The sequence below is a fragment of the Dasypus novemcinctus genome, chromosome 15, assembly GCF_030445035.2.
Source record: "Dasypus novemcinctus isolate mDasNov1 chromosome 15, mDasNov1.1.hap2, whole genome shotgun sequence".
NCBI lineage: Eukaryota > Metazoa > Chordata > Mammalia > Cingulata > Dasypodidae > Dasypus > Dasypus novemcinctus.
The window spans coordinates 95,763,185-96,036,326 of NC_080687.1; the positions used below are offsets into that span (position 1 = coordinate 95,763,185).

At 41.7% G+C, this 273,142-nt stretch overlaps 1 protein-coding gene, 2 long non-coding RNA genes and 1 pseudogene across 8 annotated transcripts; 2 read left to right on the forward strand and 2 right to left on the reverse strand.

Moving 5' to 3' along the window:
• Positions 1-11,608: 11,608 nt before the first annotated feature.
• On the reverse strand, positions 11,609-141,349 carry LOC131273465 (uncharacterized). Of its 3 annotated transcripts, XR_009180701.1 has the most exons (4): positions 141,226-141,349; positions 140,892-140,989; positions 65,678-65,732; positions 61,268-61,676 (listed from the first exon to the last, which is right to left on the reverse strand). It is a non-coding gene; the product is annotated as an uncharacterized lncRNA (long non-coding RNA). The 3 variants fall into 3 exon arrangements; XR_009180703.2 differs by lacking the exons at positions 61,268-61,676; positions 141,226-141,349 and adding an exon at positions 11,609-12,110 and having other exon boundaries at positions 140,892-141,139; XR_009180702.2 differs by lacking the exon at positions 141,226-141,349 and having other exon boundaries at positions 140,892-141,139.
• Positions 18,974-43,999, forward strand: LOC131273466 (uncharacterized). Its single transcript, XR_009180704.2, has 2 exons — positions 18,974-19,188; positions 43,839-43,999. It is a non-coding gene; the product is annotated as an uncharacterized lncRNA (long non-coding RNA).
• A 69,241-nt stretch (positions 141,350-210,590) lies between the features above and the next one.
• Positions 210,591-220,807, forward strand: LOC131273460 (thrombospondin type-1 domain-containing protein 1-like). Of its 4 annotated transcripts, none has more exons than XM_058276684.1 (5): positions 210,591-210,677; positions 213,307-213,467; positions 214,662-215,301; positions 215,544-215,757; positions 220,184-220,807. In XM_058276684.1, exons 2-5 carry the CDS (start codon positions 213,386-213,388, stop codon positions 220,241-220,243), a joined length of 996 nt encoding a protein of 331 aa, XP_058132667.1. In that variant the 5' UTR covers positions 210,591-210,677; positions 213,307-213,385; the 3' UTR covers positions 220,244-220,807. The 4 variants fall into 4 exon arrangements, with proteins under 4 accessions (XP_058132667.1, XP_058132668.1, XP_058132671.1 ...); XM_058276685.2 differs by lacking the exon at positions 210,591-210,677 and adding an exon at positions 210,707-212,686; XM_058276688.2 differs by lacking the exon at positions 210,591-210,677 and having other exon boundaries at positions 212,701-213,467; positions 219,396-220,807.
• Positions 220,808-250,110: 29,303 nt separating this feature from the next.
• On the reverse strand, positions 250,111-250,245 carry LOC131273586 (small nucleolar RNA SNORA31; annotated as a pseudogene).
• Positions 250,246-273,142: the final 22,897 nt, after the last annotated feature.

A 273,142-nucleotide genomic window follows, 5' to 3' on the forward strand; every position in this document is an offset into this window, starting at 1 on the left:
GAAAAATTATATGAGCCTATCAATTGATGAAGAAAGGCATTTGACAAAACAGCATCCTTTCTTGATAAAAATACTACAAAAGATAGGAGTTGAAGGAAATTTTCTCAACATTGGCAAAGGCCGTATATGAAAAACCCACAGCTAACATTGAACTCAATGGTGAAAGACTGAAAGCTTTCCGGCTGAGACCAGGGACAAGACAAGGATGCTCACATCACCACTGTTGTTCAAGATAGTGTACAGGTTCTAGATATGCCAGTCAGGCAAGAAAGAGAAATGAAGGGCATCCAAATTGGAAAGGAAGAAGTAAAACTTTAGTCATTCACAGATGATATGATAGTCTGTCTAAAAAGTCCCAAAAAATCTACAACAAAGCTGTTGGAGCTAATAAACAATTTCAGTAGCATGTCAGGATATAAGATCGATATGCAAAAATCAGTGGTGTTTCTATACGTTCGACGTGCACAATCTGAGGAGGAAGTCAGGGAAAAGATTCCATTTACAATAACAACTAAAAGAATCGTATATTTAATAATAAACTTAACCAAGAATGTAAAGCACTTGTATTCAGAAACTGAAAGAATGGGGAAGCGGACTTGGCCCAGTAGTTAGGGCGACCGTCTACCACATGGGAGGTCCACAGTTCAAACCCTGGGCCTCCTTGACCTGTAGAAACACAGATTCCTGTGCTGCTGACAACAACAGAAGCAGACAAAGAAAAATATGCAGCAAATAGACACAGAGAACTGGGGTTGGGGGTGAGAGAAATAAATAAATCTTTAAAAAAAAAAAGAGAAAACTAAATAATTAGAAGAACATTCTATGCTCATGGATTGGAAGACTAAGTATCATTAAGCTGTCAATTCTATCCAAATTGATATACAGATTCATTGCAATTCCAATAAATATTCCACCAGCATTTTAAAAACAAATAGAAAACACAATTATCAAACTTATTTAGAAAGGCTAAAGGGCCCCAAATAACCAGAAATCTCTTAAAAAAGAAAACTGTAGTTGGAGGACACTCACTTCCGGATTTTAATTTAAATTACCTAGCCACATTGGTAAAAACTGCATGGTATTGGCATAAAGATAGACACACAGGCCTATGGAACTGAACTGATGGTTCAGAAATAGACTCACATCTATGGTCAAGTAATTTTTGACTAGCCTGTCAAATCAACCCAGCTGGGGCAGAACAATCTATTCAAAAAGTGATGCTGGGAGAACAGGATATCCACAGCCATAAGAAAGAAAGAAGACCCCAATCTCACACCTTATACAAAATTTAACTCAAAATGGATCAAAGACCTAAATATAAAATATAGAACTGTAAAGCTCCTAGAAGAAAATGTAGGGAAACATCTTCAAGACCTGGTGGTAGGTAGTGGCTTCTCAAACCTTACCTTGAAAGCTTTTGAGCAATGAATGAAAACATGGATAAATGTAACCTCCTCAAACTTTAACACTTCTGTGATTCAAAGGACTTTGTCAAGAAGCTAAAAAGGCAGCCCACTCCATGGGAGAAAATATTTGGAAACCACATATCTGATAAGTGTTCAGTTTCCATTCTATATAAAAAGATCAATAAAAGAGCAAGGAATCCAATTTTTAAAATGGGCAAAAGATTTAAATAGACATTTCTCCAAAGGGCCAAAAAGTATATGAAAAAATGTTCCATATCACTAGCTATTAGGGAAATGCAAATCAAAATGATGAGATATCATCTCATAATGTGCAGAATGGTCATTATGAAAAGAAAAAGAAAGAAGTGCTGGAGAGGATGTGGAGAAAAAGGAACACTACTTCACTGTTGGTGGGAAGGTAAAATGGTGCAGCCTCTGTGGAAGACAGTTTGGAAGTTTCCTCAGAAATCTAAATACACAATTGCCATATGATCCAGCAATTCCTCTACTAGGAATTTATCTGGAAGAACTAAAGATTGTGACATGAACAACATCTACACACCGATGTTCATAGCGGCGTTATTCACAATTGCCAAAAGATGGAAACAAACGGTGTCCATCAGCCAATGAATGGATAAACAAAATGTGGTGTATACGTGTCATGGAATACTATGCTGCAGTAAGAGGAAATGAAATTGGGACACATATAATAACATGGGTGTATCTTGAAGACATTATACTAAGTGAAGCAAGCCAGACACAAAGGGACAATATTGCCTAGTCTCATTTATATGAACTAAATACCAAGAATAAGCACATGGAGTTAAAGCATAGACTATAGGTCATTAGGAAATGAAAGGAGGCCTGAGAAGGACCACTGATGCTTACTGTATGTAGATTTTTTTTATCCCCCCCTCCCTTGTGGCTTGCTTGCTGTCTGCTCTCTGTGTCCATTTGCCGCATGCTATTCTGCATTTTTGCTCGTCTCTCCTTTTGTTGTGTCACCTTGCTGAGTTGGCTCTCAATGGCACTTGTGGGCCAGGTGGCACTCCATGGGGCTTGTGGGTCAGCGGCACTCTGCAGCATGCGGGCGAGCCTGCCTTCACAAGGAGGCCCCCGGACGTGAACCCAGGGCCTCCCATATGGTAGGGAGCCACAGCTACTTCCCTGTATGTAGATGTTTTAAGTAACATGACTCTAAATGTGTGGAAATGGATAGAGCTGATGGCAACACATTACAGTGAGGAGCAGCTGATTTATAAATGGAATAGTGGCTGAAAAGGGTAGTCCAGGGATGTTAATGGCATTTGAAAGAAAGCTAGAGAATAATCTCGGAACTGAATAAAACAGAGAACTCCGAGATGGGTAAGAATTATGGTTAATGGTTTATTATTAATTGGAAAGAATTTCTTTAGATATTCTGATAGAAGTCCTTTGTTAAATATATGCATTGGAAAATATTCTCCCAGTCTGTGCCATGTCTATTCTTTTCTTAAAGTATTTTGATCAGCAGACTTAGATTACCTGACATTTAGACTTACTATAAAGCTACATAATGAAGACTGTATGGTATTGGTGTACAGACTTACAAATAAATTGGTGAAACTGAACTGACAGTTTTCAGTTCTACATGGGAAAATACTCCAAATGGTAGTATGGAATGAAGGTTTGCCAAGTCAGGGGAAGCTCCAAGTAAGAGCTTACAAACCTTTTATACTTCCTATCATGCCACCCTGAAATGATGGATTACAAAAATTGCCTTTACCAAGTCATGGCACCTGGATCTACCATCCAGGTTCCAGATACAATTTCTCACAATACTCACAGGTTGAGCTAAAGAACAAGGATTACACATGCCCCTTAGTAGGGAAATTATATAACAGAGACCAGTCTGTCTGACAAGGCCTAGGGCAGACAGAACACAGCAGGGTACTTACAGCCTGCCTCAATGTCAAAAGATGTTTGGGCATTGTTGAGTTAGTTATTCAGGATTATTATTTAGTGTCTCAGTTACACTGCAATTTCCCAAGAAGGCCATATATAGTGTTTCTTAAATTGGTTGACCACAGACCCATTTTCAAATAATAAGTATTAACATCTTGTGGAAGACTAGGGGGGGCCTTCCACTCATATCTCTGCATTCATAACTTTGTCTCAGCAGTGTTTGAAGTAACTGTGCATGTCAATCCTCCATGTGCGTATGCTAGCCTATGAACCAACTCCTAGTTATTATTTACCAAAGCTGTGTGTGTCCAACTGTCAAAAAAAGTAGGATCCCCATTTACAGTGAAGAAACTCTTGAGACTTTAACTTGCTAAGGCCACATATCTACCTCAGGAGGAAAGAAACACAATGGCTGACACATAATTGACATTTAATAAATATCTACTGAATACAGATATGGCTTATTGATGACATTACTTGATTAAGGTTCTTAGAAACCAAGTCTATATTATATACCTTATAATGCAAAATCAGATCAGTAGTCCTTAAGTATATATGTTATTACAATTATACTTAAATAAGTATTAGAGTCAGTCTCACAAAACAAAGACAAGGCTGGGTAAGCAAAGGCCAGTTCCAAGGTTCCAAGGTTGGCAATGGAAGAAGATCCTGCATGTAGAAAAGGCTGTGGATTCAACTTCTTTAAAGTGCTCTTGCTAATTATCATCAGCACCATCTCTGCCTCCTCAGGGAACTTTTCCACTGTTAACAGTCTGGGTCAATTACAGACAACTCATTTGTTTATGCCTTAGAGCTCAGTGGAATCCAGATTGGAAATTTCAGAGAAGACTATCAGAATACTAAAGGAAATCTGCAGGGAGCATAATATGGAACTAGATCATCTGATTTATAGACCACAGTTTGTGCTCCAGAGCTTGCAGGGCCTATCCCATCCTAATTCATGGCTTGCCTTCCTGTGATCATCATAGACTTAATACCTGAAGATCTCTATCCCTGGAAATGAAAACCTAGGATTCTACCTTCCTTTGCCTCCACCGTCAACTGGCACTTTTGTCAAAGGTAACAGCTTACTTAAACTCTGTTTTAAAGAGTAGAGGAGTGTGATGGTTAATTTTAAGTGTCCACTTGGTTAGGCGATTGTGTCCAGTTGTTTGGTCAAGCACTGGCCTGATTATTATAAGAGTATTTTGCAGGTGGATTTAAACCATTGGTCAGTTGACTGCATGTATGGCAGATTGCTTCTACAATCAACAAAGGAATTGCCATTGGCAAAGAGAGAACTGAGAATTTCAGCAGTCAGAAAGATGAATTTCTATCACTACTTCAGCTTCTTCTGGGGACTTCAACTGCATATTCACCATGTTACCAATTTTCTGTTCTACAGAATTCAGATTTGCTAACCCCCACAGTTGAGTCAATTCCTATAATAAATCTCTTAATATACATATACATTATATATTTTGTCTTTTTTTTTTTGCTAATACAGGGAGGAATGTCTCAGATCTCCTGGGAGCTTATGTAATTTGAAAAAAGCCAGGGAAAGGAGATTCAAAGAAGTATCTCTCTTGTTTATATAAATCTAACTTGTTTATATAAATCTAACTCTTGTTTATATAAATCTTGTTTATATAAATCTAACTTACAAAATCTTACACTGAGGATTTACAACCTCTTCCCATAATTAACACCAGAAACAATCATTCTCTTCAGGGGAGTCTTCACCCACTCACAGAGATTAGAAATGGGTCATGACAAATTAATCATTTTACGTAAAATCTATGATTTACCCACAAATATTTGTTGAATTGAATTTTTTAATCTGTGTATTCCTCTATATTACAGCTATCTAAAAGAACTTCCTGCCATGTTGGAAATATTTATACCTGTGCTCACTCTCCAAAGCAGTAAGCAGCCATTAGCTACATGTGGCTATTGAGTGCTTGGACTGTGCTCTGATTGTAGCTACATTGTGCACTAATGCAACTGATTGTATTGTAAATTTTATTTAATTTCACTTAATTTAAATAGCTATAATAATATAAAATAGCTGCTTGTCTTTAGCGTCTACCAATTTTACCTGACTTTGGCATAAACAACTTGTCTTAGGCCCTAAAACAAATCTGGAACATGGACACGCTTAATGAGCCACAACTAAAAGACAAGAAAATGCTAACAAGATTGGCTACATAAGGTTTGGGGGGTAGGTACTGATTTGGGGATCACACTGACTTGGCAACAGCACTGGGGCAGATTACTTAAACCCCTTGAGCCTCAGTTTCCTTACCCGTAAAATGGGGAACAGTGATATCTGTGCCTGTTTGAAGTTCTTTTATGAATCCCCAAAAACAGAAACATTATGTTTGTTAACTAATCCATTCTTGTGGGTGTGAGACCTTTTTGATCAGATTATGTCAGTGAGGCATGATTCAGGCTGATTCCCCATCCTCTTACTAGAACTGATATAAATGGAGACAGAGAGAGAGACAGGTACACAGAGGAAAAGGAAGCCACCGTATTTGATGCTGTAATGTGAGAGGACTCTAGGTTCACCCACAGCTGAGCTCAAGGAGAGAAGCTCTGAGAGGCTTAGAATGCTGAGGCCAGGTAGAGATGAGCCTTATGCCTGAAGTCACAGCTGAACTCAGGAAAAAGTGAAGCAGCTGATACTGACAGAGGCCTGGAAAGAGATAAACCCTATGCCAGGATGCCCACAGTTGAGCTCCAGGAGATAAAAGATTCTGGAGGGGAAGGCAGACACCTCAGCAGAGGTCACCCACCATCTTGCCTCAATATGTGGCGGTGTGCCAGAATCAACAGTAGTATTCTTTGGTGAGAAAGAATCTCTCCTGATGCCTTGATCTGGACATTTCACAGTCTCGGAACTGTAAGCATTTATCTCAAATAAATCCCCTTTATAAAAGTCAACCCATTTCTGATACTTTGCATTGGCAACCCTTGGGCAAACTAAGACAATATCCATCTCACCAGATTGTTGTGAAAATTTTAAAAATTTTGTATAAAAAGTTTACAACAGGGCTTAGAACGGGGCCAGCATGTGGTATAATATAGCTAATATCAGTAGAATGAGTTAGGTTCTCTTTACCATAAATTGAGAATTTTACCAACAAAATGATTGCTATAAGAATCTATGTATAAAGTAGCCAAAATATTTAGTGAACTGGTCTTTCACCAACTCCTATGAGTGCCAATTACAAACTAGTTGCCAATGTCCATTTTGGTTCTAATAAGCTATCAATGGTACCTTACAACTTCTGAACAAACTGACAAACTGAGATCAGCAAGAATACAACATAGAAAAATCAGGAAAGTGCTAGACTACAGCAAAAGGTGACAAAAGGATAGCAAAGGGTTACTATGAATAGTAAAAAATCTAAACATTTGGGTCTCATGATAAAAGTAATTATAGTAATGGTGGCTACCACAGTCATGCTATGTGCCAGATACATCGCAACTTTTTGAGACAAATAAGGAGCAACAGGTACTATAATGTATGATGGAAAAGAAATATGGATTTTAGGATTTAAAGAAGTTAAAACAAAAAACAGCTTGGGAAAATAAAACAGAAATGAATCTGAAGTTTGGACATTTGTAATATGGGTGTAAGACAGAGAACTTTGCTAAGGTTTATGAGTACTCATTCCATGGCACTCTGTGGTTAGAATTAAGATGACAAAGATGAGATGGGACACTGGCATAGGACCACAAGTTCACTGTACTTTGTTTTGAATCCTCATGGTCCAAAATCTGACCCTCCGATGTACACATTCAGAAATGTAAGTTCTGATTTATTAAGTCACAATGGAAGATCTTCTTTCCTGCAATGTCATTAGGTGAGAATAAAATCCGAATCTGAATAGAATCAGAATAAAGGGAACTTTGAAGAGTTTATCTAGGCCAGTGGTTCTCAACTGGGAGCAATTCTTCCCTTCAGGTGACATTTGGCAATGTCTAGAGAATGTACAGAGACAATGTCTAGAGAATGTATAGAGACATGACCTGCAAGGGGGTTGTTACTGGCATGTAGCAGGCCAGTGATGCTGCTAAACATCCCACAAGGCACAGCAGAACCCCCTACTACAAAGAATTTTTTGGCCCCAAATGTCAATATTGCCCAGGTTCAGTAATCCTCAGCTAAGCTACAAAGAAGCCATAAGAACATTTCTCAAGTAGCACAATGCTGATGTCCAGTAGATTATATCACTATCCATACACAGTGCCTTTTCTAGGCTCTCTAAAAATGCTCTCTGGTCACACAAACTATAATATAACTTACTCACTTTTACTACATTCCTTTATTGCCTTCGTAGGTTTTCATCTCACTCATCTGAGTTGAAACTAAGAGTCCCTAAGTCTTTTCAGCCACACTTTTATATCTTTGACTATTTCCTTTGATGGTAAATATTTACTCATTTTTTACTACTAGTCTCTCTGTCCGAAGTGTCAACTTTATTTCTGATTTAAGCATACTCCATCTCCATTCCCAAATAACAATATAAATCTTTACTATTTTAAAGAAGAAACAGAAATTTCCTGGATCTATTATGATTGTATTTATGATAGGTAAAAGGACTTTTAGTTCTGATTATTGTCTCACTATATTATGGATTGAATTGTGTCCCCAGATACAATGTGACCAGTCTTGTGAATGTGACCATACTTGCAAATAGTCTTTGAAAATTGTTTTAGTTTCCTGGCTGCTAAAATAAACATAATAGTTTGGCTTCAACAATGGAAACTTATTGGCTCATGGTTTTGAGGCTAGGAGAAGTCCAAAATCCAGGTGACAGCAAGGCAAAGCTTGTCCCCAAAGACTGCGACATTCTGGGGCTGGCTGTCAGAGATGCTTGGTCCTTGGCTTTTCTGTAACATGGCAACGCATGTGGTGGCGTCTTCTCCTTTCTCTTCAAGGTTCTCTGACTTCCAGCTTCTTGCTGCTCACCATGACTTCTGCTTCTTTGCTCAATTTCCTTTGCTTATAAGGACATCAGCCATAGTGGACTGAAGCCCACCTCATTCAGTTTGGGAACACCTTAATTAATAACCTCTTCAAAGGCCCTATTTACAAATGGGCTCACACCCACAGGACCAGGGATTGGGAGCTGAACATGCCCCTTGTGGGGTGCATGATTCAATCCTCAACAAAGATGTAACTGGTTAAGATGATATCATACTCGATTACAGTGGTCCCTAATCCAATATGATGGGAGGCCTTTTAGGAAGAGGGAATTACGTCCACAGAGACAAACACAAGGGAGAAGACCATGTGACAAGAGAGGCTGAGATTATAGCGATGTATCTACAAACCAAGGAACATCAAGGAATACTAGCAAACACCAGAAACTAGAAGAGGCAAGGAAGGATTTCCCCCTACAGGTTTCAGAGAAAGCAGAGCTGCCAGTTCCTGGATTTTGGACTTCTGGCTTCCAGAACTGTGAGAAAATAAATTGTCATTACAAGCCACCTAGTGTGTGACAGTTCGTTACAGCAGCCCCGGAAACTAAGACACTATATTACAAAGAACCATTTAGTAAGACTTCTTGCCTAGTCCATACTCCATAGCAATCAATTTATTTAAATAAACACCCTTTCACTTTGTTCAAATATTTATCAGTTCTAAATAACTTGCAAACTTGGATTTTCTTTTATTCTTTCTCAAGTATGAAGTTCTTGAAGGAAATTTTCCTTTTCAGTGAGTAACATTTTAAAATAGTAGAAAAGAAATAGAATTGTTCACCTTAATGCTTTATCAGAATAAACACATTTCCATTAAACATTATCTTTCAGTCTGAGTCCCAGTTGAGCCACAGGACCCCAGGCGCATTCTACAGGTCAGTTCAGTCCACAAGCCATTAGGGCAAAATTACTCATCCTAGCTGGGCCACCCTACAGATTCTGGGAGGTAATCTGTGAGAGCTCATTCAAATGTATGACGTCCCAGTGAAGTTATTTCACCTCCCAATCATTTGTGTAGGACCAGCGACAACAGCTTACAAAAATGCAGGGTCCCTTGTTCAAAACTCATTAAGACTCTGAAGACTGAACCACATGAAATTAATTAAGCCAAGTGCGGGCTCCTTCTAAGCCAGGGGTCCTTTAGTAATCAGGTTTAACGTTCTCAACAGGCAAGGTCCACCCGCAATCAGTTTGGTTAAATCAGAGAAGCGTGAAGTCAGGAGATCTGCTAAGTCATCAACCAAAAACCAGAGTTCAGCTAACGTTTCCAGAGGGAAGAGGGGAGAGAGCAGGACACTTACGGAGCTCCTACTATGTGCCCGGCCCTGGAGGCTCCAAACGTGATCCTGGCTAAGCCCATCGCCAAGGAGGTGAACTGGAGAGGCGTGAGGGGGCTGAGGAGAGACGGGAAATTATGCCCGGGTTTCCAAAAAACTGCTGTCACATGGAGACACTTTCCCCGAGTTAGTGAGGCCAGACCTAAAGTTTAAGATCGCTTAGGCCAAGCCTCAAGAGGAGAATGGAGCCTTACCCCAAACGCCTTCCCTGCCGACCCCGAGGCAGCCGGCCGAGAGAAAACGCGCGCCCTCGGCGAAAATGGGCAAACTGAGCCACGCGCGGGCTGCCGGGAAGAGCGCAGCGGTGGACTGGGGAGCCCAATGAGGTCGGTCGGCAGGGGCGGGGCCTGTGGGGGCGTGGCTTGTGGTGGGCGGACCCGAGAGGGGCGGGGCTGAGAGGGCCCAAGGAGGTAAGACTAAGGGAGTGGGCCTGAGGGGGCGGGGCCGAGGCAATGAAGCCGGGAGTGGGCGGGCCCTGTGGGCGTGGCCTGTGGTGGGCGGCCCCGGCAGGCCTAGCGGGGCCCCACCTTTCCTTTCCCACAGCGTTCTTCTGGCCGCCGCGCCCTGAGGTGAACACGGGTTGGGGCAGGGGGCTAGCTGTCCTCGGCCTGTCTGCGTTCTCTGGCTGCGCCGGGGACGCAGCGAGGCCTGGTCAAGGCAGACGCCCTCGGCGCACAGGCGTGGGCCAGTTCCGGGGTGGCGTTCGTCCAGAGTCCCTTTCCTTCCAGCGAGCCTTCAGGAAGGTGCAGCCCGGGGCCTTCCCGTTGGCCGCGCGTCCTCCGCTTGACCTAGCGACCTCCCAAGACTTTCCGCACTTTGGAGCCGACACCGCCGCGTGGAGTAGATCTTAGTAGCCCCGTGCGTGCGGAAGCCGAGGCCCCAGGGCTTAGGTTCCCAGCGAGGACCTCGTCTCTGGTGGGGCTTCTGCCCGTGGAGCAAAGGCCCTCGGGGCCCTGGGAGTCCTGAGGTCGCTGCTAATGGGGCGGCCTTGAGGGCCTCCCTGCCGCGGGAATCCCAACTCAAAACGCTTGTGTGCGCAAAGCAGCAGGCGGCTTCCAGGCTCCACGTGCATTAGCTCCCTGGGTCCCCTGTGGCAATGATGGTATTAAGATTCCGTGTTACAGACGGGGAGGGGCAGCTGCAGAGAAATTCAAAGACACCAAGTAGTAAAGGGTGAATGAAAGCATTTGAACCCGGAGGGTCTCTCCAGTGCCTGCTCTCAGTCGTTACTCCATGGTACTGAGTAAAGCCATCCAGTAGAAACATCCAGGCTCTCTTTAATTATACATAATTAAGTTGAAATAAATTAAGATAATGGAAAATGAGGCCAAAAAATAGTGGTGGGACAGTTTTGAGAGCCAAATTAGAGTGTTTCTCAATGAAATAGAAAGTCCTATGTGGGCAAGCTGGGTAAATTTTTATGAATGAAAGGATACTATTGTACTATACTTAGTACACTAGTAAAATGAAGTCAAGAATATATGGAGGGAGTTTTATTCTAATATTCCTCTTTATCAAAAATCCTTCATGTTTTCAGTTTCATGAAATTGCAATGGCAACTTTGAAGAAAATTATATAATTACATTTGTCTTTATTTCCAATGACCTTGAATAGGATTAACTTTACACTTGTAGGAGGTGGTCAGAGGTCCTCGGCTGCTAGTTACTGTGTGCTAGCTAATCTAATCTTGTTTACCGGGGAGCATATGTAGCTCAAGTGGTTGAGGACCTGCTTTCCATGTACCAGTTCCCATGGGTTCAATCCTCAGTACTTCCTAAAAATTAGTAAATAAAATGAATAGCAATTCCACGTTAGGCCTGAAGATGAGATGTGTTTATAGGGATCTACTGAGCAGAAAGCCAACTGGAAAGCCCTGGGCTTCCATGCAGCAGTACTTGTAGTGGGACATAATAGAAGGAAAGAAGGTAGGAGACTTAAGTTTTAATTTCTGTATTTAATTAGATAGTGACAGTGGGAAATCACAGAAAGGGGTCAATTTGAGACATTTCATATGTAGATTGTGCAAGATAAGTATGGGTAAAAAGAGAGGCAAAGAAATAAGAAGATAATGAGTTTTGGTGACATATCTTGTCAGAAGAGTCCAGCAAGAAATTTAAATACTGTTTGAGAAAGCTTGGGTCCAAAAACCAAGATTTAGATTCTTCACCCAGAAAATGTAGTTGCAACTTAAGGAATGGGTATTGGGAGAGCAGACTGTGTGGAGAGAAAAGGAGAGGGAGATGGGAGGAGAAAGACAGGGGAAGAGAAGAACCAAGATTATGTATTTTCCCTGTGAGTGAAGTGATGGTCAGCAGTTCCAGATGGTTAGCTGCAGTCCAGTTGTTTTGTGAAGCTCTCTGTAGGTTGTTAAGAGCCGGATGAAGTGGGAGACACTGAAAATGAAGAAATGGGCCAGTGTCCAAGGAGTCTGTGAAAGGGAACAAAAACACATACATAAAACAATTTTGAGACTAATGGGAAGAAAGAAAGATGGGTAAAATACAACACATTTCTGGAGCTGGGTGGTTTTAACTTCAATAAGTAAAGGGAAGAAGAGTAAGATTTGACAACTTGAACTCTTGGGTACTGAATGCTTTGTGAATGAAGACATCTTTCTTTAATGGGATTTACCTGACTGGCTTGGCATGTATCATGCACTGAGAGAAACTTTCTTCTCCAAACAATATTAATAAACTAAATTTAGGAAAATTGTGTAACTCCCACTGGCACTGTGGACCTTGGGTTTTGTTTTGGGTTTTCTGGAGGGATTCTTTTTGTGGTTTTTGTTTTTTTGTATTTGTTCCAGAAGCTAATTGAAACATCTCTGTCAGACAGATGGCACTTAGCCTGTGCTATGAAAATTTCCATATATAGACCACAGTTCATACTTCAAAGTTGTGCTTTTAAAAGTTTTAAAATTTATTAGAAAGAGAAAGAAAGAAAGGGAGGGAGAGAGGAAGGAACTTCCTAGAAATCTTAGCAAAGTTTTTGTTGTTGTTGTTGTTTTTTATTTCTCTCCCCTTCCCTGCCTACCCCCCACCCCCAGTTGTCTGCCCTGTGTCCATTCACTGTGTGCTCTTCTGGGTCCGCTTGTATTCTTGTCGGCAGCATGGGAATCTGTGTCTCTTTTTATTGCATCATCTTGCTGCGTCAGCTCTCCATGTGTGCGGCACCACTCCTGGGCAGGCTGTACTTTTTTTGCACTGGGCGGCCCTCCTTATGGGGTGTATTCCTTGCACGTGGGGCTCCCCTATGTGGGGGACACCCCTGCGTGGCATGGCACTCCTTGCGCGCATCAGCTCTGTGCATGGGCCAGCTCATCACACAGGTCGGGAGGCCTGGGTTTGAACCCTGGACCTCCCATGTGGTAGGTGGATGTTCTATTTGTTGAGCCAAATTCACTTCCCTAGCAAAGGTTTTTGACCAAGAACTTTTTGGCAAAATTAAGGATTAATGTAATTAGACTAAGGGCAAGTGAAATGGTGATGCTGTTTCATCAACTGAATTTTTCCATGCTGTCAGATCCAGTGTAGACAGTCACCCCCCTCAGAAAAAGAAAATGTCTCTGTTGAGAATGCATCCTACTTATAAACCATTTGGTCTCTTTTTCAGGATTCTCTACCCTTTGTGCAGATGAAAAACCAAGTAGCAATTGGACAGGTACATTTAAGGTTTATGGTTTATGTGTTATCTGAAATTGAATGAAAAATCTAATAACTTGGTTTAAAACATTTGTTATTCTTTACATAGGAAATTTTTATTGAAAAAAATCTTACCAGTATTTCATAACTGGTTTCTAGCTTAGTCCTATTTTTTTTTAAGCCTAATTCTTTTTTTGAGTTGTAATTGAAGGTTCTTTATAAAATGAGTGGGTTGTGTTTTCTTTTTTAAGACATTCTACCAATTTAAGAAAATACATTGTAACCTTGTTTCCTCTGGCTAAATGAAGAATACTTGGTTTTGGATTAATTAAAGAACATCCAAAAACCAGGGGAAATAGACTAGCTGTTGTTTATTTAAGTAGCTGATTAGCAAAGTGTAGAATGATTAGCAAAGCCCAGGTGCCGTCAGAGGCTGCATCTTTCCAAAGTTTATGTGAAACACCCTTCTTCCTTGAGTTCTTTTATGCTGCTCGTTAACTCTAGGGAGAGATTGTGGTAGACCTGCTGGGTTTGGTATGAATTGTCAATCCCGCTTACCACTTTGGTGGTCATGCCTAGGACAGCTAGGAGAGGTATGAAGAGAGGCACTGCCCTAGAGATTATAGGCAACAACAAGAGAAGCATATGGCAAGCAAAATAAAGACAGTACTTAAAAGGGCCATTTTCTTTATCTAAAAGGCACATTCATTAACTATATAGAAAATGAATTAAATTTTCCAGGACTTTTACCATATTCACTATCCTTCTGCATATGATCTAGGATAGAAGAGATATTATCATATTCATCAGGTACATAGGTATAGTACTTAATACTGATCAATGCATAAGTTCCTCTTTGAGCTGCAGTTAATAGATCTAAGCTCCAGGTTTGCAGTACCATACGTGGCTCTCCATAGGAACAGGCTGTAATGCCAATTGTTTAAGATCTACTCACATCACTCTGGTAATTATTGCTCCACTTGGTATGTCCTTCACACAGCCAGCATGCTGCAGCACTTTTGGCTCTTGGAGGGAAATGCCAGGGTTTCACTGACCCTTCAGCCCTATGAAACAGAGCCAGTCTGGAGTTAATGCCTGTGGTAAATCTGGCCATATTGAGCCATTGCCAGCTGCTGCAGAAGTCCAAAACTGCATCCTACTCTCCATCTACTTTAGGAGCCTGTCCAGATGTGGTAGATACTTCTATTGTTTTAGGGCTTGTAGTGGCCAACCAGGCCAACAACTCAAACGGAGAGGCACCATGCAGTATACTGGGGCCTGATTTGAATGCACAAGAGGGTTTGACAATACAGAAATCTGTCTTTCTTAATTTTTATACACTTTCTAAACACTTCCAGTGCAATGTATAACATATCAAATGAACTTAACTATTTAGTATTTACTTTTTACTACCTTTACCATGATTATGTTAATTAAAAAGTATTTCACTTTAGCAGTACAGGGAAAATTTTCTCCATTATTTTTTGAAAACCTAAGATTCTCAGTGGAGTCAAGGTTAACTTTCCCCTACCACCACTTTAATATGCAGATTGTGGTGGCCTCTGACAGATTTCCCTGTTAAGAAGTTACTTTTTGTTATTAATATCAATCAGTTTATGTTTCTAATTAATAATGGCTTTCTGGAATTAGCCATTTAAATACTTCAGTTTAGTAAATGCTTTTGCAAACTTCCTATAACTAACCCTAAGGTACTTCACATTTTTTTTTTTTAAGATTTATTTATTTATTTATTTCTCTCCCCTCCCCCTACCCTGGATGTCTGTTCTCTGTGTCTATTCACTGCATCTTCTTTGTCCACTTCTGTTGTTGTCAGTGGCACGGGAATCTGTGTTTCTTTTTGTTGCATCATCTTGCTGTGTCAGTTTTCTGTGTGTGCGGCACCATTCCTGGGCAGGCTGCACTTTCTTTCGCGCTGGGCAGTTTTTCTTATGGGGCGCACTCCTTGCCCGTGGGGCTCCCCTACGCCGGGGATACCCCTGCATGGCACGGCACTCCTTGCGTGCATCAGCACTGCGCACGGGCCAGCTCCACACGGGTCAAGGAGGCCCGGGTTTTGAACCGTGGACCTCCCATATGGTAGGCAGGCGCCCCAACCACTGGGCCAAGTTTGCTTCCCAGTATTGACATTTAAAGATTCATTTTGGGCTTACCTTTTACTGTTATCCAATTTGTAACAGTGAACCCCAAATCTGACTTATGAGTTCCTAGGCATGAGCAGACTGACAGAGTAAGCTCAGATTGGATGTAAGAGGGAATTTTGCACACTTACTTTAGCATAGGAAATGATCTGACAGAAGCCATTCTCCAGGAACTTTTTCATCTTAATTTATGGCTTTTGTGGAGGTTTCCTCATCTATAAGGGAGAGGTTTAGTAAAGGGCCTAAATCTTGATTCTTCATTCACTCCGCTTATTAGGCACAGCTGAGGCTAGATAAGACTGCAGTGGCAGTTCAGGATGGAATAAGATTAAGACTCTTAGCTGCCATGTCAAGGGTCATGGGAGGCCCCACCTCGTTGATGGTTCACAGTGACTTCAGGCCCCTTCTGTCTTCCCCTGGGGCAAGCTCTGGAGGTCTGGGTGGAGAGGCAGCTTGGGGCCAGGTTCCTACTGACATGGACTCTGGATTCAGTTAGCCCTCAGGTGATGGTGCCTTTAATGGCAGCTGCTAAAAGGTGAGCCTGGCCAGAGCCTGTGCCTGCCACTCCTTACCTTCTCCATCTTGGTGGCATGATCTCGATTGTTGGAAACTGAAAATGCTGCTTCTGTAAGGGAGTTCATGGAAGTTTGGGGGCCCAGGGAAAGTTTTTACAGCTTTCTATGGATATCCGAGGCAGACTAGCCTTCCTAGGAGATAGGAACTACTAGAGGGTATTTTATTGCCTCTACCAGCTTTCCTTGAAATAAGGCTGGGTTTTTAGGTTCTGCCTCTGAGTAATTTCCCTGAGCTTTTTAAAATTGACCAGTTTAGTAATGCATTTCTTCATCCCCTTCAGGAGACATGACCACATGGTGTCTGGTCCTCAGGCCTACCTGTCCCCTTCTTTCCTCTTACACAGATTTAGCTGGAATTGAGGGTCCCATGCAGAGCCCACTCTTGGCTATACTGCAGCCACAAGGTGTAGCAGGAGAAGATAAGCGTCTTCCTTCTAAACCATCAAGAGGCAGGTTATCCCAATTCCTGAGAAGACCGCACAATGGCGAGTCTGCTGGAATGCTGAAGAGGCAACCCATTATCCTAGGGGAGGATAACTGCATTCGTCAGTCTTGGTGGAGTCCCGTTGCTAGACCTGACTGGATGGACTGCTCACCGAGCCAGCATCCTGGAGGTTGGGAGCGCTGCTCACTGTCCTCATGTTCCAGGGATCGGGAGTCTTATGTCTCTGAGTGTCCCCAGAGACTTAGAGGTCTTGGGAGACAAGACAGTTCCCAGGCTGAAGCTTCCAAGCAGGGCTTTCCTGCTAGGAAGGAGAGTGGCCAGGGACCTTTCCTTGGGCCTGCTCTTTCAGAGGTCTTAGAAAGTGGCTGTGAGAGAGAGCTCATTTTATGGCCAGGAACCAAGTTTTACAGTTAAACTAGAGATTAAGCAGAGACTGATCTGCAGCTTGTAAGGCAGACAGCCTCAGGGTCCCCAAAGGTAATGGATTAACAGGAATCTCAGGGCTTCCCAGGGGGTGAGTAAGGAACAGACCTCTGGGCACAGCCCAGGGTGAGAGTCTTGGGCATTGACACAGGAGGGCAGAGATAGGCTTTAATTAAAAACTCACCAATCTTCATTGAGTGTCAAGGAGCATTACTTGTCTCTTTGTCTCCTGCCATAGCTCCTCAGATATGTTAGCTGAACACTGAGTTCTGAGCTTCTAGGTTCCTGGGTATGTCTCATGAAAGAATTTAAGGACACACCATAGGGCAGGCAAGGGAGTAAAGAGTTTAAGAAACAAGAAGAAAACAGCACGCATTTCCAGACGTTGTAGCATGCTGCAGGGTAATCCACGCCTACCTAGTGAGTTTTAAAAGGAGTACTGTTGATCTGAAACAGAGGTTCTTAACCAGGAGTACACAGACCCCCAAACGGCCCATGGAAAGATTTCAGGGGATCCATGAGCTTGAACGGAAAAAACCCAACTCGATTAGATGTCCAACATGATATGCGTGTTGCCTTGTCAAATACTGCATCACAGTTTAATGTTCTTACTCAAGACAAACAACAGTCTGCACCTTGACTTGTCTTTAAAAAATAAAATTTAACTTTAACTTTCCTATATTTTTGATGTACTGGATTATTATTTAATGTGTTAAGAAAGAAAAACATATCTATAGTATTACAACATGTTCTTTATTTTAGTAACTGTATTTCAATATATGTAACTAATTTCCTTTGTAATTTTATTTTATGCATTTAAAAACATTCTTGTGGGAAGCAGATTTGGCCCAACGGATAGGGTGTCCGCCTACCACATGGGAGGTCCAAAGTTCAAACCCCGGGCCTCCTGACCTGTGTGACGAGCTGGACCACGCACAGTGATGTGCTGATGTGCACAAGGAGTGCCGTGCCACACAGGGGTGTCCCCCACGTAGGGGAGCCCCACGCACAAGGAGTGTGCCCCATAAGGAGAGCCACCCAGCGCAAAAGAAAGTGCAGCCTGCCCAGGAATGGCACCGCACACACGGAGAGCTGATGCAGCAAGATGATGCAACAAAAAGAGACACAGATTCCCGGTGCTGCTGACAAGAATACAAGTGGATACAGAAGAACACACAGAGAGCAGACAACCGGGGTGGGGGGGGGGGGTAGGGAAGGGGAGAGAAATAAATAAAAAGTAAATCTTTTTTAAAAAAAAAAACATTCTTGTGGGGACATGCTGGTACGTGTATGATATATTTACTAAATAATACACAGCATAGTGTGGACTTAGTATGATTTTTATTTTGATGTAGCGTGTTCTGAGTGCAGTGAATAACTGCCTGCAAAAAGGTTGGTAAATATTTGCTGAAAATGACCACTTGAAAAGATGTTGAATCGTGTTAGGTTATCATGAATTGAAATTATGGGGAAGTTTTAAAATGTAACTTTGAATAATCCTAAAATTTAATTTAAAGACATAGCAACAATGAGTGTCATAAAAGTATCTGCCACTACATTCTGAGAAGGGGTCCATGGTTTTCACCTGACTGGTAAAGGGGTCCATGGAACAAAAAAGGTTAAGAACCCCTGATCTGAAAACTGGGTATCACTTCCTCTTCAAAAACTTGAATTGGGTAAGTAATTTAACCTGGTTTGGCATATAAAAAGTTACCTGCCTCATTTTAAGTATTCAATAAATAATAGTTGTTATTATTATCATAATTGTAGTGGCATGTCATTTTCCTCACATTTTAAAACCAGCCATAATCAAGCACACCAATTTCTTGACTTTGACTTCTTTTTTGTCCTTGCCAGTTAGACTATAAACAATTTTTAATCTTCTAAGGTTAAGGTAATCAATTAGTAGCTTGAATTATTTATATTCAGCCTTTAAAAAATCAGGCAGTCTACAACAGAAAAGCTTGTTAATAAATGACTAACAAGTAATAAAGTTTTCTAAAGTAGGTAGCAAATTTATGTGTGTGTAAGTTCATTTCTTAATATTGTGTGCCCCCAAAAATAGCATTTGGAAAAACAGTTCTTGAAAACAGTTGTACATTCAAATAATTTATCTGAAAACAGTTTTGTTTCAAGCTTTTCAGGACCTAGTTCTCTAGAAATTAATGAGATCAATCTTGATTAAAAGGAGAAAAATGGCATTGAAACAGATTTCCAGCAACAAGTGCTTTGGAGGATTGCAGAAAGTGTTTGAACATGACAGGTAACTATTAAAAAAATACAAACATTTTAGATAACTCTCATTGTGTTGTTTGTTCTGTTCTACTTATAACCAAATACTTACCTTTGCATTGTGATATTTCACTTAAACCTCCTTGCTTTTTCTCTATTGTTACTATTTGGCAATTTCACCAGAGCTAAATTCACCTGTGGCAGGTAAGGAGGAGCCAGAAAAGAGACGTGTCTTCAGGCTTTGACTTTACATATCTTTGAAACTTTGTGAAAGACCTATGTTGCCAGTAAAAATTCTGAGAGCATCTTCCTTTTTTGGGGATTTTTTAAGGTAGAAAGGATTCCTGGATTTTTAAATAAAGATGGTAGGTGAAGCATACATATTTAACCTCTGCTGCTTCCCAAAATCTAACTATCATGGCATTAAGTAAAGGAAGATTAAAAACATGCAGGCCAACATACCCCCATGCCCATACCCACAGATGCAAAAAAAGAAAAAAGAAAAGCAGTAGGAAGAGCTAAGAACTATTTTAGAAGCAGATATATAGGTGGACAAGTAGTCCATGACTTAGCAGGACCTAGAAAGTAAATTCTAAAAAGAAGAGAAAGCAGAGAAATGACACGTTATAGAAAGCCTTGGGAATTGGAGGCACCAGGTACACCTGCACTTAAGGACAAAAATGAAGCTAAGAAAAAGGAAGATTAGTTGAAAGTCTGTTTTAAAAAGCAGACAGACCCCAGATCAACTCAGCTGTCTGTGCAGCCGGGCCACTACCTCTCCCCAGCTCTGGCAAAAGATTGGAGATTGATTCTCTTTAAAAGATAAACAGAGATTCTCTGTCCTGGGGAATACCCCATGCAGTTGGTGGGGGGATATAAATATATTCCAGGTAGCAAGATTAGGTGAAAGTTTGTACACTGAATATAGAGACTTCCCAGTCCTCTTCTACTAAGCTTCTAGAATTTGGGGAATTAGACTCATACCTTTCTAAAAGAGTCTTCCTGGGGAAATCTGGCTAGCCCAAAGAAGAAACCTCAAGATACTGTTACTGAGAGCTTTCTAATTAAACAGTCCAGCTAGACTGCACCCTGCAGTGAAGCCCATGATGGAGAACCTGCCCCCACCCCACCCAGGCATAGACTTTCAGTCAGATTTTAGTGTTTCACTCTTAAAAAGAGTAGGCTGCTAAAGATCACTAGATATTTGTATAAAGACAAAAGACAAAGATTTAATTTAAAAAAAAGGAAAAAGGAACTTTGATGAATAGACCATGCAAGGAGACAGATTTCAAAAGTACTGTTATTAATATTAGTGAAGACATTGGACCTGTTACATCAGAAGAGGATCCTCTTAAAAATAGCCAAGAAAAAAAGGAGCCCAGAAATTTAAAATGTGGACAAAACACAATAGAAGGGTTAGTTGATAAAGTTGAACTTTCCCAAAACAAGAGTAAGGGAAAATCGGAAAGGTTAAGACAATTAGAGGAACAGTCCAAGAAGTCTAACAACTAAACATTAGGAGTTTTGAAACATAAAACAGAAATAGAGGTGTGAAAATAATTTCAAGAAGAATTCCTAGAACTGAAAGGTTTAAGTTGCCAGACTGAAAAAGTCCTCAGTTTAGTATCTCACACAATGGATGAAAATCCTTGAATGTTCAGAGGGCAGGAAAAGGGTGAATAGTGAAAGATTAAGAATTTTTAAAGGCATAGGTCAACTCAGCAATACTAGAACTGAGGAAGCAGTGCAGCAGTGATTTAAAAGTTCTGAGGAAAGACTTCCATGCATAGCCAAACTGTTAAGTGTGAGGGTAGAATAAAGCCATTCTTATTTAGTTGTGGTATTAATGGTTGTGATAAAATATTAAGGATAAAGAACAGAATGAGTTAAAATCAAATATGGCCTTAATTTTTACCTTTTAAATTGAAATATCCACATTTTTCAACTGCCATTTGGAGCTTATCCTTGATTAAACATGTGTAAGGAAGGGTTTATTAAATCAAAGCTATCAGAACCAATATTAAGAAAACAAAATTAAAATGGCATACATTGACACAATTTATATTTTTATGATTCTTGTGTTGTTTGCTTCTGAAGATGAAATATTACATCTTATGAGAGAAAAGTCAGTGCAGAGGTGGAAAACTCTGGTGGCAATGCCTTATGCTCTCATAGTCCTGTCCACAGTACTTATGATTAAGCACCAATTAGAAGCATTAGTAGACCTCAGTGACAGAGAAGCTCTATGAAGTCCCATTCATTATACCAGAGAGCACTGTAAGAAGTTATCTTCTGTGGCTTCTAATTAGTGTACCAGTGTTCTGATTTCACCTGGTATTGTTCTATAATAATATAATAGTAAAGTTCTTACAAAGTCCAGAAATATGTGGGTAGGTACAAATTAAGTAAAGAACCTTTGGAAGTCCTTGCCACTGAGCCCAGAATGTCACATTCTCTGCTAAATTATTGTCTAATTGAAAAGGAAGTGAAATAAATGTAATTCATTAGATCCGAAGTTATTCTCAAGATAAAAGAACAGAGTAGATTGCCAAAGGCTCTGAAAGTCTCTTATAAATGGCTCAGAAAGCATACCAAAAAGTCAACAGGCTTTTGTCAAAATCTTACTACTAATTAGGGTCCTTATCTTACATTTGGTGTATTTTTCCCCCAACCCACCATATTATTATTTTTTAAATATATTTTTGTGACAGAAGTTGTAAACTTATAAAACAATCATGCACACATGTAGAATTCCCAAACAGCACTCCTCCATCAACACACCACACTGTGGCGGAACATTTGTTACAGATAAGATAATATCATCTGGTAGTTACCATGTTCATAGTGTATATTTGGCTCACATTTTCCATACTGCTCTATTATAAACACAGTGTATCTTTGGCTTAGATGCAAGAATATTGTATTATTACTGCTAACCACAGTCCATAGGTCACTCCAGTTGTTATTTTCCCATTCCCATGCTTCTCCACATTCCCACCACCCTGCAATAGTGATGTACATTTGCTCTAGCTAACAAAGGACAGTCTTGCATCTGTACCATCAACCACAATTCTCATCCACCTCTTGGTTTACTGTGCTATTCAGTTCCTAGACTATTCTCTAGCATTCTGTCAATTGGCATTTACATCCCTACTTACCATTTCAGCCACATCCCCATTTATAAACTGTTACTATGTGTTACCATCCACTCTACATTTCCACACTTACAGTAAACCTAATTAAATACTTAATTAAACATCAGTAGTCCATCCCAATCCTTCTCTTATCTCCTTTAAGAATTCATCTACCACCAGCTCTTAAAGATATTTTCCTACAATTTCTTCTAGAAACTTTATGGTTCTTGCTTTTATTTTTAGGTTTTTGATCCATTTTGAATTAACTATTGGATAAGGTATGAGATAGGGGTCCTCTTTCCTTCTTTTGGCTGTTGATATCCATTTCTTTCAGCACTGTTTGTTGAATGGACTGTTCTGTTAGAGCTGTGTGGGTTTGACAGGCTAGTCAAAAATCACTTGAGGGAAGTGGATATGGCTCAAGTGATAGAGCTTCTGCCTACTATATGGGTGGACCTGGGTTAGATCCCTGGGGCCTCCTGGTGAAAAAGAAGAGAATGTGTGCCCCCGTGGCAAGCCAGTGCCTGCCTGAGTGCCCACGTGAGTGCCCATGCGAGTACCCACATGGTGAGCCAGTGCCCTGCACAAGTGAGTCAGTAGCAAGATGATGACACATCAAAAGAGAGACAAGGGAAGAGTCAAGGTGAAGCACAGCAGAAACCAGGAACTTAGGTGGCGCAATTGACAAGGAAACTCTCTTCCCATCAGAGGTCTCCAGGATTGAATTCTGGTGAATCCTAGAGGAGAGAAAATGAGAAGAGAAGATAATACAGACAGCAAAAACAGCAGGGCAGCAGGAGGGGAAGGGGGAAAATAAATAAACAAATAAATCTTTTAAAAAAATTGCTCGACCATACACATAAGAGTCTGTTTCTGAAGCATCAGTTTGGTTCCATTGGTCTAAGTGTCTCTCTTTATGCCAGTACCATGCTGTTTTTACCACTATAGCTAGGTAATATGATTTAAAGTCTGGAGATGAGAGTTCACTTTTCCTTTTTTAAATGTTTCTGGCTATTCAGGACCCTGTACCCTTCCAAATAAATTTGATAATCATGTTTTCAATTTTAAAAAAAATGCTGGTGGAATTTTTATCAGGATTGCATTGAATCTGTATATCAGTTTTGAGTAGAATTGACATCTTAATGATATTTAGTCTTCCAATCTGTGAGCATGGACTGTTCTTCCAGGTATTTAGGCCTTTTTAAATTTCTTTTAACATTGAGTTGCAGTTTTCTGAAAATAAGTGCTTTACATGGTTGATTAGGTTTATTCCTGACTATTTGAGCTTTATCTGTCATATTTTATTTTCACCACTCTTTTGATACTTTGTTACTTTTATGAATATAATCTTCATTCCTTGACTCTCTTGCAGGTCTCTCTCCTGTCTTTTCTTTTCAGACTCTAGCACACTCTTTAGTATTTCCTGAAAATCCAGTCTCTTGGTTAGAAATTCTCTCAGTTTCTGTTTATCTGCCCTCATTTTAGAAAGATGATCTTCCCAGATATAAGAATCTTGGCTAGAAGTTTTTTTCTTGTAGTATCTTAAATATATCATACCACTGTCTTCTTGCCTCCATGGTTTCTGGTGAGAAATCAGCATTTAATCTTATCAGGTATCCTCTATATATTATGCATTGCTTTTCTCTTGCTGTTCTCAGAATTCTCTTTATGTTTGGCATTTGACATTCTGATTAGTATGTGTCTTGGAGTTGGGCTATTTTTATATTTACACATATTTTTGGATGGGAGTACGTTGTGCTTCTTGGACATGGATATGTCCTTCAATAGAGTTGGGAAATTTTCTACCATTATCTTCAAATACTCTTTCTGCCCCTTTTTCCTACTCTTCTCTTTCTGGGACACCCATGACACATAGGTTTGGATGTCTTTTGCTGTCATTTAGTTCCCTGAGACCTTGTTCACTTTTTTCCATTCTTTTCTTCATCTGTTCTTTCATATGTTTGCTTTCAGAGGCCATTTCTTCAAGCTCACCAATCCTTTCTTCTGCCTCCACAAATCTGCTATTACATGATTCCAGTGTTTCTTAAATTTCATTTATTGTGCCTGCCATTCCCATAAGATCTGCTATTTTTCTATGTATGCTTTCAAATTCTTCTTTGTGCTCATTGAATGTATTCCTAATATCTTTAATCTCTTTAGCCATCTCATTGAATTTATTAAGGAGATTTGTTTGAACATCTATGATTAGTTGTCCCAACTCCTTTATGTCATCTGGAGGCTTATCTTTCTCCTTTAACTAGGCCATATTTTCCTGTTCCTTGGTGTGGATTGTAATTTTTAGTTTGTGTCTTGGCATCTGGCTTACCAGATATACTTGTTCTGCATGCAGTTTTTCTCTTTAGTTTAGCACTTTCTGCCCTTTCTCCCTTGCTGGTTATATAGTATGAGCCAAGTATGTAGTTGGAGATGTAAGCTGTGGAGACTCAAGCTGCCTTCGTTGCCCCAGGGACCAATGAAGCTTCTCTCAACTTTCTCCTTTGCCTGGAGTAGTGACAGAGTCACAGTTGTGTGGAATAATCCAAGTTGTGTAGGCCTACACTGTAGTTGCCCAGAGAGACTGATGAAGCTTCATACCCCTTTCTCCCCTACCTGGGGCAGGGATGGAGCTGCAGGTGTGGGCAGTAATCTATGCAGTGCAGGTCCAAGATGACGGCAGTTGCCCCAGTAGACTTCCAATTTTTGGTCTGTGCCAGCCAGCTAAGGGTACCTGCAGTTACCTGGATAGGCTGGTACAGGGTCCACCAGCCTCCTCCCTGCCAGAGGCAGGGCTGAAGCTTATGCTAGGGCTGCCAGCTGATCTGGGTAAAAGAAACTGCTTCCTACCATCAGTGATTTTCAGTCACCCTGGCTTCCCCTCAGGCTGGAGGCAGAGTCAAAATGGCAGCCACTGGCCTCTTTCCTACTTGGACAGTTTCAAACTGTAGCTGTTCCTAGGGTTATACTTTAGCCAGCCAATCCATCAATCAGTAGCTGAAATAGGTGGCCAACCATCTCCTCCTCTCCTGTTGTTGGGAAATGGAGCTTCCAATTCCAGCCACAGAGCAGCTCCTGAGCTTGTGCCGCCAAAGTAGGCTGATCACCGGCCTCTGTGGCTTGGCTGGTAATTTCCTGGAGAGGCTGGCACAGGTCCCTGCAGCTTCCTCCCTGCTGGAAGTGGGGCTGGGGCCTAGGCTAGAGCTGCAATCTGATCTGGATGGAAAGAAGCTGGTCCCCACCAGCACTGGGATCCTCAGTCCACCCTGCTTTCCCTCGTGCCAGGCGCAGAGTGAAGATGCGGCTCCCGGCCTCTTTCTGACCTGGACAGGCTCAAACTTTAGCTGTTTTCAGGATTATACTTTACCCCACTGAATTTACTCATCAGTTGCTGAAGCTGGAACCTGACCATCTCTTCCTCCCCCGGTTTTGGGAAGTGGAGCTTCCAATTTCAGCCACAGAACAGCTCCTGAGATGGCTTGTGCCTCCAGTGGAGGATGGCACCAGCCTCTGGGGTGTGGAGCCTCTACTTCTGAATCTTCTCTGCAGATGGGCAGTCTCTTCCTTCCATTCCTTCAAGGATGTGGCAGGATGCTCTTCTGGTCTCGTGGAGCCCCTGAATAGGTGCTTCAGCTGGCTCCAGAGAGCTCTGGGTGTTTACTAACCACCCTGTAGCAGTAGCTGACTCTAGGAGCTTCTTACTCTGCTGCCATTTTGCTAGTTCTCAATAATATAACATTTTTAAAAAAGATTTTATTTATCTCTTTTTCTCCCCCCTGCCCCCCTCCCCCCAGTTTTTTGTTCTCTGCATCCATTCGCTGTGTGTTCTTCTGTGTCCACTTGTATTCTCAGTGGCACCAGGAATCTGTGTCTCTTTTAGTTGCATCATCTTGCTGTGTCAGCTCTCTATGCGTGCGGTGCCAGTACTGGGCAGGCTGCACATTTTTTTTGCACACGGCAGTTCTCCTTATGGGGCTCACTCCTTGTGCATAAGGGTCCCCTACACAGGGACACCCCTGTGTGGCACAGCACTCCTTGCACACATCAGTACTGTACATGTGGTGTACTGTACATGTACAGCTCACCACACAGGTCAGGAGGTCCTGGGTTTGAATGTAGGTGGACGCTCTATCAGTTGAGCCAAATCTGCTTCCCAATAATATAACATATTAATTACCCATAATACCATTATCCAAAATAATAATTAACATGTTTTGGTATATTCAATATTTTTCTATGACTACTTTTCACATAATTGTTATATTTTATTTATCCTTTTTTTTACTTGTATAAGATAAGTATTTTCCAATATTATTCTAATCTTTCTGTAAACATATTTTTAATTGTTGCATAATATTCTGTCAGGTGCCAAAATTTACTTGTTCCTTAGATGGAATATTTTTGCTTTCACATACATTTTTTACTGTAACCAGTATTGCTGCATTGATTATCCTTGTTCATATTTCCTCCCTTCCCCTAAGAACTTTTTCTTTAGATTAGATTCCTTTAAGCAAAATTACTGGGTCAAAAGTTTAGAACATTATAAAGTTCTTTCTAAGTCATTCTCCTAAAATTGCTTTCTAAGGAGGTTGTATTTACTCTCCAGTGATATATTAATAACTATTATCTACCTGAGGTGGCTTTATTTTTTTTAATTTTAATCTTGTCTTTTCTAGTCCAATCCATTGTAAGGCTGTGATTTGGAAATAACTGATTTTGTGATTATTTTATAACTTTGAAAAATTTTAAACTCACTTCCCATATCTTTTTTATACTATTAAATTTTTCTAGCTTCCTCAACTCATAAATGCCAATTTCCCAGTGGTTGCTCAAAGTTTGTCCATTTTTGGCCATTCCATGGGAGGCCATGGAGCTCTGATTTGTGCCTTGAAGAATCCAGGAAAATACAAAGTAAGATTTCCTCAGGTTCTAGGGATAAATATTTCTCTTGATAATATACCAGGAACTTTTTGAAGATTGAAATTAGAATTTCTTTTTTTCAGTATTGGGACTGAAATTAGCATTGGGGATTTTGGGGGGTGGAATATCAAATTTAACAGCACAATATGTGCTACAGGATCAGAAGCATAGGAATTAACTGTCAGTGGTTTCTTGGTCTATTTGAAGTATAATGAAATGTAGCTTATATTTTATTACTTATGCTCTAACTACGTTTTTTTTTAAGACTTTATTTTTTTTTCTAGTGGTTATTCTTGATTAAAGTTATTATCTTTTTTTTTAATATCATACATAGCTCTGTAAATTTGACTTTGATTTTCTGAGATACAGGGAGATATTTACAGTTTGTAAAAGTTTAAGAATTCTTTGTCCTTAATACCTCTGATGACAACTGAAATGCAGTTTTATTGGAAAATACCACTCTGCACCTTTCCCATTTATTTGAATTAATTTGAAGCTCCATAGCTTTGGTTTTTTTTCTTTAATGAGTCATGTTTGAATTACCACTATGTGAAGAGTGTCCCACTATACCAAGCACATGCAGTCAGAGTCAAGAAAGGAAGTTTTGAAGCAATGATCATCTTCAGTTTGCTGCTGTCTTTAAAATCACAGGGCTATAAACGACCTCAGGATTTGTTTACTTTTTAATATCTCCTTCCCTGCGGTGTAAAGGCACCCTCAAGTGGCAGTGTTCTGGAAGCACAGGGCGGGAGCTGTCCAAAAGCTGAAGTGACGATATACCCACATTAACTAAGTAAGTTATACCCACATTCACTAAGTAAGTGAATTGCAGGGTTCAGACATAATATAGAGTTTGCGGATCTGACTTCCCCCATAAGGCTGGCGCCCAGCTGTGGGGAACCCTGAGGGCTGTGTTACACTACGGGGCTCCTAGGCTTCCTGTTGACCAGATTGGAGGTTGCCTGGTCTGAATCCCCTAAACTCTGGTGGCCCACACCCCAGAGAATCACACCTCTTGAGTCTTAAATATCTTAGACTTTCCACCCCTGAATCCATCACGCCCTGAGGTCCATCTGAGGTCCTTGAAAGTCCTAGCCTTCAACGTTGGCGTTTTTTCTTTATTGTTTAATTTTGTTTTGTTTTTATTTTCATTTTGTCTTATTTTTTTACTTTTTTGTAATGTCCTGATTGCTAACACCGCATTATCCCCTAGTCTTTTCTCACAGCGTACCCCCCAAAGTCTTTTTTTTATTCAGTTATTTAGGGGTTTTTTTGTGGTTGTTGTTGTGTAGCTGGTGTTTTAATTGTGGGTTGTGTATATCTGTTTTTTTTTTCTTTCCCCTACCTGTTCCCCACCCTTTGCCCACCCCCTTTTCCTTTCTTCCTTTCTTCTCTTCCCCCCCTTTTTCTTATTTTTTATTTTTTAATTTCTTTTCTTTTTCTGTTTTCTCTCCCCCTCCTGTCCCTCATCTTCTACTTATTTTATTTTAACTTAATTATACAATAGGTGTGCCAGGAAACACCTCACATTTGCTGAGGTTTTCTCATCCTCCACTGCCTCATTTCTATGTGAACTGATTTAGGCTACCTACACTATCCTCTTTCCCCTACATCTTGATATATGCCATCATCTACTGTCTCTCCTATATTCCACCTCCCACCTCCCTTTCTTTGATCCACGAAGTGTCTAAGTCTTAATTTCTAATACCTTTGTTTTGTTTTCTGTCTGTTATCCACTCTTGAAACTATTACCTTTCTTTTCTTTTTCCCTCTCTCACGAAAACAATAGCTTTTTAGCTTATACCATATTCCTCCCATATTCAATCATCTACCTCATAATAGGTACTCTACCTACTGCTATAACTCTACACAATTTACATGAATCTAACCTCCATCCTCCCAGATCTCATATTCTTGCTTTGTTAACATATATCACCAATACTACTTTACACTTTTCCCTTGCTTACACAATTGTCTCTCCCCAGCACTAATACTTTCCTTTAAAGTGAACTTAACCAACAACAAGAAATTAGAATAAGAAGAACAAAGTGACAAAGAGAAGATATAACACTTACGCAAAAACAACAGCTAATTAATCTCCAAGAGTAGACAAAGAAACTAAGGAACTGATTAAATCCGTCAAGATTAAATAATGACCAGAAAGCAACAAAAATCTACCAACCAAACCAGTAATCAGGAAAACATGGCTGAATCCAATCAACAAACCAAAAATCAGGAAGGGGAGCAGAACTTTGCACAAGCAATGAAAGATCTCAGAACATTTGTCACCGACAAATTTGATGAAGTAATGAAAGACGTTAACAACATGAAGACATCACTTGGAGGGGAAATTGCAGACATACACAAAAAGATAACAGATATGATGGGAATGAACACCACAGTTCAAGAAATCAAAAATACACTTGCAGCAAATATCAGCAGACTAGAAGAGGCAGAGCAGAGAATTAGTGATGTGGAAAACAGTACATCAGAAATCAAACAGATAGTAGAAGGGGTCGATAAAAAGATAGAAAAAATCCAGCTAGGACTTAGGGACCTGAATGACAATGCAAAATGCTCAAACATACCTATTATAGGCATTCCAGAAGGAGAAGAGAAGGGAAAGGGGTCAGAAGGAGTGTTGCAGGAAATAATGGCTGAAAACTTCCCAAATCTACTGAAAGAGACAGACGTACATATCCAAGAAGCACAGTGCACTCCACTGGTCATAAACCCCAACAAGCCCACCCCAAGACATATACTTGTCAAATTATCCAATGCTCAAGACAAAGAGAAAATTCTAAAAGGAGCAAGAGAAAAGAAAACCATCACATACAAGGGAAGCTCCATTAGATTAAGTCCTGATTTCTCATCTGAAACCATGGAGGCAAGAACGCAGTGGTATGATAGTCAAGGTACTAAAGGAAAAAAATGTCCAACCAATAATACTCTATCCAGCTAAACTAGCATTCAAACATGATGGAGAGTTCAAAATATTCACAGACAAACAGAAACTGAAAGAGTATACCAACAAGAAACCTCCCCTTCAAGAAATTCTAAAGGGAGTTCTGCAGGAAGAAAGGAAAAAACAGGACAGGCAAAGCTGGAGGAGAGTATAAGAGCAACAACAACAACAACAAAAAAGAAAGACGAAAAGAGAAGGGAAAAAATACAAACAAAATATGACTAACACAAACCCAATCAAAATATGGCTAACACAAATAATTCCTTGAAAGTAATAACACTGAATGTCAACGGATTAAACTCACCTATCAAAAGATTCAGACTGGGACATTGGATAAGGAAATATGACCCATCCGTATGCTGTCTACAAGAGACACATCTTAGACCCAGAGATGCATGGAGATTGAAAGTGAATGGCTGGAAAACAATCATACAAGCAAACAATAACCAAAAAAAGGCAGGAGTAGCTATATTAATATCAGACAAAATAGACTTTAAATGTGAAACAATTGTGAGAGACAAAGAAGGATACTACATTTTAGTGAAAGGGAAAATCTGTCAAGAAGATCGAACAATCATAAATATTTATGCTCCTAACAAGGGCGCCTCTAAATACGTGAGGCAAACACTGGAAAAACTAAGTGAAACAATAGATGCATCTACAATTATAGTGGGGGATTTTAATACACCACTATCAACTCTGGACAGAACATCTCAAAAGAGAATCACTAAAGAAACAAAACATTTGAACAGTATATTAGAGGAGCTGGATCTAATAGACATATATAGATCATTACACCCAAACACAGCAGGATATACATTTTTCTCAAGTGCACATGGATCATTCTCCAAGATAGACCATATGCTAGGCCACAAAGAAAGGCTGAATGAATTCAGAAAGATTGAAATCATACAAAACAATATCTCTGACCACAGTGGAGTCAAGATGGAAATTTGCAAGGGACAGAAGCCCAGGTTTCACACCACAATTTGGAAATTAAACAGCACACTCTTAGAAAAACAGTGGGTTAAAGAGGAAATCTCAAAAGAAATCAAAGACTATCTTGAAACAAATGATAATGAGAACACAACATACCAAAATTTATGGGATGCAGCAAAAGCAGTACTGAGAGGGAAATTTATAGCCATAAACTCATATATCAAAAAAGAAGAAAGAGCAAAAACTGAAGAGCTAACTGCACATTTGAAGGAATTAGAAAAACAACAACAAAGTAACCCAACAGGAAGAAGAAGGAAGGAAATAACAAAGATAAGAGCAGAACTAAATGAAATAGAAAATAAGAAAGCACTTGTAAAGATAAACAAGACCAAGAGCTGTTTTTTTGAGATCAACAAAATTTACAAACCTTTAGCGAGACTAAAAAAGAAAAAAAGAGAGAAGATGCAAATACACAAAATAAGAAATGAGAAAGGCGATATCACCACTGACCCCACAGAAATAAAGACTATCATAAGAGGATACTTTGAAAAACTATATTCCAACAAAAATGACAATTTAGAGGAAATGGACAAATTCCTAGAAACACATAAGTAGCCCATATTGACAAAAGAAGAAATTGATGATCTTAACAAACCAATCACAAGCAGAGAGATAGAATCAGTTATTAAAAATCTCTCAAATAAGAAGAGCCCAGGACCAGACAGCTTCACAGGTGAATTTTACAAAACATTCCGGAAAGAACTAACACCAATCCTGCTGAAACTATTCCAAAAAATCAAAACAGAAAGAACATTGCCGAACTCCTTCTATGATGCCAACATTACCCTAGTACCAAAGCCAAACAAAGACACCACAAGAAAGGAAAATTACAGGCCAATTTCTCTAATGAACCTAGACGCAAAAATACTTAACAAAATACTTGCTAATCATATTCAACAACACATTAAACGAATTATACACCATGACCAAGTGGGATTCATCCCAGGTATGCAAGGATGGTTCAACATAAGAAAATCAATCAACGTAATACACCATATAAACAGATTGATGGAAAAAAATCACATGATTATATCTATAGATGCAGAAAAAGCATTTGACAAAATACAGCACCCTTTCTTGATAAAAACACTCCAAAAGATTGGAACACAAGGAAATTTTTTGAACATGATAAAGAGTATATATGAAAAACCTAAAGCCAACATTGTTTACAATGGAGAAATCCTAGACTCCTTCCCTCTAAACTCAGGAATAAGACAAGGATGCCCATTGTCTCCGCTCCTGTTTAACATTGTCTTAGAAGTACTTGCTCGAGCACTGAGGCAAGAACCAGATATAAAAGGCATTCAAACTGGAAAGGAAGAAGTCAAAATTTCATTATTTGCAGATGACATGATCCTATACATAGAAAACCCTGAGAGATCTACAACAAAGCTTCTAGAACTCATAAATGAGTTTAGTAAAGTCGCAGGTTATAAGATCAATGCGCAAAAATCAGTAGCATTTCTGTACACCAATAATGAGCAAGATCAGGAGGAAATCAAGAAACAAATACCATTCATAATAGTAAATAAAAAATTCAAATACTTAGGAATAAATTTAACTAAAGAGGTAAAAATCTTATACACTGAGAACTATACAAGACAGTTCAAGGAAATCAAAGAAGACATAAATAAATGGAAGAATACTCCTTGTTCATGGATAGGAAGACTGAATATTATTAAGATGTCTATCCTACCAAAACTGATCTACACATTCAATGCAACCCAATAAAAATCAACACAGCCTTCTTTAAGGAACTAGAAAAACTAACTTTGAAATTTATTTGGAAAGGAAAGAGACCCCGAATAGCCAAAGACATACTGAAAAAGAAAAGTGAAATTGGAGGAATCACACTACCTGACTTCAAAACATACTACAAAGCTACAGTGGTGAAAACAGCATGGTATTGGCCTAAGGAGAGACACACAGACCAATGGAATCGAATTGAAAGCTTTGATATAGAACCTCACATATATAGCCACATAATATTCAATAAAGCCACCAAACCCTCTCAACTGGGAGAGAGTGGCCTATTCAACAAATGGTGCCTGGAGAACTGGATAGCCATATGTAGAAGAATGAAAGAGGATTACTATCTCACACCTTATACAAAGATCAACTCAAGATGGATCAAAGACCTAAATATAAGAGCCAAGACCATAAAAACCTTAGAAAGCAGTGTAGGGAAATATCTACAGGACCTTGTAATAGGAAATGGCTTCATGAATATCACACCAAAAGCACGAGCAGCAAAAGAACTAATAGATAAATGGGACTTCCTCAAAATTAAAGCCTTCTGCACCTCAAAGGAGTTTGTCAAGAAAGTAAAAAGGGAGCCCACACAGTGGGAGAAAATATTTGGCAACCATATATCTGATAAGAAACTTATAACTTGCATATATAAAGAACTCATATATCTTGAAAATAAAAAGATAAACAACCCATTTAAAAAATGGGAAAAAGATTTAAACAGACACTTCTCCAAAGAAGAAATACAAATGGCTAAAAAGCACATGAAAAAATGCTCCAAATCTCTAGCTATCAGGGAAATGCAAATCAAAACTACAATGAGATACCATCTTACACCCGTAAGATTGGCAGCTATGAAAAAAATAGAATACAAATGCTGGAGAGGATGTGAAGAAAGGGGAACACTCATCCACTGCTGGTGGGAATGCAGAAGGATCCAACCATTCTGGAGGACAGTATGGCAGTTTCTCAAAAAACTAGCCATAGATTTGCCATATGACCCAGCAATACCACTGCTGGGTATATACCCAGCAGAACTGAAAACAAGGACACAAACCGATATATGTACACCAATGTTCATAGCAGCATTGTTCACTATTGCCAAAAGTTGGAATCAACCCAAATGCCCATCAACAGATGAGTGGATCAATAAAATGTGGTATATACACACAATGGAATACTACTTGGCTGTAAGAACAAATACACTACAAACACACGTGATAACATGGATGAATCTTGAGAACCTTATGTTGAGTGAAGCAACCCAGGCATTGAAGGACAAATACTACATGACCTCAATGATATGAAATAAGCAAGCTGCCTCAGAGAGCAAGAGGCTGAATGATAGGCTTACAGGAAATCGGGGGGTGGAGGAAGGATGTGAGCCGATGTCTGCAGGGGTGGAATTTATGACGAGCTGGTGGTAAGTATGAACACAAAGAAGAGATAAAATGGGGGCAAGGGGTTGCCTTTGGGAGGGGCTTTGCGGGTTTGAGGGTGGCTGGGGATGGGCGGATGGGTAATATTGCCCAAAAGTGGGGGGAGGGAGGGGTAGCATACGAACATAGGAGAGTGTCAGGTGTTGGTGGAGAGTAAAATGCCGAGAAAATCGTATCAAAATATAATAAAGAAGGTTACCTGTTTAGAATGCTCGGAGGGGATGGTCCGATGCGGGACGGGCTCCTGAGGAATGTCTGAATACTCATTTTGCCAGAGTGGGTGGCACCATTGGGTAGACACCCAAGCAGTGAGAGTGGGAATGGACCCACATCCTGGGGAGGACTAATGCCATCAAATAGAGGGAACTGTATCTCTCGAGAGAAAGGGTGGCTCCCAGGGCATTGGGGCAGTTGAGCAAGTCAGTCCGTGAACAGTGTTGCAAGTATCTCTGGACGTGGCTCCTCAGGAAACGGAGGTTGGCTGTCACTGTGGGCACCAAGGTGGATGGGAAAATGGATGTTAAATATGTGGAACCAAGGTAAATGGGGGGTAAGAGAGGAGTTTCACGAGAGTACACAAGGATGGATATAAAACATGTAATATTACACCGTAACATATAGGAGATGACAGACTGATAATGTAAACCATAATGTAAAACATAGGATAACTAAAAAATTAGAAAACTGTATCCTAAAGTAAGCACCACAATGTAAGCACAGATGTCACTTTGTTTGAAAGCTATTGTCTCAGACTCTGTACATCACTTTAAATAAATATGATGTGAATAGGGTGTAAGAGTATCGCTGTGGAAGGGAAAAGGTTTTGTGGTGGATGTGTGGGAGTGCTGTATATTATATATATGAATTGCTGTGGTCTAGGGCTCTTGTTAAGAGAAGTTCAATAATTAGGGGGAAAAAAAAGAAAAAGAAAAAGATAGGATGTAGATTTTTTTCCAAGTCAACACGTATTCTATATATTATATTGGGCTTCAATTTTCAGGAAGTTCTGGATCACAGAGTGGTTCAACAATGGCAACGGAGGAATACTGGTATAGGATACTATTGACAGGTGATATATGGCTGACAGGGAGCTATACAGGACATATGTCCAGGGTGCATGGTAATGTTTGGATATACTCATAGTGGCAACAATTAAAAACTACAGCTGGGGGGGTACTGGGTTCCTGGCCAGTGATGCTCTGTTGTGGTCCCTAGGGGAGCAGCGACAGTCTCCCAGGTGCAGCAGCAAGGACCGGGAAGGAATGAAGGTCCAATAGTGAGCCCCTGATGCTAATGACTATGCTTGTGAGCTGATATGCCTGAAATAAGAACAAGGCCTAGAGCAGCATTGTGCCTCAAATGTGGCCAGTCTCGAAGCCAAACTCAGCATGTAAATGCAATGCCTTCCCTCCAGCGTGGGACATGACACCCGGGGATGAGCCTCCCTGGCACCGAGGGATCACTATCAACTACCAACTGTTGATGCAACTGGAGAATGACCTTGAATGGAAGGTTCAATGCGGATCAGCAGAATATCCCTGTCTACATAAAATAACATGACTTTAAAATGCTGTTTGACCTAATCTAAGGGGGAAATGGAAAGGAGAAATGAGTTTATATGGCTACGAGTCTCTAAAAAAGAGTCTGGAGGCTGTCAGAAGGATTGCCCTTATGCACAACTGAGCAGAGAGTAAGAGACAGATAAAGTAGATACAACCCCCAGGTATTGGTCCCTTTGAGAGCTAAAGAGGCCCATGGGTGCTATGGTCATGGCAGATGGGGTTAACTGCCATGTCAGATGGCCCTTCTTTGGAGCTGGTGTTTATGCGTGATGAATCTAGACTTAGATGGGACCTCTCTTCTTAAGACTTTCATGCTACTGTGCTGGAGTTGTAGTTGGTGTCGGGGTTTAAGATATATTTAGGGGATCTGAATCTCTGGACTGACAATGTGATAGCCAGGCCCTGAGCCTCAAGAGACTCCAGCACCTACAATCTGATTTATTGGACTCACCTCACTCAGCTAAGATGGAGTTGAAGAAGGACAACCACCACACCATGGAGCCTAGAGTGCCATGAGGAATCTGAGCCTCCTCTTGACATAGAGGTGCAATGGACACAAACAATCCAATGTCCACAGAGAAAAGGTGGCATTGGAGTGGGAAAAGTGGACATGGTGACTAATGGGTATGGGGAATGGCAGGAAGAGACGAGATGTGGAGGCGTCTTAGGGACTTGGAGCTGCCCTGGATGGTGCTTCAGGGGCAATCACCGGACATTGTAAATCCTCACAGGGCCCACTGGATGGAACGTGGGAGAGTATGGGCCATGATGTGGACCATTGACCATGAGGTGCAGAGGTGCCCAGAGACGTACTTACCAAATGCAATGGATGTGTCATGATGATGGGAATGAGTGTTGCTGGGGGGGGAGTGGTGCGATGGGGGTGGTGGGGTTGAAGGGGTCCTCATATATATATTTTTAATGTAATATTTTTACAAAATCAATTAAAAAATTAAAAAAATTTAAAAAAAGAAATAATAAAAATGCTTTAATAATGATTGAAGTGATGAATGCACAACTGTGATTATAATAAATATCATTGATTGTAAAATAATAATAATAATAATATCTCCTTCCCTTAGAAAGGACTTTTTATTCTTTATCATATTAGTTATGCCACAGAGAAATAAAAATATTTCTCAGAGCAGTTTCTTGCTGCGACAGCAAATATTTTACCTTTCCTAAGCTACTATAAAATTGAACTGGTCATGACATGATGGTGGATTTTTAAAATAAGGATTTTATTTTTCATGTTTTTGTACATGAGGCAATTTAAAAATGAGCAAAGGATTTGAAAAGAAATTTCCCCAAAGAAGGTATATAAATAACCAGTAAGTATATGATAGATGCGCAACATATTAACCATCAGGAAAATGAAGATCAAAAGCACAATGAGGGAAGTGGATTTGACTCAACTGATAAAGCATCCGCCTACCACATAGGAGGTCCAGGGTTCAAACTGCGGGCCTCCTGACCCATGTGGTGAGCTGGCCCACGTGCAGTGCTGATGTGCACAAGGAGTGCCGTGCCACACAGGGGTGTCCCCTGTGTAGGGGAACCGCACACACAAGGAGTGTGCCCTGTGAAGAGAGCCAACCCACATGAAAAAAGAAAAGCACAGCCTGCCCAGGAGTGGCACTGCACACACAGAGAGCTGATGCAAGATGATGTAACAAAAAGAAACACAGATTCCCAGAGCTGCTGACAAGAATGCAAGCAGACACAGAAGAATACATAGTGAATGGACACAGAGCAGACAACAGGGTGGAGGGGAGGGGAGAAAAAAATTTTAAAATCTTAATAAAAAAAAGAAAACCACTTGGTGTATCTAGTAATAAAAAGCACAATGAGATACCACCTCACACCAACTAAGATGAGTACTACTAAACAAGAAAAAAATAAATGTAGGCAAAAACATGGTAAAATTGGAGCCCTCTTCTATTGTGTATGGGAGTGTAAAATAGTAAGGCTGCTGTGGAAAATAGTTCTTCAGAAATTTAAGCATAGAATTACCATGTGACCCAGTATTCCTGCTTCTAGGTATTTACCCAAAAGAATTGAAAGCAGGGATTCATAGATATTGGTGCACCAATATTCATAGAAGCATTGTTCATAATAGCCAAAAGATGGAAACAATTCAAGTGTCCATTGACACGACTGGATACACAAAATGTTCTGTATACATGTGATGGAATATTAGTGTCATGGAAAGGAAGAAAGTGATGATACCTGTTTCAACATGGATTAACTTTGAGTACAGTAAGCTGAGTGAAATAAGCTAGACACAAAAGGATAAATATTGTATGATTCCACTTACATGAAATACCTAGAATAAGAAAATTCATAGAGACAAAGTAGATTAGAAGTTACCAGGGGCTTGGAGGGAGGGGAAATGGGGAGTTATTGTGTAATGGGTACAGAGTTTCTGTCTGGGATGATGGAAAAGTTTTGATAATGGATGGTGGTGATAGTAGCATAAGACTGTGAATGCAATTAGTACCACTGAATTACTCACTTAAAAATGGTCAAAATCACAAATTTTAGGTTACATGTTGCCACAAAACAAGTTCTTTTAAAAGAACAAAGCATTAAGGGGGAAAAGCTCTAGTAGACATTGCACAGGTATAAATATATACACTCTAAGCACTCAAGCTGAGAGTCCTTTGTACTGTAGCCACTGAAAAAAACATTGTGGAACACAATTATATTCAAAGCTATGGCATGCTTAAGGCCAGGGCTCAGTGCTTCCTGGGCACTGTTACAGAGAGCTACGCCTCAGGTTTAATACTATGTCCTAAGTAAGGTAGGCATGAACTTTTTCATAATACACATCAATTTTTAATGGAATAAAGGAGTAAAAACTCTGAACATAAACTTGTTTGTACATTAATGAGTTCTTTTAGCACCTATTGCTTATTAGTTCTTTTAACAAACACACCAAGGATGTGGCATTATAGAGTGCCCAACAATCTAAGTCCATAATATATCAAAAGGAAAATATTCACAAGGGTTTCCATGGCAAGTCACAGTTTTTAGGCAAGTTGAAAATATCTTTATATTTGACTTAGAGATAAATAACAAAATACAATTTGCTTTTTTTTTAATACAATTTTGTTTTTAAATTCCCTTTGTTTCTGAAGTCTGTCACCATTTGCTCCAATTTGCAACCCAGTGCTCTGTCTTTGGGGCAAAAAAGCCTTTAGTGGCTATTTGGGATCAGGTGAAAGTAAATGGAAGGTAGGTATTGGATGTTTGTATTGTATTAATACTCTTAAGTATTCAAATTTGTTAAAAAGTTATACACATCACAGACATATTCCACCAAAGGTTTAATATTTTGCAAACGAACATGTCATGTACCTACCTATTAACAAGCAGAAAATACTTGAGCGACAAGGTCTTTATATCTATTATACTTGTGTATTCAGAATCATTCACACATGTACTCCTATTGTTGAAATTCTAACCAATTGAAGGGTTAATCCTTTAGTCATTAGATCAGAGTTTTGTTTAGGCTTAGGTTTTTATTAAATTCGAAGAGTCCTAAAAACAGAATTGGGTACTTTGAGAACTGAGGATGCATGTACATCCATGCTTTGAGTCTTTATGTGTAGTGTCTCTTCTGGGTTCTGAGATCTTTTGTCAAGAAGAAAAGACCCTTTTGCATCCACCAAGGGTTTGTGGTCTCATGGAATAGTTGAGCAAAATACCAATCATTTGGGCTGGGTTGGGAGGTAGTCACAGTTAACCTAAAAAGGAAGCTTTTATAATTTATTCCCAAGTGGCAGGAGATTTTACAATCTTAATTATGCTGTGTTTAGGCTGTTACTTAATTTACTACTAGGATAAGAGACCATGCAGAATTATGAAATCATAAACTTAGGAACTAGGCAGACTTTATAGGTCATCTTCATCTCTCCTTTAAGATTAAAGGAAGTAAGTCTTTTAAGAAGCATGATACTTAGCAGGGGGAATCTTTGTTTTTGTTTGTGTTGGTCAATGCATAAAACTTGTGGTTAGTGAGTATATATGAGTAAGCAAGAATAATTACATGTAGATGGTAAAATATGGTATTATAACAAGTGGCAGCTCTACAGATAATAAGTATGAGGATGCATTGATATAATTGAGATTATTCCAATCTGGTCTCTGAAAGCTAATGGAGAGGGTAGAGGTTTGGTGCTGTTCAATACACAGCAGAAGGAGGAGCTGAATGTACTAGAGACAAAAAAAAAAAAACAGAACAAAACAAAACAAAAAAACATTATCTGAAATGGAAAATATTTGGAAATGGAAAAAGGTAATGTAGTTAGAAGAAATAGCCAATTTGTGGAGAGATTTTGAAAGAGAAAAAAGTCATGTTTTTTATTGGACTTAAGAAGTGATTAAAAACAATAGAGGTGAGTTTACACTATGAAAAAGGGAATCTACACTATGACGATGCTCGAGATAGAGGATCTTACCACTGATCTAAGACTTCTTGATTTGAGAGGAAGCTAAAATTAGGAAATGGATTTCTGAAGACCTTGTAAATGAAAACCAGACAAGCCAGATTTTAAGCCAATTTAAAAGCACTTTTCAGATTTAATCAGATTCTTGGGACTGAAATGACTCTAAATTTCTATTTGGTTCTAGTATAGGACATTCTGTAGAATACCTTTCTAGTCACTTTTTTCAACATTCCTGCTCTTTGTACAGGCTTATGATGCTACCCAGGCTCTCATGTGGACATACTAAGTGATCAAGGAAAGGATGACCAGTTCCTTTCAGATGGACAGTTACTTCCTGATAACTTCATAGCTGCCTGTACAGAAAAGAAAATCCCTGTTTTTTTTTAAGATTTATTTATTTATTTATTTATTTATTTCTCTCCCCTTCCCCCCCACCCCAGTTGTCTGTTCTCTGTGTCTATTTGCTGCGTCTTTTTGTCCACTTCTGTTGTCAGCAGCACAGGAATCTGTGTTTTCTCTTTGTTGTGTCATCTTATTGTGTCAGCTCTCTGTGTAGGTGGCACCATTCCTGGGCAGGCTGCACTTTCTTTCACACTGGGTGGCTTTTCCTTACAGGGCACAGTCCTTGTACATGGGGCTCCCCTACGTGGGGGACACCCCTGCGTGGCAGGGCACTCCTTGCGCACATCAGCACTGCGCATGGGCCAGCTCCACATGGGTCAAGGAGGCCCGGGGTTTGAACCGCGGACCTCCCATGTGGTAGACGGACACCCTAACCACTGGGCCAAGTCCGCTTCCCAGTAAGTGTTTCTTAAAGAAGCAAGTGCAGACCCTTCAATAATCTTTTTCTCTTTACCCTAACAGACTTAATAACCTGGGGCTTCACATCTGAGCTTTTCTAGTCGGATCTGGAAACTGTAGAAAAACACTGCCCAGCATTGCTGCTAGAGCTTAGCTGTGTTTTTGAGAGTTGAGTGAAGACTGAATGTGTTCATTTATTTTTATACTCCAAGAGTCAAAGTCTTGCTACCAAAGATTTTCCTGTTTTTCCATGTGAAGCATGAGGTAGAGGAGGGAAAGTAAGTCTTATAGGCAATTGCACAAGTATTTCATTAAAATACCCAGTAATTTAATGAAAGATTAATAAACAGAACTTGGAACTAGTCCAAGGTGACACAGTTTCTCTCTAATTGTTTAACTTCAAATCTTCTAGTTCCCAGAATGCAAATAGTTCGCATGTATCCTGTTGCCTTTTTATTAAAAATTCCTCTTGGTCTTTCATAACAGGCATTTTCTATTTTCAGAAAGTTGGATCTTGGTTTCCTTTGGATTTTCAAATGAAATACACTATTATATTGCAATATATCCCTGACAGCTCAAAGCTGTCACTTGTTTTCCTTGGGACTTTTCTGATAAAGGTGGTGATAGTGATAATAATAGTAAAAACAATGGCAGCTACTCAACATCTCCCTGAGACCATGCAAAGCTCTTAACACGTGAGACTAAGCATACGTGTTCACATGAGAGCTTTTCTCATGCAGGTATTTGAGGCATCTGTTTTCCTGCATCAGTGCCTGTTTTCAATCAGACCCATCTATTGGTGTGTGAAAAATGGCAAGTACTGCTTGGTACTGTATTTCACAAGTTTTGTGTCCTGAAAATCATGGGCCTGTTGAACCTCTTAAAAAGTCAAGAATTACATGGGTGGGAAATGCTTTTACGTTTCTTTCTTCAATAGGAAAGTGTCCTTTAGCTCTAAATTTTCCTAATCAACTGCAACCCAAGTAAGATGGTTTTTCTACTTGCCTGATCATTGAACGATGCAAAACCAAATAATGTCAAGGCTCAGCCTCACTCTTGACAACACTCTTGTCTGATTCACTTCCATGGGAAACTAGAAGGCTGATTGCTTTCAAATTACATTCATGACTTTATGTATGGCTGTTCTCAAGATAGGTATTGGATGCCTCTCTGGAAGTAAGAGACTGAGAACATTTATTAATTTATCAAACACCTTAGGGTTTTCCTGAAACTCAGGTGCTATTTTTATATTGCCTGTTTTTACATCTTAAGAACTTAGAGAAAAACCCCTTTGGCTCTATCTACCCCACCCCACCCCCATCAGAGACCATTTGTTAGATTAAGGTGAAAGTAAGAAAAGTCTTTCTTAGACTTTTTCTCTCTCTTATTTCCATCCTCCTTATATTCTAACTTTCGTTGGAGAGATTCATGCTCCCAGAAAGATTGTCTTGTGTTTAATACCCTTAGAAAGCTCTTTGGACCTTAACTTTTTTTCTTTTTCCTTTTGAAATCTCTTGTCCCTGTCTTGTACTCAGAGGAGGTGTCATAGTCACCCAGGGAAGGGATTACCTCTCTGCCTACTTATAGGGTACGTATAATTGATCAGACACTTGAGGTCTGTTTTAGCTCAGTTCTCTGTGTTTCTTGGGGGTGGGTGGGTATAAACGAGCTTACTGACTTTTTACCAAATTTGATATATTGCTAAGGGGTTTTGGGTTTAATTAACTATTCCTTTCTCCTAAAAATAAAGATGCAAGATGCTTTTTCTAGATAGGAGTTGGAATTCTTGACATGGCTAACCATGGCTGTTTTTGGCACCCCAAACTATGATCTCTATATTTAATGGTTTGGTATAAATCTAGGGCATTTGGGCATCTTCATATTATCTCTTATTAATGTATCCTTGTTTTGTATTTTAATATTCACTATCCTGTTGACACCAATGTGCTTCTTTTGTGAACTGAAATGTCTTGTCCATGTTTCTCTCTAAATCCTCTTTGATTCTTTCATACCCTGTAGATGTGACCACATGTCTACTTTGAATATTTAATCATTCTATTTCTTTTTTTGCATTCTAATGGCAGCATTTAAAAGCAAGGCAGTGTAGAATGTTGTGTTTTTTTTAAGATTTATTTTATTTATTTATCTCTCCCCACCCCCCTGTTGTTTGCACTTGCTGTGTCTGTTCAGCATCTTTATTTCTTTAGCAGCACTGGGAACCAAACCTGGGACCTTTGATGTGGGAGAGAGGAACCTCATCGCTTAAGCCACCTCTGCTCCCTGCTTTGTCGTGTCTCTCATTATATTTTTCCTCCTGTGTCTCTTGTGTCATCTAGTCATGTCAGCTCACTGTGCCTGCCTGTTGTGCTTGCTCACTGTCTTCTTTAGGAGAAACCAGGAACTGAACCGGGGGCCTCACGTGTGATAGGTGGGAGACCAATTGCTTGAGCCACATCTGCTTCCCAGAATGTTTGATTTTTCTTTGTATTTTTGCTGCTTTTTTAACATACAATGTTGCAAGTATAACAGCCTTGATTATAAATCTTCATATGGTAATATTTTTGTCTATTTACATACTAAGTGACACAAGAGACTTATTGAGTGTCCCTAATAGTAATGTTTTAAAATAGTAGATAAATTCTAATGAGCTCTGTCTTTGTCTTCCAGGGTTACGATCACAGCTACTACTTCATTGCAGCCTTTATCACTGATCACATCAGACATCATGCAAAATACCTGAACGCATGAAAAACTTCAGCTGGTCAAATCTCTTCAGAGTTATGAAAGTTGTAATAAACAGAATTGCAGGAATAAAAGTCTTAGTTCTATTCTATGGCTGAATCACTTTCTGGGGAAATATATGAAACCTACTTCTGATTTTTAAACTTATTTTACCAGAGTTGACATGGGAAATCCTTACTACTATACAGCTTTGTGGACGTCATTTGGAAATCCTTGTTATTTTGACTTCAGGCCAGGAATCTGAAAATCATCTTGTTCAGATCACAGGCGGATGTGCTGGGCAGGGGGTCCACGGCGCCACCCAAGCGCCTCCCCCTGTGGACGCCAAGGCCGGGAGGCAGGGTCTGGCCTGTCCTGTTCAACTTGGCGGCTCTGATGCCAGCCAGGGCTCGGCTTCTCCTGGGTGTTTAATCACTTTATTAGTTGCTGACTCAAGAAGCAGACTCAGGAACGTTCAGTGAATTCCCCATCGTTCCGCAGCTGTTTTATGAGGAGCCAGATTTCCTAAACGAGTCTTTTTAACTATTTAGGGGTTTAACATTGGTTTGGGGGTATGTTAAGCCTCTTAACAATTAAGGAAAGAGTCAATTTGGAAATAGCTAGATAAGGAAATCTGTCAATCTCATGTTACCATAAACTCAAATACTTTCTCTTATCACATGCAAAAATTTAGCTTGGAAGCACACCAAAAAAGTAATTAGTCTCTTTGTATATACCAAACTGTGTTCCTTTAAGAACTTAATAGCCAAACTTTTAAAACATGATAGGTGAAGCCTGGTTGTTTTAAATTTTTTTGGTTTTTTTTTTCTGTTAGCACAAAGGTACATTTTAAATATTCAGTGCAAATGCATATTTCATATAATTATAGATAGTACTCAAAATCATTAATATTAAAAATTAGTACTCTATTAAATGAGTGATCAGGATTGAGCTCTATAGTGAGCCTCACAGACAACCTTCCATACAGGACGCTTCAGTCTAAACAGCCTAGTGCCCTGTAATGAGAAAGAGCTTTTAATTCATGTGTTTTTTTTTTGCTTGTGGTAAATTCCTTTGTAAAGAAAAACAGTTGTGTTATCCTAAGATCATTGTAATCTCTCAAAGTTAGCCAGAGAAGCAGAACTAGTAGAGATATATATTAAAAGATTGATTACAACAAATGACGTGACTGTCGGGGCTGGCTCGGGGAGCCCACAGGGCACAGGGCACAGGGCATAGGGCGGGCAGCTGGAAGGGGAAGAGCTCAGGCGGGCTGCAGGGAAGAGCCCGGGCGGGATGGAGCACCACGGGCATGCGCCAGGGCTGGCGTCCACGGGCAGATTTTCTCCAAATGACGAAGCATATTGCCCAGGACATTCTCTTAGTTAGCCATATGATTACAAACTTGAGTTACAGCTGCAAAATCCCTTTACAGTAACACCTGTATGGAGGGGGTTAGTTTGTTCTTTTTCTAGATCCTCCAGTTCTGAGGTTAGATGTCTGATTTAAGAACATTCTTTTTTTAAGGCAGGCATTTAGAAGATAAATTTTCCTTTCAGCACTGCCTTTGCTGCATCCCATAAGTGAAATTCACTAACGTCCCTTGTGATTTCTTCTTTTACCATTGGTTTTTTAAAGTTGTGTTGTTTAGGGGACTGGATGTAGCCTGATGGTTGAGTGCCTGCCTCCCACGTATGAGATCCTGGGTTCAATCCCTGATACCTCCTAAAAAAATAAAAAGAGCATGTCGTTTAATTTCTATGTATTTGTAAATTTTCCAGTTTTCCCTCTTTTACTGATTTTTAGCTTCATTCCATTGGGTTGGAGACAATACATTATATGATTTCAATATTTTTAAATTTGAGACAATGTTTTGCTACCTAATATTGGCCTTTCCTAGAGAATGTACTGTTTCTTAAAGTGATCTTTAAGAGAATTTCACAACCTGCTTAACATATCCCAGGAAATCAGTGTTAATGTCTTGGACTCTTTTAGTAACTGATTCTGTCAGGCAACTTCTAGAAGCATCCAAAGCCAGACTTGGGAAGCCCTAGCCAGGGCAGGAGAAAATGCCCTTTTGGTCTTGTGAGAGGAAATAAAAGGGATCTCTATCCTTGTAGTATCTGGCCTAAGCCCAAGATTCCAATCCAAAAGCATGACATTTCTAATTTCATTTTGTCTCTGGCACCAGGTGTCAGCCTCGTCACTGGTGTCACTTGCTGAACAAGTTCATTTTCTTGTGTAGTGTGTAAACAACAGAATCCCAGCATTTCCTTCCTGGCCTGGTAATGATGTACTCAGCCAGTTAAATAAGCCCTTTTATCTCCTTGGATTTATGAGATGAATTCAGATACCATAAAAATGACACATATAGGTGGGAACAGGGTTAACCAAGATTCGTTTTGTTCAATTTGTCAAGATATGCCAGGCATCCTGGTTTTGGTGGGGGTCTGTGTGTGTGTGTGTGTGTGTGTGTGTGTGTGTGTGTGAGACCCCTGTATTTAGATGGTAACATTGATCAGAGGTGTGTGGTGGATTGACAGCATATTGCCTTTTTGGTCATCCCTGGTGAAGTAGAACTACTATTTTTCTCAAAAGAATAAAACCCACTCCTTGTGGTTCTTTTCTAAAACAGTTTCAGTCAAAACACTGCCACCCAGTGTTTTGATTAGGAGAAGCAACATAGACCACCCACTTGAAAACAGTTTTCCAGTATATATAGCAAATAACATATTTTCGTAGTTATAAGCACATAAGTCCTGGGAGACTATCAAATAGTTCGTTTTGAGTGTAGAGCTGTCCGGTCCATATCTTGCTGCACCGCAGAGCAGCTATCCCAGCTAAGGGAACCATCGCTCTGGCTTTTGGAATGAATGGTGAGATGATCCTGCCCGCCCTCCCAGCCTGGGTTCCCGTCCGGCGCGCCACGGGAGCCGGGCTAAGGCTCTCGGCAGCGTGGTCGCTCCTCAGGGATCCTGCTCCTGCCTCGGCACCGCCGCGTCTCCAGACACGCCTGGGTCCCGCCGCTCGCCCCAGGAGTGAGTGCAGGTCCCTGCGCTGTGTCTCCCTGTCCTGCTGCCCCAGCCCCAACCGCTCAGGTCGGCCTGGGATTCGCCAGGACGTGTCAGACACCAGGTCCCGCGCCCGAGAGCCCGGGGACCTCGCACGGGCTTTCCAGACGCCCCGGCGAGCTCACCTAAGGGGCGGAGGGAGGCGAGCCCCCCTCGCCTTCCCCTGCAGGGGTCCGGGCGCCCCGCCCCGCCTCTCCCAGCACTGCAGGCCTCCTGCGCTCTCGCACCCGCGGAGCAGGAAGTCCCGCAGGCGTCTAGCTGCTCACTGGAAGGCGCGTTGGAGAACGCGGTGGAATTCAGCGCTCACGTGCTGGGGAAGGCATCGGGCGTTCGTGTTAAACCCGAAGGCCGCGGGGGACACAGAGTGACCGTGCCCGGAAACGCGCCGCCACAGGCCACAGGCAGGCGGGTGGGAGAGGGGCAGAGGCCGCGGGGCTGCGGGGGCTGGCGCTGCGTAGGGGCTGCGGTGCAGCGCAGAGGCGGGCGCGGGGAGCGGCCTCGCGCCCCTTCAGCACCGACTCGCCACCTCCTTCCAGGCGCCAGACGCGGCGGGGGCGGCGCCGCGGGAAGGGCCCGGGTCCTGCCGCCTCCCTGTCCACTGCTCGGAGGAGCCTCGAGGAGGGAAGCCAGGCAGGACTGAGGTCCAGCGTGAGTGGGGCAGGGCTGTCTCGGGCCTGAACAGCACGGGCGGGAGGGAGGCAGGCCAGGGAAGGAGGGGGGAAGAGGCGGGAGCTCAACCACCCAACCCCCACGGCCCCAGCCCAGAGGGGAGAAGACGCCCACTTTCCCAGCCAAGAGGTCATTTGACGGTTCCCTTCCCACGGCCTTCGTTTTCTCTGTAAATTAAGACACAAGCTGAGAGCAAACGGAAAAAATTTTGAGGCAACAGTTTGGAAGAACTGAAGCAGGAGGGAGGAAAAAAGGCAAATGGCAGGAAGTTACATTAATGTCTAAGCAGAGTCGTGTCCAGTTAAGCAATAACAGCGAGACGGGCCGTGGCTCAGCTCCCCACCCGCACGTCCGCCCCACGAGGGCGCGGCGCTTCCCGGGGCAGTGGCGCCCCTTCTCCCCCGCCTGCCCCGCCGGCCCCCGGGACAGGCAGAGACTGGCAGCGGGTGGCGCCGAGACGCACGCCCTGCTGAGGCTTCCCGCAGAGAGGAGCGGCCGCTGTCAGGGAGGGTCTCGCGCGCCAAGGACTGACTTCTATGGACTTGGCGTCTCTTCTCATCTGGACAGCCGCAGCCGTCTGCTTTCGTCGCTTCTTCACTCAGCATCCTAGGCACCTGCCCGCTGCCGCGCGCGGGTCCTCAGCGGCTGGCTCCCGGAGCTGCTGCGGCGATCTGCCCCGCGTCCCGCACTCGCAAAGCACCGAGGCGCCTTCTCGCCGCCTCACAGCCAAGTGCGGGCGCGCTCGGCTCTGGGCTGCTTTTCTGTTTGTTTTTGTTGTTTGTGTTTTGTGTTGAAATGATCCAATTTTATTTGTCATTAAAAGTTATTTCTGTATTTTGATAGTAGAAACAATTCTGATGGATAAAGAAAATACGGTATAGCCATACAATGGAACGTTATTCAGCCGTAACCTTGAAGACATCAAGCTGGCTGAAAAAGCCAGACACAGAAGGACGTATCGAATGCGCTCACTGATGGGAAATAGTTAGAATAAGCACATTCATAGCGCCAGAAACTAGAAAATAGGTTACCAGGGGCTGCGGTGCGGCTAGAGAATGGGGAGGTAATGCTTCAATTGTAGTTTCTTTTGGGATGATGGGAAAGTTTTGGCAATGGGTGGAGTGATGTAGCAATTGTGAAAGTAATTAACACCAAGTTGCATATTTGTATGTGGCTGAAAGGGAAAATTTTAGGTTGCATATATGTTATTAGAATAAATTGTTTTTAAAAACCCATGGGACTCTACAAGGAAACCAGGGAAGAATAACGTAAGCCATGGCTTAGTTAGTAGTGCAGTTATAAGAACATGCTGTCATTCGTAACAAATGCACACACTGATGTAAGGTGCTAATACTGGAGGTGGGATTGGGAATGCTGTATTTTCTATATGATTTTTCTGTAAACCTGCAACTTCTGGAATAAAAAAAGAAACGATTCTGAGATATACATTCCTATAAATTCATACTTGTTTCTAGTTCTTATTTTCCATAAAAAAGCATTTCTAGATGTCAAAAGATACTTAGACAAAGCATATGCATATGCATGCATATTTTGATATATTGTGCCAAATTGGCTGTCAAAAAATACTATAATGATTTATAGTCTACCCATAATACTTGGTGACATCAGCAACTTTTTGCCCTGTCTCCCTTTCCTGGCCATGCTAGAGAATTCCACTTGAACTTGACATGCCCAGAAAGTGAGAAATGGCAAGAACAACAGGTTGGCAGTCCAAATTCAAGAAGCCCACTTTTTTTTAAGATTTGGTTTATGTATCTCCCCCCTCCTCCCACCGCTGTTTGCACTCGCTGTCTGCTTGTCTTCTTTTTTTAGGAGGCAATAGGAACCGAACCCAGGACCTCCCAACCCCAATTGCTCGAGCCACCTCTGCTCCCCAGGTTTTTGGTCCTTGACACTTCGCTGGATCTCAGAGCTCAGCGGTTCACTGAGAAAACATTTAGTTGTTCGAAGTAGCCTCAGTAAATTAAATTAATACATTTTTGCATACATTCTGCTCTTTTGCACAAGGAGTAGGTCAATTAAAAACCACTCATTAGTAGGGAGCAGATGTAGTTCAAGTGGCTGAGTGCCTGCTTCCCATGTATGAGGTCCTGGGTTCAATCCCCCATGCCTCCTAAAAACAAACAAACCAAGTCTTGCTGGGGAGCAGGTGCAGCTCAGTGGTTGAGCGCCTGCTCCCATGTACAAGGTCCTGGGTTCAATCCCTGGTACCTCAAAACAACAATGAAACTTAAAAACCACCCATTAGAGACAAAGTTACAAAATTAATGCTTATAGGCTGGTTTCATTATGGCAACTGATGGTTGTCATTATAAATATTTAGGGGATTTTTCCTCTCATTTACAAAAGTAATACCAGTTACAGTATTTCCCCTCAAGCAGAAAAAAAGTTATGTGCTTCTTCCAGTCTTCTTTTAAAAACAAACAGCACTTTTTATCATAGCCATATATGTATAATGGAAAATTTTCCATTTCACCACTTTCAAGTATACAATTCAGTGGTTTTAATTACAGTCACAATATTATGCTGCCATCACCACCATTATCCAATTTTTTTTTCATCACCTCCAACAGAAACTCTGCACGCAGTAAGCAGTAACTCCCATTCCTCACCTCGCCCCATCCCCACACCCTGGTTACTGGTAATCTACTTTCTGGCCATGATTTTGCTTATTCTAGATATTTTGTATAAGTGAAATCATACCATATTTGTCCTCTTGTGTCTGGCTTATTTCACTCAACAGGTCTTCACGGCTCATCCATGTTGTCACATCAGAACTCGATTCCTCTTTACAGCTGAGTAATACTCCACTGTATGTCTACACCACACTGTTTACCCACTCGCCTGCAGGTGGGCAGGTGCGCTGCTTGCACCTCTTGGCTACTGTGAATAATGCTATGAACATAGGCATATAAATATCTGTTCCAGTCCCTGCTTCCAATGGGATTGCCAGGACATATGATCATTCTACGTTCAGCTTTCTGAGGAATCACCAAACTGATTTCCACAGTGGCTTTAACATTTTACAATCCCTGCACTGTACAATCGTTCCAACTCTCATCAGTGCTTGCTCTTTTCTTTTCTTTTCTTTTCATAATAGCCATCCTGTGGGTATGAAGTGGCGTCTCCTTGAGTATTATTTCACATTTCCCTGATGACCAGTATATTAATCATGCCTTCACATGGGCATTGGCCATTTATATATCTTCTTTGAGAAATGTCAAACTCTTTGCCTTTTTAAACTGGTGTTTTATAGCAGTTCTTTATGTATATTTTGGACAATAAACCCTTTCCACATACATATATGGTTAGCAATTATCACTGTGCCTGTTTTGTTTTGTTTTGTTTTTTAACTTTTTCTTGCTCTTTTGAGGTCACCTTGGTCTTAGCCAGCATTTAAAAACTAGCCCAAATGGATCAGCTTACCAGGTTTTATCAGATGAATATGGTTATTTTTATCTCCAAACATCCCATTGTCTGGAAGCTTTTCTTTCACTTTTCTTTCCTGACACTTCGTTTGGGCCCCAGTTCTGCAAGGAAGCTCCTGTGTGCAGTGAAAAAGGGCACAGCCTGCCACACTGTGACCCCGAACAAGTTACCTGCACATTCAGAGCCTCGGCCTCTCCTTATTCATTGCATCTTAATGAGAAGTGATCAAAACCCAACCCGAATTGCTTCCAGGCAAGAAGTCCTAGCCTCTGGGAATGACCAGCGGACCTGGGAGTGCAGCCTGGCCACAGCACCCTTTGCTGCCTTTTGTTCCTACTTCTTGCAGTGCATCTGTTTTATCCTCCAGCTTTTTCCTAGGTTTTATGTCTTGTGTCTTTAATCACCAGGAAAGAAGTAAAATCCTAGGGGTGAGACTTACTGGTCAATTTCGAGTAAGAAGCTGTCTCTGCACCGTGAGCAAGGGCCAGGTGGTGGCGTCCTTGTAAGAACCGCAAAGACCTCCCGGGGCTTGAGGCAGGGGTAGCTCCTAGAAGCCTGGGGTGCTGGGAGGGCACTCCCACAGGTGCCCGGCAAAGCCTTCTTTACTGGACTAGGAAAGCAATTTTTGAGAAAACCGATGTTAACTTTGTTCATTCTTTTTTTCCTTTTTCTTTTTTTTAATTTCTCTCTCCTTCTTTTAAAATTTCTCTCCCCTTCCCCCACCCCTGGTTGTCTGCTCTCTGTGTCCACTCACTGTGTGTTCTCCTGTGACCACTTCTAGCCTTATCAGTGGCACCGGGAATCTGTGTTTCTTTTTTGTGTGTCATCTTCCTGCATCAGCTCTCTGTGTGTGTGGTGCCATTCCTGGGCAGGCTGCACTTTCTTTCACCCTGGGCAGCTCTCTTTAGGGGGTGCACTCCTTGCGTGTGGGACTCCCCTACGTGGGGGACACCCCTGCCTGGCAGGGCACTCCTTGCGCATCAGCACTGCACATGGGCCAGCTGCACATGGGTCAAGGAGGCCCGGGGTTTGAACCGCGGACCTCCCATGTGGTAGACGGACGCCCTAACCACTGGGCCAAGTCCCTTTCCAAGCTTGTTCATTCTTTTAACTCTGTCTCCTCAGTCCCTGCACGTGACAATTCCTCTTCTAGGTACTGGAGAATTGAAAGAGGAAAAACAGATGCGAGATCTGCTCTAACGCCGCGTGGGGTTCAGCTCTCAGCCCGCCCGCAGCAGCCCCCCAGCAGAGTATCAGCCGTGACGTGGATCAGGCCAGGCGGCCGCGCGCGCAGAGCAGAGCAGCCTGAAGCAGCAGCCTGCGCCGCCCAGGCCTGTGCGCTGCGTGCGATGGGGCACGAGTACAGAAGCTGCCACTGCTTTTACTCGAAGGGCTCCTTTATAAATGACATGCATATGTGTTTACATAGTTTTCATTCTTCTGCTATATGATCTCCTGGTTTTACGTATGTGTATATACATTTAAACACATTCGCATGTGCTCAAACGTATGTGTATGTGTGTGTGTAAGTACAGTAGACGATCGCTACACTGTTTCTGCAGTGACAGGTTATGAATTTTTTTCTTTTGCCACCAGAGTCAACCTTTGTATCAGATTTGGTAGGTTTGTAGAAATTCCAAGTTTTAATGTCTGTTAAATAATAAAATGGAGGATATTTGCACTATGTACATTCTGTTGCTATGGCACTATCCACTGGTCATGCACATTTTGGTGCCCATGTAAACAGTGTACGAGGAAGGTGAAGAGGTCGTAACCTGTGTGGTTACCACACAGGACTGCATTTAAAAGAAAAAAGAAATCTTACAAAACACCGAAGCCATTTGTATTATACAGCCAGCTTCAAGGAAATACTGAAAATTAACAACAAAAGAGACATTCCAACTTTGAAAAAAAAACACAAAACCTCTGAAAACAATGATTACAGAGCTTCATGTTGTTGTATACACAGGTAAAAAAAATATTTCAGGACCCTGCCCTCTGAATGCTCGGCAGGTGCAGCAGTCTAAATTCCTATTAATATAATCTCCCTTCGAATGATGCTTAAACTGTATACGCACTTTGCCCAAATCTCTTTCGTCTTTACATCATTACACTGTTTGACAAGACCGGTATTTGTGCAGTACAGGAAAGTATTAAAATACATTTTATGGTAGGCTAAAGTGCACAGTACATGTGATAGGAAACGACTGCCAGCTGCCAGCCCAGACGTCGGCCGTGAGTGCCCTCCAGCCTCCAGGGCGTGGCGTGGGGCTGGCGTTGTCGTGGGCACCACTCGCTGCCCCTCGCGTGGCTTCCAAACTGCGGGGCTGCTGCTCCTGAAAGCCTCACGGCGGCTCTGCAGGGGGGGAAAGACGCCCCGGCCTCCGCCCAAGGAAGCCTGGGGCGCTCTTGGGGCCCGCAGCTGCCTTCCCTCTCGGCTTCTCTGTTCTGTCTCCCCACGCCCCGCCTGGCCCTTGGCCTTCCAGGCTCCACTTGACCTTCTCCCCGCCCGTGGCTGCCGCCTGGGTCCCCAGGGGGCCTGCCCGAGGCCGGGACATATTTACCAGCGACTCTGAAAGCCACCCGCTCCCTGACAACAAAATCTGGCTTCTCCCTCTCAGAAGGCATCCTCTTTTAAAACTGGGCGTGTGGAAGAGCTGGCTTCCTGCCCCAGGTCCTCTGTGCCTTGAGTAATTTTGGATGGCTCAGGGGTCAGAGCTTCCCTCAGAAACCTTCTTGCTTAAACAACAAACTCTTGAGCATCTCTCCTTTCCTCTCTGGCTTCCTCTACTGCCTTTGGTGCCACACTCCTTAATGGCCCAAGTCACAGTGCGAAATCATACCTCAACACGTGCTTTCCATGACTCCTTTGTGTAAAAACATGAATGTTCTGTGCATAGCAATGTAAGTATGAATCCAAAAACTAATTTCAAGTTTAATGTCTTTTTAAAAAATTTAACTCACAGCTATTTACAAATAACTTTGGGGTGCCCTCTTGATTTCAGTCAGTTGATTCTATCAGGGGACAACAGGGCTGCTGGAATGTAGGAAACTGGATGGAATGCAGAAATATAAATAAAGACCAATGTTCCCCAAACCAAAGTGTAAATAATGCCTCCCCAGAACACAGTTCTTGTCACAGAAGTACCTGTTTTTTGCTTACTTTTTTCCCCCTCAGAGTCATATACACTGGAAAACATGATTAATGAGACCTAGAGCTACCGCATACCTAAGAGGGTGGAAAATAACTCAGTATTTATAATATTAAAATAAAGTATTCAACCACAAAAAAGTAGTAATAGTTTCCTAATTTACAATTTGCATCCAAAGGATGAATAACTCACTAATAAATAATATTTATATAAATATTTTGTATGCTGAAAATATATTGTAAAAATTTGGTGGTGGAAAACCCGACTGTGTCCCCCGCACCCCTCCCCAGGTAGAGCGTGTCTGGTTTTAATAAAACGAGCGCGTCTGGCAGCAGAGCAGTTGTGCCGGTGCCTCGAGAGCGCGGGAGGGAGAAGGGCGTGGAGAAGGCAGCGACGTCGCAGACGGAGGCTCCGGGCCCGCTGCGCGCTGGGTCCAGGCGCAAGTCCCCGCAGGGCGGCTCTGACGGGGCGAGCGCCTCCCCGGGCCTGCCCTGAAGCCTCCGCGACGCGGCTGGAGCCGGAGCGGCCGCGGCGAGACGGGGGCAGGTCCTGGGGCAGAGCTCGCCCCCGCCAGGGAAGGGGCTGGGCCCGGGCGCGCGGCTTCCTGCGACAGGGCCTTCGTCACGGCCACGTCCAGCAGCGCCCCACGGCGACGCGCACTGTGACCAGCCTTCCTCCTCGAGGCCGTGGTGGGGCAGACGCAGCTTCTCCAGGAGGAAGCGCACAGAGCAGGACGCTTCAGGGACCGGGTCTCAGGCAGCAAATTTGGAGATATGATTTGGCCGGAGGGTGAGCCAGCTGGTGTTTGCCGCCCTGCGAGTCAGATACAGCTGGAGGTACTCAGCTCCCTGAGCCACAGAGGCCGAACCCACCAGTCTGTGAAGAAACAACCCCCTGACGGCCGGGCCTGAGCGCAACGCCATCATCTGCCTGTTTCGTCATCTCACAGCGGCCTCCTTCCCTTGCTCTCTCCTCTGTCTGCAGAGAAAATGATTTTTCACAACTGAGGATTGTTCTCGAAAGGCTCCTAATCACCTTGAAATCGGCAATAGATCTACACACTTAAGAAATCTGTACAATGAGTACCTGAGCTATACACAGAGTGAAAAACCACACAGCAAGAACATATTGGCTTACATTCTTATCAAGCAGAATTGCAATAGCTTATCACACAATTTAAAGTAACTCCAATTACCACTTATATAGACCACCCAGTTACACTGACCGTAAGCCACTGACTAACTTCATTTTATTTCCTGAGGCCTCTGGCATGGAGGCATGCTGATGGACTAATACCCTTTCATCGTGGTTAGGAACAGCCTCGCAAAGGACCACAGTCTTCGACATCCTCTCTCTCTTTCTTTAAGGTACGAGGGGCCAGGGATTGATCCCAGGACCTCATATGTGATAAGCCAGCGCTTAGCCACTGAGCCACATCGGCTTCCCTGAGTTGGTTTTTTGTTTGGCTTGTTGTTTTTCAGAAGGCTCCAGGAGCCAAACCTAGTACCCCCCCATGTGGGGGGCAGGTGCTCAACTTTGAGCCCTATCCACTCCCCATATCCTCTCTTTTTAAGATTCTTTCATAAAACGGCCAGAGATGCAAATGTTCCGCTACTTTCTCATGTTATATTTTTGCTCTTAGGAAATGTCCAGCACCCACTACTCAAGGAACACAATCAACACGAGTAATTTCTTGCATGTAGAATCTTTTTTCCTCAACAAAATAGTTTCTAAAGTAACATGACAAAATAGTTTGACCTCTGTCACTGGCCCTGGCCTGACATCATAAAGGCACTCTCCTTCCACGGTGTGTCTGCTTGGCTAGGAAACGCCTCCTTGGCCAACACCCTGTCCTGCCTACTTGATGAGGTGTTCCCTGCAGCCTGATGACCACGGAGCTTTCTTTCTTAGGAGGTACCAGGGATTGAACCTGGGACCTCATACACGTGACATGCGTGCTCAACCTCTGAGGTGCACCTGCTCCCCTCAGATAGTGTTGACGTGTGGAGTGGACAAGCATAAGACAATACAAAACCAGGGCAGTGCTGGCCTTTTACCACAGGTGATGGGAGTTGACTGGAGAAAGGTGGTTCTGGCTGAAAGGATGAGGGGGCAGTGAGGGGTGCCAGTGCTCATCTTCCATCGACCTAGTGCAGCCACCGCACAGAGGGAAGGGGTCCCTGAAGGGAGCTTAGAGCTGGGGTGGGGACGGACTTGCTGTGGTTTTATGGTTGCACAAAGAATACAAGAGGAGAAGGGCTTTCTAAGGACCGGCCAGATGAGACAGCCATTCCAGAAGGCCACTTCCACAAAGCAGACTTAGCATGCAGACAACTACATTTACGCTGACTTCAAATTCAATGAATTCAAATTGCAAAGTTACAGGATCCTCAAGGCTTTCACTGGGAATGTACCAGGACACCCCAAGCGTCTTTCATTGCATTTCTTTTTAAAGCACAGTGCCAAGTCACAGAGTAGCCTCTTCTGAGAAGTACACAAATAATGCTTCAGGCCTGCCTCTGAGGAACTCCTGCTTCGTGTCGCTTCTCCAGTGGGGAATCAGCCGGGCTCCCCCCCAGTTCCCCCCCAGCCTCTTCTGAACCACAGCAAGCAGGGCGGGACAGCAGGTCAGCGATCAAGACTAACAGCTCCCCTGGAAGACCCGGTGAGCACCTACTACGTGCCTTGCACCAGTGCTCTGAATCTGCAGTGATTCTTTCCTCATGACAACCCTGCAAGGTAGCTACTTCTCCATTTTACAGTTGAGACACACTGAGACAGAGTTGAGGCAACTTTGTAAAGTCACACTGCTCGTGAGTAATGCGTCAGGACTCGGAACCCCACGCGGGTGCATCTAGGGCTGGGATCCGCGCAGCCGGCAGCTGCCTCCCACACCTTCCCTCCTCGATGGGCCAGGGCACTGATCTGTGCCACGACACAGGAGGGCCCCTTGCCCTTGGGGGGCGATCCAAGCAGGAAGCCCATCAAGTTCACCATCGGGGGTATCAGAGACCCCAGCCAGCTCGGGGAAGGGGTCCACCTGGCCCCTCAGCTCACCTGACTTCTTGTCCTGCAGCAGATGCCTCGGGGCGGGCTGAAAGGCCAGTCCTGCATGCTCTCTCCTCTCTGTAGCTCCTTTCTTCCCGACAGCCGCCTGCCATGCCAACCTCCAGGCCAGCTACTAGACGGCGGCGCAGCCACTCAAGTCAGCACATGTGCTGTGCTCGCTGCTCCCAGACCAGAGAGCGCCGGCGCCAACCTGCCGGCCTTAAAGCAAAGGTGCCTGAGACTTCTCTCCACACGGGAGCTTGACCTGTCAGCTGGGAGCTTGACCTGTCAGCTCCGCCGCGGGAGCGCCTGCAGGGGCAACTTCTCCCCTGTAAGGTGGCCGCCACACCACCTCCTGGAGGCCTGCAGGGAGACGCCTGCCACTGCTCCCTGACTGCACCCGGGCGCCGCTGCTTCCTCGCCCCCCCTCCCTGAAGAGCTGCTTCCCAGGACCCCTGCCCCGCCACCCCCACGCCCCGCCCGCCACCCCCGCAGGCCTTCTAGTCCCGGCGCAAACGCCCCCTTCCCCGCGTTTCACAGCGCTGTGTGCCCGGCTGCCTTGTCACCCTCTATCCTCTTTACTCTCCTAAGGCTCCCCTAGATCAGGGGTCCACGACCTGCAGCCTCAGACCAACCCAGCCCACAGCATGCTTTAGTGCCTGAAGTTTCTTGGAACACCACCAGGCAACTCATTTACGGAGGGTCCAAGCTGCCCTGGCCCCACGAAGCCCGAGCAGAGGAGTGGTGACAGAGACCTTCCCCTGCAAAGCCTGACTTGTTCGCTGTCTGGTTCTTTATGGGAAGTCTGCCGGACCCCGGTCTGGCACGTGAGCTCTTGGAGGGCATGTTTCGTGGCCCCAGGGGACCCCAGCGCCTAACCCAGGACCCAGCATGAACAAGTCTCATTACATATCCGATGAACGAACAAACGCATCTGAGAATGGAAAACCCAGCAGCTGGACCCTGAGAGTTTTAAAGAGAAAAATACACAGTCTGTAAGCAGGATTAATTATTGAGAATTTCAAAATCTAAAGCCTCATTTTTAAAAATATGTTTCCTGAAAGGGAAATTCTCAGAGGCCCAATCCACACTGTCCTGGCAAATGCCGGGTAGAGGGAGGGCCTGGGACTCCTGCACAGATGAAAGCACGACCCAGAGGTGCACCCAGCAATGAGGGCGGGGGTGTCAGGCTGAGGACTGCTCAGCGTGGCGGCTTCCAGCCCTGTGCTGCTTCTGGGAGTGTCAAAATATCCCACATCTAAAAGGGGCCAAAATGTCATTTTCAAACAGGAAAAAAATATACATTTCCTGAAATAAAATCATCTGGAAACACTTGTCACTCAGCCCAAGCCTACTTTTGGGCTGTTGAAATTTTATTCCATCTGCCAGCACTTTTACCTATCGGTCACTCTTTATTTTTATGATTTGTCCAAAGACCAGCATGGATTTTAAGAGTTAACCCAAGCCAAAAAGCACTATAGTTAATTTCTTACTCAAGAACAAAAGGCGTCAATATATTAAGTGTCTTTATTTATCTTCGTGCACTGCTGAAATGCCCATTCAGCTGCCCTGCTTTTAAGTCCTGTGGGGCCCCTTTCTTCCTCACCCCCCATTTCTTAAGTGTCTAATAGCTGAGGTCCCCTTCTTAAGGCAAGTGCGATGCACATGAACCATAAATAGAAGGAAATCAGTTACTTGTTACTGCAAAATTTGGAAATCGTTAGCATTGAGTGGAGAGTTGAACCCAAGTGATTTTTTTTTTAATGCAGTTAATACCTGGTCATTTTTATCATGCATTAAAAGGAAATATCAAAAAGTGGTCTCTCCTGTGAGAAGAAGGAGATTTAGCATCCACTTATAAGTCACATAACTAAGTCCCTGAACTCTTCTCAGCCTCCAAGAGGCCAGCCAGGAAGCCCGTGTCTGCCGGGAGGCCATGGGCACTGCGGGGGAGAGCCATGGAAAGCTTAGCGCTGAGTAGAACTTGCCAGCCTGGCAGTGGGTGGGACAGTTAATTCAAGCATGAATTTTACCTGAAGGTCCATATTAACTGTGTTCTGCTAGTTACCCTACTACCTGATGAAACGGTATCATCCAACCAATCCCAAAAGCAGCAGCCCATTGGAGTATGGAGATAAATTAATGATGAGAAAGATGAAAACACATCCCAGTAATACTCCAGGTGCCCAAGTTGAAAGACAAACGTAGCTAGAGAACTATGTTGAGCCAGCCCTGAAAAATTAAGTCTCATTGTACGTGATGGTTCTACTCAGTTTTTATTGAGTATTTTCTTCCAGATGGCCACTCAGTATGCATCCACTCTTTGTCCTTTCTGTCCTCCTGCTCTGCTCCCCAGAAAAAGAAAATACACCCTTTGGTGACCCATAAAGGGAGACCTCGAAGCTCTGCAGTCCTGGACATGACCAACCAGCTGGAAACGTGGGAGCTACTCTGGGTCCACATGAGTAAATGTATCAATGGGCCAATAAAAACTTGGAATGATCACCCAAAATGTGTTTATTAAGCAATGTATGGCTCAGGGTGCTTTGTAAGACATTTGTACAAAGGGATTTCACTGTGTTACAGATTTGAGAGTACAAGATAGCACCAAGGGCAGTTCAATACATCTGTGGGTTATTTATACACAAATGAGGTTAGGTAAGTTCCAGATACCCTGTATTCCACCAATGAACATAAAGTTAGAAGGAAAAGGCTCAGTTCACTCAAGATAAGATCGTGTAAAGAAAGTTGCCTGCAGGGAAAGTGGATCTGATTTAGCAACACAGAATCTTTATAAATATACTCCTCTAACTATGTAGGTTTTCCATGGTCTCAACAGCCATGGACACACGGAAATGTTCACAGAAATGAAATGATCTCCTTAGTGGCCATGTAGGAGGACTGTTTGCATCTCAGTAAACTAGAAATTTATCTTGAGGAAGTTAACTTTGTCATCTTGCCAATCTGACTAAGAAACATTTGGTACCCAAGGTTTAAGCTGACTAAATGGGGAAAGTACCTTCACCTAGGAGCTGGGCCTCACATTATAAAAAGACATCTCAGAATCCAGGAATATCTTGGCCTAGATAAGATTCTAATGTTTTTCTGTTAATTACAATCTGGTCACGTTGCTCCAAAAACAGCAATACTTGATAATGTAAGCATTTAAACTTAGAAATAAAAGTGGTTTGCCAGTTAATACCATTAGGAACCGAAGGTGAAATGAAGTTTCTAGCCCTGGACAAACTACACTTTTCTAAAATAAGAGTCATCTTATCACTGACCTCTGTCACAGTAACCCAAGCCCCAGGATGGAGAATGTTCCATGACTCGTGGCTTTATTAGAAAAGAAATAGTCAAGTCATCACATTCTGCATCTGCAGTTATTACACGATGCAGCAAAAAAGCAAAACCAACCATTACATTATTTAAAAATAGAAACCTCCTCCAGAAAATGCCTTTCTAAGAGTCTCAGGGTGGCCTAAAGAGGAGTAAGAAGTAAAAACATAGGGGAATCCGTGTGCGAGCAGGTCCTCCAGTGGCGCTCTAATGAAGTGGCTGTGTGTCCAAAGCACCTGCCCTGCGCCGCTGTGCTCAAGCAGCGGGTGGACTGGCTTGCTGGGGGGGGGAGGGAGCTGGCAGCAACCCACATCGGGGCCCACACAGCTCCCACTGCGGGAAATGGGGAACCCACCCAAATTCCCAGCAAAGCAGCCATTTTCTGCGTGGCAGCCTTCAGCTTGGGCAAGGTGCAATTATTAAAGGTTTATCAGAGGCCCAGCTGGGCTGAGATGCCCGTTTTCCGTGTCCTCTGCAAAGTGGCCCTTCAACAGCAGCTTCCCAGGCCTAGATTAGGGTTTGAGGTAAAGAGCCGCCCAAGGCAAAGACCTCCGCCCACTAAGCCCCCTCCGCCTCTTCTGGAAGCCCCTTTGCTGCACCCAGGGCAGCACGAGCCCACACAGAGAGGGTGCAGGGGACACCGCGCCCTGCTGCTGAGACCTGGGGCGAGGGCCCGCGTGCGCGGCTCTGGCTCTCATTTTGCAGGGAGCAGGAGAAGGTATGCAATGGGAGCTGCACTCAACAACCGGGGTGCTTCCGGAAAACTGGATTCGTAAGCGTCCGGCTTCCACGTGAAAGCAGCCGGCGGGGCGGTGCTGGCGAGGCAGAGCTCACATGGGGGCCCTGGGCGGGGCGGGCTGGCAGAGCAGGGTGTCGGGGTGCATGTCAGGCAGACAGCGCGCTCCAGCGGGGGTGTCCGAAGTCAGCACTAGGCAGAGAACGTACCAGACAGAAGCCCGGCAGGTCCCGGGCAGGAGCGGGCAGGGGTTTCTCCCTGGTGGCCAGCAGGGGCAATGCTCTTTGGAATGTGACAGACTCCAACAGCAGGATGTCACCTGGAGAGCAGAGGTCAGCGCATCCCAGCAGCCGTCAGAACAGGAGAATGCAGACGATTAAAAAGACATAAGGGGATTACTTAAAAAAATGAATAAAGAGGAAAAAAAAGACACAAGGAGGAAGTGGGCTTGGCCCAGTGGTTAGGGCGTCCGTCTGCCACATGGGAGGTCTGCGGTTCAAACCCCAGGCCTCCTTGACCTGTGTGCAGCTGGCCCATGCGCAGTGCTGATGCGCGCAAGGAGTGCCGTGCCACACGGGGGTGTCCCCACGTAGGGGAGCCCCACACGCAAGGAGTGTGCCTGTAAGGAGAGCCGCCCAGCGTGAAAGTGCAGCCTGCCTAGGAATGGCGCCACGCACACGGAGAGCTGATGCAGCAAGATGACACAGCGAAAAGAAACACAGATTCTGGGTGCTGCTAATAAGGATAGAAGCGGACACAGAAGAACACAGTGAATGGATACAGAGAGCAGACAACTGGGGGGGGAGGGGAGAGAAAAATTTAAAAATGACAAAGGACGGCTGGGGAGAAGCACATCTTTTGGTTACCAGCAAACAGCAGGGTTCTGTAAGCCCTCATCTCAGGCAGGTAACACCTTACTCGCCATCAAGGCTTTGAATCCACTCAATCAGGAAAGTGGGCTCCCCAGCATCCTTTCACGCAGACCGGACAAAGAACTCCTTCACCCAGAAATCTCATCTGGGGGAAGAGTGTGTCCTGCAGTTTGCATGTCCTGCTGAATTTTGAAACTCTGCTATATATTCACCAATGATAAAAATGGCTTACATTTAGGTGTATTTTAACATGTCAACTGCAATGTCGAGAGTTTCCTATGTATTGCATTTCATCCTAACAAGTATATGCCCATTATGGAGAAGAGCAAATTAAGTTAAAAAGAGGTTAAGGATGGGAAGTGGACTTGGCCCAGTGGTTAGGGCATCTGTCTACCACATGGGAGGTCCGCGGTTCAAACCCCGGGCCTCCTGACCTGTGTGGAGCTGGCCCATGAGCAGTGCTGATGTGCACAAGGAGTGCCCTGTCATGCAGGGGTGTCCCCCATGTAGGGGAGCCCCACATACAAGGAGTGCACCCTCTAAGAAGAGCCACCCAGCATGAAAGAAGTGTAGCCTGCTCAAGAATGGCATCACACACACAGAGCTGCCATAACAAGATGACACAACAGAAAGAAACACAGACTGCCGGTGCCACTGATAAGGATAGAAGTGGTCACAGAAGAGCACACAGTGAGTGGACACAGAGAGCAGAAAATGGGGGGGAGGGGAGAAAAATTAATAAAAAATAAATCTTAAAAAAAAAACTTTTAGAAAGATTTCAAGGCAGAACTTCCTCTACTTTAGAAATAATGTTTTTACGTAGTAGAATGAAAGGAGTAATGAAAGGAAGAACTTCTTGGGCTCAGTATTTTCTCAGCCCTGGCTAAGAAAATATAAAAAGGGAATGAGTTGACAAATGAAAATAAACTGACTAGTACATTTATTTAAATCACCGGTTCTTAACCAGGGGTCCACAGACCAAGATTTCAGGGGGTCTGTGAGCTTGAATTGAAAATTTTAAAAATCAACATTATTCTTATGTGGACGTGTTGGTGAGGGTATGATATGTTTATTGAATAATACACAGTATAGTGTGGACTTAGTATGACTTTTATTTTGATGTAGTGTGTTCTGAATGCAGTGGATAACTGCCTGCAAAAAGGCTGCTAAGGATGGCAGAGATGGTTTTATGACATCATGGGACAAGTCAATTTCTAAATGTTTCCTGAAAATGACCAATTCAATGGATGTTGAACCATGTAAGGTTATCAGGTATTGAAATTAAGGGAAAGTTGTAAAACATAATTTTGAGTAATCCTAAAATTTAGTTTGAAGACATACTGATGTTGAATGTCATAAAACTATCTGCTGTTACATTCTGAGAAGGGGTCCATGGTTTTCACCTGACTGGCAAAGGGGTCCATGGAACAAAAAATGTTAAGAACCCCTGATTTAGATCAACTTTGGTTTATTTCCATTAGCATCAGGTAATTTTCATATACAAGTACTACACATGTTAGATTTACACATAATCATTTTTGTTTGGGCAACTGTAAAGTGGTATTGTACTTTAAATTTTGGTATCCTCATGTTCAATGTTTATATATAGAAATACCATTTTTTACATTTACTTTGTATCCTGCTACATTAGTGAACTTATTTGTCCTAGGAGTTCCTTTTTTTTTTTTAATCAATTTCTTGGGAGTTTCTGTGTAGGCAATCATGCCATTTCTATATAGGGAGAGTTTTATTCTTTCTTTCCCACCTGTATGCCGTTTATCTCCCTTTCCTGCCTTACTGCACTGGATACAACTCCCAGCACTAAGATGAATAAGAATGATGAGAGCAGAGATTCCTGCCTTGTTCCTGATCTTTGGGGGCTAGCATTCAGTTTCTCACCATTAAAATAATGTTAGCTTTAGATGTTTTGTAGACGTTCTTTTTCAAGTTGAAAATGTTCTCTTCTATTGCTTTATTTCTGCCAGTTTTTTAAAAAGTCATGAATGAATATTGAATTTTATCAAGTACTTTTTCTTCATCATTTGACATGCCCAATTTTTCTTCTTTAGTTTGTTGAGGTGGTGGATTACACTAATGGATTTTTAAATATCAAACCAGCCTTGCATTCCTGGAATACACCCTACTTGGTCATGGTTTATAATTGTTTTGATTATTACTTGATTCTATTTGGTTAATATTTGGTTAAATCTGGCTTCCTAAAGTAAATTGGGAAGTGGTACCTTATCTTCTATTTTCTGGAAGAGACTATGTTAATTTTTCATTGACCATTTCATAGAATTCACAGTGAAATCATTAAGGACTAGAGACTTTTAGTTATCTATTTCATATTGGGTGAGTTGTGGTAGTTTATGTTTCACAAGAAAGCAGTCCACTTCATCTAAGTTGTCAAATTTCTGCTCTTATCTTTATTATTTCCTTCCTTCTGCTTATTTTGGGTTTATTTTATTTTTCTTATTTTAGGTTTCTGTGATAGGAGCTTAGATTATTGAATGAGAGTCTCCTTCTTTTCTAACTATGCCATTAGTTCCTCCTCAGCAGTACTTGGTGTCTCATAATTTCTGCTATGTGCATTTCATGGTCATTCAGTTCAATGTATTTGTTTTCCTTGACATATTCTCTTTGACCCATATATTAGTTATAAGCAGGTTGTTTAGTTTTCAAGTATTTGGGATTTTCTGTTATCTTTTTGTAACTCATTTCCAGTTTGATTCCAATGTGGTTGGATAACACATTTTGTATGGTTTCAATTATTTCAAAATTTTTGAGGTTCTTTTTTTATGGCCTCAAAAACACGAACCAGTCAATTCCCATTATTAAAGCCAACCCATTGTATATATTGCTGTTAAGAAACAAAAACATATAGGATGCATTGTTTATTTATAGAACTCACTGCTATCTGAAATGATGTATTTGCTTCCTTGCTACTTGCTATATCTTCCCAATAGTATATACACTTCATAATAGTTGGGCCCCTTTATTCTCTCCTACATCCCATCACCTCATCTACCATCTGGCTCATAGTAGCAGTCAACACATAATTGATTGTGAAAAATGAAGATTTAGCATACTCTCTACCATCTCCAAAAAGTTTTCTTGCCCTTTTCTAGCTCACAATGATCATACTTCCCTTTGAATGCAAAAAACTTACATAGCAATGTATAATGTGCTGCCTTTAATAATCACTACCAATGTCTTCTTCCTTGGCAATTGACACTTCCACTGTTATTTGACCCTCTATATATTTATTTATTATCTTCCTGACTAGATACAAAGACAGAGGGTAGTCTAGTACCACCCACCTACCTTCCAGGAGCTGTGCTGGGACTTGAAACCAACACGGAATAAGCTACTGATGGCCCCTACCATCACCCTATTTAAATTCCATTCATTGAATCCTCTATGACACCAACCCCAAGAATTCACTCACCCTTAGTGGGAACTCAAATAGCTATTGAATGGCTGATTAACAAGCTCTGGCAAATCTGCAGGACAAAGGAAGAATAACAACAATTATTTTAAAAATAAATAGAATCTTATCACTAAGTAAATAAATGGCAGTGCATTATTTTAAAGTATAAACAAACTGATATGATACTAGCCTTTATATGTATGTATTAAGTATTTCTACTTATATTAACTCTCATACTCCTCATAAAACTATACTGGGAACTAATTGCTTTTTAAAACTGAAAGTCAGGGATGTTAAGTCACTTGCCCAATTTCAGTCAGTATGTGACCCAGCTAGAAATTGCAACCAGGCCTGTAAGTAGTGCTTCAAATTATATATATTTTCCTTTTACTATAGCATGCCACTACAACTCTAAAAATCATTATTCACTTATAACATAGCTCTTGGGTACCACCTGGAGTTTTTCCACCAATTCTTTTTCTTCTTTCATCTGTTCCATTTTCCTCTGAATTGTGAACTGTGGGTCTACAGATTCCAAATTTCTCTGAGGTCTTAGAAATACCAGGATATAAAGAAAAAAAAAAAGCCTTTATGCATTCCCTTCTATAGGTTGCAATATGTGACTATTCATATTCAAATCAAACAGTTCATTTATACCAAATTATTGACTACTCCACAAAGAAATTCCTACTTGACATGGGAAGCTTGAATAGGGTAATCTAAAGGAGACTGTATTTTAAATTATATTGGTTTGTATAGACTAACAAGCTATACTTTTGGGTGACAATAACCTGATTCCAGGGAAGGATTTGGGTCACCATGGGAACCATCCCAGTCCATTTCTTCAACAGACATCCCTCCTCTCTTCATTTCTCCACAAATTTTATTCAAAGCTTTAATTTACCTTCGAGGGTTCAAAAATCCTTTCATTAAAATCAGATAACTAGTTCCCAATGTGAAGACCCTGGAATTGCTTTGCAAGTTAAAACTCAGCACAGGTCGATGTTCTCATTGGCTCATGTTTTTCTTGCACATCTGGGTTAAGAACTAAGTGACGCCGCACAGTAGGACACTTTTGAGTGTGGAGTGGAAAAATTCTGCCTTCTCTCTTGTTGCTGACAGTGTCCCCCAAAAAGTGAGTGCTTTTAGAGATGAGTGCAGACTTCTTTGAGAAAGGCTGGGCAGGTTAGGGGCAGTTCAAGAGATCATGGTTTGCTTCAGGTCCTTAAACCAACAACCTCCAGGAAAAGAAACTAATACCAGCTCTTCCTCTGAAAGGCGCAAGAAGCCAAAACAGAAAACATTTTTCCTCTAAACTGCTCAAGGATAACATATTATAAAGAACAACAAGAAGGCACAGAATATTTCATGTAAGGCAGAGTGATCATAGCAAAGGTCAATTTTTTCTCTTAGTAGTGAGGTACGTTCATTGCAATTGATGAACACATTTTGGAGCACTGCCATTAAGCGTGGATTAAAGTTTACATTGCAGTGTACCCTCTCTCCCACACAGTTCTGTAGGCGTAGCAAGGGTCTTAAACCAATTTTTATTGTAATACAAGGCCCAGGGCAGATTAAACTTGAGTTTTTACCTTCCTTGAGGTTTTAGCCTATTAAGACTTCAACTTTGCATGCACATGAAGGTGGCAAAGGGCTGTCAGGGCCTTATTTAGGTCCCCCTGCCCCTTAAGACCTTAAGATTGCAGGGGGCAGGGGAGAGGGGACCAACGGGGGAGAGGAGGGGTTTTTAAAGGAAATTTGGGGCAGAGAACTCCCGTTTTAGAAATCAGCACCACACCGAAGGCTGCCTTGGCAAGCAGCAATTCTAACAGCATCAATCACCATTGTTTAAATACTGTTCAGTAAGAAAATTGTGCAAATTTCATTTTATCCTGACAAACATTACCTAATGGGTAACTTTAGAGACTATTTCAATTTATCAGTTCTTAAAAAATAAATTGTGGCTTACAAATATATTACTTTAAGGAAAAGGATCTGATTTCGCTCCATATGGGCAATTATCCTGTGTTCCCCCAACTGTGTCACTGTACTCTCCTTTTGTACTTTTGAACCAAACCACTTCAATAAATGACTGGTGCTCTCCTTCTCACTTCTCAGTATTTTCTTTCTGAACCAGTTCTAGGATATTTGAATGAGCATTCTGAGGCCGTCTGGAAGATTAGCACTGACACGTCTTAATGAAGCCCAGACACAGAGTTAATACAAGTAAATGGAGAAGGAGAATGACTAAACGCACAAAACGCCTTGCAGGACCTCAGCGAGGAGCCAGCCCACCCGATGAAGTCACGGGAAAGAGTGCCAAAGGCATGTCACGGAAGGGCTGTCACCAAGGTGCACAAAGGCCAAAGCCCACAGGAAGTGAGGCAAATTGTTTTAAATATAAACACACGGCCAGCACGGGAAGAGAGGGCAGCGAGACCCGGCAGGGGGAGACGAGCCGCTCACAGACCACGCTGGGGAATGAGCAAAGCTGGACAAATTAAGCGTGGAAGAAACCGGAGACTGCACTAAACGACTTTACACCAGAGAGCCAAACAAAGCTTCCCATTTGAGAGTAACAACCGGAAAGGATACAGATCAAAATGTAAAATCTAGAAATAATCCACAGCCCCAAAGAAAAGTCAACGGAATTTACCAAAAAAGTCAAGGAATGCAGTTAGAGTTGGGTATTACACATGTGAGCCAGCAGGGGGCGCCGCAACTCTGTTGAAAAAAATCTGTTGCTTTTGAAGTTTTCCTTTGCCTTTTTCCGGGGGTAATCTTATCTAATATAGCATGTTTAATATATTCAATATGTTTTTATTGGCAGATTTCATTCTGAACAAAAAACTATCAGGAAGTTGAATGAACTGTGAGCTTCTGTTTACAGCACTCCATTAAAGTTTCCATTCCTCCTTAGAGCCTAGTGTGAAATATCAGTATATTGGGGCTTAATTTCCTGGCACCACTTTTCAGTTTAAATCCTTGTGCATCTTAAAAATACAAAATGCATGTTTGGGTGTTTGTTGTATGAATGTTAAGCAATCAACAGGTTGATACACATTTGAACTGTGGTTTTGTAAATGACCACTTTAAATGTACATAAAATCATTGGAAACCATGACTATAATGCTACTAGTTCTCTGGTATTAATTATGATGAAATATCTGAGAATTTAAAATGAGTTCTTTAGGGTAATAATAAATCCACCAAGCAAGAGAGTGAGAGCTTGCTTATTTTGCTGGCTTTGTTAGGACAGCATAATTATATTGGGGGATGTGGAATTATCTCAACTGATAGAGCATCTGCCTACCACATGGGAGGTCCAGGGTTCAAACCCAGGGCCTCCTGACCCATGTGGTGAGCTGGGCCACATGCAGTGCTGCTGCGTGCAAGGAGTGGGCCATGCAGGGGTATCCCCTGTGTAGCCCCATAAGGAGAGCCGCCCAGTGCAAAAAAAGTGCAGCCTGCCCAGGAGTGGTGCTGCACACACGGAGAGCTGGTGCAGCAAGATGACGCAACAAAGAGAGACACAGATTGCTGGCGCCACTGACAAGAATGCAAGCAGACACAGAAGAGCACACAGCAAATGGACACAGAGAGCAGACAACAGGGATGAGGGAGGAGAGGAGAGAAATAAATAAAACATAAATCCTAAAAAAATTATTATATTGGGGGTCATTAAAGTAGCTCTGGTTACACTGCCTATTTTTTTCTTTCAAGTTATATTTAAATAATAAATCCAGTGAGCAGTCTGGATCAAGCCTTCAGTAAACAGCCTATTGAAGAATTGTCCTGGCTTTCCTTAATTTCTTATCTCTAAATTTCAAGAACCTCCTAACTTAATTCAGGGACAATTTTAACTTGCAGCTATAAGACAACATTAACCAGTAGCCCCAGTGTGGCAGCTGGTTTTCAAATCAAATGCTACCCTGTCTGCTTAAGTAGAAAAAGGAACAGCAAGAGAGAGGCATGAAAGCAGAATCTATGTGTGTTGTTATGCGTGTATGAATTCATGAGCATGTAAGGAAGAGATTAGAAGAGACAAGGGGTAGGTAACTGAAGGTGTGGAAAAAATGAATACTGCTCCACTGTTTTAATACCATGTATCATATAAGTAATAGAGAACAGAAAAGGAGATTTGCTTATGTTTGTAATTTACTTAGTGGAAGGGGCAAACTTCTAAGCAAAAGACTGCAGGGAATGAGGAATACGTTTATGCAGAATATCAAATTCATCTTTGTAGGTACAGGTCAAATTCTACGGGTTTTCCCATTATCTCCGCCTCTTCTTCCACCGTCTTCTGCATCCTCCAGCCATCCTACCCCCAAGCCAGAAAGGACTTCTGACTCCCATGAACTTATACAAGTCTGTATCTGTGTCTCTTTCACACCACTCACCACTCTGTCCTACGGTATGGATATGTTTCTCTCCATTATGTATCTGTAAGAGTCTGCCTGTTTCCAATTTGTAGCCTCGACTCCTGCTCCACAAAGCAGTGAGCTTGGGCAGGGTGAGTCTGTTGTATGAATAACTGAAACGACTGTTTCCAAAACTGCCACATTCCAAGACAGTATATTTGGACAGTATCTCTGCAGAGAAGATAATCTGGTTAACCCATCACATATAGTTTTCCTTTTATGAGAAATCTCCTCCAGCATAGTTTCCAGAGCTGAATGCATGAGACTCTGAAATAAAAGTCCCAAGAAAGCAAAAATGTTGCCTGCCTTTTTCAGAGCTTTGGCCATAGTAACAAGCACATACTAGGACACAACAGACATCCATTAGACGTTTGATGGGCCAAGGAACCATTTCTCTCCTTGTTTCTAAGAATATGTTTCCATTAAGCAAATAAAGTCTGCCACTTTGAACATTCCTTGAAATGCTCTTTACCATTTATCTGTTTTATGAAATACACTCTTCATATAAAATTATTATGACTAATAATTTTATTTTTAATTTTAAAAGATTTATTTATTTAATGTCCCCCTCTCCCCCCATTGTTTTGCACTCATTGTCTGCTCTCTGTGTCCACTCACTGTGCATTCTTCTATGTCTGCTTGTCTTCTTCTCTTTGGGTGGCACTGGGAACCGATCCTGGGACTTCGGAGTAGGAGAGAGGTGCTCAAACTCTTGTGCTGCCTTGCTGCACCAGGTCTCTGCTTGGGCCAGCTTGCCTTTATCAGGAGGCCCCGGGAATCGAACCCTGGACCTCCCATAAGGTAGATGGGAGCCCAGTTGCTTTAGCCACATCCTCTTCCCAGTCCTAAATTGCTAACCAATATTCATTCCTGAAATGTAACTCAATGAGAGGGGATTTTCTTTCTTTCTGAAAACATGAGGTTTTGAAATGGAGTTTCAAGTGGTCTCCTCAGAAGGTAAACGTACTGGATGTCATGCTTAAGACACAAAAATAAAGAAAAGCTATGTGGTGGCTCAGAAAAAAACATCACGAGCTTTAGATCCAGGCCAACATGAAATCTTTACTAGTTCATTCTTTCATTCACTCTGGTGTCCCACAATTAATCAGACCCAGTCCCTGCCCTGAAAATGCTCAAACATCATCTCTTGGGAAATTTACTCAAGCTCAGTGGCTATGATCCCTAACTGCTCATTCACATCACATAAAAAGCTTTCTAAAAGTTACCGGTGCTTAGATTCCAAGTCACACCAAATAAATGAGCATTTCTGAGTGTGGGGCCTGGGCAGCTTCAGGCTTAAAAACACCAGGGGTGATTCTAATACACGGCCAGGGCTGAGAGCCACGGAAAAGCTCTCCAACGCTCCATTTCTTCACTGTTGTAACAGGGAAAAGAATACCTCTAGTGAAGGGCTGTCCTACAGAATTAGAGAAAATGCCCGTACACTGGCCCAAGGGGGACATGTCAATTAATATTTAGAGATGAGTTTTAAATAAGTATAAATCAGGATCTACCAATTCATAGCTAATGAAAAAAAGGAGAATGACTCAAGAGAAGATGGTTAGGGTTTTTAACCTCCAAAGTGAGGGAGGAATGGAAAGACAAAGCCCAGTAAGAGGACACAAAGGCAAGGGCCCAAGCAAAAGGTGCATTCCCTGTCCCCGTCCACCCCTGCGCACAGGCCTGCACACACGCACCCATCCCATCCACCCCTGCGCACAGACCTGCTCAAACGCCCCCATCCCATCCACCCCTGCGCACAGGCCTGCTCACACGCCCCTGTCCACCCCTGCACACAGGCCTGTGCACACGCCCCCATCCACCCCTGCACACAGGCCTGCTCACACGCCCCCATCCCATCCACCCCTGTGCTCAGGCCTGCTCACACGCCCCCATCCACCCCTGCGCACAGGCCTGCTCACACGGCCCCATCCCATCCACCCCTGCACACAGGCCTGCGCACACACCCTTCCCCATCCACCCCTGCACACAGGCCTGTTCACACACCCCCATCCCATCCACCCCTGCACACAGACCTGCGCACAAGCCCCCATCCCATCCACCCCTGCCCACAAGCCTGCTCACACGCCCCCATCCACCCCTGCACACAGGCCTGCTCACACGCCCCCATCCCATCCACCCCTGCACACAGGCCTGTGCACACGCCCTTCCCCATCCACCCCTACACACAGGCCTGCTCACACACCCCCATCCCATCCAGCCCTGCACACAGGCCTGCGCACACACCCTTCCCCATCCACCCCTGCACACAGGCCTGCGCACACACCCCCGTCCCCATCATCCTTGGGGGCAGGACTCGGGGTGGCAGGAAACTCCCATGAATGATTTTCCAGTTTCATATCTATCACCTTGAAGAATGAGCTTTAGGGAAACGTGGTTTTCAGAATGAGATATTTGGAATAAGATTGTGGAAAGAAGGGAAAGGAGGGAGAAATGTTAAAAAACAAGACAGTGCACTAGGTGCTGAAATGTCAACTTTACCAAAGAGAGTACAGGGTTAAAAAAACAAAGGGGGGAAGCGGACTTGGCCCAGTGGTTAGAGCGCCCATCTACCACATGGGAGGCCACGGTTCAAACCCCGGGCCTCCTTGACCCGTGTGGAGCTGGCCCATGTGCAGTGCTGATGCACGCAAGGAGTGCCCTGCCACGCAGGGGTGTCCCCCACATAGGGGAGCCACATGCGCATGCAGTGCACCCCATAAAGACAGCCACCCGGCATGAAAGAAAGTGCAGCCTGCCCAGGAATGGTGCCGCACACATGGAGAGCTGACACAGCAAGATGATGTGACAAAAAGAAACACAGATTCCTGTGCTGCTGACAACAGCAGAAGTGGACAAAGAAGAACAAGCAGGAAATAGATACAGAGAACAGACAACTGGGGTGGGCATGGGGGGGCAAGGGCCGAGAGAAATAAATATTTAAAAAAAAATTAAACCAAAGGGAAGGCGATTTGGAGAAGTAGGAGCCTGTGACCACCCCCACCTGAAAGGAAAATTCCACAGCCCCCTAACCACATATATCTCGCTTCTGTAACAAGTTTGTTTGACTGTAAAACCTTATCTCAGAGCCTCCTCCTGTAGAAAGTCTCCTCAGCCCCTGCCAAAAGACCAACCTGACCCAGACCCTTGTAAATAACAAGAACTCCCCAACCGCTTGTCTCTGCTGATAGAATCCCCAGCACTTAATTAACTGCAAGCACCTGCTTCTGTGCGTGCTTGCTTGCTGAGCTATTGCCCCCTGCCTTGAACCTAAAGGCCTATATAAGCAAACTTCCCCCGCGACCCGGGGCTGCTCTCTCCTCTGTGTAGGGTGAGGCAGTCACCGCGCAGCTAATAAAGCTCTCAACTGGAACTTTATTCAGAGCCTGAGTCTGGTTGATATCGCTGATGTATAACATTTGGAGGCCCCAGCGAGATTGATCGATTAGATCCCCCACTCCAGCGGGGTTGATCTCCTCAGACTCAGGGAGATGGGTACATTCTGGGGATGGACCAGCAGTCTAGGGGAAGGCCTTGGAGAGATGTTCCTCTGCCCAGACACCACCTGGCCCTGGAACTTGTCTCCACCTAAATTCCATCTGGAGAGTGTCAGGAGTTCCTGGGCCCAGGATCAGCAAATGCAAAGTCCCTAGGTGAGTCTGTTTTCTGGAAAACCTCTGCAGAGTGTGGGGATTGTGGGGAAGTGGATCTGCTGGATGCAACGAATAGATCCACCCACCGGTCAGAGCAAGACGTCGCTCTTGACTGCAGTTCAGGTTGTCTGGTCTGTCTCTTTGTCTCTCTTAATCATTTGTCTTTTTGTATTTCTGTTCTGTATAATTTGCGAGGAATTATGAGTCAATTGTAAACTGTATGTTTCTGTTAATGTGTTGTAATTATTTTGTGTTTGTTTGTTCAAAGTCAGTGTATATTTTGATACTTTCAGATGGCGATATAAATAAATAAAAATTTTTAAAAGAACTCTATTCAAATGGCCAAATATTAAATAAGCATTTATATTAATACATAAGTTTAAATGTTAATAAGATTTCTACAACAAAAATCGTAGTCTTAACAAAATTACTGTCTTTTCATTAAAAAAAATAGTTCTTGCCTAAATTGAAATGAATAGTTTATTTTTCTTCACACAATAAAATGAAGGATGTAAAGATTAAATGAATATTAAAGAAGGTTAAAAGTTTGTGGGAACGCTAACTGAAATTTAATAAGTTTTCAAAAAGGTGTGTTTTGCCCTAAAATAGGATGGCTAATTTTCATAAACTCATGAAAGTTAAATGCATGTGGTGAATTGTAGAAGATATTGTGGTAATTTTAAGTAAGAGAATGTGTTCTGTGAAAATAAAATTTGTCTTAAAGTAGTATAATTATAGTCTATATGGTTATAATTACAAGAAGTTTAACGAAGCATTGTTTAAATTAAAGTGTTTAAATGGCTAATTCCAAAAAGTTATTATTAAACAAAATCTGAGTTAATAATAATAAAAGGTAATTTTATAACAGGAAAACTTGTCAGCAGCCAGCATCCCTTGCCATCTTGCTTCAAGAAGACTGTTTTTGGTATTGCATGCTACTAAGTTTAAAGTGAAGAAAAGTTTAATGTTGATGGTAATTATATGTTGTAAGAAATTTGCTGGTAATTTATGTATGTGGGATGTATGGAATGTGTTTTTATTAAGGAAACAGGAGAAGATTTTGTCCTAAGATAAAATGATTGATTATTGGAAACTGTAGAGTGTGGGACAAAACCTGAATAAATACTGAAAGTGTAAAAGGTTTGTGAAAAAGAAATTTTCATAATTAAAATTGAGTAAGATTTAATAGGTGTGTCTATAAAGTTTTAAAAAGCTTAGTATCAAGTTTTAAAAAGCTTAGTATCAGTATCAAGTATACTGAGGCAAAGTTAAAAATTTTGTTCTTTCTCAAAGCCTCTCAAGTCATTAGTCTCTTTTAGTAAGAGTTTCCTGAATAATCAATATACAAAGAAAGTCTGTTTTATCAAAATAGCTTCTTGTGCTTTAACCTCATCATTTCCTCAGTGTTTGAAGAAGAAAGGGTCTTATCTCTTTTAAAGGAACAAAATGTTCTAAAAATCAAATCCTGAAAAGTAGCTTATTTCAAACTAACTGCAAGAGATTTGTTCTTTTACCTTGAAAGAAAAAATAAATAGTTGAGTTCATTTAATATGTTATAAGTCAAATGGAAGGTGCTTAAAAGTGTTATAAAACTAACAGGTTTTTTTTCCTTTAACCCTGTTAGTTAAAGTTGTTAGTTAAAGTTGTAAGGTTCAAATGAATACTTAAGAGTGTATAAATTTACCAATATTTCAGCATAATATTAAACAGAAGTACAATGTGGTTAATTATGGTTTTAATTATTATAAAAAAGTATGTGTCACAGAAACAACCTCTTATCATAAAATAACACTATAGTATGCAGCAGTCCAAACATTGCGAGTTTGTTGCAAAAAGTTAATGTCCAGCTGTGTCGCTATCACGTTGTTTTAAAACTTGCTAAGACTTTCTTTAGTGTCTTCTTAGACAGGTCAAGCCAGCCTGCATTTCTCTATCTGTGGAAAACACAACAATAGACTTTTGCAGTGCTTTTTGGGGCTATGTGCATAGCCCAACCATCTCTCCTGGCATGGTAATAATAATCTGGCTGTGTAGAAAAAAATCTGTGGCTAAAACCCTACTGATAATGTTGCTAACCAGTAATCCTTTTTTCAAAATTAAAAGAAACATCAGAGACAATAGTATCCTATCTTAAGAGCCTGAACTAAGCAAACAATTGAGACAGGTTGCAAAGTCCCTGCTGCTCTATCAAATTCTTAAACGTTGTTTGGTTGGGTAAGATAAAGCTATACTTTCTGCTGAAATTGATAAAGTACAAGGTTTTCTTATGTTAAAAACATTTATAATATTGTTCAAAAGTAAAAATCTTTCATCCCTCATTTAGCTCAAATATTAAAACCATTGTATGTATTAATTGGGAAAAGTCCTTCATGAAAGTAAAAAAACCTCCACCAAGTGCTTTAAATAATAATAGAAGGAAAGCAAATTGTGGATATTAACTTAGCCTATGAATTGAATGTGGCAAGCACCAATACTGGCTTTGGGTGGAGTTTGTGGCAAAAGCAAAATTCTAAATAAGTATACCCCTTGGGTTTTAATCACACTTCTGGAAAGAGGCCAAAAGTACAATATAAAAAAGCAATTGTGTATAGCATAAGAGGTCCTGCTAAAAGTAAAAGATTTAACCCAATAGTGTCTAGTTACTCTGAAAACTGCCATCCCTATCCAGGGGTGGATTACAAATACTAAAAGCAAAACAGAAATGATAGACTGTTGGAAATCACCCTCAGATCTATAAAAAAACATCTGAGATACCTGCTAGTAGTAACAGGTAACTGTCTGTCATGTCCCTGCTCACTCCACTAACATCCCTTTTAGGACTGTTAACGCAGATGCCTTTGTGAAGATCCAGGGCCCTACCACTGAAACCTGAGAAAAGGCAAAGTAGCTCCACTGAAAAAACAAACATCATGAGTACCAAACCTTGTGGTGCCTAGACCAGCAGTTCTGGCTGCCTGTTACTTGCCAACAGCTCATAGACATCCCCCATAACTTCCTTCATGCTTACTCCATTGACTGTCACTTCAGATCCCTTCTGCTCTTGAGAGGAATGAACCCCCAGATGCATGATTCAAATCCTCCAGGGAGCAATACAACAAAAAAACACCTGAACTGTATTCCTTACTTTACAAAAAAAGGGGGAAAAGTGGAAATATGGCCAGAGGATAAAATACTTCACTGAGACCTGTGGCAATCGCTGCCATGCATCACATTAACTTTACAAATCCTGGAACTGTGAACTTGCAGCTTGTGTCTGCCTATGGACTTTGGGCCTGTGCGCCCTCTCTTTATGCTATTGTGGCAGGAACTGTTAACATTACAAAGGAAAATGCATACTGGCCCCTTGGGCTAATGTTACTCATAGTCATAACCTACAAAAGAATTTGTGGAAAATATTTCTTAGAATTGCCCCTACTTATGAATGGTTGGGAAATATAAATAAGACAAAACAGTATTTGATCCTTAATCAAACATATCATCTTAAAGCCTGTGTTAGAGATCCATTTGTTTTCATAACTGGTAAGGTAACTATTAAGAATGACTCATTGCTTTATGAAAATGTATCTTGTATACATGTCTACCAGAAAGTGTGTTGCAGGATAGAAAAACGATAGTGATGGCCAGAAATAAAAAAGGCACCTGGATACCTGTGAGAATGATGTGGATTTGGCAAATGTCTCCTGAAAGTCAGTTATTGCTACATATGGTACAAGAATTCTTGAAATGGACTAAACACTTTATTGGACTGCTTATTATAAGCATTTTGGGACTGATTGGAATCATTACAGCTGCTACTGCTATGGTAGCTTTACATGAAAATACAAACAACAATACATGCATGATTGGCATAAAAATGCTAGTGATTTGTGGCATAGCCAAGAGCACATTGATGAACAGTTAAATAATTGGGTTAATGATTTAGAATCAGCTGTTTTGCATATTGGAGATCAATTGTATAATTTAAACTTGTTAAGGGGATTAAAATGTGACTAGAATGAAAACAACCTTTGTATTACTCCTCTTGCCTATAATTCATCTGATATAGAATGGAAAAATATTAAAAATCATTTGCTAGGCCATAACAGTAATATCTCTCTGAAAATAATTGAATTACAAAGAAAAATATTAGAAATGTCTCAAAATTAAATTCATGTAGCCAATAGTAAGGATATTTTCTCAGATATGATTTCACAGATTACAAAATTTAACCCAGTCAATTAGTAGAAATCACAGCATTTCCTGTCAGCTTTAGGAATAAGGCTAATCATATTTGTTCTGTTGCTCATGATTTTCACCTGTGCTGGACAGTGATTTCAAAGAAAATTGCAAAGCATAACAGCCATGGGACATGCAAATAATCTGGTGCTAGCAAAAGCACTTCAGTAACTTCCCCAAGTTGAAGAGCTTGGCTGGTAGTCAATGACGAGTAAGACTCTCAAAAGGAGGGCAACCTAAGACAGGCACTGTCACCTCAACTGAAACAAAAAGGGGGAAATGTTAAAAACTGAGGCATGGTGGCCCTTCTCTGGAGAAACTGGGAGAGAGTATCTTGAAACATCAAGTCTTGAGCACCACTGGTACAAGAGGGCCCCAATCCTAGTTCTCCTTCTAATTGGTCTGGGCATTGCTGGCTCAACCACAGTAAGATCAGCAGCTCTCGTAAAAAGTCACTCTGATGTCAGTCGATTGTCAGCTCTAGTTGCCCAGAAACTCAAGAACCTTGAATATCAAATTTCACATTTAGAAGAGCCACTTGATTCCTTAGCCAAGGTAGTCTTTCAGAACCAGCTCCTTTTTCAAACAAGGAGGCCTCTGGTTAGCTTTAAGATAAACTTGTTGCTTTTATGCTAACCACTCCAGCATCATTAAAGAAAGCTTAAACTTAGTCCAGAAATGATTAGAAAAATGAGAAAAGGCTCACTCAGCCACCAAAAATTAGTATGAAAGTTTATTTAATCAGTCCCTGTAGCTTACAACTCTTATTACTGCCCTTTCAGATCCCTTAATCCTCCTATTATTGCTGTTAACCTGAGGCCCACTCATAATCATTTAGTTCGATTTATCTGAGAGCAAGTGCAAACCATTAAGCTCTTAATCCTGAACACCCCAAACCAAAGCTTACCTATGCAGGACAATGGAGAGTACACAAACCCAAGGGTTTGAATCTCCCCAAAAGAGAAGTAGGGAATGCAGAGAAGTAGGAGCCTGTGACCACCCCCACCTGAGAGGAAAATTCCACAGCCCCCTAACCACATATATCTCAATTTTGTAACAAGCTTGCTCAAATGTAAAACCTTATCTCAGAGCCTCCTCCTGTAGAAAATCTCATCAGTCCCTGCCAAAAGACCAACCTGACCCAGACCCTTGTAAATAAAAAGAACTCTCCAACTACTTGTCTCTCCTGATAGAATCCCCAGCACTTAATTAACTGCAAACATCTGCTTCTGTACATGCTTGGTTGCTGAGCTATTGCCCCCTACCCTGAACCTAAAGACCTATATAAGCAAACTTCCCCTGTGACCCGGGGCTGCTCTCTCCTCTGTGTAGGGTGAGGCAGTTGCTGCATGGCTAATAAAGCTCTCAATTGGAACTTTATTCAGAGTCTGAGTCTGGCCGATATTGCTGGTCTATAACATCGAGTCCAACTTACTAGGCTGAGTTGGTAATATGATGCCAGTCATTTACAAAGGTCAAGAGATACCTATGGACTTTGGACAATGGAGCAAACATGAGGAAACAAAATAAAGTGGTAATCAGCTTTGAAATGCCTAGAGGCCACTAAATAGGATCCCCTACCTAAAAGGAATATTAAGAACAGCACAGAAAGGAGGTTGTGTTCCTCTTGGAACATCAGCCCACACAGCTGTGGATACAGAGTACAGCTCCTTTAATTAAAAAGAAAAGTACTGGAAATATATTTAAATATATTTAAATCACAAGTCATAATTTAATATCTAGAGAATATTGGTAAGGTACATTTCTGAACAGAAAATCATCTGTTGCCTGAGGCACATTATAGTAAAATTGTAAATAAGGAAAAATGACAACGATTGGGACCCACTCCGGCTCTGTAGCACAGGCCATGGGGCCTCAGACTGGATCAGCAAATGCCTCTGCCATCCCCAGTCATTCCCTCAATCACTCAGAGCTTACACAGTCCCACCCAAGGGACTGCCCTATCCTGGAGTCTCGAATCTCGAGATTTTGGGAGGTGATCAGTCTCCACTTCTGTCTGGAGACAGGCCTGACTGGGACTCAGAGCCCTGGGGCCTTACCTTTCCAGCATCTTTTTATGCTGTTCAATCCACCCCTCCACTGAGTCAGGCTGGGTCAGAGGACATGGTCCACAGGGATCCTTTCCCCGAAGGAGGCCCCATCAAGGGGACAGGTGGCGGTGCCTCCTTCATGTGGAGATCTCCACCAGCCATGCCTGCCAGTCCCAAACCAGAGGCTCAAAGGGCCAGTGTGGTTGGGTTTCCCAGTCAGGGAACCAAATGTTGCAGTAAAGCCAGAGTTCTGAGTGGCAGAAAAACCCAAGTGGTCCACAGATGAGCAGAGGAACAGACTTATAACACACAGGCCCAGAGTAGAGTCACTCTCCAAATTCTGAGCCCTGTCTTTCAGTTGTCATAGGTTTATATAAGATTTTATGTGAGACTAGCATGCCTCTCACTCATTGACTAATGTGTTGCTAGGTGGAATTTTGCAAGTGGGGTTACAGAAGCAGAAGGTAGGTGCAAGGCCATGCTTTTGTTGGCTGATTTACAGAAGCAGGGGCAGGAATGGTTTGTTAGATCACAGAAGTGGGGGGGGCAGGCAGGAGTGGTTCATTTGATAATCTCCCACAAGGCCATGTTCTCATGGGCTGATTTACAGAAGCAGGGCGCAGGAGTGGCTTGTTAGATAATTTTCTGTGAAGTTATACTTTTTATTTCCTAACAGCCAGGATACAAAGGACAGAATTATATGTAAATCAGAAGGTAATGATATGTAACCCTCTCCTTCTACCAAATTCCACTTTTGGTGATCAAGAATATCCTGCTGAAGCAATGAAGTAGGAAAACCAGCTTTTACCAGTTGGCTGGGCCTGCACAGAAGAAGCCCCTGGCTGTCCTCACTTCAACTTGCTAATTAGCATAGCAAATTTCCCACCCAGGGGTGGGGTTATCTGCCCCTTTCTTGATCACCCAGTGTATGTGTAAGCATGATTTCCTGAACATACTAATCATGCCATTATACAACCAGCTATGTGTGTTCATCCATAAGCAGAAAAACTAATGCATAATCAAAGCAAATGTTAAGTAGTAACTTAGGCACTTAAGCAAGAGAGAAACTGCAGCATGGGGAGTTGGACTGGCCTTGGCTCCTTACCTCTTTGAGGTACTTTGGACTGGCCTTGCTTCCTTACCTCTGCAGACATAATAAAAGTAGGTTTGCCTAGCTCTCATGTGAAAGTTTTCTTCATGCCATCTCTGCTTATCCACAGAGGCCCTGCTCTGAGGCCTAACAACTATATCTTTCACTATATAAGAAAAGAGAATAACTGAGAAGTATTTAAAATGACTAATTTACAGAAGCTGAAACATTAAAAGTACAGACTAGATCTCCTATTCGTTCAATCCCCAAATGTAATGGGTTCACACACACCAACTCAAGTAAACCTCATACACCAAATATCTCAATCGATGTAAAAGATACACCAGGAACTTAGTATTTCAATTTAAAAATCCACAAAAAATCATTCATAAAGACTATTTCATTTATTTAAAAAACTGACTGAAAAGGAAGGAAATATAGTTTCTGAACTGATAAGGCCATAATTATCCAAATTAATTATCAATGATTAGTAGTAATTTATAAAGTTTAGTTTCAAAAAATAAATAGGTTACTAGTTAAAACTTCTTTACTTTCTGACTTGGGGTATTTGTGGGAAGGGCCAATTATCTATCTTCTTCATGCTTAGCAGTATTGTATGCCACTATAGTTATTTACATTAAACTTCACAGATAGAACCCAAACAGATTAAAAAACAAACAAACAAAACATTGGTATAGTCTCTTGTAATAATATTAGCCACCATTTACAGAATGGCCCCTATATGTTAGACATATGTAATCTCAGTTTATTCTATAGACAAGGAAAATGGAATTTAGAGAAATGTAGTGATTTCCGAAGGATGCACAGGTATTACATGAAGAAACTGGGATTCAAAACCAGGCTTTGTCATTTCAAAGACTCCCACTTTTAACCACTAATAATGCTTAAAATGTTGCTTACCAAAAAAAAACAAGAGTCAGTCACCAACTGCTTCCACCTCATTACAACAGATTATTCAAAATTGGACCTGTTCAACATTTATTTAGCACTTAGTATACGTCTCACACCCTGCAAGGTTCTGGAGATCTGGCCTCTGTCAGTGGGAGGCGCACAGTTTATCTGGAATGACAGGCAATAGAAATGCTTTGCTTTGTTTATTGAAGGAAGTAGAAAAAGAAGGCATACAAAATAACTTTAATGCATTTTAACAAATAATTTTCAAATCTATTATAATTGGGAGGCTTTTATTAATTGTCAGATGTAATGACTGAAATGAGTTTATGAAGCCTTTTGCTCTATACACAGGTTCATATAGGAATTGTGGGTGCAAATATTAAAATAAATGAAGCCAAGAGTTTCAAATGAATTGAGCAAGTGGAGGACCAAGAAAAGAAGAGAATACAAATTTAGGTTACCATGTTTATTATTCAAGGTTTAATAGCTTTAATATAGATGTTTCCCTAAGCATTTATTTAATCTGAATTCTTCAATCACACTTGTGATAATGATAAAGTAAATCATATGTTGCTTCCTCAAGGGAGTCATCCTGGATTCCCAGCATGAATAAAGCAACTTTATTTGCACAGCAGGATGTCCCAGAAAACTTTAAAACTCACTGAGGAGAGCTAGGCCTTTTTAGCTATGTAATGTCTGCACCACCAATTCACATTTCCACCCTGAAAGGATCACAAACTAAGAAAGTCTCCTTTAACAAATTATTTGGTCTTATTTCTCTGACTTCTTGGGCATTTGTAACTAATTTAAAGTATTAGGATATATTCCTGAATATTCTATAGCAGCTATCAAATTCTGACTTTGATGTTTATTCATAAAAGAAACTTGCTAATAAGCTCTAATGAGCTTTGCATTACTACAGTGGTATGTGTAAATCCACACTTTCCTGGGTTTAGGATGCTAGCTGAAAGTAGAAAGCCAGCTGTTAAATGTCGTGTCCTGGATCCTTGCATGTGATGTGGAAACCAGGGTCAGCATGTTCTGGAAAAGTACTCAGAGCTGCCACAAAATTGTAGCCTCAAAGAAAAGCGTAGTTTGGGTACGTTAACTTTTGGCCAGTTTGCAATAAAATGGTATCATATTTTCTCTGTTAAGAAAGCCGCAGATGCTGTATCCTGGCCAAAGGACTTACTACAACTCATTTCCAGTCAATTTCGTGTAGTTGCTTGCTTTCATCTGTGGAGTTGCCTCCACCCAAGGAAAACACCTCCATTTCCTGGACACCAGGTTTGTGGAACCAGCTTCACTTTGTAGGGGGGCCAGTGTGTCCTCTCAGGGCTCACCCCAACCCTCCATGGTGCTCTCTGGCTCCTCACAGGCCCAGGCCTGGAGCCTGGAGCCTCCTGCTCCCAAGGCGCCTTCCTCCTCGCCCACGGGGCCCAGGAGCTGGGGGGCCCTGGGAGCCCAGGGGACTCTGCCAGCTTCCCTTGGAGAAGGTGAAGGGCATGAGGGGGCCTCCGCCTGGTGCCACCAGAGGGCGCAGCAGAGCCCAAAGACGCGCACTGAGCTCTCCAGGCCCCAAGGGGCGCTGCTGGGCGAGGCCGAGCAGGGGCCCTTCTGGAGGAGCCGAGCGGCTCTGCGGGGCTGCATGACCACCCGGGCCACGAGGACCAGCCTCTGTGCAGGATCAGGAGCCCAGGCCAGTGTTCTCTGCAGCCAGGAAGTGGCTGCGGCGCTGCCAGTGGCGGGGGTGGCCCAGGACCGCGACCACCCCAGGGAGCAGAGACTTTGGGGACAAACCCAGGTGCTCCCAGGCACCTGCTGGCAGGCAGGGCTCCTCCCACTGCAGAGCAGAGGCTCCTCCCTCAGGCACCCTGCGCTGCAGGGCAGCTGCTCTCCCAGCACCCTTACCTTCCCGCAGGCTCACCCTTCCCCACCCCCTGCAGCCCTCCCCTCCAGGTGTCCCTGCGTCTCTGACCCACCTCCGACCCTTGGAGACATATGGACCTCCCAGGAAGGGCCCCCTCCCCCCTGCTCTGTCATCCTTGCCTGCCTGTGCTGGACCCCAAGGTGCCTGTCCCCCCTTCACTGTCATTTATCACCCTCATGATGTCCTGCATACCTTATCTCCTTTCATCATGGAGGAAAGTTTAAGCCTTTGCAGAACACGGTTGTTCCCAAAGATAATTTCTAAAGAACAGATTGAGAAGAGTTACACTCACAAGACAATCATTCCTTTCATTACCAAACTACCAATTTAATGCAAACCTAAAGCGGGTTCCATGAGCGTCTATCCAGAGTACCATTTTATTCTTAGACTTGTACATAGAACAGTCTCAAGTAATGCCCTTGTTGGAGCCAAGAGACAAAAGGACTCTGCTTTCCACCATTCTTTCTTCTGTTTGATCAACCATAAATCAAAGCAAAAATACTGCTCCATAAAAATTACAACACCGACTTTTTTTTGGAAATCTTAGTTCTCAGGAAGTGCCAAAAAGTTTTATGTATTTCACCGCATATATTTGTTAGTTCAATACAAATATATGATCTCCCAGACTATGCTCAAATGCCCATCTTTCAAAAAGGACCTGGTTTTCTGGATTATTTAGATAATTCACTGGCTTTTTCAGGTAGGGAGTTGGAAAAGAGATGACTCCCTTCTGAGCTCCAGGAAAGTCGCCTTCCTGTGGTTTATAAAGGATGGCTATCACAGCCGGCAAAACGTATTCAGTCTGCAACTACACACTTGTGCACACACACGTACATACACACATAGAGACACAGAGTTAACACTCTCATCAACACTTCACAACGCAGAAAGCCTAAATACATTCAACATTGAATTCTTAAGGAAAAATGACTTGAATCTAATTTTTAACAACTTAAGCCTTCAATATTGAATCTACTCCATAAGATCATGTTTCCATTTAAAAAGGAGAAAAGTTAACTCAAACAGAAATGAAACAGAATAATGTGGTGTTTTAGTTTGACATAGAGCTCCCAATGCAAAGTACCAGAAAGGGGTTGGCTTTTACAACCCATTTACTAGGGCAAAATCCTACAGTTCTGTGGTTGTGAAATAGCCAAATCAAGGCACCATCAGAGATGCTTTCTCACCAATTCAGCTCCTGGTGACCCTGGCACCCTGCCACGTGGAGGGACAAGACAGCAGCAGATCTCTGCCTGGTCCCTGCCTTCGCTCAAGGCTCACCGTTTCCCAGAGCTTGGCTGCAGGTACCAGGCATGTGGCTCATCTCTTCAGTCTTGAGCTGCTCCATGAGCCCAGCCTCTTGGGGGCTTCAGGCTTCAGCTTCAGCTGCTAGTGATCCTCGAGGCCTCTCTCCAATGGCAGCAACAAAATGGTGACTTCCTTTCTCTAAGTCTCCTCCCTGTGTCTCCATTTATGTAAGGCCCAGGAAGAGGGGGGAAACCAAACCTGGGTCATGCCTCACTGAGGGAGTCCCATCAAAATGAACTGATCAAGTGATCTATTCAGGGTGAGAACCAAGTCAAAGGCAATCAAAAGGTCTCACCACCTTTTGAATTAAAAAATATAAATTTTGGGGGAGAGTCACCAAATTCAAGCTGTCACATCTGGATATCACTCTCTTACTAAATAGGTTTACAAAAAACTAGAGAGAGCATATGTAGGGAAAATAAGCCAATAGAAAGAAAACTCCTACATTCACGGGCTTGCTCAGCACACTATTATTTCTAATGAACAGCTCTTGGAAACAATGCAGTGTCCAGGACTAGAAGTCTCTCTGTTTGACAGGTGGACTTCCACACAGCCCCATGTTTTAAGTGGCATCTTACTGCACACAGGGGCGAAGGTCCTTAGTCCAGGGCGTCCCTGAATCTGCACCTCTGGAAAGTAAACCCCAGTCTTCTGCAGTGGGCAGGAGCTACGGGCTGCGGACCATTCTGTCCAGACTCCCCCTCTCCTGACCTGCCTTTCTCCCCACCTGTTCCACCACAGGGTCCCTGATGTCTGCGGTGCTGAGCGCTGCAGGGATCAGAGCATAAGTGAGCGGGCCTGTCCTTCTGCCACTGCTGCCTCAGGTTAGGGTTCTCTACTTTTGCCAACAAGTTCCTAGTCCTAAGTCCACACTTCACTTTCACTATTTTATTATTCTGTTTTCCTTGTCTCTCTGTTCATCCTTGTGGCTCAGTCCTTTAAATTAATCACTTTATCATCATTTAATATGTGAGAAAACAGAGGTAAATGTCAATGCTCATTTCTCAGTGATTATTGGGAAGTGTTTCATAAAATTCTTACATTAATGTTCATATCCTGTTGAATCTAATGTTCTAGAACCCTTAGAGGATAATATTGTGTATGTGTTGTGTATTGAGGAAAGAGCACTGGACTCAGATTCCTAGTGGAGCCTAAATTTTATGCTTCTAAAATATTTTGTAATCCCATATACAATTTTCCTTATTCCTTTGCCCTCATATTTAAATCTAGTTAAGGGAAGAGATGTGGCTCAGGCAACTGAGCTCCTGCCTACCTCATGGGAGGTCTGTGATTTGATTCCCAGTGCATCCTAAAGAAGACAGCGAGCTGGTATGTTGGGCAGTGGCAGCGATCGGATGCAACAAGTCGACACAAGAGACCAAGAAGTAAAAACATAATGAGACACACAACAGGGCAGGGCATGCAGGGGCTTAAGTGATTACGCATCTCCCTCCCATATCAGCGGTCCTGGGTTCAGTTCCCGGTGCCTCCTAAAAACAGCATACGGCAAGTGCAAACAACGAGGGGGTGGGGAGAAATAAATCTTTACAAACATAAATAAAAATTAAATTTGCTTAACTTTTAAGATCTTTCTTTTGCAAGTAACATTGAATTTTTGCCAAACCAAGTGTACTTTCAAGGAATGAATAGTGCCAGCCTTAACTAAACTTAAAAAATGATTTTTCCACATGCAGTAGAAGTATATCTTGTTTTTGTCAAACATGGTTGTGCCTCACATATACACGAGAAGGAAAGTAAACCTTCAAAACTAAAAGTAAACCTTCAGCCACTGCAGGACCTCACTGTCCACGAGGGAAGGCAGGAAGCAGAGGGGTGGCTCAGGGAGGTGGGGAGGGGGGAGTCACTGTGGCAGGAGCTGCGTGGATCACAGCAAGGGCGCCCCGAGGGAAGAGCAGCAGCAGGTGGGTGCTGTGGGGCAGAGGCTCTCCTGGAGGGAGAAGCCTGTGTCCCCTCACCAGGGAGAGGACACCCGGGACAGCCTCCTGGGGACTGGGGCCCCAGCAGCCTGCAGCCCCTGCTCTCTCCAGGCCTGGGGTAGCCCCTCTTTCCACCTGGAGGGCTGGGGGAGGTGGAAGCACAGGCTCTTTGGAGGACAGGACCCGACAGCAGCTTGGGAAGAACAGGCCCGACTCTGGGGAATGGGACAGCATTTGGTGCAGGGGGGTCACCAGCACCCCCTACCCTCAGCTCTGCATCCTAGAGCAGCTGCCAGCCCCTCCTGCTCAGATCTGCACCAGGCCAGGTGCACAGATTCCCAGGCATGGGTCCCAGGGTCCTGAGGTGAGGGACAGGCCACGGGATGGTTGGCTTGAGGGGAAGGAGGGAGGGGAGGGTAGAAGCCTACGTGGGCTTTGCAAGGGCTGCCAGGGAATCCCGTCCCCAGGGCAGGGCCCCAGGGATGCAGTGCCCACTTCCTGCTTGGAGCTGGAGAAGAAGGGACCTTGGAATTTTATTTTCTATTGTTATGCATATTACTGTCCTTTAGAGGGAGCCCCCTGTGCTGCATCTTCCCCTCCTCCACTTCCTTGGACCACTGTGGAGGACAGGGTGGGAGGGGGAATTTCTGGGCAGGGAAAGAACTGAGAGACGCCCAAACCTCTGTAAGCATCAGGCCCCGGAGGGGAGGAATTTTGCCAATGACACCCAGCCTCCCTGTGCTCACCCTGCGGAAGTCACCCATTCTCCCAAAGAAGGACCTACCAGGGGAAGCCAAATGAGTTCCCCAAACAGTCACATAAGATGCCTCTCAGGTGGCCGCCCCCAGCTTCACCGCCCACCGCCTGCATCGGGAGCCCCCTGAGCCTTCTCGCTGCTCCCTGTGATGCTTCCCACGCTCCTGCCTACCTGGGGGTCTCTGCCCAAACTAGAGATGGTATCGACCCTCTTCTTGGGCAAGCTTTGAATAAACAGACTCTGCTCTCATTTGAATTCTCTTTATTTCTCCAGAATGAACTCCACTCTCCTACAAAGAGGAAGATGGAGAAGGCAGGAGAGGGGTGCAGGGCCCCAGGGGACACAGGCCAGTCTCTGCAGCAGTGTGGGTGGGGCGAGTGGCCCCCTGGCAGCGAGGCTCTGCAGGCCGCTCCTCTGGGCCCCCAGATGGTTCCCTTCACCTTCGGAAGCTGAAGCCCCTGGATCTTAGGAGCCGAGGCTTGGAAGGCCTTGTGGATGAGGATCTCCTCTGCAGGTGGACCCACCGAGACCCGCCCAGCACTGCAGACCTCCGTCCTCCATGCCCTAAGCCCTCCAGCACACGTGGCGCTTGTGCCCAGCAGCCGAAACTGTTGTTCAGGTCCAACTACAGCTGCTGTGTCCACACCTGCTCATCTCCCCCACTGTCCTTTCAGGCTCCGTGTGGCGCATGAGCTTCTTCCTCCACAGTAAGTCTAGGGAGAGCAGCCTGGACTCTTCCCATGGTTTCCATTTTGGTCACTGCCTCTGCTTCTCCTCACCAGAGGTGGGAGCATCTCCATGTGCTTTTTACTCTCAGGTTCACAATGGACTTCTTATTTCACTGCCATCTCCCAGACTCATTCGCCAGGACCAGGAATCAAAGACAGCTCAAGCACAGCTGCCTGCAGCCCCTCAGGCTCTCTGGACTGGGCACCACAAATGCTCAATGGAGAGGCCAAGAACCAGGAACCCTGCAGCACGGCCTGGTGGCCTCACCACCCCACAGCAGAAGCATGGATGGAGTCCAAAAACAAAACATCTTCCCAAGCTAAGTCCAAGAGAGCTCTGTCCACAGAGGGCAGCTCCCACAGCAAGGCACCTAGGGAAATTTTCCCTGCATTGGGTCCCCAGCTTCTTGTTCTAGCAACAGCCAGGCCAGAACACACCCAAAGGGAACCTGTTCAAGGTTAAATGAAGATATAAGCAGGTCGGGTTTGCCCGGAGGTCATTGAACCTCAGCAAATACCGAGGGGAGAAACCAAGGTCCACTCAGTAGACTTACCATGGAGGACGGAGACCAGGAGCCCCATGGAGCCCACAGAGGAGATACGGGAGACAATCACCAGCAGCCACGAGTGGGACCTCAACAGCCAAAACATGCTGCTGTGGTGTGTGTCACACGGGGCTGGGGGTGTACACAGGGCAGGATGGGGGTGTGCATAGGCCACGGCGAGCTCACAGTGGGGGTCCAGTGAGGAGGACCCCAGCACCTCCATGGCATGCAGAACATTACCAGTAACTAAGGAGCTTTATCCAGCTCCCAGGACATGTGGCGTCAAGGGGCAGCCCCTGGGCCTCACCACCAGCCTGGGAGAAGGACAGGAGAGGGGAGCAGGCCCAAGGCAGCTCTGGGGTTCTGCCTGGGGGTGTGGGCAGTGGTCGCCTGGGCAGCGAGGGCCTGCCCCCCTTGCCTGCTCTCCCAGAGGGTGCCTGGGAGCGCTTTACACCTGAAGCAGCTTTGTGAGTCTGGCCTCAATGTCTCTAAAGGCCCTGGAGCTCCCAGACACCCTTTTGACCTGCACCCCGTGGAGCCCCTGCCGTGGCAGCCTGCACACCTCCACCCTCCACTGGAGGTAGTCCTCCTGGCCCGGCGTGCCGCACACGCACAGCAGCCCGTGGGGCCCCATCAGGTCCCACTCGCAGCCAAGTGCATCGAGCACCCGGCAGATCTCCCCCATTATCTCGTGCGGCTCCAGGGAGCTCGTGACCTTCATCCTCCACTTGGGGTCCCGTGACCGTGGCAGGGCCCCCTGAGGGCCCACTTGGTTGTCCCTCCCCTGGTGCAGCTCCTTGCAGGTGCACCCTAGGCACAGGAAAGTCCAGAATCGCCTCCACATGCTAGGCTGGCCCTGCCTGTTGGCGGGAGGGGAGGCAGGCCTCCCCCTGCAGGGCAAGTTCTTCTGCTCACCCCTGACTTGGGGTGTTCCCCTGGGGATGGCTTCACCCGTGCCAACAGCGGACAGGTAAGTGCTTCCTTCAGAGCCTCCTTCCCTACCGCTTCTCACGTGGGAGGAGGCGGTGACCGCAGGGCCAAGCAGGGGACCCTCCTGACAACGCTCCTTGGGGCAGGGCCTGGCGGCCTGGCTGGGCCTCACCCAGGCCACCCGGGGCTGCTGGTGCACCTGAGGCAGGGCCAGGGGCCCTGTGGGGGAAGCCGACGTCTTGGAGGCTCCTGGCTCTGGCATGCGCTGGCTCTCCCGGCCCTTGTCCATGACGGCCTGACTGAGGATGGTCCTCTGCAGGGGAGGAGAGCTGCAGGGTGGACCAGGGCAGGGGGCAGGCTGTGGTGGGAGGGCACAGAGGTGGGCTCCTCCCACTCCTGGCCTGGCAGGGGGCTGGGTCTGCCGGGCGCTGGTGGAGGTCTCCTGCTCCCATCTGCTGTGGCCCAGCAAAAGATATATGGCCATGACTTCATCATGTCTGTCATCTTGCAAGGACGCCTGTATCTCCTCCTCTTTGTAGCCCATGGCTATCATCGCTGCTATCCGGTGGGGGTCCTGGTGAGCTGGGAGGGGCTCCACATACGGCCTCAGTTGTGCATGCTCATAGCCCGTATTGACCCACGGGTCATTCATTATGTCTGGGAGGCTTGACCTCCTACAGGGATCCACTGTCAGGCACTTTTGGAGGAGATTCCTGCAGTCCACAGATAGGTAGTATGGGATGCGGAACTCCCCGCTGAGCACCCGCTCCTGCAGGAGCTTGGAGCTCTGTGCAAAGAAAGGGAACTTCCCGCTGACCATGTTGTAGAGAATCACCCCCAGGCTCCAGACGTCCACGGCCGGCCCAAGGTACGTGTGCCCCTTAAATATTTCGGGGGCAGTATAACAGGGAGTGCCGCACAGGGTTTCCAGCTGCTGGCTGATGTCAAAGGTGTTACTTAACCCGAAATCCGTAACTTTCACATTCCCAGCAGCATCCAAGAGGAGGTTCTCTGCTTTCAAGTCTCTGTGCGAGATACACTTCTGGTGACAGTAGTGCACAGCAGATAAGACTTGGCGAAATTTTGCTCGGGCCTCCTCTTCTGAGAGAGGGCCATGGGCCACCAGGTAGTGCAGGAGATCACCTCCACGGGCGTACTCCATGACCAGGTAGAGCTTGTCGGGGCTGTCAATGACTTCAAAGAGCCGGACAATGTTGGGATGGCGCAGGCTCTTCATTATGCTCACCTCTCTGGAGCGCATGCGGAGGCTGCTGGGGCTGTCCTTCTTGCGTATGATTTTCACGGCTACCTCATGGCGGGTGAGGACATGCCGCGCTAGAAAAGTCATGGAAAAGGCACCTTTGCCTAGTAATCTCGAGAACTGATAATTCTTCAGGTGGGTCTCCTCCTTAGCCGTCAAGGCTGGGAGAGGCCGCAGCATACTGGAGTTTATGCTGGGCTGGAGACCCGGTGACTCTATGCAGACTTTCCAATGGGAAAGCCTGAATAACTGATCTAATAAAAAAATATATAAATAAAATGCTAAAAAAATAAAATAAAATAAAAAATATGATAATAAAAAATAAACAGGAGTAAAATAAAAGGGAAAGATTAAAAAACAACAAACAGGCAAAAGGTAAAAGCAAAATAATTTTTTAAAAAAGTAAATAATAAAGAAAAAATCGGGAGAAAAGAACTAAGACAAAAAGAAAAAATAAGAAACAAAATAAACGAATCCACAAATGATAAATAAACCAGCGAAGGGCAGTCCTAGTCCACAGGTCACCAAAAACAGCTTCCTGGGTAAGCGGACACTGAGCCTCAGCTGCAGGGCCTTATATAGGGGCAGCAGGCCCCGCACAATGGCTCCTTGTGAGGTCATCCAAGCAATGGGCCAGTCCAGGCTGTGGTCATCCTCAGGGGTTTCTCCTCACTTTCTGGTCTCAGAAACCCTCTACACTTGCCACAAAATTATGGAGGATCCCACAGAACTTTGGGTTTCTGTGGGTTCTAGCTCTTCCTAGTTCCTTATCAGAAATTATAACCTAGAATGCCACAGTGCCTTCTACATTTCTAGTTTGAAAACCTTAATGATATCTGACTTTGAAAGAGTTCAGAATATCTACATTGGAAATATCCAATTCTTTTTCTATAACTCTACATGATCTGACTCAAAGGGATCCACAACTCAAGTGATAGCGTGGTTCTCTCTGAAAATGTTCTGTTGCTTAAAGCATAAGAAGGTACATTATTGGCATCTATAATGCTGAGGAAAAGATTGCTTTCATCCTACTTTCATTTCTTACTTTCACTTTTGCCCAGGTTTTCTGTTGTAGCTGTCTCCCTTCCACAAGCCAGAAAACTCACTGGAAGACCTCCTTTTTCCTGTCTTTACAAGTAGAGAGTGAAGCTGTGCATGAAGAAAGCAAGTCTTCTACCCTTTCTTCTCCAAGTCATCACTCTGGGCTCGGTCTCCCTCTTACTCAGCATGGTGGTGGTGTATGGGAGGTGCACATGGCACTGACACCCCATGGCAGAGAATGGTAATTCCTACATGACTCTTAAAAGCTTCTCTGAAATATAATATCACTTTGCCACTTGGCTTTGCAAGTCTTGAGTCTTTTTGATACCTCAATTCTTTCATTATTGCCTACTTCCATACTGATTTATGAAGTGAACCATTTTCTATCCAAACTGAATAGAACTATTACAGACTGGAAGAAACTGGAAAGTGAAAAGATCACTTAGTTTTGGTAATGTACAGTGGTGATGGTAACACGACATTGGGAATATAATTAACACCACTGTATTATATATCTAAATGTGGATAGAAGGGGAAATTTGGGGTGGTATATACATTGATAGAATAAAAATTAAAAGTAAACAATAGGACTACACAATACAGTGAACCCTAAAGGAAACAGGACTATAATTAATAGGACAATTATATTCTTCACAATTGCTAAAAGATGGAAAAACCTAAGTAATCATGAACCAATGAATTGATAAGCAAAATCTGGTATTTTCATACAGTGGAATATTATTCAGAAGAAAAAATCAATTGCGGAAGCAAAAACAATGGGAGGAACACTGAGCATATTAGGTTGAGGAAAGGCACCAGACACAACAGGGCAAATGCTTTATGGCCTCACTAACATGATCAAAATACAATGAATAGACTTATGGAGTTGGGACTATGAAATGAAGTTAGGTGGGAGATGGAATGTGGATGAAAAGGGGAAGATGATGCTGGGTGTATATAGAATACTTATTCAGGTAAAATGCATATATGGGAATGCTTGAACTTGATGGCAACACATTATAATGAATGTAACAAACACTGATGATTTATGAATGAGAATGTGGCCAAAAACAGTGTCTAAGAAAATTGTTAGTTAGAGGACAGCTGAAGAATACTGGGAATGTAGAACAATGATTTTGGCAGGAGATTGTGATTAGTAAGATAGAGCAATGGGCTTCTACTACATGTTAAGAATGTGCTGATACAATGGAAAACTACAAATTATTTGGAACTATAATTAACACCATTGTGATGATTTTCTACCAAAAGCAAGGTTGATACTACATTAATGACAGGAATTTGGTTTTATGAAATATGAATAGGACTAAGCAGTTTTTCTCTTATTTTTTCATTAATATTGCATAATTATGACATTTAACTAATCTCTGTATCTTTATGAACACTACAGGAACAACTGAGTTAGAATTTGCAATTAGACCAGATAAAGATGAGATGGAAGTTTTTAGGAGGAATGTATCCATAACTTGTTGAGCTGCATTTTTCTGTTATATTTTTCTGAATTTGAGATAAGGTTATAAAAAATAGTACAATGATAATAATATTTACTCATTGATGGTAACAAAGGTACCACACTAATGTAAAATGTTTAAAATGGGGGCAGGAAATGGGAACACTTTATGCATCTTTCTGGAAATCTACAACCTCTGTAATAAAAAAAATCTTGAAGGCAAAGATAAATACCTCTTAATACACGGGGCAATGAAGTGGTACTAAGAATTGTAAAAAGGACAGAATTTACAGAACTCAAGTAAATGCTGCATTTTTTAAGGTGGGGATAAGGTGAAGGATGACATATGAGTTTCCAATCCCAGGTGAGAGTCAAGATCAGTTCCAAAAGGGCCTCTGGATTCACAGAAAGATAAGAAATTACATTTTAGACACATTACATCAGACCCAAAGAGGGGACATTCATGTAAAAGCTACCAAAGAAAAAAGGTGGATGCTGGATTCAAACAAATTGATGAAAAACCAATGCTTAAGTTACAGATTTGCGGGTAATTGTATAAAAAGCACAAGTAAATGTGGGTAAATAAGGGATCTGCAAAGGGAAAAAGACTGGAGAGGGTAAAAAGCAAAAGTAAAAAGCCTTGACCACTAATATTAAACTGAGAATATGGAGGAAGTGTAAAGGAGGGAGAAATAAGGGTCCAAGAGGATCTGAACAATGGGGCTGCAGAAATCAAGAAAAAGCAACGATTCAGGAAGAATCTATGTCATAGGAAAGGGCTTTTTATGACTTTGAAAGTCTGTGACTTTCTAATCACTTTGAGAAACAATGTGATAGAGTAAGAAGAAACACTGGATTTTGAATCACTGTTTTGACTCTTCATAGTTCATTAGAACTACAGAATATTTTCACCAAAAAGAATTATGTAGGTATAGATAGATAAATGGATAACCAAAACTTACAAGTGCATGTAGAAAGATTTACTGGATCATATCAAGGATCAATATTGTAGACAAGGGATACTTATTTCTTCTACCCCAATTTTTCCAATAGAAAAATTCCAAGTCCTCTAAATTCATTCTCAGTATCCAAAAAACAAAACAAAACAAAACACCATCCACAAAAAGCACATTACATAGAATAAGAGAAGTGTAGTCCTTCAACCATACCAAAAGAAGGGTGTCATAATAAAATATATCACTAATTCAGAATTAAAAGCATTTCTTTGAAAGCATAAAACTAAAATTAGCACTATACTTTTAAATACATGTCCCAGAGACTTAAATCTTTGGTCTGTTCACATGCTGGCTGAGCCCTGAATGTCAGCAGAGTCGCAACAGCTACTCACCGGTTCACTGAACTCACCCAGGACAACTAACGAGGAGATGATGGTGGACAACACCCATCCCAAGGAACAGAGAGTGTGTGCAGCTGCAAGCAAGATGGTTCCATCCATCTGCCCCATGGGAGCTAAGCCCCTCTCAATTAGAAACAAGAGTGGGCATCACCATCCCCAAATCCTCAAGATTGGGGAGTGAACAATGGACTAAAGTCGACTTAGTAGTAGACAATTAAAGACTTATTGCTATTTTATTCTAGCAATGGAAATTACTTTGACCATTGTAAAGGCAGTGGCCACCAGAGGTCCTGAGGGGGAGGAAAAGAGAAGAATAGGTTCAACATGGGTGCATTTTCAGGACACTGGAATTGTCCTGCATAACACTGCAATGACAGATACAGCCTTCTACACATTTTGTCATAACCTATAAAGTTGTGTTGAGCAGAATGTAAACTATAGTTCATGCTCAGTATCAATGCTTCAATATGTGTTCAACAATTGGAACCAATGTACCACACTAATCAAAGATTTTCTTAATGGAGAAAAGTGGGGGAGAGTTTCAGACTCTTGCTGCAGCTGATGATGGCTCAAAATGGCGAGATGTACAATGATATCACCTCCAGACTGGCACGGTGTCATGGTGCTGAAGGGCACCATGCACCAGGCTGGTGGAATACTGGAGCCTGCCTTCCTAGCTCTTCTCTAGGGTCAATGGTGCTGCAACATGCTGGCTGGATGAAGGGCATACCAAGTGGAGCAATGATTACCAGAGACATATAAGTAGAACTTAAACACAATTGGCACTATGGCCTCCTCCCATGGAGAGAGAACATGTATGGTATTGCAAACCTGGAGCTTAGATCTATTAATGGCCACTCAAAAAGAAACGTATGCAGTAGTTGCTGCATTAATTAGTATTAAGCACAGAACCTATATGCCTAGCGATTATAATGAGACATTTCTGTTCTAGATCATCTGCAGAGGGATACTGAACTTGTTAAAAGGTCCTGGTAAACTTCATTTTCTAAGTAGTTAATGAAAGGCATGCTTAACCCAGGTCTCTTCCTAGCCCTTATTCCAAAACCTGTCCTGCGGCGGCTTGCTCGGTTGGTAGAGGTGGGGTCTGGCTGTGGACGAGGGGTCGGTACCGCTTGGGATGAGGGGTTGGTCCCACTTGGGACGAGGGGTCGGTCCGGCAGCAGATGAGGGATCGGTCTCACAAGGGGTTGCGCGGGTCGGCTGATGGGGTCGCCCGGAGAAGCCAGCGATGAAGGCGTCACCCGGAGAAGCAGGCGATGAAGGGGTCACCCGGAGAAGCAGGTGACGAACTGGGGACAAGGGAGGCCAGGCCCTTGTCGGGGGCTCTCAGGACTGGAGGGCGCACGGCAGAAGAACTACCGCGGAGACAAGGTAAACACGCAAGTCCACTTTACTGAGGGAGAGGCAACAGTTTTAGGGGCTGGGGAAGGCTGATTGGTCGAAGCCATGCCCTGTTCTGATTGGTTGCCGGCGAAAGGTCAGTGGGCAGTACCGGACGGGGGAGGGGTGGTGGTTAGGGATTGGCTGTCGCTCTTGCTGGGGGAAGGGGCAGGGTTTAGGGATTGGTGGCTGCTGTTGCTGGGGTGGAGGGCAGACTTGAGTTTCCCACCCACGCCTGGCTGTTGCTGCTGCCGGGGGAGGGGAAAAGGGCAGACTGGATTTTTCCGCCCACGCCTGGCTGTTGCTGCTGTTGGGGGAGGGGAAAAGGGCAGACTGGAATTTTCCGCCCTGTGCCTGCGCAGGGAGAAGGAAGAAGAAGGGTGCCGCCCCACAGGTATCGTGTGGCGCCACCCGGGAGGAGGGGTGGCCGCGGAAGCATGGCTGCCGAGAAGGGGAGACCCGAGGGCACTCTGCGCCGATGCCGAGCTCCCTTCAGGGGTGGCGGTGAGTCCGACCAGCCACCCTATTATGGGGGCAGCGGAATTAGGCCTACCACAGCCGCTCCCCTGCCAGGCCAGCAAACCACACTTCAGCCCGAGGGGTGACCACACTGTCCCACTCAATCCTGGGGCTGACTGGCAAACCCACATGCCATCCTACCAGGGTTAAGCATTTTCCCGCCAGGAAGGAAATGGCAAACAGGTGGCTGCCACGGCAGGGGCTCCATGGGGTGCAGGTCAAAAGGCTATCTGGGAGCTCCTTTAGAGACACTGCACCCACACTAACAAAACTGCTTCAGCTTTAAAGCAATTTCATGTTCCGTCTATTCTTCCCTACTCCTCCTCTCATGACCTTTGGTAACTACTATTTTATATCAATTTTACAAGTTCTTCAGTTACACATGCTAATAACTACAATAGCAATAAATCTACAGTGGTCCATGGTTGCCCTCCCCACTTTGTTTATCCCTCAGTCTTGAGGTATTGGGGATGACGTCCACTCTGCTTAAGAATGAGAGGGGGTTTAGATCTTATTCAGCAGATAGAAGGAATTGTCTTGCTTGAAGTTGTATATACTGTCATTGGGTTTTTTTTGGATGGGGGTTGTCCATCCAAAATTTGGATACCAAATTTGATAACTGTCATCTAGGCAGAAGTTCCACCACCCAAGGTAAAAATTTTTAAAGTTTCTTAGTGACAGGACAAAACAACACCAATACCTGGTTTTTTCCATTTCTAATCCTGGAAAGAATTCCTGAACTCTCAGCAGCCCGTCCCTCCTGAGAAGGCTGCACACTGACAGGTGCTCACTCTGCTCTCCAGCCCTGGCTGTGTACTCTGCTGCCTGTTTTGCAGCAGACTGTCTGGTGACACTTGCCTCCTCCTGTGCACATGCAAAAGTCAGGGAAGGAGGGAAGCTCCCCATCCTGCCTGCCTGTATAACCCAATTTCTCCTATTAGAACTGGAGTGTCTTCACCGATACTGCAAGAGATGGACTGTAGATGCCATGTGACGTCACTACATCCCACACCATTTAAGAGCTAACCTGATTCCTCCTTTCCCAATGTCCTTTCGATGTATGGAGAGAAAGCACTAGAGCTTTATTTTCGTATCTCCTATTGCCTCACTCAGCTCGTTACATTTCACACACTTACATAATTATATATAATATTTTACAAGCAACAGCAAAATGTCTGGCTGTCCTATATGTTGAAAGTTGCTCACAGTCATGCAATAAATTTAGGACCAGGCTCTAAATACTATCCCAGCATTCCAAACTTACAATCATGTCTTCCTTTTCATTCAGGTTTCTCTCCAGTGCTTCTCAAGACATGTGAGAGGCTTGCTTTTGAATGAGGTAAGTGCTTGCAGAGCTCAGATGAAAATATACCAAAATGAATGCTCTTGAACTATCAGAAAAGCAAAGAATCACAAATAGAAATTGAAGTATTCAACCCATATTGTATGAAGAGTTACAAATAAACACACAACTGACGTGTATATCATTCACTGGAAGGAATTTATATATTTTTATTTTATGACCTATGTATGTGGATTTGGGTACCTTGACACAAGATGTCTAACATGAGTAAAAATTAAAGTATAAAGAAACAAATGCACATGACTCCTATAATGATACCAAATGAACCAGGCACATCTGAGACATACACATAAAGATTTACATAGAAAAATCCAATATTAATGGGGTAAAAAAAAAGATATATGAGACCTTTAAGAGACCATTTTTCCCAATTAAGTATTTAAAACATTTACTAGGAAATAAGTTATTCTTAGTAAATTGTTGTGTCAGTGTGATATAAAAATAGGTATTTATAGTAGCAGTGAGTATTATATACTAAAAGGTACTTGGTGTCCAAGGAAATTTCCTTATTAAAACTTACTAAAGGCAAAGGATTTATCCCTTTTGTTTCTATGAAACTCTGGTCCATGTTCCAAGACTACAGGCTAGATTTGTACAAAGTCACTTCAAAATGATACCAAGCAGTAGTTTAAATTGCTCAGGCATTTTCTTTGGTCCCGTTCCTGACTTACACCTTCCTCCAAAGCCAGAGATATATTTATATGTGAGTAAAAGCTTATACCATGGGAAACCATCATTCAAATAGCTTATAGATACTTGTAAGTGCCAACTGAGACCAAAAATAATCAGACTATTTGTAATATGCAAAATAAATTCAGTAAAAAATAAATCCACTTAAAATTATTCACAATTTTTAAAAGTGTAGAAGTCAGATCACGTGTTACTAGATCTACCATTCTATGTTATCTTGGTAAAAATAGTTATGGTAGGACCATGAAGACTTAAATCTAAGAAGAATCACAGAACTATGAACTAAAGTCACTGTGGCAGATAAGATCAAAGAACATTTCAAAAGTTTCACCCTTAGATATGAAAACTAAACACAGAAATGACAAAAATAATTCTTTCAGAAATAAAATTTAACAAATTAGTATATTACAGCTTTAAAATATTTTGCTTAAATAATAAAAAAGTATGACTGGGATAGCATTGATTAGAATGTTTCTTGAATATTGTCTTCCCTACAGAGTTTTCATGGAAAACTGGTGTAGGGAACTTTCCTCAAGTTCAACATTTCATGAGATTAATGCACTACATAATAAAAATGTGGGAAAAATGGCTCTGGGAGTTTTGGGACACGTATTTTCTCTTAAAGTGTTTCTCTGTTTCTGAAAATAGTGGAATAAAATGTATTCCTTCAACATAATTCTGACCAGTTTTGAGACATAATCATTTACTTAACATTCAATTTTCTGAGAGTACACATACCATATTTTAGATTGAAAATACCTGTGAGTCTACGTAACAATTCAATATTCTGACATCTTTTTGATAGTCATGGTTACTCTATTAGTCAGGGTTGTCTAGGGAAACAGAATCAATAGGAGATATCTGTCAATAGTAAGAGATTTTATAAGAGTCTCTCACATGACCGTGGGGATGCACAAGTCCAGGTTCCACAGGCAGGCTGCAAAGCAAGGGCTCTGATGAAAGCCCACTGACGGTTCTTGATGAGTGTCTGGGAGACAGTGGTTGTCCAAACAGGAGCTGGGAAATTGTCCTGGAATGCTGGAGTCACTTTCCCTTTTAAGGCATTCAGCTGACTGGATAAAGCAGTACTCATTGCTGATGACAATCTCCTTGACTGACTGAGATGCAATCGGCCATCTATGCAGTAAACTCACTGGTGACTAAAGTCCATAAATGTCCTTGTATTACAACTAGCTCAGTGTTTGCTTGGCCAAACAACTGTGCACAATTACCTGGCCGAGTTGACACATTAGCCTAACCTTCACAGTTACTCCACTCATTTTGAATTGTGCACCTTTACAACCAGAAGTTTCTTTCTAATGATTCTCACCATATGAATAGAGAAGCAAAAACTTCCAACAAAACACTGGCAAATCAAATCAAACTACATATATTATAAGGATTATACTCCATGGCCAAGGGTGACTTATCTCCAGAATGCAGTGGTGGGCCAACCTAAGAAAATCAGTCACTATAGTAACACCACATTAAAAGAATGGTGGGGGAAATCTATGATCACTTCAATAGCACAGAGAAGGCTTCTAATGAAATCTACCATGATTTCATAATAAAATTGCTCAGAAAAATAGGAATGAAACAACAAGCAAATACAAAAACTCACAGCTAACATTGTAGTCAATGTGAGAAACAATGAAAGCTTGCAATGAAAGAATAAAACCTGAGGCCAGGAACAAGACAAGGATGCCCACTGTTACCACTTCTATTCAAAATTAAACCGGAAGTTCTAGTGAGGGTTATTAGGCAAAAAAAGAGAAAGGCATTCAAATCAGAAATCAAAAACTACCACTATTCTCAGATGATATGATCCTTCCTATTGAAAATCCCAAAACAGCCACAAGAAATCTACTAGAGGAAATAACATCAGAAAAGTTGCAGGGTATAAGGTAAACACTAAAAAAATCAGTTTTGTTTTTCCATTCCAGGAAAGAACACTCTGAAATGGGCATTAAACATCAATTCCAGTAGCTGCAACACCTAGTCTGCAGTTCACTGGTGTCACCCAGGATAACTAACAAGGAGGTGGGGATGGACAACCACCATACCAAGGAACTGAGAGAGTCAATAACTGCAAGCAAGAGAATCCCATCCATCAGCCATATGGGATTGAAGCCTCCTCTCAATTAGAGATGGAGTAGGTATCCCCATCCCAGAATCCTCAGGATTGGGGAATAAAATATGGATGAGAGTAGACTTACTAATATTCTACTATACACTTACTGGTATTCCAGCAATGGAAGAAATTATATCATTGATGTGGAGACAGCGGCTGCTGGAGGTGCTGAAGGCAGAGAAAGGGAAAAAGAGGTGTAATATGGGGGCATTTTTGGAACATGGAATTGTCTTTACTGACACTGCAAAAACAGATACAGGCCACTATATATCCTAAAGAATTGAAAGCGAGTGAGTAGAAAGAATGTAAACTATAATCCACGCTTCATGGCAATGCTCCAAAGGTGTTCATCAATTGCAATGAATGTACCACATTAATGAAAGAAGTTGTTAATGTGGGGAAGGGTGGGAGGTGTGTGGACTGGGGCATTTGGAAATCCCTTATATTTTTTGTGTAACATTTTCTGTAACCTAAGTACATTTGAAAAAATAAAAAATATCTTTTAAAACATTCCATTCACTATAGCCTCTAAAAGAATACCTGAGAATGAATGTAAATAAAGAGATGAATGACCTATACACTGAAAACTGCAAAGCATTTAATTTAATTTGACCTAAATTATGACCTAATTCATTTTAATTAATTAAAGATCATCTAAATAAATTGCAAGATACCATGTCCTTCTTTCAGATTTAATATTGTTACCATTTCAGTACTATCTGAAGTGATCTACAGATTAAATGCAATCCCCACGCTGTGGGGAAGGCAACACATTTACATGCTGAGTCTGGCTTCGAGACTGGCCACATTTGAGCAACACGGAGGCTCTCAGGAGGGAACTCTTAGGCACCCTGCAGCTCTAGGCCTTGCTCTTATTTCAGGTGCATAGGCTCACAAGCGTAGTCATTAGTATCAAGGGCTCATTGTTGGACCTTCCTTCTTTTTTGGTCTTTGCTGTTGCACTTGGGGGATTGTTGGTGTTCTTTTAGGGACTGTGATAGAGCTCCCCTGACAAGGAACTCAGCACTCCCCCAGTTGTTGTTTTTAATTGTAACCACTATGAAAATATCCAAACATTTTTATGTACCCTGGATATATGCCCTGGAGAACTCCCTGCCAACCATGTGTGCCCTGTCAGTAACATCCCACACCAATATTCCTCCCCTGCCATTGCTGAACCTCTCTGTGATCCAAAACTTCTTCAAAAATGAAGCCCAATATATTGCCAGGTTCCATTAATAGTAAAATGGAATATAGTGATGAGGTTAAAGGTTAGATATAGAATAGATATTTAGAAAACTTCAGGTAAAAATAAATTGGGGTATCAAAAATTTTAAAATGCAAAAGTTGTATTTTTGGGGAAATGGACTTTGGCCCAGTGGTTAGGGCGTCCGTCTACCATATGGGAGGTCCGCGGTTCAAACCCCGGGCCTCCTTGACTCCGTGTGGAGCTGGCCATGCCCAGTGCTGATGCGCGCAAGGAGTGCCATGCCACGCAAGGGTGTCCCCCGCGTGGGGGAGCCCCACGCACAAGGAGTGCGCCCGTAAGGAAAGCCGCCCAGCATGAAAAGAAAGAGCAGCCTGCCCAGGAATCGCGCTGCCCACACTTCCCGGGCCGCTGATGACAACAGAAGCGGACAAAGAAACAAGACGCAGCAAAATAGACACCGAGAACAGACAACCAGGGGAGGAGGGGAAATTAAATAAATAAATAAATCTTTAAAAAAAAAAAAAGTTGTATTTTTGATGTTTTGCCTTCCATCACTGCAGTAAGTGTTGCCCTGTATGCAAACTGGCAAGGCAACTTCTTCTGCCGAGGGATTACTACCAAGGACCAGCTGATGATGTAACTAGAAAATGACCTTAAATAAAAGGGTCAACTTGGACCAGCAGAATATCTCAGTCTACATATAATAGCAGTAGTTAAAAATGCTTTTTGACCTGAACAAAAGGGGGAAATGGAAAGGACAAATGAGTTTATATGGCTATGAGTCTCCAAAAGGAGCCAGGAGGTCATCAGAGGGGTCGCCCTTATGCACACCTCAGCAGAGTCCCAGAGACAGATAAAGTAGATACAACCCCAGGTATTGGTTCTTTTGAGGGCCACAGGGACCAACAGCTTCTATGGTCATGGCAGATGGAGTTCAGCGACATGTCAGTTGGCCCTACTTTGGAGTTTGTGTTTCTGTGTGATGGAGCTGGACTCAGATCTGATCTTTGTCCCCAAGCCTCTCTTGTTACTTTTACCGGATCCGTAGTTGGTGCTGGGGTTTAGTGTATACCAGGGGACCTGAGTCTCTGGACTGTCCATGGGATAGCCAGGCCCTGAGCCTCAATAGATTTGCAACTCCTGCACTCTGGTTTACTGGACTTACCCCACTCAGCTATCATGGAGGTGAAGAAGGTCAACCACCACACCAGGGAGCCAAGAGTGCCTACAACTGAAATCAGAATTGCATCCAGCATCCATGTGGAATCTAAGCCCCCTCTTGATATACATGTGCAGTGGACACAACCATTCTAAGACCCACAGGATGGAGGAATAGAGTATGGATCAGAGTGGACTTACTGATATTCCATTCATGAACCATTGTGATTAGTAATCGAAGAAACTGTGACATTGGTGTGGAGAAAGTGGCCATCGTGGCTACTGGGGGCAGGGAGTGGGGGGAAGAGATGTGATGTGGGCACATTTTCAGGGGTTGGAGTTGTCCTGGGTGGTGCTGCAGGGACAGTTACAAGACATTGTATGTCCTTCCATGGCCCACTGGGTAGATTGTGGGAGAGTGTGGGCTATGGTGTGGACCATTGACCATGAGGTGCAGTGGTGCTTACAGATGTATTCACCAAGTGCAATGAATGTCTCATGATGATGGAGGAGGTTGTTATAGGGGGAGAATTAGAGTGAGGGGGATGGAGGGAATATGAGAACCTCATTTTTTAAAATGTAACATTAAAAAAATAAAGACAAAAAAATGAAGAAAAAATAACTAAATGTAATACCTACCAAAATCTCCGCAATCTTTTTTTAGAAATGGAAAAAGTTGATCCTCAAATTCATATGGAATAGCAAAGTACCAACTCGCTAAAACAATCTTTCAGAAGTCTCTAACTATATAATAAGCACATGCAACCAAGATATCATCCCAAATTATACAACATAACATAAAAAGAACTAGAAAATTCTCATCTATTCTCCAGGGGAAAAAACAATCAGCCAATACAGTCCCAAATGAACCACAGAAGGAATTATGTGACAAAGCACTCTCTGCTCAATGAGAAAGGTAAATCCTCTTGGAGTGAAAGAAAAGATAGTTCTCAACAAAGAAATATAAACAACAACAAAAATGTAAAAGGAAACTTTAGACCTATATAAAAAATATCCAAAATTCAAGGACAACCCTAGAAAGATGGAGACAGAGCAAGGAGCTCCTAGAGTCAGCTCCTGCTACAGGGCAGTTAGTAATCACACAGCACTATCTAAAGCACCTGTTTGGGTGCGCCAGGAAGCCAGAAGAGCATCCTGCAACATCCTTGAAAGAATGGAAGGAAGGAGACTGCCCATCTGCAGAGAAGATTCAGAAACAGAGCACCCCATGCCCTGGAGGCTGGTGCCCATCCTCCAATGGAGGCACAAGCCACCTGGGGAGCTATTCTGCAGCTGAAATAGGAAGCTCCACTTCCCAAAAATGGGGAAGGAAAAGGTAGTTGGGCACCAACTTCAGCTCCTGATGAGTACATTCAGAGGTCTACAGTATATAATCCAAAGAACAGCTAAAGTTTGAACCTGACCAAGTCAGAAAGAGGCTTGGAACTGCCATCTTAACTCCATGCCAGGCACAAGGAGAAGCAGGACAGAATAAAACTCCCAGTGCTGGTTCAGCGCCTTTCCATCCAGATCAGATTGCAGCTCTAGCATAGGACCCAGCCTCACCTCCAGCAGGCAGGAAGCTGGGGGACCTGCATTAGCCTCTTTGGGAAATTACCAGCCAAGTTGACATGCCAGTGAATATCCTACTATAGCAGCACAAGCTGCCCCAAGAGCTACCCTCTGGCTAGAAATGGAAGCTCCATTTTCCCAAAAATAGGGGAGGAAAAGAGCTGGCCACTGATTTCAGCTACTGATTAGAGTCTAACCCTAAGAATAGCTAAAGGATAAACCTGTCCAAGTTGGAAAGAGGCTGGTGGCCACCATTTTAACCCCACCCCCAGCATGAGGGGAAGTCAGGCTGACAGAAAGTCTCGGTGAACATAGGGATCAGTTTCTTGCACCCAGATCAGCCTGCAGTCCTATCCTAGACTTCAGCCCCACCTCTGGCAGGGAGGAACCTGGTGGGCTCTGCACCAGCCTATCCAGGTAACTGCAGGAACCTTTAGCTGACACGGACTGAATAACCAGAAGTGTACCAGGACAACTGCGGTCTTCTTGGACCTGCAACGCATAGATTGCTGCCCATGCCTGCAGCTCTGTCCCTGCCCAGGCAGGGGTGAAAGGGGCATGAAGCTTCATCAGTCTCTCTGGGCAGTTACAGTCTAGGCCTGCATGACTTGAATTATTCCACACAGCTGTGATTCTGTCCCTACCCCTGGCAAAGGAGAAAGTTGAGAGAAGATTCATAGTTCCCTGGGTAATGAGGGCAGCTTAAGCACCTACAGCTTAGAGCACCAACTACATCCTTGGCTCCTACTGCACAACCAGCAAAGGAGAAAGGGCAGCAAGCCATAAACTAAAGAGTAAACCTACACCCAGAATAAATACCCTACTCTCCAGATGCCAAGACAACAACAAAAAATTATAATCCACACCAAGGAACAGGAAGATATGGACCAGCTAAAGGAACAAGATAACATTCCAAATAACAGAAAGGAGTTGAGACAACTAATCATAGAAGTACAAACAAACCTCCTTAATAAATTCAATGAGATGGCTAAAGAGATTAAGGATATTAAGAAGACATTGGAGGAGCACAAAGAAGAATTGGAAAGCATACATAGCAAATTAGCAGATCTCAGAATGAAAGGTGCAATCAATGAAATTTAAAAACATTGGAATCATATAAAGCAGATTTGAGGAGGCAGAAGAAAGGATTGGTAAGCTGAAAGAAATGGGCTCTGAAAGTGAACATACAGAAGAACAGATAAGGAATGGAAAAAACTGAACAAGGAATCAGGGAACTAAATGACAGCAAAAGATGTGCAAACATACATGTCATGGCTGACCCAGAGGAGAAAAGAAGGGAAAAGGAGCAGAAGGAATATTTGAAGAAATAATGGTAGAAAATTTCCCAAACCTATTGAAGGACATAGATATCCATGTCCAAGAAGCACAATGTACTCCCACCCAAAAAAATCCAAATCAGCCAACTCTGAGACACATACTAACCAGAATATCTGATGCCAAAGACAAAGAGAATTCTGAGATCAACAAGAGAAAAGCAAAGCATAACAGAAAGGATACCCAATAAGATTAAGTGCTGATTTCCCTTCAGAAACAAGGGAGGCAATAAAACAGTGGCCTGATATATTTAAGATACAAGAGAAAAACTTCCAGCCAAGGATCTTATATCCAGCAAGACTGTCTTTCAAAACTGAGGGTGAGATTAGAATATTCACAGATAAACAGAAACTGAGAGAATTTCTAACCAAGAGACAAGATTTTCAAGACATACTAAAGGGTATGCTAGACCCTGACAAGAAAAGACAGGAGAGAGAGGCCTTAAAGGGAGTCCAGAAATGAAGATTATATCAATAAAAGTAACTAAAAGAGGAAAAGAATGGTGAAAATAAAATATGGCAGATAAAACTCAACAAGTCAGGAAAAACCTTAACCAATGATGCAAGGCACTTGTATTCATAAAACTGTAACTCAATGTTAAAAAAAAGTTGAGAAAGTTGTAAATAACTGGAAGAATATTCCATGCTCATGCATTGGAAGACTAAATATCATTAAGATGTCAATTCTACTCAAATTGATATACAGATTCAATGTAAGCCTGATGAAAATTCCACCAGAATTTTTTTAAATTAAAAACACAATTATCAAATTTATTTGGAAGGGTAAGGGATCCTGAATAGCCAGAAACATCTTAAAAAGGAAAAGCAAACTCTCACCTCCAGACTTTAAATCACACTTCCTAGCTATTGTGCTTTACAAAAAGCATGGTACTGCCATAAAGACAGACACATAGACCAATGGAATCAATTTGATGGTTCAGAAATAGACCCTCACATGTATGGTCAAGCCATTTTTGACTAGCCTGTCAACCCCACACAGCTCGGGCAGAATAGTCCATTCAACAAAGAGTGCTGAAAGAACTCGATATCCATAGTCATAAGAAGGAAAGAGGACCCCTATCTCACACCTTACCCCAAAATTAATTCAAAATGGACCAAAAACCTAAAAACAAAGGCAAGAATGATAAAACTTCTAGAAGAAGTTGTAGGAAAGTATCTTCAAGACTTGGTAGCACATGGTACATTCTTAAAGGAGATAAGGGGGGGACTGAGGTGGACTACTGATGGTTAATGTACATAGAAGTTTTAATTAGCTTTGCCGTGAAAGTGTGGAAATGTATAGAGTGGATGGCAACACATAGTGAGTAAAAGCTAGTTTATAAATGGGGATGTGGCTGAAAATGGTAGTCCAGATATGAAATGTCAATTGACAGAATGCTAAAGAATAATCTAGGAACTGAATAGTATGGTAAACCAAGAAGTAGATGAGAACTGCATTTGATGGTACAGATGCAAGAGTATCCTTTGTTAGCTAAAGCAAATGTACATCACTACTGTAAAGTGGTGGGAATGTGGAGAAGCATGGGAAAAATACAACTGGAGTGAACCATGGACTCTGGTTAGCAGTAATAATATGATATTATTGCATCTATGCCAAAGATGTACTGTGTTAATAATGGGGCAGTATGGAAAATGTGTGCCAAATGTACACTATGGTCATGGTAACAATCAGATATTATCTTGTCTGTAACAAATGTTCAGATACAGGGGTATTGTTTGGGAATTCTGTACATGCGCATGATTGTGTTATAAGTTTACAACTTCTGCCATAAAAATATACTTCAAGAAAAATAATAGAGTGGGTTGAGGGAAAAATACACCAAATGTAAGATAAGGACAATAAGATTTTGACAATAATCTTTCATAATTTGTAAGAAACATCTCACGAAAATGCAAGGTATTGGTGGAGGGTTGATGTATGGGACCCCTGAATGATGTTATACATGTTTGCTTTCTAACTTCACAATTGTTACCATACTTATAAAGATAATAATAGGGTGGATTGGGGGAAAATACTTTGGTTAGTAGTAATGTTGTGACAATGCTCTTTAAGAATTAGTTTAAAATGTTTAACAATTCAAGGCATTGGTTATAGGGTGAGGTATGAGAGTCCTGTATGATGTTATATATATTTGTTTTGTAAATTCACAACTATTATTATACACTTAGTGTCTATGCATGCTTATGTATGAGTGGTATACTTTAATAAATTTAAAAAAATTTTTTTTAAAGCATGGGACACAGAGTCCATCACTCTCCTTTCTGGGGAACAGGGCTGGAAGGAGATTATCTGGGGAGTTAGGCAAGCTAAAATTAGATTTCAATTATAAAACAAAGTCTAAAAATTAGATATGTGTTTTTATCACCATTTTACAGATGAGGGATAGGTACAAAGATCTCAAAGTATTTTTCCTGAAGTGACCCACCAAGTACACGTCAGGATCTAAGTACAGGGAAGTCTGACTTAAGGTAAACCACTGTGGAAATGACTCCACAAGAGTCACAATTCCATCCAAGTTGGGCTGCCCTCAAAGCCCATGGTGAGCCTCAACGACATCCAAGGGCTGCAAATGTGATGGTCTGAAACCACCTACCCAGCCAGGAGGGTCGTCATAGAGATGCTGGAAAGAGACACCGTCTCCACTCTTTACAGTCTCTTAAATAAAGTGAGTGCATGGTGACTGTTTATGTGACTCTGTGTTAGGCACAGCGCAGGGAGAGATGAATGTAAACCTTATGGGAGTGATTTACAATCCAGTGAGTCAGAGATAAAGAATCAGCAAATACAACTTGAAGAAGAGGGGTCAGTGTTAGGATAACAGAGCAGGTAAGAAAGATGCTGGTAGCGGATGAAGTTCAACCTGCTGCCCACATAGGATGTCCCAGGTTTGGTTCCTGGTACCTCCTAAAAACAAACAAGCAAACAAATGAATAAACCAACTCAAGGGAGCCTATGTGGCTCAGTGCTTCAGTGCCAGCTTCCTACATACAAGGTCCCAGGTTCAATGCCCAGTCCTGGTACCTCAAACAAACAAACAAAAAAGGTTACCTAAGTCAGAGAAGACAAGACTGGAGCTGGGGGTCAAAGGAGGAGGAAGAAGTAGCCAAGTGGCAAGGGTCTACTTCCACATCAAGGAAATAGCCAGTGACAAGTGGAGAAGGAAGACAGAGCTTGATCACTGCATGACCTCCAAGGGAGGTGGGCATGGCAATAAACCCATTAAAAATGGGCAAAGCATTTAAATAGACATTTCCACAAAGAAGATATACAAATGGTAAAGAAGGATATGAAAAGATGCTCAAGTCCATTAGCCATTAGGGAAACGCACATCAAAGCATGATGAGCTATCCTTCACACCCATTCAAAAGGCTATTATGTTTAAAATTGGAAAATAGCAAGTGCTGGGAAGGATGCATAGAAATAAGAAACCTTGTACACTGCTGGTAGGAATATAAAATAGTGCATTGGCTGTGGAAAACAGCTTGGCAGTAACTCAAAAAAGTTAAACTAAAATTACCAAATGAACTGGCAATCCCACTTCTGCATATATACCCAAAAGAATTGAAAGCAAGGATTCAGACAGGTATTTGTATGTCAATGTTCAGAGCACAATAAAGAAAAGGGAAAAGCCAAATGACTACCAGAAGATGAATGGACAAACAAAATGTGGTGAATACATACAATGGAATATTATTCAGCTCTAAGAAAGAATGAAGCCCTGATGCATGCGTCAACATGGATGAACCATCATGACATTACATTCGGTAAAATAAGACAGACACAAAAGGAAAAATATTGTATGATCTCACTGATATGAACTAAGGATAAGAAGCAAACTCACAGATTTAGAATCTAGAATATAAGTAACCAAGGGATAGAATGGGGTAGAGAATGGAAAGCTGGTACTTAAATTGTGCAGAATCTCTATTTAGGTTGATTATAAATGTTTGGGAATGGATAGTAGTGATGGTAGGACCTTACTCTGAATTCTATGTTTGTGAATGTGGTTGAGGGAATTTGTTTAAGGTCATGTGCATTACTAGAAGGACAGCTAGAAGCCTAAAGATGGGATTGTTTAACTAAGTGAACCTGTTATGGATGATGGACTGAGGTTAACAAATATAAGATTGCTCTGTCATGAATTATAACAAATGGGTGACACTATTACACATTGTTAATAATAGGAAGGTAAATGGAAAAAATACACCTAATGTAAACTAAGGATTATAGTTGTCATAATATCTTATATTCTTTCATCAAGCCTCACAAAGCTGACACACTAATGCAAAGAGTGAACAGTAGAAGGATACAGGGGAACATTGTATTTTTTACATGATTTTCTATAAACATACAACTTCCATCATTTAAAAAAATTGTAGTAATTTAAGAAAGCATTATGCTAAGTGAAAGAAACTAGATGCAAAGTACCACATATTCTATGATTTCATTAATATAAAATGTAAAGATAAATTTATAGAGATGAAATTTATAGTGGTTGTGTAGGGCTGGGAATGATAGAGGGATTGACAGGTGCCTTCTAAGGAGTATAGGGCTTTCCTTCTAGGAGAGATGAAAATGTCCTAAACTTGATTGCGGTGAGAAATGCAGACATCTGTAATTATACTAAAGTACACTTTGGATAGATTATATGGTATGTAACTATATCTCAATAAAACTGCTTTTAAAACTTGGGGCACACATTGTGGAGGTTCTTGTAGTCCAGTAGAATACTCTTGCATGTTACTGTAACCTGGGAAGGCTTGGGAGCTTCAGTAAAGAAAAACAAGGACCATGGCTTGCTTTAGGTTTTAACAGGATCACTCTGGCTGATAGGTAAAAATGGACCACAATGGCAAGTAGGTCAAAAGGCAGACCAGTTAGGGAGCTATCACCGTAGTCCAGGCAAGTGATATGGTGGATTAGACAGAGCAGCAGCAGTTAGGGAAACCAGGTGGTCGGGTTCCACACATATTTGAAGTAGCTGTTGCTGTATTGCTGTGGGGTAAGAAAGTGACACATCCCAACTCCAAAAGTTAGAGGAATGAACAAACAGGAGGAGAGCAACAATGGATTAAGTAGACTATTATTATTCTAATAATGGAAGAACTTGTAACACTGATATAAAGACAGTGGACACAAGAGGTTCTGAGGGGAGGGAGCGGGAAGAATAGGTGTTACATGGGGCATCTTTCAAACACTGGAATAATTTTGCATGATACTGCAATAACAGATACAAGTCATTATACATTTTCTCAAAACTTATAAAAATGTGCTGTGCAAAGTATGAAACATAATGCAAACTATAGACCATACTTAACAGCAATGCTTCAATATGTGTTCATCCCATGAAACAAATGGACCATGCTAATGAAGGATAATGTTCATGGTGAAAAGTGTGTCAGGGGGAAGAAGCAGGGTATATGGGAACCCCCTATACATATATATTTTTTAAAAGATTTATTTATTTATTTATTTATTTCTCTCCCCTTCCCTCCCACCCCAGTTGTCTGTTCTCTGTGTCTATTTGCTGCATCTTCTTTGTCCACTTCTGTTGTTGTCAGCGGCACTGGGAATCTGTGTTTCTTTTTGTTGCGTCATCTTGTTGTGTCAGCTCTCCGTGTGTGTGGCACCATTCCTGGGGAGGCTGCACTTTCCTTCATGCTGGGCAGCTCTCCCTATGGGGTGCACTCCTTGTGCGTGGGGCTCCCCTATGCGGGGGACACCCCTGCGTGGCACGGCACTCCTTGTGCACATCAGCACTGTGCATGGGCCAACTCCACATGGGTCAAGAAGGCACAGGGTTTGAACTGTGGACCTCCCATGTGGTAGATGGATGCCCTAACCACTGGGCAATGTCCGTCGCCCCCTCCCCTATATTTTTGATGTAACATCTGTGGCAACTAAAGCTCCTTTAAAAATAATGAAAACAAAATGTTTTTTAAATTGTGACATTGAAGCAGAAGTATCAATGGAGTTGTGATGTTAGGCAAGAGAAAGACTGGGATATCACCAAAACTAGTTGATATCTGAAAACATGGAAACAGATTCTGAAGACAGAGTGTATTGAATGAGATCCATAAAAAATAAAACTGATACATGGCTCTTCACCAAAGTTTAAAACTACAGATCTGGAAAAAAAGAAACTATAAAGGCAAACTACAGACAGGGAATAATATTTGCGAACTTAACTATGATGAAGAAAGAACACATACCTAGACTATCTGAAACTGATATCTGGAACAGGTATCTACAATATTGGGAGTGGATGTGGCTCAAGCAGTTGAGTGCCTGCTTCCCACAAAAGGTTCTGGGTTCAGATCCAAGTACTTGCTAAAATAAACAAAAACAAAAAACAAGCAAACAAAAAAATCTCAGGGTCGCCCATGTGGCTTGGTGGTAGAGGACTGGCTTCCCACTAAGGAGGTCCTGGGCTCAACCCCTGGGCCTAATACCAAAAAAACCCAAAACAAAACCATAAAAACACACACAGATATCTAGAATAAATCAAAAGTATTTCCAAAATTCTCAAAATTCAACCACGATAAAACGATCCTGGGAAGCGGCTGTAGCTCAATCACTTGGGCTCCCGTCTACCATTTGGGAGGCCCTGGATTCGCATCTCAGTGCTTCCTTGTGAAGGCAGTCTCGCCCACAGGCTGCAGATCACTGCCTGGCCCACAGGCACTTCAGAGAGCCGACTCAGCCAGGTCACGCAACAGAGGAGGGAGACAAGCAAAAAAAAAAACACAGAAGAGTGTGCAGAGAATGGACACAGCAAGCAAGCCACAAGGGTGGAGGGGAAATAAAAAAATTAAAAAAAAAAAAACAATCCGATTAGAAAATGGGCACTATATATGCGCAAACATTTCACCGTAGTAGATGAATGGATGGGAAATAAGTACAGGAAGAGATGCTGGATATAATTAGCCATTAGGGAAATACAAACTATACATTATGATATGTAACTACACACTATTAAAACAACTAAAACATAAGGTGACAATACCAAATGCTGGTCAGAATGCAGAAAAACTGAATCTCTCATACATTGCATAAGGGAATGTAGAATGGTACAGTCACGTGTTAGCAGTTTCTTATAAAACTAAACATAAACTTATCATATGGCCCAGCAAGTGCACTCCTGCACATTAATGACACATAAATGAAAATATACGCCCAAACTTAAGTCTTAGTTTGTTAATCAAACTGGTAAATCTCTAGCTAGGCTAACCAAACATAAAATAAAGAAGATAAAAATTACCAATACCAGGAATGGAAGAGGGGTCATCACTACTGCTTCCACAGACATTAAAAGGATAGTCAAACAAGACTATGAATATCCTTATGTCCAATAATTTGATAACTTAGATGTAATGACTCAAAAGTTCTTGACAGATGCAAATTATCGAAACTCACACAAGAATATATCATCAGAATAGCCCTACAGCCATTAAAAACTTGAATCATTAATAACATTCCAAAAAACAAGGGACCTGGTTCAGATAGTTCAATAGCAAATTCTACCAAACATTTAAGGGAAAATGAAACCAAATCCCCACAATCTCTTTCAGAAACAATGCAGAGGGAACACTTCCTAACTCATTAGATGAGGCCAACATTACCCCAATGGCAAAACCAGAAAAAGATATTAAAAGAATGGAAATCACATACCAGTACTTCTCATGAACAGAAAAACAAACTTTTGTCCCATTGCCTGGGATTGTCCAGCTGACTAGAGGTCTCCTAGAAGGAAAATTCACATAACAGGACAAATGCCTATAATGGTCCCTTCCCAGAATCTTATCATTGTGTATTTTGTAGGAAAAACACTCATTTTAATAAAAATCAAATGTTGAAAAAGCTACACAATGAAAGTAAGCCTCCCTCTCATCCAGCCCATTCCCTCAGTTCTACTGCCACCCAGACACCCCCTTACCAATTCCACACACCTCCTTGCTGGATAAGCCATCCGGACACAAGTATATATGCCTGTGTCTCATTGTACACCCTATGTTTTGCAAGCTTTCTTTTAACTTAAGTTATTCAGTCATTAAGTCAACCTTTCTTAAAGAAATGCCCAAAATAGACCTAATAGTCTGACCATGTAACACAAAGTCATATCAGGATACTCTCAGTGAGAGGGGGTGACATGAAAAGTCAGGACAACGGACACAAACTAGGGCTGCCCTCAACAAGGGGGCGCACACAGTCATCCTGGAGCTCATCCATCTGTTTAACAGCTCTGTGGAAACCGAGTTCATGGACTTCCTTTAATTGACAAATCAGTGATCTGAAGTCCCCCAGGTCCACCCAGACGAATGCACCACTTCCCGCTCCAGCAGCAGGAGGCCCAGTATTAAAGGACGAGGCTCAGCACAGGTCTGCACCCTCCCCAGTGAACAGGACTAACACCTCCCACAAACACCCCAGGGTACAGAGCTCAAGGCAACATACCACCTGAGGAGCCACAGCCATCACCAAAGGCCAGGCTGAAGGGGCCTGGACACCACCTGCCAAGGCCTGCGGCCTGGAGCTGAGCATCATGGGAGGGAGGGGCGGGGCAGCTTCCAGCACTGCCCATGTGCAGGACCCACCCAGACCTCAGGGCCCACCCCAGGCCTCCAGACTGGGGATGGCCCCGCCCACTTCCTGCTTCAGGCACCCAGGGTTCAGCTAGTGGATCATCTGAACCATTCCTCAACTTCTGTTTTTCTTTAATTTTTAACATTCTCCATTTAATTTTTCAGCCCTTTCAGGTTTTCACTTTTTCTATCTACTTAAGCATTATCTTGTCACACTATTTCTTAGAGATTATACTTCAATTTTGAGCTGCATTTCCATTTTTATTTCTTCTCATTCACTTTTTGAGTTTTTTTAATTTATGATATCTTATCATATATTATTTCATTTTCTTAATGCCCGTTCTCTACTTTTCAGAAAGTATATTTCAGTACATAATATAGATCATGACAAAGAGCTTTCATTCATTTGTTGTGGATTACTCTGCACCTACTCCTTTTCTCCCTATATTACTTTGATACTTGAGAATAACAATGTTTTTTCTCTTGGTTTCCATATGATCTTAAAAATTTTATAGACAGAAGTGAGACTGAAAATAGCTTTCTAACAATACAGCTCTGTTTCTCTTTCTATATGTTTTATGAAATATTTTAAAGTATGGAAGCTTTCTTCCTGATATTTTCAGATTCTATACTTCCACCACTCTTCCAAGAAGGGTCTTCACTCAGTTCATTACCTCTACTGCACCTTTTCTTGTCTATTTTCTTTCTCCATCTGACTACTGAATGTTCCTTTTACATGTACTCTTCTCTTGAGAAACATTACTACATTACTACCAAAATCTAGTCTTTCTCTAAATGTCTATAGATTTTCAAAATCAATGATCTATAAAAGCCTATATATATTCAAAAGCAATATGTATATGTTATTTCAATAAGTTACACTATATTTCATTTTTTTATTATCTTGTGTTTGTATATTTAATGTATTGTATTCCTACAATCATTAGCTTTTAGTTTCTTATACTTTATGACTACAGTTATTTTCTCGTTAATTTTAAATCAATCTATTTGTATACATATTTGGTGTTAGCAATCATGGTTCATAGTCAGCAAATTTTGAAAATTTTTTATTGCTTTAGATTTGTAATCAAATAGGTTCAGTGTCATTTATATCTGAACTACAATATTACCACCATATGGCTTGATACCTATCATGAGATACACACATGGTGCTCAAGGATTCTGGCTAATACTTGTTCTTACTCCAATTAAAATACTATTTTATAAATAACCTGAGGAAAGAAAACTTCATTTAATAGGGTTTATTGCATTTTTAAAATTTGACAACACATCAAAATATTTCAGGCATAGTCTATCATGATCTTATTATTAAACCTTGAACATATGGACATTAGTGAGAATTAAGTTCTTCAAAGCCACAAAAATGTAGGTATCCTATAACTCACATTCCAGGATTTCAGAAATGCACTCACAGGATGCCTCTAATCTGGGGACTTTCTGCTGCTCACTACCTGGATGGTCATTTGTGGACGTCATTCTACTCTGTTCACAGCTACATTTAAAAAATCCACGGCTAACATTACACTCAATAGTGAAATACTGAAAATCTTTCCCAACAGTTCGTGAACAAGATGAGTTAACTTACTTTCATCACTGATTTTCAACATTGTACTAAAAGTTCTAGCCAGAGCAATCGGATAAAAAAAAGAAATAAAGTCATCCATATTGGAATGGAAGAAGGAAAGCTATCCCTATAGATGACATACTCCTTTAAATACATAACTCCAAAGAAGCCACAGTACTAATGCAACAATAAAGGCATTAAGCAAACTTGCATAGTAGGAGATAAATGCACAAAAGTCAGTTTCATTTATACAGCACAGCAAAAAAAAAAAATAGTCCATTCAATTAGCTGCTAACAAATAAAATAGCTAAAATGAATTTAATGAAAGGATAAAACACATGAACACTAGCAAACATAACTGAATGAAACTAAAGAAGATCTAAACATATGGCAAGACATCCATTGTTCAACGATGATAAGACTGTATTGTTCTAATATCAATACTACCCACAGGGAACTACAGATTCAATATAATAGTTATAAAAATCCCAGCAGCCATTTTTGTTTACAGAAATGGAAAAATTGATTCTCCAATTTAAATGGCTTCAATAAATGTCTTTAATAGAGAAAACAATCACCTTTCTTCCTTGTGAGGCTGGGATAGACTAATTTATATAACATGAGGAGGACTTGCATTGAGAGCTGGTTGACTTGGGTAGGAATATGTGGGATGATCTGAGGGATATTGGGGTTCACAGAAATTTGAGTCATAATTCTCCCTGTTAATGGAGGGCAATATTTTCCTGTAAATCTCATGCCAGGATGCGGAATATCTCTGAGTACAGAGCTGTTTCTCCATTGGTGGATTTTCATTCAGGCTGGGTGCAGTTTTTGGTTCTCAGAAGGAAGTAGAGGTCTCTGAAAACACAATAATTGACCAAGTCCCCTCCTCTTTGTACCCTAAATCACAGGATCTGCAGTGAATTAAGCATGAGCAAGGGTATAAAAATTCATTCAACATCACTAGTGACCAGTAAAATCAATAAGAAAACTAGAAGGTCTCACTGCTACATCTTCTGGAGTGCACATGATCTGGGAGAGGAAGGATTGAAATAGGAAGGTGCACAGTCCAGGCTGCTGAGGGAGTTGTTTAGATCTTTAGTCAGAGAAACACCTGTTGACCACCTCTAGAGAAGTTCTCATATCATTCTACTTTTCAACTCCAGAATTTCTATTTCCACTAAATTTATACTTTCTAGCCCTTTATTGATATTCTCTACTTGGGGAGACATCATTCTCATGTTTTCCTTTCACTCACTGAGCAGATCAAAAATTTGTAGATGCACTAATCTGGAAAATGGTGTCGATGTAAGTGGGTACTGCTCATCTCTTGAAAAAAATGGCAGAGAGGGGGCAGGGGTCTAACTTGAGTGAGCTGTATTGGCAATCCGAGGAGCAGGAGGCAGCAGGCATCATTCAGGAGGGAGCTGGACAAAGAGATAAAGAGCCCAAGGGAAAACCGTGAGGTTCTCAGCCCTGTGGCTGGAAAAGGTGGTGGGCAAGCCCCACCCTCAAGGCAAATAGCCTCCATGGACCCGCTGGCCCTCAAAGGACAGCTGAGGGGGAGGGAGCATTCCCTGGGAAGAAGTGGGTCTGCTGCAGGGTGGGGAGTGGTTTCCCTTCTGTGGGTTTGGAAACCTCAGCTCCCTTTGAATCTTGGGGAGGACAGCAGCAAGCACTGGGGTGGCCCTGGGGAGAGTGGAGGGGGAGTCTGTTCAGGCAGGCTGTCACACCCAGCCACCCTGGGAGAGAGGAACTTGATCAAGGAGGGGCAGGGATGGGCACCCAACTAGCCCAGCCCCTGAAAGCTGTTAGAAAGTCCAACTCTTAAGGGAAACAGGGCCAGGAAGAGCCAGACAAGCTTACAACAGCCTGCTTCGCTCGTAGAGTTGCTGCAGCACAAGGGGAAGCCCCTGCCTTGCATGGAGGTGCCTGGTTGGAGCCCTGGTACCTCCTGAGTGAAGGGATCCAGAGAGAGTAGGCACACCGTGAGCACCTCATGATAGGGACAGAAGGCTGAGGATCTATTGTTTTTTAATGGTTTCTTGGACTATTTTTTCTTTTCCCTTTATTTTACTTGGTAAAACTGGATGCATCACCTGTGGAAGGCAGGCTGTAGGTGACTGATGAGCACTAGCAGACTATGAGGTCTCTGGGGGCCTAAGAGGGAAGGCTGCTCTTCTGGGGTGGCTTCTTTGTTACTCTTTTGTTTTCTTTGTTCTTTTCCCTTTCTTTGTTCCTTTTTTTAAACTTATTTTTCAACCTATTTTATTTCTCTTCCTTTTGTTTTTCTGCCTTCTGAGTTCTGTTGCTTTTCTTTCATTACACCAGTTTTTGTTTGGTCTTCATTTTTTCTTTTTCTCTTTCCTTTATCTTTCCTTCTTCTTTCTTCTGATGTGCTTGGCATTTTAATTCATCCTATTTTTTTCTATTTTTATTCTTGTTTAATTTTTTCTATTCCAACTCTTTTTATTCTTATTCCTTTATATTTTTTATGGTGTTTTACATATATTATTCCTTAGTTTCCTAGCTCTTATGCAGTTCTTCTTTACCTTATTTTGCATTATTATTACTATTATTATTCTTATTTCTTTCCTTTCCTATGAGTTTAGCAATTTTTCCCCAAGGGAATAGAGACAACTGGGAGGATATTCTAGAGGACCAAACATCAAAAAACAACTTTTTTTTTAAGATTTATTTTTTTTATTTCTCTCCCCTCCATTACCCCCATTTGTCTGCTCTCTGTGTCCTTTGCTGTGTGTTCTTCTGTGACCTCTTCTATTCTTATCAGTGGCACCAGGATTTTGTTTCTTTTTTATTGTGTCATCTTGTTGTGTCAGCTCTCCCTGTGTGCAGCACCATTCTTGGGCAGGCTGTACTTTCGTGCTGGGTGGCTCTCCTTATGAGGCATTCTCCCTCCACATGGGGCTCCCCTACTTAGGGAATACCCCTGCAGTGCACAGCACTCCCTGCATGCATCAGCACTGCGCATTGGCCAGATCCACCTGGGGCAAGGAGGCCCAGGGTTTGAACAGTGGACCTCCCATGTGGTAGGTGGATGCCTATTCATTGGGCCAAGCCCACTTTCCCCCAAAAAACAACCTTGAGGACTGCCAGAAAAGGGATGAAGATGGTAGCTACAGACTGACATGCCTACAAAAAAAGCACCCAGAAGGCAGGTACCTATCTAAAGGAGGGGCTCTGGATTTTTATAGAAAAGGAAGGTGCTCTGAGTCATCTGGAAGGTACTGGAAAGATAAAGAAGAAAACCAGGAGTTGCTCGCACCTGTGGCTGGAAATTGCACATATGCCCCACAATCCCTGCAAGTAGCCACATGGCCCCTGGCTTGCTACTGCCAAGGGACTGGGAGGGGTTGTTCTCTGGGAGGAAGAGGGGTCTGGCAGATACTGGACAGTGGTTTCTTTGTGGTGAGTTTGGGCAGCTCAGGCTCTTTGGAATCTTGGAAGAGACCCAGACCTGCCTGGGAGAGGGGAGATGGGATCCCCTCAGGCAGGCTGTTGCACCCAGATGCCCTGCTGAGGAGAGAAAGCCATTAGACTAGAGAGGGGCTGGGCACAACCGCCTCATCAGCAGGACTCTAGCAGGTACAGAAGTCTACAAACACCTGGGGAAGGTGGCACCTAGCTCTCTAAAGACCCATTAACCTAAGGAGACAATTTAGCTGAGTGGAGGGAGTCCTGCCTTGCATGTATAAGGCCCCTGGTCAAAGGTGTGACCCAACTGGTTATCAGGCATCAGCTTGTAGTTTATGACAAGGAATGTACTGGCACTCTTTTTGATTTAAGTGCTCTTGGACTTGTTATTTCTTTGCTTTAAAAAAGTCCCCCTTCTTTATTTTAACTTTGTAAATTTTAATCACTAAAACTGGGTACATCAACTGCCTGTAGAAGGTAGGCTGCTGGGTGAATGATGAACACCAGCAGCCTGAGAAGCTCCTTAGGGACCCAAAGAGAAGGCTGTTTTTCCTCAGTTGTTTTGTTGTTGCTGCTGCTGTTTCGTTTCTTTTGTGGTGTTTCCCCTCTCTTTGTCCCCCCAATTCTATACATTTACTGATTTTTTTTCTACCTACATAATTTCTTTTCTTGCCTTCATTTATCTATCTTCTGTTTTCTGTTCTTTTTCATACACCTTGCCTATTTCTCTTGGTCGTCAATTTTTTAAAAATTTATATTTCTTTTTCACATTCTGTTTTTCTGTTTCCTTTCCTTATTTTTTTACATTTTGCTTTTCTTTTCACTTCTCTACTCACTATTCCAGGTTTTTAATTCATTATTTTTCTCTATTTTTTCTCATTTCATTCTTTTGATTCCACTTTTTAAAACTTATTCCCTTGTCCTTCTTAAGATTTTTTTACTCATGTGGAGTATATATTTTCCTAGGTCTTGTATGACCCTTATTCTACCTTTTATTATTATTACTGCTATTATTATTCTTTTCCTCTTCGTATCTCTTTCCTTTCCTCTGATCATATTTTTTTTCAAGACAACACAGGCAAGGAAATACAATAAGAGGAATGAAGTGTCAAAGTGAAAACTTACAACATGCAAAAACAATAACAAAATAAAACACCAATTCTATACATTTACTGATTTTTTTTCTCCCTACAGAAAGAGAAGTTAACCTACTGAATAAACCCATCAAGATAAACAGATGCCTAGACACCAACAAAAAATTATGAACCATACTAAGAAACAGGAAGACATGGCCCAGTCTAATGAACAAATTGAAAAAAAGGAGGAAATACAGAACATGGAACTAATCAAAGATGTCCAAATATCATGAGTCAACTTAATGAAAGAAATTGAGGATATTAAAAAAAAACAGGGGGAAGCAGATTTGGCTCAACAGATACAGTGTCTGCCTACCACATGGGAGGTCCAAATTTCAAACCCAGGGCCTCCTGACCCATGGGATGAGCTGGCCCAGGTACAGTGCTTATGTGTGCAATGAGTGCCATGCCACACAGGGGTGTCCCCTGCGTAGGGGAGCCCCATGCAAAAGGAGAGTTGCCCAGCATGAAAAAGTGCAGCATGCCCAGGGTGGCACCACACACACACAGAGGCGATGCAGCAAGATGATGCAACAAAAAGACACAGATTGCCGGTGCCACTAACAAGAATACAAGCAGACACAGAAGAACACATGGCAAATGGGCACAGAGAGGAGACAACTGTGGGGAGGGGAGAAAGGGGAGAAAAACAAATAAAATAAATCTTAAAAAAAGACACTGGGAGAACATACTGAAGAATTTGAAAACATACATACATAAAAAGATAATGGATATGATGGTGATTAATGGCACAATGCAGGAAATCAAAAATACACTGAAAGCACAGAACAGCAGATGTGAACAGACAGAGGAAAGAATCAATGATGAGGAAGGCAGTACATCTGAAATCAGATAGCAAAACAGAAGGATGAAAAGACTGAAAAAATCCAGCAGGGACTGAAGTATTTGAATTGCAGAAGCATACGCACTGTAGGCATCCCAGAGGGAAAAGAGAAGGAAAAGGGGACAGAAGGAATGCTGGAGGAAATGATGGCTGAAAACTTCCCAACCCTACTGAGGGAGAGGGATGTACATGTCCAGGAAGTACAGCACAACCCAAAAAGTATAAATCTGAGCAGCTCTACCCAAGACATATACTTGTCAAATTGTCCAATGCTCATGACAAAGAGAGAGTACTGAAAGTAGCAAGAGAAAAGAAACCCATCACACACAAGGGAAGCTCAAAAAGATTAAGTGCTGATTTCCCATCTGAAACCATACAGGCAAGAAGGCAGTGGTATGACAGAGTTAAGGTGCTGAAAGAAAAAACTTCCTGCCAAAAATTCTCTATCCAGCAAATCTGGCATTCAAAAAATGAAGGAGACTTCAATATATTAACTGATAATGAGAAATTAAGAGCATTTGTCAATAAGAAACCTGCCATTCAAGAAATACTAAATGGAGGGAAGTGGACTTGGCCCAGTGGATAGGGTGTCCGTCTACAACATGGGAGGTCCATGGTTCAAACCCCAGGCCTCCTTGACCCGTGTGGAGCTGGCCCATGCGCAGTGCTGATGCACACACTGAATGCTGTCCCACACAGGGGTTCCCCCCGCGTAGGGGAGTCCCAGGCACAAGAAGTGTGCCCATAAGGAGAGCCACCCAGTGCAAAAGAAAGTGCAGCCTGCCCAGGAATGGTGCCACACACACGGAGAGCTGACACAACAAGATGATGCAACGAAAAGAAAGACAGATTCCCATGCCACTGACAACAGAAGTGGACAAAGAAGAACACGCAGAAAATGGACACAGAGAGCAGACAATGGGGGGATTGGGGGGATAAGGGAGAGAAAGAAAATAAAAAATCTTAAAAAAAAAGAAATACTAAAGGGAGTTCTTAAGGATGGAAGGGAAAAGGAGAGAGGTGGACGAGAGTATAAGAATAAAAACATAAAAAGAAATAAAAACAACATATGGCATATATAAGTCTAAAAAAATATGGCTAATATAAGCAATTCCCTGACAGTAATAATATTGAATGTTAAAGGCTTAAACTCTTCAGTGAAGACACACAGATTGGCAGAATGGATAAGGAAATATGAACCATCCATATGCTGCCTACAATAAACTCACCAAGGACCCAGGGATGCAAGGAGACAGAAAGTGAATGGATGGAAAACAATTTTATATGCAAATAATAATCAGAAGAGGGTGAGAGTAACTATACTAAAACCACACAAAATACACTTTAAATGCAAAACTATTATAAGAGACCAAAAAATGACACTATATATTAAAAAAAAGAGAAATCTATTGAGAAGAAAGAACAATCATAAATATTTATGCACCAAACCAGGGAATCTCAAAATACATCAGACAAACAAGGGAAAGAACTAAGTGGGGATATACATGCCTCTATAATTGCTCTGGGGAACTTTAATACACCATTATCACCATTAGGCAGAATATCTCAATGAGAATCAATAAAGAAGCAAAGACCCTAAATAATACATTAGAGGATCTGGACCTAATTGACATACACATAACATTACACTCAAATACTGTGCAATATACAATCTTTCTGAGAGCACATGGAACATTCTCCAGGATAGACCATATGCTAGGCCACAGAACAGCTCTCAATGAATTCGGAAAGATTGAAAGTACACAAAGTAACTTATCTGACCACAATGGACTGAAGCTGGAAATCAGCAAGGGCAGAGAAGCAGATTAGGTACAAAGAGATAGAAGTTAAACAATATACTCTTAGACAATCAGTGGGTCAAAGAGAAATTTGCAAAGAAATCAATAACTACCTTGAAATGAATGAAAAAATAACACAACATAGTATAACCTATGGGATGCAGCAAAGCTGTACTGAGAGGAAAATTCACAGCCATAAATGCTGATATTAAAAAGAAGAGGGGGGAGTGGTGGGGTGGGGGCAGTGGGGGTGAATGGGGACCTCATATTTTTTGAATGTAATATATTTTTAAAAATGAATAAATTGAGTAGAATTTGAAAAAAAAAAGAATGTGCTAGGACAAAATGAGGGATGAAATCAAGAAAATAGAAGATGTGGGAGTCAGGAAACAGAGGACAACAAACAAGAGAGCAGATAACAGCAGAAGTAAGGGTTCCAGAGAATAGACGCTAACCTAATGGCACAGATGGGGAGGAAAAACAAAAGGAAGATATGATAAAGAAATACAACACAAGAAATTAAATGTAATCAAAACATACTGCTTACTTTTACATTTAATATTTACTTAGTCATAATAATATAACACCATTTAACTAAAAATGAAATTATTATATTGGAAGGATCAGATAGGGGAGGGAAGACTGGTGCAGTAAAAGTAAATTCTCCTTTGTTTTAGCAGAAAGTAAATAACATTTAAAGATGACAGACCAAAAAACAGTGGTATAAACATATTTAAAGAAATGGAAACAACTACCAGAAGAAAGTACAAAAGTTATGGGTAAGGCAGACACCTGTTTTTAAGTTATGAGCCAATCAGTACCATATGATTTCTTAACCATGTACATTATTGTTTTAATAAAAATTTAAAACTCTGAATTTAAAAAGCATGAAACAATAAAGCTAACAAAGATGAGAGGAAGAACACAAAACAGCTAATATACTGTGGGCTATAGGCAATTGTTTTCTCTCTGTTGTATTTCTGTTGTGGTGGTAGAATTAATTTTATATATAATAAGAAGAACTATCTGGCTCCAGCTTAATTTCAGTAAATTATGTAACATACAAAAATAAAATAAAAATGAAAAAATAAAAAAAAGAAAGTGCTAAAATCAAAGACCTAAAAAGAAAAAGATAGGATGTAGAATTTTTTCAAGTCAACATTCTTTATCTAAGTTCTTTATCTAACTTTATCCAAGTTCTTTATCTAACCTTTAAACCCATCGCTATATGCCATTCCCTAGTAAGGGACCATGACATTATATTGGGCTTCAAATTTCGGGGAGTTCTGGATCACAGAGTGTTTCAACAATGGCAATGGAGGGATACTGGTATGGGATACCAATGACAGGTGATATATGGCTGACAGGGAGCTGTACAGAACATATGTCCAGGGTGCATGGTAATGTTTGGATATACTCATAGTGGCAACAATTAAAAACCACAGCAGGGGGGGTACTGGGTTCCTGGCCAGTGGTGCTCTGTCGTGGTCCCTAGGGGAGCAGCGACAGTCTCCCAGGTACAGCGGCGGGGACCAGGAGGGAGTGAGGGTTCAACAGTGAGCCCCTGATGCTAATGACTATGCTTGTGAGCTGATAAGCCTAAAATAAGAACAAGGCCTAGAGCAACATTGTGCCTGGGAATTTCCTCCTGTCAGCCTTCATGTTACTCAAATGTGGCCAGTCTCGAAGCCAAACTCAGCATGTAAATGCAATGCCTTCCACCCAGCATGGGACATGACACCCGGGGATGAGCCTCCCTGGCAACGAGGGACCACTATCAACTATCACCTGATGATGCAACTGGAAAATGACCTTATACGGAAGGTTCAATGCGGATCAGCAGAATATCCCTGTCTACATAAAATAACATGACTTTAAAATGCTGTTTGACCTAAAGTTAGGGGGAAATGGAAAGGAGAAATGAGTTTATATGGCTACGAGTTTCTAAAAAAGAGTCTGGAGGCTGGCAGAAGGATTGCCCTCATGCACAACTGAGCAGAGTCAGAGAGAGAGAGAAAGCAGATACAACCCCCAGATATTGGTTCCTTTGAGGGCTAAAGAGACCCATGGGAGTTATGGTCATGGCAGATGGGGTTAACTACCAGGGCAGATGGCCCCTCTTTGGAAATGGTGTTTATGTGTGATGAATCTGGACTCAGATGGGATCTTCCTTCATAAGACTTTCATGCTAATGTGCTGGAGGTGCAGTTAATGTTGGGGCTTAAGATATATTTAGGGGATTTGAATCTCTGGACTGACAATGTGATAGCCAGGTCCTGAGCCTCAACAGACTCCAGCACCTACAATCTGATTTATTGGACTTACCACACTCAGCTAAGATGGAGTTGAAGAAGGACAACCACCACACCATGGAGCCTAGAATGATTACAACTGAAAGTGGGAGGATTGCATCCAGCATCCATGTGGAATCTGAGCCTCCTCTTGACATAGAGGTGCAATGGACACAACCAATCCAATGTCCACATAGAAGAGGTGGCATTGGATTGGGAAAAGTGGACATGGTGGATGATGGGTATGGGGAAAGGCAGGAAGAGATGAGAGGTGGAGACGTCTTTGGGACATGGAGCTGCCCTGGATGGTGCTTCAGAGGCAATCACCGGACATTGTAAATCCTCACAGGGACCACTGGATGGAATGGAGGAGAGTATGGGCCATGAAGTGGACCATTGACTATGAGGTGCAGAGGTGCCCAAAGATGTACTTACCAAATCCAATGGTTGTGTCATGATGATGGGAACGAGTGTTGCTGGGGGGGACAGAGGGGGGATGCGGGTGGGGTTGAATGGGACCTCACATATATATTTTTAATGTAATATTATTACAAAGTCAATAAAAAAAATAAAAAATAAAAAATAAAAAATAAAAAAAATAAAATAAAATAAAATCAAAGACCTAACTACATACCTGGAGGAACTAGAAAAAGAACAACAAGCTAACCCCAAAGGAAGTACAAGGGAGGAAATAACAAAGATTAGTGCAGAACTAAATGAAATTGAAAATTTGAAAGGACTAGAAAAAATAAAACCAAAAGATGGTTCTTAGAGATCAATAAAATGGACAAACCCTTAGCTACACTAACAAAGAAAAAAAAAAAAAGGAAGATGCAAATACATAAAATAAGAAATGAGGAAAAGGAAATCACCACTGACCCCACAGAAATAAAGTGTATCATAGGAGGACACTTTGAAAAATTACATGCCAAAAACAATCATTTAGAGGAAATGGGCAAATTCCTAGAAACACACAAGTAGCCTACACTGGTGAAAGAAGAAAAATGAACTCAATAGACCAACCCACAGGTAAAGAGATAGAATCAGTCATCAAAAACCTCCCAACTAAGAAGAGCCCAGGAGCAGACAGTTTCACATGTGAATTCGACCAAACATTCCAGAAAGAACTAACACCAATCCTGTTTAAACTCTTCCAGAAAATAGAAGTAGAAGGAACATCACCTACCTCAGTCTAGAATGCCAACATTACCCTAATACCAAACCCAAAGATGCTACAAGAAAGGAAAATTGCAGACCAATCTCTAATGAACCAGATGCTAAAATCCTCAACAAAATACTTGCTAATCATATTGAACAACACATCAAGCAAATGACACACCATGACTAAATGGGTTTCATCCTGGGTAAGCAAGGAGCATTAAACATAAGAAAATCAATCAATAAAATACACCACCTAAAGAGATCAAAGGAAAAAAAAAAGAACACATGATCATCTCTACAGATGCAGGAAAAGCATTTGACAAAACACACCCTTTCCTGATTAAAACACTCCAAAAGATAGGAATAGAAGGAAACTTCCTCAACATAATATAAGGTATTTATGAAAAACCCACAGATAAATCCTAGACAACCGTGAACTCCTAAAAGGCTTCCATCTAAGATTGGATACAAGAGAAGGATGTCCACTGTCACTGCTCTTATTTAACATTGTGTTACAAGTACTTGCATGAGCACTGAGGCCAGAAAAAGATTTAAAAGGCATCAAAATTGGAAAAGAAGAAGTAAAAGTTTCACTATGTACAGACGACATGATCCTATACATAGAAAACCCTCAGAAACAAAGCTTCTAGAACTTATAAATGAGTTCAGTAAAGTCAAAGGTTATAAGAACAATGCAAAAAAATAAGTAGCATTCCTCTACACCAATAATGAGCAATCTGATGAGGAAATCAAGGGAAAAAATAGCATTTACAAAAGAAACTAAAAAGATCAAATATCTAGGAATAATTTAACTAAAGAAGTAAATGACATACACAGACAACTGCAAAGAACTGTTAAAGGAAATCAAAGAAGACTTCAATAAATGGAAGAATATTCCCTGCTCATGGATAAGAACACTAAATATCATTGAGATGTCTATCTTACCCAAACTAATCTACAGATTTAATGCAATCCCAATAAAAATCAACACAGCATTTTTTAATGAATTGGAAAGACTTACTATGAAATTTATTTGGAAGGGCAAGAGTCCCTGAATATTCAAAGACATATTGACAAAGTAAAATGAAATTGGAGGAATCACACTACCTGACTTTAAAGCATACTACAAAGCTACAGTGGTCAAAACTGCATGGTACTGGCACAAGAAAAGACTTAATAACTAATGGAACTGAACTGAGAGTTCTGATATAGATCATGGCATATACAGTCATTTGATCCTCAGCAAAGCCACCGAGCCCACTCAACTGGGAGAGAATGGTGTCTTCAACAAATGGTGCTGGGACACTGGATATGAATATCCAAAAGAATATCCATCTCACACCTTATACAAAAACTAACTAAATGTGTCATGATGATGGGAACGAGTGTTGTTGGGGGGGGGAGAGGGGGGGTGGGGGGGTGGGGTTGAATGGGACCTCACATATATATTTTTAATGTAATATTATTACAAAGTCAATAAAAAAAAACTAACTAAAGATGGATCAAAGATCTAATTATAATAGGCAAGACCATAAAGACCTTGGAAGGTAAGAAGGGAAGCTTCTATAAGACCTTGTAATAGGAAATGTCTTCATGACCTTCAAACCCAAAGCATGAGAAGCAAAAGAAAAAAATAGATAAATGGGACCTCCTCAAAATTAAAACCATTTGCACTGGAAAGGAGTTTGTGACAAAAGTGAAAAGACAGCCTCAACAACGGTAGAAAGTATTTGGTAACCAAATATCTGATAGGAGCCTAATATCCAGCATATGTAAAGAAATCCTATATCTCAAAAATAAAAAGACAAACAACCCATTTTAAAAATGGACAAGTGATTTGAACAAACACTTCTCCAAAGAAGCAATACAAAAGGCTAAAAAGCATATGAAAAGATGCTCAACATCACTAGCTATTAGGGAAAAGCAAATCAAAACTACAATGAGATACCATCTTACTTCCACCAGATGGGTGGACATTAAAGAAATCAGAGGACTAAGGTGTTGGAGAGGATGCGGAGTAATGGGCACCCTCATCTACTGCTGGTGGGAAGGTAGAATGGCCTGGCCATTGTGGATGACAGTTTGGGATTTCCTCAAAAAACTAACTGTAGTCATTTCCACTGCTGGGTATATATCCAGAAACTGAAAACAAAGACAAAAACTGCTTATGCACAACAATGTTCATAGCAGCTTTATTCACTATTGCCAAAACTGGAATCAACCCAAATGCCCATGAAGAGATGAATGGATAATCAAAATGTAGTCTATACATACAATGGAATATTATTCAACTGTAGAAGGAACACAGTACAACACATGGGATAACATGAATGAATCTGAAGGGCCTTATGTTGAATGAAGCAAGCCAGGCATTGAAGGACAAATATTACATGACTTCTTGGATAAGAATTAAGTTAAGTGGGCCAACTCAGGGAGCTGGAGTCTGGAAGATAGGTTTACAGGAAATAGAAAGGGAGAAGATTGTGACCCAGTGCCCATAGGGGTGAAATCTATGATAAGGTGTGAGTAGTTGTGCGGTAAAGGGATATGACAGGCGTGTAGGGATACTAATGGATTGGGTGGTTCAAGCTTGACAGGGAGCTTGGGTAGGGAGGATGGGTTGGATGGTCCATGAAAAGGGGGGAGGGGTTGGGGGAAGTAGCAGGTGAACACTGGGGATTGGCAGGTATGTGGTTGGAACTACAATGCTGAGAAAATTCTTTTGGCAATATGACAAGGAAGGGCTACTGGTTTAGGGTGTTGGATGGAGGTACATTTGGGACAGGGCACACCTGGGGCAGTCTTCTAGAGAAGGTGCAAGTGATGATTTTGTCATAGTGTGTTGGAACAGTGGTGGGAGACCCACCTAATGAGTGGAAAGGAGTTAAACTCCCATAAAGGGGAGTCTTGATATGTTCTCAAACACAGGGGAGGGTGAATCTGGACAGTATGGGTGGTTCCTAATAGGGGAGGACAGACTACTGTGTCAAGCCATCAGCATTGCTGCAGGAATTACAAATCTTGTCCTTCAAGGAGTGAAGCCTTGTGGGCACAGTAAGTCCTGAGGGAAGGGAGAGGGAGGAAAGGGATCAATGGAAGAGTAGGTATTTAGGGGGCAAAGGAAGTGTTCTGTCTGATCTTGCAATGATGGACACAGGCCATGTTAAATTTCATCAAAAATGCATAAAGGTATATGGTCTAAAATGTAAACCATAATAGAAACCACTGACCATAGTTGGCAGCTATGTTTTAATATTTGTACATCAGTTGCAACAAATGTACCATCCACATGTGAAAAAGGTTCTTAACAAGGAAAGGGGATAAACAGGGGGATGTTGGGTATATGGGAGTCCCCTAGATTCTGTATGTGACTTTACTGTGACCTAAAACTTCTTTAAAGACAAAATGAAAAAGGTAAAATACTAGGGAAGTAATGGAAGAAAATGTAAGTGTACATATAGGACAACATATATTACAGTGATGAAAGGCAAAACTTAATTTTTTAACTATTTATTTTTTAAATACCCCATTTTTAAGCTTATTTTAGTTTTAGTTTCCTTAATTATGTATTTTATTTCTGACATTTAAACCTTCATTATTATTCCATTTTCCTATTAAGCAAATTTGAAAATATTCTTGGCTTCATTTTTGAAGAAGTTTTAAATCACAAAAGGCTTATAACTATGGTAGGGGAGGACCATTGGTGTGGTGTGTCCATGATGGGGATACATGGGAGGAAGTTCACCAGGGGATATATACAAGGTAGATAAATATGTCCAAATGTTCATGGGCATTGCCACAGTGGGTAGAGATTCACACAATAACTGAAAGAATATTGAAGTCCTATCCTTGGGAGCTCTGCCACATTCTCTAATGCTACAGCAACAGTCCCCCAAGGAGGAAGGACTAGTGAAAAAGGATGGTCCATTGATATACCCTTGAGATTGATGACTATGCTTATGCACTTTTTGCTCTTAAATTTGCAACTTAGCCTAGTGATGTAGAATACCTAAGAGTTATTTCCTGAGAGCCTCCATGTTACTCAAATGTGGCCTCTCCCTAAGCCAAACTCAGCATATAAATGCATTACCTTCTCCCCCAATGTAGGACATGACTCCCAGGAATGAGACTCCCTGACACTGAGGGATTACTATCAAGCACCAGCTGATGATGCAACTAGAAAAGGACACTGAACTAAAGGGGGGAAAAGGTAAAGATACATGAGTTTATATGGCTAAGAGACTTCAAAGTAAGCCAGGAGGCCGTCAGAGATTAAAATGTCTCTGCAGGATGTCATAGACTGCCAAAGCAGATGCTACCACAAATACTGGGACACCTAAAGGATCCAGAGATACCCGCTCCTATGTTCAGGGCAGATAGCTCCAGAGATTGATGCCTGGCCACTGGGTTCTACTTCAGAGTTTGTGCTCCTGAGTGACAGAGTTGGACTCAAATGTGACTTCTCAACACATGCCTCTTCTACCTCTTTTATTTGAACCTATAGTTGATGCTGGAATTGGTAGGTGTACATCCAAAAGACTTGAATCTCTGGATGTTTCATGTGTCAGCTGGGCCCTGAGCCTCAGTGGAGGTGTAACACCTACTCTCCAGTTCATTGGCCTCACCCAGGACAACAAGGAGGTCAGGATGGACAACCACCATACCAAGGAACTGAGAAAGTCAACAACTGCAGGCAAGAAAGTCTCATCTATTAGCCAAATGAGATCAAAGTCACCTCTCAGGTAGAGTAGGCATCACCATTCCAGAATCCTCAGGATTGGGGAATAAAATATAGATTAGTGTGGACTTATTGGTGTTCTACTATAGACTTACTGTGGTTCTATCAATGGAAAAACTATTCATCAATGTGGAGACATTGGCCACTGATGGTGCTGAACTCAGGGAGAGGGAAAAAGAGGTATAATATGGGGGCATTTTCAGGACTTGGAATAGACCCAAATGACATTGCAATGACAGATACAGGCTATAGCAGTTTGATATTATGGATGAATTACAAAACGAAATATTGGATTATGTATGTAAACTGATCTTTTTGGGGGGCATATTAAATTATGTTGGATTTATAGGTTTACTTGATTAGGTAATTATGTTAGACACTTGTGCCAGAAGGGCACTGAGTCCCCACCCTTTGGTGAGCAGGGACACACAGATAAAAGGCAAGGCAAAGGACAGAGTTAAGGGTTCTTAATGTTGTAGTTTTGATGTTGGAGTTTGATGCTGAAGCTGGAGCCCTGGGAAGCAAGGAACCCTGAACTCAGAGAGAAGCAATACCCTGCAAGGGAAGAAACACAGGAAGCCTGAACCCTTGCAGATGTCAGCAGCCATCTTGCTCCAACACGTGAAAATAGACTTTGGTGAGGGAAGTAACTTATGCTTTATGGTCTGCTATCTGTAAGCTCCTATCCCAAATAAATACCCTTTGCTAAAAAACAACCAATTTCTGGTATTTTACATCAGTACCCCTTTGCCTGATTAATACGCAGGCCATTATATATTCTGCCATAACCTACAGAATTCAGTGCGAGAGAGTGTAAACTACAATGTAAATTATAATACATACTTAGTTGCAATGCTTCAAAATCTGTTCATCAATTGTAATGAATGTAGCACACTAGTGCAAGAAGTTGGTAATGTTGGGAACAGTGGGAGGTGTAGGGAGTAGGGCATATGGGAATCTCTCATATTTTTAATGTAACATTTTATGTAATCTAGGGATCTTTTAAAAATAAATTTAAAAAGGACACAAAGGCCTCTGAGCTGACTACAAAGGGGTATCCAGGGATTTACCATCCCCAGAAAGGGGAGAGAGAGGGGCAGTGCCTAAGGCTGACAGCTTCTGACCCACAGTTCTGGTCTGCTGTGTCCCACCAGCCCTTCCAGGCTGAGTGGGACCACACTGTTGTCTACCTTGGGACACTAAACAGGCCTGGAGAAATCCAACATTCTCAATCTCCCTCTCTTATAGCTGGCACTGATTGTTGAGGATGGACCTTCCCAGGAAACAGGGAAGAGAGGAACAAGATCTAAGGCTGACTTCGGTTTTGACTCACAAATTTGGCCTGTTCTGTCCCACGGGCCATTCCAGGCCAGGGAGGCCTTGCCATTGCTTGCCTTCAGAGGCTGCAAGGGAGTAAAGAAATCTGACCCTCTCAATCTCCTCGATGAACGGGGACTAATTGTTGAAGATGCAGAAGGGAGTGGGACTATTTCTTACCCAGAAAATGGGAGGGGGTTGCCAGAGAAGGCTAGAGACTTTTTTATAAGAAAGTTCAAATTACAAGGCTCTTAGGCTCCAGGCAGGACCCTTTCAGATTGATCCAGGCTGTGTTACAGCAAAAACACTAAACAGGCATTGAACTGAGAGGACTGCCAAAGAGTGTCATCTGCTGGCAGAACTAGGTAGTACATGTGAGAAAATAAAAAATAAACGAGGCATTTTCTGACCTTTATAGCTTTCCTCCCAAGGCCCTAGGAAGTAGGTCTGCAACCCATTACTGGGTGCAGAGCACACCTTTGAGCAACTAACAGGGACAACCCTAATGATCCAGGCTGAATCAAGAATCAAAGAGCAACAGTAACACACTGCCTCCTGCCACTAAATCCCAACAAAAGACAAAGAAATTGAGCATCTGAGGAAACTACATACAAATCAGGTGCCTAGAATCAGCAAAAATTTATGAGCCAGAAGAAGAAAATGGAAGACATAGCCCAGGAAAAGGAATATCTCAAAGTCCCAGAAGAGATGCAGGATTTGAGAGAACTAATTAATGAGATGCGTACCAATTTCCAAAACTAAATTCATAAGTTGAAAGACAATATGGCTAAAGGGATGAATGACATCAAGAAGACGTTGACCAAGCAAAAATAGAATTTGAAATATGGAACAGAAAAGCAACAGAGCTCATGGGAATGAAAGACACAATAGGTGACATCAAAAACACATTAAAGGTCTACAACAATTTCAGGCAGACTTGAAAGGACAGAAGAAAGTATAAGTGATACCAAAGACAGAACAGCTGAAATTGAAGAGAGAAAAGAACAGAGAGAGGATAAATGCAGAAAAAAATTGAGCAGAGGCCCGGGAGATGAATGACAACAGAAAACACAACAACATACATGTCATGGGAGTTCCAGAAGGAGAAGAGAAGGGAAAAGGATTAGAAAGAGTATTTAAGGGAATAGTTAAAATTTCCCAACGCTCACAAAAGGAATGATCCTGCATGTCTAAGAAGCCCACCTTATCCTAATCAGAATAAATCCAAATAGACATACTCCAAAACATATATTATTCAGAATGTCAAATGTCAAAGATAAAGAGAAAATTCTGAGAGCAGTAATGGAAGCAAATCATCACATACAAGGGATGCCCAGTAATAGTGTGGATTTCTCATCAGAAACCATGCAGGTGAGAAGACAGTGGTTACGGTGGAATTAGGAGACTGAAAGAGAAAAACTGCCAGCCAAGAATTCTGCACCCAGCAAAACTGTCCTCCAAATATGAAGGTGAGTATAAAATATCCACTAACAGAAACTAAGAGAGTTTGTAAAAAAGAATCCAAATTGCAGAAAATAATAAGGAAGCCATAGAGCCTGAAAGAAAAAGAAGAGAAAAGCCTGTAGGAGAGTAGAGAAAAAAGAAGAGCAGAAAGGATAACCAAGAGAAAAAAGACAGACCAAAATATGACATGACACATGAAAAGCAAAGAATAAATTGTAGGAAGTAAACAATGCATTTACAGTCCTATCATCGATTGTTAATGGATTAAACACACCAAACAAAAGATATAGATTGACAGGATGGATAATAAACACATGAGCCATCTATATGCTGCTTATAAGAGACCCACCTTTGACTCACGGATACAAACCAGCTAGAAGTAAAAAGTTGGAAAAAGACACTCCATGCAAATAGTAACCAAAAAAGAGCAGGGACAACTATACTATTATTGGACAAAACAGACTTGAAGTGAAAAAAAGTTATGAGTCAGAGAAGGTCATTATATATTAACAAAAAGGACAACCCACCAGGAAGATATATTTATGCACCTAACCAGGGTGCCCCAAAATACATAAGACAAACTCTGTCAAAACTGAAGGGAGAAACAGGCATCTGTACAATAATCACTGGAGAGTCTAATACACCACTCACATTATGAGACAGAACAACTGGACAGAAGATCAACGAGGAAACAGAGAACTTAAAGAATAAATGAGTTAGACTTAACAGACACACAGAATGCTGCATCCAAACGCAGCAGGTTATACATTCTTCTCAGGTGCCCATGGATCCTTCACCAGGATACACCACATGTAGGGCACACTGCCGGTCTCAATACATATGAAAAGATTGAAATTATACAAAGGACCTTCTTAGAGCATAATGGAACAAAATTGGAAATCAAGAATAGACACGAAAAAGGTAACTTTGCAACTTGTGGAGTCTAAACAACACACTCTTAAATGATCAGTAGATCAAAGAAGAAATTGCAAGTGAAATCAGTAAATGTGTAGACAAATAAAAATGAGAACACAAATTACCAAAACAGCAATCGATACAGCAAAGCCAGTCTGGAGAGGGAAATTTATAGCCCTAAACACCTATGTTAAAAAAGTAGAAAGAGCTAAACTCAAAGACTTAACTGAACACCTAGAGAAAATGGAAAAAGAACAACAAACCAATCGTCAAAGCAAGCAGAAGGAAAGAAATAACAAAGAGTAAAACAGAGATAAATGAAATTGAGAAAAACAACAAAAAAATAGATAAAATCAAAACCAAAAGCTGCTTTTTGAGAAGGTCAGTAAAACTGACAAATCGCTAGCAAGATTAACAAAGGAGAAAAATAGGCAAATAAATACAATCAGAAATGCAAGGAGGGAAGTAATGAATGACCTCACAGAAATAAAAAGAATCAAAAGACGATACTATGAGAAACTGTATGCCAACAATGACAACCTAGAAATGGACAAATTCCTAGAAAGGCACAACCAATCTACACTGACGCTACAAGAAATACAAGAATTAACAAACCAACCACATTTAAAGAGACTGAATTCATCATCAAACACCTCCCAACAAGGAAAAGCTCAGGACCAGATGACTTCAGAGATGAATTCTACCAAGCATTTCAAAAAGAATTAACAACAATCCTGTTTAAACTCTTCCAACATGATGAAGAGGAGGGAAAATTACCCCACTCCCTTTATGAAGCCAACATCACCCTAACACCAAAGCCAGATAAAGACACTACATGGAAAGAAAAGTACAGACTCATCTCTTCAATGAACACAGAGATGCAAAAATTCTCAACAAAATATTGACAAATTGAATCCAGCAGCATTATCGAAGACTTACACATCACGACCAAGGGGGATTTGTTCCTGGTATGCAAGGCTAGCTCAACATTAAAAAGCCATCAACATAATACACCACATTAAAAAAAAAATTGAAGGGAAAAAACATGATGATTACAATAGACACAGAAAAGGCACTTGACAGGACCCAGCATTCTTTCTTGGTAAAAAAGACTTCAAAAGGTATGAATAGAAGGGAAATGCCACAGTAGGATAAAAGGCATATATGAAAAACCCACAGCCAACATTGTACTCAGTGGGGAAAGGTTGAAAGCTTTCCACCTAAGATCAGGAACAAGACAAGGATGCCCCCGATCACCATTGCTATTCAACATTGTACTACAGGTTCTAGCTAGAGCAATTAGAGAAGAAAAAAAATTAAAGGCATCCAAATAGGAAAAGGGGACATAAAACTTGCACTACCAGCAGATGACATGATCCTATATTTAGAAAATTCTGAAATGTATGGAACGGAGCTACTTGAGATAATAAATGAGTTCAGCAAAGTGGCAGAATACAAGATCCACATGCAGAAATCAGTGTTCTTGTACAGTAGTATTACACAATCTGAGAAGAAATCAGGGGGAAGATTCCATTTACAATAGCAACAAAAAGACTCAATATGTAGGGAACAACTTAGTCAAAGAAGTATAGGACCTAGACGTGGAAAACTACAAAACAGTGGCAAAAGAAATTTAAAATGACCTAAACAAATGGAATGACACTCCGTGTTCATGTACTATAAGACTAAATATCGTGATGATATCAATCCAACCTAAATTGATTTATAGACTCAATGTAATGCCAATCAAAATTCCAACAGCCTAATTGACAGAAATAGAAAAGGCAATTACCAAATTCATTTGGAAGGGAAAAGGCACCCAAGTAATCAAAAGCATTCTAAAAAAAGAAGAGCAACGTGGGAGGAATTTCACTGCCAGACCTTGAAACATATTACAAAGCTACAGTGGTCAAAACAGCAAGGCACCGGCATAAAGAGAGACTTGTCGATTAGTATAATAGAATTTAGAGCCAAGAAATAAACCCTCACCTCCACGGCCAACTAGTTTTTCAGACACCTACCAAGTCCATGTTAATGGGGAAAAAGTCCCTTCAATAAATGGTGCTGGGAGACCTGGATATCTATAATCAAAAGAATGGAATGGAACCCCTATCTTACATCCCATACAAGAATCAACTCAAAATGGATCAGAGACCTAGATATAAAAGTAAAACTTTTATATCTACCATAAAACTGCTTGAAGAGGGAAGCAGACTTGGCCCAGTGGTTAGGGCATCTATCTACCATATGGGAGGTCCGCAGTTCAAACTCGGGCCTCCTTGACCCGTGTGGAGCTGGCCCATGCAGAGTGCTGATGTGCACAAGGAGTGCCGTGCCACGCAGGGGTGTCCCCTGTGTAGGGGAGCCCCATGCTCAAGGAGTGTGCCCCATAAGGAGAGCCGCCCAGCATGAAAGTAAGTGCAGCCTGCTCAGGAGTGGCACTGCACACACGGAGAGCTGACACAGTAAGATGATGTAACAAAAAGAAACACAGATTCCCACGCTGCTGACAACAACAGAAGTGGACAAAGAAGAAGATGCAGGAAATACACATGGAGAACAGACAACCAGGGTGGGGGGGGTGGAAGGGGAGAGAAATACATAAACAAATCTTAAAAAAAAAAAAAACTGCTTGAAGAAAGTGTAGGGAAACATCTTAAAGACCTTGTGCTACATGGTGGTTTCTTGGACCTTACACCCAAAGCACATGAAACAAAAGAAAAAATAGATAAATGGGACCTCCTCAAAATTAAACACGTGTATACCTCACAGGACTTTGTCAAAAGGGTGTAAAGGCAGCTGCCTCAGCAGAAGGAAATACTTGGAAATCACATGTCCAATAAGGGATTAATATCCATGATATGTAAAGAGACGTTACAACTCAAAAATTAAAAAAGACTCAATTAAAAAATGGGCAAAAGACTTGACTAGATATTTGTCCAAAGAAGAAATACAAATGGCAAGAAAAAACATGAAAAAGTGTTCAATATGAGTAATGATTAGGGAAATGCAAATCATAACTAAGAGATATCTTTTTACACCAATCAGAATGGCCACTATTAAAAAGTCAGAGAACTACAAATGTTGGAGAGGATGTGGAGAGACAGGAACTCTTACTCACAATTGGTGGAAATACAGAATGGTACAGCTACTGTGGAGGACTGTTGGGCAGTTCCTAAAGAAGCTGAATATAGGGAAGCGGACTTGGTCCAGTGGTTAGGGCATCCGTCTACCACATGGAAGGTCTGCAGTTCAAACCCCGGGCCTCCTTGACCCGTGTGGAGCTGGCCCACATGCAGTGCTGACATGCACAAGGAGTGCCCTGCCACGCAGGGGTGTCCCCTGCATAGGGGAGCCCCACGTGCAAGGAGTGCACCCCATAAGGAGAGCTGCCCAGGGGAAAAGAAAGTGCAGCCTGCTTAAGAATGGTGCTGCACACACAGAGAGCTGACACAACAAGATGATGCAACAAAAAGAAACACAGATTCCCACGCCACTGACAACAACAGAAGCGGACAAAGAAGAAGATGCAGCAAATAGACATAGAGAACAGACAACTGGGGCAGGGTGGGGATGAGGGGAAATAAATAAATAAATATATATATATTTTTAAAAAAGAAGTTGAATATAGATTTGCCAGCGACCCAGCACTATCACTATTGGGTCTACACCCAGAATTGAAAGCAGTGATACAAATACACATCTGCACACCACTGTTCATAGCACTGCTAGTCATGATGTCAAAAGCTGGAAAGAAGCCAGGTGTCCATCAACTGACAAATAGATAAACAAACAGTGGTATATTCCCACAATGGAATATTATCCAGTACTTAAGAAGAAATAGGCAAGCGGATTTGGCCAGACAGATAGGGCGTCTGCCTACCACATGGGAGGTCCAAGGTTCAAACCCAGGGCCTCCTGATCTGTGTGATGAGCTGGCCCACGCACAGTGCTGATTTTCCCAAGGAGTGCTGTGGCACGCAGGGGTGTCCCCCGCATAGAGGAGCCCCATGTGCAAGGAGTGCGCCCCATATGGAGAGCCGCCCAGCGTGAAAGGAAGTGCAGCCTGCCCAGGAGTGGTGCCACACACATGGAGAGCTAACAGAACAAGATGACGCAACAAAATAAGGCACAGATTCTGGGTGTCACTGACAAGAATACCAGTGGACATAAGAAGAACACACAGAAAATGGACACAGAGAGCAGACAACTGGGGTGGGGTGCGGAAGGGGAGAGTAATAAATAAAAAATAAATCTTAAAATAAAAAAAAGTCCTAAAACATTTGACAACGTCAACGAAACTGGAGGACATTATGTTGAGTGAAGGAAACCAGACACAAAAGAACAAATACAATAAATACGGGATCGCTATGAACTAAATATGTTATATAACATACTGTATGATTCCATTTATATAAAATGTAACTATAAATCATTTTATAGAGGGGGGAATAAAAGTATCTGTGCAAGAATAGCCAAAAAGGGGAGCTGTGAACAGTAGGGGAAGCACAGATGGAGATGGGATGGATTTACCTTTTTATTATTATTGAAATTAAGAAAATGCTCTAATAAGATTGAGATGATGAATGCACAACTATGTGATGGTGTCAAACACCACTGATTGTGCGGTGAACTGTATGTATGCTTTGTTGATATGTATCGATAAAAATGATTTGTTAAAAAAAATAACAAACAGCACTTAAAAATGGGAATCTATGTAAATAACACTTTCACCAGAGAAGAAACATTCAATTCTTTCACCAGTAGGGAAATACAAAATAAAATCTGCTATGACTTATCATATAGACATAGTAAAATGGCTACAATCAAGAAAGATAATACCAACTGTTCACGAAGATGTGGAAAACCCGGAGTTCTCATACATTGCTAGTGAGAATGCCAAAAAGTGCTACCACTTTGGGAAACATTTTGTCAGTTTCTTAAAAATATAAACTTACATCATTCTTGCTAGTTCCACTCCCCGGTATCTATCCAAGACGACTTGCTGTACCATGATTCCCACAGCAAGTTCACGGCAAGTTCACGGCCGCCAAAACTGGAGAAACATACAAACGCCTATCACCGGGGGCTTGGATGAGAGGAGGTGGTACATGGTAAACAGCTGTGCAGCTCTAACTAGGTAACTGCACTCAAGTAACTGTCACAGATGAACAAGTTATCCGTGTCTGGAAAAATGCCAAAGACTGAAGCAGGCCCCGAGTCCCCCGCCCACCCACCCCCTCCCCGCTCCCCCGCCAAGGACGCCCCCACGCCCCTGGCGACAAACCGCACGCAGAGGGCAGGGCCTGCGGGGCCGCCGCGCACAACCGTCCAGCGAGCGGGAGCTTGGGCGGCCGCGGGCCGGGCGCGCCCTCAGCGCAGCGCGGGGACGGCCGCTCGCCCGCTTTTCCGCGCTGCCGGCGGCCCCGCGGCCCCGCGCCCCGCCCGCAGGCCCGCAGGCCCGCAGGCGCTCCCCGCCGCCCGTCCCGCCGCCGCCAGGTGGCGCCAAACACTTCCCGGGCTCCGAGCCGGCGCAGGCGGGCGTCTGAGGAGGGGCCGCGCGCTCCGCCTGAGGGTTCCGGGCCGGCGCTCACTAAGCGCCCCCCGCGGGGATCCCCGCACACCGCACACCGGGGGCCCCGCGGCGCCTCAGCCGGCCGCAGCACCAGGTCAACGGTCGGACGCGAACGGGGAATCTCGGGGGGCGGGGCCTCGGGGGCGGGGCCTCGGGGCGGGGTGAACGCCCAGGGGCGGGGCTAAGCGGTGGGGTTGCGGTGGCGAGGCCAGCAGCAGGGCTGAGCGCCCGGCCACGCCCTTGCCAGGAGCCCCGCCCCCGCCGCGGCCCGAGGCGGACCCGCGCGCACTCGGGGCTCCTGCGCGCTCCCGTCCCACTAGACTTCGGGGCCCCTACCTGCGTCCTCCGGGAGGAGGGTCTCCGCACCCCCGAGATCCGGCTAGCGCCTGGCAGCCACGCAGGTCCCCCTGGCCAGGAGTGGGGACCCCTCCCGGGAAGAGCTGCCGGCGCCCCCTATTGTGAGATCAATATTCTCCTACATCAAAGAAGACTGAAGCTCAGGGCGCAGCGCAATAAAGGGCAGCAGGGGGTGCGTTGGGTGGGGGGGAACGGGAACGGGGCGTCTCATTGTAAACAGATGGTTACTGGCTCCTTTTCAACTAAAGGTCATGATTCTAGGACCCAAGATGATAAAAATAGTTAAAATGAACAGAATTATTGTAGTTTCCCAAGATACACAGGATTTTAAAGTGGAAACTCTTCAAGGGAAATTAAGACTATGAAATGCTATGATTATAAGTGAACCAACACTTGGAATATTTTAGAGCAATACTTGGGACAAGCTGTCAGTAACTCACCTTTCAGGACTTGTGTAATCACTCTAAACAGATTATTCCTGTAATGTCAAAAAACTATCATATAAATGGAAACTTGAAAAAAAGTTTTACTTGCCTTTTTTTTAAGCTACCTTGAGCACAAAAAATGTTACATTAAAAAAATGAGGTTCCCACTCCCCCATCCCCCACTATACTATGCAAATAAAGAGAGACAAAACGGTGATTAATGGCTGGCAGGGGTTGAGGGGAGTGGGGAAGGCGGAAGAACTCCCTTTGGATCTATGAGGTTTCCTTCGGAGTGGATAAAAATGTTCTGAAATTAGATAAATTTGATGCACAACATAGTGAAAGTACTAAATGCCACAGAATGTACTGTTAAAATTGTTAATTTTATGTTATGTCACTTTCACCTAACAAAAAAATATAATGTGAAGTGGAGGAAAAAGAAACTCTCAATCATAATGCTCCTTGGTGCTTGAAAGGAACACTTTCTTTCTACTATCTCTCTCACCTGCACCGTTCTGAGTTGTCACCTGCTGATGGTAGAGTTCCATGCCATCTAAAAGGAGGTGTGCCTACATTGGAAAGGAGCCACAAAAATCCTGACTGGTTCCTGTTCAAGGAATAGGATTCTCTAGTTCTAAAAATGGCTAAAGGCTAGGGTATTAAGTTAAACAAGTATTATCAACACAGACATACTCAAGAGTGAATTAGGAGGAAAAAGGAATTTTGCAGTTGAGCAAGTCTCTTGCTAGTCTTCATCACTAGAACAAATTAAAGCATTTTTCTTTTCTGCTCTAGTCCAGAACCTGGTCAGAGGGTTTTCTCCTAGCTCACTTAAGTTTCCCCTGTTCTACTAGTGCCTTTTCCGGGTCCTCTCTGACCACATGAACCTTTGCTGCCATTCTTTATGTCCCATTTCTCCCTCCTCCCTCCAGTTCCTCCTCCCCCTCCTCCCCCTCCTCCTCCTGCCTCTTCTCTCTCTTCTCTCAGGCTTTTCTAAACCACAAGAGGCAGTGGCCTCTTTCCATTGTCATAGAACCCTCAAATCCCAAAGAACTGCAGAATCGCTCATCAAAGTTTGCAGGTTTTTTCTTTTACTTGTGTAGAGGACATGATCTTTTTTGGTTACTGTTAGCATGGAGTATCTTTTTCAAAGATTTCACTTTCAGGCAGTTTTTATCCCTGGTTCTAAGGTGAGTCTCTTGTAGGCAGCACATGGATGGCTCATGTTTTTCCATCCATTCTGTCAGCCTGTATCTTTTTTTTAAGATTTATTTTATTTCCATCCCCTTCCCTCTCCATTTCTGCTCTAGGTGTCCATTTGCTGTGTGTTCTTCTGTGTCTGCTTGCATTATCTGGCAGCAGTGGAAAACTGTCTCTTTTTTTGTTGTGTCATCTTGCTGTGTCACCTCTCTGTGTGCAGTGCCACTCCTGGGCGAGCTGCACTTTTTTTTTCACATGGGGTGGCTCTCCTTGTGGGGTGCTCTCCTTACACGTGGGGCACTGCTACGCAGGGCACCCATGCATGGCAGGGCACTCCTTGAGTGCAGCAACAATGCACGTGGGCCAGCTTACCGCACAGGTCAGGAGGCCCTGGGGATTGAACCCTGGACCCTCCATGTGGTTGACAGATGCTCTAGCAGTTGAGCCGTGTCTGCTTCCCAGCCTATACCTTTTGATGGGGGAGTTTAATCCATTCACATTCAATGATATTATGGTAAATGCATTATTTGCTTCTATCATTTTCTTCTTTGGTTTTCATATGTCATGTCTTATTTCTGTCTGTATTTTTGCTCTCTTGGTTATCCTTTCTGCTATTCTTTCTTCTATAATCTCTTCCAAACCTCTGTCTCCTGTCTTTTTCTGTCAGGTGGTAAAGCTTCCTTTAATATTTCCTACAAAATGGAATCATTGTTATGAATTCTCCTAATTTCTGTTTTCTTTGCATTTTAAACGCACCTTCATATTTGAAGGCCAGTTTTGCTGGATAAAGATTTCTTAGCTGGCAGTTTTTCTCTTTTAATATCCTAATTATATCATGCCATTGTCTTCTCTTCTCCAAGTTCTGATAAGAAATCCACAATAACTCTTTCTGGGCATCCATTGTATGTGATAGTTTGCTTCTCCATGGCTGCTGTCAGAATTTTCTCTTTATCTTTGACATTTGGCAGTTGGAGAAGTCCTGTTAGACCTACTATGAATCTGAATAGACCTATTGGAGTAGGTAATTCACATTTATTCTGATTGGGGTACACTGTGCTTCCTGTACATGCAAGGTCATTACTTTCATGAGGGTTGGGAAATTTTCAGCTCTTATTACCTCAGATACTCTTTCTCCCCTTTTCCCTTCTCTTCCCCTTCTGGAACTGACGTGACATGCATGTGGTTGTGTTTTCTATTATCATTCAACTCCCTGAGACCTAGCTCAAATGTTCACATTCTTTTCTCTTTGTTCTTTTCTCTCTTCCATTTCTGCTGTTCTGTCTTCTGCATCACTTATGGTTTCTTCTGTCATTTCAAACTTGCTGTTGTATGCCTCTAATGTTTTGTTGTTGTTTTGTTTGTTTCCTCTTTAGGAGGTACTGGCAATTGAACCCAGGACCTTGTGAATTGTAAGCAGATGCCCAACCACTGAGCTACATCTGCTCCACAGTGAGAGTTCATTTTTTCATTTGTTTGTTTTTAGAAGGTGCCAGGGATCAAACCTGAGACCTCGTACATGGGAAGTAGATCCTCAACCACATGAGCTACAACTGCTGCCCTCTGATTTGTTTTTTATCCCACTATTGTGTCTTTCATTCCCATGAGTTCTGTTACTTTTATATTCAGGCTTCCAATTTCTTCTTTGTGCGCACTTGGTGTCTTCTTGATATCTTTTATCTTTTTATCCATATCATCTTTCAATGCATTAATTTGATTTTGGAAATTTGTGTGCATCTCCTTGGTTAGTTGTCTGAAATCCTGTGTATCTTCTGGGGACTTTGATAGATTCCTTTTCTTGGGTCATTTCTTCTCTTTTCTCAGAACGACTTGTAACTTTTCCCTGGTGTCTAGGCATCTGATTTGGATGGTGAGTTTACTCAGATGCTCACTTTCCTTTCACAGGGGTTTAGTGACAGGAGGCTGTGTGTTTCTGGTGTCCTTGATTCTTGGTTCAACTTGTTCTGGGTCTTTAGGATTGTTCCTGTTAGTTGCTCAGATCTGGGCCCTGAGCAGAGTAATGTGTTGCAGACCTGCTTCCTAGGGCCTTGGGGAGGGAGGCTGTAAAGACCAGAAAATGCCTATCTTGCTTATTTACTGTGTTCCCCACATGCTTTTCCTTGGTCCACCAGCAGATGGCACTCCTTGTCAGCCCTTCAGTTCAAAGCCTGGTCTGAGTGTGTTTGCATCCACCAGGCCAGATCACTGCGATAGAGGATCCTGCCTGGAGGCTAAGAGCCTCCTAATTCAAAGAGTCTGTCCTGGTCAATAGAGAGGGCGATTGAGAGGGTCAGCTCTCCTTAGTCCTGGATCTCTTTAGTCCCCTGCTGGCTCCCAGGCAAACAATAGCAGGGCCATGCCCAGCCTGCAGGAGCTCAAGGGCACAGCAGACCAAAGGTGTCAGGCAAAAGCAGCCAGCCTTAGGCTGTGTTGCTCTTTCCTCACTTCTGGGAGGTGGGTCCCCCTTTGTAGCCAGTGGCCCTGAGGCCTGAGAATTCAAAGTGTCTAAATGGTGGGGTGGATCCTGGCAGCTGCAGCATGTACTCACAGTTTTGCCACCATGGTTCTTTTCCATTGCCCCTCTCTTTGCTGGGTGGTGTCCAGCCCTCCCCGGGGGTCCTGAACCCTAGAAGTTTCTTTCCAGGCCATTGCTGCCTGTCCTCTAGCTATTTTTCTGGAAGAGAAAAGAGTCCTCTGTCTTGCTAGTCTGCCATCTTCCCAGAAGAACCAGTGTAAGGTAATGGAAGCCATTTGAGTTCACAAGACTTCAATAAAGATAACAGTAATGACTATGTATTCAGACTATTTGTACCCCATCTTTCCATAATGGTTTTTTAGTATATGCACAAATACATATTTATAGAAATAAGTATGAAATTCTCTTGAAACTTAAGCACTAAAGAAGTTAAAGCCATAAAGGAGGCAAAAGTAAACATTCCCACAAAGAGAGTTAATACAAATTGTATCAAATTTGACTGAATTTCTTAGTGTTCAGAGCAAAGTGAGAATTGTGGACATTTGAAATACTGATTTCCAAAGTGATTTTTCACTTAATGATTTTTTGATTGCTTTCTGGGTCCCATTGGAAAGGTGATTGGTCAGAGGGTATCATTGGTGTTGGGGATTGCATAATGTCCCCCACAAAAGGTATGTTCAGCTTCCAACCCCTGGTCTGTGGGTGTGAACGCTTTTGTCAATAGGACCTTTGAATATATGGGCCTTAATCCAGTGTGGCTGAAGTCCTTATAAGCAAAGCAAATGGATGTGGAAAGGAAGCTCTGGGAGCAGCCTAAAGCTGGAAGGCAAGGGAGCCCAGAAGAGAAAGGAGAAGATGCAGCCACATGCATCAGCACAAGACAGAAAAGTCAAGGAGCACCAAGATTGCTGGTGAGATAGAAGCACTGACTCTGGGAGGAAACACGCCTTCTAGCCTCTGAAACCTTGAGTCTGTAAATCCCTGCTGGTAAGCCAACCCATTACATGGAATCCATTACAGCAGCTAGGAAATTAGTGCAGGAGTCATGGAGGAAACAGAGTACACAGTTCTCACCCTCAGCCCCTTCCATCAGGGCAGCCCTGCTTTCCTCATTTATGTTCAATAGTCTCTCAGGCTACAAAGCAATTACATATTTGTTTTTCACAGAGAAGAAAACATTCCATTCTTAAGAAAAAGTTTTCCTGTTGCAAGAATGCTGAAAGTGGTAGCTTTTACAGGGATAATTAAATAACAGAACTGTTATTAGAGACAATGAACAATAATAAAAAAGATATATATTTTTTTAGCAAATAAGAACCCTTTCTTGGTAAATAAAAAACAAAACTATAATTATAAAGTATCACTTGATAAAGACATGGAGGCAGGAGGTTAGCTCTGGTCCAGGTATGTAATATTTTAGTGGTCAGTGGAAAATGAAGAAGCCAATATATATGACTTATGTCAGGGATTCTGCACCTTTCAATTATTGAATTCATTACAGTCTCCCAACAGAAAGGTTCGATCTTCATCATACATGAAAATCTTGTAGGAAACATATTTAAAATACTATTTTCTATACCTTATACCCAGATATTTTTATCAGTGATTTGGTGTGGAGAACCAGAAATCTGCATTTTATTAAAATATATTAGATTTCTTGATTAGGTACATGAACATAATGAAAAAATCTATCTGGGATATTCTCACCATCACTTCTGTCCCATCAGCCTAGTTTACTCTGCCACTCTTTCAAATTATTATTATTATGAATTTCTTAACTCTATCTAGAAAGTTTGTCCCAAGGTAACAATTCATTTTCAACACAACCCTTTTTTCCTACTATTACATGTATTGGATGTTTTGAATTGTACCACATTGATTGCCTTCCTTTTCCCATATGGATATATTGTCATTTCCTTTTCCTGTGTTTTCCATGGGGTTAAAATGCAACATCCAGAATATATAAAATCATATTTCATTTGATACCAACTTACCTTTCATGACATGTACATATACTTTACCTACACCTCTACAGAGAGGGAGATTTCATAACAATACAAGGATCAACCTAAGGGAAAGATATGACACCTGTAAATATATGCTCATTTAACACCTAAGATTTGATTTAATACCTAAAGTAAAAAAAAAAAAACAACATTGACACCTATCTGAGGGATATCCCTGTCAAGGAGGAGAGGGAAAGCTTGCTGTCGATTGATCTGCCAAACTCAGGTACTTACAATATGCTCCAAAATTCAGACCACTTATCCTGACTGTTTTAATCATATGTTTACAAAGTTTGGCTCCCCAGGAGTGTATTCTCCCCCTGAATGTAAAGCATATACTAGTTGATTTCCAGTGATTGTTTTGGAGTGTATGAACAAATGAATGACTGAATGAATGGATGGCTCACCAGGCAGAGGTGAAGAAATAGGAGAGTAGAGCATATTGTTGGAACTTTAGGTTTTCCCAAATGCTTTCAGTAACATTTCCCAAACTGAATGCCTTCAGGTGTTAGTAGCTATTCAGTGAGAAACAGGAGTTCAGCACTCAAGCTGTATCTTCTCTGTTCCTTATTTGGATATCCCCAATGCCCATTACTGTGTTTATTTTTTTTTTAAATATACTTTTAAATTTTAAAAAAGGTACTTAGACCACATAAATGTTACAAAAAAACATAGAGGGGATTCTGATATGTCCCTCTCCCAACCCTTTCCACATTTCCCCACATTAACAACATCCTCCCTTAGTGTGGTATATTTATTACAATTGATGAACACATTTTGGAGCATTGCCACTAAAGTATATTAGAGTTTACATTATAGTTTACACTCCCTGCCCATCACTGTGTTTAAGTCCATTTCCCCGTGTTCACAAACTTATTAGACCAGAATTTTATTAATATCTGGAACAAGTGCTCCTTGGAACACTTTAGAATATGCTGACCTTTAGTGTAAGATAATTCTGTAGGGTGGTTCACAGATGAGTCGTAGAGGTGGATCATGGCCATTTTGGAGATTTCTGTTCTAAAATGCTGGAAGGATTTGAATTTTATTATGCAAACTATATAAATAATTGAATGGTTTTAGATAAGAAATATTTTGCATTTTATCATGTCCTAGCTGCAGTGTAGAAGATAAGTTTGAAGGAGGCTGGACCGGAAGTGGAGAAAATATTTGGAAGCTTGTGACAATAATCCCAGCTATCAGTGATGAAATACTGGACTAAGTCTACAATGAGAAATGGGGAGGTGGGGTGGAATTGAGAAGATATATTTAGGAAGTAGTATTGACACAATATCAGACTAATTGTATTTCAGAATGATAGAGTGGGAAATATAAAGGAAATCATCTGGTTTCTGGCTTAGAGAATTGGGCATGGGGTGGTGACATTCATACTGAAAAAGAAAATGGTGTAGAACTGTGGGGTAACAGCCTTAGTTTGAGGGATTTATGAAAGACAAGTGATAAATTCACATGTGGGGCTCAGGGGAGAGATCTGGGCTAGATATGAAAAGTTAAGTGTCCTTGGCATCCCGCTTGAAACAATAGGTTTGGATGTGGTCAATGAAATAGACTAGGGCCGATGAGAAGGAAAGTGAGAAGAAGATTGAACCTTGTGGAGCATCAACATGTAAACAGCTAACAGAAGAAGAGGACACTGAGATGTATGAAAGAAAATTAGCAGGGAGCCCCAAGCCCAAGCCTGGTGAAGCCAAGATAGCAGAAGGGGAAGACATAATCAAATCTGTAAAACTGCTGAAAAATCAGGAAGGAAATTTCAAGCATGATAAAGAAAGTGGCCTCTGCATGTGAGAATTGAACGTAATTGGAATACCCATAGGAGAGTTGTTCCACTGGAGTGGTTGGCTAGGGTTCAGCAAGTTCAGACACACCGAGGGCTGAAATAGAGATGAATAGGTCTGGAGAGGGACTGCATGGGACTGTTTCTAAGGAGCTTAGCTCTGAAAGAAGAGCCAGAGGAGGCTGTATTGGGGTCCTCAGGGAAGCTGTCCTGATGTCACAGGGAAGACTGTCATTGGGCTGCCATGGGGGAGACCAGCAAGGCTCTATGCAACAGGGCTCTCTTGCTTTGCTCTTTGTATAAATAGAAAGTGCATTAATGAAAGGGATGTGGCTGATGTCAGGCAAAGGAGACCAGCCCCTGTGCTCTGGCCTCTCTGAGCCCCACCTGAAGCTACAGCAAGCCCAGAGGATCAAGCGGTGCTCTGACCTCACCCCTCCCCTGCACAGAGCATGTCAGGCACAATGGTGGGCGCCATGCCATTAGAGGGCTCCTGTACCCACAGCCTGGTGGGCTCATTCTCCTAAGTGTTTCTTTCTGCCCTTGGGAAGCAGGATCCTGCCACAGGCATCACAGGAAGGCTCCCCCCCCCATGGGTTCCCCTTTCCTCAAGGCAAGCAGGGGCACTGGACTTCTGCAGCGTCTCACCAAATTGACCTGCATGACAGTCAGAGGATCTTGGGAGAAATCTGTTGGGACTGGCAGTTTCTGAAAATTTCATGGATTTTCTGTGGAGACATTGGTCCCCCTCTAATCCAAGTCTTCCCAGATGGGGGTCTCTCCTGAGGTGACTGGTGAGCGAGTCTCCTTCCCCATGTGGCCCTCCCATCTCAGCATTTGCTTCCTGGGCCTGCTGTCAGAAGGGAGCCTCCAGGGAGCATCCTTCTTACACGTGATTTGGCCACCTCTTATTTTATTAAACCACATGGAAAGTAAAAGTGTTGGAGGAATGTGGCAATGCAAAACGGTGTAGCCACCATGGATGACAGATTGATGGCTCCTCCGAAAGCAAAACATAGAATTATCAAATGATCTGGCAACTGGACTACTAGATATATACCCCAAAGAATTGAAAGCAGCATCTCAAAAAGATATTTGAACACCGGTGTTCATAGCAGCACTATTCACAATTGCCAAATGATGGAAGCAACACAAGTTTCCCTCAATGGATGGATAAATAAAATGAATAACAGAATAGACATACAATGGAATATTATTCAGCTGTACAAAGGAATGAATTCATGATACGTGTGACAATATGGATGAACTTGGAAGACGTCCTATTGAGTGAAATAAACCAGACACAAAGGACAAGTATTGTAGTCTCACTTTTTTGAAATATATAGAATAAATAATCTCATAGCATCAGAATGTAGAGTATTCATTCCTGCGGTGTGTATATAGAATGAGAAGCAAAGACTTAAAATGACAGCATTCCTATTTGGAATGAGGGAAACATTTTGGCAAGGTGTGGTGCTCCATCAAGGTGACAGACCCTCATTAATAAAAAGAACCCCTACCAAGTTCATCTAACTTCTAGTACTATAACTAAAGTACAGGATGTTGAACTATGGACCCACATTTCTCAACTAAGAAAGGCCCAGCCAGAGTCCTGAAATTGTTCTAACTCTGGAAACTTGAAGAAACTCAAAACAGTTGCCACAGTGTTTTTTGTATTTCTTTATCTTGCAATAATGTAAGAGACAAGATGGCAAGAATATTTCTGTTTGTTCAACTGTCTATTTACCTCTCTAGCAGCTGGGCCAGGGCCTAACTCATTTTGTGATGCTGAGATTTGAGAGTAACTACTTCATATCATCTCTTTTCCCCACTGCAATTCAGATCTTAAAGGAAGACAAAATGACAGTTCAGCAGATATCTGAATTTTTTAATTTCACAGATTTTGGAGCACCTAGTTTTGTTGTGTGCAAAGAGACCCTTAACATCATACCCCATCAACAAGCAGGCGTGACCTTGTCATGCATTATGTAATCCTAACTGAGCAGCCTCTTTCTCTTAACAATATGAATTTGTGATGCATCCATGTCCTTCTGTGGCAGGATAACACTTTCCTTTTTACTGCTGAGTAACTATATGGGTGTAGTTGTACCACAGTTTGGTTATCCATTCACCTAGTGAAGGACATCTTGGTTTCTCCAACTTGTAGTTATTATAACTAAAAGTTGCTATAAATATATCAGTGCTGGATTTTTGTGTGTGTGGACATTAGTTGTCAAACAAACTTGAGTACATGCCTAGGAGTGTGATTAATGAGTCACATACTGAGATAAGTTGACCTTAGTAATCATGCTAAAATGTCTTCCAAAGTGGCTGTACCATTTGCATTCTCTCCAGCAAGGAATGAGAGTTCCTGTTGTCCCACATCATTGCTAGCAGTTGGATTGTCTGTTCTTTGGCTGTTAGCCATTCCAGTGGGTGGGTAGTATCTCTCATTGTTGTTTTAAGTTACTTTTCAATAATGACAAATGATAAGTGTCTTTATGTGTGCTTATTTGTCAACTGTATACCTAATTTACTGAGGGGTCTGTTCAGTCATTTTCCAATTTCTTAGTTGTGTGGTTTGTTTTCTTTTATTGAGCTCTGTAGGGCTTTTGTATATTTTGGTACAAAATATATGTATCTTACAAAACTTACTCCCAGTGCAGGATTGAGGTCTTTCATTCAATTAGCAGTGTCTTCTACAAAGTAGAACTTTTAACTTTTCAGATGAAGTCCCATTGCCATTTTTTCTTTTCATGACTTTTAGATGTTGCATATAAAAACTCATCAGCAAGCACGAGGTCATTCTTCTGTTGGAAACTCACTTTCTTTAAAAAATCATTTTGCTTCTTTTTTTTTTTTTAAGATTTATTTATTTCTTTAATTCCCCCCCCCCCCCTGGTTGTCTGTTCTTGGTGTCTGTTTGCTGCGTCTTGTTTCTTTGTCCGCTTCTGTTGTCGTCAGCGGCACGGGAAGTGTGGGCGGTGCCATTCCTGGGCAGGCTGCACTTTCTTTTCATGCTGGGTGGCCCTCCTCACGGGCGCACTCCTTGCGCGTGGGGCTCCCCCACGCGGGGGACACCCCTGCGTGGCACGGCACTCCTTGCGCGCATCAGCACTGCGCATGGCCAGCTCCACACGGGTCAAGGAGGCCCGGGGCTTGAACCGCGGACCTCCCATATGGTAGAGCCTAACCACTGGGCCAAAGTCCGTTTTCCTCATTTTGCTTCTTACATTCACATATAAACTATTTTAGGAGAATTTGTGTGTAAGCTGTAAAGTTTATGTCTTTATTTATTTTCATATGGCCATCCAGTTGTTCCATTTCCATATTTTGAAAGGATTATGTTCACTTGAACATATTTTAATGGATCTACATATGAACTCTCTTTTTTCCCAGTTTTTCTGTGTACCAACATCAAACTCTATCAATTATTGTAGATTTATAATAAGAATTGGAACCAGGCAGTATGGGCTGCTCAGTTTTGTCCTTCTTAAGCATTTTGCATGCTCTTCTAGGAGTAGAAAAGGTTCATAAATATATACAAAATATCTTTCTATGATTTTCTATAAGAACTTAAAAATATTGACTCTACCTGTGGGAGGAGGGGCACCTGGCTTGCCTCAGTGGCAAACAGTGCGGCAAGAGGTGACACCGCCTCTGCCCACTGGGCCTAGACAAGGTGACCACGCCTGACTAGGCCTTTGCTGCTAATGGCTAGCCGGCACCGCCCTCCCCCTTCCTATCGCCCGCCCAGCCCAGCTCTCACTTCCCCTCCCCCCTCCCTTAAACCTAATCTCTTAGTACGCTGTTTGCCCAGCAACAGCTTACAACCACCTATCAGCTTAGTAACAGTGTCAGCCTATCAATAGTTAGCACATGCTCTACTGGCCAATCACTAGCCCAATGCCAGAACATTGCCTTATATGGAAACAGCATTTGCCCTAGCCAATCAGAACCCGCCACACCACTCCCCAATCCTATAAATCTGCATCCCCTTCCACAATAGACCAGACTTGTGCCATCAGCCTGTCTCCGCGACTCCTTCCTGGGTCGTGCGCCCTCCACGCCTTTGGAGCCCCTTCCTGGGTCGTGCACCCTCCACGCCTTTGGAGCCCCCGAGGGAAGCCTCAGCGGGCATACAAGGCTTTCTTCCCCACACCAGGGACCCCTCTCGTCCCACAACGGGACCCCACTCATCCCTTAACAGGGACCCCGCTCGTCCCACAACGGGACCCCACTCGTCCCTTAACAGGGACCCCTCTCGTCCCACAACGGGACCCCACTCGTCCCTTAACAGGGACCCCCGCTCGTCCCACAATGGGACCCCACTCATCCCTTAACAGGGACCCCGCTCGTCACACAAAGGGACCCCACTCGTCCCTTAACAGGGACCCCGCTCGTCCCACAACGGGACCACACTCATCCCACAACAGGGACCCCACTCGTCCCATAACAGGGACCCCGTTTCGTCCCTCATCTACCCACCATGAAACAGGAATATTTCTCCATTTATTTAACTTTTTACTTCTTGCAAGCTTTTAATAGGTTATGAGAGAGAAATACGTACTTATTTTCTTAGGTTTGAGCAAAGGAATTTATTATGTGTTTTTACAACTATAAAAGCATTTGTTTTTTATTTCATTGTTCACTGCAGGGGAGGATAAATCAATTTATTTTTGTATACTTACCTTGTACTTTGCTTCTTGTTATCTCCATGCAGTCTCATCAAGGCACTGGATAGTTAGCTCCATTTCCTTCTTCCAAATTTATAGCAGTGAATAATATAAAATTTTAATTTCTGTGATTCTGTTGGTAGCCTGAAGGGGGCGCGTGTGCACAGCTGAACAGTGAGCTCAAGCAGTTCCTCTCCTGCACCCTGGCTGCCAGGAGAGGTGCCTGAGGACCTTTTGTTTTGTTTTTTTTTAATTACCTTATTTTAAAGTTAAGAGACCACACAAAACATTACATTAAAAAACATAAGAGGTTCCCATATACCCTACTCCTCACTCCCCGACCCCATCAATTTTTTAATTGTTTTTTTGAAGATACTTAGATGATAAAAAAGTTATGTTCAAAAAGTATGAGGTTCCCCTGTACCCCATTTCCCTTACCCCACTCCTCCCACCCCGACAACCTCTTTCATCATGTGACACCCTCATTGCATTTGGTGAATACAGTTTGGAGCACTGCTGCCCCACGTGTAGTTTACACTCTCCCCAGTCCATTCAGTGGGTTATGGCAGGATATACAATGTCCGGCATCTCTTCCTGCAACACCATTTAGGACAACTGAGCCATCATTTTGACCCGACTGAACCTCAGACCCAGTGGAGAAGGCCTCCCTGTGGACCCTGAAGCCTGGTTGCCCTGTCCCATGTGGACAAGTGCTTCATTGTGCAGGACTGTCCTGGGAAGCTCCGGGGGCCATGGGACAACTTTCGCCCTGTCTGTAGCGAGTCAGAAGCTTCATCCATAAGTTTTCATTCAGGTTAACTCCTAAAATGGCTTTCCAGGTCCCCCTCCTTGAATGTGTCTCATCAATGGTTTGTAGTTTTCAGGTAACAAATCTTGTACCTCCTTGGTTAAATTTCTTCCTAAGTATTTTATTCTTTCTGATGCTCCTGTAAAAGAAATTGCATTATAACTTTCTTTTCAGATTGTTTGCTTCTATGTTATAGAAATACAACAGACTTTTGTGAAACTTTCTGGCATTATTAGCTGTAAGAGTATTTGTGAGTCCTAGAGGGATTTTTATATATAAATCCTGTCCTTTCTAAACAGAGATAGTTTTGTTCTTCCTTTCCAATGTGGATGCCTTTACCTCCTTTTTCTTGCCTGATGCTCTGGCTAGGACATCCTGGACAGTGAGGGATAGCAGTGGCAAAAGCAGCATCATGGATTGGGCCTTGATGTTATTGCCCAAACGCACAGTCTTTCACCATCGAGAATGACGCTAGTTATGTAGTCCTTGTTTTGCTGCCCTGTTTCTTTGTATTTCATTATGAAAAGGTATTGGATTGTGTCAAATGATTTATCTGCAGCAAATGGCATGGCCACAGTATTCTTTTTTTAAATTTTCCTTCCGCCTCCCCCAGCCCTGCTGTGTTTGCTGTCTGTGTCCCTTTGCTGTGTGATGTTCTGTACTTATTTCTCTTTTTGTCTTCTCTTTTTTCTCCTCTAGGATTCCCATCGTGGGGAACTCTGCTGAGGAGAGAGGTTCCCTGTCACTTGCATGACCTCAGTTCCTGGTTTCTGTTGTGTCTTGCCTTGTCTCTCCCCTTGTTTCTCTTTTGCTGTGTCATCATCTTGCTTCATGTCTTCCTTACATAGGAATTGGCTTGCTGCCTGGGGACTTGATGCTCCATACGGGCACTCAGCTCAGCGCGTGGATACTTGGCTCACCGCGTGGACACTGGCTCGCTGCACAGGCATGCTTTTTTTCTTTGACCTGGAGGCCCCAAGGATGGAACCCAGGCCCTCCCATATGGCAGGTAGAAGCTCAATCGCATGAGCCACATCCACTTCCCCACAGTATTCATTTCTTGTTGAATTCATGTTGCTTGTTACTTTGTATCTTAATAATATTTTATTTTTAAAGATATTTTCTTAGAGAAGTTTAAGGTTTTCAGGAAAATCACACTGAATTACAGAGTTCCATATAACCTTCTCACAGGCAGTTTTCTGTATTATTCTTTGCTTTAATGCTGTGTTTTTGTTATAACTGATGGAACAATGTTACTAGAACTATACTGTTACGTGTAGTCCATGGTTTGCTTTAGGGTTCTGTTTGTGTTGTGCAGTTCTATGTTTGAAATTTTTATTGTGGAAAGATACATACAACCTAATATTTCCCATTTATTTTTTTTCAAATATACAATTCAGTGATGTTCATTTGCATGCACTGTATTGTCACTGTCATCCCCTACCAGATTTTTCTGTCACCCCATAGAAACTGCACCCACTAGACCAGGACTCCAGTCCCTGCACCCCCAGTCAAATGCCAGTTCACAGGAGCACTGATGCTCATGAAAGGAGGCCCCGCTGGACCTGTGAAGGTGCCCAAGTGTCTGCCCTGGGTCCACCCAACCAGGCCAACATTCGGAGTCGGGGGTCAGGATCCAGGAGGAGGCAGCCTAAGGACTCCTCACTCCAGAGGGAGCTGAGCGTGCACAGTCCTGCCCCCGCAGCCCACGTGCCAGCGATCAGGCTTCCCCGGTCCTGTCCCTCCCCGTGGGAAGCCTCGTTCATTGTACATTTCCCCCACGTGGTGCTGATGGGCTCCAGAGCCCACCATGAAGACTGCGGGTTCCTAAGTGGAGGTGAAAAGAAACCTCAGTGTGGGAAACAGACAGATTACCTCTTTCTCCAAACAGAAAGAATGCACTGCCGTGTGTCAGGACGCGGTCTTTGAACACGGGGTTTTAGAGACACCCACTGTTTAGAGGTGGTTGCTGTGCCCGGTGAACGCCCTCACCCCTCACCCGGGGGTTCTGATGGGCTGTCTTGCTCCTCGCCCAGTTTGATGGTAGTGAAATGCACCTCGCTCTGCTGCAGGGGATTCGTGTGTGTCCTCCAGCACCAGAGAAGGACGGATGGCCCTTGAACTTGCCACACGTTAAAAAACTGATGACCCTCAGACTTGATTGAAGGAGGAAAGAGTCTGTACCTCACTTTAATTAACACAGGAAATGAAGAACCAAACTGCAACTCCAGGCTGTCCTAGAAATAGAAATTTAATGTAATATTCTGGTCAAGAACTTGCTGTTTAAAACACTCATCATGTCCCTACCCACGTGGTTAGTATTTCTTTGGACTTTTATACAGAAATCAGTTGCCCTCCCACTTCTCCCCCAAATCCTCCCTCCCCACTAGTTCCTGTGTCTTCTCTCCTAAATCCCAGGAAGCAGTGTCCTTGGTGCTTGCAGGGCCTGAGCTTACCGATAGGTCCGTGCTGGGCCCTGCTCCCTCACTGGAAGAGAGTCTCCCTCTCGTCTCTCCAGGGAGGGCTTGGTTTAGAGGGGGCCAACCCCCCTCAGTCTCGAGCTCTTGAGCAGCTGCTGGAGCTGCCTCTGAAATTTGAGGTTCCTCAACCCAGAAGCTGCCCCTGGAGCTGGAGCTGGTGGCAGCGGTGGTGCTGCAGGGAAGTCCAGCTCCAGGTCTGGCTGTAGGTCTGGCTCTGGACCTGGTGCTGGAGCTGGAAGAGGAGAAACGTTCACCCCCACGACAGCCATCCCTCTGCCTTTCAAAGCACAGAACACCCCAAAGCCTTGAGCAGCCCAAACACCCCCAGGAACTGCCCCAGGCTGCAGCCCCTGGAGGCGTGGTCTGAGCTCCCTCTCTCTTAGCTCCTGGACAACAGCAGCTTCCGAGGCTCTTCCTGGGTCCTGCCCCCCAGTCTCCCCATCCCCTGCCCAGCTCCCTCGTGCTGTGTTATTCTGACAACCGTGTGTGGGTGTCCTCACCCACTGATGATAATCTCCCGATGGTGGGGAGAAAGCCTTGCTCAGCCCTAATGTAGCTGAGTCCCCTGGCTGGACTGGTGAGTGGGCCGCTCCCCACACTTCCCTTTTGGGACCATGATCGTGGGGTGGAGAGGACTGGGTGGGCAAACAGAGCTGGGAATGGGCTGTGGGGGGGATGGGCTCTCAAGGGCTGGCCTTGAGACCCCTTTTGCCCCTTCTCCCCAGGGTGCCAGGGCCCCACCAAGTCCTCTCCTCCCCACCTGTCCTGCAGGGGGAAGGCCCAGAGCCCCACCCTGGAGGAAGGGGTTTTCCCAGCCCTCCTGAGCACATCCCCCAGTGCACCCCGACTTCCTTTCATGCTGTCATGGAGATTGCTGTGTACGAGGCCTTTGCATTTATAAGCTTACTGGTGGCTACTTGATTCTTTTAAGTTGCTATTGTAAGTGGATTTTTCTTTCTTGACTGGTACCTCAGATTGCACATTTTTATGTACAAAATCTACTGATTTTTATGTTTTGCTCTTCTATCTTGCCATTTTAGTAAACTTGTTTACCAGCTCTTAACAGCTTTGTTGCAGTTTATTTTTTTTTGGCTTTGTACATGCAGTATCATGTCATCAGCAAATAGTGAAAGCTTTCTTTCTTTTCCAATTTGGATGACTTTTATTTCTTTTTCTTGGCTAAATGCTTGCAAATACTTCTAATAAAAATGTTAAATGGGAGCAGTGACAGTGGGTGTCCTAGTTTTGTTCCAATCTTAGAGGACAAGTCTTTTTCATTTCACCTTTGAGTATGATGTTAATTGTGGGTTTTTCATATACAGCCTTCATCATGTCTAAGAAGTTTCCTTCTATTCTTATAATTCCAAGTGTTTTTTATCCAAAAAGGATGCTGTACCTTGTCAAATGCTTTTTCTGTGACAGTAGAGATGATCATGTAGCTTTTTCTATGGATCTGTTCTTATGGTCTATTAATTTGATTAATTTTTTTATATTAAACCACCCTTGCATACTAGGGATAATTCGACTTGATCATGGGAAGTGGATGTGGCTCAAGTGATAGAGTTTCCACATACTGTATGGGAGGACCTCAGGTAGATCCCTGGGGCCTCCTGGTGAAAAAGAAGAGAAAGCACGCTCTCATTGCAAGCCAGTGCCAGAGCAAGTGCCTGCGTGGTGAGCCAGTGCCCACACAAGTGTCCCCAGGCGTGCCCACGTGGTGAGCCAGTGCCCAGCACACGTGAGTCATGCAGCAAGATGATGATGGATCAAAAGAGAGACAAGGGGAGAGTCAAGGAGAAATGCAACACAAACCAGGAACTGAGGTGGTGCAATTGACAGGGAACCCCCCTACCCATCAGAGATCTCCAGGATAGAATCCTAGAGGAGAAAGACAAGAAGAGAAGACAACAGAGACAGGAAAACAAAACAAAACAAAACAAAACAAAAACAACAACAAAAAAAACTCCAGCAGGGTGAGAGGAGGGAACGGGAAAAATAAGTAAATAAATAAATATTTTTAAAAATCCACTTAATATGGTGTGTAGTTTGTTTGATGTGTTGTCAAATAGGATTATTAATGTCTTTTTGAGGATTTTAGTTCATTAGAGGGATTGAGCTGTACTTGTCTTCCCTTGTGGTGTCTTTATGTTGCTTTGGTGTTAGGGTGATTTTGGCATCAAAGAACGAGCAAGGTAATGTTTTGGGAAGGGTTTAAGCAGAATAGGTTTTAGATTTTCCTGGAATGATGGTACAATTTACCCATGAAATCACTGGTGCTGGGCTTTTCTGATTTGGTGTGATTTTTTATGACTAATTCAGTTATGGCCTCTTCATTTCTTTTACTTATTCTTTCATTAGTGTAGGATGCTTGTGTGTTTCTAGAAATGTATCCATTTCATCTAAGTTATCCATCTTATTGGCATACAGGTTTTCAAAATATCCTCTTTAATGATACTGTTTCATTTGGTGGGTTCAGTGGTGGTAGTCCCTCTCTTGGTTTTTATTTTATTTATTTGCATCCCCTCTCAATTTTCTTTGGTTCATCTAGAAGATCAATTTTATTAATCTTCTAAAAGAACCAGCTATTGGCTAATTTTCCTAGTGGTTTTTTTTTTTTTGCTATTAATTCTCAATTTCATTTTGTTCTGCTCTAATCTTTGTTATTTCCTACTTTCTTTTTTCTTTGGGATAATTTTGTGCTTTTTCTAGTTCATATAAATATTTTAAGAAATAAATATGCAATTGGATCATATAAAGGAAAACCTACCACTAAACAAGAATCCAGAAGCTTTAATGTGGACCAGTTCCCCGCGAAATAGCGACGTTGTCTGCCTGCGGGAGGACAGCATCTGCGCCTGGAACACTGTAGGACTCATGCACATCGTAACCCGAGGGGGCTCTCGCTGCTTGCTGAGGCAGCTTGTGGTAGTTGTGCACAGCTGCAATTGCTCATATTATTAATGATTTAAGACTGACAATCATATTGTGGCTACTTTTTAAAATTAATTACTTGGGAAGCAGACTTGGCCCAGTGAATAGGGCATCCATCTACCACATGGGAGGTCCGCGGTTCAGACCCCGGGCCTCCTTGACCCGTGTGGAGCTGGCCAAGTACAGTGCTGATGCCTGCAAGGAGTGCCCTGCCATGCAGGTGTTCCTTTGCATAGGGGAGCCCCCCACACAAGGAGTGCACCCCATAAGGAGAGCCACCCAATGCAAAAGAAAGTGCAGCCTGCCCAGGAATGGTGCCACACACTCAGAGAGCTGACACAGCAAGATGATGCAATGAAAAGAGACACAGATTCCCATGCAGCTGACAACAACAGAAGCAGACAAAAAGAACACGTAGTAAATGGACACAGAACAGACAACTGGAGAAAGGGGGGGAAGGGGAGAGAAATAAATAAATAAAAATAAATCTAAAAAAATTAATTACTTGATTTTGAATGAATTCTTTCTTCTATCACATATCAATACCATTTTTTTTACTTTATTAGAGAAAGTGTGTGTTTACAGACCAATCTTGCATGACATAGAGGATTCCCTTGTACCACCCTATTGTTAACAGCTTGCATGGATATGCAGCATTTGTTCTAGCTGAGGAAAACAGATTTGTAATTGTACTGTTAACTATAGCCCATGGTTTACCTTAAGCTTCACTTTCTGTGTAGTGCAGTTCCATATTTGTTTTTTAAATTTGTTACCACAGATATAATCGAACAATTCCCCTTTAGCCACAATTAGATATATATACTTCAGTGCTTTTAATTATGACCACAAGGTAGTGCTCCCATCAGCACCATATCTTACCAAATGTTTCTACCATTCCAATTAGGAACTCTGTACATTTTTCATCTTGACTTCCCAATCCCTATCACTGCCCTGTCTGCTATTCTAGATTCTGACTCTGTAAGTTTGCTTGTTCTGATTATTTCATATCAGTGAGAACCTACAATATTTGTCCATTTGTGTCTGGCTATTTCACTCAACAAGATGTGTTCAAGTTTCATCCATGCGATTGCATGTGTCGGAACTTCATTTATTTTTACAACTTAAATCTATTCCATTGTAGGGAAGTGGATGTGGCTCAAGTGATTAGGCTCCCATCTGCCATATGGGAGGTCCTGGGCTCAGTTCTCAGGGCCTCCTGGTGAAGGTGAGTTGCCCTGTGTGGTGGAGCTGGCCAATGTGGAGATGACACAACAAGATGACACAACAACAACAACAACAACAACAACAGCAAAAAAAGGAGACACAGAGGAAAAGACAATGAGAGACAAAACCAGGAAGCTGGGGTGGCTCCAGAAATTGAATGTCTCTCTCCCACATCAGAGGTCCTGGGATTGGTTCCTGGTGCTTTCTAAAGGAAAGATGAGAAGAGAGGACAAGCTGAGAAGACAGACATAGCAGAATGTGTAACAAATGGACACAGAGAGCTGACAGCAAGTGCAAGTGGTAAGGGGGGTATAAAAATAATGATATTAAATCTTGAGAAAATATTTCATTGTGTGTATATATTTTGTTTATCCATCCATCAGTTGATGGGCACTTTTGGCAATTGGGAATAATGTGTTATGAATAGCCATGTGTAAATACCTCTTCGGGTCCATACTTTCAAATATTTTGGGTATTTCCTTAGTGAGTGCCATGACCCGCACAGTGCAGTCGTAGCTGAACAGGGTCTGTGCATTGTGAGGAGGGGATGAGAGGGAGAAGAAATGAAAGACACAAAGTAGCAGGGACCAGGTGGACTGTGAGGAGATGGCAGGAGCTTACAGCGACCTCAGGCACCGAGTTCAATCAGGCATGCTATTTTATACCTTCAGTGACATGGGCACATTCACCAGTTCTCATGGGAAGCTCTTGTTTCTAGGTCACTACAAATACAACAGTTATTCTTCTTCTCAATAGCTCTCTGATAACTGTTCTCCTAGAATTCTCATCCACATGCAGCATATTTTGTTCAGCACATAATCTTGCCAGGGGCACCTCCTTCTTTGTCTACACCCTTCCTGTGAACTTTGGAGCCTGCTTTGCTGGGCTCCCCACAAGGGAGATTGAGGGGTCATATGGTAATTCTATACTTAACTTTATGTGGAACTGTCAAACTGACTCCCACAGTGGCTGAACCATTTTATTATCCCATCAGCACTGGATGAGTATTCCTACTGCTCTGCAACTTCCCAAACACGGGTAATTTTGTTTTTAATAGCAGTCACTCTAATAGGTGTGAGATGATGTATGTCACTGTAGTTTTGATTTGCATTTCCCTGTATTTAATGATGTTGAGCATCTTTTTATGTGCATTGTAGCCATTTTTATATGTTCTTTAGAAAGATGTCAATTCTTTTCCCTGTTTTATAATTCTGTGGGTGTCCTTTGTTGTTAAGTCAAAGGTTTGTTTCATAAATTCTAAATATTAAAACTTTATCAAATATGTGTGTTGGAGAAAGATGGCATTCACAAGGACATGGAGACTGACCACAGGCATAAAAATAATTTATTGAGAAGCTCTCCCAATGCAGGGGTGTGAGGAAAGACCCCACCAGCACGGTGAGGTCTGAAGAGAGACTTCAGCCACTCCTGGAAGGGGGGGACTTGAAGTTATACAGAACTTTCCTAGGTGAGGAGGTGATAGTTAGTGGGGGTGGGGGGGCTGAGGGTCTGAGCGAGGTGCAGGGGCCAATAGGGGCCTTAGAGGTGAAAATTTTCCTGATAATGAGTAGGGAGGTCAGGGTCTCTTGGAATGCTGCAGGAGCACACGTTTCTTTTCATCTGTAGGGTTTTAAAGGGCTTCTTTGTTTCCCTCTGATATGTAAACACTGAAGGTTTCTGTCTCCCTCTGATATGCAGGTAGAGTAGTGAAGATCTCCATCTGCCTCTGACAGGCAGGGGTGAAGGTCTCTATGTCCCTCTACTCCTGTCTCTATGAGGTTCCTTTGTTTAACCTTGGGGAAGTGCCCTCAGACATGGGGGAGGGGGTGCCTTTTCCCCAATGCGTGTCAGGGGAAACTGAGCTTGTTAGTATTACCTTGTTAATATTGCAAACCTCTAACAATGTGGTTTCCAAATTTACTTTTCCATTTTGTCAGTTGTCATTTCGTTTCCATGAGCAAATCCTTTAAGGGCTGAAAATTTAAATTTTTATGAGACCCCATTTATTTGTTTTTTTCCTTTGTTGCTTGTGCTTTGCATGTAAAGTCTAAGAAACCATCACTTAACACAAGGTCTTGAAGATACTTCTCTACATTTTCTTTCAGGAGTTTGATATATCTGAGTCTTACAATTAGGTCTTTCATCCATTTTGAGTTGAGTTTTGTATAAGGTGTGAGATAGCAGTCATCCTATTTTTTTGCAAATGGAGATCCAATTTTCCCTGCCCCATCTGTTGAAGAAACTATTCTTTCATAATTGAGTCAGTGAGTGCTCTTTGCCCTCTTGTCAAATAGGTTGGCCATAAATGGCAGGCTTTGTTTCTGACATCTCAATTTGAGTCTCTTGATCTGTATGTCAGTCTTTGGGAATACCATGCTCTTTTCTGCTTGTTGTTTTTTTAATAAATAAGTCAGTTTTATTGACACATTAATAAAGCATATAATTCACTGAAAGTGTATAATCAGTGGTATTCGGTATAAGTGCATAGTTATTCATTCATCACCTCAATCATCATTAGAACATTGTCATTATTTCAATGATAGTAATAACAAAGAAACACCAGATAAAGAAGAAAATTCTTCACCTCTCGATCTCTCTATGCTTCTTCTGCTGTACATAGCTGCTGTTTCTGGCTATTCTTGCACAATTCTTTATTAAGCAGTTTTACTGAGATATTCATATATGATATGATCTATCCAAACTATATATTCAATGACTTTTAGTATAATCAGAAGGTTGTGTATTCACCACCCCAAAAATTTTTAGAAGTGTTTCATTACTCCAAAAAGAAAAACTTCCCAATTTTAAAAGAAGGTTGTTGGTGTTGATTGGGATTGTTGATTCTATAAATTGCTCTGGGTATGACTGACATCTTAACAATATTTTGTCTTCTAATACATGACCACAGAATGTTTATTCATTTAGGTCTTCTTTGATTTCCTTTTAGCAATGTTTTGTATTTTTCTGTGTACAAGTCCTTTATTCCTTGGTTAAATTTATTCTTAGATATTTCCTCAGTGAGTAAAAGGTTTTCTGTTTGCGTCTGTCCTGAGGAGGGGGCTTTGCCATGTGTTCTCTGAGAAGATTGTTCTTAGGGAGCACAAACATTTCACTTTCTGCGCTGTTCCCTGGGGTTTATTCTTAGCTTTCTCATGGAATGTTTAAGCAAGACTTAAGCAACTTTCCAACCAAGGCATGCTGTAGTTTCTTTTCTGATTCAGGGCTGTTTTCATGTAATATTCTGATGGCTTCAGAGAGAGTGGGCAAGCATATACAATTGGAACATGAATATACAAAAGGTCGGGATTCTCCAGTTAAGTTGGGGACAGGCTGAAGCCAGATGAGCCGTATTGAAGCCCAAGGAGAAAAGGACCATGGGTGGCCCTGTTTACATGTTTTCATCCATTTTTAATGTGAAAAAATTCCGCCATCATTAATGTAGTGAAAAGTATTTAAAATTGAGAAGTATGTGAAATTTAAAATAAAACAATATTTTAAGTATGAAATTTTATATATAACCAATCCAGGATTTATTTTAATATTTATTTCTTGAATTTAGGAAAATGGACATTTCAAAAGCATTTTCTAATTTTACTATATGTTCATGTCATTTTCAATTGGCATAATTGCAGCATTTAACAGTGTCTCGTGAACCAGTAATGGTGTTAAATACGCTTTTATTTTTACTTCGAACACATATTTATGTATTAATAAGTTTTCGTTCATGTTACCTTCTGTGATTGTTAGGCTATGTGTCAACTCAGTCAGGTGTTTGCACCCAGTTGTTTGGTCAAGCAAGCACTGGGCTAACTGTAATACAAGGGCATTTATGGACTTCAGTCACCATTGACTTTACTGCAGTGGTAAGTCATAGATAGCTGGTTATAATTACATCAATCAGGGAGACTGCCATCAGCAATGAGTGATGCTTAACCCAATCAGTGGAATGCCTTAAAGGGGGAGTGATTGCAGCATTGAGAGAGAATTTCCCAGTTTGTCTTTGGACAGTCAACCTCTCCCAGAACTCATCAAGAACCTTCACTGGACTTTCATTGCAGCCCCTGGTTGAGTCTGTCTGTGGAACCTGGACTTGTGCCTCCCCATGGCTGCACGAAAGACTCATAAAATCACATACTATTGACAGATATCTCTTGCTGATTCTGTTTCCCTAAAGAACCCTGACTAATACACTTTCCTAAAATGTCTTCCCCAGCTTCCCCTTCTTTCATATATTTCAGCAATGGTTTGTCATTATCAAGTTACAAATCTTCCACTTCCTTGGTTAAATTTCTTCCTAAATATTTTGTTCTTTTGATGCTGTTGTTAAATTAATGGCTTTTTAAATTTCCTTTTCATGTTATTTGTTGCTGTGGTTTAGATATACAAGAACTTTTGTGCAACTTTGCTGAAAATACTTATTAGCTGTAAAAGTATTTTTGTGATTCTAGAGCATTTTTTATTTATTAATCATATCATCTGCAAGTAGCAGTAGTTTCACTTCTTCCTTTCCTGTTTGGATGCCTATTCTATTTTTCTTGCCTAATTGCTGTAGTTGTTATATCCAGGACAATGATTAATAGCAGTAAGGCAAATATCTTTGGTTTGTTTCTTATTCCATTGGGAAACCTTTTAGTATTTCCCAATGACTAGAAACCTAAATATGTATTCCTGATTTCATTTGCTTATTTGTTTGTTTTTGAGCACAAATGCATATTGGATTTTGTCAAATAGTTTTTCTGTGGCAATAGACAAGATCAAATTTTTTGTTTTGTTTTTTTCCTTTGAATTAATGGTATGTGTTATTTTGTATTTTAATAGCATTCAATTATTTTGTGAGAAGTTTTTACAGAGAAATCATGCATGAAGTACAGAATTCCCAGGTCTCTCTCATAGACACACAGATTTCCCTAGAGTTAACACTGCATTAATGTGGTAATTTAGTTAAAATTGATGAAACCCTGTGACAAGATTATAATTCATAGTTTATGTTAGGATTCACCATTTTTGTTGTACAGTTCTATGATTTTTTAATCCTTTTCTTCTGGTAGCATATATACAACCTAACATGTTCCATTTTAACCACTTTCCAATATACAATTCAATGATGTTATTTACAGTCACAATATTGTCACTACATCTGCCACCCAAATTTTCCCATCACCCCAAACAGAAAATTTATACCAATTTATTTTATTTTTTATTTATTTATTTAATTCCCCCCCCCCCCGGTTGTCTGTTCTTGGTGTCTATTTGCTGCGTATTGTTTCTTTGTCCTGTTTCTTTGTCCGCTTCTGTTGTCGTCAGCGGCACGGAAAGTGTGGACGGCGCCATTCCTGGGCAGGCTGCTCTTTCTTTTCACGCTGGGCGGCTTTTCCTCACAGGCACACTCCTTGCGCGTGGGGCTCCCCCACGCGGGGGACACCCTTGCGTGGCACGGCTCTCCTTGCGCGCATCAGCGCTGCGCATGGCCAGCTCCACACGGGTCAAGGAGGCCCGGGGTTTGAACCGCGGACCTCCCATATGGTAGACGGTAGCCCTAACCACTGGGCCAAAGTCCGTTTTCCCTATACCAATTTAGAATGACCCCAATCCCTATACCCACCATGACACAGGTAACCTGGATTTTAATTTCCTACGATAAAATTCATTTTTCAGAGCACTTTTAGGTCTCTGGAAAAAGTATGCAGAAGGTATAGTTACTTCCAATACTCCCCTCTTCATCCTCTGCCCAGTTGTCTTTTATTTTCACATCTTGCATTACTGAGGTACATTTTCTACAGTTGATGGATCAATATTGATCCATTTTTGTCAATGAAAGTCCATAGGTTAGGTTAGAGCTTACTCTGTATTGTGTAGTTCTATGGGTTTTGAAAATGCGTAAGGTCATGTGTTCATTATAGTACCATATGGAACAGTTCACTCACCTAAAAATGCCAGTGCTCCAACTCACCCTACCCTCCCTCCGCCAGAAACCCTGGCTACCTTGAACATTTTATTGATTCTATAGTATTGCCTTTTCCAGAATATCATATAGTTGGAATTAGATGGTATGTAGGCTTTTCTAGACTGGCTTCTCTCACATAGTCATATGCATTCAAGATTTCTCTATGCTTTTTCATGCCTTGATAACTAATTTGTTGTTGTTGTTGTTGTTTTTAAAGATCTATTTAATCACCCCATTGTTTGCACCCACTGTCTGCCTTCTCTTACCATTTGCTGTGTGTTCTTCTGTTCTTCTCTTCTCTTCTCTTTAGGCAGCACTGGGAACCGATCCTGGGTCCTCCTAGAGTGGGAGAAAGATGATCACTCTCTTGCACACCTCAACTCCCTGGTCTTCTGTGTCTCTTATTGTCTCTCCTGTGTGTCTCTTTTTATTTTGTCATCTTGCTATACCAGTACTCCATGTGGGCCAGCACTCCATGTGGGCCAGCACTCTGTGTGGACCAACACTATTGCACGGGCCAGCACTCCATGTAGTCTAGTACTCCATGTGGGCCAGTACTCCATGTGGGCAAGCACTATTGCTTGGGCCAGCACTCTGTGTGGGCCAGCACTCCATGTGGGCCAGCACTCCATGGGGGCCAGCACTATTGCTTGGGCCAGCACTCCATGTGGGACAGCACTATTGCTTGGGACAGCACTCTGTGTGGACCAGCACTCCACATGGGTTAGCACTACTGCACAGGCCAGCACTCCCCAAGGGCCAGCAGTCTGCCTGGGCCAGCACTACTGTACAGGCCAGGACTCCATGCAGGCCAGCACTCCATGTGGGCCAGCCTGCCATGGGGGCCAGCTTTCCACTCAGGCCAGCATCCCTTCACCAGGAGTCTCTGAGATCAAACCCTGCACCTCCTATATGGTAGATGGGAGCCCAATCGCTTGAGCCACATTAGCTTCCTACTAATTTGTTTTGAACACTGGGAAATACTCATTCAATGGACAAATCACACATTTTTTATCCGTGTACCTATTGAATGGCACATTGATTATGTCCAATTTTTGGCAATTATGAGTACTCTGCTATAAACAGTTTGTGCAGGTTTTTGTGTGGATGTACATTTTCAAGTAATTTGTATCAATACTTAGCCATATTAGTGCTGGATTGTGTGGTAAGCCTATGCTTAGCTTTTTACAAAACTGGCAGAATCTCTTTGAACATGACTGCTCTGTTTTGCTTTATCACGAGCAATGAGTGGGAATTACTCTTGCTCCACATCCTCACCAGCACTTGCAGCTGTCAGCTTTTGGGTTTCTAACCATGCAAACAGTTGTGTAGTGGCATCTAACTTTTAAAATTTTGTGTTTCCCTAAATACCCACATCCTAAAGATAATGCAAATCCTTTCATATGCTTCTATGCCATTTGTATATCTTTTTTGGTCAGGTGTTTGTGCAGATCTTTTGTCCATTTTAATTGGGTTGTTTCTTTATTGTTGAGTTTTAAGTGTTCCTTGTATATTTTGGATATAAATACTTTATGAGACATGTGGATTGCATATGCTTCCCCCCACTCTGTAGTTTATCTTTTCATTTTCTCAATAGTGTCTTTTGCAGAATACAGGTTTTAAATTTTTTAATGAAGTCCAACCTAACATTTTTTTCTTTCAATATATAATGCTTTTAGGATTCTGCATAAAAAGTCATTGCTAAACCCAATGCCACCTATAATTACTTTAAAAAATTGCATATTTTTGCATTCTTTGATTAATGATGCATTTTGAGTTTGTTTTAGAGAAATTTACATAGTATATGTCCATATTCTTTTTGCATTTGGTAGTCCAGTTTTTCCAGCACCATTTCTTGGAAACTGTCCTTACATCTTTAATAGCCTTTGTTCTTTTGTCATAGATTAGTTGACTGTTCACTATATATATGTGCAGGATATACCTTTTTTCTCTCTATTCTGTTTCAATTATCTACCTGTCTATCGTTTCACCATGACCACACTGTTGTAATCACAATAGCTTTATAGTTTTGTTTTGTTCTGAATGCAGTCTATTTTTAAACACAGTGAAAGCCACCTGGCAGTTAACTTGACAAGTTAATAGAGCTTAAGATTTACCAGGTCATGTCAACATTCACAGTCTTTTAACCCTCTTGAGAGCAATATGTGATAGTGTTTACCCGGAATGTGTATACATTATAGAGGCAAGAAACCTTTGGAAATTCAGATTTAAGAAGCTGAAAACAGAAACTGCATTTGCCCAAGGGTGCTGTAGCTGTGATTTGGGGAAACTCTACTTCCTTCAAAGTGCACTTCTAGAAAGTTGAGCTGTTAGGAATCCAGCAAGCAGCTCTGGCACGTGTAAGAGCTTGGCTACTAATCTTGCGGGCTTTCTGAAGCTCCAAAAGAGGAATATGAACTCTCTACTCTTGCCAAAGTATGAAACCCTTCCTGTGCCCACTGTGGGAGTCAGAGGAAGACTGGCGTCTGGATGGAAAAGTCACCTGGGAGGCTCCTGGCTTAAACATCTTTGCCATGGAGGGCAGCTGGGGCAGTGAGGGAAGGGGGAGGGAGAGAGAGGGTGGGAAAGAAGGTAAAATGAACACTATGTGCTTACAGAGAGGATCACTCACTGTCAGCATGCTGTTTCCACCCATTTTCCTTACATGAGGAATCTGGGTGATTCTACAAGGAAGAAAAACTGCGCATGGGACACCAGCACTACAGCAAGCTCACATGAGCAACACCTTCCATCACATTCTCTGGAACTCATGAGGCAGTCCTTGGGCAGGCAACTTGGCTCAGTCTGACATATTGAAACTCGTGTCCCTCAGGAAATTAGCATGAGGTTTGTGTAGTGGTTAGTTACTTTCTTATTATTGAGTTATGTTGTAAAGGCTTCAGTAGTATGTCTACAATTTAATCAAGACAAAGTTTTGCATTTACATCGACACATTTACTGTAGTGGCATAAAAGAGACATAGACAAAAGACCAAGTATGTGTTTTTAAAAATAAAGACTACATGTTTTACCAGGTCCCACTTTTGCTATTTTGGACTGCACTTTTCTTCCTAGAGAACTAACACATTTATGTTAAATCTGATTTATCTTTCCACATTTTAAAAATTAAATACAGCTTCTCACAATTTCTAAGTTATAAACAAAAGGGAAATGGTTTAAAAACAAAGTAAATCTGCTGTTATCCTGTAGAGGAAAGGTTGAGTGAAACATGGCCCATCTATGGCTAGTCTCAAGGAAGCACATTTACTCAGAGGCAAGTATTTGTGATCTGGGAGTAAGTTTCCCACTTTCTCTGCAGGACCAGATCTTCAAGTGTTTCTGGTCTCAATTACAAAGTAAGTGAAAATGTCTGCAAAACATGTATAAGTAAAAAATCAGAACAGGGCTAATTAAAATCAAAATTCTATGCCAGTCTAAATATATATCTTCAGCTTTTTCCTTTTTTATTGCAGATTGTACTTAAAAGTAAGTTACCTTTTCTAAGTGTAATATGCTAAGTTTGAAACTCAAATGAATGAGTTTAAAATTTTATATTTCACTTGATTCTATTGACATTTCAATTACCTACTACTTTACTTAACTGACTTATACATGAGGTAAGTTTCAACTAACAAAAATTCCACCACAAAGATAAAACTAACTGGTTCTAGTACATGCAAAATCATAAAGCCCCACTCAAGTTCTGAGTGTACAACTTTTACTACTGTGTATCCAAGAAAAGTCCAAATGGAACCTAAGAACAGTATTTAAAGTTTCTAACTTCTAAACACACACTTAACTATCTAAAAAATATTTTGGTGCCAAATTGTATGGAATTAATGTTTGACTGTAAATAAAGACACATTTCCAATATTGCTTGAAAGGCAGCTCTCAGTTTTCTAAAACACTATATTTTGCAGTAAAATATCCCTGCTAGAAATCAACTGTATTTAAACAGATCTTAACAGAAGTAAGATGTTTACGATACTAATTCAATAGGGCTACAATAACATTGACACAAATAAAAATTACAGGAGAGATTGCTGCTGTACTTTTCCCCGTAACCACTATCAAACTTTGTTTAAATTGTGCAACCCCAACTTATTCATGTTTCCTCTTGCTGAATTATGTTTCACAGAGAAGGAATCCTAAGATGTGTTCTGTAAGAATTCAAGATTTTGAAATGTGTAGGTTCGCATTAAACTACCATGTTTCGCCCTTCTTGTTTCCCGAAAACACAGAAACAGTATAGTTTTTCTCAAAAAATGAAATAAGATGTCCACGTGAAAACAAATAAACCTACAAAAAGTTCCACAGCTAAAAAAGTTTATTCATATGGCCACAAAGTGACCTCTAGTTTAAAGTCCAAAACATTTCAATGAAGTCCATTTTTGTTTTTTTTTCAAAGGAATACTGTAAAATAATCACATTGTTTTAGTTCTTGAGCCAACAAGTGTACACAAATGTTTTCATACAGTTAAAATTAGGAGACCAAGTTCAGTGTGCCGAAGATATAGCATTCAGTTGATTTTGCAGAGTTCACGGAAAGAAATGTAGAGATTTCTTAGAGAAGTGACCAAGTTCTGGGTTGTTCCTACAACAGGGGCAGGATCCACTCCATATTTCAGAGTTGCTCTGTGACAGCTGGATCATCTTCATCTTCTCATCTGGGTTCATCAGTTTTCTTTGTGCTTTCCTGGCAAGGTGGGTCCGCTTAGTCCCACAGCGGCTGCCCCAGCCAGGCCGGGAAGGGCTCGCCCTGTGGCTGCTGCTGGCGCCAGCAGGAGCGCGGCCAGGTGTGCAGGGAGGCTGCAGGTGGAGCTCACCTGCACCTGTCTGCGCCGCTCCCCGGGAGGCTCACCTTGGGGTTCAGCTCACTCCTCGACGTCTCTTTCACGGGCACCAGGGTCTCCAGTAACCCGAGTCCCGCAGGAGGCCCCTCTCTCGCAGTCCACCCGCGGCTCCGGCACCTTGCTCTACTGCGCCTGCGCCGCCGAGCTCTTCTGCAGGTCCTGCCTGGTGGTCCCGGGGGGCGGCAGAACATCCTGGGCAGCAGGGCCGAGCGCCCCCAGCCCTGGCAGCCCCGCGACCCCCGACTTAGCCAGCTCTGCCCCTGTACCCCCAGCCGCTGGTGGGCCGAGCTGAGGAGCCCAAGGTGCTGCTCAGTGCTTGATCTTCCTGCGCGGACGCTGCTGAGTTCCTGGGAGACTCCTGCTCCTCCCGCTCACGACCCTGCAGACAAGCCGGGGGGGTGCTGTGCGGCAGCTTCAGGAGTTTTCAGAGGAGTTCAAGTGACTCCTGGCCTGTAGGGTCCTGCGGAATCTTCAATATCAGAATGCTAATGCCTCATGCAACAAGCTAGGAAATTTCTCGCCTCTTTTTATATTTGGAAGAGTTTGAAAACTATTAGTGTTAGTTATTCTGTATATTTTTAGTAAAATTGACCAAGGAAGCCATCTGGTCCTGGACTCTTCTGGGTGGGGAAATTTTTTTTTTTTAATTTTCTATTCATTTTTAAAAATATATTACATTCAAAACATATGAAGTCCCATTCACCCCCACCCCCCACTCCCCCCACAGCAACACTCTCTCCCATCATCATGACACATCCATTGCACCTGGTAAGTACATCTCTGGGCATCGCTGCACCCCATAGTCAATGGTCCACATCATAGCCCACACTCTCCCACATTCCATCCAGTGGGCCCTGGGGGGATCTACAATGTCCCGTAGTTGTCCGTGAAGCATGGGTGGGGAAATTTTTGATGATTGTTCCATCTCTTGTTAGAGCTCTGATCTTACTTTCTATTTATTCTTCAGTCCGTTTTGGTACTTTGTATGCTTGTAGGAAGTTGTCTGTTCTACCTAAGTTATCTAGTTTGTTGTACTATTGTTCATGATATTCTTTTACCAACCTTTTATTCCTCTAAAGTCTGTAGCTTGAGTGTAGTTTGTAATTTTCTCTTAGTTGTGAATTTTCCAGGGTTCCTTTCTTTGGCAGGAAGTCCAAGCTCGGCATGCGCGCTGCGACAGTTTGCTCCATCGGTAGAGGTGGGGTCTGGCTGCGGACGAGGGGTCGGTCCAGCTTAGGACGAGGGGTCGGTCCCACTTGGGACGAGCAGTCGGTCCGGCAGCAGACCAGGGGTCGGTCTCACAGGGGTTGCGCGGTTCGGCTGACGGGGTCGCCCGGCAAAGCTGGCGACGAAGGGGTCGCCTGGAGAAGCAGGCAACGAACTGGGGACAAGGGAGGCCAGGCCCTTGTCGGGGGCTCTCAGGACTGGAGGGCGCACAGCAGAAGAACTACCGCGGAGACGAGGTAAACACACAGGTCCCTTTTCTGAGGGAGAGGCAACAGTATTATAGGGGCTGGGGAAGGCTGATTGGTCAAAGCCATGCCCTGTTCTGATTGGTTGCCGGAGAAAGGTCAGTGGGCGGTACTAGATGGGGGAGGGGTGGTGATTAGGGATTGGCTGTCGCTGTTGCTGGGGGAAGTGGCAGGGTTTAGAGATTGGTGGCTGCTGTTGCTGGGGTAGAGGGCAGACTGGAGTTTCCCGCCCACGCCTGGCTGTTGCTGCTGTCGGGGGGGAGGGAAAAGGGCAGACTGGATTTTTCCGCCCATGCCTGGCTGTTGCTGCTGTCGGGGGGAGGGAAAAGGGCAGACTGGATTTTTCCACCCTGCGCCTGCGCAGGGAGAAAGAAGAAGGGTGCCGCCCCACAAGGCATCGTGTGGCGCCATCCGGGAGGAGGGGCGGCCGCGGAAGCATGGCTGCCGAGAAGGGGAGACCCGAGGGCACTCTGCGCCCATGCCGAGCTTCCTTCAGGGGTGGCGGTGGGCCCGACCAACCACCCTATTATGGGGGCAGCGGTTTGGAATAGGCCTACCGCGGCCGCCGCCCCTCGCCAGGCCAGCAAACCACACTTCAGCCCGAGGGGTGACCGCAGCGCGCCCCGCTGGGCTCGGCTCGGCTCAGTTGGGTTCGGCTCAGTCGAGCTCGGCTCAGCTCGGCTGGCCTCAGCTTGGCGAGTCTTGGCTGGGCTCTGGCTTGGCTTGGGTGGGCCAGGCTCTTCGGGCTGGGCTGGGCTGGGCTGGGCTGGGCTGGGCTGGGCTGGCATGGGCTCTGCTCGGCTGGGCTGGGCTGGGCTGGCTCTGATGCGCTCTGCCCTATTGGTCTTGGCCCTGTTGGTATCTTCTCCGCTGGGCTCATCTCCACTGGACTCGGCTGGGCTGGATTTGGCAGGACTCAGCTCGGCTGCACTCAGCAGGGTTCGGTTGGGCTGGGCTCGGATCCACTGAGCTGCACCTGGCTCGGTTGGGCTCGGCTCGACTTGGCTCAGTTGGGCTGGGCCGGCTGGCCACGGCTCCTTTGGACTCAGCCGGGCTCTTGTGTGCTGGATTCCGTTGGGCTCGTCTGGCTCGACTGAGCTGGTCTCGGCTCGGCAGCGCTGGGCTCACCCAGGCTGGGCTCAGCTGGGCTCAGCGGGCTGGGCTCGGCTGGGCTCGGCTGGTGGGCTCATGCTTGGCTGGACTCGGCAGGACTGAGTTCGGCTGCACTGGGCAGGGTTCGGCTGGTCAAGGCTCGTTTGGACTCGGCTGGGCTCGGGTGTGCTGGGCACGGTTGGGTTCGTCTGGCTCGATTGAGCTGGTCTCGGCTCGGCGGGGCTGGGCTCGGCTGCGCTCAGTGGGCTGGACTCGGCGGTGCTAGGATTCGACTAGGCTCGTCCCGGCTGGATCGGTTGGGCTGGGCAGGGGCTGGGCTAGGCTGGGCTCAGTAGGGTTCGGCTCAGACGGGTTCGGCTCGGCTCGGATGGCCTCGGCTCGGCGAGTCCGGGTTTGGCTTTGCTCGGTTGGGCTGGGGTAGGCTCTCCTGGGCGGGGCTCTGCCCTACTGGTCTCGGCCACACTGGTAGCGACTCGGCAGGGCTCACCTGCAAGGGGCTCGGCTCAGCTGGATTCCGCAGGACTCTGCTCGGCTGCGCTCGCCTCGGCTCAGCTCAGCTGGGCTCGCTTCGGGCTCCCCCGCACCCGGCCCCAGGCGCAGTGGGCGGGGCCCTGGAGTCGGCCTGGGCGCTTGAGCCTGGTCCCACGGCCTGGCTGCGGGCTCCGTGGGTCCCGGGCTCCAGCTGGGCCCCAGGCGTCTCCCAGTGCCCCGACCACGGGGGCTGCGACCGCGACGGGATCGGCTCCCACAGACCTTCCCCTCTCGCCCACACCACCCCTCCCCCGTTAACCTCATGCAGGTTTTGAAGGATAAACCAAGTTGATGCTTAGAGAGGGCTTTGAACTAAGCTTGGCAAACTGTTGATTTCGTTTTATTACTATTATGTCTTCAGGTCAAGAAGTTCTTTCTAAGTCCTGGATGTGAAAATTCTTGTCCCCAGTGTGAGAAATAGGAAGATTCAGTATTCGATATAATAGAAAAGTCCATATAAAAATTGATCAGGATGTATTACTTTAAATTTTATGAAAAATAAAATTTCATGAAACACAGATAATGGCACAATCCTGGAAAGACTGAGGAGAATTGCTGAAAATATTTAAATTTTATAAAGAGTGCCAAAGTTTTGCAAGTTCATTATTACCAGAAAGAAAAATCCTAATAAGAGCAATTAAGAGCAATAGCCTAACAAGATAAATTAAGGAATTGCTAATAGTTAATTGATAAATTTCAATCTTCAAAAATCTGAATGTCATTAAAATATTTAGAAGATAATTCTCAAAAGAATAGATGCCATCCTTTAAGATAGATGCTCCATGAAGTGTTTTCATGATTTAGATTTAAAGCATGAAAATAATTTTGATAAAACGTAAAAAGGAATGCTCAAAATAAATGTAATGGCCCATGAAAGAGCATGGAAAAAAAAAATACAATATATGCACTTCTCTAGAGCAAATGCCCTCTTGATGAGAACTCCCTGTGATTGGTGTTTGTTAAGTTCTGTTAGGAGAGCTATTTGACTTGAGAAAAGAAACCTTTCAGTACTCACAGATTTGCACCTTTGTGGTCAGCCTTTCCCTCTCACTGTCCAGTCCTCAGCAGTCTTTGCTCAGTGATCTCTGAAATGGTTTGGCTCAGTCAGCCTGATGGCTGTGAGTGCGTCGGCTTTGATACTGACTCATTAAGCTAAATCTGCACCCAAGTAACTGCCCAGCATTGCCTGGTTTAACACTGACTCTTATTTTTTTCCAGCACTGACCGCTTTATGACTTCTTCAGCACAGAGCACCCAAAGGGCCCGGGAAGAGACGCCCTCCTTGCCGGTCCCCCGAGGAGGTCCACGGCTCAGGTCAGGCTGTGGGACGGCAGCTCCCCACACACAGCTTTGCTTTGGAGAGGCAGGACGTCCAGTGGGGAGCGGGCCTTCCCCTGAGGATGAAGCAGGTACCACACAACCTCTGTGCAGTTCCCACCCTGAGAAGCAGCTGGGGCCTCTGTTCCGTGTTTGGGTCACAAGGTGTGCTCAGGCTGTTCCATTAGACCTACGCCTCCCAGGGTTCTAGAATGGAGACATGAAGCCTCTGCACACCAAGGTGAGGGGGGGAGGCAAGGCTGAGAAATGGCCCCCGAGGATGTCGCTGACTTGCCTGCACAGCTAGATACTAAAACAGCTGTTTAACCTCTTCTTCCCTGGAATTCATGAACAGTCTCATTCACCATATTATAATGACCTTGATAGTTATGGGAAAGAAATTCTTAAGTCAGTGAGTTTTCAGCCAAGGTGGTGCTGATGCAAAATACCAGAAATTGCTTGGTTTCTATTCAGGGTATTTAGGTATTTATTTGGGGTAGAAACTTACAGATTCTAGGCCATAAAGCATAAGCTACATCCCTCACCAGTCTGTTTTCACATGTTGGCGCAAGATGGCTGCTGACAGCTGTGAAGATTCAGGTTTCCTGGGTTCCTCCCTTCCAGGGTCTTGCTTCTTCCTGGGCTCAGGGTTCCTCTCTTCCTGGGGCTTGCTTCTGTTTCCTCTGTGAGCTTACGTCCCAGGGCTCCAGCTTAAGGCTTCAGCATCAAACTCCAACATCAACACTCCAACTTCAGAAGCCCTCAACTCTGTCCTTTGCCATGCCTTTTATCTGTGAGGCCCCACCCACCAGGCAGTGGGGACCCAGTGCCCTAATGACATGGCCCAATAAAATCTCTAATCATAACTTAATCATGCCCTTGTTCAGACCAGACTACAAACATAATCCAATATCTACTTTTGGAATTCATAACCATATCAAACTGCTACAGTCAGTATGTGGCTATTTAAGTTTATTTATCAATCCCCAAAAGGGCAAGATTGTGTTTGTAAACTAATCTATTCCTCTGGGTGTGATACCTTTTGATTTTCTACAATTCAACTGAGATGTCTTTTGATTAAATGATTGGTTAAGATTAGCTTTCTTTAACAAATCAATTTTATTGGTAATAATGAAGCATAAATCCATTCAAAGTTTATTATCAGTGGTAGTCAGGGTAATCACATAGTTGTCCATTTATCACTTCAATCATTAAAGAGCATTTTCATTACTCCGATAATAACCCAAAAAATAAACAAACAAAAAACACCTCCCAATCTCTATGCTTCCCTGAACACACGTAGCTGCTATTCTGTTTACGTCTCTCTAATTATTTGTATTTATATTGTGTTAGTTTAAAATATGCAATATCCCCCATTTTCATATTTCACATAAGGTTTCACTATGTTGTACAGTCCCATATTACATTTTTTAGCTTTCCTTCTAGTAATATACATGACCTTGGACTTATCCTTTCAACCAGTGTGATACCTATATAATAGCTCTGCTACTTACAAACCCTACAATGTGCTTTCACAATTTCTATTCACTTCTAAAGATTTACAACCTTTATACCAATTCTGCACAGTTTAATCCTTAACTTTTATTTCCTCTACCCTCTTTCTATTTTCTGGTGACCTATAGACTAATTGTTAACTCCAAGATTTTAGAAAATTTATCCAGTTCTTTTCTTTCTTTTTTTTTTTTTTTTTTTTACTTTTTAAAAGATACTTAGACTACATAAATGTTACAGAGAACATATAGGGGATTCTCATATGCCCTGCTCCCCACACCTCCCACATTTTCTCACATTAGCAACATCTTTGATTAGCGGGGTACATTCATTGCATTGGAAACACATTTTGTAGCATTGCCACTCATTATGGTTTATAGTTTGAATTGCAGTTTACACTTTCTCGCGCTCAATTCTGTAACTTAGGGCAGTATATATATTGACCTGTGTCTGTTGCTGTAATGTCATTCAGGCTGATTCCCAAGTCTTGAAGATGCCCTCATATTACACCTCTTTCTCCCTCTCCCTACCCTCAGAAGCTCCAGTGGCCACTGCCTGCACATCACTATTTCCTCCATTGCTAGAATTACAAAAGGTCTAGAGTAGAATACTAGTAAGTGTACTGTAGTCCATAGTACATTCCCCAATCCTGAGGATTCTGGGATGGTGATGCCCACTCCACCTTTATTTGAGGGGGATGCTTCAATCCCATACAGCCAGTGCATGGAACTCTCTTGCTAGCAGTTGTAGGCACTCTTGATTCCTTGGTATATTGGTTCTCCTTCATCTCCTCCTTGTTACTTGTCCTGGGTCAGTCCAATGAACTGGAGAGGAGGTGTCACAACTCCTTTAAGACTCAGGGCTAGGCTGGCACAAGGACAGCCCAGAGATTTATGTCTCTTAGAGGTATACCTACCAACTTCAGTACAAATTATAAGTTCAAACAGAAGGACAGAGGAGCCATGTGTAGGGAAACCACAAGGGAGTCTGACTCTGTCACACTGGAGAGCATAAATCCCAAAATAGGGCCCACTGGCAAGGGACCAAACTCCTGAGCTATCTGCCCTGACTGTAGTGTCCGGATGTCTCCAGAGCCCTCAGGAGCCCCACTATTTGGGATAGTATCTACTTTGACAGTCTATGTGATCATGCTGAGATGTGCATAAAGGTTACCTCTGGAATTCCCTCCCAACTTACTTTGAAGTCTCTGAACCATGTAAACTCATTTGTCTCCACCTTTTCCCCCATTTGGTCAAGGCCTTTATTTTCTCCAGTTGCATTGTTGGTACTTGGTAGCAATCCCTTGGTGCCAGGGAGTCTCATCCCTGGGAGTCATTTTCCTTGGGGGAATTTATTGCATTTATATGCTGAGTTTTGTCTTAGAAGAGGCCTCATTTGAGCAACAGGGAGGCTTCCAGTAGGTAACTCTTGGGCATCCTGCAATATTATGCCAAGTTTCAATTTCAAGAGCAAAGGTTCATAATCATAGTCATCAGTATCAATGGCCCATCAATGGACCATTCTCCTCCACTAGTCATTGCCCCTGTATTTGGGGCTCCAGTGGAGAATGCAGCAGAGATCCCCAGGATGGGCATTTGATATTCGTTTGGTTATTGTGTGAATCTCCAGCCACTATGGCCATGCCCCATGAACTTTGAACACATTTATATGCCTTATATTTATGTCCAGTGAACCTCCTCCCATGTATCCCCATCACTGACACCCTGCCCCACTGATCCTCCCCTGCCACAGTTGTAACCCTTCTGTGATCCAAAACTTCTCCAAAATGAACCCAATAAAGTAGCCAAATACAATTAATAAGAAAATGAAATAATAATGATAGTTTTAAACATAATAAAATTCAGAAAATGTTTTAAAATTAAAAACATAGTGAATTTGGGGATTTATAAAATAAAAAATACTTAAGAAAAAATTTTTTGACATATTTTGCCTTTCATCACTGTGAGATCTGTTGTCCTACATGTACACTGACATTTTCTTCCATTTGTTCCCATGGTGTCTTGCTTTTTTTCATTTTGTCAGGTCACAGTAAGGTCACACAAAAAATACAGGGGATCCCATTTACCCAACGTCCTGCCCATTTTCCCCCTTCCCGTATAAATAACCTTTTTATATATGGATGATACATTTCTCACAAGTGATGTACATAGCTACTAACCATGGTCAATAGTTTACGTTATGGTGTACATTTTTGAGTGTACACTTTTATACATTTTGGTGAAGTTTAACATAGCCTGTATCCATCATTGCAAGATCATTTAGAAAACTTCTATTGCCCCCAAAATATCACCTGTTTCATCTATTCTATTCCTGCCTCCACCTCCCCTGTGGCACACAGCAACCACGAGGCTTCACTCCTTGAAGGACAAGATTCATAGTTGTTTGCAGCAACACTGAGGGCTTGACACACTGTCTGTCCTTCCCTATTAGATATTGCCCATGCTCTTGGGAGACTCCTGTCCCTCTATTTGAGAACATAATGGGCCGCCCCAGGATGAGAGTCCAACTCCTTCCTGCTCTTTATGTGAGTTTCCACCCACTGATACAAAACACTATGGCAAAATGATCACTCATACACTACCTAGAAGCCTGCCCCAGGTGCACCCTTGTGGGAGGAACGGCGCCCGGCTTGCCACAGTAGCAAACGGTGTGGCAAGAAGTGATACCGCCTCTGCCCACTGGGCCTAGATAAGGTGACCATGCCTGACTAGGCCTTTGCTGCTAAAGGCTGGCCGGCGCTGCCCTCCCCCTTTTTATCTCCCGCCTAGCCCAACATCCGGCCAGCTCTCACTCCCCCTTTCCCCTCCCCTATTCCAAACCTCTCAGCCAGCCCTCTGCCTAGCAACCGCTTACAATCACCTATCAGGAAGCAGCACCCGCCTGCACCTATCAAATCCCTCCACGCAGTCCCTAACCCTATAAAGCTATGTCCCCTTCCGCAATAAACCGGACTTGCGCACAGACCTGGTCTCCGCGGCATTCTTCCTCCCCTCGCCGTGCATCCTCCATGCCTGAGAGCCCCTCTGATGCTGTCTGCCATAGCATCAGATGCCACTGCGGTCTAGTCTGACCCCTCCAAACCCCCCCGTCAGCATCGGGGTGCAAGCCGCCCCAGCCGCAACTGGCGCCTGAACAGGGACCGGGGCCGGTCCGACGTGACCGCTGCCTCACCCCCGTGGGACCTCGCTCCCACCCCTTCGCCGCGTTCTCAAGGTAAGGACCCCCATTATCGGCCCCCGGCAGAAAAATGGGCGGGCGTCTATCTTCCCACCAAGCGCCGCAAGTCAGAGCACTTGCTGGCCTACTAGCCTGCCACCAATGTGAAGTTTTGGGCAGGCAACTCCAGGCTTGCTGGGATCTACTGGTCCCCTTCAACCTCTAGGTTTCCACTGCCAATCTCTCGGACCCTGATACCTATCTGAAATTAGCCCCGCCTATCAACAAGGCCAGCCACAAGCCCGAAAATCCACACAAGCTTATAAGGCAATCAACTCTGTTCCAGCAAACGCCCACCCCTTTTCACAACTCCTCAAGCTCCCTACTATCTACATGACAATGTAGCTCTGGGCTAGTAAAGGCTAATAATAATTAATCCACTGGTATGAGAGAAAAACATGGCAACATTGGTGTTCTGTTTTATTTCCATGCTAATTCTAATTGGACTTCTTTAACCAAGATATTAAAATTAGTACAAAAATTTTATCAAGGTTTAAAAAGAAATTTTCAGTTTTAAATCAATAATTATCTCCAGAACTTCAAGTCTACTATAGTCTTACAGTAATTATCCAAAAATGTGTGCTAATGGTCTGCCTAACTGCTGCTCAAGTTATTTTAGCTGATTGCTGATAACTGATAGGAATGTTTCCGAGCACAGGCTTTCGTGTTGCAGGCAGCATGGATTCCAGAGAAAATCTTGAAAGGTACAATCTAAAATGTGCTATATAACAGAGGATTTAAAAGCAGCTATACTAAGAAACTAAGAATTATGAATTAATTGTAAACTGTATGTTTCTGTTACTGTGTTGTGATTGTTCTGTGTTTGTCTGTTCGTTCAATGTCAGTGTATATTTTAATACCTCCGGATGGTAAATATAAATTAATAAAAATTTATAAAAGAGCTCTATCCAAATGGCCAAAAATTAAATAAGCACTTATATTAATACTTAAGTTTATTATATCAATACATGAGCTTAAATGTTAATAAAATATCTACAATAATAGAAATCGTAAGTCTTAATTGACAAGATTAAGTGTACGTCTTCATAAAAGGTTGTTCTTGCCCAGATTAAAATGAATAACTTATTTTTCTTCACAGGATAATATAAAGAATGTAAAGCTTAAATGAATATTAAAAAAGGTTAAAAGTTTGTGAAAATGCTAACTGAAATGTAATAAGTTTTGCAAAAAGGCGTATTTTGTCCTAAAGTAAAATAGCTAATTTTTCATGAACTCTTGAAACTTAATTTGCAAATGGCAAGCTGTAAAAGGTATTGTGATAACTTTAAGTAAGGGAATGTGTTCTATAAACATAAAATTTGTCTTCAATAGTCTATATGGTTATAAATAAAAGGTTTAATAAAGCATTGTTTACATTAAAGTATTAAATGGCTAATTCCAAAAGGTCATTCTTAAATATATATAAAACTGAATTGATGATGATAATAATAAAAGGTAATTTTATAACAGGAAAGATTGGCAGCAACCAGCCTCCCCTGCCAACTTGCTTCTAGAAAACTGTTTCTAATATTGCATGCTACTAAGTATTTAAAGAAAAGTTCATTATTTTAACAAGCTTGTTTAATGTTCACAGTATTGTTATAAGAGGTTTGCTTGATAACTTTGATGTAGGCTATATGAAATGTGTTTTTATTATTAAGGAAACAGAAAATAATTTTGTCCTGAAATAAAATAATTGACTATTGGAAAAAGTAGAGTATAGGACAAAACCTGAGTGAATGCTAAAACTGCAGAAGATTAATGGACAAAGAATTTTTACATTTAAAGTTAAATAAAATTTAATGGGTCTATCTATAAAATTTTACAAGCTTTGGTGTCGGGTAGTATGCTGATGCAAAGTTGAAAATTTTTGTTCTTTCTCAAGGCCTCTCACCATTAATCTGTTTTAGTAAAAGTTCTTATCCTCAGTCAGTATACAAAGAGAGTCTGTCTTATGTTTCTTGTGCTTATCGTTTCCTCCGTGTTCCAAGAAAGAAAGCTTTATCTCTTAAAGGAACATAACGTTCAAAACTGCTTTCTCAAGACCTAATCCTGAACAGTGGCCTTTTGTTCCAAACTAATTATAAGAGATTTGTTCTTTTACCTTGAAAGAAAAATTAAAGTAATAATTAAGTTCATTTAATATGTTATAAGCTAAATAAAGGTGTTTTACAGTGTTATAAAATTAACAACTTTTTCTTCCCTTAAACCCTCTATTAATTAAAGTCCTATGGATAAAAAGTTTCTATGAATGCTTAAAAGTGTATAAAGTTACCAATATTTCAGCATAATATTAAAGAAAAGTACAATATGGTTAATTATAGTTTTAATTATTATAAAAGAGTATATGTCACAAAAACAACCCCTTACCATAAATTAAAGTAACAACACTAGTATGCAGCAATCCCAAATACTGCTAGTTTGTTACAAAAAGTTAAAGTCCAGCTGTATTGCTATCACTTTGTTTTAAAACTTGCTGAGACTCTCTTTAGTGTCTTACACAAATCAAGCCAACTGCATTCCTTTATCTGTAAAGAACCCAACAATAAACTTTGCAGTGCTTTTCAAGGCTATGTGCATAGCCCAACCATCTTGTACAGTATTTACTGATAGTAATAGTAATGAAAAAGCAGCATAAAAAAAAACAGCATGTGTTACTTTCCAAAAAGAACAGGTTTAGCCAACTCCTTATTCATCTGCTCAATGCACAGAGCTTTGAGCCATCATTAAAGTTTTACAAATGTTTTAAAAGCCCTTGAATATTGTCTCTGATTCTGAATATGTATGCCTTACTGACAAGCACACCACTGCCCTTTTCTCCGAAAACCCCCATGCTCAAATTCTTCTAGAAATCTTCCACGGGACCTTTGACTGCCATTACCCCCCCACACAAGTTGCTCCAGGGCCTCACAAGGCACCCCCTCTCCCCACTATACCACCCTTTCCCTGGCTCCAAGCCTCTCTCCAACTCCACTACTGTCTTCACGGATGCCTCTAAGACCAAGTTTGCTTATATTGCCTACTCTCCCAGCTGTGACTTGCCAACCGTTTACTGCCAAACCCATCCCGGATTGGTTCAGGTGGGCGAGCTACTAGCCATCCTCACTGCCTTCCAACACCACGGCAATGAGCCTGTCAACATCTTCACTGATAGTACGCCCTGCAAGTTTGTTCAGTTATTGCCCACGCTGTTTTCTTTCCACGTGACACGCCCATTGATCAAGCACTCCATGCCTTGCAGCAAGAGCTCGAGCTCCGCACATAGCCATGGTACATTTCTCATATTTGCAGCCATTCAAGGCTGCCCGGGCCTCTAGCCGCGGGTAACTCTGCTGCCGACCAAGCTGTCTCCACCCATACAATAGCCACTGTCGGAGACTTAGTCAATCAAGCCAAACTTCTCCATTCTAAGTTCCACTTTTCAGCGGCCTCACTTCAACGTCTTTTGCCGGGCCTCCCCAAGGAAACTTGCAAGCATTTGGTGTGCACCTGTAAAACATGCACCCCCTTCTTGCCGCTTGGACCGTTGCAGCCACAAGGGGTCAACCCCCGCAGCCTCAAGCCAAACTCCCGATGGCAAATAGATGTCACCCATGTGCCATCATTTGGGCGCCTCAAGTATGTCCATGTCACAGTCGACACCTTTTCTCACCTTTGCTACGCTGTCCCCTTACCGGGAGAAACAGCCAAGCATTGCATTAAAGCATTGCGGCAAGCCATCTTATTCATGGGGGTTCCTTGGGATGTTAAAACGAATAATAGGCCTAGGTATCGCAGCTCCTCATTCGCTGCATTTCTCCAGCTCTACAACATTACTCACCACTTCGGCATTCCATACAACCCCCAGGGGCAGGCTATAGTAGAATGCATCCACCGCCAGCTCAAAGTGCAAATTCAATAAGAGAAGGATCTACGCCCACATAGTCAACCACGCGACATTATCACTGCCTGCCTCATTCACATAAACCTCCTCTCCTTTGATAAAAACGGTCTTTCCCCCCTCCATAAGCATTGGGGCCCCTCCTACGCACCAACAGTTGCCCCGATGGTGTTTTGGAAGGACCCAGAAACAAACAATTGGCAAGGACCCAGTCCCCTTCTCACCCAAGGCAGAGGGTTTGCTTGTGTCTTTCCAGAAAATGCCTCCCAGCCGCTCTGGATCCCCGAAAAAAAAGGTCAAACCCGCCACCGGCCAGCAGCAGGTTCCAACGACAGATGATGAGAGCACTCGCCCATCGGATGGAGAGGCTAAATATGGCCGCAGATCTAGCTCATGACACCCTCCTCCTTGGACAGCTAGTACAGCTTGCTGTCCGCGCCTTAGCTTCAAACAAAAAACCTAAAAATCTACACTCTCTTCTGCTTTTCATGTTAGTTCTGCTCCCCTCCACTACGGACCAGGCTAGTATAAGCCATTGGCCCTTTAACTGGACACTCTCTCTTTGGCAGCAGGAAAAGCTCCTCGCTAATAACATTACTGCGGGTGCTCCCTCCTTCACAGTGCACATATGTAATTTTGCCAACCTTCCTGTCATCAGTTCCCTTGTAAACGTTACACACAAGACTCACCGGTGTTGATACAGCTCACTTACAGGCCTTGATGGCCCCTATAATCATGAAGTCTCAGCCTTCTATATTTGTCCTTCCACGGCCAGAGGCTGCTATGACCCAGCGCACTATTACTGCCCCTCCTGGGGGTGCAAAACCATGGCCCACGAATGGTCGGGAGCTCCCAATAGGGACCCCTACCTCTCCCTTTCTTTTAAGGATAAAAGTCACAGGAGCAGCATTAAGCCCTACTGGAGCAGCATTACGCTCACTGTCAAAAACCCTAAAAATGCAGGCTGGCTACAGGGCCGCACCTGGGGAGCCCGACTTTACATGAGCAACTATAATTACGGTGCCTTTTTCATTATAAAGAAAAATTCAATCCGCACGCAATCCGCCGCCGTGGGCCCAAATCAAGTTCTCAATCCTCCCCACACACGGCCTCCCCCTCCTCCCTCTGTTTCTCCTTCTCCTCCCGCTACCACCTTAAATCCTTCCATCACTAGGTATCCTCCCCACCGCCAAACCCTGCCACCCCCAACCCTCTTGTAGCCCTCCTCAATGCATCATTTATCTCTTTAAACTTATCCCAGCCAAACTTTACACAACGTTGCTGGCTCTGCTTCTCCACCGCAGCTCCCTTCTATGAAGCCATAGCTACCAACAGCGCCTATCGCGCCTCCCCAGACTCCACTGGTACCTCTTGCAATTGGAACCAAACAAAAAGAGGACTCACCCTCCGATCAGTTTCCCAGACTGGACTCTGTATAATAAAAATCGGCGGCAAAGTTCTCCCCTCCATGCAGTCCCTCTGCAGCCTAACTCACACCCCTAATGCAGCCGCTAAGTTCCTAATTCCCCCTAATAATACCAAATGGCTATGTTCTTCCTCCGGCCTCACTCCATGTCTCAATGTTCAAACCCTTAACTCCACCAGCGACACCTGTGTGCTCATACTCATTGCCCCCCCACGTTCTCTTTTATACTGATAACCAATTCTTTGACTCCTGGCAGCACTTCAGCTCCCCGCAGCATGAGCAGAAACAGGAAGTCTTCACCGCCATCACAATTGCCACCCTTCTAGGTCTTGCTGGCGCAGCCACTGGAGCTGCAGCTCTCAGCCTCCAAGATAATTCCTTTTCAACCCTTAGGCAAGCTGTCGATGCAGACATCACCCGCCTTGAGACTTCCATGGCCCACCTTGAAACATCTCTCAACTCCCTGTCCGAGGTCGTTCTCCAAAACCACAGGGGCCTAGACCTCCTCCTCCTAAAAGAGGGGGGCTCTGCACAGCGTTAGGAGAAAAATGCTGCTTCTATGCTAACCACTCTGGCCTCATTCGAGATAACCTCGCACAAGTTAGGGAGGGCCTCCGCAAGAGAAAGCAGGAACGTGAAGCCGGATGGTCTTTCTCTTGGGGGCTGCCCAATGAAATCCTTTCTTACTTTCTCCCCTTTCTAGGCCTGCTCCTCACCCTTGTCCTCCTATTAGCCCTAGGACCCTGGATCATCAGGCGAATTGTCCGGCTTGTCAAAAATCAAGTTAACTCTGTCCTTAGTAAGCCCATCCAGGTCTGGTACCAGCGAATCTGCACCACCGACGAAGACGCACCAAGAGTCTCCATTAATTGCCATCCTCCCCAAATGGCCAGCCGCCTCTCAACGCACCCGAGCCCCAGCTCCCCTGCCCCTACCCCTTCTCACCGCCCATCCTAACTTCTTACCCTTACCCTTTCCCCTGCCCCGCCCTGTTTATCTAAGGCCGCCAACATTCCATCGAGGCGCTGGACTGGTTAGCCAATGACAGGCAACGGGATCGGCCCGCCAGTCAACCTAAGGCAGGGACATGGCCTTTTGCTGCCGCGCTTCCCCATGACGGGTAAGACTGGCCACCTGTGTGGCACGGGCATTGCCCAGCTGGGCGCAATCCCGACCTAAGACAGGCACAGTCCCCCTCCCTCCTCAAATCAAGCTTTTTGGAGGAGCTTAATAAAAACAAAGGGGGAAATGTGGGAGGAAGGGCACCCGGCTTGCCACAGTAGCAAACGGTGCGGCAAGAAGTGATACCGCCTCTGCCCACTGGGCCTAGATAGGGTGACCACGCCTGAATAGGCCTTTGCTGCTAACGGCTGGCCGGCGCTGCCCTCCCCCTTTTTATCTCCCGCCTAGCCCAACATCCGGCCAGCTCTCACTCCCCCTTTCCCCTCCCCTATTCCAAACCTCTCAGCCAGCCCTCTGCCTAGCAACCGCTTACAATCACCTATCAGGAAGCAGTACCCGCCCACACCTATCAAATCCCTCCACGCAGTCCCTAACCCTATAAAGCTATGTCCCCTTCCGCAATAAACTGGACTTGCGCACAGACCTGGTCTCCGCGGCATTCTTCCTCCCCTCGCCGTGCGTCCTCCACGCCTGAGAGCCCCTCCACGCCTGAGAGCCCCTCTGATGCTGTCTGCCATAGCATCAGACGCCACTGCGGTCTAGTCTGACCCATCCAAACCCCCCCCCCCATCAGCATCGGGGTGCAAGCCGCCCCAGCCGCACACCCTGGCACAAATGCCTCCCCATCGAGGACCCTAAACCAGTAACCCTTCCTTGCCATATCACCAAAAGAGCTTTCCCAGCATGGTAGTTTCAACTAGGTACCCACAGATCCCCAGTGTTCACCTGCTCCCTCCCCCAACCCTCTCCCCAGTTCCATGGACCATTCAACACACTCACCCTACCCTACCTCCATCAAAACTGCACCATCCAACCCATTAGTATCACTCCACACCTGTCACATCCCTTCACTGCACAAGTACACATTTCCATCTTATAGGTTTTACCCTTATGGGCATTGGCTAACAACCTTCTCCCTTTCTATTTCTGGTAAACCTATCTTACAAACTCTAGCTCTGTGAGTTGCTCAATTTGCTTATTTCTTATCAGTGAGGTCCTTCAATACCTGACTTGCTTCAATCAACACAGGCAGCCTCCCCAATGGGAGAAAATATTTGGTAACCATATATCTGAAAGGAGTCTAATATCAAGCATATGTAAAGAAATCCTACACCTTGAAAATAAAAAGACAACCCATTTAATAAATGGGCAAGTGATTTGTATAGACACTTCTCCAAAGAAGAAATAGAAATGGCTGAAAAGCACATGAAAAGATGCTTAACAGCACTAGCTATTAGGAAAATGCAAATCAAAACTGCAATGATATCATCTTACACCCGTTAGACTGGAAGCTATTAGAAAGCAGGAGACTACCAGTGGTAAGTAGGTGGGGAAGAATGGGAAACCTGGGGCACTGCTGGCGGGAATGTAGAATGGTGCAGTGATTGTGGAGGACAGTTTGGCATTTGCTTGAAAAACTAACTATAGATCTGGACTATGATCCAGCAATTCCACAGTGGGTATATACCCAGAAAAATTGAAAGCAAGGACATGAACAGATAAATGCACACCAATGTACATAGCAGCATTGCTCACTATCACCAAAAGCTGGAATCAACACAAATACCCATCAACAGATGAATGGATAAACAAATTCTTGAATATTCATACAATGAATATCACTCATTTATAAGAAGGAATACAGTACTAACACATGGGATAACATAGATGAATCTTGAGGACCTTATATTTAGTTCTTAATAGCACAATCATACACTATTTGTCCTTTTGTGTCTGGCTTGCTTCACTCCAAGTAATGTCTTATACACAGAGAACAGACAACTGGGGGGAGGAGAGAAATAAATTTAAAAAATCTTTAAAAAAATGTAATGTCTTATAGGTTTATCCACGTTGTCATATGCTTCATGACTTCATTTTTTCTTACTGCTGTAAAATATTCCATCGTGTATATATACCACAGTTTGTCCATTCATCAGTTGATTGACACTTAGATTGTTTCCAACTTTTGGCAATCATGAATAAAGCCACTAAAAACATCAGCAGGTGGATGTCTCTGTGTCACTGCTCTCAGTTCTTCTGGGTACATAGCTAGTAATGGTATTGCCAGGTCACAAGGCAAGTCTATGTTCAACTTTCTTGGGAACAGACAAGGCAGTCCCCCACAGTTGTAGTACCATTCTACACTCCACCAACAGTGAATAAGGTTCCTGTCTCTCCACATCTTCTCCAACACTTAGAGATTTCTGACTTTTTAATAGTATCCATTCTAATAGGTGTGAAATGATATCTCATTGTTGTTTATTTAAAAAATCAATTTTATTGATACATATTACTAAAGCATAAATCAAGCCAAAGTTTTCATCAGTGGTACTTGGTAGAAACACATAGTTGTGCATTCATCACTTCAGTCCTTTTTAGAGCAGTTTCATTATTCTAATAATAGTAATAATAATAATAAAAAGAAAACAAAGAATCTCAGCATCTCTCAGTCTCTCTATGCTTCCCCTGCCATATGTAGCTCCTATTCTTTTTCGTTTGTTCTAAGTTATTTTTATTTATATTTTGTAAAAACAGTTTTATATAAGCAGTATCACCCATATTTGTGTTTTATGTGAGGTTTTACTATCTTACACAGTCCCAGATTACAGTTTTTAGCTTTCCTTCTCATAATGTACATGACCTTGGACTTACCCTTTTCAACCACTGTCAAAGCCATAGAATAGCTCTGCTAGTTACAAACACTAAGATGTGCTCTCACTGTTTCTATTTATTTCCTAAGGTCTACGAATAACCTTTATACCAATTCTGCAGAGATTAACCCTCAGCTTTCCATTCTCTATCTTCATTCTATTTTCTTGTGACCTGTTTTCCAATTATTAATTCCTTGAGTTTACATAATATATTTAGTTCATATTAGCATAATCATACAGTATTTTTCCTTTTATGGCTGGCATGCTTTACTCAAAATCATATCCTCCACATTCATCCATGTTGCCATATGCTTCACCACTTCATTTCTTCTCACAGCTGCGTAACATTCCTTCATGTGCACAAGCCACAATTGTTTATCCATTCATCAGTTGATGGACACATGGGTTGTTTCCTACTTCTGGCTTTCATGAATAATCCCAATGTGAACACTGGTGTGCAGACGTCTGTGTCTCTGCCCTCAGTTCTTCTGGTATACAGCTGGCAATGATGTTGTCAGGTCACGTGGCAAGTATTCTCTTCCTTAGGAACTGCCAAACAGTCCTCTGCAGGGGCTGTACCATTCTACATTCACACCAACAGTGAAAAAGCATCACTGTCTCTCCACATCTTCTCCAACGTTTACAGTTTTTTTACTTTTTATGATGGCCAATCTAATAAGTGTGAACTGATACCTCATTTAAGTTTTAATTTGCATTTCCCTAATTGCTAGTGATGTTGAACATTTATTCATGTGTTTCTTTGCCATTTGTATTTCTTCTTCAGACGGTGATCTTTTCAAGGCACTTGCCCATTTTTTAATTTAGTTTGTGTTTTTTTTTTGTAGCACATATTGAATAACAGTGGTGACAGTAGGCCTCGTAGTCTTGTTCTAGACCTTAGTGGGGAAGCTTTGTCCTTCCCATTGAATTCAATGGTAGCTGCAGGTTTTTCATATATACACATTACCATATTGAGAAAGTTTCCTTCTTCCTATCTTTGGAGTGTTTTTATCAGGAAAATGTACTGTACTTTATGAAATACCTTTTCTGCATCAATCAAGAAGATCATGTGATTTTTCTTCCTCAACTTATCAATATGGCTTATTACACCAATTGATTTTATTCTGTTGAACCACCCTCCACACCTGGGATAAAAACCACTTGATTGAGGGTCATAATTCTTTGAATGTACTTTTTGGACTCTGTTTGCAAGTATTTTGTTGAGGATTTTTGCATTTCTATGCATTAGAGAAATTGGTCTGGAATTTAAAAATGTTTTAGTATCTTTATCTAGTTTTGCTGTTAGGGTGATGTGGGTTTCATGGAGTGAGTCTGCTGGTGTTCTTCCCTTCTCAAGTGTTTGGGGAGAGCTTGAGCAAGATTGGTATTAGACCATCTTTGAATGAGTGGTAGATTTCACCTGCGAAAGCATCTGGTCCTGGGCTTTTCATCCTTTGGAGGATTTTAATGACTTTCAATCTCTTACAATATGTTGTGCTTTTCTACTTCTTCCAGGGTCAGTGTAGGTAATTCGTGTGTTTCTAAGAAATTATCCATCTCCTTAACATTTTCTGTTTTTTTCATATACAGTTGTTCATAGTATCCTCTTATGATCTCTCTTATTTCTGCAGGATCAGTAGTAATGTCCACTCTCTCATTTCTGATTATATTTATTTGTGTCTTCTCTCTTATTTCTTTGTCATTCTAGCTAAGGATTTGTTGAGTTTGTTGATCTTCTAAAAAAAAACAACTTTTGGTTTTGTTATTTCTCTGTATTGTTTTTTTGTTCTCGATTTCATTTATTACTGCTCTGATCTTTACTATTTTTTCCTTTGGGTTGGTTTGGCCTAAGTTTACTTTCTTTTTCAGTTTCCTTCAGGTGTGTAGTTAGAACTTCAGTTTTAGATCTTTCTTCTTTTTTAATCTAACACTGCTTTTGCAGTGTCCCATAACTTTTGATATGTTGTGTTCTTATTTCATTCACCTCAATATATTTGCTGAATACTCCTCCAATTTCTTCTTTGACCAACTTATTTTTTAAAACTGTGTTGTTTAATCTCCATATAATAATGAATTTCCCTTTTTCCATCCATTATTGATTTTGTTTCACTCTGTTATTATCAGAGAAAGTGTTTTGCACAACTTCAAACTTTGTAAATTAATTGAGACTTGTCCTGTGACCCAACAAATAATCTTATCTCTTCAAAAGTAAAGTACACTGTGCTGTTCGGGGATGCAGTGCTTCATAGATGTTTGTTAGGTCTAGTTCATTTGTCATATTATTCTTTTTCTCTTTCTTTATCCTCTGTCCTGATGTTCTATCCAATACTGAGTGGGGTGTATTGAAGTCTCCAACTATTATTATAGAGGAACCTGTTCCTCCCTGCAGTTTTACCAGCATGTTCCTCATGTATCTTTGGTCACTCAGGTTAGGTGCATAAATATTTATTATAGCTATTTCTTCTAGGTGAATTGCTTCTTTTAAAATATATAATGGCCTTCTTCATCCTTTTTTATCAGTTTTGACTTGAAATCTGTTTGTCCAATACTAATATCACTACTCCAGTCTGTTTTGGTTACTATTTGCATGATCTTTTTCCAACTTATTACATTTACCCTGGTTGTGACCTTATATCTGAAGTTGGTCTTTTGCAGAAAACATATCGATGGCTCATACTTTTTATTCATTCTATCAGTCTAAGTCTTTGGATTGGGGAGTTTAAGTCATTAACATTTAATGTCATTAATATAAAGACATTACTTACTTCATCTATTTTGTCCTTCATTTCTCTCATCACATCATTCTATTGTCTATCTTTTTACCCTTTAATTTACCCTTCTTAGTAATCTTCATTTCTTTACTCTTCTCCAAATCTCATCCTTGTTTCTTCCTTGCAGGCTGCAGCACTGCCTCTAGTATCTCTTATAATTCTGGTCTTTTGGTAACATAGTTCATCAATTTTTATTTGTCTGTGAAAACATTGAACTCACCCTCATTTTTGAAGTACAGTTTTGCCAGATATAGAATTCTTCTCTCCTCCATGGTTTCTGATGAGGATGCAGCAGTTAATCTTATCAAGTATCCTTTGTATGTGTTGCTTTGCTTTTCTCTTGATGCTTTCAGAATCCTCTATCTCTGATATTTGTCATTCTGTGTAGTGGGTCTCAGCATATGTCTGTTTGAATTTAATCTGTTTGGGGTGCATTGTCCTTCTTGGATATTGATATTTATGTCTTTCATAAGGGTAGGGAAGTTTTCAATCATTATTTCCTCAAATATTCTTTCTCTCCCATTTCTAGTCTCTTCTCCTTCTGGAGCACTGATAGTGTGTATAAACATTTGCCATTTCCATTCAATTTTCAGAGTCCTGGATTCATTTTTTCCATTCTCTTGTCTTTCTGTTTTCCTGACTTTTCCAATTCAGATATTGTGCTTTTCAAATCCCTAATTCTGTCTTAGAGCAATTAAAATCTGCTTATATGTATCACTAATGTATTTTTAATCTCATCCATCATGTCCTTCATTCCCATCAGGTCTGTTACTTTTCTTTGCAGACTTTCAAATTGTTCTTTATACTCATGCAGTATCTTGTTAATATCCTTTATTTCTTTAGTCATATTTTCTTTAAATTCTTTGAATTGATTTAGGAGAGTTGTGTGATTATCAGGTCATTTGGTTTATTTCTTTAGGCCACCTCTTCCTGTTTCCTAGTATGGCTTGTGATTATTTGCTGATGTCTAGCCATCTGAATATGTTGGTGAATTTACTCTGATGGCCAAATTCTCTCTTCCTTTTTTTTCCCACAGGTCTTCTCTGGTATTTGTTTCAGCTTATTCTAAGTTCTTAAAATTACCCCATACTTACCTAGCAGGAGAGGTAGAAAGAACATGAAGCTGATTTTTCCCAGGGTGAGGCCTATCCATTGCATTCTGGATATGTGACTTCTCTGAGTATGGGAAAATCTCCTGCCTAATTTGTGGTAGTGGGAAACTCCATTTGTGTTCTACCATTTTTTAAAAATTACCCAGCTTAGGTTGTCAAAATCAGACCAGGAACTCACCAATGGGGTATAGATTTTCTCCCTGGGGCTAGGATACATAGGCTACAGAGAGAACCAGAAACGTTTTTTCCATACAATTTTCAGATGTATCATCAGATGGTGCTCAAGAGCACACATTTCCATGGAGGCGTTTCAGTCTTCGCTTTCCTGTGTTTTGGTCATCCAGAGTTGAGATTCTTATTGGGATCTGCTGGCCAAATTTACTCATGAAAAGTCTCCCCATCTCCCCCTCCATTTTGCCTTGAAATAGCTGAAAGGGAGGAAGAAATCCGTTCCGATCTCAGTCAGCTGCAGTGAGCCAGGGGTTTTACCCCAGCTTAATATATTTGGGGTTGGGAGGGGACCCAGCCCAGACACTGCAGGGATTTGGTAACTGACATTTGTTGTTTTGGGTTCTTCCTCTCTCTTTCCCTTACCCTCCTGGGACTTGTGTAACACCGTACTGGTTTGCTGACCCCAAAGCCGTTCCCTCAGATAGCTTTTGGCTCTTTCTCCATTGTTTCTGTGAGAAAATTGAGTCTTGCCTGCCTAATCTAATACATTTTCCCACATTTCCCTATCATTGTAGTTTTTATTTGAATTTTCCTAATCGCTACTGATGTTGAGCAATATTTCATGAGTTTTTTCTCTATTTCTATTTCCTCTTTGGACAATTGTCTTTTCAACTCTTTTGCCCATTTTTAAAATTTGATAGTTAATCTTTTTATTGTTTAGCTATATTATCTGTATATATCATGGATATTAAATCCTTATTTGATATGTGGTTGCCAAATATTTTCTCCCATTGACTTGCCTGCCGTTTCACCCTTTTCACAAAGTCCTTTGAGGTACAGAGGTGTTTAATTTTGAGAGATCCCATTTATCTATATTTTTCTTCATTGATTGTGCTTTATGTGTAATGATTAAGAAACCACCATCCTCCACAAGATCTTGAAGATGTTTCTCTACAACATCTTCTAGGATTCTTATGTTTATTGGCTTTATAGTTAGGCCCTTGATACCTTTTGAGTTAATTTTTGTATAATTTGTGAGATGGGGGTCATCTTTCTTTCTTTTGTATATGTCTATCATTTTCCCATTACCATTTGTTGAATAGAATGTTCTGATCCACCTGGGAGGACTTGACAGCCTTGTCAAAAAATCACTTGACCATAACTGTGAGGGTCTATTTCTGAGATTTTTATTCAGTTCCATTTGTCAATCTGCCTGTCTTTATGCCAACACTGACTTCTTTATATCTCTTGAAGTACTACCTCAAAGATATCTCCTTTCTTAAATATTACAAAATGCCTGAAGGAAAGTATCTATAATTCAGCCAATACTATTCTTGAACTACTCTTTTTGCCAAAACTGGTATAAAAGATGATACCTCTTATTTTTTTATGTAACATTTTTTGCAATCTATGTATCTTTTTTTTAAAAAAGACAATTTAATAAAGAAAAAGAATTTTGAAATTTAAAAAAGATGACACTGACATACATGATTTCTACTTCACATGAGTCAATGACTGGGAGAGTAGATATCAGTAAAAATATGTTATAAAGAATGAGTAGATCATACTTTGATGTTAGAAAAATAAATTTTTGTGATCCCAGTGTAGGCACCAGTGTTGGATTTGAATATTCAAGAAAATCTTCCAAATTATTAACACCTAAACCAGGAATTGAGTGACATTCATGCTAGATTTTTTCTTTTTTAAATTTTATTCTTTGAGCTCCACACACTCCATCCATAATGTACAATCCATGGCTCTCAGCGCAATCACATAGTTTTGCATTCATCACCACAATGAATTTAGAATAGTTTCATTACTCCAAAAAGAAAGCTACCATATTCTTTATTCCCACTATTAATGCTCTTTAGCATTGTTAATGTACATTTGTTACAGTTGTTGAATATATTACAGTATTACTGTTTACTGTGCAAGAATTTGCATTATTAGTATTTTCCCATATAACACCCTATTATTAGCACCTTACACAAGTAGCATACATTTATTATACTTCATGAAAGAGCACTTATATTTGTATTATTAACTACATTCATCATCCACAACAGGATTCATTATGTTATATAGTACCAATTTCATTCTCTAGTTTCCTTCTAATGACATATACAACCATAAGCTTCCCCTTTCTGCCACAATCACTGCCATATATGAACACTGTTAACTGCACTCACAATAATTTGCTACCATCACATGTATCAATTTTAAAACTTTTACAGTCAACCTCATTAAAATGTCTGCACACATTAAGCATCAGTTCCCTATTATCTGTCCTCATTGTATCTCCTGGTAACTTATGCTCTAGATCTTACCTCCATGAGTTTACTTATTAGTTTGTATTAGTGAGGCCATGAGAGATTTGTCCTTTTGCATCTGACTTATTTCATTCAACATGATGTCCTCAAGATTCATCAGTGTTGTTGCATACACTGGGGCTTCATTGTTTCACCCGTGTCCCTCCCAGTCCTCTGGAATCCACCCACTTCATGATCTGTGCAGTTTCTGCTCTTTTATATACACTTGCCCTAAATCATTTTGGTCATCCCACTTGGGATTTTAAGAATTATCACTCCCTCAAGCCTGACTTTTAGATATTTTACCTGTACATTTGGATATCATTCATGCAAATTAAAATCTATTTCATGAAGGAGTTAATAAGTTTAAGAATGTATTCATTTGGAGAGATCAATGTCACCCATTCTCCAAGTCTAGCCTTGAAAATACCATTCATTAGAAATTAGCAGGAATACATAGATTATAATGTTGTGCCAAGAGACAATCTTTGTAGGGCAAATGTTCAGAAAATGTAGGATGGATGAGCGTAAGGGTGTAGCTGGTTGCCCATCTGCTCTTTTAAGAAAAGGCTTACTGAAATCCAGTCCTGTATTTATCGATATTGCTGCAATGTCCTTCAATTTGTATATAAATATACACAAGTGTAAAAGCATTAATCATTTATAAACTATACATTTGGCCCTTAAACTTCATTAATAATTAAGTGTATTCAAAGAACAAAAATGGTAATGTGTCATAAACAAAGTAAGCACCCACTTTTACCTTAAGTCTAGAAAAAGGAAAGATTTACATAGATTTCCTTATTTTATTGTCACAATAATCCTGTAGATTATTTTTTCAAACAGTTTCACAAAGGTTATGATTAGAAGTTCAGCAAACTTTAATAACATGACCAAATTACATGCCTAGAAGATCACACAGCTGGGATTTGAATGCCGCTTTGCCTGTGTGCCAAGCTTAAATTCCTGGTACATTATTCACCACACCCAGGCTTTACCTGGACTGTCCCATCTCCCATCATGTGTCAGAGGCCACACCCTGTGGTCACAACCACCTCCCTTTGGGCTTGTTCACAGGAATCTCCTCATGCCTTCATGCCTCTTGCCAAACATCAGTCTCTGACCTCTGTCTTGAATGTCTAGGTTAATCCAGTTACACATTTCAGCATTACAAGTCCAACATTTAATTTCTTATGTCCCTCATACTAACTGCTACCGCTAGTGATCAAGACCTAAATACCTGCATTTCTCCATGATTGCCTCTGACACCTCATGAGATTAGGATATTGTTCCTGGTATAAACCCAAAGTCACTACTCCTAGTGACTATCAAATATATCTGGCACCTCAAATGTCTTGACAATTATATTACTGCTCTGATCTCTATAAATACATGAAATCTCCTCCATAGCTTTCGATCACACTTATTCTAACAGAACACCTCACTTTTAATGTATAGAATATCCTCTTAAGAAGTAGATGGATCATCAATTTTCAGATTTCCCTTCCATAGCATAACATCTTCAAATATTCCTTGCAACCATTCACATTGGCTACACCTTCTCTTCTATTAAATTGAGAAGTCTTGTTACCTGTGGCTGAGACCAAAGTCTCTGGTGAACTCTTCCTCTCCTGATTTTTTGCTGACTATAGAATTGATTTTAAATTGAATCTCCTAAATCAGAAACTGCTCCCTCTTCTCACAATCCGTCTCACCATTTAAGCTCATTCCATCTATTCCATTGTTAAACAAAAACTTCCTCCTAACCTATTTCTCCCCAAGTTCCTGATCTCCTGTCCTTGCCTTCACAATCAAACTACCAGCACAGTTACCAATTCCTCACCCCACCCACCCTTTGACTCACAGAGACCAACAATGCTTCCTCAAAGGAGAGCTGGCTAACGTCAACATGGATCTCTCCGTAAATAAATCCTTACTTGGAACCACGGAAGAATTAAACCATGACCTGGTTTTGGAACTTCTTTTTCCTTGCTCTCTCTGAAATGCTATTCTTCTGACTGTTTTCAAACTACATTGGTCACTGCAAAGAACAAATCAAACAACAGTTTGACTAAATCCTAGCACCCTCTCTTCTCCTTTTTTATAAACTATCCTTACATCTTCCCAAATTTATTCACTTACTTTTCATTTCTTCCATTGCTATTCCTAAGATGAAAGTGACCAAACATTGGAATCCTTTTCTGAGCTGTCATTGCTACTTGGTTAATTACATGGACTTAATATGGAATACTTCTCAGAGCATAAGCTCTCCTCTGAAATAGAAATACTACACCTCCTTTACTCTTGGTTAAAGTCTCCACCAGGCATAGAGACTGATACTTTGCAAGCCTTCTCAAACCTACAAAAGACAACTAAACAGTGCTATTCTGTCTAAACTAATCACTTTTTTACATTAATTTCCACCCCATTCCACAAACACTGCCTCCCCCATACTCATTTTCTTTCAGTCTTAATTGAAATGAGAATTCCTCAGATATCCTTTCAATGAACTCCACTAATGATAGCCCTTACATTTGCTCCCCCTAGACTTAATTAAAACTCTAATGTTCCTGTCTGTCTGTAGTTGTTGTGTATAGTCTGCCTCCCTTACTGATCGGATCACAGAAAAATCAAACCCCCATGCTAAGATGAGACAAGATTCCCTGTGACTATTACCTGTGCATTTTATTTTATTTATTATTATTTGTTAATTTATTTCTCTCCCCTTCCTCCCACCCCATTTGTCTGTTCTCTGTGTTCATTCGCTGCATGTTCTTTTGTCCACTTCTGTTGTTGTCAGTGACATGGGAATCTGTGCCTATTTTTGTTGTGTCATCTTGTTGTGTCAGCTCTCCGTGTGTGTGGTGCCATTCCTGGGCAGGCTGCACTTTCTTTCGCACTGGGCGGCTCCCCTTACAGGGTACACTCCTTGTGCATGTGGCTCCCCTACGAGGGGAGCACCCCTGACTGGCACGGCACTCCTTGCATGTATCAGCACTCTACGTAGGCCAGCTCCACACAGGTCGTGGAGGCCCAGGGTTTGAACCACAGATCTCCCATGTGGTAGACGGATGCCCTATCCACTGAACCAAGTCCGCTTCTCTACCTATGCATTCAAATGAGGAGCAATATGCTCACAGCTACCTAGCCTGTCCTCAGAAGACTACCCAAGGTAACTGTAGTTGGATTAAGCAGTTTTATTTTGATAAGAACTCATCTAAAAAATAAAAGAAACCCTGGTGAAAATTACCCTAGTATTCAAAAGAACCAAAATAGATTGGATAAATCAAAGATTTCAAGTCTTCATTATTGATACTGTCACTAATACTTGAGACCCCAGCTTCTTTTGCTAGAATAAAACAGTTTCAATGCTGAATTCTCCTTCTGTGCATGTGACAATCTCTTCAGTCATAGAATCCAAAGAATGCATCCTGATTAACTTGGATACCAATCAAGGTAAATCTAATCAAGATTTTTACCTCTTTTATGTTTTTAAATCATGTCATTTTTATTGATCCATATTAATAAAGCAGTTTATCCAGAATGTACTAGCAATGACATTTGGTAAAATCAACTAGTTATGCATGTATCGCTTCAGTCATTATTAGAGCATTTTCATTTAAATTATTTCAATAATAATAATAAACAAACAAAAAAAGTCTTCACTTCTCAATCTCTCTGTGAATTCCCCTGCTGTACATCGCTGTTATTTCTGGCTCTTATTGCACAATTATTTATTTATTCACATACCATAATGTCTACCTAAAGTATAATCAGTGGCTGTTAATATAATCACAATGTTGTGCATTCATGACCCCAAAAATTTTGGGACAATTACATTACTCCAAAAGAAAAATTCCATACCACCCTTCAGTCCTTCCCCTACTCTACATAATCACTACTCTAATTTTATCTTTATAAATTGATCTATATCTACATTTTATATAAATGAAATCATACAATATGTGGTACTTTGTATCTGATTTCTTTCACTTCACGTGTTTTTTTTTTTCTTTTGGTCTGATACTAACATCTCATAGTACTAACATACATTTGTTCACTTTCAAAGAAAGATGTTCTTATATATGCAATTTAACCCATTGTTGTAGTTCACGTGTGCATTTCTTGTGCTATACAGTCCTGTGTTACAGATTTAGTTTCCTTTTAGTAATATACATGATGTTAGACATTCCATCTAAAGCAATTTCATACCCACCTAATAGCAGAGTTAGTTATTAACATGATTTTGGGCTTTTACCTTTTCTCCTCATTTGCAAAGATTAACATATTTTCTGTTGACCCATATTCAAGTGATTTAACTCTATGGGATTGCACAATATATTTAGATCACAGAAGAACAATCATACAGAATTTCTCATTTTGTGCCTGGCTTGCTTCATTCAACATAATATCCTCCAGGTTCATTCATGTTTTCATATATTTTATGACTTCATTTATTCTTAAAGGTGCAAAGTATTCCACCATAATAATAGACCACAGTTTGTTTATCCATTCCTCAGTTGATGGAACCCAGATGGTTTCAACTTTGGCAAACGTGAATAATTCCACAATGACCATCAGTGTGCTGATGTCTGTTCCTAACAATGCTCTCAGTTTTTCTAGGTATATAACCAGTAGTGGTACCATTGGGCTATTCAACTTCTTTAGGAGGTGCCAAACAATCCTCCAGAGTGGCTATACCATTCTTTAATGCCACCAACTATGAATAAGTGTTCCTATCTCTCCACATCTTCCACAACCCTTGTAGTTCTCTGTATTTTTACTAGTGTCCATTCTAATAGGTGTGGAATGATATCTGATTGTAGCTGTGACTTACATTTCCCTAATCACTAGTGAAGCTGGACATATTTTCATGTTTTTTTGCCATTTATATTTCTTTGGGCAAATGTCTATTCAAGTCTTATGCCTATTTCTTTTGAGCTGTAGCATTTCTTTATATATCACAGATATTTAGCCCTTGTCAGGTATGTGATTGCCATATATTTTCTCCCGTTGATTAGGCTACATTTTCATCCTTTGGACAAAGTCCTTTAATGTGCAAGAGTGTTTAATTTTGAGGAGGTCCCATTTATCTATTTTTTCTTTTTCTCACACTTTGGGTGTAACATCCAAGAAACTACCACCTATCACAAGGTCATTTCTCTAAATTTCCTTCTAATAGTTTTTTGGTCCTGGCTTTTGCATTTAGGTCTTTGATCCATTTTGAATTGATTCTTATACAGGGAGTGAGATATGAATTTTCTTTCATTCTTTTGGTTATATATATCCAGTTCTCCCAGCACCGTTTGTTGAAGAGACTGTTTTCTCCTGTTAACATGCATTTGGTAGGTTTTCAGAAAACCAGTTTGTGATTGAGGTGAGGGCTTGTTTTGGGACTGTCAATTCTATTCCACTGATTGATGAGTCTGTCTTTTTGCCAGTACAATGTTGTTTCAACAACTATAGCTTTGGATTATGTTTCAAGGTCTGGCAGTAAAATTGCTCTCACATCATTCTTGTTTTTTAGAATGCTTTTGTCTTTTCAGGTGCACTTTCCCTTCCAAATGAACTTGGTAATTGCCTTGTGTATTTTGTTAAAGTAGGCTGTTTGAATTTGATTGGTATTACACTGAATCTACAAATCAGTGTGGGTCAAATTGACACCCTCATATTTTGTCTTCTAATCCGTGAATGTGGAATGTCTTTCCATTTGTTTTGGTCTTCATTGATTCCATTTAACATTGTTTTGTAAATTTCTGCATTTAAGTCCTGTATGTCTTTGGTATTTGATTCCTAGGTATTTGAGTCTTTTTGTTGCTATGGTAAATGGAATTTCCCCCCTGATTTCTTCCTCAGATTGTACAATACTAGTGTAGAAACATTCTGATTTTTGTGTGTTGGTCTTCTATCCTGCCACGTTGCTGAACTTGTTTATTAGCTAAAGTAGCTTTGTCACAGACATTTCAGAATTTTCCAAGTATAGGTTCATGTCATCTGCAAATAGTGAGAATATTGCCTCTTCTTTTCCTGTTTGGATTACCTTTTTTCCTCTCTAATGACCCTAGCTAGAACTTCTAAAACAATGTAGAATAACAGTGGTTTCAGTGGGCCTCCGTCTCTTGTCCCTAGTCTTAGAGGGAAAACTTTCACCTTTCCTATTGAGTATGATGTTGGTTGTGGGTTTTTCATATACACTTTTTATTATATTGAGGAATTTTTCTTCTATATCTACCTTTGAAATGTTTTTATCAAGAAAGGAGGCTAGATTTTGCCTAATGTTTTCTCACTGATTGAGATGATCATGTGGTTCCTTCCTTCAATTTGTTAATGTGGAGTATTTTGTTAATTAATTTTCTTTTTTTGAACTACCTTTGCATACCAAGAATAAATCTTATCTGGTCATGATATATAAATAATTGGATATCATTCTGGATTCTATTTGGAAGTATTTTGCTGATAATTTTTGCATCTCTGTCCATTAGATATATTGTTCTCTAATTTTCTTTTAGTGTAGTATCTTTACCTGGCTTTGGTATTACATTATGTTGACTTCATAAAATATGTTGGGTAATTTTTCCTTATTTTCAATTTTTTCTAAACATTGAAACAAGGATTGGTGTTAATTTTTTTTGAAATGTTTGGTAGACTCTCTCTTTGAAGGCACTTTTGTTTGGAATTTCTTTGCTGGGAGATTGTTGATGATTGATTGAGTCTCTTTAAATATGATTGGTTTATGTCTTGCATATCTTGTAACATCAATGTAAGTAGTTTGTGCATTTCTAGAAAGTTGTCCATTTCATCGAGGTTGTCTAGAGTGTTGGCATATAGTTTCTCATATTGTCTTATGATGCTTTTTATTTCGTGGAGTCAGTCATAACATTCCCTTTGATTTTTTATTTATTGCATATTCTCTTTTCTTCTTCGTTAGTCTACCTAGGGGTTCATCAATATTATTGATCTTCTCAATGTATCAGCTCTTGGTTTTGTTGATTTCCTACATTGTTTTTTGTTATTGTTGTTCTTCATTTCATTTATTTATATTTCATCTGTATTATTTATTTTCTACCTCTTGATTTGGGAATGGTTTGCTGTGCTTTTTCTAGTTTCCTGAGGTGTTCAATCAAGTATTTCATTTTTACCTCTTTCCACTTTTTTAATATAGGCAATTAGGGCTATAAATTGCAAAAGTTGGAGAACTGCCTCTGAGAATGTTTGGATTACTAGCTACTTAGCTGCAAGCAGAATTATCTATCAAACTGATCTGGCCCATGTTGCAGAAAACACACTCCAGTCACACACTGGCCTGAGAGGACCATTACAGAGCACCATCTTCTGATGGACCAAGGATTTGCAGATGAGAAAAGTAAAAGTAAAGAATTGAGAGGCTTTTTCTGTTCTTTACATCCTCCCCCACTCAAGGACCTGGGGAGCTAGTCTGCATTAATGGGTCCAGTGCCCAGATCTGAGCAACTAACAGGGACAACCCTAAAGACACAGAACAGATAGAACCATAACACCCTGCCTCCCTCTGCTAACTCCCTATAAACGATAGAGGAAAAGAGAGCATCTGAGTAATCTCACCATCCTAATCAGATGCCTAGACATCATCAAAACACTACAAGCCATACTAATACAATGGAAGAAATGGCTCCAAGAAAAGGAACATATCAAAGCACCAGGAGAGATTCAAGATTTGAGAAAAGTAAACAATGAGATGTACCCAAATTTCCTAAATCAAATTAATGAGTTGAAAGACAATATGGCTAGAGAGATTAAGGACATCAAGAAGACACTGAGCTGGCATGAAGAAGAATTTGAAAATTTTAAAAGAAAAGTAACAGAACTCATGAGAATGAAAGACAAGATAGGTAAAATTTAAAAATACAGCATATTAGAGGCATATAACTGCAGACTTGAAATGAAAAAAAAAAGAATATATGATATAGGTGACAGAAGTGCTGAAAAAGAAGAGAGAAAAGAATGGAAAATAATTGAGCAGGGGCTCAGGGAGTTCCCTGATAGCATGAAACACAACATATCTGTATGGGAGTTCCAGAAGGAAAATACAAGGAAAGGGGGGCAGAAAGTATATGTGAGGACATAATAGCTAAAAATTTTCCAATGGTCACGAAACAAATGAACATACATATTCAAGAAGCAAAGCACACCCCAATCAAAATAAATGTGAATAGAACTACTGCAAGGCACATACTACCCAGAATGTCAAATGTCAGAGATAAAGAAAATTCTCAGAGCAGGAAGGGGGAAGGAAACCATCACATATGATGTCTGCCCAGCAAGGCTTACCATGGATTTCTCATCAGAAACCTTGGAGGCAAGGAGGCAATGGAATGATACAATTAGGACACTGAAAGAGAAATAGTACCAGCTGGGGAATTCTTCATCCAGTAAAATTGTCCTTCAGATATGAAGGGGAGTTTAAAATATTCACACACAGAAACTAAGAGAATTCATAAAGAAGAATCTACCTTTGCAGGAAATAGTAAATTAAGCCTTACAAACTGAAAGAAAAAGAAAGGAGAGGGATGCTTGAAGGAGAGTATAGAAGAAAGAATAGCAGAAAGGTTAACCAAAAGAATAAAAAGACAAAAATAAGATATGACATATGAAAACCAAAGAATAAAATAGTAGAAACAAATAATGCATTTACAATAATATGATTGAATATGAATGGATAAACTCCCAATGAAAAGATATAAGCTGACAGAATGGGTAAAAGAAACTTAGCCATCCATATGGTGACTACAAGAGACTCATCTTAAACCAGGGATACAAACCAACTGTCAGTGAAATGTTGGAAAAAGATACTCCACAAAAATAATAATAATAATAATAAAAAAGAAAGTGTAGCAATGCTAAGATCAGACAAAATGGACTTTAAATGCAAAAATTTATGAGAGGTACAGAAGAACATTATATATATATTAATAAAAGGGATAATCACCAGGAAGAAATAACAGTCATAAATACTGTGCATATATTTTGGATATCCCAAAATGTATGAGGCAAACTCTGGCAAAAGTGAAGGGAAAAACAGACATTTCTACAATAGGAGTTGGAGACTTCAAACACCAGTCACATCATTAGCTAGAACTAGACAGAAGATCAACAAGGAAACAGAGGACTTGAACAATATGATAAAGAAGTTAGACAGAACAGACATACAGAACAATGTACCCACACTCAGGGGTCATACATTATTCTCAAGTGTTCTTGGATCTTTCTCCAGTATAGAACACATTTTAGGTCACAATACAGGTCTCCATAAATATAAAAAATTGAAATTATACATAGCACCTTCTCAGATCATAATGGAATAAAACTGGAAATCAGGAATAGATGCGAAAGAGGTAAATTTACAAACGTGTGGAGGGTGAACACACTCCTAAATAATCAGTGGGTGAAAGAAGAAATTGTAAGGGAAATTAGTAAATACATTGAGATGAATGAAAACACGAACACACTCATCGAAACTTAAGAGATACAGTGAAGGTAGTTCCAAGATGGAAATTTACAACCCTAAATGCCTATATTAGAAAAGAAGAAAGAGCTAAAATCAAAGAGTAACTGAACAACTGGAGAAACTAAAAAAAAAGCAACAACCATTCCCAAAGCAAGCAGAAGGAAAGAAATAATAAAGACTAGAGCAGCAATAAATGAAATTGAGAACAAAAGACAATAGAGAACAACAAAACCAAAAGCTGGTTCTTTGAGATCAATAAAATTGACAAACCCTTAGCTACATTAAAAAGGAAAAAAGGAAGAAGATGCAAATAAGTACAATCAGAAATGAAAGAGGAAATTTACAACTGACCCCACAGAAGTAAAAAGGATCATAAGAGGATATTATGAGAAACTCTTTAGAAAACAGAGATGAAATGGACACATTCTTAGAAATGCACATGCAACCTACACTGACGCTACAAGAAATACAAGAACTTAACAAACTAATCACATTTAAGGAGATTGAATCTGTCATCAAAAATCTTCCAGCAAAGAAATGTCCAGGACCAGATGACTTCACAGGTGAATTCTACCAAGTACTTCAAATAGCATTAACAATAATCCCATTTAAACTCTTCCAAAAAATTGAAGAGGAGGGAAAATTACCTAACACATTTTACAAAGCCAACATCACCCTAATAAGGAAGCCAGATAAACTTACTACAAGAACAGAAAATTACAGACCAATCTCTAAGGAACATAGATGCAAAGATTCACAACAAAATACATGCAAAGAAAATCCAGCAGCATATCAAAAGATTTACAAGTCACAACCAAGTAGGATTTATTCCTGGTATGAAAGCTGGTTCAACATAAGAAAATCAATCAGTGTAATACACCACATTAACAAATTGGAGGGAAAAAAGCACACAATCATGTTAACTGATGCAGAAAAGGCATTTGACAAAATCCAACATCCTATTTTTGATAAAAACACTTCAAAGGATAGGAAGAGAAGAAAAATTCCTCATTATAATAAAAAGCACACACAAAAAACCCAGACCCAACATCATACTCAATGGGAAAAGGTTGAAAGCCTTCCCTCTAAGATTGGGAACGAGACAAGGATGCCCACTGTCACCATTGTTATTCAGTTTGGTACTCAAGTTCTAGCTAGGACAATTAGATGAGAGAAAAAAATCAAAATACGAATGGAGGATGACATGAATCCTGTATTTAGAAAATTCTGAAGTACCCACGACAAACCTACTTGAGCTAAGAAATGTGTTTAGCAAAGTGGTGGGATACAACATCAGCATCCAAAAATCAGTAATGTACTTGCCCTTGAGTACTGAACCATCTGAGGAGGAAATCAGGGAAAATTCCATTTACAGTAGCAACAAAAAGACTCAAATACCTATGAATGAACCATTTTGTCTTGTTCTCTAATTGTCTTGATACAGAAAATAGAAAAATTGGATTCCTGTAAGTTCAAGGACTGTCATACAGCACATCTTTTGAATTCTCACTGGCCTAGGTCATTGACTGTACATGGTAGATTTCTATTAAGTATTAACTGAATTGTGTGATTTTGAGATGGTGATACTGTGTTGACCAGGCAAATCTGTGTTTGTGTGCTTTCGCCTTTTCCCAAAATGCTTCTCACCTAGACTTGTCTGAGGTCTACTCTCAGATCTTCTCTGTCTTATTCAAATTCCATGGTTTGGAACATATCCATGATGTGGGAAGCCCCAGAAAAGTCAGGTTATGCACCTGTAGATAGTGTTGTGTTGCAGTGTGAAAACTAAGTCATTTGTGTTCTTCCTTGTGTCCTAATCATCATGCATCAGTTACAGCTTTTATCTCACAATATTACCTGGGGAAATAGGTTTCCCCATTGGTGTGAAGAGAGTTCTTGAGAGAGAGAGTGTGTAAAGTTTACTCCGTTCACACAAGATCACTGGACCAGATGCCCGGAAAGAGTGAAGGCTTCTTCACAGCCATCTTAGTGCTAGTTCAGTGCTGGCACGACCATTCACTGTTCTTTTAAAACCTTTTCCCCCTTCACCGTTCATTTGCCTTCTTTTAGAGAAGGTTAAACTATATTGTAACTGCTCAGAAAAGACAATAATAGGGTTTGGCAAGGATTCTAATTTAGACAAGAACAATCAAGCATCTCAAGCAGCTATTTAAAAAATGACCAAGCGTATCGATGCAGCAGCCACTTGTACTAGCCATAGGTCCTTCTTCCCAGAGTGGCTCTCCACAGGAAGAGCGTGTACATGGTTCACGGCAAGCAAGCTGCTTTCCATAGGTTGTCACTTATTTACCACAGACTTCAATGTAATTATTCTTTGCCTTTTTCAGTGGAGGGAGGGAGGGATTTAAATAACTTGCACAAGGTTACAAAGGCAAGGCTGGAGTTTAAAGTCAGATATCCCTAACTCTGAAGCCTGCTCTTTGCACTGAGTTTTTGCTGGCAAAACTGAAAATGCCCAGGACTTGGGCAAGGGTTTGAAGAAGAATTCCCTCGATGAATGGCATATTGGACTAGATAATTTCAAGATTATAAAACTAAAAACACAGTTTTCCTAATTAAGTTCTGGAAAATTGGATGATAATCTTAAAGCTTTCGTTTGAAACTTTGGATGGAATTAGAACTACTGGTGTGGGTCATTTGACGAGATAGAAAACCTGGCATCTCTGCTATCATATAAGTGAATACTGGTGCTGGTGTTTAAAAAGATGAAGTGACAGGAAGTGGAAGTGGCTCGAGTGATTGGTTCCTGCCTACCACGCGGGAGGTTTGGGGGTTGGTCCTCCCTGCCTTCTGAAGGAAGACCAGCACAGCAAATGCAAAATGAGGGGGAGACATGTTTTAAGTTTTAAAAACGGAGACAAAATATACAGTAAGATGCGCAGATCATAGCAGGATGAATTTTGACTACTGTGTAAACCCATGTAACTCACACTCCAGCCAATACAACATATCTGTCACTCTAGAAAGTTCCACTGGGCTTCTTCCAATCACATCTCCCCAGGCGCCCCACTGCGCTTTGATTTCCAGCACAGCAAAATAGTTTTGTCTGTTTAATGTTATATTTTGTGGAAAAGAAAACAAATTTTATCACACATTAGCGTACCCAAAAACAAGTGCGTGCAGCTGTTAAACAAGATGGACCTCTATCCTCTTGTATTCTTTTAAAAAGACAACCTTAACACTTGCAGACTAGAGTTCTAAAAATGTCTAGTTATTTTTAATTTAAATTAAATATCCCGGTTCCAGGGGAGGAAAAATGTGGATGAACTTTACCTGTTTTGCTTTGAAACTTTTAAATGACATTTGGGAAAACAAGTTTTTTGGGGAAAGCCTACACATTATGCCATTTCAAAGACTTAATTTTGTGATCGCCCTCTAAGAAGAATGACATGGTGACAAGTGCTTGCATACGAGGCCTCGGGAACGCCCGGCACCAGCCTGGCAGGGGGGTGTGTTGGGGTGGGGGCAGCACGCGCTTGCCGGGGCTGCGCCCCCTTCCAGCTGGGCCCTGGACGGCCGCTCCCGCTCCCCGCCGGGCTTCCTGTCCAGCGCCGGGCGCGCTGCGGGCGGGAGCAGAGGATGCGCTCCCGGAGCGGGGGAGCAGGCGGCGGACCTCGCCCCGGGCGCCCCCGCCCTCCGTGCCGCCCTCCCCGCGCCGTCGGGGGCGGGCCGGGCCAGCCGGGGTGCGGGGTGCGGGGCGGGGTGCGAGGCGGGGCGCGGGGCGCCGTCGGGCGCCGCGGGATGCTCGGCCCGCCCGCCCCCCAGACTCGCCCTCCGCGCACGGCGCCGGCGCCCGGCACACCGAGGTAAGGAGAAGCCCGCGGCGGGCGCGGGCGGGGCTCGGCGGCGCTGTGGGCCCCGCAGCCCGAGGCACCGAGCCGTGAGCGCACCCCGGCGGCGCCCCGGGCGCCCTGGACGAGTCGCGGGGCTCTCCTCCGCCGAGGGCCGACCTGCTCGGCGCTGCCTCCCGCGCGCGGGGCTGGGGGGACCCGGCCGTCCCGAGCCGGGCGCGGGCAGGATCCTGGGACCCTGGACAAGGCGCGTCTGGGGTTGCTCTGCGTTTCGGGGGTTTGCTTCTTTCTAAGACTAACCTCCTTTTTGGGGGGTGTGTGCGAGCAGCGTGTAGGCATTTGGGAACGGCCCCTGTTTGCGTTGCTCTCGCTGACGACGCGGGCGGGCCCGCTCCGAGCCTGAACTTGACTGCGGCCTGCCCGGGTGCCGGGCGCCGCGCTCTCCCGGCCTCGCCTGCGCGCGAGCGGCCGCCTCCAAATGCCGGCGTGTGCACCCACGAGCAGCGGTGCGTGGGTTAGGATTTCCCGTTTATTCCTGACTAGCTGTTGATCCCACGGACATGACCGCAACACGTTCTTCTTTTTCTGCGTCTGTGAAGACACTCCGGGGGTTGCAGAAGCATCTATTTTAGCTGGTTTCCGTCAAAATTAGGGTTACGAGCTTGGCGCGATGCCCTTGGCCGTCAAGAATTTTCCCAACTCCCCGCCCCCCAACTGATGGCGTTTAGAATTTTTTTATAAATGTTTTTATGTATATGAATGCTATATATGAGTATTTAAAAATGTGCACAAAGTATACCTAAACTAAGCTCTTGTTTTCTTAAAAATGATTCTCAAGCCAAGCATAAACGGCCCGTTGTGGTATTGGGCACAACTTTTGGGAAGCAAATAAGTAAGCAAGGTTAAAAAAAAATCGAAGAGGTATGACCTCTTCTTAAAAAAAAACAAACTAATGTTATTTACCCAGCATTCTATCCCGTTCTGGGGGATGCTCTAACTTCTTACAATTCAGGGTTAAACTAGTAAAACGTCCGCATTTAACTTTGAAAGCCTGAAAACGTTAATAAAATCCATATTATAATTTATAGGTGGCATCCTGGTTTATTTTATAATTACATTTCCATTTAGCATATAAAATATCCTAAATACAGATCATCACACAATTCTGCGTTCATTTTCATGAGAAAGAAAAATGTGTGATGATCACGCAATCAGTTGTGATTAGGGACTTCTTTGAAAAGTGGCTATCATGAGGGAGCAAGTAAGTGGGGAGAAGCAAGCCCACCCTTTGGGATCTAGGGGGCCTCTTGTGTCTCCCTATTTTGGTGGCCGAGTATCAGTGGCTGTAAAGAAGCATTTTAACAGCCCTAAAGCCCCACCCGTGCCCGAGAGGTAAGAGCCCCTTGTGCCAAGTTCTCACCAGCCGCCTTTGAAGAGCTTTCCCTCTCTGTGGCCCCGTGAAGGGTTCCCTCAGATCCACAGCCCCTTCCAGCAAATGGAATTTTTTGTTGTTGTTGGGGGTGGGGTGAAAGCCATGCTAATGATCAGCATAATTACACTTCAAATCTCTGCTTCCCTTTGAGGAAGTGCAGTATTTCCTTTGTTCAATCAACTCGTACTGAAAGAAAGCTGATGGGAACGCACCAGTTTCCTTTTCATTGAATTTTGGATTATTTCAGTCAGCCTTCCTTTCCTCCTTTCTGTTATCTGAGAGGATGTGGCATACATTTATTTGGAAAACACTCTACTTGCGTATTAAACTATATAACTTTTGGACAGTGGGGGACAGTCGGGGAATGTAAACATTAAGTAAACTGTTTGGTAGCCCCAAGTCTACACGACTTGAGTGTGAGGAAACTGCCCCTTAAATGTCCTTGCGTCTTGTCTAGTCTACGAGTGTGTAATACAGAGCAGGAGCCTCTGCTCACAGTAACTGAACCGCCCGCCCCAGCCTCTCCTGCCCGCCAAGGGGCCCGGGAAGACTGCTGCCTGGAGCCCATCTCCTCAGCCGTCAGCAGCAGCAGGTACTGGGGGGCGGTCGTGACTGATGTGTTTTCTCTTCAGCTGGCCCTGGAAAGAAGGGGCAGCAGGGCCCCTGGTTCACCCCGCGGTGCAGTGCTCTGCGGGCCTTTCCTTTAAATGGCTGGGTGGGTTGAATGCGGCGCCTAGACACGCGCGATGGCGCAGTCCGGGCAGCACATCGGTTTTGCAAGAGAACGTTTGAAAACTCAGTTGTAGAAGCAGGGCAGGGAGGGCTGGTCTACACAGCACAGCGCCACCCAGATGTTTGGCCGAATTTTGTAAATTCATCAGATAAACAATGTGAAAATATATTATCCAGACGTGACACAAATAGCAAACTCTACACTTAAGGATGTGCATGAAAGGTAAGAGACGTGGTGTTGTGCACAGGTCGTCTTTGGGTGCTGAGTACACCGGGTGACCTTACCACGTGAGCTGTAATGCAGTGCGGGGTCGTCCGTGGCTGCAGGTTATTTCCCCGGGGAGAGTTTGTTTCTTTCCCATTTTCCTGTTGGTATACCCTAGGAAGCTGACCTCCTTCAAACGGTTTTGTCCTGTCATGATTCCTAGTCTGTGACTCCCATGGGACAGAGCCGTTGTTACCTGAGGTTCCTAATTTCAGGTGTTCCTGAAAAACATTCGTGATTTGGTTGTGAGAAAGGACATGAGGAGACCAAAGACCTGGGATTTCGCTGATCAGAATGAAACAGACGTTGAAAGACTTTTCAAGCTTCCTCTTGGTGGTCCTCTGTGACTACGGTGAGTGTGGCGCACCTAATGCAGGTACGGAAGGAACGTAAGCGTGAGCCTTCTACATGTACCCATGCTGACGACCCTTCACGAAGGCGGCAGGGGCGGGTCTGTGGGCAGTGCCGTTTCACCTGTGGCCTGGGAGCAGGTGCAGCTCAGTGTGGAGCGCCTGCCTGTGTCTGCCAGGTTCCAGCTTCAATCCCCGGTGCCTGCTTAAGAACAACAACAAAATAGAGCCATGCTCCTGGCGACTGCGGGTGCTCTTAAGGAGCTTCAGGGGTTCAGCATGAGTGATTCAGATATCATTTTAAATGTTGTAGCTCTTTTTAAAAAGTAAGATAAAATGCCTCACTCCCACTGCAGTGCTTTAAATCCAGAGCTGTTTCTTACATCAGCCGTGGGCTGGCCGATGACTACAGTGCCAAATTCTGTCTCTTTGGCTGTGTCTTTGGATAAGGTTCAAAGCAGAAACAAGCATTCTTGTGTGTGTTGTGTTCTTTCCACTTTTCACTTCAGCTGTTCTGGTGGGTATCTTTTTAAAAAGATATGATTTATCCCAGTGGACTGATACTTGCGAGGCTAAAACTTCCAAGAACAAAACTAGTTATTTTAGAGCCGGTCAGTCTCTGAGAGCCCACTCCAGCCCTCGGCTGGCCTGTTAGAATGAAGTGCCAACATTGCTTACCCGTCTACAAATTGCCGCTCTGTACGAACCAAGGGGCACTGGTTCCTTTGCGTGTAAAATTTCCCAAGTATTTGTCTTGAGTGTCAGACAATAAAAGCTTTGAAGTAAATGTCGCACCTCACCTTTTAAGTGATCTAGAGAAGTGTGCATTGTGTCACTTGAATCAAGCTTTCTCTCACTTCCCTGTATGTCCATTTTTCTCAAAGCCCTAAGGACTGGAACCTGATTAAAATGAGAAATGTGAGGGGTGGGATTTTTGTCTTGAGAAGTATCAGTTGTTATTCTGATTCTTTTGAACCCCAAGTGTTTACAATGAATTATTTTAAACATGAGCGCTAGAGGTGAAGATGGAGGAACAGAGCCCCTTTAAGATGGGGACAGTGCAGGGTCCAGCTCCCAGGCCCACCCTCACCACCATTTTACGCCCACCTTGGCTCAGCTCCACCTCCTCTCGTGTCTGAAACGCTGTCTTCGTCAGTGTTATCCGATGGCACTGTTCCACTCCTCGTTTCTCAACACCAGGTCTGACCATCTCATTTCAGTTCTCGGAGACGCCGAGTACCTCCTCCTGGGAGAGCCAGGCCATGTTGCGCTCAGCAACAGCTCGGTGTCCGTGGCCTTCCAGTACGTCGACGGGGCAAACGGGACACTGTGGAACGTCTCCGTCCTGCTGGTGGAGGCCAGCACCAACCGGACTGTCGCCACCAAGCACCTCCTGGCCATCCAGGCGCAGGGGACGCTTGAGTTTGAGTGCTTCCACTTCAAGGAGGCCGGGGACTACTGGTTCACCATGTCCCCAGACACCACGGCCAGCCGCCCCCCCCGCGCCCCAGGGGGAGAAAAGCACCTTTCTCCAGGTGGAGTGGCCCGTCTTTCACGTGGACCTGAGCCGGACGTCCCAGGCTGCGGGAGGCGCCTTGCGGGTGGGGCTTTTTATGCCACAGCTGCTGTGCCCGTTCCCCGGGGACAGGCCCGGGTCGAGGTGGACGTCACCCTCTGCAGCAGCCTTCCTGGGGCGAGCGCTCGGCAGGGCCGGCCGCTGGAGACGAGGTGCAGCCAGAGGACAGCGCTCGCTCAGAGCCAGTGGGTGGAGGTCGCTGCGCCCCGGTGGGCCCAGCAGCCTCGGTCACCGCGGTGCTGTGGCTCCTGGGCGCAGCTCGGTCATTATCGCCGCGGGTGTTGGTGAGCTTACCAGCAGGTAACATCTAGCCAAAATGGCCGCTGAGCATGCTAATGGCTATGGCAAACGGCACCGCCCTCCTTCCTCACCACCTTCCCGCCAGAAAAACCCACGGGCGCCAGCTTCAAACCTGCCTCCTCCAATCAACAGCCGCTTCAAATTACCCCAGTCCCCTAGCCTCTCTGTAATTGCCACGTCACCCTAAGCCCTTACCCCTCCTATATAAGCTGTATCACTTCCCCAGTAAACCAGACCTGCGCCACGAGCCTGCGTCTCCGGAGTGGTTACTGTGTGTTCAACCTGGCTGTGTGATTCCGGGGCTCCGTCGTCACTTACCTCGCGGACAGGCAGCCTGCCCCAACCGGGAGGGGTTCGACAACAACTGGAGCCCAAACTTTTTGCCCCCCCTCCCCATTCACCAGCCTTCAGCCGGATCCACATCGATCCTCTTCCTATCGGTAAGTGAAGCTCAGTATGGGCAATCTAGCCTCATGTGATTAAGCACCACAAGCACGGGCGTTATATGCCCTATTAGCTAGCTGCCACGTTAAAATCACTGAAAAAGAGCGCTGTCAGTATTGGGACCTTGTTGTCCATTTTAACCCATGGCTTTCCACTGCTGCAATATGGTATCCTGCCACTTGGGCTAAATTGCTCAGGTGAGTCAAATCTGCTAAGGCCCACGAAAGCAAAACCTTCCCTCTTAGTCTCATACCCACTCTTTTAGCTATTCACGGCTGCCTTACAGGCACCCTGCCAGACACTGTCTAAAACTGCCGGAGTCTAACTCTCTCACTGCCATGCCTACTACACCTCCCTTTTCAGCTCCGCTTACTAACTCTTTCATTGCTGCGCCTCCTACACCTCCTCTTTCAGCTTCACTTACTGCAATTGTCCTTAATCACCACCCATTCACTCCTCCTCACTTCTTTCCAGTAAATTACCACAATGAGATTCTCCTTCCTTTTAGGATCCTTGGGATCATAAAACCATGACTCACCTTCATAAAGCCATTCAAGAATATAGTCTTAATAGCCCCTGTGCTCACTTGTTATTAAACAGCATTTCTCATGCTCACAATACACCTATTGATTGGAAAAACCTAGCCCTTGCTATTTTAACCCCCGGAGATTATATTACCTGGAAAGCTCTCTATTATAATGAAGCTGAACATGTAGGTACACAACATTACTAACGGAATAACAGTCATTCCCCCAAGCACTTTGAAACGGGAGGAGCAATAGACCCTTCCAAAGGTTCAGGCTAGCTGTCCCACCCCATACTTTGAACAATGTTTAACCATAACTAAACTAATAACAATGTTTCCAAGTACCAGCTTGCATGTTACAGGCAGCATGGATTCCAGAAGAAATTTTAAAAAGTACAGTCTAAGATGTGATTTAAAGGAGAACTTAAAAACAGCTATATGAAGAAAATAAGAATTATGGGTTAATTGTAAACTGTATGTTTCTGTTAATGTGTTGTAATTGTTTTGTGTCTGTTCATTCAATGTCAGTGTATATTTTAATACATCCAGATGGTAATATAAATTAATAAAAATTCTAAAAAGAGTTCTATTCAAATGGCCAAAAATTAAATAAGCACTTATATTAATACTTAAGTTTAAATGTTAATAAGTGTTAATAAAATCTCCACAATGATAAAACTTGTAAGTCTTGATTAACAAAATTACTATAAGCCTTTTTATAAAAAGTTGTTCTTGCCTAGATTGAAATGAATAGTTGATTTTTCTTCACAGGATAAAATGAAGGATGTAAAACTTAAATGAATATTAAAGAAGGTTCAAAGTTTGTGAAAATGCTGACTGAAATTTAATAAGTTTCTTCTAAAAAGTGTGTTTTGTCCTAAAATAGGATGGCTAATTTTCATAAATTCATGGGACCTAAAGGCATATAGAAAGTTTTAGAAGGTATTGTGGTAACTTTAAGTAAGGAAATGTGTTCTGTGAAGGTAAAATTTGTCTTAAAATAATATAATTATACTCTATATGGTTATAAATAATTATAAGAAATTTAGCAAAGCATTGTTTAAATTTAAGTGTTTAAATGGCTAATTCCAAAAAGTCATTATTAAACAAACCTGAGTTAATAATAATAATATTAGTAATAATAAAATGTAATTTTACAACAGGAAAACTTGGCAGCAGCCAGCCTCCCCTGACAACTTGTTTCTAGGAGACTGTTTCAATATTGCATGCTATTAAGTATTTGAAATAAAGAAAAATTTATTATTTTAACAAGCTTGTTTAGTGTTGATGGTATTATGTTGTAAGAAGTTTGCTTGATAACTTTGTACGTGGGCTATATGGAATGTGTTTTTATTATTAAGGAAACAGGAGATGATTTTGTCCTACAATAAAATGATTGATTATTGGGAAAGAGTAGAGTGTGGAATAAAACCTAGGTGAATACTAAAGTGTAGAAGTTCGTAGAAAAGAAATTTTTATGATTAAAGTTAAATAAAATTTGATGGGTCTATCTATAAAATTTTAAAAGATTTAGTATCAAGTAATATACTAAAGCAAATTCAAAATTTTCTTCTTTCTCAAAGTTTCTCAAGTCATTAATCTGTTTTGGTAAAAAATTTTTATCCTCAATAATCAGTATACAAAGAAAGTCTGTTTTATCAAAATAGCTTCTTGTGCTTTAACCTCATCATTTCCTCAGTGTTCCAAGAAGGAAAAGTCTTATCTCTTTTAAAAGAACATAATGTTCAAACCTGCTTTCTCAAAATCAAATCCCAAAAAGTAGCCTTTTATTCCAAACTAATTATAAGAGATTTGTTCTTTTACCTTGAAAGAAAAATTAAAGTAATAGGTAAGTTGATTTAACATGTTATAAGTCGAATAGAAGGTGTTTAAAAGTGTTATAAAATTAACAGTTTTTTTTTTAACCCTCTATTAAAGTTGTATGAGTAAAAGGGTATAAATTTACCAATATTTCAGCATATAAATTTACCAATATTTCAGCATAATATTAAACAGAAGTACAATGTGGTTAATTATGGTTTTAATTATCATAAAAGGGCATGTGTCACAGAAACAACCTCTTATCATAGATTAAAATAACAACACTGTAGTATGCAGCAGTCCCAAATACTGCTAGTTTGTTGCAAGAAGTTAATGTCCAGCTGTGTTGCTATCATTTTGTTTTAAAACTTGCTAAGACTTTCTTTAGTGTCTTCTTAGACAGGTCAAACCAGTCTGCACTCTCCTATCTGTGGAAAACCCAACAATGGTCTTTTGCAGTGCTTTTCAGGCCTGTGTACATAGCCCAACCATCTCTCCTGGCATGGTGATAATAATCTGGCTGTGTAGAAAAAAAATCTGTAGCTGAAACCCTACTGATGACGTTAACCAGGAATCCTTTTTTTTCAGAATTAAAAAAACATCAGAGACAATAGTATCTTAAAAGCCTAAACTAGGCAAACAATTGGAAGAAGCTGCAAAGTCCCTGCTGCTCTATCAAATTTTTAAATGTTGTTTAGTTGGGTAAGATAAAACTATACTTTCTGCCGTAACTAATAAAGTACAATGTTTTCTCATGTTAATAGAATTTGTAATATTATTAAAATACTAAAAATCTTTCATCCCTCATTTAGCTCAAATATTAAAACCATTGTTTGTATTAATTGAGAAAAGTCCTTCACAGAATTAGGAAAACCTCCAGCAAGCTGCTTTAAATAATAATAAAAGGAAAGTAAATTGTGGACATTAACTTAGCCTATGAATTGGATGTGGCAAGCACCAATATTGGCTTTGGGTGGAGTTTGTGGCAAAGGCAAATCTAAACAAGAACCCCTTGGGTCTTAAACACAGTTCTGGAAGAAGGCCAAAAGTACAATATAAAAAAGCAATTGTGTGCAGCATAGGAGGTCCTGTGAAAAGTGAAAGATTTAACCCAATAGTGTCTATTCACTCTGAAAACTGCTATTCCTATCCAGGGGTGGATTGCAAATACTAAAAGCAAGACAGTAATAATGGACTGTTGTAAATCATCCTCAGATCTATGAAAAAACGTCTGGAATACCTGCTAGTAGTAACAGGTGACTGTCATGTCCCTACCCACCCCACTAGCATCCCTTTTAGGACTGTTGACGCAGATGCCTTTATGAAGATCCAGGGCCCTACCACTAGAACCTGAGAAAAGACAAGGTGGCTCCACTGAAAAGGCAAACATCATGAGTTCCAAACCTTGTGGTGCCTATCCCAGAAGTTCTGGCTGCCTGTTACTTGCCAACAGCTCATAGACATCCCCCATAACTTCCTTCATGCTTACTCCATTGACTGTGACATCATATCCCTTCTGCTTTTGAGAGGAATGAGCCCCCAAATGCACAATTCAAATCCTCTGGGGAGCAATACAACAAAATCCACCTGAACTGTATTCCTTACTTTACTAAAACAAAAAGGGGAAAAGTGGAAATATGGCCAGAGGATAAAATACTTCACTGAGACCTGTGGCAATTGCTGCCATGCATCACATTAACTTTACAAATCCTGGAACTGTGAACTTGCAGCTTGTGTCTGCCTGTGGACTTTGGGCCTCTGTGCCCTCTCCCTATGCTATTGTGGCAGGAACTGTTAACATTACAAAGGAAAATGGATACCGGCCCCTTGGGCTAATGACACTCATAGTCATAACCTACAAAAGAATTTGTGGAAAGATTTTTCTGGGAATAGCACATGCTATAGATGGATTGGGACTAATAGTAAGAATGGTCAATATTTGCATTTAGATCAAACTCATCATTTTCTATCGTGTGTAAGAGATCCTCATGTGTTTGTGGTTGGAAAACAAGCTATAACTAAGAATGCTCTATTTTATAAAAGTGGGGCATTGTATAACTGAGAATATTTTACAGAATGGAGATTTCATTACAAGGCTCGAAGGCAGTGGGGAGTGTGGATCCCAGTGCGACTGAACTGAATTTGGCAATCGTCACCTGAGAGTCAACTGCTGTTCCATATGGCTCAAGAAATCCTGAAGTGCTCAAAGCGATTTGTGGGACTGTTAATAGCTGGCATATTGGAACTGATTGGTGTTATTGCAGCTGCTGCTACAGCTACCATGGCCTTGCATGAGACTGTGCAGACTCAGCAATATGTGCATGATTGGCATAAGAATGCTAGTGACTTATGGCAAAGTCAAGAACATATTGATGAAGAATTAAACAGTAGAGTTAATGATCTAGAATCAGCAGTTTTACATCTTGGAGATCAAGTATATAACTTAAAATTACTTAGAGGATTAAAATGTGATTGGAATGAGAGTAATTTTTCTTTACTCTGCTTGCCTATAATAATTCTATGTTTGACTGGGAAAAGATTAAAAATCATTTGATAGGTCATAAGCGTAATATGTCATTCAAAATAGAAAAATTACAGAAAAAGATATTGAAAATGTCTCATAATCAGATATATGTAGCTGATGATAAGGATATCTTTAATTATTTGATTTCTCATTTCAATAAATTTAATCTAGTAAATTGGTGGAAGTCTCAACATTTTTTATCAGCATTAGGAATAGGACTTTGTGTGTTAATCTTGTTGCTCATTGTTGTTGCCTGCCTGGGACAAGGTGTTTCCCGAAGACTGCACCATGTGAATGGTACGGGACAAGCCAATAATTTGGTATTTGCACGAACCTGGCAATGAGTTCCCTATGGTCACTGCACTTGGCTGGTAGTCAATGATGGGTACTCTCAGACAAGGGCAATCTAAGACAGGCACAGTCACCCTGACTAAAACAAAAAGGGGGACATGTGGGAAACAAAGGCATGTTGTTTCCATGGAAGCAAGTTACTTCCTTGACCACTGAGTCATGCTGTCTCCATAGCTATATGTGCAGGTCATAAATCTAGCAAGGTGATGTGAATGCTCAGGTGAAATGAGGACTTGGTAGAATGGGACAACCTGGGCAACAAGATTTATGGGTATGTTTTCTCAACAGTATAATGGAACATTGTAATTTTGAACTTTGAATTATAATCATAGCATTTGATCCATTGTGTTACACAGGTTGAGGTAATGGGAATAGTTAGCTAGAATAGTTGCTGGTTCTCACAATTGCTTGGGGTATATAAAGAAGCCCCTGAGATTAATAGACTTGTCTGATGAGCTTGAGGCTTCAATGCTCTCAGATCCCCTGATCCCAATCTCTCTTTGTATTTCATTCCCAATACCCTTCGGGTCCATGACTCCGACAGTTGTAGTCTTCTATTTCTTCTAGGGTCAATGTAGGTAGTCTGTGTTTCTAGGAATTTGTCCATCTTGTCTACATTGTCTTTGCTTTGTTTTTTTTTTTTTTTTGGCATACAGTTGTCCATAGTATTCTCTGTGTTCTCTTTGTTCTGAGTGGTCAGTGGTAATGTCCCACCTTTCATCTGTGATTTTGTTCATTTGCATCTTCTCTCATTTTTTCTTTGTCAGTCTAGCTAAGGGCTTGTCAATTTTGTTGATCTTCTTAAAGAATGAGGTTTAGTTTTGTTGAATCTATTGTTTTTGTTTGTGTTTTGTTTTTTGTTCTCAATTTCATTTATTTTTGCTCTGATCTTTACTATTTCTTCCCTTTAGCTGGTTTGGAATTAGTTTGCTGTTCTTTTTCTAGTTCCACCAGATGTGCACTTAGAACTTTGATTTTAGCTCTTCTTTTTTAATGTAAGTAAGCACCAAGAGCTATAATTTTTCCTCTCAGCATTGCCTTTGTGGAATCCCATAATTTTGTGTGCTGTGTTCTCATTTTAATTCATCTCAAGATATTTGCTGATTTGTCTTGCAATTTCTTCTTAGATCCATTCATTATTTAAGAGTGTGTTGTTTATTCTCCATATATTTATGAGTTTTTCCTTTATATGTCCATTATTGATTTCCAGCATCATTCCATTATTTTTTTAAAGATTTATTTATTTCTCTCCCCTCCCCCGACCCCAGTTATCTGTCCTCTGTGTCTATTTGCTGCATGTTCTTCTTTGTCTGCTTCTGTTGTTAGCAGCATGGGAATCTGTGTTTCTTTTTGTTGTGTCAGCTCTTCATGTGTGCAGTGCCACTCCTAGGCAGGCTGAACTTTCTTTCATGCTGGGTGGCTCTCCTTACAGGGTGTACTCCTTGTGTGTGGGGCTCCCCTATGTGGAGGACACCCCTGTGTGGCATGGCACTCCTTGTGCACATCAGCACTGCACATGGGCCAGCTGCACATGAGTCAAGGAGGCCGGGGATTTGAACCACGGACCTCCCATGTGGTAGATGGACGCTGTAAACACTGGGCCAAGTCTGCTTCCCTCATTCCATTATGATCAGAGAAAGTGTTTGTTTAATTTCAGTCTTTTTAAATTTATTGAGACTCATCTTGTGATGCAACATATGGTCTATCTTGGAGACGGCTCCATGAGCACTTGGGAAGATTGTATATCCTGCTGTTTTGGGGTATGTAATGGTTAGCCAAAGCGGTGCTGATAAAAAACACCAGAAATTGGTTGTTTTTTATAAAGGGTATTTACTTGGGTTAGGAGATTACAGATACCAGGTCATACAGCATAAGTTACTTCCTTCACCAAAGTCTGTTTTCACGTGTTGGAGCAAGATGGCTGCTGATGTCTGTGGGGGTTCAGGCTTCCTGAGTTCCTCTCTTCCCAGGGCTTGCTTCTTCCCAGGCTTAGCATCCCTCTCTTCCCAGGTTTCCAACTTAAGGTTTCAGCACTAAACTCCAACGTCAAAACTCCAACATCAAAAACCCCTAACTCTGTCCTTTGTTGTGCTCTTTATCTGTGAGTCTCCCACCCACCAAGGGGTGAGGACTCAGTGCCCTACTGGCAGAAGAGGTTTACCTGATTACTTACTTACTAAATTTACTTAATTACTAAATCCAATATAATCTGATATGCCCAGAGGAAAAGATCAATTTACAAACATGATCCAATATATATTTTTTTAATTCATCAGTAATATCAAACTGCTACAGGGTGCAATGTTCTATACATGTCTGTTAGGTCTAGTTCATTTATCATATTATTCAACCTTTCTGTTTTTTTACTTATCTCTGTCCAGATGTTTTTTCCAATACTGAGAAAAGGTGTATTGAAGTCTCTAACTATTATTGTAGAGATATCTATTTCTCACTTCACTTTTGCCAGTGTGTGCCTCATGTACCTTGCGACACTTAGGTTAGGGGCATAAATATTTATTATAGTTATTTTTTCTTGATGAATAGTCCCTTTTATTAGTATATAGTGACCTTATCCATCCCTTATAACAGATTTGCATTTAAAATGTATTTTGTCTGATATTAGTATCACTACTTCAGCTCTTTTTTGGTTACTATTTTTACTATCTTTTTCCTACCTTTCACTTTTAACCTGGTTTTGTCTTTACATCTGAGGTGGGTTTCTTGTGGACAGCTTAAAAGATGGCTCATACTTTTTAGTCCATTCTATCAGTCCATGACTTTTGATTGGGAAATTCAAGCCCTTACCCTTCAATGTTATGAATGTAAAGGCATTACTTACTTCATCTGCATTGTCCTATGACTTTCTGTTGTTATATCATACTACTGTCTTTCTTTTTACCCCTTAATTTACCATTCCTCATAATCTTCATTTCATTTCTATACTCTTCTCCAAGTCACTCCCCATTGTTTTTTCCTTTAAGTCTTTTGTAATTCTGGTTTTGGTAATATATTCTATCAGTTTTTGTTTGTCTGTGAAGACTTTGAACTCACTGTCATTTTTGTAGGACAGTTTTGCTGGATACAGACTTCTTGGTTGGCAGTTTTTCTCTTTCAGTACTTTAAATATGTCATATCACTTTATTCTCTCCTCCATGGTTTCTGATGGGAGGTCAGTACTTAATCTTTTTTTTTTTTTTAAAGATTTAAAAAAAATTTATTTCTCCCCCCCCCCACTTGTCTGCTGTCTGTGTCCATTCGCTGTGTGTTCTTCTATGACCACTTCTATCTTTATCAGTGGCACCAGGAATCTGTGTTTCTTTTGTTGCATCATCTTGTTGTGTCAGCTCTCCATGTGTGTGGTGCCATTCCTGGGAAGGCTGCACTTTCTTTTGCACTGGGCAGCTCTTTTTATGGGGTACAATCCTTGTGCATTTGGGCTCCCCAACTCAGGGGACACCCCTGTATGGCAGGGCACTCCTTGTGCACAATAGCACTGCATGTGGGCCAGCTGCACATGGGTCAAGGAGGCCTGGGGTTTGAACCACAGGCCTCCCATGTGGTAGGTGGCTGCCCTATCCATTGGGCCAAGTCCGCTTCCCAGTACTTCATCTTATTGCAGTTTCCTTGTATGTGATGCTTTGCTTTGTTCTTTCTGGTTCCTGAATCCTCTCTTTATCTCTGACATTTGTCATTCTGTAAAGTAGATGTCTCCAAGTAGGTCTCTTTGGGTTTATTCTGTTTGGGGTGCATTGTCCTTCTTGGATATTGCTATTTATATCTTTCATAGGGGTTGGGATGTTTTCAGTCATTATTTCCTCAGATATTCTTTCTACTCCTTTCCCATTCTCTTCTCCTACTGGGACACTGATAATGTGCATGTTCGTACATTTCGTGTTGTCACTCAGTTCCCAGAGACCCTGTTCCATTTTTTCCATTCTCTTCTTTTTCTGTTTTCTTGTCCATTCTAGTTCAGATATTGTCTTTGAAACCATTAATTCTGTCTTTATGCAATTCAAGTCTGCTCTTTTTTACCCCTCCATCTGGTGGTGTCATTGTCTTTTTGGTGCATTGCTTTGCTGCATCAGGGCATGCCATGCAGGGACCTGCACCTCTCCATGCACATCTGGGAAGTTTTTGTTTTCTTTTTTCACTAGGAGGTCCTGGGGGTTGAACCTGGGTCCTCCATATGGTAAAAGGGGGCTCAATTGCTTGAGCCACAGCCACTTCCCTCAAATCTGCTCTTACATGCCTCTATTGTATTTTTAATATCAGTCTTTGTGTCTTTCATTTTCGTAAGGTCTGTTACTTTTCTTTGTAGGCTTTCAGAGTATTCTTTATGCTCACCCAGTATCTTCTTTTTTAAATTAAGATTTATTATTCACCCCCTCTCCGTTGTTTATGCTCGCTATCTGCTCTCCGTTCATCTTCTTTTTAGGAGGTATTGGGAACTGAACCTGGGACTTCCCATGTGAGAGGGAGACACCCAATCACTTGAGCCACCTCTGCTCCCTGCTTGTTGTGACTCTTATTGTGTTTCCTAGCTGTGTCTCTTAGTTGCATCATCTCGCGGCATCATCTTGTTGTGGCAAATCACCATGCCAGTTTGCTTCTTCTTCTTTTGGAGGCATCAGGAACCAAATCCAAGACTTCCCATGTGGTAGGCAGGTGCCCAATTGTTTGAGCCACTTCTTCCCCAGTGTCTTCTTAATATCCTTTATCTCTTTAGTTATATTTCTTTCAACTCTTTGCACATATTTAGAAGAGTTGTGTGATAATCATTGATTCATTGTCTTAAATCATATATCTCTTCGGAATATTTGGTTTGTTCCTTTGGCTGGGTGATCTCTTCCTGTTTCCTAGTATGGCTTGTAATTGTTTGCTGATGTCTAAGCATGTGAATATTGTTGGTGATTTTACTCTGATGGCGAATTTCACTTGCCTATTTTTTTTTCACAGCTCTTGATATTTGGTATTCTAAGTCTTTAATACTTCCCAGCTTAAGTTATCAAAACTGGGCCAGGGGCTGATGAATGGGGCACAGATTTTCTAACAGGGGTTAGGGTACAGAGAGACCCAGTGTCAATTTTTGTCCATGAAATTTCCAGACCAGTCAGCAGATGGCGCTCCTCAATGCACCTTTTCACAGAGGTGTATCTCTGTTTTCTTGTATTTTCTGCTTTGATTCAAAGTGATTCAAAGTGGGTTCTGTTGGCCAAATTCATGAAAGAGAAGCCCCCTGCCTTCCCCTCCCTTTTCCCTTGTAACAGCTGGCAGGAAGGAATATGACTGTTCCCCTCTCAGTCAGCTGCAGTGAGCCTTGGGTTTTACCAAACTTAATATCTTTGTGGTGGAGGAGGGGAGCCTTCCCAGCTGCTGCCAGGGTTTTGTAACTCACGTTTGTTGTTTGAGTTCTTTGTCTCTCTGTCCTTCACCCTCCTGGGATTTCTGATGATTCCCAAGGCAGGTTGCTCAGGCAACTTTTGGCTCTTTCTCCATTGTTTTTGTGAGAGATTTTAGCTGTGCCTGCCTATTCCTATGCCATCTTCCCAGAACTCCCTTGTTTATTGTTTTTGTCCCAACCAGTCAACCCCAACCCTTACCCCCGCCTGATGACATTCTTGTACTTTTTAAAAAATATGTTTTTTATTTATTTTTAAAAGACACATCAATCACACAAAATGCTACATTAAAAAAATATAGGAGGGAAGCAGACTTGGCTCAACAGTTAGAGCGTCTGCCTACCACATGGGAGGTCTGCGGTTCAAACCCCGGGCCTCCTTGACCCATGTGGAGCTGGCCCCTATGCCCTCTGTAAGGAGAGCCTCCCAGCATGAAAGAAAGTGCAGCCTCCCCAGGAATGGTGCTGCATGCACGGAGAGCTGACACAGCAAGATGATGCAACAAAAAGAAACACAGATTCCTGTGCTGCTGACAAGAATAGAAGCAGATACAGAAGAACACACAGTGAATGGACACAGAGAGCAGACAACTGGGAGGGGGGGAAAGGGAGAGAAATAAATTAAAAAATAAATCTTAAAAAAAATATATAGGAGGTTCCCATATGCCCCACTTCCTACCCCCTCTACTCCTCCTACATCAACAACTTCTTTCATCAGTGTGATACATTCATTGCAATTGATGATCAGATAGCCTTGTACTTTGAATAGATATTCTTTCTTCCTATTTCATAACAAGACTGGAGTTAATGGAGGGAGTGGGTTTGGACACCTCATTTCACAACTCCAGGGAGGAGCAGGCCCGCAACTGAAGGTGCCCCCGGAGTCGTCAGCTTGGCAGCCTCACTTCCTGGCCTTCAACCTACAAACCTGCCTGCTCCCATACCTCTTTTGTTACTTTCTCCCTGTCTCTTCAACCAGGGCTATGGATCTCATCCCTGCCCTTTTGAATCATGTTGCTTGGGGGAGTTATTTGCTCTCTGTGTTCCATTTCCTTCACTTTCATCACTCTTTTCTTCTTCTTCCATCCCCCCCCACACTTACTCTTCAATTCATTACAATCTAGCTTTCACCCTTGCTAGACTGAAACTGATCCCAGTAAAATTTGCTCTCATTTCAAGGCCTTTGCATTTGCTCACTTAAAGTCTTTTTGGATAACTCTATTTTCAGTCATATCCACATCTTTCCCTATCCCAACTTGGTGTTGTCCTTTCCTGTTATATTTTTCTCCATAGTGCTTATCCAATATTTTGTAATTTTACTATTTATTTGTGTCCCCCACCAGATTGTAAGCCTAGAGGGTAGGGATTTCTTTTTTCCTATTTGTTCACTAATTTATCCTCACTGCCTTGAACACTCTAAGCACCTAGCAGGTGCTTAATATACACTCACCTACTTGAGTCTATAAATGATTCCTTTTCAGATCCTGGTCCACTTGGCCTCTCAGTGGCATTTGGCACTTGTTTCCTGGGCTTCTGTGACAAGCTCTCTCCTGGCGTCCTCTCCTGTTTGTAGTCTGCTTCTGCTTCCCTTTGGCTGCATCACTTCATCTTGCCTCTCAAGTATTGGCCATGTTGGTCTTGTCACTACATTTCCCTAGTCATGCCACATACACTTCCAGGCAAGTTTATCCAAGCTCAGATAAAAATTCTCAAATATGTATTTCAAAAATGGGTCTTCTAATCTGGACCCTCTTCTCTCTCCAAACTGCTCTATATTGAGGTGTGAAGCCACTCCACACAACCAGTCCCCCAGGTCAGGAACATAGGAGGCACTTTGAAATTCTTTTCCCATTATCTTTGCATTCAGTAAGTCTCCAGTTTCTATCACTTGCTCTATCCCTGTGGCACTGCCTGATCATTAATGGCCCAAATGGTTTCATTAGCTTCTTAATAGTCCTCTGCTTCTCTCTTGCTCTTCCCTAATCCACCAGAGCATTCTTGCAAAAATGCCTATCTGACTGTGAAACTCTTTTTTGATTCTCTCTGTCCACAGAAATTATCAGACTTCCTAGCATGGTACACAGGCCCTTCAAGATCCAGCCTATTTTCTACCCTTACAAAGATATCCCCCATGCTGTGTGCACTGCTTTCAGTTCCTTAAACAAGCCACGCACTTTCCCACCTCTTTGACTTCACATATGCTGTTCCCAATGCCCCTTGCCCTTCCATGCATTGTCCATCTGGTGAGCTCCTCAGGCTCCCTGACAGGGCAGCAGAGAAGAGGAGGCTCTTCTGTGTCCCCTCCCATGATTAGTGACGTCCCTTATGGCACCGATTGCTTTGCAGTAATTGTTTTCACTTTTGTCTCTCTCGGGAGATCCTGAACCCCAGGAGGGAATGAACCACCTTCAAATCACTTCTGTGCCCTGGGAGGTTAGAGTAGTGCTGGGCACAGAGTTCTCACTCAGATTTATGAACTTTACTAAGAAAAGTATTGTTCTTCACGAACATCTCATATTTAACAAGGTGACTGTATTTTAGGAGCTCCTAAAACACTTTCTGGGTGGCCCAGCGTTTGGGGATCCCTGTTCACTGCATGAAGGAGGCTGGGGCAGGCCTGGGATGGCCTCTGAGTGGACTTGTCCAGGGGGTGAACCCCAGGCTCCAGTTTCCTCAACTGTAAGATGACAAGAGGAGCAACCGGCATTCTAAGATGGAACAACGACAAAACTGGAAGTGGAACTAAAGTTACAATTAGTTTAGTTTTACCATAAACAAATCAGTACTCTATAGTTTGTTTTTGCAGTGCAGTAAAATTCTCTGCACCCATTTTATGTCCACTAGAGTCACAGGTGATCATTTTAGAAAGTAAACGAGGGCAGATAGCCTTTTTGTTTTTTTAAGAAAATTGTGAGCTTACAAAACAATCATGCATGACATACAGGATTCCCATACATCACTCCACTACCAACACCTTGCATTGCGGTGGAACCTTTATTACAAATTATCAATGAATATAATCAGATATTACTGCTAACTGTAGTCCATAGCTTATATTTGGTGTATTTTTCCATAAAGCACCCTATTATGAGCACCATGCATTTGTTATAGTTCATGAGAGAACATTCTCGTATTTGTCCTGTTAACTACAGACCATCAGCCACCACAGGATCCTCTGTATTTGTAGTCCCATGCTTTGTATATTCCATCCATCGTGTTTGCTCAGAGGCTCTTGGTTTCACCACAGAGTTGTGCTGGCATCACCTCAGTCAATTTTAGAACGTTTTCATGACTCCAAAAGGGAAAATCCATAGCCCTTGTACCCCCCATTGTCGACCCTTAGCGTGGGCAGACATCCTTTCAAACCCCAGCGAGTGGCTGTGCAGAGAACCTGGCAATTCCTATAGCCTGGCTGGGCTGACTCGACACAGCTCAGGGCCACTTCATGGCAAGTTTAGAAATGGCAACATTCAAAGCAGATTTGCTGTGATCTTACTTAGAAGGAGCAAGGAAAAAACATTTTTGTAAATGGAAGGCACTAGTTTATCCAAGGGAATAGGAAGGAAGCTGATGACCTGATTTGTTAAAGCCAAGTCCCTCGGGTTACATAGGGATGAAAAGTGGAAACGCCTGCCCTGAGACGCTTCCTTGTGCTCAGAATAGGCTCTCTACAAATACCTGTTGAGTGCCTCCCGGTGTTCTGTGGGCTGTGGCTTCCTGAGGTCCTCGGAGCAGCTGGCCGCGTTCCTTAGTAGTGCCTTACTGCTAGCGGCCTAGCATCTTTGTAGATGGTAGAGGAGAGGAAGGCCAAACCCGAGTAAACACTGGGGATTTAGCAAGGGCAGATGAGCGGAGAGCTGCAGAACACAGCAGAGGAGACCCCATGCCAGGTGATAGGAACCTCACTCAGGGGCACCAGTTCATAACCAGTGTGGGCCGCTTGCCTGAGGGCTCACTTTGGCCTGCTGGTGGGCTTTGGGCAGGCCAATGATTGAAACATTTTCCAGCTTGAATCCTTTTTTGATGAAACCTGTACAGTCCAGTTTTCACAGGTTCTAATACTCCCTCTTGTCTCACGCATTTCTGTAGCCTGAGTGCCTCCTGAAGTGCCTCAAACTGCTTTAGAGAGAGCAGAAACCAGAGGCCTTTGGGTGTCACACTGTTCTCAAATTAGACAAAATAGTCTCCAAAATTGGTTTAACCAAAAGTTCAAACTGATGGGCATTGTTCCTGTATTTTGTTGTCTTAAGAACTTTGTTTCCTGCTATGATTTATGAAAGGCACTTTTTCCCAATGCCTTTATTTTTTAAATTTCTTTCCCCTCTCCCCCCTGCATGCCCTGGTTTTCTGTTCTCTGTGTCCATTTGCTGCATGTTCCTCTTTGTCCACTTCTGTTGTCACCGGCACCGGAATCTGTGTTTCTTTTCATTGCATCATCTTGTTGTGTCAGCTCTCCGTGTGTGCAGCACCATTCCTGGGCAGGCTGCACTTTCTTTTGCACTGGGAGGCTCTCCTTATGGGGTGCACTCCTTGTGTGTGGGGCTTCCCTATGTGGGGGACACCCCTGTATGGTAGGGCACTCCTTGCGTGCATCAGCACTGCACATGGGCCAGCTCCACACAGGTCAAGGAGGCCTGGAGTTTGAACCATGGACCTCCCATGTGGTAGACAGATGCCCTAACCACTGGGCCAAGTCTGCTTCCCCCAATGCCTTTATTGTGTGCCTTCTAATTGCCAGCCTAAGTGCTAGTAGATGGAAAACTCGTTTGATTTGCATGGCCACAGGAGGCTGAGAGAGGAAGGCCTGTTCAAGGTTACACACAAGCCGTGGCAGCAGATGGAGTACTCACACACCTTTAGATTCCAAAACCACGTCACTTCCACTGCACTACAAGGCAACACATGATTTCCTTTCATTGTGGCTACTGAAAGGAAGGATAATAATTTCATGATCTGTGTGATGATCAACATGAAAAAGCCCATTGGAAGTTTATGTTAAAATAACAGTAGCTAATATTTATTGAGTGCCTACTATGTGCCAGACATTGGTTTTAGGGTTTATTCACCCAACTCATTAATTCTCACATCAACTCAATAGGGTGGGTTCCCAAAATAGTCTCATTTTACAGATGAAGACAGTGAGGCACAAAGAAGTTAAATAACTTTCTCACCCAGGAGCACTCACTCAGGGCATGGAAGCTAGGATTTTAACCCAGCAGTCCAGCTCCACAGTTCACATAGGACAGACAATAAAGCATTTTGTAGCTTTTTCTCTTTTATTTGAGTAAATTAAAAACTAATCTGAACTCAAAATCCAATAACATTTCTGTTGAAAAGACAGTTGTACCAGCAATTCCTCTCTTAGCTACACACCCAAAAGAATTTGGAAAGAGGGACTCAAATAGATACATGTAGGCCAGTGTTCATAGCAGCGTTATTCACAGTAGCCACAAGGGGGGAACAACCAAGGGTCCATCAAGAGGTGAACGGATAAACAGAATGTGGTACATACACACGATGGTCTACTACTCAGCCTTAAAAATGAACCAAGTGTTGATACATGCCACAATGTGGATGGACATTGACATTATGCTTTAATGTGTTCATTAAATAAAGCAGACAAAAGGACAAATATTGTGTGAGTCCACTTATAGGAAGTATCTAGAATATACAAATAGAGACAAAAAAAGTAGATTAGGGGCTGGGGGAAGGAGAATGGGGAGTTACTGCTTAATGGGTAGAGTTTGTAGTGATGAAACATTTTGATAATGGAAGGTGGTGAAGGTAATGCAACACTGTAAATGTAATCAGTGCCCCTGAATTATATGTAGAACTGGTTAAAATATTTTAAAAAAAATAAAGTTACTCTAAAGAAAATAAAGGTGATAAAAAGAGACAATTGTATCTTGCTTATAGAAATTTTTATTAACAGTAGACATTATTCCTTTGGCATTCTGTGGTATGTATAATTCCTTTGGAAAGTTGTAGGAGTATAAAATATCTTTTCAAGATAATCAGATGGAGACAGTCTTTGTTTAGTAGGAAAATGAGGTGCAAAACCATGGGGTGCACAGCTCTCAGCCATGGAGGAGCCACAGCTGTGCTCCAAGGGAGCTGGCCATCTGTTTCCACTGCACCACTTCTAGGTCCAGATGTTCTCCTCCTCCCAGCACAAATCCCACAGTGTATGTTTTTCAGTCGGAACTTCTTGTTCAAGCAAATCAGAGCCAAGCAATGTTTTCTGGAGGCTGGACTTTGGCTGTTGCCAGTCATCTGCAAGGACACACAAGGCACTTTGCTGATGCTTTTGTACTGGGTTCTCAACCAGCAACAGGCAACATCATACCTGAAATTAAACTTTTGATTTTGGTATTCCATAAAAATGATTTCAATGTCAAATCTAGGAAATTACAGGTAAAAGTCCTTCCTAATATATAAAAAAGGAAGCAGAAAGGTGCCTTGCTTGCAGTTGTAAAAATAACATTAGGACAAGAATGTTTTTGTTTGACCTAACTTTTTAAAAGCAAATTGATTTAGAATATTCATCAGGTGATATTCATAAATAAGGATTGCTGAAAATCATTTGAATAAAAAGAGGATAGTCATTAATGAGTAATTTTAACTTATTTTCCATAAATTTAAAATGTGGTTTAAGACTAAAGGAAGCTTTAGAAGAAGGAAAAAAGAAGCCCCATATTTGCACTACCACTTTTCACTTTGAGGTGCTCCTTTCTAGTTGTGACATCGTGAGTAATTCATGAGCACTATGTAGGACACGTTTAAGGTACTAGGACAACCTATCCAAAGTCCTCTCTCCTGCTTTAAATTTCATGACCCATCCCATTAAAACCAATTGAAGTGAAAAAGGAGGACACTTCTCTCATTTAAAAACAAGTGTTAAGTACAATTCACTTTCAGGGAATTTGAGTATTTTCTAGGGTTCGAGAGGGTGCAGTAGCTATAAAAACCAACAGCTGTTTTTGGATTTTATGAAGAAGTTCTACAGGTTTGGCAAAGTAGTATGTCTGAAAGTATTTTTTGAAAAGTAAAGTTGGCAAGAAATAGTCACGACATGCCTAAGGAATGATTGTGAGTCTGGGATGGACTTGGATGTGTGGAGGTGGAGGCAAAGGATCAACACAGGAGACCAGACCCTGCTCAGAGGATAGCAAGTGGGGACTCGATCTAGCTGGTCCTGCCATCAACATGTGGATTGAACATCTATGCCAAAGCAGATGCAAGGCCATGTATTATTTATACATAAAGTATATTATGATATTAAGGTAATGTGTTGCCAACATTTGTACCAGAAACCAGGGCCACTGCTTGCGTTTTTCCTCCTTAGAGCTCCAGGGATGTGATGTGGGCATTGAAAGACTATCCCTGGGGAGTGGACATGGCTCAAGCTGTTGAGCACCTGCTCAATGTGGGAGGGCCTGGGCTCAATCCCTGGTGCCTCCTAAAAACAAAAAAGCAAACAACGAGTAAACATATGACAAAACCAACCCAGGGAGCCAATGTGGCTCAGTGGATTAGTGCCAGCTTCCCATATACCAGGTCCCTGTTTCAATCCCCGGGCCTGGTACCTCAGAAAAAAAAGGCTATCCCAAATGAGATGGGTCTGGTTGGCATCCGAGTTCCAGTTTGAGGAATCACAGCTAACATTTATGGAGAGCTTGCTGGGGTGAGGCACTATTACATGTACTTTACGTGTATTAAATCATTTACTCTTTACACCAACTCTGTAGGTAACCTCACTGAGACCCAGAGAGGTTAAATTGTTTGTCCAATGTCACAGTGAGTGAACGGCTGAGCCCAAATTATAGTCCACAAAGGCAATGAAGGCACTATATCAATATGAAAGGCCAAAAAACCCCAAAAGAATATGAGATTTAAGTTTCGTTTTAGGAGGTACTGGGGAATAAACCCAGGACCTTTACATGGTGTTGCTGGATTTTTTCTAGGTTCTTGGCTAAGCCACAAGAAATGAATTTCAAGAGCAAGCCAGGTTAGTTAAGTCAGTAATTTATTAAGGAATGAAGAGAAGACAAATGGAAAACAATAACAGATCGGGGTCCCAGGTAGAGAGGAAGGGGCTGAAAAGAGATAAAGAGGGCTGATTTACAGACTACAATTCCCCATCACAGATTACAAGTGCCCAGGTTTTACTTGCATAGTGTTCCAGGCAGGGGGAACGAAGGCAAGAGGAGGGGGTAGAAACCAAGAACGGGCTGGTTCGGTCTTTGCGCTCGCTTTTTTTTTTTTTTAACAGTGGGTTTCTTTTTTTTTTTAAGATTTCTTTCTTTCTTTCTCTCTCCTCCCCCCCTTCCTCAGTTGTCTGTTCTCTGTGCCTATTTGCTGCATGTTCTTCTTTGTCTGCTTCTGTTGTTGTCAGTGGCACTGGAATCTGTGTTTCTTTTTTTGTTGCATCATCTTGTGTCAACTCTCTGTGTGTGCGGCACCACTCCTGGGCAGGCTGCACTTTCTTTGGCACTGGGCAGCTGTCCTTAGGGGGCACACTCCTTGCATGTGGGGCTCCCCTATGTGGGGGACACCCCTGCATGGCAGGGCACTCCTTGTGTGCATCAGCACTGAGCATGGGCCAGCTCCACATGGGTCAAGGAGGCCCGGGGTTTGAACTGTGGACCTCCCATGTGGTAGGTGAATGCCCTATCCACTGGGCCAAGTCTGCTTCCCTGCACTCACTTTTTAAACCATTAATTATTCCACCCCTTTGCTAAGCGCAGGGGAGGAGTCTCAAGTGTTTGCTGTTTTGATTGATTACCCACCCTTCAGTCCCAGGGAGGGTCCAATGATAAGGACCCTGGAGAATATCTGGGGCTTCTCCTGGCTTCCAGAGGAAATCTCGTTCTGAATGGGGGTTCTCGCAAGTTCTTCCAGCAGCCCTCTTGGAGGTCCTGATGTCCACGTGGCCTTCCTGCCAGGCTCCGATCCATCTGCTGATTCCCTCTCTTACTAGCCTGTCTCAATGGAAAGCAGGTGCTCAACCAATGGGCTACTTCCACTGCCCAATGAGAGCTGGATTTTCATTTGTTAGTTTTGTTTTTAGGAGGTACCAGGGATCTAACCCAGGACCTCGTACATGGGAAGGAGGTGTCCAACCACTTCAGCTACATCCACTCTGCAGATTTAGTTTTATGGCTTACAGATATGATTAACCACTGTTTTCTTCATTTTCTTCATTAACAAGGAGAACTTGGACTCCCTGTCATTTAACCAATCTGTGTTCATTTTTGTATCTTTCTGAACAGTGGAGAAACAACTGAGTTTGTTTTAGGATTGAATGAGATAAATGTGCCTGGAAAAAAAAAGATTTCTGTAGCCCAGGCAATTTCTCCAGGGCTCCCGCTCATAACCACTGTGTATTAATGGCCTCTCTGAGGTGTGGCACTGCAAGGGGGTTCCCAGAATATCTTCCACAGAACAGTGGCCGAAGGGATGCCACCTGTCCAAGGGGCTCACAGCACATTTACTCACAATATTCCCTTTGTGACAAGCGCACAAGTGACATAAATAATGTAGTGGGTGAACGAACATTTTCAGGCCTGACTTCATGTCACCAGATGGCTCTGGGTCCTGGGCTTCTAGGCTCTTGGCTTATGTCACGTTAAAGAATTTAAGGATATGCCATAGGGTAGGCAAGGGAGTAAAGCACTTATTAAGAAATAAGAAAATGAGAAATGCTGACAGTCTGAAGCGTGGACGACTGGCGGGCATCCTGCGGGGAGGCTGGTGTGGGCATGGCCCCAGGCCAGGGCACCTCGAAGTCTGTCTGCTGCTCTGATTGGTTGCCCCACCTGCCCTTTCTCAGGGGACCAATGGTGAGGCCTTCTGAGGATATACGGGGCTTTCCCTCTCTTTCCAAACGAGGTTCTCAGGTCCAGGATCTGTCCCAGGGTCTTTCTGGCAGCCTTCTTCTCGGGAGGGTTCCAGCAGGGTCTCATGGCCAAGGTCTGCCAGCCATGTGGTCTGCCAGGCCAGCCGCCTTCCCTAGGTCACCACTATAACCTGCCTAAATGCGGGGTCTAGTGTGACTTCACCAGCTCTGGCTGGGGTGTTCACAGCAAACACTGATTTGTTTTCTAGTCCTTCTTCTCATTAATCACCTTACTTTATGCTGCTCAGTTAGTCTAGCCCTAAAAAAATGTGCTTTTGGTAGTTTACCCAGCATTTTTAGATATTCTCTACTGGGAAGGTTGTTACTCTGAATATTTAGTTCTCAGTATTTCCCCACAATGACCTGAGTGCTCTTTTCTAATATTAATATATAAGAACTGGAACTCATCGAGGCCCACTTACCTGCAAACAGCAGAAACGACGCAGGTTAGTAAGGCTGGTTGTTACTGCTCTGAAGAGGCATACATTAGCTAGAGCAGTGCTTCTCAGAATGTCTGGAACCATAATCATCGGGGAATTGGCTTAAAACGCAGAGCCCCATCCCAGCCCCCTTGAGATGGCCGTTCAGTTAGAGCTAGCGTGGCGCCCAAGAAACCACGTTTTAAACAATCACTGCCAAGAGATTCTGATACACGTGGACAGCTGGGCCATTTTAAAGAGCACTTGCTTCTTGGCAGGTTTGGGAAACAAATTATCATGAAGACAGGGTTACAGAAATTACACTCCTGGACTTTGAAGGTTGCTTGCTCTTTGGGAGGTAAAAACATGGAATTTGGAACCAGATCAACTAATTTGAACTTTGCTTCATAGTATCTGAGCAAGTATCTCAACAGTGTCTCAGTTTACTTATGTTAAATGGGGCCAATAATACTTTCATATGAAGTCAGAGTAAGGATTAAATGTGATGGATGACAGATAAAGAGCATCTTGTAGATGTTTTGTTATGCACAGCTTTAAAAAAAAAACTTTTCTTGTAGTAACACACAACTCAAAATTTCCCATTTTAACAGCTTTCAAGAGCACAATTCAGTAACAATAATTACATTTACAATATTGTGCTACCATCACCAAATTTTCATCACCTCAAACAGAGACTCTGTACCCATTAGTCAATAATTCCCCTACCTCTTACCCTTCCCCCCACCCTCAATGCATGGTAACCTATAATCTACTCTCTCTCTCTATGAAATTTGCTTCTTCTGGGTATTGCATATAAGCTAGATCATACAATATTGTCCTTTTGTGTCTGGCTTATTTCACTCAACATGTTGTGTCCAAGATTCATCCATGTTGTAGCATGCATCAAAACTTCATTCCTTTTTATGGCTCTATAATATTCCATTGTATGTATATACCACATTCTATCCATTCATCTGAGGATGGACATTTCCACCTTTTGGCTATTGTAAATAATGCTGCTATAGACATTGGTATACAAATGTCCATTTGAGTCTCTGCCCTTAGTTCTTTTGTATATATACCAAGAAGTAGAATTGCTGGGCCATATGGTAATTCTATTTTCAACTTTCTGAGGAACCCCCATAATGATTTCCACAGTGGCTACATCATTTTACAGTGCCACTAACAATGTATAAGGATTCCTATTTCTCTACATCTGTGCCAATGCTTATTATTTTCTGTTTTTAAATTATAGCCATACTAGAGGGTATGAGGTGGTATCTCAGTGTGCTTGTAATTTGTATTTCCCTGATGACTAGTGACACTGAATATCTTTTCACATATCTATTGGTGTTTGCATATTTTCTTTGTATAAATATCTATTCAAGTCCTTTGCCCATTTTTAAGTTGGGTTGTCTTTTTGTTGTTGAGTTGTAGCAGGTCTATATATATTCTGGATATTAAACCCCTCTCAGATGTATGGTTAGCAATTTTTTTCTTCCATTCTGCAGACAGTCTTTTCACTTTCTTGATGTCCCTTGATGTAGAAAAATTTTGAATTTTGATGAAGTTCATTAAAAAATTCTCTTTTTTGCTTGTGCTTTGGTGTCATATCCAAGAAATCACTACCAAATCCAAGGTTAAGAAGTTTTCCCCTATATTTTCTTCTAGGAGTATTATGGTTTTTAGCTCTTATGTTTAGGTCCTTGATCTATTTAGAATTAATTTTTGCATATGGTATGAGGAGGTGTTTAACTTCATTATTTTGCAAGTGGATATCCAGTTTTCCCAGCACCATTTGTTGAAAAGACCATTCTTTCTCCCAATTACTCTAATTGGCATTTCTGTCAAAATCAGCTGACCATAAATGAATGGATTTATTTCTGAACTCTCAGTTCTATTCCATTGGACTATATGTCTATCTTTATGTCAGTGCTAAGCATAGCTTTTGAACAAAATGTGTTTATTTCTACTTAGGCTTGAAAACCCTCCAAAATGGCATTGAAGAAAAATGTTCACACCTAAAAACAAAGAAAATGGGAGAGACAAGAATAAATAAGAGATGTCATCAAAGTTTTGGGTTATAGAAGTTGGATGGAGGCAGGGCAGATATTCAATTGGTACTCATCAGCCCACACTGATATGGTACTATATCACATCAGTATCATATTGCTGTTTACAGGCAGTGCCATTCAGATCTCATGCCCTGGGTGAAGGAATGGGAATTGACTTAGCAAAGTAAAGAAGGCTGAACCTAAGGGCCTGAGAAATGAATGCCAATTAGAAGAAACTGATTTGTTTCAGAGAATACCAGGAAGGCTGAGCAATTCCACCATGAAGAGTGAGGATGAGGGATAAGGGCTCAAAACAAGGAAGTTGGCTAAAAATATGTGTTGGAGCAGATTTAGACTCAGAGTCAGATTCCCCACTGCAGCTCTAAAGTCAGTAAGATAAGAAAACAGCCCTTTTAAAATGTAGGAGCAAATGTTTTTCAATGAAGTATTCAATACCAAATTAAACTATTAATCAAGATATTTTCAGACACAAAGGTCTCAAAAATTTTGCTTTCTATATTACTTCTCTTTCTTAAGAAGCTAATGGATATATTTTTAAAAATGAAAATGAAGGAGTAAACCAAAATAGAAGATTACAAAAAAGTCAGGAATCAGAAAAGCCAAAATTGAGAAACAAAAGGAATTCCCAAAAGAGGGAGAAGGTAAGTACTGGGATAACTGTGCATAAGGTCTTGATTGAGTTGGAGAACAGGGCCAGAGAGAGCTCTAGGGAGAAATTTTCCAAAAGAAAGAAAGAGTAAGGAAGGAAGGAGGTGTGTGTGTGTGAGGAGCATGAGGAAAGAAGGAAGGAAAATGGGAAGAAAGTACTAATCATTACTATATGCAATAACTTGGATCTCAAAAACATTATATCAAACAAAAGAAGCCAGACACGGAAGAATCCATACTGTATGATTTCTTTTTGTGAAGCTCAAGGGCAGGCATACAATTCATAACAACAGAAACCAGGAAATGGTTGCTATGGGGTGTATACAGGGAGAGGCACTGGCTGGACAGGGGCACGGTGGAACTTTCAGAGGTGATGAAGATGCCCTGTGTCTTGATAATGATTACACAGGTGTATACATTTGTCAAAATTAACTAAGTTGTATGCTGAAGATCTGTGCAATTAAATACCTCAATTAAAGAACAATATAATCCTCTGTTTTTGTAACTTGGCTGTTCAAAGGAAACTCTTTCAAGAATTAAGTCCAATGATTCATTCAATTATTCACATCTTCTGGATCATGCTCAAAGCTCATGTATATTAAATAATGTGAGAGGTTATCAGGCCTTACTCCCACCCTGTATACTCTTATTTTACATCATTTTATGATCCTACATAGTTTTCCTGAACCTACATCATATTAAAAGCAGCTGAAAAGTATGTAGTCGGGCACATTGGTGATAGTGAGTATGCTGACACTTTGACAGTGAGGAAGAAAAGAAAAAACTGGAGGAGGGGCAAGATGACAGCAGAGTAAGAAGCTCCTAGAGTCAGCTCATCCTACATGGTAGACAGTAATCACCCAGAGCTAGCTGAAACACCTGTTTTGGGGCCCCATGAGACCAGAAGAGCATCCTGCAATATCCTTGATAGTATGGAAGAAGGAGACTGCCCATCTGCAGAGAAGATTCATGAGTAGAGTACTCCATGCTGTGGCTGGAGTTAGAAGCTCCATTTCCCATAAAAGGGAAAGAAAGAGACAGTTGGTCACTGACTTCAGTTATTGATTAGTAAACTTGACTGGTTAAAGTATAATCCTAAGAACAGCTAAAGTTTGAACCTGTCCAAGTTGGAAAGAGGCAGTAGCTGCCATTTTAACTGTGTCCCAGGCATGAGGGGAAGAAGGGCTGACTAACAATTGCAGTAAAGTTAAGGAATGATCCTACCCAGATCAGATTGCAGCCCTAGCCTAGGTCCAGCCCTACCTCTGGCAGGGAAGAAGCTGGGGGGACTGTACCAGCTTCTCTGGGTAACTGCAGGCATTTTTGGCTGGCACAGACTGATTAGTTGGACAACTGGGGATCCATCCTGCACCAGGAAGAAACAGGAAGAAATGGCCCACTTAAAGGAGCAAGATAAGTCTCCAGATGACATAAAAGAGTAGAGACAACTAATCATAGTTGTTTGAACAAATCTCCTTAATAATAGGATAGGAGAGCAGCTGTGTTTCCTCAGCCTCTCTGGGCAACTGCAGGTGCTTTCAGCCCACATGAACTGGCTCGTTGAGCACTTTTGATTCCATCTCAACCTCTGCTCCCTTCACCATAGGATGAAGGGACTGGTGTTTCCTCAGCCTCTCTGGGCAATGGCAGGCAATTTCACCCTACATGGACTAAAGTGTTGGGCATTGGTGGTTCCGTTCCCACCCACTGAAGGGCAGAAGGGACAGTATGTCCTCACCCACCAGGATGTATTCAGCCCACATGGATTAGATTGTTGGTTACTCCAGATGGTCCATCCCCACTCCTGGCAGAGAGGGGGAGGCAGTGCTATGTCAATCTACCTAGGCACCTATGGCCATTTTGGACCCAAATGGCATAGATAGCTGCCCACGCCTGCAGCTCCATCCCCAACCCAGGCAGGGTATGAAGGGGAGTGAAGCTTCATCAGTCTTTCTGGGCAACTACAGACAGTTTAGGCCTGCACAACTTGGATTATTACACAAGCCTGTGGCTCTGTTGCTACCCCTGGCAGAGGAGAAAGTTGGGAGAAGTTTCATCCATTTCTGGGACAATGTGGGCAGCTTGAGCTTTCAGAGCTTACAACACCTACTACATCCTTGGCTCCTACTATACAACCAGCAAGGGAGAAAAGGCAAGAAGCCCTAAACTGAAGTGAGAAACTACACCCAGAATAAGTACATCTAATAAGCAGATGCCAAGACACCAACAAAAAATTACAATCCATACCAAGAAACAGGAAGAAATGGCCCAGTTAAAGGAGAAAGATAAGTCTCCAGATGACATAAAAGAGTAGAGACAACTAATCATAGATGTTTGAACAAATCTCCTTAATAAATTCAATGAAATGGCTAAAGAGATTAAGGATATTAAGAAGACATTGGATGAACACAAAGAAAAATTTGAAAGCATACATAGAAAAACAGCAGATCTTATGGGAATGAAAGGTGTGATAAAAGAAATTTTAAAATACCCTGGAGGCATATGTATGTGTCAGCCAAGGAGGTGCTGGTGCAAAGTACCATAAATCTGTTGGGTTTTATAAAGGTTATTTATTTGGGGTAAAAGCTTAGAGTTACAAGACCCTACAGAGTCCAACTCACAGTACTATAGGAGGTCATGTGTTGAAGTCAGTTGCCAGGTATTGAAGTCAGTTGCCATGTGTTGAAGTAAGATAGTGGGCCTAGTTTCTCCTTCCTGCTTCCTCTCAAGGCTTCTGGGCCTAGCTTCTTCTAATCTCAGCACAGGCTAGCAGAGGGTTTGTTTCTTTCTGTGCTTCCTGAGTGCAACTGCTCTGTTCTCCTCAGCTGCAAACTATCAGGCAAATGGTTCATCTCTCTTCCTGGGGATACAGATTCAAAGTTGTCTCCTCTGCTGTATCTATGAGATCTCTTTCTTCCTGTGCCTTTTATCTATGTTTTCTTGAGAGAATGTCCATTTATATAGCCCACCAAGCAGGTGGGGACTCAACCCTGAGTCATGCCCTAATCTTAATATAATTTAATCAAAGAAATCTCAGCTGAATCTAATTCAATCAAAGAAAATAATACCCAGACAAACATCAGTTTACAAACAGAATTTCTCTTTTTGGAGGTTCACAAAATAATTTCAAGCTGTCATATAACAGCAGATTTGAGGAGGCAGAAGAAAGCTTGAAGACATGGTCTCCAAAAGTGAATATTCAAAAGAACAAATTAAGAAAAGATTGGAAAAAATTGAACAGGGTCTCAGGGAACTAAATCACAGTTAGTGACATGCAAACATACATGGCATGGGTGTCCCAGAAGGAGAAGAGAAAGGAAAAGGGGCAGAAGGAATTTGAAATAATGGTAGAGAACTTCCCAACCCTATTAAAGGACATTGATATCCATGTCCAAGAAGCACAATGTACTCCCATCTGAATAAATCTGAATAGACCAAATCTGAGACACATACTAATCAGAATGTCAAATGCCAAAGATAGAGAATTTTGAAAGCAGCAAGAAAAAGCAATGCATAACATATAAGGGATACTGAATAAGATTAAGTGCTAATTTCTCATCAGAAACCAGGGAGGCAATAAGGCAGAAGTATGATGTATTTAAGATACTGCAAGAGAAAAACTGCCAGATAAGAAACTCATATCTGGCAAGAATATCTTTCAAAAAAGAGGGTGAGTTATCTGAATATTCACAGATAAACAGAAACTGAGAGGATTTATAACAAAGAGACTGGCTTTGCATGAAATACTAAAGGAAGTGCTACAGCCTGAAAAGAAAAGACAGGAGAGAGGGTCTTGGAAGAGAGTTTAGAAATGAAGATTATATCCATCAAAGCAACTGAAAGTGTCAAAAGAGTGGTGAAAATAAAATATGACAAAACCCAAAGGTCAAAATATGTGAAATAAGAAATAAGAACTGCCTTTAAAGTAATAACATTGAATGTTAATGGATTAAACTCCCCATTCAAAAGACACAGACTTGCAGAATGGATAAGAAAACATGAACCATCTGTATGCTGTCTGCAAGAGATTCACCTTAGACCCAAGGATACCAATAGATTGAAAGTGAAATGTCAGAAAAATATATTCCACACATGCAGTAACAACATCAACAACAACAAAAAAGCTGAGTGGCTATACTTATATCAGACAAAGTAGACTTTAAAAGAAAAACTGCTATCAGAGATAAGGAAAGACATTACATATTAATAAAAGGGGCAATTCATCAGGAAGAAATAACAATCATAAATGTATATGGACTTAACCAGAATGCCACAAGATACATGAGGCAAACTCTGGCAAAACTGAACAGAGAAATAGATATCTCTACAATAATAGTTGGAGACTTCATACACAACTCTGAGCATTGGATGGATCATCTTGGTAGAAGATCAATAAAGAAACAGATGGCTTGAATAATATGATAAAAGGACTAAACCTAATAGACATATACAGAACAGCAGGATATACATTATTTTCAAGTGCTCATGAATCTTTCTCCAGGATAGACTGTATGTTGGGGCCCGAAGCTGATCTTAATAAATTCAACAACTTCAAAATTATACAAAGCACTTTCTGTGATCCTAATGGAATAAAGTTGGAAATCAACAAGAGGCAGTAATAGGAAAAATTCACTAATATATGGAAATTAAACAACATACTCTTAAATAATCAGTGGGTCAAAGAAGAAATTTTGAGAAATCAACAAATATCTTGAGACAAATAAAATGAGAAAGCAACATATGAAACCCTAAGGGATGCAGTGAAGGCAGTGCTGAGAAGGAAATTTATAGCCCTTAAGGCTTATATTAAAAAAGAAGAAAGTGCTAAAACCAATGACCTAACTACACAGTTGGAGGAACTAGAAAAAGAACAGCAAACTAACCCTAAAGCAAGTAGAAGGAATGAAATAACAAAGATCAGAGCAGAAATAAATGAAATTTAAAACAAACAAAAAAACAACAGAAAGAATTAACAAAACCAGAAGTTGGTTCCTTCAGAAGATTAACAAAATCAACAAACCCTTAGCAAGACTGACAAAGAAAAAGAAGAGAAGATGCAAATAACTGAAATAAGAAATGAAAGTGGGCACATTACTACGGACCCTACTGAAATAAAAGAGAGCATAAGAGGATACAATGAAAAACTGTATCCAAAAACTAGACAATGTAGATGAAGTGGAAAAACTCCTAGGAACTTACAAACAACCTACACTGACACTAGAAGAATAGAAGACCTCAACAAACCAATCACAACAAATCAAACAACTCCCCTAAATGAAAAGCCCAGGACTGGATGGTTTCACATGTGAATTCCACCAAGCATTCAAAGAAGATTTAATACCAATCCTACTCAAGCTCTCCCAAAAAAACTGAACAAAAAGGAACACGACCAAACTCATTCTATGAAGCCAGTATCATTCTAATACCAAAGCCAGCTAAAGGTATGATGAAAAAAGAAAATTACAGATCTATTTATTTAATGACTATGGATGCAAAAATCCTCAACAAAATACTTGCTAATCTAATCCAACCAAACATTAAAAGAATTATTAATCATGATCAAGTGGGTTTTATACCAGGAATGCAAGTGTGGTTTAACACAAGAAAATCAATCAGTGTACTCTACCACATATATAAATCAAAGAAAAATCATATGATCCTATTGATTGATGGAGACAAGGAATTTGACAAAATACAGCATCATTTCTTGATGAGAATACTTCAGAATATAGGAATTGAAGGAAACTTTCTCAACATGATAAATGCCATCTATGAAAAACCCACAACTAACATTGTTCTCAGTGGTGAAAGACTGAAAGCTTTCCCACTGAGATCAGGAACAAGAAAGGGATGCTCACTATCACCACTGTTGTTCAATATAGTGCTTGAGGTTCTAGTTAGAGCAATCAGGCAAGAAAAATAAATAAAAGGCATACAAATTGGAAAGGAAGAAGTAAAACTTTTGCTATTCACAGGTGATATGGTCCTATATCTAGAAAGTCCTGAAAAATCTACAAGAAAGCTGCTAGAGCTAATAAAGGATTTCAGAAGAGTGTCAGGATACAAGATCAATACACAAAAATCAGTGGTGTTTCAATACAAATGCAACCTGAGGGGGAAGCCAGGGAAAAAATTCCATTTTCAATAGCAACTAAAAGAATAAAATATTTAGGCATAAACTTAACCAAGGATGTAAAGCACTTGTATTCAGAAAATTACAATGCATTGTTAAAGGAAATTTTAAAGGACCTAAATAATTGGAACATTCCATGCTCATGGATTGGAAGACTAAATATCATTAAGATGTCAATTCTACTCAAACTGATGTACAGATTCAGTGCAATCCTAATAAAAATTCCACCAACATCTCTTAAGCAAAAGGAAAACACAATTATCAAATTTATTTGGAAGAGAAAAGGGCCCCAAATAGCTAGAAACATCTTAAAAAGGAAAAGTGATGTTGGAAGACTCTCACTTCCAGACTTTAAATCATATTACCTAGGTAAAGTGGTTGAAAAACAGCATGGTATTGGCATAAAGATAGACACATAGACCAATGGAACTGAATTAATGGTTCAGAAACAGACTCTCACATCTATGATCAAGTCATTTTTGACAAGCCTATTAAACCCACCCAGCTGGGGCAGAATAGCCTATTCAACAAATGGTGCTGGAAGAACTGGATATGCATAGACAAAAGAGAGAAAGAGGACACCTATCTCACACCTTATACAAAAATTAACTTAAAATGCATCAAAGTCCTAAATATAGAAGCAAAAACCATAAAGCTTCTTCACTGTTGGTAGGATTTTAAAATAGTGTAGCTCTAGGGAAGATAGTTTGGCAGTTTCTTAGGAAGCTAAATATAGAACTGCCATATGATCCAGCAATTCCTCTACTAGGAATGTATCCAGAAGAACTGAAAACTGTGACACAAGCAGACATCTGCACACCGATGTTCACAGCAGCGTTATTCACAATTGCCAAAAGATGGAAACAACCCAAGTGCCATTGGCCAATGAATGAATAAACAGAATGGGGTAAATACATACAATGGAATACTATGCTGCAATAAGAAGAAATGAAATTGGAACACATGATAACATGGATGGATCTTGAAGGTACTATGCTAAGTGAAATAGGCCAGACACAAAAGAACAAATATTACATAGTCTCATTAATATGAACTAAATATGAAGAATAAACTCATGGAGTTAAAACCTAGAGTATAGGTTATTAGGAGATAAGAGGAAGGCTAAGAAGGACTACTAGTGCTTAATATTTACACAAGTTTTAATTAACTTGATTGTAAAAGGGTGGAAATGGATAGAGTTGAATGGTAACACAATATAGGGAGTAGTAGTTGATTTTTAAATGGGATTGTGGCTGAAAAGGGTAGTCTAGGGATGTAAATGTTATTTGAAAGAAAGCTACAGAATAATCTAGGGACTGAATAAAATAGTGAAACCAGAGGTGGATAAGAATTGTGAATGATGGTACAGATGCAAGAATGTCCTTCTGGGAGCTAAAGCAGATGTACATCACTATTGCAGGGTGGTGGCAATGTGGAGAAACATGGGGAGAATATAACTGGAGTGACCTATGGACTGTGGTTAACAGCAATACCATAATATTCTTGCATCAATGCCAAAGATGTACTGTGTTGATAATGGGGGGTATGGAAAAAGTGTGCCAAATGTACTCTATGAACCCTGGTGAGTGGTAATAGTCTCATAATCTATAACAAATATTCCACCACAGTGTGGTGTGTTGCTAAAGGGGTGTTGTTTGGAAATTCTACACGTGTGCATGATTGTTTTTTAAGTTCATAATCTCTGTAATAAAAATATTTTAAAATAATAATATGGTGGGTTTGGGGGAAAATAGACCAAATGTAAGATAAGGACTATACTTAGTAGTAAAATTTTGATGATACTTTTGCATAATTTTTAAATGTTTCACAACCATGCGAGGTGGTGGTGGTGGGGTGATGTATGGAACCTCTGTATGATGTTAAGCATGTTTATTTTGTAAGTTCACAACTTTTGCTTTACACTATTGTTTATGTATGTTCATGTATATGCTTCAATTTTTAAAAAGTAGGAAAAAAACCCCTAAACATTTGACCTAAGAATTCAAAGGACTATGGGCTAGAAGAATTTAGACAAAATCAAATAATGATATTTCCTTGTCTTAGAGACATTTCTTATAATAGAGTTCACCTAGGACTATTAACTTTTATGCAACGAACCTATTTTAAATGTGCAGAAGAATATCTTACATAAAAAGTTCATAGAGAATAGTTCAAATGACATTTTGGTTTTGGTGCTGAAAGGGATAAACTTCAGATATCTGGAACTAATTCCAGGCAGAGATTAAAGGCATTTCTGGTAGAACCTAGGACTTGTGGTAAAGGAACTACTTTTGAGTAGGTGGCTACCATTAAACAACTGAGACGAGCTCCAGGCAACTGAAGGGGACCATGTAACCTGACAAGTACCGATTTAACATCACTACTACCAACACATAATTTGCCTACTGGTGGAATGATGCTGAGCAATGTTGAAAGCATGTGCTGTCCTTGGGAAACATGTTTGTGAACACTCCATAAGGATAAGGACTATGAAAAGATCTTGCTAGTTCTTTTAAAAGTGAACCATTTGGTGATGGGATCCTAGAAAGTGTCCTGGGTAATTTGTATTCTACAGAGATTTCTTTCTTATTTTTTTAGGCACTGGAGACCAGGGATTGAAACTGGGACCTTGTATGTGGGAAGCCAGTGCTCGACCACTGAGCCACATCAGCTTCACTGGGTTGGTTTTTTTGTTTTGTTTTTTCATGGGGCATTGGAACTGAACCTGGCCCTTCCATGTGGGAAGCTCAAACCTTGAGCCACATCTGCTCCCTCTAAAGAGGTCTGATTACAGAAAATTGCCAGTAAACTTGAGGGGGAAAAAAAGACCTCAACTTCCTATAACTTCCTATGAGAGAAGAAGGTGGAATGGTGAGGGGGACAAGGCCCTCTGATTGTCAACAACTACAGAAAACGTTGCTGAATTTGAAAGGAGATCCCTCTTTGCTCAGATATTCTTGAGCTCAGATTAAGGTTTGACCTATTTGCCCATTTGCTGCAGGGATGAAGGGCCCATAGAAGAACGAGAACAGGGGGGCAGATACTGATGGGAGGAGAGAGCATGGGATGTCCTTAGGGGTCAAGAGAAATGCATATGTGGGTGTGTGGTAGACTATCAAGGGAAATGAACCCTGCCAGACAGATTCGCTTTTCACCGCCAAAGCATTCTGTAGACATTCTCCTTAGTTACTAGGATTAGAGAGGGGGTGAGTTCTACAAGAACATGTTTATCCATTATAAATACAATTTTTTTTGGTACATGTAGTTTTAATTCTAAAAATACAATGTTAACATTGAGGAAACTTTGAGAAAAAATGACCCCTTATATTTTCACTACTCTTTAACAGATAGTACTGCATTTTTGTATGTTTTCTTCTGGTCTAAAAATGCTCTTTCTTTAGAAAAACCTTTGGGACAATAAGTTTCCTCTTGGCCTAATATCTGTAAAGTAGTTTCTGACCCCCAACAAGCTAGGAATAATTCTCCAATCCTCTGTCTTCTGCCTTAAATTGGAAAGTAGAATTGCAGGTGAATTACCTGTAAAAATCATTTTGTGGTTATTTTCTGAGATTCTTCCTTTCAACGGCTGTTGATCTATGGTTATTTGACTGGCTGAAGTAAAGGAAGCCACACACTATGAGTAAGAAAGCAAATCCATAGTTCTCCACGATAGGCTGAGGGATTATTCCACCTAGAAAGGATGTTTAGTAAGGAAACTGAGGCCCAGAAAGTGATAGAGCTAATAAATGCCAGAGCTGAGACGTGAACCAAGGTCTTAAAAAGTAAATTTGTTATTTTAAATAATTTTAGACTTATAGGAAAGTTGTAAAAATTGTTCTGAGAGTATATGTATACCCTTCACCCAACTTCCTCTACTATTAACAATTCCATAACCATAATTTGAGGATCAAGGCCAGAAAATTAACATTGGTACTATCAATACTATTAAACTACAGTCCTTGTTTGAAGTTCATTAGTCCCCCCTCCCCCTCTCTCTCCCCTCCCTCCCCCCCACAGTGTCCTTTTTTTGTTCCAGTATCCAATCTGGAATCCCATTGCCATTTAGTTATTGTGTTCTCTTGGTCTCCTCCAATCTGGTAGAGTTCTTCAGTCTTTGTCTTTCATGACCTTATCATTTTGGAAGGAGTACTAGTGAGATATTTTGTAGAATGGCCCTCAGTTTGGGTTTGCATGATGTTTTCTCATGATTTGATTGAGATTGTACATTTTTGGCAAGCACATCACAGAGGTGAGTGCTCGTCTCAGTGCAGCATGTTAAGAATACATGATGTTGAATGTCTTATTTTTGGTTATGTTGACCTTGATCATTTGGTTAACATGGCATCTGTCAGGTTTCTCCACTATAAAGGTACTATTTTTCCCTTTGTAATTGATGACGTTTCTTGGAGGAGATACATTTATTCTATGTTAATGTCATATTTTCACTTAAACTTTCACCCATGGATTTTAGTATCTACCTGTGGATTTTTTTTTTCTGTTTTTAAGTTTATTTCTGAGTTGCAAAGATTATTTTCCCTTCCCCATTTATTAGAATTTCCTGGATTCCCCCATTCAATCTTAGCTGCCACAACCAGACAGACAGAAAGCATGAGGACCTTCTTTTTCTTGCATCTGTAGTAGAAACCTTTTAGCAGCAGATATGAACTGCTCCAGGGCTGTAAGAGATGCATTTATCTGTGAATCTTGCTTGCAACAGTGGTGTTTGCCTAATAGTGATTTTGTATTTCCCTCATTCCTTTCTACACTTATTGATTGGGTAATCTCTAAGAAAGAGCTGTCCCTTCTCCCCTACTTTATTTATTTATCATCATCTATTTATATTGATAAGTATGGACTCATGAGTATTTATTTAGATTTATGGATGACAATCCAATCTTTGATTATTTATTTTGTGGCTTAAATTGTTCCAACTTTCACCATTGTGAACTCCTTCAACTTGGCTTCTGTATCCTTTTGACATAGTCCTATCATTATGGTGGGACTTTTTGCTGTTGTTTGTTTGTTTTCAGGACATTCTTATTTTCTGGGACCACAAGATGTTTCATTTAGATTTTTCTTGCCCCAGCCCTATAATCAACCACTTCTCTGAGGAGTCCTATGAACTAAGGACCCTTAGATAGAAAACTCTTTTGCTCCTTCCACCTGCTCCTGTTGCATTTTAAAGAATTTGGACTTGAACTCTTTAAAATTTTCTCAGAAATGTGCTGTAAGAATAAATAGAGTTTACACTTATTGACTTTGTTGTAGTCATCAAAAATTGCCTTGCAGTCACCCCCATTTCTCCTCTGTCCACTTGATTTGTCCTGCTGGTTTGAAACAGGTCTGGGCATGAGAGAACAGCAAAGTGAGAAGATATAGAAGTGGATTTGAATATTGATAGGTATTGATACAGAAAGAAATTATGTGGATATAGATGAAGATATGGATAAGGAAGTTGGAAGAATTCCTGCATGAGATTCAAATATACAGACCCAACATTTTGCTTTGCCACTATGGAAATCAAAGAGCACAGAGATTTCAGAGGTAAGTCAGGACTTCTTTTTTGTTTTTTTTTCTCCCTTGAGGTAGCAGGACCAGGGATTGAACCTGGAACCTGGAACCTCATATGTGGAAGGCTGGCACTCAGCCATTGAGCCACTTCAGCTCCCCTGAGTTGGCTCCCTCATCTATTTGCTCATTTGTTCTTTTTTGCTCATTGTCTGCAGGAGGTCCAGGAACTGAACCCGGGGCCTTCCATGTGGGACGTGGGCACTCAACTGCTTGAGCCACATCTGCTCTGAGTCAGGACTTTTGAAGTTTAGTTTTATCTGGCACTTGATCAATTCTGCCTCTGGTGAAGGTATGCTTTGTGATTTTAGCTTCTCCTCCCTTTATATCTCCCTCTCGTCCTGCCTCTGGCAGCTCTCTAGGCTGATATATGTGGTCTCAAACACCTACAGAGTATGTTTTATTACACTCCTTGTATTAGGGATGGATAAAAAGAAACATGTGAATGTTAAATGAAAACAGAAGTGAGTTCACAATAGAAATCAAAGGAAATCTGGAACATCCTTCTTTATTGGTCTTTGCCGTTGCACTTGGGGAATTGTTGCTGTTCCATTGGGGACTGTGACAGAGCTCCCCTGGCTAGGAACTCAGCACTCCCTCAGTTGTTTTTAACTGTAACTACTATGAAAATATCCAAACATTTTTATTACCCTATATATGTGCCCTGGAAAACTCCCTCCCAACCATGTGCCCCCCCCATCAATAACACTCCACACCAGTGTTCTGCCCCCACCATAGTTGAACCTCTCTGTGGCCCAAAACTTCTTCAAAAATGAAGCCTAATATATTACCAAGTTCCATTAATAGTAAAATGGGATATAGTGATGGGTTTAAAGGTTAGATATAGAATACATACTAATTTAGACAAATTAAATAAAGAAAAAATAAATTGGCATATCAAAAAATGAAAAAATGAAAAAGCTTTGTTTTTGACATTTTGCACTTCACAGCAATTGGTGTTGCACTGTATGTACAGTGGCAAGACAGTTTCTTTCATTTCTTCCTCAGTGTCTACATCCTTTCTTTTTTTTCTAATTATTAAGTTTGTCTTCACAAAAGTTTTAGATCACAGTTATTCACATATACAATATAGGGTACTCCCACATATCCAACATCAAACACTTTGTCCCTTCCCCAGCAATGATCTTTTTGTATGTTCATATTATATTTACTGCAGCTGATGTACAGATATTGAAACATAGCTTTCAAACATGGTTCCATTTGGGTTTACATTATGGTTTATATTTTAGATGATACAATTTTCTAAATTTTAGTTATCTTATGTTATACATTATGAGCCCTTGATACTGATGACTATGCTTATGAGCCTGTGAGTCTGAAATATGGACTAGGCCTAGAGCTGCAGGGTGCCTAAGAGTTACCTCTTAAGAGCCTCCATGTTGCTCAAATGTGGCCAGTCTCTAAGTCATGTAAATGCATTACCTTCCCCCCAATGTGAGGCATGACTCCTGGGGATAAGCCTCTCTGGTGCCATGGAATTCCTACAAACACCAGCTGATGATGTAACTAGAAAGAGACCTTGAGTACAAGGTTCAACTCAGACCAGCAGAATACCTCAGCCTACATGTAATATCAGGTGTTAAAAACTGCTTTTTGACCTTGAATAAAAGGGGGAAATGGAAAGGAAAAATGAGTTTATATGGCTATGAGTCTCCAAAAAAGAGTCGGGAGGTCATCAGAGGGGTTGCACTTACTCATGCCTAAGCAGGGTCCCAGAGACAGTCAACATAGATACAACCCCAGGTACTGGTTCTCCTGAGAGCTACAGAGACCCACAGGTTCTATGGTCTTGGCAGATGGCTCTGGAGTTCAGTGCCATGTCAGTTGGCCCTACTTTGGAGTTTGTGTTCCTGAGTGTGATGGAGTTGGACTCAGAAATGACCTTTCTACACATACCTCTTCTGTCGCTTTTACTGGACCTGTGGTTGGTGTATAGTCAGGAGATCTGAAATTGTGGACTGTCCATGTGACAGCCAGGCTCTGAGCCTCAGCAGACTTGCAACTACTACCCTCTGGTTTATTGGACTTACCCTGGCCAGCTAACAGGGAGGTGAAGAAGGTCATCCACCACACCAGGGAGCCAAGAGTGCCTACAAGTGCAAGCAGGAGAATTGCATCCAGCATCCATGTGGAATCTAAGCCCCCTCTCGATATAGAGGTGGAGTGGAAATAACCATCCCAGGGTCCACAGAATGGAGGAATAGAGTATGGACTAGAGTGCACTTACTGATATTCTACTATAGAACTATTGTGATTAGTAATGGAAGAAATTGTAGGACTGATGTGGAGAAAGTGGCCACAGTAGCTGCTGAGGGTAGGGAGAGGGAAGAAGAGATATGATGTGGGGGCATTTTCAGGACTTGGAGTTGCCCTGGGTGGTACTGCAGGGACAGATGCTGGATATTGTATGTCCTGCCATGGCCCACTGGGTGGACTGGGAGAGAGTGTAAACTACAATGTAAACCATTATCCATGTGGTGCAGCAGTGCTCCAAAATGTATTTGCCAAATGCAATGAATGTCTCATGATGATGAAAGAGGTTGTTGATGTGGGAGGAGTGGGGTGAGGGGGGTGGTGGGTATATGGGGACCTCTTAAATTTTTTAATGCAACATTTTAAAAAATAAAGGGAGAAAAAATAAAATAAAAAAGAACAATAAAAAAGGGAAGTCTGAAAACAAAACAAAAATTCTAGATTTCTAAGCTTTGGCATAAAATAATAGAATTAAAAAGCAACTTAGAAAATTATCTAGTCAGCTCTACTACTATTTGCTGGCAGGAATTTATGAAAACTACTACAAGTAGGGGACTATGTAAAATGATTTAAATACCTGCAGTAAGACCCACACCCCATTCCAGGATTCAAGAACACCTAATGGTAATCACTGCATAGTTCTCTGCAATGAATTATGAGTGCAAGGTTGTTTTTCTGCAGCATTAATATCCATTCCATATATTTTTGTTTTGTTATTTTTTACAAATGACACTATATTTGTCTCTATGGACTTGTCCATGGCATGTATGTGTGTGTAAGTGAGCAAGAGCGAGAGCAAGAAGGAGAGATGACGTAATAGTTCCTTACTTTCACAGGAAATTTAATACATGTCAGCACAAATCTAGACTGAGACGGACTCATTTGGCAGAGAGAACAAGTTCACCTGCCAGAGAAAACAGAGAATGGGGTGAGATCCCAAGAGAAGGGAAAGGGTGGGGAAGCAGTTTACAATTTAATATATGAGTAGATTCATGTGGGATGTTTACCCTGATCTCAACTGGACATGTTTCAAACTACCTAAGAAATGTCTCCCTCCTCCTTGTCCCCCCACGTCTTTAGCCATTCAGTCAGCCTATTCTACCTCCTCCACATCGTATGCATCGTATCTCCTCCTGTCTATCCCTGCAGGTACTAATTTGATTCAGGCCATCACCAGGTTTTTTCTAACTATTGCTACCCTCTTCTCCCCATTCTTCATTGTCTCTGAAGTACTTATCTCTAAAACTCATCCCAACCATCCCTCCTATGCAATAAAAGCTAGTCATTTCTTTCTTGGTGCCACCACTGAACCTTACATTTAGCATTCCACAGTTCTGCCAAAATGTATTCAAATTGTTAGTTTATATATTTTTCTCCCCTACTTGACTGAGGCTGTGAGCTCCTCGGTGACTGGGAGTGTGTCTTCCTTATTTTTTGTTTGTGCTTGTGTTTCTACAGAGTATAATGGACAACCTTAAGAGGAAATTAAGACAATATACAATCACAATGCCATCAGAAGAGTAAAATATCCAGGAACAAATTAAAGCAACATTGTCTTCCTTATTTTTATATCCCTAATGCCTAACAGTGTTGGGCACATGTAAATGAATGAGAAATGAACAAAAGAGAGAGTAAGTGAAAGAACCCACGCATGCTGTTCATTGATAGAAATATTAACTAGTAAATTACTCATTATTAATCGCTAGAAAACATTTCTCCCAGGAGACTACAATTTCTTACATGGAATATCATCTCTTTTAAGATGACATCTTACAAGCATAGTCATTTTATTTTGTTTTTGTACAAATAAATCATTTTCTTAAAATATCAAAGATTATTTTTTCCTTTTGGAAATCATTTGTAAATATTATGTCTCATAACTCCATCTAGTGAAGCAAATTGATAGTACAGCAATCAAGAGACCTGTGTATGAATATATAAGAAGCACAATTGGGAAAACATATTTATAGAAAATTAATTTCTCTTCTCTAGGTTCCAAACTCTTTTTGATTGTATCTACTTATAGTACTCCTATTTTCCAGAGTTCAGCAAGTTTTTCCCTGCCAAAATGATCTATTTCTGAATTTCTGGGCAGTGTCTTGCCACTGAAAAACAATATGGATGTAAGTAAAACATTTATAGTTAGCTTGCTTTTCACCATTTCTTAATCAAAGGGCCAATGATCTTCATTAACACCAAATATTATTTAGGTATTTTATGGAATAACATTTTCATAAACTGTGCAAATAATCCCAGCAATTCAATTTAATATTATTGAGTGGTTCTCAATTTTCAAGGTATGCTTCAAGGTAAATAATATTTCCTTGTGATACCCACTGCACTTAGGACACATTTGTTTATTTATTTATTTTTATTTTTTTAGATTTATTTTTTATTTCTTTCCCCTTCCTCCTCCCCCCCCAGTTGTCTGCTCTCTGTGTCCATTCACTGTCCGTTCTTCTGTGTCTGCTTGTATTCTTGTCAGTGGCACCCAGAATCCATGTCTCGTTTTTGTTGCGTCATCTTGCTGAGTCAGTTCTTCATATGTGTTGCACCACTCCTGGGCAGGCTGCACATTTTATGTGTTGGGTGACTCTCCTTACAGGGTGCACTTCTTGCGTGTGGGGCTCTCCTACACCAGGGACATGCGCACTCCTTGCGCACATCAGCACTGCTCATGGACCAGCTCCACGTGGGTCAAGGAGGCCGGGGGTTTGAACCATGGACCTCCCATGTGGTAGGCAGATGCCCTAACCACTGGGCCAAGATGCTTCCCTAGATACATTTAAAATTCCTTACTTTGTCCTATACATTTTAAATGACAGGCCCGTGTTCTGATCTCTTTCCCTCCTGTCTGTCTGAGTTTCCCAGGGCTGCTAGAGCAAATCACCACTATTCAGTGGCTTAGAACAAGAGAAATGTATTGCCTTGCAGCCCAGAGGCCAGAAGCCTGAAGTCAAGGTGCTGGTGGGGCCACGCCCCCTGGAGTCCTTCCTGGCCTCTTCCTGGTTCTAGAGTTTGCTGGCCATCCCCGCTGTTCCTTGCAGGCTTCTTTCTTGTCTCCATCTTCACATGACAGTCCCCTTTGCCCTTGTCTGTTTCCCCTGTGCCCACATGGTGTTCACGGGCTGACAGACAACTGCCATCTTGGATTTGGGCCCATCCTAATCCAGTTTCTCCTCATCATAACTAATAACATCTTTGTTCGAAGACTCATCTCCAAATAAGGTCACATTCATATGACCAGGGTTTAGGGCGTAAACATGTCTTTTTTTTCAGGGGGGGTGGGGGAGGCACAATTCAACCCATAACAGTAAAAGTCATGGCAGAAATCAAAAGTCTGACTCTAGCAATAACATGGAAATGCAGACGACCAAGAATAGCCAAGCCAATCTCAAAAAAGAAGAAAAAGGTTGGAGGATTATGCTATGGACTTAAAGCTTACTATGGAGTAAGAATAACCAAGATAGTGTGGGATTTGCTTAACACTAGACAAAGGAGCCAGTGGAACAAAAAAGAGCCAGGTCTATACTGTCTATACAATAAAGGCAATTCAAGCAGGAAAGAAAAGCCTTCCACAGGCGGTGTTGCTACAACTAGATAAACATACACAAAAGGTGAAACTGGAACCCTACCTTATAACATACACAAAAATAAATTTGAGATGGTTCCTATATCTAAGTCAATGTTTCTGAAACCCTATTTTCATTGTGACTCCTCTTAGAGGTGTTTTTAGACATATTTCTCCCCAAATCACTCCCCACCATTACCAAAATGAAAAAGAACAGACTTTCTTACTTTGGATTTCCATAGAAAGCATATCTTGAGACAAGAATTTAAAACACCAGTAGGGGAGTGGACAAGGGAGACAAGAAAGGCAGCAGACACAGGATGAATGATCAAGCTGTTTGTCACTGTCATCCAACTGAAGCTTCATTCCACTGGGTCTCCAAGAGCGAGGTAGAACATGTGCTTAATTATCCTGTCTGGAGGGCAAGAGATTCAGGGTATGGATAAACCACTTCTCACCCATCACTGACTGGACTCTGCTCAGGGCTTGTTAATCCCCTACACTTCTTCCCTCTTAGGAGTGGGAGCATGGGATTCCTTGGGGGCCCTCAGGTTAAGTGTTAAAAATGCTGGTGTGCAATGATATGGAAAGGCTTGAGGGAAAATGGCTGGGCATCAACAGCTCCTGCTACAAATACCAAGGGTAGGCAGCGAAGCAGAGCAATGAAACTTTCATACACTGGTACAATCACTTTGGAAAACCATTTGGCTACTTAGGATGAACATATGCATAACCTGTGACCCAGTAATTCCAACCCTAGCTACATATTAAACAGAAATACGAACATATGCTCATCAGATGACGTACAAAAGAATGTTCATATGAGCACTATGTGTAATTGCAAAAACCAGGAAGTTCCCCAAATGCCCACTGACAGTAGAAGGGATGATTGTACTATATTTATGCAATGGAATACTCTATAGCAATTAGATTGCATGAATTACAACTACAACGTGGTTGAATATCACTAACATAATGTTGAATGAAAGAACCAGATTCAAGGGTAGATACTGTGTAATTCAGCTAATAAATTAAAAAACTGGTCCAGCTAATTATCGTGCTCCAAGTCAGGATTAATTTAGGATTCAGTTACCCTCAGTAGGGTAGTGACTGGGAGGATTCTGGAAATGCTTTGCTTCTTGATCTGAGTACAGTAATATGGTATGTTCACACTGTAAATGTTCGCCAAGCTTTATGCTTATGATTTGGGCACTTTTCTGGATGTTTGTTATACCTCAACCAAAATGTTATACCCCATCTCCTCAAAAGTCAACACCAGCCTTCCTCACTCAACCTGCCCCGTCAAAAAAACCCAAACCTCCAGTGTGATATTGACACATGATTAAAAGGACTAATCAGTGAAAAAGAATAGGATGTCTGTAAATAGTCTCTAATACATATGGGAGTTTACAATAAGACAGAGTCAAATTAGTGACAGGTAGATGGATTATTTAATAAATGGTGTTAGGATAACTGGGTAGCCGTTTGGAACAAAAATTAGTTTAACTCCACTTTATACCATGTACCAACATATATTCCAGATGGACAAAGATTTAAATTTTTAAAATAAAATGATAAAATTAGTAAAAGATATGAGAAGGTGTGTTCATAAGTTTTAACTAAAAAAAACCCCAAAACATAAAGCACAAGACTGATCAATTAAGTGATAAAAACTTAAAATCCAACATAAGTCAAAAACCAAACAAAAAATTGGGAAACTATTTTCAATTCATAATGCATTTAGAGGGCTGATATCACTGATATAAAAAAATCTCTTTGAGATCAATAAGAAAAAGACCAGTAACCCACTATATGGGCAAAAATATATACAGATGGTTTATTGAAAGGGGGAAAAAGTGATTTATTAGTGAAAAAGTGCTCAACCTTAGTCATGATAAGAAAAATAGAAACTAATCCTACAAATATATTATTCTTATGGTATTTTCAAATATAAAAATGTTTCATAATATGCAGAGCTGGGCAAGAATATGGGGAAGTAGGCACTTTCTTGCATTGCCAGAGGGAGTAAAAATCAATGAAAACTTTATGGAAGATAGTTTATATTTATAGGCAAAACCAATCAATATTACAGGTAAGCATAGAATTGAATAAATTGATCCAACAATTTCACATTTAGGGCTATCTCTTACAAATATATTTGTAAGTGAACATACATGAAATTACATATATAAATAGTTTTAAATTTCAGCCTTATTTGTTACAGCAAAAATGGAAAACAAACCCTAATATCTATCAATAGAGAAATGGTTAATAAAAGGCAGTCATCAAAAAGAATGAAAAAAATTATTTCTTTTTACAGATATGGAACAACTCCAAGAGAGAAAGAGCAAAGTGTCAATAATAGTATCCTATTAATTTATATTTTTTAAAAATGTAAAATTGTAATATATCATCTATAGATTCAGAAATAAATATAATTTAAAATTAGGATTGAATGTTAACAAAAATACTCTACATCTAACTCAAAGAATGTAGGTAAAATGGTACTTAGAGGGAAATTTGAATTTATATCCTTAGATACTTACATTAGAAAGAAAAAAGAGCAAAAAAAATTAAGAAGTTAGGAAAAGAACAGAACAAACCTGAAGAAAGCAAATAATAATAACTAGAGCAGAAATTAATGAAAGAATAAACAAAGATATTTTGTTTATTTTATGCTGAAGATCAACAAAACCAAAATTTAGTTCTTTAAAAAAATCCATGAACTAGAATGCTGCTGTTACTCTGTGTGTGTGTGTGTGTGTGTGTGTGTGTGAGAGAGAGAGAGAGAGAGAGAGAGAGAGAGAGAGAGAAAGGGTGGGGCAGGGAGGGAGAGAGCGAGAGAGAACACAAATGGCTATATTAAGAATGAAAGAACAACAGATAAAAATAAGAGAATACTGACAACTTTAGTTAATAAATTTCAGAGTATAGATGAAACATAATTTTCTAGAAAAATATTTCTTGCTAAATTGACTCAAGATAAAATAGAAAACCTGAATAGACCTATAACCATGAAGGAAACTAAATCAGTAGTTAAAAATTATTCATAAAAGACCCATAAGACCTAGATTTTTTTTCAGATTTAACTGATACTATAAATTCCAGGAATAAAACTTTTTTACAGTCTTACACAAAATGTTCTGGAGAAGAGAAGAGTGAGAGAAGAGGGGACACACACACACTTCTCAACTTATTTTTTGATGTCTGTTTAATCTTAAAACCAGAAAAAATCATATGAGAAATGAAAATTTAGGTTAATATAATATCTCAACTCATACAAAAACCCTAAATAAATAGAAGCAAACTGAATCTACCATCTTTATTAACCAACCAACTGAACAAATTAACAAACAAGGTGTCAGGAAAAAGTTGAATTTTTTCAGGGAATGGATGGATTTTAAAATTTCAGTTCCTGTAATTTTGATAAAAAGTTTTAGTATTATCAATTTATGATTAAAATACCTAGCCAAACAGAACTAGAGTAGACCTTCCTTATCTTGATGAAGGGTGTCTATCAAAACTTATAGCAAATCTTATTCCTAAGTGGTCAGATGTTCATATTGTTCCCTTTAATGTCAAGAACAAATACAGGGGAAGTGGACTTGACTCAACGGATAGAGCATCCACCTACCATATGGGAGGTCTGTGGTTCAAACCCAGGATTTCCTTGACACGTGTGCAGCTGGCCCATATGCAGTGCTGGTGAGCACAAGGAGTGCCCTGCCATGCAGGGGTGCCCCTGTGTAGGGGAGCCCCATGTGCAAGGAGTGCACCCCATAAGGAGAGTTGCCCAGCATGAAAGAAAGTGCAGCCCACCCAGGAGTGGTGCTGCACACACGGAGAGCTGATGCAGCAAGATGATGCAACAAAAAGAGACACAGATTCCCTGGCTGCTGACAAGAATAGAAGCGGACACAGATGAACACACAGCAAATGGACACAGAGAGCAGACAACTGGGAGGTGGGGGAGGTGGGGGGAAATAAATAAAAAAATAAATCTTAAAAAAAGGAACAAATACAGGATAGTCACTGTCACTGCTTATACTTTCAAATGCAAGCAAACAAAAACAGAATTAAGTATAAGAACAAATAAAAGTTATTTAATCTAATGAACACTTTAATGGTAGTTGCAAAAGATGAGCCATTGCCCTGAGTGCTTTAGAAATATTAATTAATTTAATCTTCATAAAATATGCAAGGTATTTTTGGTATTTGACCTTGGTATTATTATCATCTTCATTTTACATATGGCAAAACTGAGGCATAGAGAGTTTGAGTAACTTGTACACGATCACACAGCTGATAAGTGGCAGAGCTTGGATTTAAGTTTAGGCTATCAGAATCCTATTTCCAGGCTGTTGACCACTATACTGTGCTGCTTCTTAAGGGCAATCTGCAGGCAAATGGTTAAAATTAAGAGCTAAAATTTTCTGTATACAAGATCAAGATATGCAATTTGATTTCATTCCTATATACTACAACAACCACTTAGAAAACATAACTCCAAAAAAGATGCCAACTAATGACCTTGGTGTATATTATGAGGTTTTGAAATTAGTGCCTTTGAGAATCTTGGAGGAAAGAGGTAAATGTATTTTTCATGTAGGAGTGACTTAACTTATTTTGTCCAGAAGGTGGAATGTGGGTAGATTATTTCTTCAGTGGTCTCTATATTCTTGTTTTTATGTAGTCTGCTCCCATATTAACTCTAGGTTTGGTCAAGTGACTTGTTTTGGCTAATGGGGCATTAGCAAAAATGACTCAAGGAGAGGCTTGAAAAGTGCTTGGATACTGAGCCTTGCCCTCCACAGTGAATTAGTTTGGACATGTTCTTGGTCTTGGTGGGCATTCTGGAGCATGTGGACTCATTGGAAATAAATCTCTTCAAGATTTACTTTGGTTAAGGTATTGCTCAACTGAATCAGGTTGGGCTTTAATCTGGATTCCTGGAGTCCTTTATAAGCAGAGTGAAAGGCAGGTGGAGAAAGAAGCCACAATGAGGTGGTGGACATGGACCAGTGGTTACAGCATCCTTGTACCACATGGGAGGTCCACGGTTCAAACCCCAGACCTCCTTGACCTGTGTGGAGTTACCCACGCACAGTGCTGATGCACCCAAGGAGTGTCCTGCCATGCAGGGGTGTACCCCACGTAGGGGAGCACCACATGCAAGGAGTGCACCCCATAAAGAGAGTTTCCCAGTGCAAAAGAAAGTGCAGCCTGCCCAGGAATGGCACCGCACACATGGAGAGCCGACACAACAAGATGATGCAACAAAAAGAAACACAGATTCACGGTGCCACTGAAAAGGATAGAAGTGGTCACAGAAGAACACACAGTGAATGGACACAGACAGCAGACAACTGGCGGGGAGAGAAATACATTTTTAAAAAAATCTTAAAAAGAGAAAAAGATTAAGTACTGACCTCCCATCAGAAACCATGAAGAAGAAAGTGATATGATGTATTTAAGGTACTGAAAGAGAAAAACTGCCAACCAAGAAGTCTGTATCCAGCAAAACTGTCCTTCAAAAATGACAGTGAGTTCAAAGTCTTCACAAACAAAAACTGATAGAATATATTACCAAAACCAGAATTACAAAAGACTTAAAGGAAAAAACAAGGGGGAGTGACTTGGAGAAGAGTATAGAAATGAAATGAAGATTATGAGGAATGGTAAATTAAGGGGTAAAAAGAAAGACAGCAGTATGATATAACAACAGAAAGTCATAGGACAAAGTGGATGAAGTAAGTAAGGCCATTACATTCATAACATTGAAGGGTAAGGGCTTGAATTTCCCAATCAAAAGACAGAGACTGATAGAATGTACTAAAAAATACGAGCCATTTTTAAGTTGTCTACAAGAAACCCACCTAAGATGTAAAGACAAAACCAGGTTAAAACTGAAAGGTAGGAAAAAGAAAGTAAAAATAGTAACCAAAAAAGACCTGGAGTAGTGATACTAATATCAGACAAAACAGATTTTAAATGCAAATCTGTTATAAGGGATGGATAAGGTCACTATATACTAATAAAAGGGACTATTCATCAAGAAAAAATAACTAAAATAAATATTTATGCACCTAAATGCTGCATGGTACATGAGGCACACACTGGCAAAAGTGAAGTGAGAAATAAATGTCTCTACAATAATAGTTAGAGACTTCAATACACCTTTTCTCAGTATTGGAAAAAACATCTGGACAGAGATAAGTAAAAAAACAGAGAGGTTGAATAATATGGTAAATGAACTAGACCTAACAGACATCTATAGAACATTGCACCCTGTAGCAATTTGATATTACTGATGAATTAAATATATATATATTGGATTATGTTTGTAAATTGATCTTTTCCTCTGGGCATATCAGATTATATTGGATTTAGTAATTAAGTAATCAGGTAAACCTCTTCTGCCAGTAGGGCACTGAGTCCTCACCCCTTGGTGGGAGGGAGACTCACAGATAAAGAGCATGGCAAAGGACAGAGTTAGGGGTTTTTGATGTTGGAGTTTTGACATTGGAGATTAGTGCTGAAGCCTTAAGTTGGGGCCCTGGGAAGAGAGGAATGCTAAGCCTGGGAAGAAGCAAGCCCTGGGAAGAGAGGAACCCAGGAAGCCTGAACCCCCACAGACATCAGCAGCCATCTTGCTCCAACACGTGAAATCAGACTTTGGTGAAGGAAGTAACTTATGCTGTATGACCGAGTATCTGTAAGCTCCTAACCCAAATAAATACCCTTTATAAAAACCCACCAATTTCTGGTGTTTTTTATCAGCACCGCTTTGGCTAACCATTACATACCCCAAAACAGCAGGATATACAATCTTCCCAAGTGCTCATGGAGCCTTCTCCAAGATAGACCATATGTTGGGTCACAAGACAAGTCTCAATAAATTTAAAAAGACTGAAATTAAACAGACACTTTCTCTGATCATAATGGAATGAGGGAAGCAGACTTGGCCCAGTGGTTACGGCCTCCGTCTACCACATGGGAGGTCCGTGGTTCAAATCCCCAGCCTCCTTGACTCATGTGCAGCTGGCCCATGTGCAGTGCTGATGCATGCAAGGAGTTCCATGCCACACAGGGGTGTCCTCTGCATAGGGGAGCCCCATGCACAAGGAGTGCACCCCGTAAGGAGAACTGCCCAGCACGAAAGAAAGTTCAACCTGCCCAGGAATGGCACTGCACACATGGAGAGCTGACACAAGATGACACAACAAAAAGAAACACAGATTCCCGTGCTGCTAACAACAGAAGCAGACAAAGAAGAACATGCAGCAAATAGACACAGAGAACAGACAACTGGGGCAGGGGGAGGGGAGAGAAATAAATCTTTAAAAAAATAATGGAATGAAGCTGGAAATCAATAATGGACATAAAAAGGGAAAACTCATAAATATATGGAGGTTAAACAACACACTCTTAAATAATGAATGGATCAAAGAAGAAATTGCAAGAGAATTCAGCAAATATCTGAGATGAATGAAAATGAGAACAGAGCACACAAAATTATGGGACTCCACAAAGGCAATGCTGAGAGGGAAATTTATAGCTCTCAGTGCTTAATTACATTAAAAAACAAGAGCTAAAATCAAAGTTCTAAGGCACATCTGGTGGAACTAGAAAAAGAACAGCAAACTAATTCCAAACCAGCTAAAGGGAAGAAATAGTAAAGATCAGAGCAAAAATATATGAAATTGAGAACAAAAAACAAACAAAAACAATAGATTCAACAAAACTAAAACCTCATTCTTTAAGATCAACAAAATCAACAAACCCTGAGCTATAATGACAAACAAAAAATGAGGGAAGATGCAAATGAACAAAATCACAGATGAAAGGTGGGACATTACCACTGACCACTCAGAACAAAGAGATCACAGAGAATACTATGGACAACTGTATGCCAAAAAAAAAAAAAAAAGCAACAACAACAACAAACAATGTAGACAAGATGGAAAAATTCCTAGAAACACAGACTACCTACATTGACCCTAGAAGAAATAGAAGACTACAACTGTAGGAGTCATGGACCCGAAGGGTATTGGGAATGAAATACAAAGAGAGATTGGGATCAGGGGATCTGAGAGCATTGAAGCCTCAAGCTCATCAGACAAGTCTATTAATCTCAGGGGCTTCTTTATATACCCCAAGCAATTGTGAGAACCAGCAACTATTCTAGCTAACTATTCCCATTACCTCAACCTGTGTAACACAATGGATCAAATGCTATGATTATAATACAACATTCAAAATTACAATGTTCTATTATATTGTTGAGAAAACATATCCATAAATCTTGTTGCCCAGGTTGTCCCATTCTACTGAGTCCTTGTTCCACCTGACCATACACATCACCTTGCTAGATTTATGACCTGCACATATAGCTATGGAGACAGCATGACTCAGTGGTCAAGGAAGTAACTTGCTCCCATGGAAACAACATGCCTTTCTTTCCCACATACAACAAACCAATCACAAGTGAAAAGATTGAAATGGTCATCAAAAACCTCCCAAAGATGAAAAAGCCAGGACCAGATGGCCTCACAAGTGAATTCTGCCAACAATTCAAAGATGATACAATGCCAATCTTACTCAAGCTCCTCCAAAAAACTGAGCAGGAAAGACACCACCAAACTCATTCTATGAAACCAACATCACCCTAATACCAAAACTTAATAAAGATAGTATGAGAAAAGAAATTACAGGCCAATATCTCTAATGAATATAGATGCAAAAATTCTCAATAAAGTATTTGCAAACCGAACCCAAAAACACATTAAAAGAATTATACACCATGATTAAGTGGGTTTTATCCCAGGTATGCAAGGGTGGTTCAACACAAGAAAATCAATTAGTGTAATAAACCACATTGATAATCTGGAGAAGAAAAATCACATGATTCTCTCAATTGATGCAGAAAATTTGAGAAAATGCAGCACTCTATCTTGATAAATATACTCCTAAAGATAGGAAAAGAAGGAAGATATCTCAACATGGTAAAGTACAAAAATAAAAAACCTATAGCTGGCATTGTACTCACTGGTGAAAGGCTGAAAGCTTTCCTGCTGAGAGCAAGTAAAGGACAAGGATGCCCACTGTCACCACTGTTGTTCAATATTGTGCTAGAGGTTCTAGGTAGAGCAATTAGGCTAGATAAAGGAATAAAGGGCACAAACAGGAAAGGAAGAAGTAAAACTTGTACCATTTGCTGATGATATGATCCTATATCTAGAAAATCCTGAAAAAATCCACAACAAAGCTACTAGAATGAATAAACAAGTTCACCAAAGTGGTAGGATACAAGATTAATACGCAAAAATCACAGCATTTCTATACAATACTGATGATGTGCAATATGAGGAGGAAATCAGAAAAAAAAAATTCCACTTATAATAGTTACTGCAACAATCAAATATTTAGGAAAAAACTTAACCAAGGACATGAAGGACCTGTATTCATAAAAATACAAAACATTGCTAAGAGAAGCCAAAAAAGACTTAAATAAATGGAAGGACATTTCATGTGCATGGAATGGAAGACTAAATACTGTTAAGATGTCAATTCTACCCAAACTGATTTACAGATTCAATGCAATCCCAACAGCCTTTTTGCAGAAATGGAAGAGCCAATTATCAAATTTATTTGGAAGGATAATGGGTTCCAAACAGCAAAAAAACATCTTTAAAAAGAAGTTGGAGGACTCTCACTTTCTGACTTTAAAGCATACTACTTAGCTACAGTGGTTAAAAACAAAACAAAACAAAGAAAAGCAAAAACAACAGCATGGTGCTGGCATAAAGACAGACAGATTGACCATGAAACCTAATTGAGAAATCAGAAATAGACGCTCACATCTACAATCACTTTTTTTTTAAAGATTCATTTTTTTTTATTTCTCTCCCTCCTCCCCCATCCCACTTGTCTGTTCTGTGTCCATTTGCTGTGTGTTCTTCTTTGTCTGCTTCTGTTGTTGTCAGTGGCACTGGGAATCTGTGTCTCCTTTTTGTTGTATCATCTTGTTGCATCAGCTCTCCGATGTGCGGCCACCACTCCTAGGCAGATTGAACTTTCTTTCACACTGGGTGGCTTACCTTATGGGGTGCATGCCTTACACATGGGGATCCCCTATGCAGGGAACACCCCTGTGTGGCATGGCACTCCTTTTTGCATGCATCAGCACTGCACATGGGCCAACTCCACATGGGTCAAGGAAGCCCTGGGCTTGAACTGTGGACCTCCCATGTGTTAGGCAGATGACCTATCCATTGGGCCAAGTCTGAAGGCTGTCAAGCCCCCCACCCCCCAGCTGGGCCAGAACAATCTATTCAACAAATGGTGCTGGGTGAAATGCATAGCCATCTCCAAAAGGAAGAAAGAGGACCCCTATCTCACACCTTATACAAAAATGAATTAAAAATGGATCAAGGACTTAAATATAAAAGAAACAACCATAAAATTCCTAGATGAACATATTGGAAAACATCTTCAAGATCTTGTGGTGGGCAGTACTTTATTAAACCTTATACCCAAGGCACAAGCAATAAAAGAAAAAATAGATAATGAGACCTCTGTAAAATTAAGACACTTTTGCACATCAAAGGACTTTGTGAAAAGGTTGACAAGACAGCCAAATTAATGAGAGAAAATATTTGGCAATCACATATTTGATAAGGGTATATATATATATATATCCATTATATATAAAGAGATCATACAACTCAACAATAAAAAGACAATCTACCTGATTTTAAAAATGGGCAAAAGACTTGAAAAGACAATTGTCCAAAGAAGAAATACAAATGGTGAAGAAACACATGAAAAAATGTTCACCATCACTTGCGATTAGGGAAATACAAATCAAAACTACACTGAGATATCATTTCAAACCTATTAGACTGACCACTATACATAGCAGGTATGTTTTTTCAGGAGGCACTGGGAACCAAGCCCAGGACCTGAACCCAGGACCTCCCATGTGGGAGGTGGGTGCTCAACCACTTGAGCCATATCCACTCCCCAGTTTGTTAGTTTTTTTTTTTAATTATTATTCCTGGAATAATGAAAATGCTCTAAAAATTACTGAAGTGATGAATGCACAACAACATTTGAATGATTATACCAAATACCATTGATTGTACACTTTGGGTGGATTTATGATTTATGAATACATAGCAATAGACTTGTTAAAAACATAAACAAATAAATACATAAAATTCATCAAAAAGGCCAAAGTCACAAATGGAAATGGAAGCTGACTCTAGGGGACAAGCAAAATGGTGGCCAAGTGGCACTGAGAACTCAGAGGATGGTCGGGCCACATGCTGGGCTGCTCACTGACATGATCTCACCTAAGCTAATCAACAGTCTGGTAAGAAGGGATATTTTTATTTTAGAAATGAGAAAACTGAAATCCACAGGGGTTGAGTAAGTATAAACTCATGCAGTGGGAAGTGGTAGAGCCAGGATACCAAAGACAATGAATTTCTTTCTACAGTGCAATCCTTGAAATATAAAAAGAGAGAGGCTCTCTCTCAAATCTCACACACTCTTGGAAAAACAGGCCCATACATAACTGTAAAATACTAAGATGAATGCTAACCAGATTTATGAACAAAGTCCTATGGGATTACAGGCTCGTAAAATCTCCCAGGCAGAGAATGAGAACAGGAATCCCGAAGGCAAAATATTAATAGATCCTCATGATGATACCATGAGTATCCTTCACTGTCCCCTTATTTTTAAATACATATCCAATATTTATAATTTAGAATCAGCAACTTGTGAAGTTTGTATTAAGTGGGCTACTATGGGAAAGTGGACTTGGCCAGTGGTTAGGGCATCGTCTACCACATGGGAGGTCCACGGTTAAAACTCTGGGCCTCTTTGACCCGTGTGGAGCTGGCCCATGCACAGTGCTGATGCGTGCAAGGAGTACCCTGCCATGCAGGGGTGTCCCCCGCGTAGGGGAGCCCCATGCGCAAGGAGTGAGCCCCGTAATGAGAGCCACCCAATGTGAAAGAAAGTGCAGCGCGCCCAGGAATGGCACTGCACACATGGAGAGCTGACACAAGATGTCACAACGAAAGATTCCCATGCCGCTGACAACAGAAGCTGACAACAAAAGTGGACAAGAGAAGTGGACAAAGAAGAACACACAGCAAATGGACAGAGAGCAGACAACTGGGATGGGGGGGGAAGGGGAGAGAAATAAAATAAATAAATCTTTTTTAAAAAGTGGGCTACTATGATCCTTTGTTGCAGATTTTAAAGCAGAATAAAGAGTTTGAGTTATACATTTAAGTGAAGTCCTTCAAGATACCAGTTCTTTTACATTTTATGTAAGGAATGGGGGAATAAAACTATAAATTAGATATAGATATGACATTTTTACATAAAGAAACACTGGAAGGACAAATCAGAAACCTCTGGGATAAAGGTGTGAGGAATGGAATAGAGAAGGTAGGGATGGAAGCGAGACTTGAGTATATCTTCCTATGAAGTTTTGTTTTTCTGATCCAAGCCACACTAAAACTGAAAGCAGATTGAAATAAATTAACCAAATGTGTATCAAATTTGTAAGCTAACCAAACAAAGAAAAGAATTTGAATGACTTTTTGAGCATAGTACTCTGATCATACATCTTAGTGCCATATATTCTGAGGGCAAAATGAATTTCAAAAACTAAATCTTAAACTTCATTCTGTACTTTTGTTTTTAGTAGCAACTGCAGCACTTTGAGTTTGAGACTATTTTGTGCATATTGCAGGATAAAGCATTTAAGTAAATACTTTCATATTATTATGAACCAAGGTTTTTAGTGTAAGAAGACAGGTATATACAAATGTCAGATTATAAAAGTCAAGAAAAAAGTTGTAATGTTAAATCTGAATTAAAATATCACTATGTATGCATGGTTTTAAAATATATATATATATTTCTTAGTGCTGTCCTTTGAAAAGGCCAGAAGCAAGGGCATCCCATAGCATTTCTAAATATTATTTCCCACCAAATAAAACAGGACTCCTTAGAGAAATGGTTGAGTTCAGCTCTGGGCAAGGAAACACAATAAAAACTAGGACATCTTAAAGTGCTCAGAAGGAAGAAAGCTCTGAAAGACTTAACTGGGACATGTCAAAAGGACACAGAAGCCATTTTGAAGATGCTTCCACTGGCCAAATTCAAACAATGTTGTGATTGAAAAATATTAATTAAAAAAAATCCATGAGTGCATGGAGAGAAATTATAGCACTGCCTCCTTCCTCTAAAATTTAATAATTAAAGGAGAAGAATTAAGCATTTACTCTATCTTGTGAGAAGAAACTATAGTTCATTCCCAGTTAATGAGGGGAAGTTGTACTTTACAGAAGAATGCAGTTAATAACAGAAAAATAGAAACTAAATCCCTGGATGCTGAGACCATTCAGAAAAATGTGGGGGAACAAGACAGTCACACATCGGAAATGCATTACCTGAGGATTACTTATAAATTGCAAAGGAAAATGTATTGTCAAGTACTGTGAAGGGTCTGAGATTTCGCTCCAGCAAGTTGACAGGTTAGGCTGCAAAAACCTTCATGAATGGCAGTAAAAAAAGCCTAAGACCCCTGGTTTGGTGACTGTCTCACTCACAGCAATAGTAATACCCAGAAAATCATCAGTTTTGTACTGGACCCAAACCCCACAGGGCAATGCAAAGAAGGCCAGTTAACACCTGCACACAGTGGGTTGGAAAACAGGAGAGCAACCCTGAGATTAGGGGATCCTAATCTTTTATAATTGGCAGAAAGCATGCCTGCCCTTTGCACAGGGGAAGGTGTTATCTTTATTATTCTGGGTAGCAAGCCTGCCTGCCCTTTGCGCCAGGAGAGTCACCACCTCTGCCTTCCAGGGCTGTGTGCTATCCAAGCATCCTTGAGAAGACAGTCCAGGAAACAAAGGAGAGTCAGTGCCTTGCTCACAAAAGCAAGAGACCCGTGGAGAAATCTCTCAACACATATAACCTTACAGTACAGAGCTCTGGCAACTGCCACCCCCATCAAGGGTTCAACCCTGGGATCCTTACCAATGGGACACCTATACTTCCTGAAGTGATGCGATGACACAGGGAAGCATTTGAAGGGAATCCAATCAAGTCTTTAGATTTGACTTCTAAGTTACAAGAAATAGGGGAATAGGGGACTAACCCAGATAAATCCACACTCTACAAGAAAACTGGCACAGTCAACTTAAAAAATCAATGCCTTGGGGGAAGCAGCTGTGGCTCAATCAGTTTGGCTGCCGTCTACCATATGGGAGGCCCTGGGTTCACGTCCCGGGGCCTCATTGTGAAGGCAGGCTCGCCTGCATGCCACGGAGAGCCACCCACCCACAAGTGCCACAGAGCACCTCCCAGCCCACAAGCACTGCAGAGAGCCAACTCAGCAAGGTGACACAACAAAAAAGGGAGACAAGCAAAAAAACACAGAAGAGCATGCAGCAAATGGACACAGAGAGCAGACAGCAAGCAAGCCCAAGGGGGGAGGGGATATAAAATAAATAAATACAGACACAGAAGAACACACAGTGAATGGACACAGAGCAGACAGCAAGCAAGATGCAAGTGGGGAGGGGAAATAAAATAAATACAGACACAGAAGAATGCACAGCGAATGGACAGAGCAACAGCATGCAAAACGCCACAAAGTGGGGGATATAAAACAAATGTTTTTAAGTCAATGCCTTGGGAGATGATGTAGAAAGGAAGACATAATCAAATGCAAAGCATGAATCTTGATTGGATTCTGGGGTTATCAAACTCATTCGTGGAACAATTGGGAAAATGTGAACATGGACTGGATATTAGATTATTTTAGGGAATTGTTTTCTTAGGTGTGGCAATAATATGGTTTTGTAGAAGAACATCCTTATTCTTAGAAGACACACTCTGAAGTGCCATGTATGTCTGCAACATAATTTCAAATTGTTCAGCAACAGAACTACATGAAATGGTTTCTATTGAGCCATTTTTAATTTCAATGTCATATGGTTAAACCTAATAGGTAAATAAAACAAGCATAACATGTTAACAATTGTTGAATCTGGTGGTAGATATGAGTGTTATCATACTATTTTTCTAATTTTTCTGATTCTTTGAAAATTTTCTTAGTAAAAAATTCAAAAAAATTAAGAAAAACAACTGTAGTTTGACATCAAAATTCACTGGAGTAAATCCTGCTATTACCTTTTTTTTTTTTTTTTTACAATACAAGGATCATACAAAATGTTAAAGAAACATAGGGGGTTCCCATATACCCCACTCCCCACACCCACCACTCCTCCACATGGACAACTTCTTTCATTAGTGTGGTCCAATCACTGCCCCTTTGTAGCTAAATGATGGTAAGGATGACAGAGGAAGGAAGGCTTTTGAGGAGGCCGGCTGTGCCGGGAGGCTCCGACCTCTCCATAGCTCCCCTGCCACCCCAGCAGCCATAAAACCCTGCCTGAAGGAGTGTGCAAACCTGTTAGCACGAGCTTGCTCAGCAACACCTCCAAAGCACTAGATTTGGGCTCCTAAGCCCCTCCCTTGGGTGCTGTGTGGCCCGGGGAAGGTGCCCAATTTCTCCACGCATTTTGTATTGGGTAGACCTGAGGGCTAAATGGGAAAGAGGAGTTTGGGATGACTGACAGATTTCTGGCCAGAGCAACACCCCAGGAAGAGGTGCAAGGCTCCCTGGGAGCTCTGGAGTGACTCAGGCCAAAGGACTCAGGGAGGAAAGACCTGCTTACTAAAAGTGATATGGGCACTCAGGTCATCTAATTTTGATATCAGCAAAAGGGGACTTCTTTTGTACCCCCAAGCTGATGAAGAGAAAAAGAGCAATGACATCTGTTTTTCAAATGTTCTACATAACATATCTCACTTAAATTTTTTCTTTCTATTTTTAAAGAAGCTTTAGATTACATAAATGTCACATTAAAAATATTGAGATTCCCATATGCCCTGCTCCCTCCACCTCCCCTCACTTCTTTTTTAAAGAAAAAGTTATTTTTTAAGTGGTTCTATAACGTAGAAATTTAGAAACAACAACAGGATAAGCAGAGCAATTATGAGCTGAATACTGAGTTTTCATACATTTGAACTAATAAATTTATTACAATCAATTTATAAAAATGAAATGCTGCCTG

Bases quoted from the DNA above. Each gene is read 5' to 3' on its own strand.
- LOC131273460 (XM_058276684.1), top strand. From the start codon at position 213,386: ATGAAACAGACGTTGAAAGACTTTTCAAGCTTCCTCTTGGTGGTCCTC. The intron at 213,468-214,661 runs GTACGGAAGGAA...ATCTCATTTCAG, and splicing joins GTGTGGCGCACCTAATGCAG to TTCTCGGAGACGCCGAGTAC. The intron at 215,758-220,183 runs GTAAGTGAAGCT...AATATTTTACAG, and splicing joins CATCGATCCTCTTCCTATCG to AATGGAGATTTCATTACAAG.